We start from the raw sequence: 288,358 nt of genomic DNA on the forward strand, positions 1-288,358 counted from the left end.
AGCCAATCACCTGCCAACTGCCATGTTACAGGCTGTGTTTGAAAAAAGTCAGTAAGGAGCTGATTGGCTGGACGTTTATCTGTAAGGAGCTGATTGGCTGGACGTTTATCTGTCACCCTTGCATTTATCTCTTGTTTAAGTGCCCCATTGCATACCTCCCAACTGTCACGATTACAGCGGGACAGTCCCGATTTTCGGGTCCTGTCCCGCTGTCCCACCCGCGGCAGGCATTGTCCCGCTGCGGGGGGTGGCAGTTGGGAGACCCCCCAATCTAATAGAATAGACGCTGTGCGCATGCGCACAGCGTCTATTCTCGCATGAAAATGAGGTTGCGGCTAATTAGCATTAGCCGCACCCTCATTTGCATACGTCCCGCCCCCTTTTCGGGCGTGTCCCGATTTAATTTAATCAGAAGTTGGGAGGTATGCCATTGTTTCCTTGAAAAATTTTTTGCCTCGTGTTCTACTTTCAAGCATTTGTGTGGACATTTAGGCAAAATATCACAGGATAACAAATAAGACACAATACGTATAAAGTTTATGTTTTATTTCCAGTTTTTAAAATTTCAATTAAATATCAGCAGTTGCACATTGACCATTTCAGTGCTAAAATGTGCTGGCACGGAACGGTCATATCCAAACAATTAATAAAGCTGCCTCTCCTGGCTGGCACATATCTACTGTACAATATCTACACCACAGAGAAACGTACAATCTGGTCGCGGTTGTCATAGCGATATCTGCTGATGATCTTTGTGCATTTCGGAACACACTTGTAATGCAGGTTTCAAAAATGCATTTTGCATGGGTCATGTTTTGCTACAACCCTGCTGTAGTGAAGCCGAAGGTAAATGATTGTGCTGACCTAGTACACATGAAGATGTAGTCCATTATGTCTAGGAGGCTGTGATATCACTGAGCCACAAAATGGCTGCCTCCACAGAATACAGGCTGTGCAAAGGTTTGAACCTTTTTTTTTTTTTTTCTTTTTGATGTTTCAAAGGATCACTTCATTAGGAAAAATAACTAATAACATTCACATATGTATATAAATAATTGTGGGAAAATCTTATATGACTATGGGCAGGAGGTACTGACTTTGGCAGCATTCCCATATGTACTAAGCTCTGGAATGAACACTGTGGATAATGCCATCTTTAGATGATTTTTTCCCAATAGAAACCTACGGGATTGTTTTTGCATTTCCAAAACAATCAGATTCCTCCCAGCAGCCTCCGCTTCATTTTGCGAATGGGTCCTAAACCTGGAAGTCCTGTGATCACAACTAACATCTCACATTGGCAATACTACATTATTAATGTCGGCGTGCACCCTATAAGTGGTAGGATCATGGATCCTTTTCAAACCACTCTCTGTGCATCCACAGCTGGCAAGATACGCTAAAGATGGCTGTATCCAACCAAACTGGAACAACCTTACAATACATGATATTAATACTAACCATTCACTGAGCAGGACATTAAGGGTGGTATCCTGATCAGGAAACTGATTTGCAGGGGCCTGGATAATTAGCCCTAATAAGCCGGCGAAGTCGACCGCCGTGACCCAGTCCCGTTCTTGGTTAGCTCGACAGAGAACATGCAGGCAGGAGTCAATGTCCCACCTGCTGGGGAGCAAGAAGGGGGCGTGTCCGCGAGTTGCGGCCGGGAAGAGGCGAGCTGCAGCTGGCAGCTCGTCACTTCCCGGACGTTCTCGGCAGAACGAGCGCCCGACAGCTTGTGATGTTGGGCTCATTCTGCCGCTCGCCGGGGATTGAATATCCCCTTAAACTTCCATTCGCAGCCAGTGCGGGCGAACCTGCGCTGCGAAGGTAGCCCCCCCCCCCCAGATGTAGTCCAGCAGTGTGCGGTCTTGTAAATGTCTGCCCCTTTTAAAAACCTCCACGTTCATTCATGAGAAACTCTTTAAAAAGATACTGTAGATCAGCTGGATTGCTGGGAACTGTATATGACTGGTGAAAAATCTGTTCGTTCGCAAATGTTTCCACGTGGCTGATACATATACGCACAATAATACACATAGTTAGGCTTAGTGGCCTTTTAATGCGATTAGAATCTAAGATCAGGATAGAAGAGACTGTATAACAGTCTGGAATACTGCATGGAAACAAAACAATACAAGATTAGCAGCTGCGGGAGTGGAACCTGTGCTTATTTGTGTGATTCAACACCTTCGAAATACTATCCAAAAATTATCACAATACAATTTGTTTCAGATAATTCATTCATGAGAAATATAACTTTTGTTATCTGGATGGTCTGTCTGTCCAAGATCTGTAATATCCTTTCCAGCAGCTACGTTAGTACGGCATACCCGTGTCCTCAGGCGCTGGAGGCAGACATTTTGTTCTTAATCAAATCTGCGCCACTTGATCTACAGATATCCACATCAGTTTACAGCCACCACCACCAGTCCAACGGTTATTCACTGGACTCTTGTTTTCATATGAAGGCCAATGTATTCTATTTTTGTTACTTGTGGGGACCAGTGTGATTATTTTTTTCATATGGGGACCAATGAGTTTGTTTTTCGCTGTGGGATCTGATGGTGTGCCTTGGCAATGCTAAAATCTTGTTTGGTGTGCTGCGAGTTGAAAAAGGTTGAAAATGACCAATGTAGAGGATTCCTGCACATAGCTTTTAGTGTAAACACCAGGGTTCATTATGGACCATACTGCCCTATATTAATAGGTGGGCACATTCCGGGAACAGAGATAACATACTTTGTGATGCTCTAACCCATTTATGCCTATAATGGGGAAACCTGAAACTAATAAATTTGGGGCATTCTGCAATTAGTTTTAATCAAATGACCTTGTTCTTCCTAAATTTATTTTATACATGTTGTTAATATAATACTGCTTGCTATTAAAATATGTGCCTTTATAAAATGAGCACAACTCATCCAGAGAGATCTATGATACACTGTAAACTTCAATGGCTTCCTTATTCCTCATACAGACTCCGGCAAAATAATAGTTAGGGACATGCCTGGCTCTGGGCACACTGACCATAATACTAGTTATGCCATGCTGTCACGTGTTCCAACACTCCCTGAATGCCCCTGTAATAGTGCTTATCACCCTGACTCACTGTGAGATATTGGCAGGAGATTGTGACTAGATAGTCAAAATCTCCTAGAAGGTTAGCCAAATTGTTCTCCCTATTTTTCTCCTGCTTAGTCAATATTGTCTAGCAGAGATTGCTTAGTATAGATTGATTGTGCAGGCAAGGCAATTTTGGCTAGATCATAGACTATCATTACTTAGAAAAAAATGCTTAGTCAAAATCTCCAGTGCATCTAGCCCAAATCTCTCCCAAAATTGCTTAGTCTATTAGCCAATATCTCACCATGTGTACAGGCCAGAAAATACTAGCAATGTCCCTGAGGCTAGTTTGGGTGTGTGCATAACCGTGATCAGATCATTATACCTCCCAACTTTGTAAGTCTCAGAATAGGGACTCTCGCGCAGCCTGAAAAGGGGGCATGGCCTATGCAAATGAGGGCGTGGCTTATGCGAATTAGGCCGCGCCCACATTTACGGCCGTGAATAGACGCACAGCGTCTATTCAGTCAGATCATGTAGTAGTGATTATCTCCCGTGGCAACCTCCCCCGCCAGCGGGACACTGCCGGCGGCGGGTGGGACAGCGGGACAGGCCCTGATTATCGGGACTGTCCCGCTAATATCGGGACTGTTGGGAGGTATGGATCATTGCTCTCCACCCAGCATGGAGGAAACACTGGGTATAATGTGAATTACAAGGAAATGCCTTCTGCTCTCCAGAACACTGATGGCTACAAGGACTAGTGGTTGTGTCCCCTGTGCAGGGCACAGTGCTGTGCATAGTGAGGGGGTGCACAGTGCTGTGCATAGTGAGGGGATGTATTTACATTCAGAGGAGTGTGGACATGACTCTGATTTGAAACCCTCACATACCCAGGCCTCATTCAGCTCTCGACCGCCCTGGGCATGTGTGTTGAATTACAGGGTGTACGTCCTTCATTACAGGGAATGCGTGCTGCATTGCAGGGAATGCGTGCTGCATTGCAGGGAATGTGTGCTGCATTGCAGGGAATGTGTGCGGCATTGCAGTGAATGCGTGCTGCATACCAGGGAATGTGTGCTGCATTGCAGTGAATGCGTGCTGCATACCAAGGAACGTGTGCTGTGCTGTCGACCTTTTGACTGTCAACCTTCCCTATGTTGACCGAATTACACCGTCGACCTAACCCATGTGAACCCTAATGCACATCAACCTTACGTGGTCGACCTCATGTTTGTCTATCCTATGATCCATCCCCAATGCACGCCAGTTGTTGCTTCGCTACAGTCCTTCACCCAGGATACTCAGGGCTGGCTGAGAGTCATGGGAGGGTTTGTTCAGAAACAGCTGCGGTGCCCAAGCGAGCCCATCCTTGGACTATAAGGAAAAAACCTGAATTATCTCTGTAACTATTATTTACACAGATTTACATATATTTATACATATACATAATAAAAAAAAAAAAAAAACAATTAAATTAGAAAATGTTATCTATACACAGATTTCTGTACAGTTTGCAGTTAGTAGTATTGTCACAGAGTGGCGAACCTGCCAGGTTGGACCAAACCTTAAGTGCTTATCTCATTACTCCAGGAGATGATTATATGGGAGAGAAAGGTTATCCTGTTAGATCAGTTAACGTGTTCTTCCTTGATATTACTTAGACCCAGTTTCCGCTGCACCTTCGACCCGGGTTTTCCCTAGTCCCCCACATTTCCACTGAACCTGGGTAAGTCCTTCAAAAGCTTCTCCCAGCATGGCTACATCCCCTCTCCCGGGTCTTTGATTGGTGACATCGCCAGGTTGTACCCGCGTACAACTATACTCTAGACCCAGGAAATGCCAGTTCACGCGACACTGGATTTTTTTTTTCTGGGAGCAGTTTCCGCTGAGCTGATACATGGGTTGACACGGCAATAACCTGGGTTTCTTGGTGGTGGAAAAGGGGTGTGGGACACATACATAAAGACGCTACAGAGAATTGCTATTCCCAGGTGGAGATGTACAAATGTAATAGGCTCTGATATGCTCCTCCTGGTGTGATTTAGCTGCTAGATTTAGTAGGTTGTTATTGACTTCAAACGAAAGGCGTGTACAGCGCGGTGCAACGTACTTTTTACTCAACAATGATTTGATCTTGATCGAATTAGGATCATATCGTACGGTGCCCTGTATAAATGTAATTTATACTATATAGTACAGATCTGTCTATCTCAGGGGTGGCCAAACCTGTCCTCAAGATCTACCAACGGTGCATGTTTTCCAGGCAACCTGTGGATCTATAGTAGGAATGAATGCAGCAGGTTTGAAAATGTGACCATTAGTATTGACTACAGCTGTGCACCAGCTAGGTGATCTGGAAAACATGGACCGTTGGTAGATCTCGAGGACCGGTTTGGCCACCCCTGTTCTACATCTTGTAAGTAAATATTAAGCTCTTACAACTGAATTGATGATTTATAGGAGGAGGAGCTGCAAATCCGAGGCAATTACTGTACATTTGGGCCTGGGTAGATTGTCTTCAAAATGGAACTACATTAATAACTACAAATAAAAAGCTGGATGGTCACAAGACACTTTTTTTGGGCTATCCCTCCATATAGCGTCCATGTTGCATTGACCTCCTGGTGAATACAGCACAGAGAAAGAAACGTTGACAGTCTCGTAGACCACCCAGGATGGCATAAATGTGTATGTGCCATAATAAATCTAAATCGATTTCAAATTGGCCATTGGTTAGAATATTGTGCAATGACCTTATGTTAGGTCTGTTTATTCCCTGTAGCTCGGCAGCTGGATTCGGCAGTGGTAATTCTATCGGTGATATAGATGTTCTAATGTTCCGTAGTGTTTCTACCGGCAGACCCAGAAGGCACTTTGGCTGTCACATAATGTCCACAAAAAATTCACAGGGGTTTCCCATGGCCTTCTGGAAGGACTGCCGACTCCCGGTCAGTTCAGGGGGCACATTTCCAAGCTCACGTACAGGGGGTCCCCCTGGCGGACCACTGGTGCCATACACCTTATTCCCAATCTTTGGCAGGCTATATAGTGGGGGTAGCCCCGGGGGTGCGTGCGAGTGGTGGCTGCTGCGGTGGCTGCGTTCACCTGAGCTATGGCTGTGATGACTGTGTTGGCTCAGTGGTCTTTCACTCTTTCTTCCTCCACTGCTGGTGGCACGGTCAGAACCGCTGCCGCTGCCAGTGGACTTACGGTCTTTCTCTCGGCCGGATGATCTCTTGCCCTCTCGTTTGCTGCGGCTGGACCCACTGCTTTTGCTGCCTGTTGAAATACAGTTAAAAGTCTCAAGTTACAATTTCATTTTTAGAATATTAAAATGGTGAATTATTTCTATAGCTAAACTCCACAAGAAAATATTGGTATTTTTACAGATTCATTATATATGAGTATTTAAGCTATGCTATCTCCTAATGTTTTTGTTGTTGCTGCTCTTTCTGTTGCATGCACACAGGGGTGGACTGGCCATAGACCTCACATGGAAGATTTCTGGGATGCTGTTGCAGTTGTGATCCCACCTGGTAGTCAATGCATTTTTTTTTTAAGATGTAGCCCCGCCCCCCTCCTGTCTCCCGCATTAACAATCTTTGCCGGTTCTGCAGAAACTCATCTTTGGCAGTTGCCCATTTGATAATTGCGATATTCTGGGGATTATGTTAATGAGTTGTTTGTCTAATTCATGGAGGTTTTGGGATCTGGCCTCAGTCATTCGTTATTTTAAATGTGGAGGTTTGTGATTTGTCAAAGCAGCTGAAAGGTCTAGGGGCCACCAGACCACCAAGTATATTGAAGCCAGCGGCTTCCACACAGGTGTAGTCAGGGCTATTTTTCAGTAGGCTCCAGCAGGAACTGAGGCCCTTATTCTAGTTCACTCTTTCTGACAAAATATTTCTTAGATGGACAAAACCATGTGCACTGCAGGTGAGGCAGGTGTTACTTGTGCAGAGATAACTAGATTTGGGTGGGGTTTTACACCTGCCTCACCTGCAGTGCACATGGTTTTGTCCATCTAAGAAATATTTTGTCAGAAAGAGTGAACTAGAAGAAGAGCCTCAGTTCCTGCTGGAGCCTGCACAAAAATAGCCCTGGGTGTAGTGTTGTATTAATCCCGCCTATTTAAGCTTTGGCCCCATCTACATTTCATTTAGTGCCACCCGCATGAGGCCACTTCTTGAAATTTTTCCAGGGCCACTTTTAGTTCCCAATCGGCCCCTGCATGCATATAAACCAGTACATTTAGTAAATGCTAGTTGTAGTACCCGATGTGGTCCGGGCAAGTTACTGACCAAACATCATTAAAATGAAAATGAAAGGTGATTTTCTATGGGGACATCTTTTTATTGTGAAGGTAAAAGGACCGTGCCTAAGCTGACACACGTCATCACTGCACTCTCGCGTGTGATTGGTGGAGCAACAGACCTTCCCTCTTATGTGCACAATGGAGTCAGTACCTCCAAAAGTGAATGTGACCAGTGAGTCTGGATGGCAGAATAGAGTTTGCCTGTAGCTAAAAGTAATCTGCCAGTAATCTAAAACAGATCCCAACATCTCCTAAGGATTTTCTAATATGGAGCTGCTTTTAAGTTACCTCCATGGTGAGGTCTGGAGGCTGTTATGAATAGCGGCCTCAGGCAGGATCTCTGTGTAAACTTATGACTACAGCAATAGTAGACATGACATGTTCATTGTAGCACATCATTCTCAAAACCTGATATTGTCTCCAAAGGACAGTGGTCAGTGCATCAAGTGACAATACCGGCAGCGCTCGTAGCAAAGATTTGCTGTGGTGCGAGTGACAGTTAGAGAGCACTTGTGGGAGGAGATGGTAAAAGGGGGCCCAAATATAGGTGTATCCCAACCGTCTTTTTGGGGCTTGCCATAGACTGCAGTTGGGATCCTGTACACAGAAACAATGGCTGCAGTCGTTCTGAGTAATCGCCAGCTTACTCAAAACCCTGATAATCGACTGATCTGCATCCAAATATGCAACGGTGCATGCAACTGCTTAGATTTTGGAAGCTGCCATTTTGCACCTTTGTACGTCTAGGCAGATGCGACATTCACGCACAGCCGTTGAGTGCATTCGCAGCAGCTGTGGTGTTATCGTCACTGAATACAGGTAATCTGGGTACGGAGAGCAATAGGTGGATGGGAGGATAGTGAATAGTATTGGAAATACAAGCAACCATAGAAAAATGTCATAACCTAGATGCACACAGAAGTACTGGAAGGAAGTGATTCTGAATCACAGGTAAGTGGCAATGCACAATGATGTCGCAGATTTCGGCTTACCGCCCGTGCGCCAAAGAAAGAAATCTGCTTCTGCTCACAGGGTGCCCAGTTCACTAGAGCATACAGATAGGTCCATCACACAATGGAACACACTTCTCTGAAGTAACTGGGAAGCAGCAAAGCGATTGCATGGAACTCTTGGAGTTTCATGGATACGTACAATGGTTTCCATATTCATCGTAGCACAAGATGGGATGTCTGTGTATGTCTGCATACTAGTGGTAATGGATGCAGATGTAAAAACAGGCGTCAGGTTTACACAAGCGGGAACATGGATTTTGCATAGACAAAGGTGGATTTTCTCATCGGCACAAACATCCGCAGCCAAATGGAAAAGTGTATGCGCACATATCAGACTCAGGTGGAGGCAGACATTGTTTAACACTAAATGTATGTTTCCTATACTGTACAAGTACAAGCTATTGCTCTATTGCATTGTTTGAACTCTATTGTACAGATGACAATGACCTTCTCCACTTACTGCTACTGTATATCTCACCTGCTCCTCACTTCTGGTAGGACATATATATTTGTAAGGTATTTTAAATAGGATAATGTATAATTTTTAATGGGCTTCCTCTACATCTGCCATCCTTCCAGAGCCTGGTCTGGGGAGTAGCTTGTTACAAAGAGGCCGTCATTGCTGCCTTGTTACACTTTCTACCAGAACTTATTAAGGACTTGAGAGTTCGGATCTTGGGGTCTCTGCTGTGATTTGATCACCTACAAAACCTTTGATTTCCTCTAGATAGTTAAGTTTTATCAACTATGAAGAGAAAATTAGAATTTAACCACACACACACTCCGTCTTCATTTGTCTCTCAGGTTCAAACAATCTTTACCTGCTGCCAGCAAAGAGCACTTGAGGAATAGTTCCTGTATCTGCAGCAGAACACCAGGGCAGATGTATTCAGCCTGGAGAAGAGATAAAGTGGAAGGAGATAACGCACCAACCAATCAACTCCCAACTGTCATATTTCAAACACAGTTGAGTGGCTGGTGCCTTATCTCCTTCCACTTTATCTCTTTGCCAGGCTTAATACATCTGCCCCACTGTGTCTAATGTTATATTGCGACAGTAATTCTCCCTTTGTTAACAGCTGGACTCTAGAGCAGCCAACACTTTACTGAACGCATTTTACATAAGGAACACGTTTTACTTGCTTGAGCTTTCGAAACCCCTTCAACCAGGCATGTCCAGCTGTTGTGAAACTACAAGCCCCAGCATGCCTTGCCACAGTTTTGCTATCAGGGAATGCTAAAACTATTGCAAGGCATGCTGGGATTTGTAGTTTCACAACAGCTGGAGGGCCATAGTTTGGACATGCCTGCCTTATACCAATACTTCATTGCCTGCAGTGATGTTAGAAGCTGCCCTTCATTTAAATGATTTCCTGATGGTGGTCCTGCCTCAGCGAGTGCCTGCAGAAAGGTCCTCCCAATGTCGTCTATGGTATATAGGAACTTTTGGTCCCACCCTTCATTTCCAATTTACTAAGTATTTTCTTTTTCAATAATAGATTTTTATTAGGTCTACAAAAAAAAAGTACAAAGTACAAATGCATATACAGAAACATGAGCGATACTCAACCGCGTCAGTGTTAAAGAAATTTGCTTCACAATGAAATCATCCAATTATCTGGTTGGGTAGTGACATGGAGATATATAGCATTTTTATAAACTTCCTTAGGGACCTAGGCTTTTTCAATTTTAATATAACCATAAGTACATACAAACTTGGAAGGTAACAAATATATAGAAGAAAGAGAGAGGGGGGAAGAGAAGAGAGAAGGAGACAGACACAAAAGGGAAGAGATACAACAACATATAGTGGAGTAGTCACCGTTTAGTACCTGCGTCACATTAGGAGTTACTCATTGTCAGGTGGGAGGGCATGTAATAAGATCTATCAGTGGATTGAGGAAAACATCTTATATGTGTGGAGGCTAGTTGGAGGCTGAAAAGTTCCACCTGTCGTCGGTAAACATTGGGAGGTTCTGTGATTCTCTATATTCACACCACCTCATCCACTTGAGGTGAGTCGATGAGGCGACAGGTGAGTATTGTACATTTGCTGTTTCGAATAGAAAATGATTATGGACCTTGTTCACAATATGGTTGAATGCAGGTATGTCTGTGGATTTCCAGTTATGGCCTATAGCAGCTTTTGTAGCTATTAAGATGTGTCTTAAAATATATAGATCTCCCCCCCTTAGATGTTCATGATGGTGCAGTAGCGCTACCACCGGGTCTAACCGGATATTGGTTCTGATTACTACGCTAATAAGATCAAAGATTTCTATCCACAGGGGACGGATCTTTGGGCATTCCCAGAAGATGTGGAAGATAGAGCCCACCTCGCCACAGTTTCTCCAGCATAAGTCTGAGACGTTTGGCCATATGGCATGTAGTCTCTTGGGAGTGAAATATGTCCTATGGCAGAGTTTATAGAACATTTCCGCATGTTGCGAGCATTTGGACATTTTAAAACCTGAGTATAGGATAGAGTCCCATGTCTCTTCGTTCAGGGAGGTATTGAGGTCGCGTTCCCACTTTAGTTGGGCAGGTAGTTTCCCTTGCTTAGTTGTAGATATTAGGAAGTTGTACCACCTAGAGATGCCGCCTTTGTGCGATTGGGGAGATAGCTTAGAGGTGATTATTTTAGGTGTAGGGAGTCCTACTGTGGAGCCTGTGCTAGTAGCGGTAAGCCAGTGTCGAATCTGTAAGTATTTATAGAAATCATTTTTATGTAACCCAAATTTTCCCTGAAGCGAGGAGAATTGCATTAGAGATCCCTCCTGCACTAATTGGCCGAGGGAGGATATGCCCGCCGAGATCCAAGACTCTAAACGTAGATCAGGGATCAGTTTGGCGATAGAGTTAAGGGATAGTTCCGCGCATGGCAGAGACATCTCTTTTGCGATCACCTCGTTCCATACCTCCAGGGTTGCCTTAACTGCTAGTCCCAGCTCCGGTCTATGCGGAATAGCCCTGGCAGGAAGCCAGCATAGGTCTACTAGTGGTACGTTCGGGGAAAGGGATCGCTCCAGCACCACCCATGGCTTGGGGGAGCTCGGTTCGAACCAATCTCTTGCCTGGCTTAACAGGCAGGCCAGGTTGTATTTTTCAATATCTGGGTACCCGAGTCCCCCAAGGCACTTTGGCAGCGCCATTGTGCTCCTAGCTAGTCTAGGTCTAGTCCCCCTCCAAATATATTTAGTGAATATCTGGTTAATTTTATGCATTAAAGACTTGGGAAGTTTCCTAGGTATTGCACGGAAGAGATAGATTAGTTTAGGAAGAAGAATCATTTTAGAGGCCGCCAATCTTCCCAGCCATGATATTTCGTGGGTGAACCATTCTGTTATTAATTTCTCAAAAGATTTGAGAAGCGGCAGAAAGTTGCACTCAATCAAATGCACATCCCTAGTTACGAACACTCCCAAGTATTTAATTGATCGCGTTTGCCAGGCGTATCTATACATATCCTTCATACGGGCCACCCCCTCAACTGGAATGTTGAGTGGAAGGGCTTCCGTCTTAGAGGTATTGAGTTTGTAATATGATACAGAGGAGTATTCCTCCAGCACTTTGTGTAGAGCCGGAAGAGAGCTCTCTGGGTTCTCTAGGCAGAGGAGAACGTCGTCGGCAAACAAGGAGATCTTGTGGGTCATACCTCCTATCTTTGGGCCTTTTATTAGGCTATCTGTCCTAATTTTTTCAGCTAACGGCTCCATAGCCAAGACGAATATAAGTGGGGATAGGGGGCAGCCCTGCCTGGTGCCATTGGAGATGGGGAAGCTAGACGAGAGGCAACCGTTGACAAACACCTTCGCGGAAGGGCAGGAGTATAAAGCAAAAATGGAATCTAGAAATCTCCCCTTGATTCCGAACCGCAGCAAAACCTCTCTTAAATATTCCCAATGCAATCTATCAAACGCTTTTTCAGCGTCTAAAGAGAGTAGCAGTAATGGGGATTTTCTGTGATCACATACTCCTAGAATATCAAAGACTCTCCGTGTATTGTCCGGGGCCTGTCTTCCCTGCACAAACCCCACCTGATCTGCCGCAACTAGAGAGGGGAGCAGAGGTGCCAGTCTATTGGCTATTAGTTTAGCGTATAGTTTCAGGTCTGTATTCAATAGGGCTATAGGGCGGTAGTTCTGGACCGAAGTGGGAGATTTCCCAGGCTTTGGTATAGTGACTATACGAGCTTCAAGTAGTTCTCTTGGGAAGCATGTAGAAGAAGAAGCTTCATTGAAGACTCTGGTGAGCGTTGGGCACAACTCTGTCTTAAAACATTTATAGAAATTGGATGGGAAACCATCCGGTCCAGGGGCTTTGTCATTTGGCAGACCATCAACTGCAGCTTCCACCTCAGCAAGCGACCATGGGGTGCACAGGGACTGACAGGCCCCGGAGTCTAACGCAGGCAGATTAATACCTTCGAGAAACGCATCTATGTCAGCCTTCAAAGGTTGAGGCGTGAGTTGGTCTTTATTGAGGTTATATAGCTTACTATAGTATTCCGCGAAGGTGTCGGCAATCTGGAAGGGATCTGTCACCCTGGCACCACTGGAGTTTATCAATAAATTTACCTTCGCCTTAGCCCTTTTTCCCCTTAGCTTCCTGGCTAAAAGACGGCCCGCCTTGTTGCCGAATACATAGAAACGTTGATTTAGTTTAGTTATATTTTTTTGGATTTCCCGGAATGCAAAAGCGTTAACCTTGTCCCTAGTTTGGGTCAGAGACTTAAATAGGGATTTATCTGAGGGATTGGCCTTATGGGCCGCCTCTAGTCTGGAGAGCTCTGCCTCCGCTTCCTTCAAACTCCTTGCTTCAGACTTCTTAAATCTAGCTGCTGCCTGTATTGCGGATCCCCTCACTACTGCCTTTAAAGCGCACCAATGATTAAATACCCCTGTATCCTCTGGTATATTATTAGATAAATAAAGGGAGAGGGACTCTTGAATGGCCTGCTTTGATTCTATGTGTGACAGGGCAAGTCTCCCCAATTTCCAAGGACCTGGGGGGGCCCGGAATGATCCCAGATCCCACTCCAGTCGCAGCGGGGCGTGGTCCGACCACGTAATAGGAAGTATCTCGGCTTTACGTAGGGAAGCCAGAGTCCATTTGTCAATTAGCGCTAAATCAATTCTCGAGTACGACTGGTGGGGATGTGAGAAGAAGGTATAATCACGCAGTCCAGGGTGTTTTGCCCGCCAGGCATCATGGAGGTCATATTCATTAATAGCCTGTCTAAATCTACGGGAATGATCTGGTAGCTGAGGGGCCCTACGTTTAGGGGTGTGGGATCTATCCAAGACTGAATCTAATACCATATTGAAGTCCCCCAGGATTAACATAGGACCTTTAGCGAGTTTCTGAACCTTTAGCAGCAGCTTCCTACAGAAACTAATTTGCTTAATGTTTGGGGCATAACATGAAACTAGGGTGGTCTCAACTCCCTCTAAGTTACCAACCAATATCAGAAACCTACCCTCGGGGTCGGCATACTGGTGAGACAGTGTGTAAGCGCAGTCTGCTGATATTAGAATCGCCACTCCCGCCTTCTTGGAGGGACCATTAGCTGTAAAGCACTGCGGATACCTATTGTCACTAAATCTCGGGGGGGCTGACTTGATGAAATGTGTCTCTTGGATAGCTACAATGTGAGCCTTCATTTTATAGAAGGAGGTTAATGCTAATTTCCTCTTCTGCGGCGAGTTCAGACCTTTTACATTCATAGAGATGATGTTAACCATTGTCAAAGTTAAGGGAAGCTGGGATATGATCGCTAGAAAATGTTCTCTTCAATATGGAAATATGCCCCGACCCAAAGAGTAAGACTACCTGGTACATAAACAGGGGGAGACAGGAAACACTAGGGAGAAACGCAGAAAGATCAAAAGGTAAAGAAAAGGTGAAAGTAAAAAAGGCGACTCTCAGAAGAGTCGTAGTGGGGGACCAAACAGAGGGTTCCCCAAACATAATACTAGGGGGGGTAGTGGACTGGTACCCCCCGCCCATCTAATAACATAACATACCATAATTAACTGTTTACCTGTACTTTAACTTAACAGAAGCTTAGTCAGCTGCCTGGAGAGGAGCAAATAGCTCTAACAATTAAAGCAGTAATAACATTAGTTCTAGTTCTGGGCAGGCCAGGCCTGCACATGAGTTCTATGAGTAGCCCGCTTAAATCTACATACATCACATTAATTGTATCAAGCGTCTGAACAGACCAATGTAGGGCCTGGAGCATGCCACTGCCAAGGCATTACTCTGCCAGTGTCCAGACCTGCTGTACCTGTCCAGCAGGCGATGCCGCAGGGGGCGACTCCGACATCCTCCATCTAGATAGAAGTTTCTCACCTTCCTCTACTGACGAGACAGAGATTGTAGATCCTTCACGCTGGATCAATAGCCGCGTTGGGAAGCCCCAGCGATAGGGAATATTTGCCTTCCTTAAAGCTGACGTGATCGGCTGGAGAGATCGCCGTTTAGCGAGTGTTTCTCTTGAGAGATCGCCAAAGAGCTGGAAGGAGCCCAGGGCCGATGCCGACTCAGACAAGGGCCTAGCCGCTTTCAACAGTGCCTCCTTCACATGGAAGAAGTGCACCCTCATTAGGACATCTCTCGGTACGCCTTCAGGGGCACTCCTAGCCTTGGGGAGTCTGTGTATCCGGTCGAGTAGAAGGTCAGCAGACGAGGCCGAGGGCAGCAGCTTTCTGAAGATGTCCAGGACAAAGTCGTGGAGGCCGCTGTTAGAAACATTCTCCGGGATGCCGCGGATTTTGAGGTTGTTTCTGCGCGACCTGTCCTCCAGGTCCGCTAGCTTGTCACGGAGAGCTGAAACCTCCTCCTCCAGGGCAGCATGGGATTCAATCAAATTGTTGTGGGAGTCCACCATTTCCCCCATTTTGGTTTCAAGGGAGTTTGTGCGTTCCCCAAGGTCATCTATGGAACGCTGACAGGACTGGAGGGAGGTTCGGATTTCAGTTGTTACATCTTCCTTCATCTGAGTGAGAAGTAGCTTTAAGGTGCCTACTGTCAGCGCAGCGTCGTCTGCAATCTGGGCCCGGCTAGACAGCTCCTTCATATTGGTGGAAGGGGAAGGCAGGACAGGTGGGAGTGGATCTGAAGGGATGTCCGCGGTAGAGGCTGGTGGTACCCCTGCCCTGGAGTTGGAGCTTTTTGGGGACGGTTTGAAGAAGGGGACCTGGGAGACTGACTTGGGAATTTTGTTCCGTTTGGGAGGCATTGGGGCCGGCCCACTAGCAGAGCAGTAAAGTCCTTAAAGCAAAGAGGGTATGAAGGCTTGATAGGAGTCGTATCAATTAGATATTCTCAATGGCAGCTGTCGGAGAGGTAAAGTACAATGACATCATCTAGATGAGCGTGGGGTGGAGTGGGAGGGCTCAGTCATATGCTCCCTGTTCCATCGTCTATTCGTGTAGGACCTCTGGGCCCCCGGAGAATGGTAGTTATTTGCAGATGAGACCGGGTCTAAGTGCCAGGGCCCCTGAGGCCTCTGAGGCCCAGAGGGCCAGCCCGCTACTTGGTGTCGATAAGCGGTCTTTCTTTGAGTAATGTAGGTGAGGAACTGGAGGTTGTCACAAGTATTTGTTCTTCACCCTCCCTGACACTCAAGGAAATTCTGAGGATGAAATTATTTATTTGGGCCACTAGAGGGGGCTCCAGGATTATTTGTCTTCAAAGCTGCAGTGAGTACTGATCCCTAGGGCTGAAGGGTTAAAGCAGCAATTCTTTAGTCCCTATTTTGAGAGGGCAGTGGAGTGATGTTAACTGCCTTGTAGGGTATAATATAGTCTAGTGTAGCTCCAAACTTTATAGGGAACGCTGGCTAGGGCTCAGGATAGGGGATTGCCAGGGCCCAGCTGTATAAGGGTGCAGGGGGTCTCCTACAAGGTGATGGTGCTGCCTGTACCTTAAGTCCAGAGGCTGTGCTGGGAAGGATGCGGCTTGTGCACTCACCAGCTTCTGAGCGCCGTGCATAAAATGGCCGCCGCTTCTGTAGGGAAGGCTCCCGGTGTGCAGTCCGTCCCCTTGAGGCACTCCTCTCTTCAGCGGTGCTGGGCAGATTTTCACATCCACCCGATTCTAGCCGGGTGCTGTGCGGCTTGTAGGTGCGGTGCTTCTCCCGTCACAGGCTCTCTCCCGGGGAGTTGCGCTGCCGGCGTCCCCAGAAATCTAGGCCCCGGCTTCCGTCTGCAGAGCAGGCCGCAACCTGCAAGGTCTCACGGAGAGACCTCCGGCTCCGCAGCTCTGCCCCGCTTGTCACCGGAGCTACAATCAGGCCTCCAGGGGTGTCTGAGGTGGGTCAGGGGGTTGCTAAGGTATTTTAAATTGCTGAGGTTGAGGAGCTCCTAACACCAGCGTCCTCTCAGCTCGGCATCCAGGCCACGCCCCCACTAAGTATTTTCTAAGTACAATACTAAGACTAACATCAATACAATGGCGCCTTTAACCTCATGTCCATTACATATACCCCTTGGGGTCAAATATATCTATTATTCATTCCCAGTTAAGGCAGTGATGGAATATAATAGAGAAAACTTTCTGAAAGCTTTAGCTGGCCATACATCTACAGATCGATTGTCAGATCTGGCCGGTCGGAACAAAATCCTGGTAATATCTGAATGACAGTTTTTGGCAGTTTTCCAGCATTTCAAAGCAAATGGTCAACGGTCATTTGCTCTCATCCATTAACAGGATTTTGTTCCAACCAGCCCAATCTGACAATTGATCTGTAGATGTATGGCCAGCTTTACATTGGATATTCCTACTTTACGGCAGAGTTCTTCTTTGTTTACATTTTTTGGCAAAGACCAAAACAAAAAACAAAAGCCTTTTGCCAAATAACGATCCCTGGCACATTGTTATTCTCTTCATTTTGAATAAAGCTTTTTTGCTGCATCTATTTATCTTCACTATTGACGTAACATTCAATCTTCAGAAAGGATGGCACTGATACTGGCCTCTATGTGCAACATGCATTGCCCTCTGACCTGTGTACATTGCCCTCTGACCTCTGTACCCCGCCAGCAGCGGTTACAAATGCCATTATCAAAATCTTTTGTAAACACATTGTCATTGTGTACTTGGATGATAATCTCACTGAAGGTCAACTCCTGAAATATGGGGGGGGGGGGAATCTTAAGGCCCCCATACACTATGCGATTTTGGGACGATTTCATCCGATTTCGGCACTTTGTGCCGATAATCGGGTGATATTGGCCCAAAATCGTAGGTGTGTGATATCTGATCCGATGCACGGTCCCAAGCGCATCGGACCGGATCAGGGAGGTCGGACGGTCTGTACATACGATCACGTCCGACCTCCCTGTATGCATATGCCTGCCACCTGACAGGCATATGCATGCAGACACCGGGGGAGCAGTGGGGCGGGCAGCGGGTCCCTGAGCGCCGGCGAGCTGCAGGGCGGTGAGGAGAAGTGGGGGCGGGCAGCGGCAGTAGTGGGGGCGGGCAGCGGCGGCGGTGGTGGGGGCGGGCGGCGGGTGCGGTGAGCGCTGCTGACCTGGCCGGGCAGTGTACTTACACATAGCAGCAGCGGGGACGGGCAGCGCAGTGGCGGCTATTATATTTTTAAAATACTTGTCAAATGACCGGCCGCTCTCTGATTGGCTGAGAGCTCTCCGGCCAATCAGAGAGCGGCCGGTCATTTGACAAGTATTTTAAAAATATAATAGCCGCCACTGCACTGCCCGTCCCCGCTGCTGCTATGTGTAAGTACACTGCCCGGCCAGGTCAGCAGCGCTCACCGCACCCGCCGCCCGCCCCCACCACCGCTGCCCGCCGCTGCCCGCCCTCACCGCCGCATTTGCCCGCCCCCACTACTCCTCACCGCCCTGCAGCTCCCCGTTTTTTTTTTTACATGGGATAAATCGCATGCGATTTATCCCATGTAAAAAATGGCACATCAAGTGCCAAATTGTATGTGAGCCTCCCGGGGAGCTGCCGGGCGGCTCGCAGGTAAATTGGGTCCGACTTGTCCCTAGGACAAGTCGGCCTAATGTATGGGGGCCTTTAGAATGCACACCCAATATACATGAGGTGCTATCATGCTGGGACTTGTAGTTCTGCAAAGAAAAACATGTGGTGCAGATGCACACTCCATATTATTATTATTAATAATATGGAGTGTGCATCTGCAACTCCTGAAATAGGTTGACGTGGGTAAGGTTGACACAACCATGAGGTCGACAATGGGAAGTTCAACATGAGTTTTGTTATGTTTTTTTTTGTCCCGAATGTCGACATAGTCAACTTGGACACGGTCTAAGTGTACTGCGTCCCCTCACATGGCTCGCTGCGCAGACCATTCTTCAGGCACGGTGCCTCGCTGCATTCGGCACACTATTTTATTCTACCACCGCGCCGTAGTGGATGGTAGGGTATGTAATACCGCCTGCCGGCACATGTTTGCTCATGTGGACAAACTCCCATAGTCAACCGAATGCTTGTGTCTACCTTCAGACAGTGTCGACCTATTTCAGGTGTCGACCTACAGCCGGTCAACCTTAATATGGTCAACCTGATGACCGTATCCCCCTAATTACAAGGGTACACATTTAGGTAGCACCCTGTAAATGTAGCAGGTGACTTATGCAACTTTCTGTGAGATCTGGGTTCACTAAATAATGTTAAAAAAATGTGATTGTATCAAAGTCAATTAAACTTGAATCAGGAAATCATTTTGACAACAATTCATTCTATACATCTTCTTCCAAACAGTGGTACTCTTATACCGCTTTCACACTGCCTAAACGTTTTAAAAATCGGTATTTTTAAACAGTATTTAAAACGGGTCTGAGCCTTCACATTGCAGTAGATTACCGTTTTAAATACCGTTTAAGTACCATTCACATCAGTCAACCCGTTTAATCCCCTGAACACGTTTCAAGGCAGAATGCAGGGGACAGCCTATCACAGGTCTGTAAATACCGTTTCAGAGCCATTCTCACTGCATAAAAAACGGCTCTGAAACGTGTAGGACTCTGCTTTTTAAACGTTTTGAAATACCGGTTATCTGTAACCAGTAAATCAACTCTGGCGCTTTCCCACTGCAGCCTTAAACGTTTTGAAATGTGAAAAAAACCGGCAATATACCGTTTAACAAGTGCGGTGTGAAAGGGGTATTATATACAAAGGGATCGGTCATTTCAGCACCATCTATAAATAAGGTACAGTATGGTTTTTACTTTTATGATTCAGCTTTTGCTGACCTACAGAATAACGGTTTGTTTGCTGTTCTGAAACTGAACCAAATAATGATACAAACACCGTTTGCAGGACTGAAAAACAATGTACAGTATCTGTAATCAGACACATACACTTCATGTTGACTTGCAGGACGGGAGGAGATACGTGCAGAGAACACATACAAAGCTGAGGTGAAGCTGGTCATGCACAGACATGCACCTGCCGCAGGGCCGGCTCGGACAAGATCACACCTGGTGCGTTTGCTCTGGGTTTGACTGAGGTTCTGAGTGTAGTGTTTGCCGATCTTGCAATAATGTATGTGGCCAATCAGATACTGGTGGGTTTGGTGGGAGATGTTAATGTGATTGGCTCTTACTGCTAAAATCCTCTCACTTCTTCACTTCTTGGAAGATCACCTAGGGGTAGACTAATACCCCTTTCAGAAGACAGCAATAATCTGGGTTGTTGCCTGGTGACTCGAGTTGAGGTGCGGAGTGAAAGCACCAAATAAAACCACTTTTATACCAAAATCCCCAATCTGACCTGGCATTTTGAATTTCTAATCCGGGTCGGATCCTGGATATGCCCCGTTTACACTGCGGTGCTGACCCAGAATACTCCCGAGCCGGCACCGATTACATTGCAATTTAAAATCTGAGTTTGGACACGACAATCCCAAATATTACTCTGTCTGTACATATTACCTCTGCCCCACCTGCAGTGCAGCATGGTGTGTACAGGTGCAAATTGACTTTATTTTTTGCTTCCAGCTGGAGGGTCTACATTTTTCATGGGCTGCTTAATCCTCCTGACTAGTGATATGGGTCATACATCCTGTTTATATAGTTAGATTTGGATCTTAGGAGGATATGGTACACACATGCACCATGCCCGTGATTAGCAGCATACCTCCACATACAGCGGATAGGAGATAGGAGCCAGCTCTATGGGTGACGTGGACATGTGACCAGTCCCAATATATGTGTTGCTGTAGTAATACTGCATAGCATAAAACATTGCTTCAGATGCTGGTACCTAGAAAGTCCACAAAACCCTTATTCCCATGCTGCACAAATGAAGATCTTGTACCTATTGTTGCAGAATTGTTCCATTATAGCACAGGTTCTCAAAGTCGGTCCTCAGGACCCCACACAGTGCGTGTTTTGCAGGTCTCCTCACAGAATCAAGTGAAGTAATTAGCTCCACCTGTGGATCTATTCGTATGCGTCAGTCAGTAATGGAAGGTCACACGAACGGAGAAGGTGAACTGTCTGGGGCCCTCAGGACTGAGTTTGAGAACCACTGCAGCATGGCAAAGGTGCATTGTAAGATGGCAGCTTCTGTGGGGGATGGGAGGAGCTGGGCTGATTAGGGCATTAGTGACTGAATACAGGAGGGAGGAGCCATTCATTTGATTTTGGGTGGCAATGTCCCGCGGGAGGCCATCAGTCACAGTGTATCCTGACCCATTTATGCTGCTGTGGGTCCGTGTCATGGCAGACTGCGCGCAGGCCGCTAGTAAGGGACATAGAGAAGGATGTGAAGTATTGTTGTCCCATGTGGTGGCGCTTGCACTGTGGAGGGGAGTGGGGAACCCGGAACCTCGGCGCCTAGTTCTATGCTCACAGCAGCCGTGGTGGCCGGGCAGCGTTCACTGTGCCTTCCTCCTGTGTGCCCACGGTTGCGGGAGGCCCTGGAACAAAAGAACTGAATTGGCCCCGGAGCAGATGGCTGCCACTGCTTATGGGAATAACAAAACAATAGGCAGCCTGTGTTACCCCCTCCATTGGGGCAGAGGGGGAGCTGAGCAGCCGAGCGTCTAAGTAAGGCGCTGACCAGGAGATAGGGCCTGTGTGGCTGTGCTGAGTGGGTGAGCCGGAGACTGGCTTAAAGGAACACTTAGATCATCCCCATTGACCCCCCTGTCACCGGGACAGCCAATCACATCTTTCTAAGTGACAGGGTTGTGCGTTCATATGGGCAGAAAGCACCGCCCTGTCACTGAGGCACTTCTATCTGTGCCGCTTATTAGCTTTTCTTAAAATGTTTTTGTCAAAGCCTGCAGCTTGGCCCAGCCCCCTGCTTCTGGTCATTTAACATGACAGCGGGTGGCACCCCTCCTGGTGCCTGCGAAACAAATAAATCTCCCAATTTTTTGTACATGCTGTTTTGGCGCTGTAATGACCGAGGTGTGCTTTATTTGTGCATTTAGGATGAGTTAGAAGCTCACATATATTCTTACTGCTGTCAGCCAGGGAAGATCGACACCTGCGATGCTGGAGAAAGGGGATAGTCTAGGTGGGTAGAGGAAGGGCCACAAGGACATGCTTGGACTCTGGTGCTGGGGCCAGAGATTTAAGCTTACCGATGCCCTAGATTCCTCCATTCCTTCCATGCATCCTTCAGTCTAATGCTTGCTCAGCACAAAACAAGGGAATAACACAGTTACTAGTAGCAAAGGATACAGCAGGGGATAAAGGAACAGGTTATTGTTATAGAACTCTTACTGAACTGCACAACACACACCTGCACAACTCTCCTGTATCCAACATAGATCTTATACGTTCCTTTAATAAACCTTTAATACACTGTATGTAACACTGACCGAACAATAGGAGAAAATGGAAGCTTCTTCCAGTCTATGATTCATTTTCGTTTCCAGCCACCCATTGCCTTTATGTTCATACATCTACATGAGCAGTTTTGGATGACTCACATGAGGCCCATGCTCTTCGCTTTATGACTGCAGAGGGCAGCACTGAGCTGTGGGTAGTACTATGACTTACAGTACGATGAAAGTGAATGCTTTGGTCAAGTGAAGTGCAGGTCACAATATGGAAAATGCTGAGAAATGCTTAGACAGCAAATGTTTGTGAAATGGAAAAAGCATGCATGCAGGACACCAAAAAGCATGAAGTATAGGGGAAAGGGGCACTCTAGAGGAGTCCTGGACTTACCTTCACTGTGCTGGCTTCCTGCACTGCCACTGCCATAGCTGAATCCTGGTTCTTGGTAAGTTGAGGGGAAGCATGGCGGTACTAGAGGATACTGGTAGGGGTACCCCTGCCCTAGCGGCCAGGGAGCGGCTGTATGAGGGAGAGGAGCCAGGGTGTCCTGATCAGATGTACCGCTGGACCCATCATTAATATTCAGCGCTGCCACATCTGATAAGCAAACACAAATGGCTATCTGTTATTTATTCTGGTGTAAATAATCTTACCGTTATCATTTACAGTGCATCTGATGCTCACAGTAGCTGTTCATATTTGATTGGAAGGAAGGCAGCCAATCAACTCCCTGGTCATGACATCACGGCACACTTTGAGGTTCAGTGATGTCATTATTTCTCAGTGAATAGATAGGCAGCGTTCTCATCAATAATGTGTCATTATTGTGTGCACTACAAATGAATAAACCTGAGTGAATAGGTACATTGAAAAACAAGCACAGTAGCAAAAGTAACACCGTTATTAATACAAAGAAAATAATTTGGCTGGTAAGACTCCAAACTAATACATGGTGCTTTGTGAGCTCACATACCATGGGTGAATATGAGTATGTGGGATGTACAGGAATAATATCAATATCAAGTAGACACTTACATCAGACCAGACAAGATGCTGCCTTCTATAATTCAGGTGTTCTCATAAATGACATTTTAAACTTTAGCATTATGATTAATCATGTTTTTACTACAAATTATTATTACTGCTTGCTATGTCTAGACTGGATCATTCAGTCAATCAGTATAATATGAATAATAATTGGTTTATAACATGGTTGTACACAATGGGGGAGTCTTCTTACGCAGCGACAGAGTGGCCTCAGAATGTTGCACACGCCTTTAGTATTGAAGATAGGGACCTCCGGGCATCATAGTATAACAGTAGGAGTCTTTTAGGCCTGGGGATTTTATGGTTCGTCAAAAGCAGAGCCGTCCCTAGCCAAAATGATGCCCTAGGCAAGATTTTGGCTGGTGCCCCCTAGCACCGCCACTAGTTCCGCCTCTGACACTGCTCCCCTTTCCCAGTACCATCCCTCATCATAGCAGTCATCATTTTGGTGCTCCTACCTGCAATATTTTAAATAGAAACAGTGCACACATTTGGTGCGCAGCCCAAACAGGGGTGTGTTCTTGCTGGGAAGGGGCATGGCCACACAATTTTACCCCAAATTCAAATTATGCCACACAGTAGTGCAACTTTATTCACATTATATCATGCGATGGTGTCCCTTATTCACGTTACATCACACAGTAGTACCACTTTACCTTATATACATTACTCATCAAATTATACCCTTAGAAAAAAATCCTGAGAAAATATTGTATTTTAACCACCTCCATGGCCACACTGCAACCCAGCACAAAGCAGTGTGTGCTGGCCAGAGGAGAAGAGCTGCAGCTGCTGCTGTCACTTAAGGGGAGGGGGCCCAGGGCCCCCACTGGGCCCTCCCATCAGGCTTTGGCGTGGGTAATTTGTACCCCCTACCCCTTTCTCTCGGCACCCCTGATAATACCACACAGTAATGCCCCTTACACATGACACACATTATTTATGTCCTTATAACCGTAATGCCCCCTTACACATTATGCCAACCTTTATTAATGCCCTTCATACACATGACACACATAATGCCCCTTACACATATGTTTCACATTATTAATGCCCTTATACACATGACACACAAAATGCCCATTACACATGTCGCACATTATTAATGCCCTTATACACATGACACACATATGTCGCACATTATTAATGCATTTATACATGACACACATAATGCCCCTTACACATATGCCGAACACTATTGCACAACCAACCCACCCGAAGACCGCACTCGCACAGCCGCTAATACTGTGACCTCTGCCTCTGCTTGGATTCAGATGTTTCCTCATACATCTTGTCTCAATAGGCCATGCAGCTCCTGGCCCTTCTGCTAACGTTGGGTGCCTTTTTTGCTGAAAATTCTTCTTATTTGCATTGTTATGACCAGCACACACAAGGAGCTTCCGATGATTAAAATGATATGCGGCATGCCTATATTTTGTGTGCGACTGTGGCTGTACCTGCATACGGAATGCTATGTTACAGTGATTTCCATGAATACACTATTTCATATGCAGATACAGCCTCACTCACACAGAATATAGGCATGCTGCATATCATTTTAATCAGCAGAAGCTGCTGATGCCCCTAGGAATTCCAAATGCCCTAGGCAATTGCCTAGTGTGCCTATGCCTAAGGCCGGCCCTGATCAAAAGACATCTTTTAGGCTTACTAGTCCTCATTCTAAGAACATTACAGGTTGAGTATTCCTTATCCAGATATCTGTCATCTACCATAGTTTCCGGAATGTACTGTACTTTTTTTTCTCTCTCTCCAAAAACACTACTGGGGACATCTGTAACTGGCACTACTGGGGACATGATATATAACTGGCACTACTGGGGACATGATATATAACTGGCACTGCTAGGGACATGATATGTAACTGGCACTATTGGGGACATGATATATAACTGGCACAACTGGAGACATCTGTAATTGGCACTACTGGGGACATGATATGTAACTGCCACTACCGGGGGCATAATATGTAACTGGCACTACTGGGGACATGATATATAACTGGCACTGCTAGGGACATGATATGTAACTGAAAATACTGGGGACATGTTATGTAACTGAATATACTGGGGACATGATATGTCAGTGGCACTACTGGGAACATTATATGTAATTGCCACTACAGGAGACAACTGTAACTGGCACTACTGGGGACATGATATGTAACTGGCACTACTGGGAACATGATATATAACTGGCACTACTGGGGACATGATGTGTAACTGACACTACTGGGGACATGATATGTAACTGGCACTACTTGGGACATAATGTGTAACTGACACTACTGGGGACATGATATATATAACATTAGTGAGGACAGGATATGTAACTGGCATGATATGTAACTGGCACAACTGGAGACATCTGTAATTGGCACTACTGGGGACATGATATGTAACTGCCACTACTGGGGGCATAATATGTAACTGGCATTGCTGTGGACATGATATGTAACTGAAAATACTGGGGACATGTTATGTAACTGAAAATACTGGGGACATGATATGTAACTGGCACTACTGGGAACATTATATATAATTGCCACTACTGGAGACATCTGTAACTGGCACTACTGGGGACATGATATGTAACTAGCACTACTGGGAACATGATATATAACTGGCACTACAGGGGACATGATGTGTAACTGACACTACTGGGGACATGATATGTAATTGGCACTACTGGAGAAATCTGTAACTGGCAATACTTGGGACATGATATGTAACTGCCACTACTGAGGACATGATATGTAACTGCCACTACTGGGGACATGATATGTAACTGGCACTACTGGGGACATGATATGTAACTGGCACTACTGGGGACATGATATGTAACTGCCACTACTGGGGACATGATATGTAACTGCCACTACTGGGGACATGATATGTAACTGGCACTTCTGGGGACATGATATGTAACTGCCACTACTGGGGACATGATGTGTAACTGACACTACTGGGGACATGATCTGTAACTGGCACTACTTGGGACATAATGTGTAATTGACACTACTGGGGACATGATATATATAACATTAGTGAGGACAGGATATGTAACTGGCATGATATGTAACTGGCACAACTGGAGACATCTGTAATTGGCACTACTGGGGACAGGATATGTAACTGGCGCAACTGGTACATTTGTGGGAGAATGAGTGCTAATATGTGTTTATGACAATATGCATATATATATATATATATATATATTTATGGATATAAGTGGAGATCATAATGGACTGGCTATTTGAATATAAATATACAATCCAGAAAACAGTTGTAGAAAGATAATACACACTTGCCGCACGGCCCTTCTAAACTACCCGCTCCATAGTAAGAGCAGTCTGTACCCGATACCAACCTCGCAGCGCTGCACATCGGTATCACAAGCCCCTTAACACCGTGCAATTTCGGCCAACTTTCCTTACGATTTTGAATATAGAGTCAAAATCTTAACGTGGGTTAAGCCAGAATCACACCTGTGTACGCCTCTTTATGTATAATGTAATGTGTGAAGGCTGCATATGGTGACTGCTAATTGGGGGGGGGGGGGGGGGTCTTGGTCAACAGCACTATTGTCTTCCTCCACCTATAGCCTAGAATTTCTCTACTCCATAATAGCGATCAGGCTTATTTGTTTAGAAAGGCATCAGACCCATCTGGTGAAGGCTCGGGAAAAATATGTTTTATCATCTGAAAGATCAATATGAAAACTTCTCTTGGGGTATGAATAAGTTTGGAACAGAGAGTCATAGCTGTCCTAATTGCAAGACCTCTATGGTTGACTTATTGCACTATGGGGGGGTATTCTAGTTCATTTGCTCGTATGCGAATTCGCTACCCACGTGAGTATATTATTCTCCTCCTACAGTGGGCAAATTATTGTACATTTTCCATAAGGAGCGGGGGAGAGGCTTCACTTCAGAAAGAAAAACAAGTAACACAACTATTTGACGCCTGTTTTTTTTTTATATCTTGTCTACTACAACTAAGGTTCAGATTCGTAAACGTTTCCTAACACAATGGATTGAGACCCGGATGGTCCTACAGGCCAATCCGATTCCTCTTTCTAGCCTAGTCTTGCTTGCTGTCATCAGAGGTTGTCTCCCGCACACCCATTGGTCCTCTTTACTCCTATATCCTTTATCATATTGTCAGTTATTACTGTTATTTATAATCAGTACTGGTCAATGTCATGTTTTCAATAACAAAGAGAATGTACCGGTATATTATCTATATATTGTCAACCGATGCCTCAAATACAAATGTTTCTAAAAAATAAAAAAAAGAGTTATAAACACCTGTAAATGTCTTAATTTGATCTCGGATATCGTCATTATTATTTATTTTAAGCTGGAGACAGTACATTTCCAACAACTTCAATTCCACCCAAAATTGTCTACAACTCCATTCCCTCCTTGATCGGCTCTTCATGTCTGTCTCTCAGGTCTATAGTATTTTTAAATGTATCTGCTCGCCTGAAATGATTTGACAGGATTTGGTCTGCAGAAACAATCCTTTCCTAATAATGCCACTCACTGAATTGTAATCCACATTAATAAGAGGAGCACCGGTCATAAAGGTCATGGGGGCTCATATAATTACTCAGCGCTCCTATTACATTACATGTTTTGGTGATGATGTGGAAAATGGTAGCCAATCAGAGCATTGGAATGCTAACAGCACCAAAGAGTACAGGTTGAGTATCCCTTATCCGAAATGCTCGGGACCAGGATCATTTCGGATAAGGGATTTTTCCAGATTTTGGAATATTTTTTTTTTTTCAATATATTCACCTGGTCCCCACCCGATGGTCCCCCGGCATCCATGGCGGCCGTCAGGATCCTCTTCAGTGGTCCCAGGGATGCATTGCGCGAGTTGCAGGCGCGCCGGTGAAGAGGATCCTGAAGGACGCCGTGGGATGTGGTAAGTAGGAAAAAAGGGGCAGGGAGGAAAAAAAGCAAAACAAAAAATAACATTTCGGTGTTTGGATATACGGATACGGGATACTCAACCTGTATTTCAAATTAGTCATCTTGTAAAATACACCTTAACATTATCATTAAATAACAACAAACAATGTGAATGATAGGGGAAATGGACAGAGGGGCAGAAATGTGAAAATGGAAATCCTACATTTCTGCCAATAAGAGCTTGAAGCAATGAGAACATGAAAGCACATTAAGGGACACACTGCCACATTTACTCATTCATATACTATTGACATTATTAAAGAAGTGTTGGTTTAGTATAGTTCTTCAGTAACCTAGCACGTTGCCTAGCTATTGCACTGCCCACCACTCTAATTACTAAATACGGGTACGAGGAACAATAGGCAGAACACATAGTGGCCCACAGGAGACCATGCCACCATAACTATGTACTAGCACTGCTACATCCCTTCAATCACAGACAGTATACTGGAAGGTAAAAACATTGAGGGCAGTAAATGTGTTACTCACTACCACACAGGTCTCCGAAAACATAGTAGCACTGCTCTGAGAAGGTGATTTTATTGACGGTGTGTCTGAGGTAGCCATGCTTTAACATGCTGCTGGCGTATTTTCTGGCCTCCCGGCGCTCTTTAAAGCCTTCCACGTGTGTGTACAACCAGTCCACGACATCAGCACCTGCAGGGACAACCGGAGCACAGTCAGAGGCCATAGCAAAGGATTATGGGTAAAGCAATGAAAAAACACATCTAAAGAATTAGGCTGTACACCTTTAAAATAAAATAAAACATTAGAAATGGAGAACACATTTTGCATAACATGGATTTTATATAGAAACAGTATAAATGATGGCGCTACACTATGTTATGTATACACTTATTCTAAGTCATTAATTGGCCTAATTGTGGAATTCTGACCCAAAAACTAATCGGTGAGTCAGGAATGTATAACATTTGCCGATCATCCATCAATCTGTGATCACCAATCTCAAAATTGGATCAGAGAATTGGCTTTGTTTGTCTATGGTCCTTTTTAGAGGTTAGATGGACAGTCACATACATACTGTATAGCAATTGTAATTGTCCTGTGTCTTATTACTACTAAAGTACAACTGAGTATAAAATGCTGCAGCAAAACCAAATGCCACCTAAAGCGATACATTTCTGGTGGAGCTGAAGGTAGTTATATAGAAAACACAAGCACACCTACCTGGGTAGCTCCATTAGCTGGGGCTCCTGATGGCTGTGATGGTCCCATGCCAAATGTCTACCCAAATACTGAGTTTCCCAATTTGGATGGTCACGCGATATGAACAGTGCCGTAAGTAGAGGTTTTGCCAGGATGGCACTTACCAAGGGTGCAGGTTTGGCTGGACACACACACACACACCCCAAAGCATGCCAACTACTATGTAGCCTGTCTGCCACCCAGATAACCCATTCTTAACCTTTATTATTATTCAATACATTGAGCTTCATTTGCTAAGTCCAGAGAGAAGTCTGAGCTTCCCATGTCTAGTGAGCGGCTGCAGCCTCTGTAACTTAGTGGGCAAGTCTGGCGGCTGCACCCAATCAGCACATTGCAGGAAAGTCCGGCTTTCTCATTGATGATGGAAGATATATAAATGTGGTGTCTGTAGCTTGCCACCTGGGACTTGGTCACTGGTAGAAACGTACAATGGTAACCAGGATTGGAGGGAGGGGGGGGGGGGGGGGGGGATTCCAATCTGACCGTACCCAGCAGAACATCACTCAGGAGGATTATAAAATACCATGGGTGCGGTATAGCTCACAGACAACGTATACATCGTCAGTCATTGGGTCGGCAGCAAAAGTCAGACACAATCACAAGGTTGGCACATGAAAAGGTTGACATGACTTTCACAGTTTTCTTTAAGTCAATGCTGACACCTGAGTACATGGACCCGCCCAATTAGTGTACCGTGTCACCTGGTATAGCTCGCCATGCTTTGGGACAGGTGCCTCGCTCTGCTACCACGGAGCTAATCACACATTGACATTCCCAATCGTACAGTGGTTCGGGAAGTATGGATAAGTCCAACAAATGAAGAAAAACTAAATTGTGGAAAAATCATGTTGTGGTCAATGTCATTGACCATGTCGACATTTTGCTTGTGTTGAACTTTTGTCAATGTCAACTTTGTAATGCCTCTCTGTTCCATGACCCCACTTTACTGATCGACTTCAGGTCATGCCCAGCGTTCTTCATCGTAACTCAGGTCAAGACCTTCACATTGCCAGGGGTGCCCACACACCTAATTACAGCCCACAAACCTAATTACAGCCCACACACCTAATTACAGCAGTGCCTATGAATTAAAATTTTTTATTAAATAGCACAGTAGTTTCTGAGGGGGTGACAGCATTGACAACATCTGGGGGCTTCCAAACGGGTCTCACAGTAAAAGGAGTGGAGTGTTATGTAAGATTACTGCAGCCAATAGGGATTAAGCACATTAACCACACTATTAGGACGAACAATCATTGAGTTAGTGGTGCTTCCTAAAGTCAGATATAGGGAGTATTCCCGGCAGTCGGAATCCCAGCCATTTCCGACGATTGCAGGCAGAACATCGACAGTTGGTATTACTCTTCTGATGAAACCGCTGCGCCCAGATAGCGGAGAAATGCGTTAAGTGACGGGGTTCTGCAGGACTTCTTTCAAATGTATTTGCCAATCTGAGCCCCTCCCTCCCTGACCTGTGAGCCACTTATACTGCTTTCACATTGCAGAAACGGGTATTGACCCTGTATTCTTAAATGGGACTTTAAAACGGGTCTGAACCTAAGACCTTTCACATTGCAGGTGAAAACTGTTTTAAAAAGCATTTAATACCATTCACACATTCAACCCGTTTAACCCCCAAGGGACACGTTTCAAGCCATTGAAATAGAGCCATTCACACTGCCTAAAAAACGGCTTTAAAACGTGTAGGACTCTGCTTTTTAAACGTGTTGAAATACCAGTTAACTTTAACCGGTAAATCAACTCTGGCACTTTCCCACTGCAGCCTTAAACGTTTTAAAATGGAAAAAAACAGCAATATACCGTTTTAAAAGTGCAGTGTGAAAGGGGTATTACCTGGACAAACTGCTTATAGCACAAGAAAAGCAACGGACACCGCTGGCTCAGGATGACGGCTCGCTGATACCACCAGCCCATTGCAGACGGTCCGTCAACAGGTGACGGACGCTGCTCTCGGGGGTCAGCTGGAGCCGTCCTAAAGATCTGCTCTCCTATTGCAGGTTTTTCTACATCTGAGTCCGGCCACTATAATCTGCTAAAACACCAGCTGTCCATTCAATTTCCGTGTGAGAACAGTGGTAATATGCTGCCTTATCACGTCAATTAACTCTTTAGGAGGTTTAGGAGGTTGAGCATGGCACTCATATTTGGACATTTTCGACTAAAAGAAGTGCAAAGTTAATTCTATCTTTAAACAAGATTTTCTATTTTAATCAGTGCTATCCATTTGTTGTTTTGTGATTAATACATATTAAAAAAGATTATTATTGATTATTAAGTTTTGGCACTCTCTTATATATATATATGTGTATGTGTATTTAATGTACTGACCTTCGAATGTCTGAAAGTCTGTAAATTGTCAGAAAAGGCTGCGAATTGTCGGAAAACAGTCGTGAATTCAACAATCTGCGGCTGTTTCTGACAAAAAAAGATCAGACCCTAAAAAAAAAGATGGATCTCACAGCCATCAATGCTTTCGGTAACAGCAGTATTGAATAGGTGAGTGCCGCTAGTGGCACAGACTGAATAACCCCCATAAGCTATAAACATGAGCAAAAAAGACAACCATTGGTTAAGGCCACTCATGTGACCTAATAGAATTGTGAAACTTTTTTTTTTTTTACTTATCTTTATTATTTTATAACTTATTACATTAAAAGTTAATTGGAGCATGAAAATGGCATACTTTTATAGAATTATGACAACATGTGTAAGTTTATTCTATTTTAGGGAAGTACTGTACTATTGTATTTGTTTCTGGTGAATATTGCTGTATAGTTCAAAAGGTATATTACTGTAACTGTATATTATCTTGTCTGATATAAAGTATATCATACTGTACATGTTTGTTTTGCTATATATGACTTGGGTCCATGTTTGTCTCCCACTGTGTAAACTTGGTAGTGCTACCAACATGGCCGCCTTACTGGTGCACTCATGTCCGGGATGGAAAATACATCCTGTCTGTGTCATGGCCCAACTATGAGCATTAGGACGCTACAACGACCACATTTTGTGTAATGTACTCTAGGCCAAACCTTTTTCACCCAAGGTAATCCTACGCAGTGCGTCCAAATCGTCTGCCGTAAATGGCTGCAGGTAGGATCTCCCAAACGACCAGCGGGGACGCGCATCCGATCGGAATTGGATCTAAAACATGCCAAATTTTCATACAATCGGTCGAGATTGCTTCGAAATTGGGGGAATTGAGGCCAAATCGTTTTGGTGTGTACCCAGCATTAGCAACTTAATAAAGTAGTAGGAATACTTCTCAAATAACAGATGTTAATCAGCAGCAACAGATAACTAGATAAATCGCCAACAACCTACTCAGCAATGATGTTCTATGTGGAGGATAATAGTCTCCGGAACAAAGACAATATAATGGATTTAGTACAATATAGCGCTGGAAATAAACCTTGTGAAGCAGTGTAATGTGTGAGAATAGGATCCTGTCTCCACAACCCAGTAACACAAAGACCTCACACAGCGACAAATAACGACACATGTCCAGCTGCCTAACTCAATGTACCTTAGTGAAAAATGATCTCAGCATGTAATTGATACACGTCAACCTTCAGCCTCTCTCATGTTACCCCCATTTTTCCGGAGTTTGAGTTTAATTACTGACGGTCACACTCATTTAACCCCTGACCATAGTGACGACAGTTTAAAATGATCATCAATAAGGGATGTACAAATACCTTCTAGATTAACCCTTGTTGGATTGTCCCTGTGAATCCAGACACACCAGGACCCATTTACGCTTATAAATAAACGTACTACTACTACTACTACTACTACTATTTACGAACATTCAGATGCAAGATGTGAACTGTAGAACACTAAGGGCCTTATTCTGGTTAGGTCGGTGCAACGTACATAGGTCCGTTTCACCGTACGTCTCCCATACGCGGACGGTGAGCGAAAGTCCGCCCACAGAACAGCCGCATACGGACGGTCACAAACACCGACAATATGGAGTGGCGTACACTTGAGCGTACGCCACCGTATACGGACGGGTCTCCTCTTAGACACCGTGTCCATTTACACGGGTCCTCTAACCAGGTCCTGACCTGGGTAGAACCCGGATAGGACCCGTGTAAATGCTGGTGTAAATGGTCCCGCTGCGGGTCCAGGCACCCGCAGCGGGTCCACAGTGTGCAGCGTTGGGGAAGCTGTCCCCAGGTGCTGCGGGAGGAGGGGGGTCCCTGCGGCTGCTGAGGGGAGGGGGGGGGGGGGTACCTGTCAGCCTGAGGTTGGAGCCGGAGGGGATGATGTGCGCCGCTGTCCCCGGGTGCTGGGAGGAGGGGGATCCCTGCGGCTGCTGAGGGGAGGGGGGGTACCTGTCAGACTGAGGTTGGAGCCGGAGGGGATGATGTGCGCCGCTGTCCCCGGGTGCTGGGAAGAGGGGGGTCCCTACGGCTGCTGAGGGGAGAGGGGGTACCTGTCAGCCTGAGGTCGGAGCCGGAGGGGATGATGTGCGCCGCTGTCCCCGGGTGCTGGGAGGAGGGGGGTCCCTACGGCTGCTGAGGAGAGGGGGGTACCTGTCAGCCTGAGGTCGGAGCCGGTGGGGATGATGTGCGCCAATGTCCCTGGGTGCTGGGAGGAGGGGGGTCCCTGCGGCTGCTGAGGGGAGGGGGGTACCTGTCAGCCTGAGGTCGGAGCCGGAGGGGATGATGTGCGCCGCCACTGCTGCTGCTGTACCTCCCCCCGCAGCCGTGAAGTTCCTGCGGCGAAAGGACAGTCAGCATCGGGGGTCCCTCCGGCGCATGGGAACTAGTACTAGTACACATATATAAGCAGGTCTTAGAATGAATATTACCTAAAATGAAAACAACCTTTACATGTAGAGAAGTATAGAAAGATATGCTTCCAATGTGTTTGTGGGCTGTGTGTGGCTCGCAGGTAGTGAAATCATGGTTTTCACTTACTTACGTATGTGTTTGAGTAGTAATCAGCGTTAATTAGCAGACCCAGGTGTCCGCTCTCATACGGTATCTCTAGGGGTGGTCTGGAGCTATCTTTGGCGTCCGCCTGTTTTTGGCCCAAAATGCACGGTCGTTCGCCGATCGAGCGGTTGTGGCACCGTACATTTTTGGTGCACACCCTCCGTGTACGCCCATGTTTACGCCCAGTTTTCCTCATTATTCCGGCCGCTCCCCTAAAAACGCCCCCATGCCGCCCACAATGACCGTACTCTTGCGGACAGGTTTTTTCGCACGGAGAGACCCGTCCGTGAGCGGTGTGAGGTCGCCGCACCTGCGCATTAGGAAAGCTACACATGCGCGCAGATGAAAAAAAAACCGATCCGCCCGTATACGTCCCACCGTACCAAACAGAATAAGGCCCTAAGTTATCAGCAATATATCTGATTCATGTCTGACTGTCGTCCTCTAGAAAGTGGGTTTCCTCTTCCTTTCCTTATCTACACCATCATGGCCTCCGCTTTAGTCTGTTTGCTGCAGACAGTGGAGTCTTCTGCCCCGAGGACAGGTTAAGCCAGAGCTTATTGCTGACTATAGTGACTATGGGGCCCAGTTACTATGTAATGACATATGCACTGCGATCTGGGTGGGATCTCCCATGTAGGATTACTGTACATTGCAATATGTGATCCTTTTGGTGATATGTATGCTCCTACAGGTGCATGGACATGGGCTCAGAAAGGAGCCGCAGGCCCTACTGCTTCATTGGGTGCCGAGGGGTCTGTGGATGTGCTGTCAGCTCTGACTCCCCCGCCGACCGCACTGCTCTGAAAGCTACCGCCATCTCAGAAAGGAACCCGATGGGATGCTGCCTGATGTTGATACATCGAGCGGCATTGCATCCCCCCGTAGTAATGTAGCGCTGTGTGCCGAGTAGGGATGCCAATCCCGGGGCATTTTCTCAATCCCGGGAATCGGGATTGAAAAATGCTCAATCCCGGGATTCCCGGGTTTGACATCTCTAAGCGGTATGCACGGGTAGAATAGGCAAAAAAGGAGCCCTGTCCCCCCCACTCCGGCCACCCCACACATATTTACTTACATGAGAGCATGGGAGGGCGGGCGGCCAGAAGCAGGGCAGACATCAGCGGGTGCAGGCAACGGGAACGAGAGGAGCAGGCGGGTGACGGCGTCAGTGGCAGCCGAAGCTGCAACTTGAGGACTATGGTGAGGGCTGAGAGGCCGGGGATCGGGAACTCCTGGGCAGCGTCTGAGCGCAAGCTCAGACGCTGCCCGGCTTTGATATGCACATACACAGCCAATCCCGGAATCCCGGGATTGGAAGGTCCAATCCCGGGATTCAAATCCCGGCGTTTTTTAGGCCAAATCCCGGGATCCCGCCGATCCCGATCCCGGGATTGGCCACCCTAGTGCCGAGCAATCTTGCTGAGCATTCTACATTGCTCAGATTGCTCTGCAGTGTCGCCATGTGTAGGACCCTTAAGAATTGGGTGAGGTGTGTTTAAATGGAAATCTAATTTGCAGTGCTAAAATAAAACTCTCTTCTCTAGCATTAATTCAACCTATTGTCCATTGCAGAACCCCCATTTTCATAACTGCACTGAATATGAATGACATTTGGGGCCCATCATTAAATACTTCAGGCTATATATATATACTGGTGCAGGTCTCCCAATCCCCTTATCCATTTCACATAAAAATAAAGCAGCCAGTACATACCCTGCCCAGAAGCAGCCACTACCAATCTCTATGCCACAGGGTGAGCTGCTGCTGCGTTTAGAGGTCTTCTGGGTTTATTACCAAGGCGTTCCTCTGCACATGTGTGGCCGACAAAAAGAGCATCTGCAAGCTGCGAAGAGAAGCCCATAGCTCCTACAAATCCCTTTCCCTATCAGGTCCCAGATCTGGAAAAGTTAGCATTTTGGAGCCCGGAGCATATGGGAAATGCGTTCAAACCTCACAAAGCGGCAATTTCTACGAGCATGTTTGAAGTTGTTACATCTGGTCCAATATTCATTTAAAATGTAATTAAAAAAGCAACAATAACTGGTTACAGTATTGCGACGTGATGGAAAACTTACCAATGACGGCATTAGATATTGTAATTTTTAACCACATGCGGTCTCGGATTTCCAAGCCGGAATCGGGCAGCTGCATGACCTTCACTATAGTGGCCATATCACTCTTCACAGACAGAGGAGAATCTTCCAGTTCTAGAATGACAGAGATAAAAGTCAGCTCTAGAACATTGAGTAGTTGTAGTTAATGAAAGGGGAAATATAAAAAGAATACATGTAAATGACCAACACAAACAAACTACAAGTGACCACATACACACACGCACACACACATTTACATGAATACTGTATATGCATTTTGTTTGGTTGCATTTTAGAACTAGGATGTATGACGTCTTCACCCACTTTGTGTGTTGGGCATCATTTGACTTAGATACCCTGGAACACATATGATTATGATTTATCAGGAAACTAGAAAGGATGTGACACAAAGCATGTTCCCGAGTACACACATCGCCTACAGGTCTACAGCTGGTTGTACTGCGCATTCGTCAGTCCCGGCGCTTGTCATCAATGCACAGGCACCGGGGACGGGGGGAGAGGAGGCAGCGACAGGGGGGTGCCTGAAACGCAGTACCCCCGCTGCGGCCAGAGGCAGCCCCCCTCCCGCAATAAGGTACGAGCCGCCACTGATATATATGACTGATATATATATATATATATATATATATACACACACACAAACACAATTTATTCTCTTTCTATCCTAGGATTTTCTTTGAATGTCCTGCACAGTCTCCTCTCCTCCCAGCTATCATGATGACACAGAGGACAGCAGTCTGCAGGTCAGAAACACCTGTGCCGTGTGTGGGACAACAAACAGAAGCTTTTATCAGTAAAATCAGGAACATTGTGCAGGTCAATAAAGTCACCGGACGGTAAAAAAGAGAGATCACATTCACAACCGTTCCACTTCTAATGAGAAAAATAACACAGTGCCACCTCCGTGGAGGACTTCAAAACCATAATGCCAGCCCCTATACAATGGACAGAGGGGTCTTGTCCTGGTCAGGTGCAACGATAAACCATGGGAATTTGTTATCGGACCCCCACTACAGGCTCATCAAGAAATAGTACAGTATGCTGATCAATTATTATTATAAACTAATAGCTTTCTTCCTGTGTAAAGTGTCAGCCCTAGACAGCTTCCCCAGGTGCAGTAGAAGCCTGGGGTCGCTACTGTTATCGCTACTGAGTATGCACAGGTTCCAGCACCTATCCGTTACATTATGTAGGTGCCAGGACCGTCTGGCGGTGGAGAACATCTGGAGGGGGCAAGGCAGAAGGACCAGCAGCCCCCCACCTCCACCCTCCACTCCACCTCACTGGTCATTTATACTTAGCGGGGTAGGTTTGTAGACAAATCAGTAATAGCTGGAACTGTGCGAAGCCGTCACTGTACAGCACTGCGCAGCGTTGTAATTGGGGAGTGGTTAGTGCTCCTGATTCAGAGGTGGCTGCAGTCCTGCTTGGTGCTCTGCTGCTTTATTAGTAACAGATCTGAGAGCATACGCAAATGCTGCAGGTGGCGTCTTCTGGGAAAGATGCCTACTGGCGGCTTCTCATATCCGCTGCCTGCATCCGAAGATCCAGCATTGCATCAACATCATGAGTAACAGTCCAGCAGCCTTCCATTTTACCCAATATGTCCGGCACAAGGAAGCTGTGAAGGCCAGTGGAGGCTGCAGCCGCTTGCTTTAGCCCGTCCACAAAGCACCTCATTTAGGGCATTGTGACCAGAGCTGCAGCACCATGATGTCACATGTTCCCACAGCTCCAGTGAATACGCTGTAAAGAATCCTCACTACTCCCAGGGCTGAATCAGGCCCAGTGTCCCCAAGTAATGTGTGTTTAGACAGAGAGATCTAAAGCATTGTCCCTGCCTTCTAGTGAATTGTTGCATCTAAATATTGGTTCATTCCATACTTGCCTACTTTTGAAAACTGTTTTCAGGGAGATTATAGTTGGTAGCAGAATTTTGCAAAGCGCCCCATAGAGGCGGTGTGTCATGCTCCACCCAAAGGTTGTGTCTACTTCCATATATGGAGAGATTGTGAAAAGAGATTGTGAATGTGGCACCTAGAAGCCTGGGTGTGTAATTTAAAATGAGCTACTATACTTGGTAAAGTGCTGGGAAATGGTGCTGATGGTTCAGTGTAAATGTAGCTATCTCTCATTCCTTTTTTCCTTAAAAAAATGTAACAGTGTAATGTGGGCTAGGTGACATAGGGGAGATTGCTAGACTAATGAGGGAGAGAGGGAGATTGCTGCTATGTCAGGGAGTCTCCTGCAGAATGCAGGAGGGGAGGTAACTATGATGTAACAGTGTAATGTAGGCTAGGTGACATGAGGGAGATTGCTAGACTAATGAGGGAGAGAGGGAGATTGCTGCTATGTCAGGGAGTCTCCTGCAGAATGCAGGAGGGGAGGTAACTATGATGTAACAGTGTAATGTAGGCTAGGTGACATGAGGGAGATTGCTAGACTAATGAGGGAGAGAGGGAGATTGCTGCTATTTCAGGGAGTCTACTGCAGAATGCAGGAGGGGAGGTAACTATGATGTAACAGTGTAATGTGGGTTAGGTGACATGAGGGAGATTGCTAGACTAATGAGGGAGAGAGGGAGATTGCTGCTATGTCAGGGAGTCTCCTGCAGAATGCAGGAGGGGAGGTAACTATGCTGTAACAGTGTAATGTGGGCTAGGTGACATGGGGGAGATTGCTAGACTAATGAGGGAGAGAGGGAGATTGCTGCTATTTCAGGGAGTCTACTGCAGAATGCAGGAGGGGAGGTAACTATGATGTAACAGTGTAATGTGGGCTAGGTGACATGAGGGAGATTGCTAGACTAATGAGGGAGAGGGGGAGATTGCTGCTATGTCAGGGAGTCTCCTGCAGAATGCAGGAGGGGAGGTAACTATGATGTAACAGTGTAATGTGAGCTAGGTGACATGAGGGAGATTGCTAGACTAATGAGGGAGAGAGGGAGATTGCTGCTATTTCAGGGAGTCTACTGCAGAATGCAGGAGGGGAGGTAACTATGATGTAACAGTGTAATGTGAGCTAGGTGACATGAGGGAGATTGCTAGACTAATGAGGGAGAGAGGGAGATTGCTGCTATTTCAGGGAGTCTCCTGCAGAATGCAGGAAGGGAGGTAACTATGATGTAACAGTGTAATGTGGGCTAGGTGACATGAGGGAGATTGCTAGACTAATGAGGGAGAGAGGGAGATTGCTGCTATGTCAGGGAGTCTCCTGCAGAATGCAGGAGGGGAGGTAACTATGATGTAACAGTGTAATGTGGGCTAGGTGACATGAGGGAGATTGCTAGACTAATGAGGGAGAGAGGGAGATTGCTGCTATTTCAGGGAGTCTACTGCAGAATGCAGGAGGGGAGGTAACTATGATGTAACAGTGTAATGTGGGTTAGGTGACATGAGGGAGATTGCTAGACTAATGAGGGAGAGAGGGAGATTGCTGCTATGTCAGGGAGTCTCCTGCAGAATGCAGGAGGGGAGGTAACTATGCTGTAACAGTGTAATGTGGGCTAGGTGACATGGGGGAGATTGCTAGACTAATGAGGGAGAGAGGGAGATTGCTGCTATTTCAGGGAGTCTACTGCAGAATGCAGGAGGGGAGGTAACTATGATGTAACAGTGTAATGTGGGCTAGGTGACATGAGGGAGATTGCTAGACTAATGAGGGAGAGGGGGAGATTGCTGCTATGTCAGGGAGTCTCCTGCAGAATGCAGGAGGGGAGGTAACTATGATGTAACAGTGTAATGTGAGCTAGGTGACATGAGGGAGATTGCTAGACTAATGAGGGAGAGAGGGAGATTGCTGCTATTTCAGGGAGTCTACTGCAGAATGCAGGAGGGGAGGTAACTATGATGTAACAGTGTAATGTGAGCTAGGTGACATGAGGGAGATTGCTAGACTAATGAGGGAGAGAGGGAGATTGCTGCTATTTCAGGGAGTCTCCTGCAGAATGCAGGAGGGGAGGTAACTATGGTTCATTCTAGTGTTCATATTGCTCGCAATCAATAAAATAGAATATAATTAGTAATATTTTTTTAATGATTATTCTGTTCATTGAAATACAGCCATATCTAGAAAAGTTATCAGGAAAATAAAAAAAATGTAGCTATCTCTCATTCCTTTTTTCCTTAAAAAAATGTAACAGTGTAATGTGGGCTAGGTGACATAGGGGAGATTGCTAGACTAATGAGGGAGAGAGGGAGATTGCTGCTATGTCAGGGAGTCTCCTGCAGAATGCAGGAGGGGAGGTAACTATGATGTAACAGTGTAATGTAGGCTAGGTGACATGAGGGAGATGCTAGACTAATGAGGGAGAGAGGGAGATTGCTGCTATGTCAGGGAGTCTCCTGCAGAATGCAGGAGGGGAGGTAACTATGATGTAACAGTGTAATGTAGGCTAGGTGACATGAGGGAGATTGCTAGACTAATGAGGGAGAGAGGGAGATTGCTGCTATTTCAGGGAGTCTACTGCAGAATGCAGGAGGGGAGGTAACTATGATGTAACAGTGTAATGTGGGTTAGGTGACATGAGGGAGATTGCTAGACTAATGAGGGAGAGAGGGAGATTGCTGCTATGTCAGGGAGTCTCCTGCAGAATGCAGGAGGGGAGGTAACTATGCTGTAACAGTGTAATGTGGGCTAGGTGACATGGGGGAGATTGCTAGACTAATGAGGGAGAGAGGGAGATTGCTGCTATTTCAGGGAGTCTACTGCAGAATGCAGGAGGGGAGGTAACTATGATGTAACAGTGTAATGTGGGCTAGGTGACATGAGGGAGATTGCTAGACTAATGAGGGAGAGGGGGAGATTGCTGCTATGTCAGGGAGTCTCCTGCAGAATGCAGGAGGGGAGGTAACTATGATGTAACAGTGTAATGTGAGCTAGGTGACATGAGGGAGATTGCTAGACTAATGAGGGAGAGAGGGAGATTGCTGCTATTTCAGGGAGTCTACTGCAGAATGCAGGAGGGGAGGTAACTATGATGTAACAGTGTAATGTGAGCTAGGTGACATGAGGGAGATTGCTAGACTAATGAGGGAGAGAGGGAGATTGCTGCTATTTCAGGGAGTCTCCTGCAGAATGCAGGAAGGGAGGTAACTATGATGTAACAGTGTAATGTGGGCTAGGTGACATGAGGGAGATTGCTAGACTAATGAGGGAGAGAGGGAGATTGCTGCTATGTCAGGGAGTCTCCTGCAGAATGCAGGAGGGGAGGTAACTATGATGTAACAGTGTAATGTGGGCTAGGTGACATGAGGGAGATTGCTAGACTAATGAGGGAGAGAGGGAGATTGCTGCTATTTCAGGGAGTCTACTGCAGAATGCAGGAGGGGAGGTAACTATGATGTAACAGTGTAATGTGGGTTAGGTGACATGAGGGAGATTGCTAGACTAATGAGGGAGAGAGGGAGATTGCTGCTATGTCAGGGAGTCTCCTGCAGAATGCAGGAGGGGAGGTAACTATGCTGTAACAGTGTAATGTGGGCTAGGTGACATGGGGGAGATTGCTAGACTAATGAGGGAGAGAGGGAGATTGCTGCTATTTCAGGGAGTCTACTGCAGAATGCAGGAGGGGAGGTAACTATGATGTAACAGTGTAATGTGGGCTAGGTGACATGAGGGAGATTGCTAGACTAATGAGGGAGAGGGGGAGATTGCTGCTATGTCAGGGAGTCTCCTGCAGAATGCAGGAGGGGAGGTAACTATGATGTAACAGTGTAATGTGAGCTAGGTGACATGAGGGAGATTGCTAGACTAATGAGGGAGAGAGGGAGATTGCTGCTATTTCAGGGAGTCTACTGCAGAATGCAGGAGGGGAGGTAACTATGATGTAACAGTGTAATGTGAGCTAGGTGACATGAGGGAGATTGCTAGACTAATGAGGGAGAGAGGGAGATTGCTGCTATTTCAGGGAGTCTCCTGCAGAATGCAGGAGGGGAGGTAACTATGGTTCATTCTAGTGTTCATATTGCTCGCAATCAATAAAATAGAATATAATTAGTAATATTTTTTTAATGATTATTCTGTTCATTGAAATACAGCCATATCTAGAAAAGTTATCAGGAAAATAAAAAAAGAACATGGCAAGACTACAAGGTGCTGGATGCACCGTTTGGTGAGCTCCAGCCTGCGCTCACCGGAGGGTACAAATGTTGGGAGAAACGGGTTTGTCACCAGCAGTAGCAGGTACAGCACAGTACAATCGTAGAGCCTGATTTACACTTTGGCCTCCAGAAAGTGCACAATCACTATCACATCCATCCACATACAGTATACCAGAACAGTCACTGGGAACAGGGAGCAATTGAATGAATGAAGCATTCACACAAGTGGATGTGAACTGGGCCATGTGTATTAGTAAATCAGACCCCACACTAGCCTTATGAAGTCTGTAACTATAGATCCCGGCATGGTTAGTCATTGTGTTAGTATGTAATCTGGAGTTATCGGTTAGATGAAGCAGCAAGCAGAAGGGAGCGCACAGAGCAAGTCCTCGGCTCGGCTGGCTAGCAGGGGATTAGGTTACACTGCCGCCCCAGGGCAGGATCAGTCCTGCGCACAGTGCGGGGGCTGCAGTGTGACTTACTTTCCGACTCGGGTATAGAGCTTGTTAATGAGGAGCTGGTGCATGTGATGATACTCATGGAGGGGCCCATACCGTAACGGGGGTATGTTCCCGTCAGGGCTGAGGTATGAGTGATCCAGGCCGCCGGGTCTATTGGTCGCACAGGTTCCGCTACAAGCAGGACATAAGGGGAAAGAGAAGACAAAGTTACTGAGGTGTCAGCATTACTTAACACATTTCAGGCCTGATTCTGGTTCACTCGCAAAATTCTCTCTCTAATGGACAAAACCATGTGCACTGCAGGTGGGGCAGATGTAACACGTGCAGAGAGAGTTAGATTTGGTTCGGGATTTTACTTTAAACTAATATTTATATTGCAGTGTAAAAATAAGGAGTCAGTATTTTCCTTGCACAGAAACAAAATAAATCACCCAAATCTAACTCTCTCTGCACATGTTACATCTGCCCCCCTGCAGTGCACATGGTTTTGTCCATTTGAGTGAACCAGAATAAGGGCCAATGTCCAAAGAAAACAAAAACAAACAGCTATTAGATCCAGCATTGGCTGCAGCCCCTAGAAGCCTAGAAGAATACTGCAGAAATAGAAGCGGTTTCCCATCCTGCTATTGGCAGAAACACCTCTGCCTGGGACTGAGGGGAAGATTAAATAAAGTTTCTAAAAATAGCAACCAATAAGATTCTTTCTATCATTCCTCTATTGCATCATAGAAAATGATCGACAGAATCTGATTTTTTGTTATGGACACAACATCACCTTTTTTAATCTTTACAACCTTTATTGGTACTTGTTTAGTTTCACGGCAGCAGCATGGGTACGGCGCTCACCAAACTATCTAAAATAAATGAAATGAACTCTATGCCAATGTAGATAGTTCATACCCCTACTATCCACGTTGGCATAGAGTTGGTTTTAGCGTGGCGAGCGCAGTGGGGGCGAGCGAGCCCCGCAAGGGGACTCAGATGCACGGCCGCTGCCACCGTGAACCTAAACAAGTACCTCTTTATTAAAGCTTAAGAGTCTGGCGTACCCTAAGCATGGGAAACGACTACTAATGTGAAGCCTTCCAGTGTTCAGACTGAGGGACAAATGATTGATTACTGGAGGGAGTATTTGCAATCCACCTCTGGTTATGTCTAATACCGCTTTCAGACCGCACTCTAGACCCGTGTTATTGCCGTGTTCTTGCGGACCCAACTCGGGTAGAGGTGCGGTCTGAAAGGGCCATCTCGGGTGGCGCAACACAGGAGTCCAACCCTGGTAGTGAATAGGGTTGAACACGGTTTTGACCCGTGTCAAGTGCAGTGTGAACGGGTGCCTGGGTTTAGCGACCCGTGTCCCCCGTTTACAGTATGGAGGAGGCAGCGCTGTCAGCTCCAAGTGCTGTCTCCTCCCGGCGTCAGTACTGAGTACTGCTGAGCACCGGCACCGGGGTCAGCATGGTTACAGGCTCTACGCCTGCGTCAGTATGGGGACTGGCTCTGTGCTGCTGAGCACCGACGCTGGAGGCAGTACCGGGACCGGCTCTGTGCTGCTGAGCACCGACGCCCCCAGTGACGCGCTGCCGCGCAGCCCCGCCCCGTGTGATGTCACCAACATAGCAATAAGCCGTGTCAGTGGTGGAGCGTTCAGACTGCATATGCCATGTCGCTCTGGGGATGGGACCCGTGTCCTAATCCCAGGTGCGACACAGCATTTGCGGTCTGAAAACAGTATAATTGGCCTTCATCTCTGCATTGCCTACAGTGCAGCTACAGAAAAAGTAACTGGAGCTGCCTGGAATACATATGGCTGGGAATCAGGGAATAGTTTTCTAAGCTACAAAATGTCAGAATGTTAATAGGGTGGAAAAGTGATTTTCAACAAAATGTGTATTAAATTATTATTTAGAATAGATATCACAGAAACCTAAAACCGGTACCAATACAATCAACAAAACAATAAAACATTCCGAACGAACACGCCATTTTGACAGATTTGTTTGGCAGAAGACCTTAAAAAAAAAAAAAACACAACACAACACAAAACCCAGACTAGCGGATATCTTTGAGAAAACACATTGGGCGAAATGTAATAGGGTGCGTTTTTTTAGACTAAAAAAAAATCGCACCAAATCGCACCTTTAAAAATCGCGTTTTTTGCCGCGAATTCGCATATGTAATGAGATGCGAATTAGCGGCAAAAAATGCGATTTGCCGCGATTTTTAGTCATGAAATTGTGCGCATTTTCAGTCATGAAAATGTGCGCATTTTCATAAATGCGATTTTGTGCTAAAAAAAAAAAGTAAAAAAAAAAATGGCGTGGGGTCCCCCCTCCTAAGCATAACCAGCCCCGGGCTCATTGAGCCGGACCTGGTTCCAAAAATACGGGGGGACAAAAAGCATAGGGGTCCCCCGTATTTCTGAAACCAGCCCCGGACTCTTGGACCGGTCCTGGTTCCAAAAATACGGGGGACAAAAAATCTGGGGGTCCCCCGTATTTTGAAACCAGCACCGGGCTCCAACAGCCCGCGGTGTCATGCCACAGCCGGGGGACACTTTTTATACAAGGTCCCCCGGCCAAAACATGAGCACCGTGGCTGGTCAGCCTTGGACGGGGTACCTGGAGGAGTGTGACGCATAGCTCAGCCAATCACGCTCTCAGCCTCTGTAGCACTGGGACAGAGCTACAGAAGCTACGGAGAAAGCCGGTGACAGGCAACGGAGAAAGCGGTTCTCCCCGCTGCCTGTCAGTGCGGGGGGAGCCGGCTGTAAAGCAGCCAGACCAGCGCTGGATCCAGGAATGGTAAGTAACGCTGGTGTAAAATTGAGGTGTGTGTGTGTAATAAACTTGTACTTCTCTGTGTGTGTGTTTTTTATAAACATTCTTTTTACAGGTGGACTACAAGTCCCAGCGGGCCCATTAATGCCCTGCATGCTGGGACTTGTGGTTCTCCAAGTCCCAGCATGCGGGGGAGGTCTGCTGGCACTTGTAGTTCGCCGGTAAAAAGCAATGTAATGATATGTATGATGGATTTAACCCTATCAGGCCGGCGTCCACTGGCCACGGACGCCGGTGACAGCCCCGGGCTTCAGCCCTGGACGGGTGAAGCCTGGGGGGGGGGGGACCCCTTTATTGGGGGGGTCCCCACTCCTCCAGGTACCCCGTCCAAGGCTGACCAGCCACGGTGCTCATGTTTTGGCCGGGGGACCTTGTATAAAAAGTGTCCCCCGGCTGTGGCATGAGACCGCGGGCTGTTGGAGCCCGGTGCTGGTTTCAAAATACGGGGGACCTCCAGATTTTTTGTCCCCCGTATTTTTGGAACCAGGACCGGTCCAAGAGTCCGGGGCTGGTTTCAGAAATACGGGGGACCCCTATGCTTTTTGTCCCCCCGTATTTTTGGAACCAGGTCCGGCTCAATGAGCCCGGGGCTGGTTATGCTTAGGAGGGGGGACCCCACGCCGTTTTTTTTTTTATAAAAACACTTTTACACATTTTTATTAACAGAACCATGCACAGATCTCAATGATCTGTGCATGGTTCTGTCAAATTCGCCTGTCAGAACCTGGTCTATTTTTTTTGCGATTTTTGGTAACATTGACCAAAAATCGCACCCTATTACATTTGCGAGTTGTATACTTTATAATGGGAAAACATCTGGATGCGAATTGAAATGTGACTAAAAATCGCACTTCTAAAAGTGCGATTTCGCGGTAAAAAGTGCGATTTTTTACCGCGATTTTCAACCTATTAAATGTGCGATTTTCGGAAAATGTGCGATTTCGGCCGTTTTTGACCAAAAATCGCACATGTCTAAAAAATCGCACTCTATTACATTTCGCCCATTGTGTTACTGTAATCTGGATAACACCCACCAAAATCAGTAACGTTGTTCTGGTACCCCACTTACCTCGTGGAATAGTGAAGTAACTCCTTGGCGTGGGGTCCCAGCATTTTGCGACAGTCAGGCTGATTGGCCTGCAAACCGAACATAAAAATAGTTTTGATTATAGAGGCGGATCTACTGTGAAACTAGGGCCCCTAATCCCGGAAAGGCCTTGAAGCAACTTTTTTTAATTATTCAACCAAATCGATGGAGTTTTTTAAGTGTGTGTTATTAAAATATGGTTATTTCAGAGATAGCTGGGCCAGATGCACTAAGCTTCAAAAGTGATAAAATGGAGAGTGATAATCAACCGACCAATCAGCTCCTGCCTGACATTTTTCAAACACAGTCTGTGACATGGCAAGAAGGAGTTGATTGGCTGGCTGTTTATCACTCTCCATTTTATCACTTTTGAAGCTTAGTGCATCTGGCCCACTGTCACTTGACTCACTTGTGCTTTTTAACACCAAATATTAGATTTTCGCATTTATTAAGTACTGTATGATTATAGTTCACCCCCAATAACACCCCGATATCCAGGCTCCTAGTACAGAATCGCTGCTATTGCCGCCTGGATGCACGTACTGTACCACAGGAGCTGCTGGGAGTTTCTCTGTGATTTGCACTCTGGAAATAGTGTGGAATGTGTATCTGTTTTAGATAGAGATGTGCAGGCTCTGATTTACTCTGATTTCAAAGCACAATCTTATTGGCTATATCAACTGTCAACAACTGTCATGTGATTTGGGATAGCCAATAAGATCCCGCTTTGAAATCAGAGTAAATCAGAACCGGCGCATTTCTAGTTTAGATTCCCATCAACCAGAAGAACTTTGTGAAATTCTCAGAAGTGGTGGAGCCTGAGAGGGCCCATCCCAGGAAGGAGACAACGGGGGCCTTTCATTAAAAGGTGAGAACGAGGTGTCTAATGCAATTGTGATGGAGCGGAGCTGGTTCAGCTCACAAAACTACAGCTGCTATCCGTTCATATACATCATGCTCTGGCTTCAGTTAATGGTGGGATCCCAGGAGAGAGAATCCCGTCTAAATTCTATATTATAATATAATCACTCACAATCTAGTGCAGTAGTTCCCAAACTTTTTAAAATCACAGCACCCTAGAGTATCAAAAATGTTTTTTTTGTGCAACCCAAAGGCCAAATGTTTCGAAAAAAATAAAAAATAAAATGTAGATTGTGTGTATATGTCCCCCATAGGTTATGTGGTGAGGGACTGGATTTTCTTCTGTTTATCCCAGGGTTGCCGACTTTATTATTCTCCTCTCCGGGAGAAGCCCGGAGAGGAGAGTTTCAGCAGGGGGGTGGGGCTTAAGCATGGCATCACTAAGCCCCACCCCCATGATGGTAAACCAGCAAATTCACGGATCTTCTTGGAGGGGGCGGGGCTAAAATGACGCGATTGTGTCATTTTAGCTCCGCCCCCTCCTCTGAGACCCAAGGATTGCGGGAATTCTGGGGGGGGGGGGGGGGGGGGGGGGGGGGGGGGGGGGGGGGGGGGGGGGGTCGACAACCCTGGATTATCCACATATTTTATGATTGGTAGCTGCCAGCACTGGTTTTACATTGACCATAAATAATACAAATTGGTCCTGGGCCACCAACACGAGGTGCCCCAGGGTGCCACAGCACACAGTTTGAATAATCACAAAACTCACAGTGCTTGTAGGGGGGGGGGGGGGGGGTGCCCAACACAAGGCAAGACTGTCTGCATACCAGGTCACTTCCCGCAACACCACATCACATCTGCCACAAAATGATCTCATAGCGATATTTGGTAATCAGCGCCTCATGCAAATTAGGCCCTGTGTACCCTATCTTGCCATTACTGTATTACTCCACTACACACTCACCCGGGTTTGGAAACGATTTCCCTCAGGACTCTGACTGCATCATCGTTGCTCATGTTCTCAAAGTTCACATCATTCACCTGCAAAATTATATTAGGGTTTAGGGTTATATTATTTCTGTGTATAATAGCAATAAACAGTAAATTCTGCCTATTGTCAATTTCCCCACAGTGACAGTAGTAGTAGCAGGACAATGAGAGAGTTCTCTTCTAGTTACCAAAGATCATGTTTAATGTTCAAATAAAATGAAAGGTTGTGAATTTGTGGCCTATAACACTGAGAGCTGCAGAAATGCACATTCAGAATACACCAACGTTGCTGTGACAGGTCCTCAAAATATCTGTTAAGAACACCAGTGCCGCTTACAGCGAATATTCTTTTTTTGGGTGCAATATTTAACTAAACTTTAATTAATTTACTTGGCTGTATTTGTATTTATTTATACTAAAAAAAAACAGTCACTGTGAGCGATGTTGGCATTTTTTTGTGGATATTTTGAGGATTTATTTATTTAGTTTCCTATATAGCGCAGCAGATTCAGTTACAGCGTCTTATATAGCGCAGCAGATTCCGTTACAGTGTCTTATATAGCGCAGCAGATTCCGTTACAGTGTCTTATATAGCGCAGCAGATTCCGTTACAGTGTCTTATATAGCGCAGCAGATTCCGTTACAGTGTCTTATATAGCGCAGCAGATTCCGTTACAGTGTCTTATATAGCGCAGCAGATTCCGTTACAGTGTCTTATATAGCGCAGCAGATTCCGTTACAGTGTCTTATATAGTGCAGCAGATTCAGTTACAGCGTCTTATATAGCGCAGCAGATTCAGTTACAGTGTCTTATATAGCGCAGCAGATTCCGTTACAGTGTCTTATATAGTGCAGCAGATTCAGTTAGTGTCTTATATAGCGCAGCAGATTCCGTTACAGCGTCTTATGTAGCGCAGCAGATTCCGTTACAGTGTCTTATATAGCGCAGCAGATTCCGTTACAGTGTCTTATATAGCGCAGCAGATTCCGTTACAGTGTCTTATATAGCGCAGCAGATTCCGTTACAGTGTCTTATATAGCGCAGCAGATTCCGTTACAGTGTCTTATATAGCGCAGCAGATTCAGTTACAGTGTCTTATATAGCGCAGCAGATTCAGTTACAGTGTCTTATATAGCGCAGCAGATTCCGTTACAGTGTCTTATATAGCGCAGCAGATTCCTTTACAGTGTCTTATATAGCGCAGCAGATTCAGTTAGTGTCTTATATAGCGCAGCAGATTCCGTTACAGCGTCTTATATAGCGCAGCAGATTCCGTTACAGCGTCTTATATAGCGCAGCAGATTCAGTTAGTGTCTTATATAGCGCAGCAGATTCCGTTACAGCGTCTTATATAGCGCAGCAGATTCAGTTAGTGTCTTATATAGCGCAGCAGATTCCGTTACAGCGTCTTATGTAGCGCAGCAGATTCCGTTACAGTGTCTTATATAGCGCAGCAGATTCCGTTACAGTGTCTTATATAGCGCAGCAGATTCAGTTACAGTGTCTTATATAGCGCAGCAGATTCCGTTACAGTGTCTTATATAGCGCAGCAGATTCAGTTAGTGTCTTATATAGCGCAGCAGATTCCGTTACAGCGTCTTATGTAGCGCAGCAGATTCCGTTACAGTGTCTTATATAGCGCAGCAGATTCCGTTACAGTGTCTTATATAGCGCAGCAGATTCAGTTACAGTGTCTTATATAGCGCAGCAGATTCCGTTACAGTGTCTTATATAGCGCAGCAGATTCCGTTACAGCGTCTTATGTAGCGCAGCAGATTCCGTTACAGCGTCTTATGTAGCGCAGCAGATTCTGTTACAGCGTCTTATATAGCGCAGCAGATTCCGTTACAGCGTCTTATGTAGCGCAGCAGATTCCGTTACAGTGTCTTATATAGCGCAGCAGATTCCGTTACAGCGTCTTATATAGCGCAGCAGATTCCGTTACAGTGTCTTATATAGCGCAGCAGATTCCATTATAGTGTGTTATATAGCGCAGCAGATTCCGTTACAGTGGGCCTTATTTTGGTTCACTCTTTCTGACAAAATCCTTCTTAGATGGACAAAACCATGTGCACTGCAGGGGGGCAGATGTAAAATGTGCAGAGAGAATTTGATTTGGGTGAGTTATTTTGTTTCTGTGAAGGGAAAATATTGGCTGCTTTATTTTTACACTGCAATATAGATCTCACTTTGAAGTAAGACCCCACCCAAATCTAATTATATCTGCACAAGTTACATCTGCCCCACCTGCAGTGCACATGGTTTTGCCCATCTAAGAAGGATTTTGTCAAAAAGAGTGAACTAAAATAAGGCCCAGTGTCTTATAAAGCGCAGCAGATTCCGTTAGTGTCTTATATAGCGCAGAAGATTCCGTTACAGGGTCTTATATAGTGCAGCAGATTCCGTTACAGCGTCTTATATAGTGCAGCAGATTCCGTTACAGTGTCTTATATAGCGCAGCAGATTCCATTACAGTGTCTTATATAACGCAGCAGATTCCGTTACAGTGTCTTATATAGCGCAGCAGATTCCGTTACAGTGTCTTATATAGCGCAGAAGATTCTGTTACAGTGTCTTATATAGCGCAGCAGATTCCGTTAGTGTCTTATATAGCGCAGCAGATTCCGTTACAGCGTCTTATATAGCGCAGCAGATTCCGTTACAGTGTCTTATATAGCGCAGCAGATTCCGTTACAGTGTCTTATATAGCAGCAGATTCCGTTACAGTTTCTTATATAGCGCAGCAGATTCCGTTACAGTTTCTTATATAGCGCAGCAGATTCCGTTACAGTGTCTTATATAGCGCAGCAGATTCCGTTACAGTTTCTTATATAGCGCAGCAGATTCCGTTACAGTGTCTTATATAGCGCAGCAGATTCCGTTACAGTGTCTTATATAGCGCAGCAGATTCCGTTACAGTGTCTTATATAGCAGCAGATTCCGTTACAGTGTCTTATATAGCGCAGCAGATTCCGTTACAGTGTCTTATATAGCGCAGCAGATTCCGTTACAGTGTCTTATATAGCGCAGCAGATTCCGTTACAGTGTCTTATATAGCGGGCCAGATTCCGTTACAGCGTCTTATATAGCGCAGCAGATTCCGTTACAGCGTCTTATATAGCGCAGCAGATTCCGTTACAGTTTCTTATATAGCGCAGCAGATTCCGTTGCAGCGTCTTATATAGCGCAGCAGATTCCGTTACAGTGTGTTATATAGCGCAGCAGATTCCGTTACAGTGTCTTATATAGCGCAGCAGATTCCGTTACAGTTTCTTATATAGCGCAGCAGATTCCGTTACAGTGTCTTATATAGCGCAGCAGATTCCGTTACAGTGTCTTATATAGCAGCAGATTCCGTTACAGTTTCTTATATAGCGCAGCAGATTCCGTTACAGTTTCTTATATAGCGCAGCAGATTCCGTTACAGTGTCTTATATAGCGCAGCAGATTCCGTTACAGTTTCTTATATAGCGCAGCAGATTCCGTTACAGTGTCTTATATAACGCAGCAGATTCCGTTACAGTGTCTTATATAGCGCAGCAGATTCCGTTACAGTTTCTTATATAGCGCAGCAGATTCCGTTACAGTGTCTTATATAGCGCAGCAGATTCCGTTACAGTGTCTTATATAGCGCAGCAGTTTCCGTTACAGTGTCTTATATAACGCAGCAGATTCCGTTACGGTGTGTTACATAGCGCAGCAGATTCCGTTACAGTGTCTTATATAGCGCAGCAGATTCCGTTACAGTGTCTTATATAGTGCAGCAGATTCCGTTACAGTGTCTTATATAGCGCAGCAGATTCCGTTACAGTGTCTTATATAGCGCAGCAGATTCCGTTGCGCTTTACAATAGTAGACAGTGATAAAACAAAACTGGGTAACAGACAGACAGACTTGGAGGTAAGAGGGCCCTGCTGCAACATTGCTCACAGCAACATTGGCACTCAAATGGTTAATAATCTTGTACTCTTAAGTCAGTACCTGATACAGCCAGCAGATCCATTATTTATCATGTTTGGTAACTTTCCCAAGAATATTAAAATTCAACGAACACTTTAGTTCTTTATTCTTCATTTAAATGTGGATGTTAAAAAGTGGAAACAATTCCCAGTATATATTAGGCTTAGTATTATCAAAGGCAGCTGACACAAGCTTGTGATGGCATTAACGGATCCCTGGTGTAATCACTGCAAACTCAAAGAAACACAAGTAATGTTGTAAATGACTCCTGAGGCTTTGTGATAACCAGTCCGCATCTGGGTAGTTGCTTCAATGGCGCGTCTGTACTTTTGTCTTTCATGGTGGAATAACGCCATAAGGCGTATTTAATTAGTAACATGGTGCATACAGCGTAGGCCTGCTGTAACCCCTAGCAACAGACCGCATGTTAGCGGTGCATATCAGATTAGTCTATTATCTTTTATGTAAATTGTATTTGTATTGCTTCCCATTTCACAGAGCAGAGGAGGCTTTGTTATCTCCCAGACTTTTAGGGATAGCCAAGCTGTGTACACACCATAAGATAGTTATTGGGGCAGATTAATGTTTTCCCCCAGCAACTACCACTAGTAGAACTAGTATATACGGGATTGGTACGAAATTCCGGCGGTCAGAATCCCGGTGGTCGAAATCCCGACGCCGGAATCCCAACCGCCGAAATCCCGACAAGGGGGGACGTTGATCGCCCCCCTTTGTGGGCTCGCTGCGCCTGGCACGTAGCCGGCCCGCTGCGCTCGCCATGCAGCAGGCCCGGTGCCTCGCTACACTCGGCACACTAATTTATTATCCCTCTATGGGTGTCGTGGACACCAATAGAGGTAGAAAGTGTCTGGATTTTGGCGGTCGGGATTCCGGCGTCGGGATTTTGACCGCCAGGATTCCGACCGCTGCGATCCTAACTGCATACTATATAGACTTTTTATTAATGTCCCCCTTTTGGTGTTGACCAAGACTCTGTCTATCCTATGATCCATACTGAACAGCATGCAGGAATATGCATAGCACTGGTGCGGGCAGAACTTGGGTCAGTTACTTAAATGGTTTTTATGACTATATTTACTGTTTGTCGTCCATTCTGGTAGTGGAACCTAAAAGGCCATTATTATTTATTTATTACCAGTTATTTCTATATAAAGAAATATATATTTCCATTAAACACAAACCACGCCTCTGTTGGCTTTTAATGTGAATGCCTTTTTATATCTCAAAAGCTTATTAAACAGGGTGCCGGACGTGGTCCCGACAGTCAGGATCCCGACTGTTAAAACACTGACAGACGGGTTCCTGACGGCCACCCGCTATTCTCCCTCGTGGGGGTCCACCGCGCCCGCAGCGTGGTGAGCACGGCGAGCCCGCAAGGGGCTTTGTTGCGCTCGCCATGCTGTCTGAGTCCGGCCAGTCGGGATCCCGAGGTCGGGCTAATGACTGTCGGAATCCCGACTGTCGGAACCCTATACCACACCCTAATAAATACACCCCATTGACACCACTGGACATCATCAGGTTGATGCCAATGTGTTATGACTTTGGACCTTGGTGGGCCATACACCTACCGTACCTTCATACTGATGCCCCATCTTTGTTTTGAATTGCATGTGTCGTACAATGCGAGACGCAAAAAAATATGGGAATGCCATGTGCTGTGCAGAATGCATGTGACACCAGAACATTGGACGTAGCGATGTTTCCACGTACACCCAGCCTCCCTGCACATTATACAGCCCTTTTAGTTGCACCAAGCTATGTTGTGACTTGGAAGCTGTAAGTATAATTGCTTGTTATTTTTTCCATTAAAAAGCATCTTGTTCACAAAACATTGCAGATAGGAAGCACAAGCAGCTTCTGCTGATTAAAATGATATTCAGAATTACTATATCCTGCGTGTGCTATTTGCAACGTTTTGTAAATAAGAAGCACAGTAATGGAAAAAGTCACATGGGCCCGATTCAGATCATCAGATGACGTGCGCGTGCCTACGGTATGCTGTGCAGATGCATGAGCCGTCTGTGCGAAGACAGCCAGCGATGGATAGCAATCCAGGGTGATTGACACCCTGCCACGTTTGGGGCGGTCTCCCCTGGAAGTGCCCTAGAAATTCAGGTATTCCGTGGCCGTTGGGAGGGAGGGACGTCATCATCCTGGCTTACCGCTACGTACAGAATCAAGAATCACTCTATGGTGAGTGATGGAGAACGGTTTCCCCTCATGTGCACAACTGCGTATGAATTTGCAATTGTGCACATGGGTGGGAAGTTACATGTGCGGGCGGCCTTTACCTGATCACTGGGATCTGAGAACTCGCAGCACAGCGTTAGGTCTGAATCCTGCCTTATGTGACATGCGTCTTGTAGCGCACAGAGGATGGAGATATGTGGACACATCTGTACATACATCCCGCTCATATACAAATACTAAATACCTGATTGTAAACGTAAGAATGAGGACAGATTCCGATAGGAAAGAGCATGCAGAAGACACAGCTACCTGACATATAAGGTAAGTCACAGCAAGTGCTGGCCGGTTACACATTACATGGAGTCACTGGTAGTAGTAAGTCACAGCACATGCTGGCCGGTTACATATTACATGGAGTCACTGGTAGTAGTAAGTCACAGCAAGTGCTGGCTGGTTACATATTACATGGAGTCACTGGTAGTAGTAAGTCACAGCACATGCTGGCTGGTTACATATTACATGGAGTCACTGGTAGTAGTAAGTCACAGCAAGTGCTGGCCGGTTACATATTACATGGAGTCACTGGTAGTAGTAAGTCACAGCACGTGCTGGCTGGTTACATATTAGTCACTGGTAGTAGTAAGTCACAGCAAGTGCTGGCTGGTTACATATTACATGGAGTCACTGGTAGTAGTAAGTCACAGCAAGTGCTGGCTGGTTACATATTACATGGAGTCACTGGTAGTAGTAAGTCACAGCACGTGCTGGCTGGTTACATATTACATGGAGTCACTGGTAGTAGTAAGTCACAGCAAGTGCTGGCCGGTTACATATTACTTGTAGTCACTGGTAGTAGTAAGTCACAGCACGTGCTGGCTGGTTACATATTACATGGAGTCACTGGTAGTAGTAAGTCACAGCAAGTGCTGGCTGGTTACATATTACATGGAGTCACTGGTAGTAGTAAGTCACAGCAAGTGCTGGCCGGTTACATATTACTTGTAGTCACTGGTAGTAGTAGGTCACAGCACGTGCTGGCTGGTTACATATTACATGGAGCCACTGGTAGTAGTAGGTCACAGCACATGCTGGCTGATTACATATTACATGGAGTAACTGGTAGTAGTAAGTCACAGCACGTGCTGGCTGGTTACATATTACATGGAGTAACTGGTAGTAGTAAGTCACAGCACGTGCTGGCTGGTTACATATTAGTCACTGGTAGTAGTAATTCACAGCACGTGCTGGCTGGTTACATATTAGTCACTGGTAGTAGTAGGTCACAGCACGTGCTGGCTGGTTACATATCAGTCACTGGTAGTAGTAGGTCACAGCACGTGCTGGCTGGTTACATATTAGTCACTGGTAGTAGTAGGTCACAGCACGTGCTGGCTGGTTACATATTAGTCACTGGTAGTAGTAAGTCACAGCATGTGCTGGCTGGTTACATATTAGTCACTGGTAGTAGTAAGTCACAGCAAGTGCTGGCTGGTTACATATTACATGGAGTCACTGGTAGTGGTAAGTCACAGCAAGTGCTGGCCGGTCACATATTACATGGAGTCACTGGTAGTAGTAGGTCACAGCACGTGCTGGCTGGTTACATATCAGTCACTGGTAGTAGTAAGTCACAGCACGTGCTGGCTGGTTACATATTACATGGAGTCACTGGTAGTGGTAAGTCACAGCACGTGCTGGCTGGTTACATATCAGTCACTGGTAGTAGTAGGTCACAGCACGTGCTGGCTGGTTACATATCAGTCACTGGTAGTAGTAAGTCACAGCACGTGCTGGCTGGTTACATATCAGTCACTGGTAGTAGTAGGTCACAGCACATGCTGGCTGGTTACATATCAGTCACTGGTAGTAGTAAGTCACAGCACGTGCTGGCTGGTTACATATCAGTCACTGGTAGTAGTAGGTCACAGCACGTGCTGGCTGGTTACATATCAGTCACTGGTAGTAGTAGGTCACAGCACGTGCTGGCTGGTTACATATCAGTCACTGGTAGTAGTAAGTCACAGCACGTGCTGGCTGGTTACATATCAGTCACTGGTAGTAGTAGGTCACAGCACGTGCTGACTGGTTACATATTACATGGAGTCACTGGTAGTAGTAGGTCACAGCACGTGCTGGCTGGTTACATATCAGTCACTGGTAGTAGTAGGTCACAGCACGTGCTGGCTGGTTACATATCAGTCACTGGTAGTAGTAGGTCACAGCACGTGCTGGCTGGTTACATATCAGTCACTGGTAGTAGTAGGTCACAGCACGTGCTGGCTGGTTACATATCAGTCACTGGTAGTAGTAGGTCACAGCACGTGCTGGCTGGTTACATATCAGTCACTGGTAGTAGTAAGTCACAGCAAGTGCTGGCCGGTTACATATTACATGGAGTCACTGGTAGTAGGTCACAGCACGTGCTGGCTGGTTACATATTACATGGAGCCACTGGTAGTAGTAATTCACAGCACGTGCTGGCTGGTTACATATCAGTCACTGGTAGTAGTAGGTCACAGCACGTGCTGGCTGGTTACATATCAGTCACTGGTAGTAGTAGGTCACAGCACGTGCTGGCTGGTTACATATCAGTCACTGGTAGTAGTAGGTCACAGCACGTGCTGGCTGGTTACATATCAGTCACTGGTAATAGTAGGTCACAGCACGTGCTGGCTGGTTACATATCAGTCACTGGTAGTAGTAGGTCACAGCACGTGCTAGCTGGTTACATATCAGTCACTGGTAGTAGTAGGTCACAGCACGTGCTGGCTGGTTACATATTAGTCACTGGTAGTAGTAGGCCACAGCACGTGCTGGCCGGTTACATATTAGTCACTGGTAATAGTAGGTCACAGCACGTGCTGGCTGGTTACATATCAGTCACTGGTAGTAGTAGGTCACAGCACGTGCTGGCTGGTTACATATCAGTCACTGGTAGTAGTAGGTCACAGCACGTGCTGGCTGGTTACATATCAGTCACTGGTAGTAGTAGGTCACAGCACGTGCTGGCTGGTTACATATTAGTCACTGGTAGTAGTAGGTCACAGCACGTGCTGGCTGGTTACATATCAGTCACTGGTAGTAGTAGGTCACAGCACGTGCTGGCTGGTTACATATTAGTCACTGGTAGTAGTAGGTCACAGCACGTGCTGGCTGGTTACATATTACATGGAGTCACTGGTAGTAGTAGGTCACAGCACGTGCTGGCTGGTTACATATCAGTCACTGGTAGCAGTAGGTCACAGCATGTGCTGGCTGGTTACATATCAGTCACTGGTAGTAGTAACAGAATATAGGACCGTACCTGTAACAACATGTCGCCAGGTTCGATTCGTCCATCTGCAGCCACGGCTCCACCTTTCATAATAGATCCAATATATATTCCCCCATCGCCTCGGTCATTGCTCTGTCCCACAATACTGATGCCCAGAAAGTTGTACTTCTCTGGTAGGGAATAAAGACACACTCATTACACATAGCCCCAGTTCCGTGCAGTCACTTCCAGTAACACCGCTGAATATATCTCAATAATTCATGTCAATTAATCATTGACAAAAGCAGAACGCAAATGGCAGACGCTAATGTGCGACAGATCTACAAATGGTGGTAATATTGTTCTTCCTGTGGCTATGGGACTGATGCAGAGATGAACGCAACTCGATCCCAATTGCTCCGACATTGCTAACTAAGTATACTCAGCGTTGGGAGTTGCACCATTGTACACTGTATTAGGGTACGTCTGTAGAATAATGCGTATATGTCCATCAGAATACTCAGTACGATTTTATACCCAAAGGTAGGACGTAAATTAAAACAGAAATAGATATCACAAACTGCAGGAGAGAACCCCACCATAGGCATTGGGGGTATTCCTTTTGCTATTCAATTGCGGGTGTTTTCAGATGGGTTTTAGTCATTTTCCAAAGATACCTATTTGCTCTTTTTAAAAGTCGAAACAGCATCAGCGAAAAATGGCTTAAAAGTAGTCGAAAACGACTGCAGTTTCGACTAAAACACGTAGATCGACAAGTAATTTGCTGATCCACGCGTTTTCACGACCATGCCAGATTGTTCGACAGCCGCAAAATCTGCACTTTAATTGAATAGGTCGAATACAAATTTGACCTAAATCAGTGAATAGGGCTGATGTTTTGACTGTCCAAAAATCGTCACCTAATTGAATACCGCCCATAGCCAGCATTTATGTTGTCTGCCTTAATAACAGCAGATTGCAGTGCCTTCATGTACCAGAGTGGCCACGCGACAGTGAGGCTACTTACCCATGTTAAGTGTGACCGTGATGATATTCAGGGACATGGTAGAATCTGTGATGCTGCTGAACGACGAGGACTGTGGGAGAAGAAACAGTCAGAAAGGTCTTGATTGGATGAAAATGTCTCATACACAACATCGGCAGCTATTTGATTAGCTGAACTAATATGCATAAGAAAGTAGACGCACAACACTGCCACCTTACAGATCGGATTGCTAACCAAAAAGGGTAGTGAGTCTGTCCAGAAGGGGGCGCTGTCATAATACACCACGATGGGCATGTTTAGTGCTGTTGAATCTGGTAGGCAGATTGGATCCCTAAAGTCAGTATGGTTCAGCCTAAATTGGAACATGGGGGTACTGTATGTAGGAACCTGTAACATCCAAGCTGCTTACAGTACTTCTAGCTGATATACGGTAATGCTAGTCAGGGGCAAACTCAGGATTTATAAAGGGTTTCCATGCATTCCATAATCTCTCACTCTGCAGAACTTTGGGGCAAGTGCAGGGGAAGTCTGGGGAAGAGGTGGGCGGAACTATGTTAGTATTTTTATACACCGGATATTCAGATGATCCACAGTATAGGCTGTACCAAAAATATTTAATATAGATAAAATAAGTGGTTAGGAAAAGGTTAAACATCTCAGATAACATAAGAAAACAAAAACCTAATATAACCTGTAGGAGACAGTACTGCACTTTAGAAGCACACATTCTCCCACCGCATGGTAAGGCACCAGTCTCTTCTTCTTGGCAGCTACTGTCTGATCCTGTGCACTGTTTGAGAGCCCAGATTCCCTCGCAGCAAACTTTGTAGAAGAGATAGAATATCTGCTCTATCCCTTAAGCTGCATGTTTTAGTGGCAGGTATAGTAATCATATTACATATAATCGCTATGGACATACTGCTGGATAAGAGATGGGGGAGTTTGCTTACAGCTTGTCTTCCAGTACTACTAATATCGCTGGGGCTATAGAAAACAACTTGCCTGATATCAGCATCACGCATGTGGCTCGGAAGCAGCTGTGCTGCCTGAGAACGTTCCAGTTGGCAGCAAGTATATCCAGCTGCTGCTAACAGGCGCAAAAAGTGGTTTGTATAAGCATCAAATAACTATCTACCTACATGGGACTGTCCTGACTGAGGTGCTGAACGACAAGTGTAATTAATCACTGATTTTAGTAACTGGGGAAATAAGCTGAAGGATAAATAAATCAGTTTATTAACGAGGGGCTTACTCTGTCGATTTGTCGCATTTTCTGCTTCCGTCGCCTCCGTTTGTGCTTGCGGATAAGGCGCGAGGATGTGCTCTGTTCGGTGGAGCTGCTTAACCTGCGAAATAAAGGAAAACGACAAGATTACATCATTAAATTCACCTTTTTTCTTATCTTTATTCGGTAAAAGAACCATCCACAACCTGTCACCAGAAAAAAAACCCACAAAACTTCACAAGAGGGACACAATGCTCTATTTCTGGACTTCAATCAAAGGGGGGTATTCGATGCAGGGTCACGACTGTTGGGCTGGCCCGACAGCCATGATCCTGGCCTGTTGTCGGCCGGCACGACCCTGAATCGGCAGGCGGGATTCAATGTCAACGAAAAGGGGGGGGGCGGTGTTCATGAGCTGCGACCGGAAATTGTTGACCTGTGGCCGGGAGCTCGACAATTCCTGGCCGCTCTCCGTATCGGAAATAGCGGCGGGAGATTGAATACCCCCTTTAATATATAATTACCATCACCTGTTTTAACCAGGTTAATGGATAAGAACACAGATGATATTAATCATATCAACACATATCAACACAGATAATATAAATCATAAATTAAGGGGAAGTCCAGGAATAGAGCATTGTGTCCCTCCTGGAGAGGGTCATGTTGGGAGGCATAGGTGTGCGCACATTGAGTGTTAGGGGTGCACAGGAACCCCCCTAATGCTGTGCCCACCCTTACGAACACCTCTGCCGCTAGCAATACCAGCAATACATTTAACCAAAGACTTTTGCTTTTTAGAACTGTATGTGTGTTTGCATTGTTAATTGTACTAGACCATTGTCATATAACTACATACCTACGTCATCCAAGTATGTTTATGACTGTATTTGCATGTACTGTTACACAGAGTAATTAGAAGATTACAACTGAAATAGGCAGGAGATTATGGTGTGAGAGAGACTTTTTATATTGTAGCGAGTGCCAATAGATGACGGAAGACACGCCTGATTGGCGGTGTTAGACACGCCCAATAGGTGGAGCTACGCACACCCCTTTGACGGTCAACCCCCTAATAAACTGTGCTGCACACGCCTATGTTGGGAGGTATGGATTTATCTTTTTCTCCTGCTTCTAATTATATAGTGACTTTTACCAAATGCAGGCCCAAACCCCTTGCTCTAGCTATATTTACTGGATTCGCAGCTACACAGAAATTCAGCTAATCTTATATTACAAGTTTCCAATCACCCTGTAAGCCAGAAAAAAAGGTGCTTTACTGAACACATGCTCTGTTTATGTCCATGACCTCTTCATATCTAATGACTTCAACCTGCTGGGTAGAACAGAAACACCACTGACATCTCCACCATCATCAAAGGTGATTTCAATACCGCTATAGATAGTCCAAAATCTGCTGCTATAAATGATCTCTAACCAACTCTTCACCTCTCCCAATGGACTCCTCTACTCATCAGCAGGACCACTGCCTTGGGCTTGTATTCACCAGATTATGCTCAGATTCTGAATTCAGTAACACTGCTTTCTATCTCTCAGACCACAGCCTTATCACCTGCACACTGTCCTCCATTACCTCAAGCTCAATGGCAGGTATTCAATGCCGTGGGCGAGCGGCGACAGTGAGCAGGACTTCCTGCTCGCTGCCACCGCTCACCCTGTTAGTATTCAACGCACCCCCCCCCCCCATCTCCTACACCAATTCCCCCTCGCTCCATTTTTTGAGCGAGAGGGAATTGGCGTATGAGGCTCCAGAAGCAGCGAGACTCGCGGCTAAATACAGCGAGTTTTCTGCATTTTCTGCGGGTCTCGCTGTTTTGGGGAGTTCTCGCCGTCCTGTGACGGCGAGGATTTCCCCAGAACGTTGAATAGAGGGAGCGGCCGGTGCGGGGGTTAAACAGCGAGAATCACTGGTTTTCTGCAATCCTCGCTGTTTAACCCCCTCGCTGTCACTGAAGTCCTCCAATCCTACTCAAATATCAACACAATTCATTTTCCAGAACTCTCCTCCTCTCTGCACCAACTGCTGTCACTCTACATTCCCTTCTCCTGAGATACCAGGGTCCTACCTGAACCACTCTCTAGAGGAAGTAGCTTCAGCTACCCATCACACGTGATGTAGCCCTATTTATCAACTGTGGAACTCTAAATGAACAAGACATCTACAAAAACGTTCACGTAAAGTTGAACATCAGCATCGTGAAGTCTGTGCATACACCCAAGGAGCAAGGCTGTGGCGGGGTACGTCTGTGAGAAACGGTTAATAATAACAAATATACACTGAAATTCCAACCATTGCTGCATGCAAATAAATACATCTGGAAGTTATGGTGCTACATTGAACTGAATACCAGACAGATTTGCTCTATTTATCATGATAGAGAACAGCTTCAGCTAACGCTAATGGAGAGCATTGCTGGGAATACGCGTCTGTAGATTTCTTTCATCTTCACACCTGCGTATCCAGATTCTGTATGCGTGACGTTCCTACGGTAATTAATGTGCACTCTGGGTGACAGCTATCTTTACACTGCCGGCAGAAATAGTGTTTTATCCTTGTGACTGACCTAGATCCCGGTGACAGAGAGCCACTTAATAGTGCTGTATCAATAAACCGTGCTGTAGCCTGGAACAATATGCCTCCATCGGATGTTTTATGGCATTTATCACTCGTATAGGCTTCAATGATGTTTTATTCATTATCAGCGCCAAAAATGATTGCAGAAAAAAACATCAGGAACGGCAAACATGTCATACTGAAAACAGATACTGTAGCCCTATGCTCAAGTCCACAAATCCTGCCGGGGTTGGGATAATTTGGTCTACAGCATGATGGTCGACAGTCATTAGGTCGACACCATTAGGTTGACATGGGAAAAGGTCGACATGGGGAAAAGTCGACATGGGGAAACATTCGTTCGACAGGTCGTTAGTTCGACCGGTCATTAGTTTGACAATGTCTAGGTTGACAGTCAAAAGGTCGACATGGTGTTTTTCACTGTTTTTTTGCCTGAATGTCAACACAGTCGACATGGATACAGTCTCCCAATACACCCTAGTGGATGGTAGGGAGTTAAATACCGCCTTTCAGCACACGTCGGCTCAAAAAAAACAGCGACATTGTCGAACTAGAACCATGTCGACATTTTCCTATGTCGACCTAGACCCATGTCAACCTTTTCCCATGTCGAACTAATGGTGTCTACCATCATGCTGTAGACCAAGTGACCGCATCCCATCCTGCAGATGTTGTTAGTGGGATCATGTGACTGCTTGTGTATTTCTTTTTACATTAGGGGTCAATTCAATCAAATGATTTTTGCTACAACTGTTACAGCAAGACGTCAATGAAGAAAAGACATCAAAATGAGCTAAAAAGATTATCATCATCAGATACAAAGTTACCATGCAGATGCTGCCATTGTGGCCTGAACCCTAATATTGCGCCATGCACTGAAATGAGAGTCATTTACATATCTTGACGCCTAAGCTTAAGTGCTTTACAACAGATGGCCGTCCTGCCTCCCCTGCAGTCCAGTCTTGGGTTGTAGAGGAACTGTAGAGAAGTCAGTTGTGATGGCGGCTTTTCAAAATAGGTTCTGCATTTTTATCGAGCCGTCTCTGTTATCGGGCGCGCATGCGCTTCCAGTTTGACACGTTTTCGATTCGATTTTGGTTCTAAAAGCAAAATCGAATCAAAATCGAACAGTGTTTAATGTCTTCGATGCAGATTCGATCCTGATGCGCGGCCCCGGGATCAAAAGTAGAAACAAGTCTATTTCCGCTTTGATCTGGAAGATTGAAGGCAGTGTAATGCTGCTCTATGCAGCATTTTCCCCTCCCTCCCCCCGCTCACCGTCCTCGCTTCCCGGCGGTCGTCAATATTGAAGCAATATCGACGGCGGCCGGGATTGAAGCTTCTGTATGCCCCATAATACAGGCGATATCTAAAGATTCAATAAGATTGGCATTTGCAGCAGTCTTGTTTGTAATAGATCTGACATTACAAAGGACAGACCTGATTCCGCATTCCAGAGAGCCTGGGCGGCTTTGAGCTGAAAGCCGCTCAAACTGGGTGTTTTGAGCGACTTTCAGCTCAAAGTCGCCCAGTGTGTATGGGCCTTTAGGGTATTGTATGAACTGCATTGGATGATGATAGGAGATTGAGCACTTGGGTTTTTTTTTTGCAATTCTGTGTGTAATCCAGAAAATGATAATGGGCTCATGAACAGAGTCTGAACTATACATCCAATTGCTGCTCTTTAATCCAAGAGTACATTTAAAGCAAATTATGAACCAACTTTTTTTTCCTTCAGTTGCTGATTTAGTCACGGCAATTATTCCAGAAGGAAGCAGGCTTGTAGAGAGGTCAGAGAATCCATTCCTCTTGTGTAGGTATGAAAATCCAAGGACGTACGTGACCTCTTTGAAGTGGACATTTCTTGAAGGGGTAGAAATAAAATCTCGGGCGCCAGACCAGAGACATAATGGCCATAAGCGACTATCCACTTCAAAGCAGGGATCAGATCATGATATATGTAACCACTACATAAGTAACTCAAGCTACATAACCTGTAACCCTAACTCAGTGATCTGAGGGCTTTCATGCCGGTGACCCCTGAGGTTCAGGAGAACGTACACTTGTGTCAATCACGTTGTTTTTACCAATATAGATAACAGGGGAGAAGGGATATCCCCACTATGTCCCTCTTCCCAATCCGGCCACTGAGCCTCTGTGACAAATGAACACTGGGCCTTATTCTAGTTCACTCTTTCTGACAAAATCCTTCTTAGACGGACAAAACCATGTGCACTGCAGGTGGGGCAGATGTTACTTGTGCAGAGAGAATTAGATTTGGGTGGGGTTTTACTTCAAAGTGAGATCTATATTGCAGTGTAAAAATAAAGCAGTCAGTATTTACCCTGCACAGAAACAAAATAACTCACCCAAATGTAATTCTTTCTGCACATTTTACATCTGCCCCCCTGAAATAAACATGGTTTTGTCCATCTAAGAAGGATTTTGTCAGAAAAAGTGAACTAGAATAAGGCCCATTATGCTGCTGGAATCAGAATTGCTTATGGTTGTCAATACCAGGACTAGAGAAGTTGAAGTTTTGGCAACAGTAAGGACTAGAGAAGTTATAATTTTGGCAACGGTAAGGACTAGAGAAGTTATAGTTTTGGCAACGGTAAGGACTAGAGAAGTTATAGTTTTTGCAATGGTAAGGACTAGAGAATTTGAAGTTTTGGCAACGGTAAGGACTAGAGAAGTTATAATTTTGGCAACGGTAAGGACTAGAGAAGTTATAATTTTGGCAACGGTAAGGACTAGAGAAGTTATAGTTTTGGCAACGGTAAGGACTAGAGAAGTTATAATTTTGGCAACGGTAAGGACTAGAGAAGTTATAGTTTTGGCAACGGTAAGGACTAGAGAAGTTATAGTTGTGGCAACGTAAGGACTAGAGAAGTTATAGTTTTGACAACGGTAAGGACTAGAGAAGTTATAGTTTTGACAACGGTAAGGACTAGAGAAGTTGAAGTTATGGCAATGGTAAATTCAGGACCCACTGGTATAAATCGGCATATTTATAGCAATTTAAAAGATGGATTCTGTTGGTTAAATACTGAATATGTTTTAGGCCTGGTACACACCAGAACGATTAGGGCACGATTAGGGCAAATTTCGACGGTTGTAACGACGGTTGTGCCTGAATTGGTGCACAATCGTTTGTATTTTACTCACGATCCTGGTCGTTTGCGATTGGATGCGCGCTCCCGGCACGTCGTATGTCGCATTGGAGATTTTGCCTCCTGCAGCAGAATCAGCCAATCCGACCGCTGATTGTGTGCTGATTTTATGCACATCGTTAGCACATTGTGTGCGCTTACGTCGTCGCGACCATCCATCCGATCCGGGTTGTTTACGCCAGAGATCCAGGACACTCCCACCGCAGCCATATTGGAGCCTCGTGGATGCAGCAGAGATCACACGACGTCTGCTCCAGCGTGCACCGGACTGCAGGTATGTTTCTGTCAGCCCACTGCAGTCCACCCCACCCCCCCGTGTACCCGCTGCCCACCAATGTGTTTTGCGATCAGGCCACTGCAGTCCACCCTACCCCCCCGTGTACCCGCTGCCCACCAATGTGTATTGCTATCAGGCCACTGCAGTCCACCCCACCACCCTGTGTACCCGCTGCCCACCAATGTGTATTGCGATCAGGCCACTGCAGTCCACCCTACCCCCCCGTGTACCCGCTGCCCACCAATGTGTATTGCTATCAGGCCACTGCAGTCCACCCCACCACCCTGTGTACCCACTGCCCACCAATGTGTATTGCCATCAGGCCACTGCAGTCCACCCTACCCCCCCGTGTACCCGCTGCCCACCAATGTGTATTGCTATCAGGCCACTGCAGTCCACCCCACCACCCTGTGTACCCGCTGCCCACCAATGTGTATTGCGATCAGGCCACTGCAGTCCACCCTACCCCCCCGTGTACCCGCTGCCCACCAATGTGTATTGCTATCAGGCCACTGCAGTCCACCCCACCACCCTGTGTACCCACTGCCCACCAATGTGTATTGCCATCAGGCCACTGCAGTCCACCCTACCCCCCCGTGTACCCGCTGCCCACCAATGTGTATTGCTATCAGGCCACTGCAGTCCACCCCACCACCCTGTGTACCCGCTGCCCACCAATGTGTATTGCGATCAGGCCACTGCAGTCCACCCTACCCCCCCGTGTACCCGCTGCCCACCAATGTGTATTGCCATCAGGCCACTGCAGTCCACCCCACCCCCCCGTGTACCCGCTGCCCACCAATGTGTATTGCTATCAGGCCACTGCAGTCCACCCCCCCCCCCCCGTGTACCCGCTGCCCACCAATGGCAAAGGCCCCAGATGCATTATGCCACCACAGCCCACTATGCTCCCCTGCGGCCTACCCACTACACAGTATGCCACCACAGGCCACCCCACCCCCCTGCGGCCTACCCACTACCCAAAGCATAATGTTACCATCCAGCTGCCCTTTTGCAGGTGATGTTCTCCCACCCCAGGATTTAAAAAAGTTTTGTAAACAAAATATTATAATAATATTTATTAAAATGTGTTTAATAATTTTGAAACCAAACATGTATTCTTAATAATAATATACAGTGTATTGAAACATATTTACATATACTGTTTATATGAAGACAACTTGTTTTGTCAAAAAGTATGTACATAGGTTTTTTCAAAATCTATTCATTTTTTACAGAAATGGCCCAGGCGATTGCCAAGGAACACGAATTTATAGAGGCGTTCCTTGAGAAATATAGGGAGCTGGACTGCCTTTGGAAAACTAAATCGAAGGAGTACAGCAATAAAATTAAAAGAGCTCAAGCGCTTCAGGAGCTGGCCCAATTCAGCAAGAGCTACAATCCCGAGGCTGATGCGGACTGGGTCCGAAAAAAAATACAGAACTTGAGGACCGTGTTCCTTAAAGAACACAAGAAAATTCAATCGTCCAAAAGGTCCGGTGCAGGAACTGCAGATGTATACGAGACGTCTTTATGGTACTACAACCTGCTGACCTTCACGTTGAGCCATGAGGTGCCAATGTCGGGACTCTACCTAATGGTGGAGAGTGAGGCAGACGATGTGTTTGTGGGCCTGGATGAAAGTTCCCAGCCGTTGTCGGTAAGTACTGGTCCAATGTGTATACACCCCTTCCTCCTTTGTTTGTTTTAGGCTCCTATAGAGCATTCCTTTGCGGTCCCATCATTTTTTAAATGTGGTCTTCCTGCCAGGGGACAGCACCAACGCCATTAAAGTACTCCTTATATTGGTCCCTGACCTGTTTGGCTCTTGCTGTCCCCCGGTACTGCTGGGCCGGCGTCTCCAGGGACACGATTGGTGCAACCTCCCTAGGCTCGTCTGGGTCCTCCTGTGGTGCTGGTCCTGCCGGCCGATGGGCCCTTTCTTTGCGCCGAAGTAGATTGTGCAGGACACAGCACGCCATGACGGCCCAGTCGATTTTATCCAGCCGCAGGTTGATGGCTGTGTGGAAAATGCGGAATCTACTAGCCATAATTCCAAATGCACTTTCCACAAGCCGCCGTGCCCTGGAGAGCCTGTAATTGAAGACCCGTTTGTCGTGGTCAAGACCACGTTTGGCATAGGGCTTCATGATGTGTTCATGAAGCCCAAATACCTCGTCCGCCACGAAAACAAAGTTCAGCCCATGCTTCGTTTCTTTGACTGTGGGCAAGTGCACGGTGTTGGAGGCGAGCCTCTGGTAGAACTTTGTGTCCTTCAAAGTTCCACCATCTGAAGCCCGCCCATTCCTGCCGACATCCACAAAGATGAATTCATAGTTCGCATTTACCACAGCCATCAGCACAATACTGAAGTACCCCTTGTAGTTGAAGTAGTAGGAACCACTGTGGGGTGGCTGATTGATGCGGACGTGTTTCCCATCAATGGCTCCTCCACAATTAGGGAAGTTCCACGCCTCGTCGAATTCAGCAGCGATGTTTTGCCACTCCTGCATGGTGTTGGGGAACTGGAACAAAAAAGAAAAGGAGATGTTAACTAATTGTTGTTATTTTCTTTTCAACAGACAACAAGCACAGAGAAAGAGGTTGGCCACACCTCAACCCCTACCCCAACCCCATCGCCAACCCCTGAGCCACCTGCAATTGACTCATCTGAAACAATCTGTGGAGTGCCAGAAACCCCCACCCCGCCACAACTATTCTCAAAAAAGAAAAAACGCAGGACCAAGACAGTCCCTGACCCAGACCCGGATGATGATATACTTATACGAGCAGAGCAGGTGCTGCGTAGGCCCCCTGACCAGTATGACACCTTCGGCAAATACGTGGCTGAGGGCTTGCGGAAGTTGAATCCGGAACAACAGATGGCGTTCGAACGTCTCACTAGCGAACTCCTGTTTAGGGGCCGTCTTGGCCTTCTGACAATTCAAACCAAATTAGTTGGACTTCTCCCATGGCAGGAGACGCCATCTACTAGTAGTGCCGTACCCTCACCAGCACTTGCCTCATTGCCTGAAACCACCCCACCGAGTGCGCAATCCTGTACCCAACCGGCTACACCTCCTCGCTACAGTCACCTGTATACATCATTGTTGAGTGACAGCACGGACCAAGACGAAACACCGGTTTTACAAGATTTATAAGCACATTCCATACAATTATTTCAAAGTTGGCATGGAGTAGTATGGCACACGGTGCTTGTCGTGGAGATAATGGCTATGGTGACCTGTTGCATACCAAAGAACAATGGGGCCGGGACCATTGCATCTGCGGTATGCAACAGGTAATCCTGATGGCCCTTTCATTATCTGCGCTACAAGCACCGTCTGTCATACTGCTCCATACCACAAGGCAATGAGGCATTGGTTTGGTTTTATGTTAATACTTGTTAGGGCACTTTGCCTAGGTTTTATATATTATGTGTGTTTTTGCTATAGGTCCATGCATGGGGCAGTATGGCACATGGTGCATGTTGCGCAGACAAAGAAAGGACCTTCATGCTACTGTGGCGCACAGTGCAGAGCAATGGGGCCGGGACCAATGCTTCTGTACTAGGTGCCATGCATGCATGAGGGTGCTTTCATTGTCTGCGCTTCATGTGCCGTCTGCCATACTGCCCCTTAACGCACGGCAATTAGGCATTTCATGTGCCGTCTGCCATACTGCCCCTTAACGCACGGCAATTAGGCATTTCTGTGGTTTTATGTTAATTCTTTTACTTGTTAGGGCACTTTGCCTAGGTTTTATATATTATGTGTGTTTTTGCTATAGGTCCATGCATGGGGCAGTATGGCACATGGTGCATGTTGCGCAGACAAAGAAAGGACCTTCATGCTACTGTGGCGCACAGTGCAGAGCAATGGGGCCGGGACCAATGCTTCTGTACTATGTGCCATGCATGCATGAGGGTGCTTTCATTGTCTGCGCTACATGTGCCGTCTGCCATACCGCCCCTTACCGCATTGCAAACTTCATTAACATTTTATAGCAATATTTTAAAAAAACACAAAGCACTTTTTTAAATTATGTGTACTCAATGTGCAGTATGGCACATGGTACATGTGGTGCAGACAAAGGACAGGGCCACGTGGCGCATAGTGCATATCAATGGGGCCGGGACTATTGCATCTGCACTATGCGCCACGTGAGGTGGAGGGGACATGCATTATCTGCGCTACAAGCACCATGTGGCATACTGATCTCTACCTCATGGCAGACCAAAGCCATTACAATTGTTGTTTTTTTGGGGGGTATTTGCATTACTGTTTTTGCACTTTTTATATTTATACTTGAAAAAATACATTTATAAGTATTTGTGAATCTGACGGTTAAATTATTTAAATAAAAAAAATAATGTTTTCACTACAATTGTGTGCTGCATTTTTCCTTACCTTGCAATACTGATGCTGCAGGACCTTCACAATCGCTTTACAGGTCTCCGGTATAATCATGCCCAAAGCTTGCGGGGAGATGATGGCTCCAAACTTGAGGTCCGCCAGCGATCGTCCTGTTGCCAGAAACCTGAGGGTCACCACCAGCCGGTCCTCAGCAGGGATAGCCATGCGGTACTTGGTATCCTGCTTCTGGATGAGGGGGGTGACAAGACGCAGCAGCTCCTGGAAGGTCTCATCGTCCATGCGAAGAAAATTCCTATAATCCTGGGGATTATTCTCGCGAATCTCCATCAACAGGGGCATATGAGACCGCGCCTGTCGGCCTAGGAGCCACTGCTTGGTCCAGCAGGACCGAGCCTTCCTACGCTGGGCCCTCATCCTCCTCACCCTGAGGACAGCGTAGGAAAGCAGGAATTCTTGCTGGAAAGAATCCATAATGCAAAAATCAGAATGGGAAAAATAAAAGCACACTTTGTAATGCCAGGCAAAAACAAAGCAGACCAAAATAACAATGTGCAGCGTTCAGCAGGTATACACCAAGCCTCACTAGTCACAAAGCAGAAATGAGGTCCTTTAAAATGGCTACTGGTCTTTGTCCCCCCTCTGCTAGCCCAGCCCCTTTAATTACATGTCATAAACGACCATGGCCAGTGCACACACGATGTACTCACGATCCGCACATCCGATGGTCGTACGACCGTCGGGAGCGACGTCGTATCGTATCTACATCGTAATTACATCGTTTGCAAAAGAAACACGATCGTTAGCACATCGTGAGTAGGCCGCGGGAGAGCGCTCCAGGGAAGTGCACGTAAAATCGTTAGCCGATCGTTAGACGATCCTGATCTTTCTGGTGTGTATGGGGCCTTAGCTGAAGTTACCTTGTCAGATTGAACCGGTTTGCGGTGGTAAAAATGTAAGATATTACCACACAGTGGGCCTTATTTTGGTTCATTCTTTCTGACAAAATCCTTCTTAGATGGGCAAAACCATGTGCACTGCAGGTGGGGCAGATGTAACATGTGCAGAGAGAATTAGATTTGGGTGGGGTTTTACTTCAAAGTGAGATCTATATTGCAGTGTAAAATAAAGCAGTCAGTATTTTCCCTGCACAGAAACAAAATTACTCACCCAAATCTAATTCTCTCTGCACATGTTACATCTGCCCCCCTGCAGTGCACATGGTTTTGTCCATCTAAGAAGGATTTTGTCAGAAAGAATGAACCAAAATAAGGCCCATTGTGGAGGTAACTTACCATGATTCAGTGTTATACCTCCTAAGAACACATTTCAAGAATAGACAATTTTGGGGCTGCCATCCTATTTTCCTATCAAAATAACATTCATAGCGTATGTATGATTTAGTGCTTTACTGCTGGTGTTATTACTGTGTTTAATAATTGGTGCCCAGAAATTTTCTGAGGTGTTGGTGTCCCAATGAAAGCAATTACATGTAGGTCTTGTGTAATCTTAAAAGAGAATTATAGCCAAGAACCGTGTGTTGCTTATTACTGTTCTTCTATAACTGTGGGGTGTATTCCATGCGGCCGGCGAGGGGGTTAAATGGATCGCAGAAAACAAAGCGATTCTCGCTGTTTAACCCCCACGCCGGCCGTTCACCCTATCCAACGCGGCAGGGAAATCCGCCAAACAGTGAGGCTCGCGGCTAATGCAGGGAGCCCGGTGCATTTAGCCGCGAGCCTCGCTGTTTTAGTGGCCGCACACGCAGTTTCCCCCTCACTCCAAAAACCTAGTGAGGGAGGAAATGGTGCGTGCAGGGGGGTCAGTTACAGGGGGGGGTCAGTTCAATACTGACCCTGCAAGTAGGTATGGATCATTAGCATGTTGGTCGATAGTCATTAGGGCGACATCATTAGACCGACATGCATTTAGGTCAACATGAGTCTAGGTCGACATGCAGAAAGATCGACAGGGTCATTAGGTCAATATGGGATTTTTCACATTTGTTTTGTCCCAAATGTCGACACAGTTGACATGGACACTGAAACGTCGCACCACGTCCCCTCGCATGGCTCGCTACGCTCTCCATTCTTCGGGCACTGTTTTATTCTCCCGCCACGCCCTAGTGGATGGTAGGGCATGAAATACCGCCTGTTGGCACGTCGACCTATTTACCCTTTTGACCTAATGACCCTGTCGGCTTAACCCATGTCGACCTAGACTCATGTCGACCTTAATGCCTGTCGATCAACATCCTGGTGACCCAATGACCGTTTCCCCGGCTCGCTGTCGCAGCTCGCAGGAAGCATTGAATAAGCCCCATGTGTTTCTGCATCGTGACAATTGTGGTTTGTAATTTTCCGCATCTGTCAAATGTAACTTGTCTCATAATTTCCAAGTTCTAGGTCATCTCCAATACAAAGCCGCTTTCACCTATAAACACTTGGCACCGTATTTAGGGGAAGGGGAAAATGTCTTGATCCGCTTCGAGGACAGTGACAAGTGGGAAGTTATACTCGGGAGGTAAACCTGTCATACCATAACACAGGCTCTGGGAGACCAGAAACCCCCTGTGGAGCACATACTCAGGTAGACAGACATGGAACTCAGGGCCGCCGACAGGGGGGTGCCGTGGGTACAGCTGACCCGGGCCCTGGCCTCTGGAGGGGCACGGGCAGCTGCCCACAGTTGCATGGCGCCACCCCCCTGCACCTGCACAACTCCTCCCTCACCCAGCGGTCCCCCAGCCAGGCACGCACAATACACAGTGCAGCATGCAGAGCGCCGAGCATGAGATACAGTGTGCGCTCCCGACCATCTGTGAAGGATGGAGATAACGCGCCTCCGCTGCTGGTAAGTAAAGGTAATTGGGGGGGATGGGGGAGGCAGGGTGCATGCAGGCGCACCGCTCGGGGGGCAGGGTGTGCCGCTGTGCCACTGTGGGCCCAGATTGAAGGTCAGTCCCGGGCCCCAACATTTCTAGTAGCAGCCCTGATGGGACTTGCTGTTCACCTGAGAATGAAGATGTACAAATCCCATCTTCCGATGACAAGTTAAACCAATGTTATACAGAATTTGTTTAATGGAAAATATAAAATGTCTCATGCAAACAAAGAATAGGGAGAAATCACTACGGGGATTGCAGAACTGTACGCAAATCAGTTTAGTGTACTGTGCATCCACTAAAGCTGAGTGCTGGCAACAATGGGGGATGTGGTACTCGGAGTTACATATAATCGTATATCCACTTGTGTAGGAATGGGTAGTAAAGGGGTATTCGCACAAAGCAAACATTGGTGCATCGATAAAATGTGGTCTCTGCAGCGCTGTGCTTATGTGTAATACATTTGTTTTCACCCCTTTAAATATTAGTATATAAATGCACAGTTTGCAAAAGCCTGAAGGGCTGAGAGCAAAAATGGGCGAGACTGGTGCAAATCATAGCTGCGCGGGGGGAGGGGTTTCGATGCTTTTGGCTGAACTTACAACTGCAACTGGGCCCCCTTTTATGCGGAGGCAAGTCAGTATAATTTCACCCTGTAAACCAGAGGGGCCATACAAGTCAATAGGCGAGATGTAATATGGTGCGATTTCTTTTTAGACAGCTACACATGTCACATCCCACATGTAATAGGGTGCGAATTGTGATTTCTGGCGATTTTTTAGAAATGGGATTGTGACATTTTTTAGTAAAGGTAAAGTAATAATTGGGAATGTGCCTTATTTTTGCTAAAAATTTAAAAAAAATATGGCATGGGATCCTAGTCCCAAAAATACGAGAAACAAAAAGAGTAAGGGTCCCCCATATTTTGGAACCAGCACCGGGGCTCCAACAGCCAGCAGGGTGATGCCACAGCTGCAGGAGACTTCTATATAAGCGGGTGTGGTATAGGGGTCCGACAGTCGGAGTCCCCACAGTCATTATCCCGACATCGGGATCCCGACTGTCCGGACCCAGACAGCATGGCGAGCGCAACTAAGCCCCTTCTGGGCACGGTGGACCCCCACAAGGTAAAATAGCGGGTGGCCGCCGGGAACCCGGCTGTCGGTGTTTTGACAGTCGGGATCCCGACGACTGGTAAACGCCTGTCGGGATCCCATCCGGCACCCTATATAAGCTTCCTCAGCCAACACATCACACCCTTGCTGGTCAGCCCTGGACAGGGACCCCAGCGGAGTGGAGACCCCCCCAATAACTGACATATAATGCTGGGCATTCCACTGCTGCCAAAGCCATTTTTGCACTTGATCAGAAATTTGCAACCCCCGACCATTGCAACGAGCGATCCTGAATCAATCTCTCTGTTTCTTTCTGTTACAAAATCAAGCACTTTATAATGTCAATGATAAAGTGACCACTAGGGGGAACTGTTTCTTATCCAGCCTTTAAATCTGTGTAAAATGCCTTCTACCTGTGTGACTTACTGAACATTCACAGTAATATATGAAAATCATTCTCTCTTTCATTGTAGTTACTCAATAAGGACAGCAATTATGTCCGCACTGGTCTTTTCCTCATTATTCCCAAATATTCTGCAACTTGCAGCAGGGCTGGCAACAGAAATCTTAGGGCCTGAAACACTGATATCTCGGAGGTCCCCCCAACACTGCATGCGGATTTTTACTACATTGCATATCGAATGTATTTTTTTGGTACTCTTTACCTAGCACGGCGCCCACGATGTCCATCGCGGTCATCGGGGGTAAAAAATCGCGGGCATCGCAGCCATCGCATGCACTAAAAAAACGGGTGCGACGCGATGCCCGCGATTTCCCATAGGGATCAATGTTAAAAGTGTGATTGGACGCGATTTTACTGTTCAATGCCTCAATGCCTGCGATTTTTCCATAGGAAACAATGTTAAATGGGCCACAGAGCCCTAATAGTCCCCCTGAAGTCTAAAATGGCCCCCACAATTGTTAACGCCACCCCACGATCAACGTGAACCCGAAGCGTGGCGAGCGCAGCGGTACGCGTCCTCCGGCCTTTTCATACCCCCACTATCCACGTCGGCGTGGAGTTGAGAATAGAATAGTGTGGCGAGCGCAGCGAGCCACCGAGCCCGAAGCGTGGCGAGCGGCCGCGGATACCTGTGAAGCCCGCGAAGGGACGCGTTTACCTGTGAAGGTATCCGCGTCCGCTCGCCACGCTTCGGGCTCGGTGGCTCGCTGCGCTCGCCACACTATTCTATTCTCAACTCCACGCCGACGTGGATAGTGGGGGTATGAAAAGGTCGGAGGACGCGTACCGCCGCCCCTCGCGGGCTCGCTACGCTCGCCACGCTTCGGATTCACGTTGATCGTGGGGTGGCGTTAACAATTGTGGGGGCCATTTTAGACTTCAGGGGGACTATTAGGGCTCTGTGGCCCATTTAACATTGTTTCCTATGGAAAAATCGCAGGCATTGAGGCATTGAACAGTAAAATCGCGTCCAATCACACTTTTAACATTGATCCCTATGGGAAATCGCGGGCATCGCGGCGCACCCATTTTTTAGTGCATTTGATGGCCGCGATGCCCACGATGGGCGCCGTGCTAGGTAAAGAGTACCATTTTTTTTATTATTAGACATAAACAGAGAATTAATATTTACAATGCAATATAATAGGGAAGGGCAGATGGGAGGGCACAGCATTGTGCGTCGTGTGGTTTGGTGCGTTGCATGATGTCACCAGACAGGTGATTAGTCAGCCATGCTTACAGCCCCTGAGTCCCATTCGCACCCAACAGTGCGGGCGGGGGCAGATAGACGCGCCCATGGGAATTTCCAGCGGATAGACGCGCCCATGGGAACGCTTAGCATTCCATGAGTGTTCCCATGGAAATGAGGCTGCTGGGGGCGGCCAGCTGACATATCCGGATGGCAGCTGCCCGCCCTGTCCTCGCACAGGACGCACGCAAAGCTAAGGCACCTGAGACTGTCTTAATTTTGCGTACATGTTCCACATCATTGGATGGTTGGCGACTTCCAACGATATGGTCCTCGCTCCCTAGGCTGTGAATGGATATTTATGCAAATCATCTCTGCGCAACTGTGCGGGTGAACAAATTCACTGTGCAAAGTGGGGGCAGGCGGCAATGCGAGCGGCGGGCAGGCTTAAAATCACACGCAGCGTTGGGAACTTCGCAGCACTGCGTGTGAACCAGAATAAGGTCCGATGTCTGATATTACTGATAAAGAGACTTATCCCATAGTACACACTGAATACATATCTAAATATTTTATGAGACGGGACGTACCCTCCTAAATACTGTCTCAGGACAAAGACAAATGACAGGGGAGATGTTATACACGGAGTCTGAAGCTGAAATAATGGGCCAGATGTATCAAGCTTCAAAAAGTGATAAAGTGGAAATTGATAAACAACCAACCAATCAGCTCCTACCTGTCATTTATCAAACCCGGCCTGTAACATGGCAGGTAGGAGCTGAATGGCTGGCTGTTTATCACTCTCCATTTTATCCCTTTTTGAAGCTTGATACATCTGGCCCAATATGCTTAAAATACATTATTAATTCTTCTTGACAAATATTAGTTCTTGTGATATTATGGGGCAGATGTATTAAGCTTTAACAAGAGATAAATGCAAGGGTGATAAGGAGAGATAAACGTCCAGCCAATCACCTGCCAACTGCCATGTTACAGGCTGTGTTTGAAAAAAGTCAGTAAGGAGCTGATTGGCTGGACGTTTATCTCTCCTTATCACCATACATTTATCTCTTGTTAAAGCTTAATACATCTGCCCCAATGTTCCAAAATACATGAACAAGGTAGATGCGCTGCAGGTATAAGAAATAAAAGGATATATAGGTTCTATAAATATGTTAGAGACAGGCTGTGTTTGTACCCACCAATAACTGTATTATATCACTCAGTATTACTCAGGGCCCTTCTTCTGGGTGTGGACACAAAGGGGGAAATGTACGAAGATGTGAGTTGTATGTCACATGGGGTGTTGCTGTGCTTCAGCACCTTCTAGAAGATAATAGGTAGTATCTGATTGGTTACCCATAGCAACATCCCATGTGACACACAACTCACATCTTAGTACATTTCCCCCAAAAGATCTACAATGTCTAGATAGACACTGACAGCCAATAGATCACAACACAAGGCCAATATGCAGCAGGTCAACTCAATCAAAACAGCTTGACATGCCGTACTGTATGTCACCGGGGTCAGAACGTCGACACAAGAAAAAGGTTGACTTTGCAAAGGTTGACATTAGCTTTCCCCATTTTTGGTGCCAATCTCGACACCCCAAATTAGTGTAGCCCATGACACACTAGCAAAAGAGAGCCCCACGGCAATGACACACTGGTAATGGAGCCCCCACAGCAATGACACACTGGCAATGGAGCCCCACTGCAATGACACACTGGTAATGGAGCCCCCACGGCAATGACACACTGGTAATGGAGCCCCACTGCAATGACACACTGGCAATGGAGCCCCACTGTAATGACACACTGGTAATGGGGCCCCACTGCAATGACACACTGGTAATGGAGCCCCACTGCAATGACACACTGACAATGGAGCCCCACTGCAATGACACACTGGCAATGGAGCCCCACTGCAATGACACACTGGTAATGGAGCCCCACTGCAATGACACACTGGTAATGGAGCCCCACTGCAATGACACACTGGTAATGGAGCCCCACTGCAATGACACACTGACAATGGAGCCCCCACGGCAATGACACACTGGTAATGGAGCCCCCACGGCAATGACACACTGGCAATGGAGCCCCACTGCAATGACACACTGGTAATGGGGCCCCACTGCAATGACACACTGGTAATGGAGCCCCCACGGCGATGACACACTGGTAATGGAGCCCCCACGGCAATGACACACTGGTAATGGAGCCCCCACTGCAATGACACACTGGCAATGGAGCCCCACTGCAATGACACACTGGTAATGGAGCCCCCACGGCAATGACACACTGGTAATGGAGCCCCCACGGCGATGACACACTGGTAATGGAGCCCCACTGCAATGACACACTGGTAATGGAGCCCCCACTGCAATGACACACTGGCAATGGAGCCCCACTGCAATGACACACTGGTAATGGAGCCCCCACGGCAATGACACACTGGTAATGGAGCCCCACTGCAATGACACACTGACAATGGAGCCCCACTGCAATGACACACTGGCAATGGAGCCCCACTGCAATGACACACTGGTAATGGAGCCCCACTGCAATGACACACTGGCAATGGAGCCCCACTGCAATGACACACTGGTAATGGGGCCCCACTGCAATGACACACTGGTAATGGAGCCCCCACGGCAATGACACACTGGTAATGGAGCCCCACTGCAATGACACACTGGTAATGGAGCCCCACTGCAATGACACACTGGCAATGGAGCCCCACTGCAATGACACACTGGTAATGGAGCCCCCACGGCAATGACACACTGGTAATGGAGCCCCCACGGCAATGACACACTGGTAATGGAGCCCCCACTGCAATGACACACTGGCAATGGAGCCCCACTGCAATGACACACTGGTAATGGAGCCCCCACGGCAATGACACACTGATACTGGAGCCCCCACGGCAATGACACACTGGTAATGGAGCCCCACTGCAATGACACACTGGCAATGGAGCCCCACTGCAATGACACACTGGCAATGGAGCCCCACTGCAATGACACACTGGTAATGGAGCCCCCACGGCAATGACACACTGGTAATGGAGCCCCCACGGCAATGACACACTGGTAATGGAGCCCCACTGCAATGACACACTGGCAATGGAGCCCCACTGCAATGACACACTGACAATGGAGCCCCACTGCAATGACACACTGGTAATGGAGCCCCACTGCAAGGACACACTGACAATGGAGCCCCACTGCAATGACACACTGGTAATGGAGCCCCACTGCAATGACACACTGGCAATGGAGCCCCACTGCAATGACACACTGGTAATGGGGCCCCACTGCAATGACACACTGGTAATGGAGCCCCCACTGCAATGACACACTGGTAATGGAGCCCCCACGGCAATGACACACTGGTAATGGAGCCCCACTGCAATGACACACTGGCAATGGAGCCCCACTGCAATGACACACTGACAATGGAGCCCCACTGCAATGACACACTGGTAATGGAGCCCCACTGCAATGACACACTGACAATGGAGCCCCACTGCAATGACACACTGGTAATGGAGCCCCACTGCAATGACACACTGGCAATGGAGCCCCACTGCAATCACACACTGACCAAAGGGGGCCCCACAGCAATGACAAAAGGTAGCTCCACTGTAATGGCTAACTGACAATGGAGCCCCACAGCAATGACACACTGACAATAGAGCCCCACAGCAATGACACACTGACAATGGGGCCCCACAGCAATGACACACTGACAATGGGGCCCCACAGCAATGACACATTGACAATAGAGCCCCACAGCAATGACACACTGACAATGGGGCCCCACAGCAATGACACACTGACAATGGGGCCCCACAGCAATGACACATTAACAATGGAGTTCCCACAGCAATTACACCGATAATGGGGTCTCCCAACTGTGGCAGACGTACAGTGGGTACACCATAACATTGACACGCTGACAATGGGGGGGTACCAAAGCAATGATACACTTATACTAGGTGCACCATAACAATGGCACATTGACAATGCGCATCCCATAACAATGACATGCTGACAAAGGGGTCCCATAACAAAAGTACAATGATACTGAAGCCCTAGAACAATACCACACTGACATTGAGAGCGCCACCAAAAAAAAAGACACACTGATTTGGGGCCCTATCTAGCACAAAGGGCGTCCTTACTGTGCGTACCTGCTAGTGTTATCCTCATCAGAGTCCACAAAACTGCTAGACTCCAGCTCACTACTCATCACGGTGGACGTGCTGTCATACCCTCCAGGATCCCGCATTCGCTCCACCTTGGGGTGCCCATTGATTCTTGGAACTGGAAACAGAAGACAAAGGATACGATGAAGTGAATCTCTGCGGCCATCTATCATCAGCCCATAACTGGAAGATTTTCTGATCAGAGGAAAGTTTGTTACATACAAGAGACAACGCAGTGCAGAGCAGAGTACATGAAGCAGAATAAATACTAGTGACATGGAGATATGGATAATAGAAGAAGAGATATTACCATCTAACTCACTACGGTTTCCTTTAATCTGAATGAAAAATGGATGATACTGACACAGCCAAACAACAAAGCTGAGAATAGTTTGTGCCTTTAATCAAAGTAATGGGCGCTGTCAGTTCCAGGCCGTTTGATGTGAGGTGTCCTGACTGATGAAGAGGAGGAAACTCTACTCACAGCGCACCCCCCACATCTGTGAGATGTCACTGAAAACCTTAAGCACTTCTCCAGCCTTCAGTCTATGCTGTGATGGTGGCACTGTGCGCTAGTTATAGATACTGAACCACAGGACAGATAGTTATAGATACTGAACCATGAGGACAGATAGTTATAGACACTGAACCACAGGACAGGTAGCTAGTTATAGATACTGAACCATAGGAAAGCTAGTTATAGATACTGAACCACAGGACAGGTAGCTAGTTACAGACACTGAACCACAGGACAGGTAGCTAGTTATAGATACTGAACCACAGGACAGCTAGTTATAGATACTGATCCACAGGGCAGCTAGTTATAGATACTGAACCACAGGGCAGCTAGTTATAGATACTGAACCACAGGACAGCTAGTTATAGATACTGAACCACAGGACAGCTAGTTATAGACACTGAACCACAGGACAGGTAGCTAGTTATAGATACTGAACCACAGGACAGATAGCTAGTTATAGACACTGAACCACAGGACAGGTAGCTAGTTATAGATACTGAACCACAGGACAGATAGCTAGTTATAGATACTGAACCACAGGACAGATAGCTAGTTATAGATACTGAACCACAGGACAGGAAGTTATAGATACTGAACCACAGGACAGCTAGTTATAGATACTGAACCACAGGACAGGTAGCTAGTTATAGTTACTGAACCACAGGACAGATAGCTAGTTATAGATACTGAACCACAGGGGAGATAGCTAGTTATAGATACTGAACCACAGGACAGATAGCTAGTTATAGATACTGAACCACAGGACAGGTAGCTTGTTATAGTTACTGAACCACAGGACAGATAGCTAGTTATAGATACTGAACCACAGGACAGGTAGCTAGTTATAGATACTGAACCACAGGACAGATAGCTAGTTATAGACACTGAACCACATGACAGCTAGTTATAGATACTGAGCCACAGGACAGATAGCTAGTTATATATACTGAACCACATGACAGCTAGTTATAGATACTGAACCACAGGATATATAGCTAGTTATAGATACTGAACCACAGGACATTTAGCTAGTTATAGATACTGAACCACAGGATATATAGCTAGTTATAGATACTGAACCACATGACAGCTAGTTATAGATACTGAACCACAGGACATATAGCTAGTTATAGATACTGAACCACATGACAGCTAGTTATAGACACCGAACTGGTCATTTTATTTTATTAAAATATTTGCAAAGTGTTCCATAGAACTTACTGGATCCTCATTCCTCTTGCCTGTATTACTGCAACACATTTATTATCAATAGAGTATGCTCTCACTGTAGAAATAAATGTTAATACTTGTAAATACAATGCCAATAAAGATTTATAGTGCCTCCAAAATCAGATAACATCCCGGTCATGCCATACAAACCCTAATCCATGTAACCTAACCACCAAAGCAACCCCATTAACAGCACATAGGGCCTAATTCTGGTTGACTGAGTACCCGTCCCGTAGCCTCACCAAAAAAAACGCCAGCCACCACCACTGTATCCAAGCGCATGTGCCCGCAGCAGGAGAAATCACTCAGTCACCAGAGAGCGACTTAGATTTGCGAGCACTTTAAACATCGTTCGATGGTCGGTGAACATCGATTGATTTCTGCCCCGCATGCAAGCTGAGAATGGACGTTTAGGGAAAACATCCATTCGCATGCGTGCAGGAAAATCGGCATGCGTAGGGTGCGCGTTCCTGCAGGCGGTGTTTAGATGACTCGCAAAGCTGTGAAATTCGCAGCTTTGCGAGTCAGCCAGAATGACCTCCAAAATGCAGATTTGTCTGTTTACATACAAAGTACCAACTGGAACTATTACAGCCATCTAAGGAAGTACACAGCCCCCGTATGCTGGGTGTACACTGGGCGATATATCGTTAACGATATGCACGCTACAGATATTGTGTGTGTATGCTCAATATTGCTAAAGATGTGCACACCCTATAACTGGTTCCCAATGATCAGCTTAGACCATTATTCCATCAGCTGATAACAGTTTGGTTTTAAGGCTAGCTCACATCTGATTCCATTGGGTTGGGATCATTTGGTCTACAGCATGATGGTGGACAGTCATTAGGTCGACACCATTAGGTCATCATGGGAAAAGGTCGACATGGTTCTAGATCATTAGAAGGTCATTAGTTCGACAGGTAGTTAGTTCGACAATGTCTAGGTCGACAGTCAAAAGGTTGACATGGGGATTTCACAGTTTATTTACCTGGATGTCGACAGTTAAAGCGAGGGGATGTGGTGCACAGTTTAAAGTGCACCGCATCCCCTCGCATCGCTCGCTATGCATCGGGCACGGTGCCTCGCTGCACTCGACTCACTATTTTATTCTCCCGCCACGCCCCAGTGGATGGTAGGGCGTATTGATAAAGCCAATATTTGGCAAAACGCGTTGGTGGACCCAGAAGGTGTCTTTTATCCAGTTCAGGACCTTGTTACATTCCACTATCTTGATCCGGACCAGTCTCCTTTACTTTCTTCCATTTACCATCTTGGACACCAGTTGTGGTCTATAATAAGGGCACATCCAGGACCTAACCCGAACGGAGGTTATCCACTCCAAGTGGGAGAACGACTCTCCATAACCAAAATACCTACCGCGGGCAGCTCTGGACACACTGGACATTTCCTTTACCAAATTATTCACCAGGAGACAAATTCAGGAACGGAGTCATCTAACAGTGGTTACATAAATACGGTACCGTATGAACTGGACTGTCATTTTTTCAATACCCCTCATTTTCCATTTTTCATTTTATTCATTTTTTTATTGTCATGTCATGATTCATGTTTTTAGTATTAAAATTTTGTTACATTTCTTATCCATTGGCACATATTTTCATTAATTTCCATTGTTAGCGCAGTGTACCCCCCTTGTGTTTTTTCTGGGATTAAAAAGGGACAGTTAGGAGCTGATTGGCCGGTGATAAAGTACCAGTTATACACTACTAGTAAGCCCGCTCAAAGTTAATGCTTCGAAAGCTAGTAGATTTAGTTTCACTTGTTGCCAACAGATGGCAGTGTTTCACAGACACAAGGACACTAGACATATATTATAGATATATCATTTGCATACTATAATAATATAATGTACAAAAGCTAAATACTAATGAAACATAAAATTCGCAGTCTGTTTTCTGCTTACTTTCTAAGGTATACAATAGGAAAAGCATGACATACTTAGTCATTTGCTATACCTTTCATGTTGGAAACCTTACGCTGTGCTGATAGACAAAGCGACTCATGTAATGGGGGGGGGGATCTTCTTCCGCAGGGAAGACAAATTACTTTAAAAACAAAACAGGTTTCTAATCTGATTTTCAAGCATTTTATCTTCACGCCCGCATTAAACGTTTCCACAGCTCCATAAGAGTGGAGTGAGGACAGACAAGGCACAGGTCAATGTATTTTGTAGCTGACGTGTTGGGATGTATTGTATGTTCGCCAGTTACAGGCACACGAGCAGGGCAAAAGCATTGCTAACTGCAAACCAACCAGACACTATGGGGCTGATTCAGAGGTGGATGCTTTAGCGTAACAGCTGAAATTTCTGCCTATTTAAATGGAGAAAAGTAGTCACTCTGCAGTTTGGTATCATTGTGTGTACCACACTTAACATGGAGAGAAAGCAAAGGAGAGAGCGGTCTGAGGAAATTGAAAAAAAAAAATATTCTGACTATATTCGCAAATGTTTAATGTTTATAGGGCTGTGTCATGCCAAACAAATTGACTAGGCTTCCATGAGGATGTCAGCAAAAACCTTGATAATGGAAACGCTGTAGATGTGGTCTTCCTAGATTTTGCTAAAGCTTTTGATACAGTGCCACACAAGAGGTTAATAAATAAAATGGAGGACCTGGGAGGATCTGCAGATGGGTAGGGAACTGGCTGTGTAATAGAGAACACAGCGTATAATAGCGTATCAAATATGACACATGTACTAAGTGCAGAGCCGGCCTTAGGCATAGGCAAACTAGGCAATTGCCTAGGGCATTTGGAATGCCTAGGGGCATCAGCAGCTTCTGCTGATTAAAATGATATGCAGCATGCCTATATTCTGTGTGTGAGTGAGGCTGTATCTGCATATGAAATAGTGTATTCATGGAAATCACTGTAACATAGCATTCTGTATGCAGGTACAGCCACAGTCTCACATGGAATATAGGCATGCCGCATAACATTTTAATCATCGGAAGCTCCTTGTGTGTCCTGGTCACATAACAATGCAAATAAGACGAATTTACATCAAAAAAGGCCCCCTTGGTTAGCAGAACTGGCCAGGAGCTGCATGGCCTATTGAGGCAAGATGTATGAGGACACATCTGTATCCAAGCAGAGGCAGAGGTCCCAGTGTTTGCGGCTGTGCGAGTGCTGTCTGTGGGTGGGTTGGTTGTGCAATAGTGTTCGGCATATGTGTAAGGGGTACTACTGTGTGATGTAACGTGAATAAGGGACACCATCGCATGATATAATGTGAATAAAGTTGCACTACTGTGTTGCATAATTTGAATTGGGGGTACTATTGTGTGGCCATGCCCCTTCCCAGCAAGAACACACCCCTGTTTGGACTGCGCACCGAATGTGTGCGCTGTTTCTATTTAAAATATTGCGGGTAGGAGCACCAAAATGATGACTGCTATGATGAGGGTTGAAGGTGCTGGGAAAGGGGAGCAGGGTCAGAGGTGGAACTAGTAGCGGTGCTACAGGGCACCAGCCAAAATCTTGCCTAGGGCATCATTTAGGCTAGGGCCGGCTCTGACTATGTGGAGAGCCACAGGGTTCGGTACTAGGGCCCATTTTATTTAACATATTTATTAACGATATTGGGATGGGGTTACTCAGCAATGTATCCATCTTTGTTGATGACATAAAACTGAGCAGAGTAATTAGATCAAACGAGGATGTCACCACGCTTCAGAATGATCACAATAAACTAGATGAGTGGGCACAAAAGTGGAAGATGAGGTTCAATGTGGACAAATGCAAGGTCATGCACCTTGGGAGACACAACCAGTGTGCTAGTTATAACCTAAGCGGGGAGGCTTTGGGTAATTCAGTACTTGAAAGGATCTAGGAGTAGAAATAGATAACAAACTGGGGTGTAGTGCTCAATGTCACATAGCAACAAAAAGGCCAACAGAATTCTAGCATGTATAAAAAGGGGCATGGAAACTAGGGACTCAAATGTAATTATGCCACTGTACAAATCACTGGTTAGGCCGCAACTCGAATACGGAGTACAATTCTGGGCCCCGCACTATAAACAGGACATCCTAGAACTAAAAAAAAAAAAAAAAAAAAAAGAAGAGCAACAAAGCTAATTAAGGACTTGAAAAAAGAGTCCTGGGCGCTTCTTTCTGATGTTATGCTGCCTTGCCTTACCCTGAAAGGGCTATTCCTTTTTTCGCCCCAATGAAAGCAATACAAATAGTTTTTTTGGTAAGGGATACGGCGCTACATCAGATTAATCATAGATAATTTAAATATTTAGCTTCTTGTAGCTGACGACGATCCATTTTCTCTTTTGTGCTTCTTCTCATATTGAAGTTATTCTCGTGGTCGTTTGTATAAATAGAAAAAACAGCAAAAAGGAGAGTTGTTTAATGATGAGGGGACTTTTTTACAAACGTCCCTAGGGAAGGAAGGGGGATGCAGTTACCATCCCGGCGGTCGGGATCCCGGCGTTCAGAATCCCGACGCCGGAATCCCGACCGCCGAAATGCAGACACTTTCTCCCTCCGTGGGTGTCCACGACACCCCTGGAGGGAGAATAAATTAGTGTGCCGAGCGTAGCGAGGCACCGGGCCCGCTGCGTGGCGAGCGCAGCGAGCCCGCAAGGGGGGGCGATCCACGTCCCCCCTTGTCGGCATTTCGGCTGTCGGGATTCCGGCGTCGGGATTCTGAACGCCGGGATCCCGACCGCCGGGATTCAATACTGAATCCAAGGAAGGGATGTCCCAGTGTCTTGCTGTTCATACCTCACTTACATAGACATGCAGTGAGAGGAAGCTCACCTGGGATCTTTAGTAGATGAATCTTATGTAGAGATATCTCCCTCACACGTGAAGACTCTTCTTATGGGGATGTCCCATATATAGGGATGCGTACCGGTACTCACGATCAAGTGTGCAGTGTCACGTTCATAAAGGTTTCTTTCTCCACTCAATGGTGTTTTTTTTCTAAAAAATTATATTTTATTATAAAATTATTTTTCAAAAAACAGTATAAAATTTCATAAAAAATGCTGTCTGCTGGTGGAGTGACCGCTCCGTCCTTTGTGGATAAGGCAGGGTACAACAGAGCTGCGGACCGGTATCACAGCTCCCGTATAGTAAATAAAGCTTCGTTCCTACCTTAATCCCAGAAGGGTGGTGCTAAGTCCAAAGCCTCCAGCAGAGAGTGTCAAAACATAGAATAGCAAGTCCTCCAGCCGACGCGTTTCGAGATATAGATCTCTTTATCAAGGCATGTCGAGCGGTCACTCCACCAGCAGACAGCATTTTTTATGAAATTTTATACTGTTTTCTGAAAAAGAATTTTATAATAAAATATAATTTTTGAGAAAAAAACCACCATTGAGTGGAGAAAGAAACCTTTATGAACGTGACACTGCACACTTGATCGCGAGTACCGGTACGCATTCCTATATATGGGACATCCCAGAGACTATAGAGACTGGGACGCGCGTGCGTCTCACACGCACGTGCGTCCCAGTTTCCCGTCGGCGGGGGGATGGGAACCCTGCCCGTATCCGCTTCAGGGAGATGGACAGGGTTAGGTGGGGGTGCGGCAAGGCGGCGGGGACCCGGGGCGACCGTTGGCGAGGCGGCGGGGCCCCGTGGGGAGCCCCGTTGTAAGGGGACGTGCTCGCATCTAGTGCACGCGCGTCCCCTTTGGCGGCTGGCGGGGGATGGCAGCTGGCGAATCTTCCGCCATCCCCTGCAAAGATGGGCCACGCTCCATGGAACTCTCTTCCTGGTGAGGTGGTGAGCAGCGGTAGTTGTAAAGAGATCGAACTTAAACTGGCCAGCAATTGGGACGATTGAGTTCTGGTTGCGGCAGAAGGACTGTTGGGAGCTATGTCTTAGGGCCATCAGAAGTATCAGAATATTGGAATAGGGAATACAGAATGCATGTACAGTACTTTGTATTAGGCCTTGCTGACCCGTGCCAATCACTGCAAAGTGAAATGCTGTCTAACCTACACATAAAGGCCCTTATTCTAGTTGACTCGGTCGGATGCGTATTTTCAGACGGCCACCGTCGGCTCGCTCACACCATCCGAATGCGGTAAGACGCAAAGCGAACGGACCTCCAGTGGATGTTTCATGTAAACAACTCCCCCATCTGTGGGAACCTCCCCCATCCTCCGATGGTTGCCGACCATCGAATGACGGACCGAACGGTCGGACAGCTTCAGTGTTACTTGGCTCGGAAAGCAGCGAAATACCGCTGCTTTGCAAGTCAAACAGAATCGGGCCCATTTTGTATTCCTTTAATGACTATGGGGTGCTCCAAAAAATACAAAGCACCATTCCCTCACAAAAAAAAAGTATTTTTTTTACTCAATGGTGTGAAGTATGGCTTCTATTTATCATCTACACATCGATCTGAGCATAGTAGTTATTTACATTGGAATTGCTCATTTTAACCCTTCCTTTTTCTCTAAAATGTTCTTCTGTATACATAGGCGAATCTAGAACTATGGTAATGGGTGGTCCCAGATCCAGACATAACAGCAGGGGGATCTTTGCGCGGCGTAGCCGCGTGGCAAAAAGGGGACGTGGTCTCATGGGAAGGAGGCGTGGCATCACACAAAGGGGTGTGGTATTACACGTTAGACCATACACAGTAATGCCCATTACACATTTTAGCAAACTCCGTAATACCCATTACACATAAAGCCACACGCCGTAATGCCAATTACACATAAGGCCACACACCATAATGACCATTACACATTGTGCCACACATCATGATGACCATTATATACTATATAACAAACCGTAATGCCGATTACATATTTGCCACATAAGTGCTGCTTACCTGCGTGCTCATTGCTAGGGGGTTCTTGCTTGATGGCACCATAGTACCCATTACACATGATGCCGCACACCATAGTACCCATTACACATGATGCCACACACCACAGTACCCATTACACATGATGCCGCATACCATAGTACCCATTACACATGATGCCGCGCACCATAGTACCCATTACACATGATGCCGCGCACCGTAGTACCCATTACACATGATGCTGCGCACATAATGTCCCTTACACATGACGCTGCACACATAATGCCGCTCACACATGATGCTGCACACCGTAATGCCCCTTACACATTAAGCCACACATTATGTGTAATGCCCCCACATACCGCCACTTGTAGCATCCCTTAAGCAATGCCCCCAAAAGTGCCACTTACTGTAAATTTTTATATGAGCCTTCACTGCTGTTGCAGGGAGAGATGGAGAGCGGTGCAGCTGCTTCTATGGGGAGAGGAGCAGAGCACAGCGCAGAGCACGCTCCCACTGCCCTCCTGGTGTCCCCTCTAGCCGAGTGGACATTTGAAATATTGTGCGTGCTGTTGTTGTGCGTGATGTCAGGGGAGCACGCCGGGCGCCGGCACCACATGATTAAGGGGGGGGGGGAGGGGGCTGTGGGCTGAGGTGAAAGCGGGGAGAAGAATTGGAGCGGAAGCTGCAGGGGTGACAGTCATTGACAGCTGGGCAGAGAGCAGGGGGCTGCCCGGCTGTATTCAGAGCACTGCAGGTCACGGCTGTTTGAAATAATACCCCTTTCACAACAGAAGATGCAGGGATTTACCCGGGAATATGGTCCCAGGATCATGCAGGGACATTCCCAGGCTGACCTCTTATACACCAGCCTAGTCCCTGCATTTTCTGGTGTGAGGGGGAGAAACAACCACTCCCCTCTCCCTACCCCCCTTTAACCAACCAGCTATATCTTCGGAACCAACTGACCCATTTACATGAGACCAGTATCATATTGAAGAACTTTTGAGTTGGCTTCGAATGATTTTGGTCCTGTGAAACTGGGCTGTTTGGTTCCAGAGAAATCTGCCCTCAAAGAACATAAACATGTCATGAAATTACATTTAAGAAATAAAAAAAATAAAAAACGGATTGACCTCAAAATCCCTGGAACCAATTAACCCATATGGATCCAGCCTGGTATCAGATTGAAGGCCCAGCGATTTGGGTTCGACTGAGATCAACCTCGAGCTTCAGGGATGCCGAAGGGGGAACTGGCAGCCGTTGAACTGGGTGGGGGTCGGAATTAGCGGGTCCCATGTTATCCTATAGGGAAAACGTTCCAGCTTTGCCTGGCCGTATCTCTGGTTCCTAGGGGGCTAGAGACACTGGGCTGGGCTCGTTGGAAAGCCCCATCCCTCAGCTACAAAATGTGCTAATGGGTGGTCCTGTGCACCCCCGGACCACCCCCTAGATTCGCCTATGTCTGTATACATACACTGTTGTGTGTATACTACTTGTGCCCCTTTCAGACCGCACTTTTTACCTGTTATTTTGCCGTTTTTTTACTATTTTAAAACGGTAATTTGTGCAGTCTGAAAGGTGCAGAGAGAATTTACCGGTTCTATTGAACTGGTATTTCTAAACGGTAATAAAGCAGGGTCCTACCCGATTCAGACCTGTTTTCTATGGGTTAAAACGGGTTCAGTGTTGTGAAGGAACAAAAACTGTGCTGAAATACCGTTTAAACATATGCGGTGTGAAAGGGGTTTTAGCTGGCAGACCCGTTTTTAAAGCTAAGCGTGGGAACATTGGCTATATGCCAGTCTGGTAGGTACTGTTAACAGCCTGGAGTCACCGCACACTACTCACAGCCAGAGGGCGACATCATCTCACTGAGGAGACGGGAATTTTCATGGTAACGGCATACATGATTTACATGGTACAAGCAGTGATTTGAAGGGGAAAACAAAACAATTGTAATGGTCTGCTTTAGCTTAGCCATGTCCTAACTAAGGCCCAGGGATTTTGGTGTAAAAGGGGTATTAATGTGACCTTACCGTGCAAGTAAATAGTAGGGGAAGGGCTATCTTAGCGTCACCTGATGTTTCTGTACTACATTCCCCATGATACACCTCTAGCCATGCAAAACATATGGATAGTTTGCTGTTGCTCTTCTCTGGACTCTGCCAACTGCAGGTTTTATCTTGTGCGAGATATAATAGGGTGCGATTTTTTTTTAGGCATTTAAAATTAATTGCACCAAATTGCACGTAACGTGCAATTTTGGTCCAAAAATCGCAGACGATATCCTTAGATTGAGCTAAAGACGACTGAGGCCATCGTTAACAACCTGCAGGAGCGCACATCTTTAGCGATATACGAGGTCATTCTTGCGTGCATTCGCATGGGGGTTCGATATTGAAGCTCTGCACAAGGCTTATGCGCATTTGCAGGGCTTCTATGCGGGCGCCTGTGGAGAGGGGTGTGTGGGTGGGGAGATGAGTCGGCCAGGGGATGCATCCAGGAAAACACTGGGTGTCCCCATGCGAATGCAGGCGGGTATCTACCTTCCGGGGGCCTGCCCACCTCTCGGACGCCGCAGATCTAAGTTAGCAAAGACGGACTTTTATAGTGCAGGGGTGGGGAACCTCATTCCTATTCAGCGGCAGCCGCCGGAGCGGGGGACGGCTGCAGCAGGACAATTTGTACAAGAAATTTTTACATATGGCCCCCGAAGGATTTCATCCCCATACAAACGGCCCTTGGCACAAAACAGGGTCCCCACCCCTGGTCTAGTGTATGGGTACCTTCACCGATATTATTACTTTCAGGAATACAGGTCATCTGATACAGTATATAGTAATGTCAAGTAGTGACTTCTCATTTACTCTTTACAATTGTTTGGCATTGACAGGTGTTTCTGAAATCTGAGAACATCAATTGTTCTCCGCTGATCACCTTTTGCAGCAGGACATAATTTAACTCTTTAACAAAGAGATGTCAAACAGACTCGGTCAAGGGGACCATTAAGAAAAGAGCCGCAGATAAGTTTAGCCAGTAACACCACTTCGTCCAATCCTTGCCTGTGATCGTTGCTGTTACACGCCCCGCCAATCTAGTAACCCTCAATGCTCCTGGCCAGGACATTCCACTCTGCAAGAGAACGTGCTGATAAAGTACAGGGAGGATAGTGCGCTCTTTGGGGAGAATGGTATTAATGGTTAAACTTATGGCTGAAGCTTATTTTAAATCTGCACTGCAGCCGATGTAAACAGTTTTCCTTATGCACATTCCCTTTATAAGCGGTGTGTTTCAGTTTTTGTGGAACTACATATCCCAGCATACCCCAACTCAGTCTTACTATTTGGCAATGGTAAAACTGTTGCAGGGTGTGCTGGGATGTGTAGTTACGCAACAACTGCAGGGCCACTTATTTACCATCCCTGCGCCTAGCTTGATAATGTCATACAGAATAATAGTAAATCAATATACAGTAGTTCACCACATTTAAATGGGTTCCGGACGGGGTCCCGTCAGTTGGGATCCCGACAGGCATTTACCCGACGTCGGGATCCCGACTGTCAAAACACCGACAGCCGGGTTCCTGTCAGCCGGCGGCTATTTCCACTCATGGGGGTCCACGACCCCCATAGAGGGAGAATAGAATAGGTGGTTCGCGCAGCGAGCCACCGTGCCAGCAGCATGGCGAGCGCCGTGAGCCCGCAAGGGGCTTAGCTGCACTCCCCCTGCTGTCTGGGTCCGGCCAGTCGGGATCCCAATGTCGGGCTAATGACTGTCGGGATCCCGACTGTCCGACCCCTGTACCACACCCATTTAAATGGTAGCAGAAGTAAGTAGCAGAACCAACAGGCTTGTGATATATCCCCGGGTCACATTCCCCAAGTTTTAGGCTGGAAATACTGTATAAGAAGAATGGAGGAATTATTAGGTCTTTGTCTTGGGGGTGTTACGTACTGTAACTGACATTTTCGCTATAAAGAGTAATGAATCTTTAGTTTTATTGCCTATTACGGATAGACCTGTTAATATGGCTGCAGAATCTATGAACACAGACCTGCAGAGGTCACAGGTGACGTCCACAAGGAGAACACTTTCACTACGGATACTTATCTCAGATACATCAGGTATTTAAAAAGAAAGTGAAGAATTTACATACATTTCTTTGAACCATTATATTGTCTAGAGAACTGGTATTACTCACGTGGACAACTATCTCCAAGAAGAGCAGAAATCTGTCATCAGCATATTATGTGACCTATGTAAGGAATTTCTATGTAGAACAATGGCATTCTAACAGTGTTGCACTATTACTTGGTATCCGCAGAAAGGTTTGACACAGACGGTGACAATACTACACACACCGCCTCACTATACAAGTACCAAGGGCCCAGGGCGGATACCTACAGTGACCCACACGTGGTTGAGCTTCTGGGTGACAGCGAACCGGTTCCAGAGACCATGGCAGACAAAAATGGCCCCTCTGAGTAGTTCTCCGACCATGAATTGGCGAATGAAAGGAAAAGTGGGGTCTTTGGCGCTGTGGAGGGTTTCTCCCAAAACATTCCAAGAATGAAGAGGTAACCATGACAGCCCCTTAGGCAGATGCGTATAAATCCAGATGATTATAAACTACAGTTCTGATGACACAGAGGCGTGCTAATTACTAGGCACCGGGGACAATTATAGGTGCACGGAGCACATCACATATCAGATTATATCCTAAGCATGTTTCATTTCCAGTAGGTCTCTTCCCATCATAGGTCTGATGATCTGTAATTATGGTGAAAGAGGAAATACAATGACAATTGTGTACAAAGTCCTAGATATACTGAGCAAGGCACATCACCAATGCAGGTATAAGAGCTAGCTGTACAGCCAACACACAAATACATCCCATAGAAAACACACATGTGGGGCAGCACGGATGGTGCAATGGTTAGCATTACCGCCTCACAGCGCTGAGGTCATGGGTTCTATCCCCACCATGTGTTATATATATACAGGGCAGTACGGACGGTGTAATGGTTAGCATTACCGCCTCACAGCGCTGAGGTCATAGGTTCCATTCCCACCATGTCCCGAATTGTGTGGAGTTTGTATATTCTCCCTGTGCTTGCGTGGGTTTCCTCCGGGCACTCCGGTATCCTCCCACATTCCAAAAATATACTGGTAGGCTAATTGCCTCCCAACAAAATTAACCCTAGAATGTCTGTGTGTGCGTGTACATGTGGTAGGGAATATAGAGTGTAAGCTTTACTGGGGCAGGGACTGATGTGAATGTTCAACTATTCTCTGTACAGTGCTGCGGAATATGTGTGCGTTATCTCAAATTACTGAATACTGTATGTTATGTATATAACAATAAAATATAACTCTGTGTGTACTGAAACCAGCCCAAGACGTGAACATAGCATTGCTTTCTTTATTTGTTGGCTAATATAACCTGACATTGAACATACGAGCACCTACTGTACATCCTACCCCGGTGTATTTATTACATAGGCCTTTATTCAGATCTGATGGCAGTACAAATTTGTTTGGAAAATGGGAAAAACCATTTGCACTGCAGGTGGGGCAGATGTAACGGGAAACGGTCATCTGTCAGACCACACTTAGGTCGACAGTTATTAGGTCGACCCCGGAAAGGTCGACAGGGTTAAAGGTCGACATGGGTCAAGGTCGACATGACTTAAGGTCGACATGGGCCAAGGTCGACATGGGTTTAGGTCGACATGAGTTTTTCACTGTTTTTTGAGCCGACATGTGCCGACAGGCGGTATTTCATGCCCTACCATCCACTAGGGCGTGGTGGGAGAATAATATAGTGTGCCGAGCGCATCGAGGCACCGTGCCCGAAGCATTGCGAGCAAAGCGTGCGCTGCGAGGGGCTGCGGTTCAACTCCAACTGTGTCCATGTCGACTGTGTCGACATTCGGGTAAAAAAAACCAGTGACAAACTCATGTCGACCTAATGACTGTCGACCTAAACTCATGTCGACATTGGCCCATGTCGACCTTAAGTTATGTCGACCTTTAACCCTGTCGACCTTGGGGCCAGTCGACCTTCCGGGGTCAACCTAATGACTGTAGACCTAAGTCTGGTCTGACAGATGTACCGATGTAACATGTGCAGAGAGAGTTAGATTTGTGTGAGTTATTTTGTTTCTGTGCAGGGTAAATACTGGCTGCATTATTTTTACACTGCAATTTAGATTTCAGTTTCAACACACCCCACCCAAATGTAACTCTCTCTGCCCATGTTACATCTGCCCCACCTGCAGTGCACATGGTTTTGCCCATTTTCCAAACAAATTTGTACTGCAATCAGATCTGAATAATGGCCATAGTGTGAATAGCACAATGTGGTGGAAGCCACATCAGTCAGTCAACCAACCAATCACATATAAGCTCTCATTAGTATACACTACCCTGCATTAGACTGAACAACACTGATTGTTATTAATTACACTACAGAACCCGTGTTATTTCTACCATGTTATTAAATTCGATTTTAATGATCTGCTAATAAAAATAATCAATCGTTATTAACGCTGCCCATTATTTGGGAAGCTTCTTTGTAGATCTTATATTTGTTAAACAGGAAAAGTGTTGCGGTCTTGCATATAAATGACACCATAATAACAGTCTATTGAGTGCAAGCTTTGGGGTGCGGGAAGTACATTTGTTACACTATGACATTTCTGAAATGAATAGACTTTATTAACAGCGTTGTTATCTTCACCCAACAGGGTCTGCAAATGAATATAAATATGTACTCCATACACATTCACATTGATCCAATCATAACATAGATAAAGGATCATTCAAATGATCGATATTTATACTGCAACCCAGTTCTGTTAATATTAAGTGCCAACATTACTATCCAATTCTATAGAAGTAACCAACATAATAATATCACATATGTATCATAAGTGAATGAGCATCCTGCAAACAAATGCCTCAAGCAGCTGCTAACCTCGGTCACTTCTTGTCAGAATCACAAATTCTAGAAATAAGACTCCTTTACTTACATGGTTTGGTTTACACAGCACAGAGTAATGTATGATCACTGTGAGAATAATTCCACTGCCCCCAACCAGTGCTACCTTCAAACAGCACTTCTGCCACCACCTCCAGTCCCTGCTCCCCTACAGCTCTGACATAGGGAGGGCCCTTCTTCCCAGCAGCCAGTGAGAGACAGGTATGCTAATGTCTGAGGGAGCTGCTCCTAGATAGTGCCTCAGGCGCTGGGTTTTGGAGAATGATCGATGACCGCTTCAGAGGTGGCTACCCTGAGGTCTGCATAGAGAGAAGCCCTCTTATTGTCCCCACTGGTAGAAGCTGGCTTTACCATTCTCTTTGATGCTTGTCTAACATGACTTGTGGTCCTCACTGACAAAGAATTAAATATTTTACTAACAAGCATGTTAAAAGCCCACATGCGTCGTCCACCCAAATATGACTAATTAATAAAGATGCCTTAAGGCAGAGGTTCCCAAACTGTGTGCCGTGGCTCCCTGGGGTGCCTCGGGACACATGCAGGGGTGCCCTGGGTTGGTGGACCAGGACTAGCTCAAATTATTAATGGTTAGTTATTTATTAGCAAAACCAGTGCTGGTGGCTGCCAATCATAAAATGTGTACAAACAGAAGCAAATCCTGCCATTTACCACATAACTTACCCTAAGAATCGCATATAAACCCAATCTAATTTATTTTTGGCCTAGGGGTGCCGTGAAAAAAATCTGAAACTCTGGGGTGCCGTGATTCAAAAAAGTTTGGGAACCCCTGCCTTAAGGTCTTTTCTACCGAACAGAGGTTTCTGTGAAACACAATTTATATATGACGCTCAATAGGGCCAGATGCGTGATAAACAGCCAGCCAATCAGCTCCTAACTGCCATGCTACAGGCTGAAAATGACAGGTAGGAGCTGATTGGCTGGCTGTTTATCGCTCTCCACTTTATTACTGTTTGAAGCTTGATACATCTGTCCCAATGAGCGTCATTCATAGATGTACGTAAATCCGATGTTTTCGAACACGTCCGATGTCTTAGTGTTGCCCATCTATAAAAACCGCAGAGTGTATGTGCAGATCTGGGGTTCCCTGTACGCCGCAGTGTGATAACATGGTCATGCACGTGATCCGGTACTGCGTCTTTGGATGCAGCAGCGGTAGTCGGAGTTTTGTAACTGAAAAAAATAAAAAGCCTCCCGGAGCTGTTGTATATGTTCACATGTCCACTGTGTTCAAATACACAGCAGCGGAGCAATAACACTGATGAGCCCCAGAATACATTATTGGGGGACCGGCAGAGCAACATTCCCCCAACTATTCAGAGGAATTGTTGCCTCATGCTGCACTTGGCTGCAGACTAGTGTACCGCTCTCCAGCAGCATGTAACCAGGGATGCCATCAGGAATTTTGTGGTCCCAGACTCATTTCCAGTCTGCCCCCCCCCCCCCCTCTCACTTGACTTACCGTAACCCAGCTCCTGCTCCCCCATCTCCTCTTCCACTGAGCTGCAGCACGGAGGTCCCGGAACGCAGGCTTCTTCAACTTAGGATGCCAGTGGCCAATTAAAATGCAGTACCGGCTGGTGAGCGAATCAGAGCTTGCCTACTGGCAGCCGCTCTGATTGGCTGCCAGTACGCGAGCTCTGATTGGCTCAAAAGCCGGTGCTGCATTTTAATTGGCCACTGGCATCCTAAGTTGAAGAAGTGCTGCAGCTCAGCGGAAGAGATGGGTTACGGTAAGTCAAGTGAGAAGGGGGGGCCCGGGGCCCAGACTGGAGATGCGTTCCGGGACCTGCTTTGCTCAGCACAGCGGAGGCAGTCAGGGGGGTTGCAGTGGGCAAAATGAGCTGCCCGGGCCCTTCAAAAGACCAGAACCCAGGACACCTGTACCCACAGCACCCCCCTATTGGCAGCCCTGCATGTAACCATAAGCGCTCCACCCAAATATCCTCATATCATTATCTGACAGAATGCTAATCCCACCCCACAGCAGAATGACTTGCCCAAATTCCGCAATACACATAGGGCCTGATTCAGACCCGTTCTCTAGGCTGAATCGGCCCCTTATTTACGAGAGCAGCAGGAAACGGCCATTCCACAGAATGGCTAAAAGGAAACACTTTACTAGAAGAATTAGCTGAAGCTGTGGTGACAGTTCTGTGCAATCCATACCTTAGGGCTTCTTGAAATATAATGAGAATAGCAGTAATAACAACCACAGTAATATTATGACTGATTGTGAAAATAAAATACATTATTGTCTGGAAAGACAAAAACCCAAACTGGAAGCCAGGCAAATGCAACACACTCATCTCCTGCAGAACGCATTCCTCATCTGGGTATCTAACAGCAATCGGTGCAGCATTGGGCACTCACAAGCGAAAGAACAACATAAACAGCAAAGAAACAGCAGAAAATAACAAATATCTGTGTAGCCTGTGGCCTCTTGTTCATTTCAACTGTCCTCGAACGCGTGAAATTAAGCTGTCATGGGGCTCATTAATCATGAAATTCACTTTCTTACTCTCCTATTCATTCGTCTTTTTATTATTTACTTGCAGATGAAATTTTGCTTCTAGCAGCAGTATATTCGTTTTGTATTAAAGAAACACAGTTATTAAGGAGCATTTACTACTGTGAAAAGGTGCATATGCGGCTTTGTGTTATCACGGGCCTACTGTTGTGACTTTACACCTGGGCTAGAGATACTATCGTAGAACTGAACTTAGGACTTAGGTGCAAAACTAGATCAATTGGTGCAGATTATTCGATTTGATTTATTTAATGAAAGTGGCAATTTTTCGCCTAGTAACAAAAATTCTTCAAAAATTCGGCACGACTGAATCCACGTGTTTTCGTCCATTTTCTAGTGAAATTGTGGGCGTTTTCGCCTGGCTCTTAGTAATTTTTTGCCCTTGCCTTTTTCGCACCCCCTCACCAAAGAAAAAAAAAAACCCAAAGGAAAAGACATGGGCTGAAAAGTGACCTAAAAAATAATAAATCTAAAAACCGCAGGGTAAATTTCATCAATTTAAGTATTGCCGTCATTATTGCCGGTACACTGATGTCATCCGGAGAGGAGGCAACGCTTAGGGCTGGCACTGCTCCAAGCGCTGCCTCCTCCATAGTGTGAAGGGAAGCGGGTCAGTTAACCCATTCACACCGCCAAGCAACACGGCAATGAACCGGTACAAACTCTGCTTTTTTACCGGTTCGTATTGCCGTGTTGCTACCCATTTACGGGACAAGATAACCCCTTTCAAATCGCACTAATTACCGGGTCAAACCGGCTTGCACCCGGTAATTAGTTACGATGTGAAAGGGGTATTATTATCCATATAATATACAGTGGGGAGTGCATTATCACATGCAGGTGAATTAGCCATGTCATATATAGTAGGAGTAAGGTGGTTATACATTAGAAGACAGGGTTGCCTACCCTCCCGAAATGGCCGGGAGTCTCCCGAAAATCGGTCCCCCTCCCGGCTCCCCGGAAAGTTGGGCAACCCTCCTGGATTCAGGGGGACCCCCACTGCGCCCCCCCCCCCCCCCAATCACGGCATTTAAATGCCACAATCCGCGGGTCTCAGAGGAGGGGGCGGAGCTAAAATGTCACAATCGCGGCATTTTAGCCCCACCCCCTCCACGGAGATCCGTAAATTCGGCTATTTTACATCCCGTCACGCTCAAGCCCCACCCCCCAAACGGCTGCTGAAAGTCTCCTCTCAAGGCTTCTCCCGGAGACATGCAACTTAAAGACATAAATTTATTATATTGGTTTTTCACTATAGATTGCGTGCAGCAGGGCCCTCCCACCTCCACGTCTGTCTGTTGTTACCCAGTTTGTTCTATCACGGACTATAAGTGTAAAGCGCAACGGAATCTGCTGCGCTGTATAAGAAACTGTAAAAAAAAAATAATAATATTATAAAAAAAAATATATGAATTATATTACTGTAACTAGGGTTTATTATTTGAAGTAAAATCTGCACCATGACCAGAATGATAAGGAATACATTGACATGCTTGTTATGACAGGGTTAGAACTTCTAACTGCATTGTCTGTGATTAACCAGAACACCACAACACTGTAATGGAAGCAGTGTCTTCTGGGTAATTGTCTTAGCAACAGCATATAATGTAATAATATGAAGGAAATGCGCATAGTGTATGACACAAATATATATTTTACATGAAATTATGATGACTGAAGAGCCCAGAGATACTCAGAATAAGTAAGGACTCAGAACATAAGTAAATGGGGTCACTGTTATTTGGTCGACCACTATTGGTTGACAGAGAAAAGGTTAACAAACGTTCGACACAGGCAAAAGGTGTCGACCTATTGCTTGCGTTGACCTTTGGTCTATGTAAGGAAATGGTTGATACAGTCAAAAATCAACATGGGGATTTTGTTCACAGTTTTTGGTTTTATGGCAACATGGCGCTCCAACTAGTGTGCAGCCTACGTTCGCCATGCTTTGGGCCCGGTGACTCGCTTTGCTCGGCACACTTTACTTTACTTTAATGACAGTCAGCATTATGACCTGTGCTGGAGTTCCGGCCCGGGCCTTCAGACCGGTGTCAATAATCCGTCGTCAGTATTCCGATTGCCATCATCCAGAACACTGACACGCCGATCACTTCCTCTACTGTTGTATCAGTAGAGGAAGTGATCTAAAGCAGAGCACTAAAGCAGAAATGCAGTAAAACACCCATTTCTGGGTTTTATTGCATTTCTGTATGAACCAAAGCCTGCACAATGGGGCTCCGTTGCCAGCTGTAGCTGTCGTTACCCTATAATAGCCTATGGGCTTCACTTCCACAGCACTGGTTGAGGGATTCACCATGGACCTCTCCCAGCATGCCCCTGGGCTGCTGGCATCACTGTGCATGTGCAGTGGGACTCCCAGGATGCAGGAAGTCCAGTGACGGGAGTGCATTGCTCTTATCAGACGGGCGGTCCTTTGCGTTACTAAACGAGTATGTTAGTGCATAAGCAATTAGTATGGATGCAATGTGTGGCGGGATGCACGGGCGAAATTTAGTGCATTTTGCCCACGGTGCTAAACTGACTTGTTAAAATCTTGCGGATTTACAACACATGTGTGTTTTGCAATGTAACATGTAATTATTGTGCTACAAAACGATAGAATGTTTTACGCGTTTGTCTTGAGGCATGATGTTTCTTTTCAAGGGACACCAAAGACCTAAAAAAAAATTTGGCGAAACAACATTTCCTGTTAGCGGAGCATAAACAAAATACCTTTGGCCTGATCACTATAAGAGGCTGAGAAGAAGCTCGATGCACCGTTCTACTAGATCATAAACAGCCGCTTCTGCTCCCAGTATGTCTGCTGCCGCTATACCTGCCACTGACACAACGCCCCGACCATAATCTACAGTGGAACTCGATTAATCACCGTGGCAGATCATAAGACTACAGCTGCTATCCCCTTGTAGCCGAAAGTTTGATGCTGTTTCCAAGGGGGGTGGGACGAGAGCGGGTAGAGGCACACTAAGGGGGTATTCAGTTGGTGCAGATTATTTAATTTGATCTATTTAATTAAAGTGACAATTTTCGGCCTAGTCCAAAAATTTGCCACAGGCGGAAAACATGTGAATCGCCAAATCCACGTGTCCAGTGTGCAGCTTCCATCCAGACGACCTCCGCTCTTTTGCCGGCAGTGCTGAGCAGTGACACTAGTAGGCGCTAGGGTTATGCTAGAGTCTACTGCATATGTGAAGGTACCCCAGCGATTTCCCTGCTGTGCATACACAAAATAGTTATGGTATAGTCAGTGGCTCCACAACGTCTAGGACCTAAAAATGGTCAACATACCATAGATCGACATTGACACAGGCTTAATAGCGACATGTACATGATCATCAGTCAAAAGGTCGTTGTGGTTTTTAGGGCCAGATGTATCAAGCTTCAAAAAGTGATAAAAAAACATGAAAAACTAGGGTCGACTTTTTGAATGTCGACCTGTCATTGTCCACCCAGGGATCGGATACCAAACAAAACACCGGAAAAATCGCACAATTTTCGCTGTGATTTTGCAGAGCTGCTGCTGCCACTAGACTCCAGAGAGGCAAGTACAGAAGAGGCAGGGTGTGGGGTTTGGTGTGTCCAGGGGCGGATCGGGCCGTGGGGAAACCGGGCCATTTCCTGGTGGGCCGGCCCAAAACTCATTAAAACCGCGCTCCTCCTTGTGCTGGCTGGGCCGCGGGTAGTGGCTGCGGTACTTTGCCCAAATCCAAGATGGCCGTGGGAGGGCTGTTGTGCATGCGCGACAGCACAGCACCTCCCATGGGCCTTCAAGTGGGCTCCCAGCTCCCATTCCCCCTCCGCCCAGCATCTGCAAGCAGACAACAGCAAGAGAGTACCCCCCTCCGCACACTGGCGCCACCACCCCCCCACCGCGCATTACTTACACAGACGCCACATCCCCCACATTACTTACACCGGCGCCACCCCCCACCCCCCCATCTGTTTAAGATACACGTGTGTGTGTGTGTCAGTAATTTAAGTAATTACTTGGCATTCCAGGCAATAAACGGGTTGTAAGAGGTTAATGAACTTACTTGGTTAAGTTTGGTTTGGTTTAAGTTGATTATCTGCCATGGGTTTTGTAGTAAGTAACTCAGCGCGCCTATGAACCTTGTGCATTTACAATCTGAGGCGCTCAATATGCTTCTCCGTTTTTGAATCTGATTACAGGAGTTGGTAAACATACATCCCGGGTCATAAGTGGTTAAACATCTGAGGTTTGGTCTGTGTTGCCTGCGGATATGCTCCCAGCACTAATGAGACATCTCCTGTCATGTTGCTGCATCGCTTTGTTGAGGAATAGTCACTGGGCCCAGAGCAGGGAAATTAACCCATCACATGCTGCATATTTCAAGGGTGAAACCTTCGTTGCCAAAAGATAAATATAAATGACACTAGCCGTGGGCTATGTAATTTACACATTGGCTGCGGCGTTGGACGGAATGACCAATGTTTAAGAGTGTTACATGATACATTATAATACAGTCTGTCCCCACGAGCAAATCTATGAAGTAAGTATATATATATATATATATATATATATATATATATATATATATACATACATATATTTATATTCCGTTGCGCTTTACAATTGGATCATTAAAGACAGACCTTCACCGGTATCAGGTGAATCAACGTTTCGGTTTAATGATAGTCAGGACAGACAAAGGTTATCATCAAACCGAAACGTTGATTCACCTGATACCTGTAAAGGTCCGTCTTAATGAAAGTCCAGAGTGCCGCATTTTACCTCTAAATTATTATATATATATATCCATACCACTTGGTGTCAGGCACTCCTTAATGCTTAAATTGATGCTGTGCTGCCATCCAAATAGGACCGGATAGAACCCAATAATATGCTGTACTTGACGGCGGCACTCCAACAGACTTATTCCATGTGCGAAAGCATTCCTTTATTAGTCCTACGCTGTTACGGGCTTATACCCGTCTTCAGGGACACTGAAGTGAATAGAAGCGTCTATTCAGCGGTGCAGACAGGTAAACCGGGGGTGTGGCCTAATTTCAGCTTATTTGCATATCCGTGCCCTCATTAGCATAGGCCACGCATCCTTTGGGGCATGAGCACGAGTGTTACAATTTCACATCTGCAGAAGTTGGGAGGTATACATACACAATACAGCCACACACCAGAAAAACACACACAGAGCATATATATATATACAGTATACACATGTTCTGAGAGAGAACAGTCTCTCTCCCGGTTAGCTCTCTCCCACACAGTCACACAGAGGAGCACAGCCTGGAAGGAGCTGAATGCTGCCTCAGCAGCTAGCTCCCCCTACTGTCATCCAGCACAGCGGCAGCTATAGCAAGGGATGACAGTATAATCGCTTCTCGGCCTTTTGGCTAAGATCAAGTGTAGTATCTGTTCTTATCAGTTGGGTCTGGACCGCCCCCTGGCAGAGAATAGAGAAAAGCTGGACCTAATCACCTTGCTACTGAGCTGAGGCGTAGTGTACCTCATGTTCTGGGCGGGTGTAAGGTCTGGCTGAGTATCTTCATCCTGCCGTAGGGGGGGAGCATACCTTCCTACTGGTAGGGAGGGGAGAAGCATCGGGCCTAGTAGATGGGGCTCTTGTTCGGGGGTCCATAGCCTCCGAGGGAGAGTCACTCGAAAAGCCCGGTCTAGTATCCAATCCCAGGAAGACGGGAAAAGCTGGGACCGAGTAGATTGCTCTCTGGTTCGGGGGTTCCCAGTTCCCTCGGCCAGGGAGACAGCGAAAAGCCCAGCCCAGTACTCAATCCCTGGGAGAGGTGAAACGTCGGGACTGAGTAGGTGTTTTCTTCTCCTTCGGTTGGTCTATTCGGCCGCTGCGGGGGAGACTCATCGAAAAGCCCGGTGGAGTATCCATTCCCATGCCGGGGGGCCGGAAAGGGCCTGCTGGTGAGGCGGAGAAACACTTGGTCGGACGCTGACTGGCTGGCTGCTTGGAGTCCGAGGCTGCACTGTGCCCCCGGGGAAACTCGGGGGTGCCGAACATGCACGGGTGATCCCAAAATCACCATGCACTAGTATGGCACTAGCACTGCGCACTTTCCCTCTAGGTATGCGCTTCACGTCCTTACCTCGTCCTTTTGGATGGGGTAGGACAATTTTTCACACCCCCACCCCAGCCTTCTGGCTGGGGTCCTCTTTATTATTTATTTCTCTTCCTCTTCACGTTCGTGCACTTTTCACGTTTTCTGTTTTCTGTAGTGTGTCACGTTTTTTTGGGTTGTGTGGTCGTCCCTTACGGGCCTTCCATTTCCCCAATGTGCCAAAGCTCTCTCCTTTTGGGGAGAGCTGCGGTCCCCCCGAGGACGACCCCGAGCCGCAAGGCGGAGGGAAGTCCACTGCGGGTCTCTCCAAAGCATGGGCTGCGGAGGACCCACCGTCCTAACCCTTTCGGGGGTTGAGGAATGAGGGTCTCTCTAAGCTTCGGCGAAGAGGACCCACCGTTCCCTATTTTCCCCTCGTCGGCCTTATGGCTGAGAGGGGTTAGGGGAAAAACGGGGCCCGTCTCCTTCGGGAGATAAGCCCACTCGATCGCACGGCCGCTTTTGCACGTGTTTAGGCACAGCACTGGTGGTAGGGAGCACACCTCGGGCTCCTGAGTTTCTTCAAACTCAAGGGATGACAGTATAACTAGAGGCAGCTGCCGCACAGGGCTGTTTATCAGTCAGCGGAAACAATAGATCAGCGGGCAGGGCGGGATTCTAGGTACTCGGACCCCCCCCCCCCCCCGTGTGCTCGTGTGATACTGTATTACAGTATCCATTGTATAAAAAGACCGATTTCCATGGTTGTTACCACTCCCCCAGACTCCTGTACTTACTCCGATGCGCTGCAAAGTGGGTGATTTTTGGATTACATTTGGGAAAACCCCTTCTAAAAATCCTGTTTGCCACTGCTGCTAAACAGCCTGTCGTCTACGGACTGCAACAGCCCATAGAAGCCAGATAGAGCTGACAATATAGCAGTGGAGTGGCTTCCCATGAGAAATTCTATCTCTTCTATTGCAAAAGGACTACCAGTCCCAGGGGGAGAAAACACACCCCCCTGGGACTGCTTGTAATTAGCAGGGAGCGCGTTCTATGTGAAGTCACTGCTCCTGCTAGGTAGTACCTGCGGGTGGCAGATATTGCCATCTTAATTTGTAAAACATTTTTTTAATTATATACAATGCCCTGTAACTTGTTATATTAAATCTAGAAGTTGTGTACTTATTACTGTACTGTATTTATTAGAAGTTTTATGTAAATAATAATTTCTTGAGTATGCTAACTTTATTATATGCAGCCTGTATAACTCACTGCATGCTACAGTAGGACAGGTTTTGCAAACCTTTTGAATGCTGGTCTGTTAACTAACAAAATTCCGCAGGGCCCAAGTTGGACCCATCAGTGAAAACTGGCGTATCTCCTATTTTGGGATGACTGCGGCTGTGTCTGAATGATAAAACATGGTCTGCCAATGGTATCTGGCAATACTAATGATTAGGGATGGCCATCGACCATTGATGATTAAAAACATTGATGGTTTGTGACCGATGTAAAATAGTTTTGACATCGATGGGGAGAACCAGATGGTTTCCCACCATCGATGTCACGCTTAACTGAATAGTTTTGTTTTCTTTTTTCATCTAGGGTCCGGGACACTGAGCATAGCTCCGCCCCTGACACCCGTGAAGCCCCACCCCCGTATTTTGATTGGCCCAGAGGCCAATCTTTCAAAACAAATGGATGACCATCGATATGAAAAAACATTGATGGTCATCCATTGCATACTTATACACCGTCGATGGTCAGTGGGTGGGATAGGCTTGCATTTTCAGGTGCACAGATTTGTGAATTAATTCACATGATTGTTGCATTATCAAAGAAAACGAAGTGAAAGACCAGCAAATGGGAAAATTGGCCGTGGAAGTGTGTATCATTGTGTACTTTTGTGTTACTGCTTTCTGTGTGCATAAATCAGCAAGTCTGAGGCAAGAGGAGGTGTCACTGCTTTTCCAGTGGCAACTTTCCACCCCACTTCCTTCGTGGTTAATTGAACTGATTCTTATAATATGACAAGTTGAGTTACCATACTCAATTCCTCATTCAGACTGCAAAATTGCAGTTTCTACTGTAGTATTATACCCCTTTCACACAGAAAATGAAATTCCCGGGTGAAGTAGTTCCACCTGGGAATTTCCTGAAATACATAAGTAATTTTTCTGTGTGAAAGGGTCAATCCGGATCTTAAACTCTGGGAGTTTAAGATCCGGGTTGACCCTTTCACACAGGCGAAAATCCCTGTGTAATAGAGCAAATCTCCGGGTCTAAATGATACCGCTGATACCGTCACTGTTCATACTTTACCCTTGTTTTTATATTTAATATAAACATGTGATAAGAATAGTAGATCTCAACTGCAAAAATTGGTGTATTTTCTTATGTCAAAATAAGTCAATGTAAATCACACAGGTTAACTAAATAAAACAAGTGGAAAGAAATATGTATTGTGTGTATATACGTGAGAAGGCTTCTTAATTGTGACATGTTATCAGTGCTAAATCTGACAGCAAAACCTTGAGTAATTACTAGAGAAAATAAAACATTATGCCTTTTGCCTGTCAAAACCATCCAAGGCAGATAATCTAAAACAGAATGAGGAAGGGATACACAAAAACAAACAAAAGTTTCTTGCCTGCTTTGTGGATCTCATACGCTTTTACTGTACGTACTAGTGATGAGGGCAAAGGCTGGGGAGGCAATGGCTAGTATCAGAGACAGATTCCCACACACACATAATCATCTAGAGTTCTTACAGGAGACAATGGGGGAAATTTACTAAGATCCGGAAATACGGCTAATGCCAGGTACAAATTCACACGACCGTATCGGCCGTATTTTGGGGAAAATACAATTCGAAAATAGGGCAGCTTTACGGCCACTAAATACAAATAAGAGTCGGCAGCCTGCACGGATCAGTCAGATCTGTGCAGGCTGTAGTGTAAATATAGCAAAAATCTATAGATATAAAAATGGTTGTGTGTATGTGTGTATGTTCCCCATGGACTCCAAAACGGCGTGACCGATTTTGATGACATTTTCAGGCAATCTTCAGATTAGCCCAGCGGGTGATCCTGTGAAGTTTGGTAGTGATCGGATCAACAGAATTTTTTTTTTGGCAATTAATTGACGAATGAGATTTCGTTCCCGCCGAACTTCTGTCAAATGCAACTGAATATACAAGCCGTTGTCGACAAGGTATTCCCAAATCTGACAACCAACTACAGATGGAGCCAGCCTCATTTTTGCCAGCCCCCGCCAGCGGCCGGCTCTCGCCAGGGGCGCATGCGCTCTAGACGCTTGCGCGCCCCGTGACTACGGAGCTGGCTACGGGTCCCCGTTGCCTCCCCAGGTGCCCCTCGCCGCCCCGCTGTCCCCCCTATCCCTGCCCGTCTCCCTGAAGTTGAGACGGGCAGGGACTCCGCGGGTCCCAGTCAGATGGAGCACCTCTGCGCTGGCGCTCGCCAGCGGGGACATTTGTAGGCGCTCCATCTGTACAAAAATCCGAAGTCATCTGGCTACAGATAATTAGTGCTTCCCGTGCGAAGTAAATAATAAATAAAAAAACAGCATGGAGTCACCCCCTGTGCTGATGGAATTGTGTTAAAATTGAATTGACTATTGGGTTCTGCTGTGGAACTATGAGTCCCAGCCAGCCTCCCCCGCATACTGGGACTTGGAGGACCAGAATTCCCAGCAAGAGTTAACATGTTGCTTGTAAAGTAGGCAATGCTAATACTACACTGCACTAGAGGTCCAGGAGCTGGGATATCATTACGGGCTGTGTATCTATCCAGCATTACCGATATCTCAGACTGGTTGTATGACCTTCATACAGTTACTATTGGCTTTATACTTCCTTACAAGCTGAGAGGTTACTTTTAACCCCATATAGATATCACACAAGCTCATTGTCAGGGCCTAATTAAGGAATCCAGCTGCTCTAGGCTAATACAGAAGTGCCCCCCCCCCCCCATACATTAATTGTCATTTTTTTTACCTATGTGCACGTTGCCAGGGGTTACATGCTCGTTGAAAGGGATTTTGTGCTATTTGTCAAGGGGTTACATGCTCCTTGCCAGGGGTTATGTGCTGGTTGCCAGGGATTTATTGTTGGTTGCCAGGGGTCTTGTGCTCGTTGTTAGGGGTTTACATGCTTGTTGCTAGGGGTCACAGGCTCATTGCCAGGGGTTACATGTTCATTTACAGTGGCTTAGTACTCACTGACAGGGGTTTCTTGCTTGTTGCCAGGGGTTACATATTCTTGTTGCCCGGGGTTACATGCTCATTGCCATGGGGTTTCTTGCTTATTGCCAGGGGGTTTCTTGCTCATTGCCAGGGAGGTACATGCTTGTTGCCAGTGGTACTGCTCAGAGTGCACCGGAGCTAGGAATGCTGCCTTCCTCTGACAGATGGTAGAGGTCTACAAGGATCTCTAGTATCTGTCTCCTGGAAGGCGGCACCCATTTTTTGTAGGCCATTTCATGCAGATTTCATGCTGGCCACGTGGAATCTGCAGACACCCAGCTCCCCCCTGTCATGCTGCTCTCCCCCCAGGACCCAGCTCTCCAGGCTGCAGCCCTTTCATTTTTGGTTGGTCAGGCCCTGCTCATTGGCACAATTGTTTGTTTGACATTGTGCTAAACGCTTTATCTATATATCCTATACTCATTGCTGACTTCCTCACCTCCAAACGCATTAGTTGCTGATAACGCAGCTTTTAAATAGCATTGCAGTACTTTCAGCAGTTTTATTTAAAGGCTATGCGGAGAACGGGTTAAGTTCTGCAAATATGTGTGTGAGATATCTGTCAAGAAAAGCAACAGACTTCCTTTTAGATAAAAGATCAAATGTACAAGTGCAGTTTTGTGGATTTCTGTAATCATGCACAGGTGACATCATCTATATTTCTGGGCCGGTAATAATCCCACCTGCTTCCACAGGCATAAAGCCCCAAAACATGACCTGCTGGAAAAACTTGAGAGTTGGAGTTGAGAACCCCTGACTTGAGCTGGGGTACACACTAACTGATGTGTGTACCCAGTGAGGCAGGGTGCCAGCATCAATAAGTGCATACATGAGTGACAGCTGCAGGGTACATGCGGGGAGGGGGGAGGAGCGGGGGACGTGCTTTCACTAACTATATCCTCTACCCTCCTGCATCTGCATACGACGGCGTATGTAGCAACATTGTGCGTGCACAATGGCCGATATTTCGATGTTGCCATTTCGACCCATTAGAAACGGCAAACCTTTATATCGTCAGCAATTAAAGGGTCAGCATACATAGCACCACACTGAGCCCATATAATTGCTTCAGAACCTCAGTCCGCAAGGGCCTCATTCTGGTTTACTCGCTAAGCAGCGGTATTTATTTATTATTATTTATTTACAGTTTCTTATACAATTGGAAACAGAGATAAAACAAACTGGGTTACAACAGATAGACTTGGAGTTTGCATGTTCTCCCCGTGCTTGCGTGGGTTTCATCCGGGTGCGACGGTTTCCTCGCAGAATCCGAAAATATACTGTTAGGCTAATTGGCTCCCAACAAAATTAACCCTAGAATGTCTGTGTGTGCGTGTACATGTGGTAGGGAATATAGATTGTAAGCTCCACTGGGGCAGGAACTGATGTGAATGTTCTCTGTACAGCGCTGCGGAATATGTGTGCGCTATATAAGAAACTGATAATAAATAAATAAGTCAGGGTAGAAAACGCAAACCCCTTCTTCTTTAAATACTCTGTTATGCAGATAGAAAGCCAACAGGTTTGTGAAAGTGTGATGTAAAAAGGAAAGTGTCCCGTTGCCTTGTTCAGGCGGACCATCTGTCACGTCTGGTGCTACAATTATTCCTGTTTTTCGTTTGTCTGGATTCAGTAAGTTCTAGAAACGCTGTAACATTTCTGCAAAATAGTTTAACCTTTATTTTACAAAGGTCAAATAATTTTGATTGAGCTGCAGCTACCTCCGATCATTCATTCAGCGCAGGCACTCAATCTTCCTTAAAGTGCATGTCCAGGTCCATTTAAATGGGTAGAACTGAGATGTCAACAGGGGTCAAAAATGTAGTAGTGATATCTATCTTACTGATAGATGCTGCATCCTCCATGGCTGAAGCAGGAGGCCACGTATGTATCTGTCTCTGTCTAAATGTGGTTGTACTGGAAAATCATTACAGAAAATAATGATGTAAATAAGGAGTTTACGTAATCTGTGACTGCCGTATAAGCGTCTTTGTAGTATGCTGTTAAAGAACAACAAACCTGCAGTCTTAATGCATTGCTATAGTTGTGTCAGAAACGATGTGCTATCGATGGTGACAGTAAAACAATCACCATGTGGGATGATCCTGCGATTACTTATTTACAAATCATTTGTATGCATACAAGTAATCAAAGGCAGATGAAAATGTCTGTCCAACAGACTACTCATCTGACATGCTGACAACAAATTATCTGATTTCAATTATCTGGTCTGCTGACCAGCTGAAATCATCCAATCTCATGGCCATAATCTGACAGTGTATGACAACAATATTGGAAATCTGGGGTGACATTTAATAGGATGAGAGATTCAGAAAGTGAGACATTTGGTAAGACATCTCCAGTTTTGTTAAAGCGGCAATCATATACACTGCAAACCCAGTTTGACTTTGCAGTGTAAATGATTGCCGCTTTAAAAAAAAAACTGGAGATGTCTTACCAAATCTCTCACTTTCTGAATCTCTCATCCTATTAAATTTCCCCTCTGATCTTTTGGGCATGCTGGATGATTCTGCATGTCCAACAGACATAAAACTTGCGGCATAGTGGGGAGCGGGCGTAAGCACGCCCCTACTAAGTCATTAACTGCAATGGGAGCTGGTGTATGTATACTCCCACCCTACACTGAGTTCAATGGGACCCAGCCGTGATGCATATGCACAGCTATCCCACTACTGTAACCCGCTATATGGAGCAAAGCTGTAGCGGGACACATCTGTAATATCATAGGCTACAGTTAAAGTTACAGTCAACTAAATACGCTATGTTGACCGTTGATATTCGCAGCAAGGACATCCTGGCAATCTCACACTGTGAATGTTGACATTATGAATGTCTGCACTTTGCATAAGGTGCACCTTAGTCTAGAACAGTAGACCTCAGTAGACCAACTGTGGTCCTCAAATACCCTCAAGCATTCACGTTTTCCAGGTCTCCACACAGAATCACAAGTGAAATAATTAGCGCCACCTGTGATCTTTAAAATGTGTCAGTGAGTAATGAGTGCACCTGTCGGGTGACCTGGAAAACGTGAACTGTTGGGAGTACTTGATTCGAGAACCTAGGTTGGGAACCACTGGTCTAGAATGTGAAGCTCCTTCAGTATATTGTCCTGCCATGAATATATTGAGGCTAAATTGGTCAGCCATTGTTGAGTGTCATACTTACTTCTGGGATATTATCTATTTAACGATGCTTGTAATGTCTCTGTAGAGATGGCCGCGGTCAATTAACATTTACAATGGTCGGATTTTATATGTCCATTGTGCAGAATGTCAGAGGTGTTTTTCTGCTTGACACATAACCAGGCCCATAGTGCTGCTGTACACGGAGGTGCACAATGGTGCAGATTAGTGGTTTATTTGCACGGCCTTGTGCTCATGTGAATGGGCGGACAATAAAAGCTCCTCACGGATCCGTCATTGACAGACAGAGGTGCATTAATGCCTAAAAGCATTATTGTAGATTGCAAGTCAAGCACATTAGCTGAGATTAATGAGGGCCTACAAGGGCAAGGAGAAAAAGCCTTTTGGTCAGATAACGACTTGGCCTCAGACAAAGCTCAGCCAAGTTTCCCAAAAGATGTTATGACTCCTTAAGGCACTGCTTTCATTAAGTAGATACTTCTTGGGCAAAGGTTTATCTGGACAGCCCCCCCCCCCCAAGCACCTAGTTGTTCACATGTCAGTTGAGTAGATAAAGAAAGTCAGTGAACTTGTACATAGAGCAGCTGTGCTATTCGCATTCTAAGCCAAACAACAGCTGGAACCAATGTTCTCCCCCATTGCTCCTGCTTCATTCTATACCCATGCTGAGACACTAGATAAGGTCCAATTAACAAGGAATGTGGCCTGGCTTTTCATCTTTTGGAAACACCTCCAACTAAATTAGGAAAACACACTTGTTTTGTTAACGAGTTAATGATGTGCTGAGTTCATAGACATTGTAAGACTGGATGAGGCTTTCTGCCACCGCTGAGTACTTAGCGTTAAACCCCGACCCTCCTCACCTCTGTGTGCTTAGACATGTGCTTCCTAGCGGCAGGCGTGCAAAGGCGACTACACCAAAAATACTGACCTGACCAGAGCAAGTCATTGGGCAAATATCTGTGCTTTTGGCATCTCAAAGTCCTATTTAGAATGTTCAACAATAGTGAACATAATAACAAATAGTTTGAGAATGATGTGACCTTTACTATAACTATTCACAAACAAATGTATATTAGAATGTTTCCTTAGCATATTTTAAAATGTATGTTATGCTGTTAGGTAGCAAAGTACAAATATATACATCACATGGTGAAGGGCACACTCTTATGGCACTGCCATTTCAGTAGGGTCCACCGCCAACTCATCGGTCTTCAGTGGGAATATACGGTAAAAACCCCTTTATTGGGATGTTTACCACATTTCCCCACCCACTAAAACCAGATCGCCAGGTTTTCGCAATATAGAGTAACGCTAGAACATGATGGCGTTACCCTATAGAAGCCTATGGGTTTCTCTCTGCCGCGGTGTTTGAGGGATCCGTCACTGATCCCTCCCAGCATGCCCTGTGGTCGGTGCTGTTACTTTGCACAAGCGCAGAAGGACCTCCCGCCAAATCAGGACTGACTCGCCCACTAAGTTCAGAGTCACCATTACGATAAATGAATAGTTGAGCATTATACCTTGACCCTTATGACAGGAAGGATTACCAAAGGCACAGGTCCATCAAGTTGTCCCCTATGTTTGCTAAAGATTTCTTGCACCTTTACTGGCAGAAAACACGTAAATGACCTCCGAACTTAGTAAACAGAGACAAAGAAACAAGGTGAGAGATTGAGGTGGTTCAGGGTCTCAAATAAACTTTATGGAAATGCCGTGGGTTCACAAATAAGGATTATGGTAAAAAGATTTTGTTGCCATGGGGGACATAACATCAGAGCGTCATAAAATAGTATTCACAGGCCCCTGTATGTTTATGGGCTCAAAGGAGTGCGTGTAAAGATAAGCCAGGTGTACTTACACAGACAAAGCATTTGATTGACTTGGAAAGGGAGCATACAGAATGCATGTCTCACCATACCTTCCTATTCTCCTGAAGCTCCCCTATATTAACGAATCCTGACCACTTTCCCGGTTGCTTGTGGGGTCAAAATGACCCCACCATCCCCTATTGTGCAATGCTACAAATCATAGGAGACCGGACAGAATAACACAATCGTGTGTCCTGGAGGAAACATTGAAAAATTCATTGTTACAGGATATTGGATGCTGACTTTAGGATTAGATAATAATAATAATAATAATAATAATAATAAAAATGTTATTTATATAGCACTTTTCTCCTAATAGGACTCAAAGTGCTTGCATTAGCCTTTTACAGCACAAAATACAAAACAAACTTAACAACTTAACAAGGGACATTGGTGAAATGCTTGGGTGAACAGGAAAGTCTTGAGTCTAGTTTTGAATGTTTCCAGAATGGAAGCTTCTTGAACTGGGTAGTGAGTTGGAGCCACAGCGCTGAAAGCTGGACCCCCAGATGAATTCAGAGAGATTCTGGGTACTGTTAGTAGTCCTTCATCCACCGATCGCAGTAATCGAGTGGGACAATAAGGGATCAGAAGCTGCTGCAGGTACCTTGACCCTTGGTCATGTAGAACTTTAAAAGTCAGTAAGCCGACCTTGAAAATGATTCGCCATCTTATAGGCAGCCAGGGAAGGGAGTGCAGGGAGGTTTGGACTTTACTGCACCAGACACACAAGTTGTCTTGGCTCCTGAGCACAAGGCTGCGATGCCCTGGAGTAGAAACTGATATTTCACTGTGAGGCACATAGACATGCAGTCATCATGGTGTATTTGTGACCGGTTCCAAGTTTGCCAAAGGTGCGAAATGATAACTGAGAATAGCCGTAAGTGGCAACCATTCACAAGGCAAAACCAGGTTGGTTTTTCGTTATAAATGATTGCTGCTTTAATAATACAGAAATTCCCAGCCATCATCCCGCACGTGCGGCAAACTCGGAACCTATTACATATATCCCTGGGCCACCAGTGACACACTTAATGCCCCTTTCCCACTGCAGCTAAAAAACGGTAAATTGCCGATTTTCAGCGCAATTTACCGTTTTAAGGCTGCAGTGGGAAAGTGACAGAGTTGAAATACTGTTTAAAGTTAAATGGTATTTCAACACGTTTTTAAAGCAGAGTCCTACACGTTAAAATAACGTTTAAGAGGCAGTGGGAATGCAGCATTAGAGGCAGTGGGAATGCAGCATTAGAGGCAGTGCCTCTTAAACGTTATTTAGCCTCCAGGCAGTCCCAGTGCCTGATGAGAACTAGTAGTTCTCACTTTGTGCATGTGTAATGAGTGCACGTGCATAATAATGAGCCGCTCATTACATATGTGCATATGTAATGAGCGGCTCATTATTATGCACGTGCGCTCATTACATATGCGCAAAGTGAGAACTACTAGTTCTCATCAGGCACTGGGATTGCCTGTACCCCGCATGGACCCCCGCTGTCTCCCCACTGCCCTGCATCCCCGTGCAGGTAAGTACAAGGGGAGGGGAGGTGGGGGCACAGGGCAGGTACGGTGGGGTTAGGCAATCTTTACACTTGGGGGGGGGGGGGGGAGGGATTAGGCACTCTTTACACTGGGGGGGTAGGCACTCTACATTTTAAACGGTTCACTGCAATGGGAATGGTACTTAAATGGTATTTAAAACGGTAATCTGCTGCAGTGGGAATGCTAATACCGTTTTAAATACCATTTAAGATTACCAGTACTTTAAACTGGTCTGCAGTGGGAAAGCAGCATTACTCAGAGACTTACATATATAGGGATGCCAGACAAAGTTGCCACCAAATGTGCACATCCCTGGGAACATTCAGTGCCGGCACGCTGTGACAGTAGGCAAGTATTGCGTCTGAATTTTTATTTTATTAACACAGATGAAAAAAGTCCCCCTGAATATAATTAGAAAATATGCATCAAGGTACAAGTTACTAACATGTAGTCCTTTGAACCATTGATGATATTTGCGCTAATGTTCAATGTTTTTTAACTGCGCATGTGTCTAGACCATTATAAATTCACTCAGCGCTTGTGTCCCATGTTGTTTCTGCAGAATCGCGATAGCAATTGAGATGAAATGTCTGATGGATGTGACGAAGGCTCAGGCGCTTAGGGGTAGTGGATGAAGAAGTGAGCAGGAAGGAAAAGTGAGCCAGAGGAGAAGTGGCAACCAATCAGCTCCTCTATATAATTTTAGGTACTTGTGTATTAGCAGGGCGCCCAATTAGCATACGTACGCTAGCGTAGGGAAATCGCATTGCATGTGCCGTTCGATGCGAAGCGATGCGATTTTCCTATGTAATTTATTCACTGATCTCTTGGCCCCGGCGGATCGCACCTCCCGCAAAATCGCATGCGATATTATAGGGTGCGATGCCATTACATTAGCTATACACTTGTATGACACGCAATGAGGTTGTAGGCACCCCCCACTATCCACGCTACCCCCGAAGCGTGGCAAGCGCAGAGAGCCCCGCGAAGGGTGGCGGAACGCATCCTCCCGTCCTTTTCATATCCCCATTATCCACGTCAGTGTGGAGTTAACTTTATATAGAGCCCGAAGCGTGGCGAGCGCAGCGAGCCCTGCGAGGGGACGCGGAGTACATGTAAAGTCATCCATGCCCACTCGCCACGCTTGAGTTAGAACATACTGTAATAGTGCTCGAAGCGTGGCGGGTGCAAGGGTACAGGTTACACTAATTGGGGGTTCATGTCGACAGTTGTTGACATTGACACACAAAAGAAATATGAAAAATATCATGTCTACTTTTTCATTTGCCTACATTGTCCATGTCAACATTTTGACCCTGTCGACAGATTGACCTTGACGACCTATTGCATTTCAACCTTTTGGGGTAGACGGATTGACTGTCTACCTAATGACCCGCACCCGTTAATATACCAAAATATAACTGCTGCCACATCACTTTCCTGGCTCACTTTTTTTCTGTTGAAAATTGGGGAAAAATAAGTCATATGCTGTGTACACACAGTGATATTCCCGTGCTATACGACATTATGCTGTGTACACACAGTGATATTCCCTTGCTATACGACATTATGCTGTGTACACACAGTGATATTCCCTTGCTATACGACATTATGCTGTGTACACACAGTGATATTCCCTTGCTATACGAAATTATGCTGTGTACACACAGTGAGATTCCCTTGCTATACGACATTATGCTGTGTACACATGGTGAGATTCCCTTGCTATACGACATTATGCTGTGTACACACAGTGAGATTCCCTTGCTATACGACATTATGCTGTGTACACATGGTGATATTCCCGTGCTATACGACATTATGCTGTGTACACATGGTGAGATTCCCTTGCTATACGACATTATGCTGTGTACACACGGTGAGATTCCCTTGCTATACGACATTATGCTGTGTACACACAGTGATATTCCCTTGCTATACGACATTATGCTGTGTACACACAGTGAGATTCCCTTGCTATACGACATTATGCTGTGTACACACAGTGATATTTCCTTGCTATACGACATTATGCTGTGTACACATGGTGAGATTCCCTTGCTATACGACATGATGCTGTGTACACACAGTGATATTCCCGTGCTATACGACATTATGCTGTGTACACATGGTGAGATTCCTGTGCTATACGACATTATGCTGTGTACACATGGTGAGATTCCCGTGCTATACGACATTATGCTGTGTACACACGGTGAGATTCCCGTGCTATACAACATTATGCTGTGTACACATGGTGAGATTCCCTTGCTATACGACATTATGCTGTGTACACACAGTGATATTCCCTTGCTATACGACATTATGCTGTGTACACACGGTGAGATTCCCGTGCTATACAACATTATGCTGTGTACACATGGTGAGATTCCCGTGCTATACGACATTATGCTGTGTACACACAGTGATATTCCCTTGCTATACGACATTATGCTGTGTACACACAGTGATATTCCCTTGCTATACGACATTATGCTGTGTACACACGGTGAGATTCCCTTGCTATACGACATTATGCTGTGTACACATGGTGAGATTCCCGTGCTATACAACATTATGCTGTGTACACACGGTGAGATTCCCTTGCTATACGACATGATGCTGTGTACACACGGTGATATTCCCTTGCTATACGACATTATGCTGTGTACACACAGTGAGATTCCCTTGCTATACGACATTATGCTGTGTACACACAGTGAGATTCCCGTGCTATACGACATGATGCTGTGTACACACGGTGATATTCCCTTGCTATACGACATTATGCTGTGTACACACAGTGAGATTCTCTTGCTATACGACATTATGCTGTGTACACACAGTGAGATTCCCGTGCTATACGACATGATGCTGTGTACACATGGTGATATTCCCTTGCTATACGACATTATGCTGTGTACACACAGTGAGATTCCCTTGCTATACGACATGATGCTGTGTACACACAGTGAGATTCCCTTGCTATATGACATGATGCTGTGTACACACGGTGAGATTCCCCTGCTATACGACATGATGCTGTGTACACACGGTGAGATTCCCTTGCTATACGACATTATGCTGTGTACACACAGCGATATTCCCTTGCTATACGACATTATGCTGTGTACACACGGTGAGATTCCCTTGCTATACGACATTATGCTGTGTACACACAGTGATATTCCCTTGCTATACGACATTATGTTGTGTACACACAGTGATATTCCCTTGCTATACAACATTATGCTGTGTACACACGGTGAGATTCCCTTGCTATACGACATTATGCTGTGTACACACAGTGAGATTCCCTTGCTATACAACATTATGCTGTGTACACACGGTGAGATTCCCTTGCTATACGACATGATGCTGTGTACACACAGTGAGATTCCCTTCCTATACGACATGATGCTGTGTACACACAGTGAGATTCCCTTGCTATACGACATTATGCTGTGTACACACAGTGATATTCCCTTGCTATACGACATTATGCTGTGTACACACAGTGATATTCCCGTACTATACAACATTATGCTGTGTACACATGGTGAGATTCCCGTGCTATACGACATTATGCTGTGTACACACAGTGAGATTCCCTTGCTATACGACATTATGCTGTGTACACACAGTGATATTCCCTTGCTATACGACATTATGCTGTGTACACACAGTGATATTCCCTTGCTATACGACATTATGCTGTGTACACACGGTGAGATTCCCTTGCTATACGACATTATGCTGTGTACACATGGTGAGATTCCCTTGCTATACGACATTATGTTGTGTACACACGGTGAGATTCCCTTGCTATACGACATGATGCTGTGTACACATGGTGAGATTCCCGTGCTATATGACATTATGCTGTGTACACACGGTGAGATTCTCTTGCTATACGACATTATGCTGTGTACACACAGTGAGATTCCCGTGCTATACGACATGATGCTGTGTACACACGGTGATATTCCCTTGCTATACGACATTATGCTGTGTACACACAGTGAGATTCCCTTGCTATACGACATTATGCTGTGTACACACAGTGAGATTCCCTTGCTATAAGACATTATGCTGTGTACACACAGTGAGATTCCCGTGCTATACGACTTTATGCTGTGTACACACGGTGAGATTCCCTTGCTATACAACATTATGCTGTGTACACACGGTGAGATTCCCTTGCTATATGACATTATGCTGTGTACACACGGTGATATTCCCTTGCTATACGACATTATGCTGTGTACACACAGTGAGATTCCCTTGCTATACGACATTATGCTGTGTACACACAGTGATATTCCCTTGCTATATGACATGATGCTGTGTACACACGGTGAGATTCCCCTGCTATACGACATGATGCTGTGTACACACGGTGAGATTCCCTTGCTATACGACATTATGCTGTGTACACACAGTGATATTCCCTTGCTATACGACATTATGCTGTGTACACACGGTGAGATTCCCTTGCTATACGACATTATGTTGTGTACACACAGTGATATTCCCTTGCTATACAACATTATGCTGTGTACACACGGTGAGATTCCCTTGCTATACAACATTATGCTGTGTACACACAGTGAGATTCCCTTGCTATACGACATGACTGTGTACACACAGTGAGATTCCCTTGCTATACGACATTATGCTGTGTACACACAGTGATATTCCCGTGCTATACGACATTATGCTGTGTACACACAGTGATATTCCCGTGCTATACGACATTATGCTGTGTACACACGGTGAGATTCCCTTGCTATACAACATTATGCTGTGTACACACAGTGAGATTCCCTTGCTATACAACATTATGCTGTGTACACACAGTGAGATTCCCTTGCTATACGACATGATGCTGTGTACACACAGTGAGATTCCCTTGCTATACGACATGATGCTGTGTACACACGGTGAGATTCCCTTGCTATACGACATTATGCTGTGTACACACAGTGATATTCCCTTGCTATACGACATTATGCTGTGTACACACAGTGATATTCCCGTGCTATACGACATTATGCTGTGTACACATGGTGATATTTCCTTGCTATACAACATTATGTTGTGTACACACGGTGAGATTCCCGTGCTATACGACATTATGCTGTGTACACACAGTGATATTCCCTTGCAATATGACATTATGCTGTGTACACACGGTGAGATTCCCTTGCTATACGACATTATGCTGTGTACACACAGTGATATTCCCGTGCTATACGACATTATGCTGTGTACACATGGTGATATTCCCTTGCTATACGACATTATGCTGTGTACACATGGTGAGATTCCCTTGCTATACAACATTATGCTGTGTACACACGGTGAGATTCCCTTGCTATACGACATTATGCTGTGTACACATGGTGAGATTCCCTTGCTATACGACATTATGCTGTGTACACACGGTGAGATTCCCTTGCTATACGACATTATGTTGTGTACACACGGTGATATTCCCGTGCTATACAACATTGTTGTGTACACATGGTGAGATTCCCTTGCTATACGACATTATGCTGTGTACACACAGTGATATTCCCGTGCTATACGACATTATGCTGTGTACACACAGTGATATTCCCTTGCTATACGACATTATGTTGTGTACACACGGTGATATTCCCTTGCTATACGACATTATGCTGTGTACACACGGTGAGATTCCCTTGCTATACAACATTATGCTGTGTACACACGGTGAGATTTGACATTAGATTTTGACTATATAGTGAAAATCGCATTCAGATCGTACAGGTTTTTTACCTTGCGATCCCGATGCGCGCTCAAATCGAAAGCCAGATAGACAGGGCAGCAATGACTATATATTGCAAATCTAATGCAGATAGCATGAATTGTATGTAAATAGTACAGAGATAGCAAAGATTGCATAGCACTCAAATCTTATGGTGTGTACACACGGATAGTCCCAGATCTGCACAGAATCAGACACTTCTAGATAAAAGACCATCCTGTTTGAAGTAGGAATTCCGGAGCCAGGACAGGTGGAAGGGGCGAGGGGGGATTATTGTAAGGTGCTAGGGAGTGACATGTACCAGATATGCAGGATGGTTTAGTCTGGCAAGAAAAGAAAAATTGGGCAGGGCTCAATGTAGCAATTCCTGGCAAAATATAAGTAGGACAATGATTCTATCTATCTCTGCAAGTAAATTATGCTGCAGTCCACAACATGGAAGTCACCAGATGACAAGTGCACACTTAGCGATTCCCATGGCTGCCGATATAACTATATTGATGGTGCCACAGGAGAATGATACAGTGCATGCACACTATCCAATATCACTCACGGTCTCGGTGAGTGACATCACCCGCCCCCCACTCCATGCATGCAATCGCAGATGATATAGTCAGATTGAGCTGCATGCACAGACGACAGGGGGGGCTCGTTAATGACCCGCAGCCGCACGCGTGGTTAACGATATTGAACGTACACACTGTCTGATATGCACACAATACCATTAACCCTTTCAAGTCCAACGTCTAGTCAGGCTCAACAGCCCTAGCGCTAGTAGTAGGGATGCCAATCCCGGGGGATTTTTTCAATCCCGGAAATCAGGATTGAAAAATGCCCGATCCCGGGATTGACTTCCCTAATATAGAGAGGTAGCCAGGTTAAACCCACCCCGGCCGCCCCGCATATTAACTTACATGTGCAGTGCGGTGCGGCCGGAAGGGTGACCAGTGAAGCCGGGAGGGAGTTTTGTAGTGGGAGCCGGTGGGCGGGCAAAGCCGAGAGACGGTGGGCGGGCGAAGCTGGGAGCCGGTGGGCGGGCGCACAGTAAAGACGTGTGCCAGGAAGCCTGGTAATGGAAAGGAAGGCGGGCAGCGCAGACGCACTGCCGGGATGGGAGAAGCCGGGCAGCGTCTGAGCACTCGCTAAAACGCTGCCCGGCATTAGGCATGCGCAGTCTTATCCCGAAATCCCGGGATTTGAAACTCCAATCCCAGGATTGAAATCCCGGCATTTTAGGGGCCAAATCCCGGGATCCCGCCGATCCCGGGATTGGCCACCCTAGCTAGTAGCAGATCCAATGGTGAGCCACTTTAAAATAAGTACATTAACATCATTCAACATTCATTGTCGACCATTTTTAATAATAATAAAAAAAACTACAATTAGTTTAAACATTTAAACCAGAATTGCAAAAAAAAATATATAAAAAAATTTAAACTGCAAAAGCTTAACAATATATCGCCCAGTGTGTACCCAGGTTTACTTATAGGAGCCAACCGTTTAATAGTAGGAAGCATATTAATTGTTCTAACAACAGAGACATTAAATATAGCCATCTCTTAGAGGAAATGGAAAATACAGGAAGGAATTTGATTCTTCCTTTTCCATACATGATGGATTACGAAATGTGTTTACATTAGCACTCAGAGGTGTATATACATGAAATGAGTAATGCTCTCAGGTGAGATAATATCACTGCATCCTGTCCTAGTCTAAAAGATGGATCCATCTCACTAGACACTGTGATGAATTGTCCTGTAGTGTAACAGATACCTCACACAATGTCATTTGATCGGGGAACATTAAAATAGTTTATTGCTCAATGCCGAAATTTAACAAAAATAATCTGTATTAACATGTTTTCCGTTTGTTACAAATCCATTCAGCACCTACTGACTGACAACAGATATACATTTATTGATTACTCCGCAATATTGGGGATTCCCTGTCTACCGTGAGAGCAGGCAGCCCCTCTGGATCCCGCCCCTTTCATCTAGTGGGAGTGGCTGGATCACAGTATTACACCGCCGGATGCAGGGCTATGATGGCACCACCCCCTGCACTTGCTGTACACCCAAAATTCAGCAAGTATGATATACAAACACACTACACACCCATTGTACGCACTAATATGCTAAAAAGCGCAGAACAGAGACTATGGGAGAATCTGAAATAGAAAACAAAAAAATACATTTCCAGACTGATTTTCTGGGATTACAGTCACACTCATATCAGACTGCATGATGCTGACAGAAGTTCAGCGCACACAATGGTTACCATGGCACAGATCCCACTAATGTGAGTATCATGCTGTGTACACTGCCTACACTGACAGCCGCTACACGTGACTCAGATGTTACCGCTGCATATTATGCTGCCACTAAATAGATTGCTGTACAGCCCCTTACACACTACGCAATGTATCACTAACAATAGGAACATTACTGACATCATTAATGATATATCGTTCATATCGTCCGGTGTCTACACTGTTAACGATGCATGCTCCTGTGTGCGTCGTCTAGGGTATGGTCACAACGTCGACAAGCATTAGGTCAGCACCACTAGGTGGATATGCATGAAGGTCGACATGGGGTTAGGTCAACAGGGTCATTAGGCTGGCACAAGCATTAGGTCAACATGGGGAAGGTTGACATGTTTTTTTTTACTTTTTTTTTTTAACCGACATTTGCCGACAGGCGGTTTTTCATACCCTACCATCCACTAAGGCATGTTAGGAGAATAAAATAGTGCCAGGAGCATGGCGAGAGCACCGCGACATGCGAGGGGATGCTTTGCTACGTTTCGGTGTCCATGTCGACTGTGTCGACATGGACAGGGTAAAAAAAAGTGAAAAAACCATGTTGACCTTTTGACTGTTGACTTTCCCCATGTTGACCTAATGCTTGTGTCAACCTAATCTCATGTCGACCCTCAGTCATGTTACCCTTCATGCATGTTGACCTATTAGTGTCGACCGAATGCTTGTCGACCTAGTTCTTGTCTATCCAATGATCCGTACCCGTTTAGTGTGTATGGGGCCATCCAAGTTGCACATATCATCACTATCTATGTAGTTAGTCTGCCCTAGGTGTCAAGCCAAGAGGCCAATGGATCTCTATCTGGGATACATACAGTAAGATGACGGGACGCCGTGCAGGACACCGTGGTCAGACTGCCACCACTGGCATCCAGAAGGAGGCAATCCCGTCAGGGGCTAGGTAAGAATACTTGTCCTTCCCCAGGCCCCCCTGAAGCCTGACCCTAACCCTTCCTTCTAGTTCTTAAATCTAACCCCCGTTTCCCACCCAAAAAAAAAAAATAATAATCTGTAACGCACTGTTTGTAAACTGTTATGCCACTCATGTAACCCTAATACCCCTTTCACATCGCACTTTTAAAACGGTATATTGCCGTTTTTTTCCCATTTTAAAACGTTTAAGGCTGCAATGTGAAAGTGCCATAGTTGATTTACCGGTTAAAGTTAACCGGTATTTCAACACGGTTAAAAAGCCGAGTCCTACCCGTTTTAAAGCCGTTTTTTTGGCAGTTTGAACAGCTCTATTTCAATGGCTTGAAACGTGTCCCTTGGGGGTTAAACGGGTTGAATGTTTGAATGGTATTAAATGATTTTTAAAACGGTTTTCACCTGCAATGTGAAAGGTCTCAAGGCTCAGACCCGTTTTAAAGTCCCATTTAAGAATACCGGGTCATTACCCATTTCTGCAATGTGAAAGCAGTATTACCCTCTGCGCCCATTTGCACTTATTTTAACCACGTTGCACCCATTCATTAATATTTACATAACAATAGAATGCCTGTTATCTTAGATATGCTTGGTGTCTATAGTAAATGTGTCCTTACTCAGTGACGATGGCTGGTTAGCACATCAATGATTTCTATGATAGAAGCCATTTGCAGCATCCACCAGGAGGGATGTTCTGTGCACTGCTGTAAAACACAGACAGTGATTATTTATGTGTCTTCTTTTAAAATAAGCCCTGATGGGGGGGGGGGGGGATGTTCTAACATCCGCACCCCAGCTCCGCCCCCCTATCGCCGCACTTCGCATTCATAATTATCGCATATGCACTAACATATGCAATAATTATGGCAAAGGACAGCTCTTGCGTTAAGAGCTGTCCTTTGCGGTGAGTCAGCGGTTCCCATCGGCTCCCCCCTCCCTCCCTTACACGGCTGCTGCTGCGGGGGGGCTGGCTCTCCTTCTCTGTGCACCCGGAAGAGGATCAGTGCAGGGAGGAGGAGGTCACAGGTCCGGGCAGCACAGAGCTGGTGAGAGGGGGGATGCGGGGAGGCGGTGGGTCGGTGCGGGGTGGCGGAGGGTTGCGGTAGAAGCCCATAGGCTTCTATGGTGCATTGCCAGATTTCAGCATCCCAAAATGCGGTAAAAACCCGATAACGGATCCCTCACACAGCACTGCGGTAAGAAGCCCATAGGCTTCTGCAGGGAATCGCCAGCTTTTGCTGGCGATTCCCTCCGCAGCGCTGACACTGCGGAGGGGGGACAGAGCATACAGAAATGCGGTAAAAACCCTGAAAACGGGGTTTCTACCACATTTCTGCTTTAGAGAATCCCGCCCATAGACTTTAGGTGATTCTGTCTGCGGCCTACAATACATGGTATGTAAACTAGCAGCTAAATTGAAGCAACCCAATACCTATCCCCCTACTATACACCACCACCACCAGCGCCCTCTAGTAATGCCTGTTTACTCTAAACTACATGTGTAATATTCCGCCCTGTGTGCAAATGGTGGTAGCAAGAAACCATTATAAACATATCCACAAAATCATATAACATGCTCTGGGAAGAGAGACGTATCAACTTCAGGGGTCAATCTGCAATCAGCCAGTTTAGTGCCGGCAAACATCATTATCGTCAGTGTGTATTGCACCAGCCTTCAGGCACGCACACGTGAGTCTGCTACTGACAGACAGATCCATGTCCCAGCGCAGCCCTGCCTCAGGTGCAGCGAACACAGTCCTCGCTGGCACAGTCTCACACAGGGACTAAGGCAGGGGTGAATTTCGGGGTCAGGCCACCCCTAGGCACAAAATTTTTGCCACCCCCCCCCTATTTTAATGTAATCGTATATGTATATACATTGTTATTTATATATTTCATTAAAATGTAACTGTAGCCCACCTCAATATTTTTTTAAGCACTCTGGACTGCTCACTGTACGGAGGACCCGGAGGGAGGGAGGCACTTATTAGTACAGTGATTAGCACAGTGTCTCTGTCAGTCTCTCTCTGGCTCACACACTGTGACTGACTGAGCTCAGGGAGGATCTGCGCGCCGCTCAGCTGCTGGATACACAGCAGCCAATAGACTGTGTGTGTGTGTAGAGTAGCCAATGGGCAGGCGCCAGCAGCAGTGAGCCTGATCCATTTCCGGACGCGCCCAGCCACTAAGCAGTGATGTAATGTACATGGCAGAGTGGATGGGCAGTGGCGGGTGACGAGTCGCGCTGCCGCCTACATATGATAATTCATGTCTGCGGCGGCGGTGCTCGTCACTCGCCGCTGCCCACCCGCTGTGCCATACTGCTATTTAACAAAATGTCAGCCTGCCTGCCGCCCTAAATTGGTGCCGCCCTGAGGCCGGTGCCTCACGGGCCTAGGCAAAAATCCGGCCCTGGACTAAGGGCCTTATTCTAGTTCACTCTTTCGGACAAAATCCTTCTTAGATGGACAAAACCATGTGCACTGCAGGTGGGGCAGGTGTTACTTGTGCAGAGAGAATTAGATTTGGGTGGGGTTTTACTTCAAAGTGAGATCTATATTGCAGTGTAAAAATAAAGCAGTCAGTATTTACCCTGCACAGAAACAAAATAACTCACCCAAATCTAATTCTCTCTGCACATATTACATCTGCCCCACCTGAAGTTCACATGGTTTTGTCCATCTAAGAAGGATTTTGTCAGAAAGAGTGAACTAGAATAATCCTGGGTACACACCAAAACGATTTGGGCACAATCCCATCAATCTGGATCCAATTCAGACCGATTGGATGCAGACTGGATGCAGATTGGGTTAAAATCGTTTGGTTGGATCCAAATTGGATCCGATTCCGATCCTACCTGCTGCAGGTAGGATCTGTATAAGATCCATTCATCTGAATACAGATGGGATCGGACTGGGATCGGATCGTATGCAAATTGTATGCAAATCGGATCACACGATTTGCATACGATTTGCATCCAATCCAAATCGTTTTGGTGTGTACCCAGCATAAGCCCTAATGCTGTGTACACACGGGGGCGATAGGGGCTGAAATCGCTGGGAATATGGTCGCTGAGCGATCATATTGCCAGTGATTGGAGTGTGCACCAGCGATAAATCGCCGGGTGCGCGCTCCCGTTTTCAGCCCCTGAATGGTCGCTGGTCGGAGGAACATTCCCCTCCGACCAGCGACATCCCCTGCCTCTTCACCCAGCAGTGTTTAAATTTTCATCTGCGACCATCTCTGGTCGCAGATGAAAACGGGACACGGGGCAATATGATTGCTGAGCAATATATTGCTAGCAATATATTGCCAGTGATCATATTGCCCCGTGTGTACGCACCTTAAGTGCAGAACAAGTCTGCAAATTGTGCACTAGGCAAATAACCATAAATCTAACTCAGCATGATCCCCTTGCTGGAGGGGTCAATGATTCTTAAGTGTGACCATAACTGTGCATGCAAAAGTGGTGGGAAGGGGAGGAATTAGGGGTTAGGATGCCACAAGGCAAAACGGTAATGTATGTGCCTCTCGTACCTCAAGAGAAATTCATCACTTTTGATGGGAATAACAAAAATGACTCTATGTATGCCTGTCAGCCAGGACTGGTGTAAACCTTCTCAGCTTCCAAAGCAAAACTTTAATATAATCACCCCCCACCCCCCGACTCCATATTCCCACCAATACCCACTTTCCAGCCCCTCAAATGGAAGTGTGGGAGTGGCGTCTCTGAAGTTCCACAGCCAGAACCTGTATTAAGTACAGTAAGGATGTCTTCCCCATAGACATCTGTGATAGGCAGACTCAGTGGTGCCGTCCCCAGATCCCAGTGCCCTAGGCAGTTGCCTAATGGGAGAGTTGTAACTGCTGTCAGCTCACATGCTAATCTGCAGGTATCAATGTAAATGCTGACAGCAGTATTACAGTACAGAACACTGCATGACAGACACAGCAACCATCTAACACAAGAGAGTAGACACGTGATGATGTCATTAGTCCTGGCCCATAGTAGGGACAAGTGTGAAAGGAGCCTACTCTGTGGACCTATGGGAGGACAGCAGGACAGCGCTGTGCTTCCCCAGGCCCTGTACCAGACCACAGGCTTACATTCACATAGTGCAAATTAATTCAGGGTGTTTATACTACACATCAGCCAACAGCCACAGGTCAATAAGGAGGCGTGGTCTTACATAAAGTTGGGCATGGTTTTGTTCAACCTGGGCACGGCCTGGATGGTTTTTAAAGCGTTTAATTTGTGCGCTAACTTTGCTATTTAAATGTTGGGCAGGGTTACCCTCCTGGCCCCTCGGAACAGTGGGAAACCCTCCTGAATACCGCCGGACCCCCCCACATCTCCGCTGTGGCAGAGTTAAATTATCAAGCTGTTGGGGGCGGGTCTAAATATGCAAATCGCATCATTTTAGCCCTGCCCCCTCCGTGAAGACCCATGAGTTGCGGGATTTACCGTACTGTCCTCTACATCAAACCTCGCCCCCGGAAGTGCTGCTGGCAGTCTCCTCTCTGGGGTTCTCCCAAGCTATTGCATATTCCCCATGGTCTGGTCCTAGTTTAGCTGGTAAGTAGGGGGTTAGGTATTAGGCTGCTAGTTTACATACCATGTATTATATATATAATTCCTACTAGGTGATTCATCGCGCCCTACGGGCGCTCTTCACACCGGCGTAAGGGGCTACGCCCCTTAATTTGTGAACATTTGTATTGTGAGAAATATGGTTAGAATTGTATGAAAGATGCCCTGTATTGCAGCTTCTGGCAGTGGGTGAGGGTCCAGCGTGGCAGCACAGGAGTACCGGACGGTGGCCCTGAGTCAGTGTCTCCTCCTACTGGGTGGGAGTTAGGGTGCATGAGAGCAGGAGGCTGGGATATGAGGCATAATAGTGGTATGTGGGCAACACAGCGTCTGCGATTACCCAGTGGTGGAAGTTACGGTTCAGGAGAGCAGGAAGCTGGGTAGTGATAGGGGTGTGTGGGCATACGGGGGACTAAAGAGGGTGGTGGACACTGTGCAGCTTCTGCCAGTGGGTGAGGGTCCAGCGTGGCAGCACAGAAATACAGGAGTCAGTGTCTCCTCCGACTGGGTGGGAGTTAGGGTGCATGAGAGCAGGAGGCTGGGCGGTAAAGCATGATAGGGGAATGTGGGCAACACAGGGTGAGCGGGTCTCCACTGGCGGAAGTTACGGGGCAGGAGAACAGGAGGCAGGGCAGTGTCCTCCCACATTGATGGCAAAAGTATTCAACATCGGCCATAAACCATCGATTATTTGAAAATCATTGATGGTCGATGGGCATCCCTAGAACTGGAGGAGGGTGGGGGACAGTATGCAGCTCCCGGCAGTGGGTGAGCGTCTCCTCCCACTGGGAGGGAGTGAGCGTGCATGAGAGCAGGAGGCTGTATAATAGTGGTATGTGGGCAAGACATTGATAAAAGTTGTGGCGCTGGTGCAGAGGGTAGTGGGGAAACCTGCAGTGCGGCAGCCAGTGCCGGATTTCCCACCTAGGGGCGGTACCTGCTTGTGGTGGTACAGGATCCCCCATTGTCACGGGGGTACGTGAAATGCGGGAGCGGGGGCCGCGGTGGTCCGCTGGGGGGTGGAATTGCCGGAAGGGGGTCTGGGGGGTCTGCAAATTGCGGGAGGGGGGGTGGTGTGTGGGGATCCGCGGTTAGCGGGAGGGGGCGGGGGTCCGCAAATCGTGGGCGGGGGCGTGGGGGGGCTTGAATCGTGGGAAGGGGGGTCCACAAATTGCGGGAGGGGGGTTGTCGGGGTTAGTGAATTGTGGGAGGGGGGGTTGCGGAGGTCCGTGAATTGCGGGAGGGGCGCGTGGGGTGCCGTGAGTCAAGGGGGGGTGGTGCGGGGGTCCGTGAATCACGGGAGGGGTCATGAATCGCAGGAGGCAGTGGTCGTGGGGGGGCTGCGAATCGCAGGAGGGGGGGTGTGGGGGGTTGCCGTGAATTGCATGAGGGGGGCGTGAATCAAGGGAGGGTGGGCGCAGGGGGGTGGTGCGGGGGTCCGTGAATCGCGGGAGGGGGCATGAATCGCGGGAGGGGGGGTCGTGGGGGGTTCCGAATCGCAGGAAGGGGGGTATGGGGGGTGCCGTGAATTGCGTGAGGGGGGCATGAATCGCGGGAGGGGGGGGGTCCCCGAATGTGTGAATTACGGGGCGGTCGCAAATCGCGACAGGTGCCGAGGGGGCCCGCAAATCGCGGGAGGGGGGCGCTACGGGGGGTTTCGTGAATCGCGGGAGGGGGGGTCGTGAGGGGTTGCGAATCGCAGGAAGGGGGGTGTGGGGGGTGCCGTGAATTGCGTGAGGGGGGCATGAATCGCGGGAGGTGGGGTCCCCGAATGTGTGAATTAGGGGGCGGTCGCAAATCGTGAGAAGTGCCGAGGGGGCCCGCAAATCGCGGGAGGGGGGCGCTACGGGGGGTTCCGTGAATCGCGGGAGGGGGCGGCGCGAATTGCGGGAGGTGGGTCGCAAATCACAGTAGGGGGGGGGGGTGCCGTGAATCGCGGGAGGGGGGGTCTCGGGGGGCCCTTTTAATGCCGGGAGGGGGGGTCGCAGGGGTCCCGCGAATCGCGGGAGGGGAGGATGCAGGGGTCCTGCGAATCGCGGGAGGGGGCTCGCGGGAGGGAGGGGTCGCTGGGGTCCCGCGATTTGGGGGAGGGTCGCGGGCGTCCCACGTTTAGCGGGAGGGGGTGGTCGCGGAGGTCCAGCGAATCGCGGGAGGGGGTGGTCGGGTCTGGGACGGATATTAGACAGCACTTACATCGACAGCCATTACATCGACACCATTAGTTCGACAGCTCAATAGGTCGACATGGTTTTAGGTCGACATACCATTAGGTCGACATGTCATTATGTCGACAGCTCATTAGGTCGACAGCTCATTAGGTCGACATGTTTTTAGGTCGACACTGCCATTAGGTCGACAGAGTCTATGTCGACAGTCAAAAGGTCGACATTGGTTTTTTCACTGTTTTTTGGCCGAAATGTCGACACAGTCGACATGGACACAGTTTGAAGTGTACCGCAGCCGCTCGCTATGCTTCGGGCACACTATTTTATTCTCCCACCACGCCCTAGTGGATAGTAGGGCATGAAATACCGCCTGTCGGCACATGTCGGCTCAATAAACAGTGAAAAAACCCATGTCGACCTTTTGACTGTCGACATAGACACTGTCGACCTAATGGCAGTGTCGACCTAAAAACATGTCGACCTAATGAGCTGTCGACCTAATGAGCTGTCGACATAATGACATGTCGACCTAATGGTATGTTGACCTAAAACCATGTCGACCTATTGAGGTGTCGAACTAATGGTGTCGATGTAATGGCTGTCGATGTAAGTGCTGTCTAACAATAGTCCGGATACCGGGGTGATCGCGGGGGTCCCGCGAATCGCGGGAGGGGTGGGTCGCGGGGGTCCCGCGAATCGCGGGAGGGGGGGTTCGCGGGGGTCCCGCGAATCACTGGAGGGGGGGTCGCGGGGGTCCCGCGACTTGCGGGAGGGTGGAAAGCGGGGGTCCCGCGAATCGCGGGAGGGGGGGTGCGGGGTCCTGCGAATGGCGGGAGGGGGGGTCACGGGGGTTCCGCAAATCGCGGGAGGGGGGGTCGCGGGGGTCCCGCAAATCGCGGGAGGGGGGGTCGCGGGGGTCCCGCGAATCGCGGGAGGGGGGTCGCGGGGGTCCCGCGATTCGCGGGGGGGGGTCGCGGGGGTCCCGCGATTCGCGGGAGGGGGGGGTCCCGCAAATCGCGGGAGGGGGGGTCGCGGGGGGGTCCCGCAAATCGCGGGAGGGGGGGGTCGCGGGGGGGGCCCGCGAATCGCGGGAGGGGGGTCGCGGGGGTCCTGGCAGAGGGTAGGGATGTGCAGGAGTAATGGTGGATGGTGGCTGTGGAGTAATGGTGGATGGTGGGCGTGTACTGTAGCCCTGGCTGGGCGGGGGGAGGTGATGTCAAGGGGGTGGAACGTCAGACACATGAAAGTGAAACTGTTCTACACAGGAACGTTCTCCACAGGGGTTGAGTGACAGATCTGGCTAAATATATAAGAGATTAGATGTGACCTCAGTCTTCCATTTAGCAGAGATTTTTGTAAAAGTTGCATCCTTTCAAATCGTCATCAATTCTCCATTTATTTCAGTCTGATAAACCGTCTTGGGAATAAGGTCTGCGGTTTCCTTTGCATTTACACAAAGAGGAGCAGAAGGACGTCCTTCCCAAGGCAAAGCAGGAACCTGACACCAAATGGAAAGCCCTTAATGGACAAACCAAAGAATACATGTGATGGTCCATCTGCTGCTTTATAAGCACTGAACAGATGCTTATAGATATAGATGGGGTACAACCAATATCCCATTGCAGCAGTATACCAAGAGTTAAGTACAACACTCACTTTTCTGGAGAAAAGAGAGAGACTGTAAACATATATTTTTTTCAAAGCTGTCAATTGTAAAAAAAATGTTTTATGTGATTAGCATCATGCAACCATTCCCCTATATACTGTGTTGCTGCCGGCATTTTTATAGGTACCCAGGAGTGCCAGACATTCCAATGTGTTCCATACAATGTTCTCTATTGGAGAGAAGGGGTTTGAGAGCCGCACAAGGTTCTCCCCGCCGAGTGTGAATTGGGTCAAAGGGGACCCCTTTCACCGCTCTGGTGGGGTTCGGCCTGAGTTGCCTGTAACCAACTTTGTAGACGTAATGTCCCTTACGGGATGGGCGGTCTTTGTGTGTTGGTGGTGCTCCCCTGAGTCCAATATGTAAATGCAAAAATGGGGGAGAGGGAAAAGTGGACTCTTTTTGTGGGGCACTCTTGTTTCTGATAATGAATTAAAACTTAACTTTTAATACTATTACTTTAATATAAGGCGGACATACTTTGTCCAACAGAAAACATAGGACAGACAAAAACAAACGACATAAATTTTGCAGTGAGCTTTAGAGTGATACGCTATGCAAATCACGTTCTATATCGGAACGAAAGGTTCAACAACTCTGGATATTGCAGTGAGCTTGTGATTAATATACTATAATTGTTGTGTTCTATGTCAGAACAGATAGTTCTAGATGTGCCTAGCAAAGCTTATTGCTTTGTCCGCTAGGTACTAGGTATCGTGTGAAGGGTATTTACTATAAAATTCAAGGGAATTATTATACAATGTTCTCTGTAAGCTGCTTTTTTTATTGGTGATATTTTTATTGATGGATCAATATATATGTATGATGTCACCTTTTTATGTCATACTTGCCTATTTCTGAAAACTAGTTTAAGGGAGAATATAGTTGGTAATAGGGGGGTGCCCTGCCGCTTACTTGCTCAGCTGGAGGGGCTGGTGCAGCTGAGCAAGTAAGTAAGTAAGCTGAGTCCGGGGGGGGGGGGGGGGTGTGTGCGAAGGGGTGAAGCCGCCGCGGTTGCCAGGTAAAGGGGGGAGCTCGAAGCGGCTACCACTGCAGAGTCCAGGGTGGGGGTGTGTTGATGCGCCCGCCAAGTCCGGGGGGAGGAAGAGGGGGATTGGTGTGGGGCACCTCTCACCTGGATCCAAGTGGGGGGGGGGGGGGGGTAGCTGCTCCCATGCCACCCTCCAGTGGCCCGCGCCCCAGGCAAATGCCAAAAGCTGCCTAGTGGTGGTGCCGGCCCTGTATCTACAATGCCTTGCAAACATGCAGAAAATACCAACATCCTGGCATTAAGGAAGAAGTTCAGCACCATATTTAAAAATATTTCATGTGTTGTGTTGTATGTTAAACTGATCCCTGATCCTTTATACTGTAGCTCCCTATCCTAAACAAAAAAGGAAAACATGTATGCCATCCTCTACTTAATGTTAATTAGATATTTTAAACCAAACAACAGGATGCAGATTCTGGACAATAATAACAAGCTCATTCTGTTGTAATATTTATTTGTCCTTTCCCAAAAATCTGCAAGCTTGGAATTGATGTCGTCCTTCCCTTGTTGAGTGTCTGAACACATTGAGTAATGGCCTTGTGAAAACCGAGATTGTGAAAAATGTTGCTTTGAAATACAGATGTATAATGACAGCTGCAGGAATTTGAACAATATATAAATCTTTTTCTCTTTAACGAGTTTGCTAAAGTTGGTTTAAAAACATTTTAAATCATGTCTGAGATGCCAGAGGCAGCGAATTGTTAGCTTACGAAATTGAGGGGGGCTGAGGTCGTCATCATTCTTGGGAACAGCACTGTGATCATGTTTCCAAACACTTATTATACAGGTTTCATATTAAAATCCCAACAATTTAATGAGAACAAGTGATAACTATTAAGATATCCTAATCATATATCCAAGATTCATTGTAGCTTTGAGATGAAAACTATAGGATTTAAATATTCTGTGTCTCTATCATCTCCCCCTATGCAAATGGTTGGCTTGGTCAACCTATTATTCTGCTTATATTGTTTTAAATACTGCTTTGCACTATGGGAAATGTGTTATTTTTATTTATTTTTAACTTGTTCTCCCTTTTTTTTTTCTTGCTATCTCTCCCTTTTTTATTATTTTTTGGTAATTTATATATTTTTTTGCAGGTCAAATACTAGTGTGTATTCCAATATATTTACATTTATATTGACTTGAAAGATCTGCATGATAAAAAAATCTATCTATCTATCTATCTATCTATCTATCTATCTATCTATCAATCAGTGTTTTAACTGAGACCAGGAGACAGGTTACTACGGCAACCTATTGTGTATTTCAGGCACACGGGAACCCCTGATGCTTCCCCCTACAGTATTTCCCATCATTTTGGTTCTGGGGTCTGACATCACATTTGGGACGCCGGAGTCTGTGGCCAGAGCTGTGGGATGGGATACTGTGTGTCTGTGAGAATATACAAACCCCACACACCCCAATCAAACCCACCACCTCAGTGCTGTGAGGCAGTGATGCTAACCATTACACCGTCCGTGCTGCCTCTTATTGAATCCCCCCCTTACTGTTCAGGTCATCTTATAACGGATACACAGATTTAAGGACTCTATTTTGAATTCCTTTAAACATTTTTGTTCCCCGGAGCTAATATTACTGACCATTTTAGACCTCTACTAGGGTTTGGATTTCTTCAGTATTAGATTCTATGGGGTAGATTGATCAAAGCTTGAAGAGAGATTAAGTGGAGAGAGATAAACTACCAACCAAGTTGTGTTTGAAAAACAACAACAAGCAGCTGATTGGTTGGTACTTTATATCTCTCCATTTTATCTTATCCCACGCTTCTATAAATCTGCCCCTGATTGAGCATTTAAAAATATCCAAAGTGACACGGATGGCAAGATCGGGCAATACGCCTCCCCTACGTACACTTTGCACATGACAGACACTGTCCCTGGTGATGGAGGAGATGGGACCAAAGCTTGGAGATGTAGTAGACATGACATCAGTAGCTCAGTTATAGGGGCAGATTTATTAAGCTCGGTGAAGTGATAAACTGTCTGGTTTTTATCACCATCCAATCAGCTCCTCCCTGTGAAGCTACAGGCTTGGTTTGAAAAATGACAGGTAAGAGCTGATTGGCCGGTGATAAAAACCAGACAGTTTATCACTTCACCGAGCTTAATAAATCTGCCCCATAGTCTAATCTACCAGCACATTATGCTTCTGTATTGCTGTCCCCAATGGGTGGAAAAGATAGTGGGGCAGATGTTCCATATGTAAAAAACTGGTGCCCAAAGCTATGCATCTGTTTGGTCATATTCACATTATACAGGTTGGGTATAATCTTGTCCGGAATATACCATATCCAAAATATTTTTTTTTGCCGGGTTACTTACCTCGTCCCACGCGGCCACCGTACTCCTCCTCAGCGGCATCCCCGGTCCCAAGGATGCAATGCGCGGGATGCCGCTGAAGAGGAATACCAAGACCGTTGTGGATGCCAAGTGACACCGTGGGCGTCGGGGGACCCTTGGGGAACCGCCAGGGGACTAGGTGGTGAGTATAAAAAAAAAAGTTATCCCAAAATCTGCAATAATTCCTTAACCAAAACGCTAGTGGTCCCGAGCATTTCGGATGAGGACTACTCAACCTGTAGTAACAATTTCACATTTTACACGCAGGAACCCAAGTACAACAGCAAGTAAAAGTCTCCTGCTGTGGCAGTGAGGAAGACGAGGATTGTAAGTGACTGCGAGGCATATATGTGCAACTATACAGTCACCGGTGACCCACACGCACAGCCTGCAATCCAGTCGGAGCACAGCATTCCCCTGACAGTGACAAACTATATGTCTGCAGGCAACACACAACCAGTGCGGGCACGCTGTGTACAATACATCCGTTCTCAGAGGCCTCAGTGGTACCTTCTAACCCTAAATCCAGCATGTCGTCTATATCAAACTGGAGCCTACATTACAAGATCGGAGTTCTGTTGTAGGTGGGATGTTGTTAATAGCAACCAACCAGATTCTGGGCGGGATGTTGTAACATCCGCAGCCCTCTATCGCCCCCCCCTTCGCCAGCCACCACATTTATAATAACGGCATATGTTCTAACATATGCCGTGATTAACACAAGGAACAGGTCTTGCTATAAGATCTGTCCCTTGCGATGCGGTGCCGGCACTGGACTTCCGGGTCTGTGACCCAGGAGTCCATCTGTGCATGCGCAGAGTGACCCGCCGGCCGCAGGGCATGTTGGGAGGGATCCGTGACGGACCCCTCGAACAGCGCTGCTGGAAAAAGCCCCCAGGCATGACGGCGCCCAGGCTGTGCAGCGTGACCCCTGACATCACGCCACACTGTGCAGCCCGGCCGCCGCCATGCCTGTCAGTGCAGCACACTGTCAGGGACCCGGACACCCAGCCACATGCCCGCTGTGCTGCTATCGCCCGCCCGGCCGCTGGAGATGGATGGACGGTCGGTCCTGCTGCTGCCTGTCACCAGTACCTCTGTAAGTGACAGTGCAGGGCAGGGGGGATGGGGAAGATTGGCGGGTGGGGCGGAGTTAGAGGACATTTACACTGACATTTGGTTCCGGGTCATGTTTTTTTTATTAGGGAGGCCAAACCCGGGATTCCCTGGATCCCTGGATTGAGCATTTTTCAATCCCGAATCCTGGGATTGAAAAAATACCCTGGGATTGGCTTCCCTAGTTCCAATAAAGCTGATAGGATTGTCTGGTGTGCTGCCAGTGACGGTTGTGGACATACTGTATACACATTGACAACTGGATTGATTCAAAGGGGAAGTTGCAGCAAACCTTAGGGGGGGTACACACCAGAACGATTAGGGCTCAATTCCATCAATCTGGATCCAATTCCAACCGATTGGATGCAGATTGTATGTAGATTGGGCATGTTTATGTCCAATTCCGATCCGATTCCAATCCGATGCGCGTCCCCGCTGTCGTTTGGTCGTTTTACAGATCCTACCTGCTGCAGTGAGGATCTGTAAAAGATCCATTCAACTGGATACAGACTCAGATCGGATTGGGATCAGATTGGATGCAGATCGTTAGCAGATTGTGTGCACCCAACAGATCGTGCGAGCATCACACAATCTGCTAACAATCTACTAACAATCAGGATCGTTCTGGTGTGTACCAGGCCTTAGGGAGATACAGAGTTTCCCATAGCAACCAACTATCTCCTATGTGTAATTTAGTGACCACTGTTTAAAAATATGAAAGAAGCTGATTGGCAGCGTGTATGCCCCCCCCACCCCTCTCTCTCTCTAAGGTTGATACATCTCCTGAGTATTGTAATCTATGACAATCAAGTTACAGCAGATATATGATAGTATCTCAGGAACTGCAGAGGTCTCAGGCATATGAATCCAATAATTATGCTAATTGGGTTGTGGTGATGGTTTAAGGAAAAAAGTTCAAAAATATCTCACTCGACATAACTGCTGCACAATAGGACAAAATTAAACACAGCCAATGTGTGCGTATTGCCCAGCAATATTCGAAACATTTTTGGCTGTATACGATTTTGACGATACTAGAACACTAGACTGTACACAATATTGTCCAAATATTGTCCAAATATTGCCTGCGCAGTCTATTTTTTTTTTTTGCAAAACCAATCCCACGGGGACGCGCATCAGCATCGCTAGCTGTATTGTGGGATTTGTGCTAACTTTTCTTCCAATTTTGACTATTTAGTCAAATTGCACCCTGTATATACACCTTTAGTTCTGCAGCTCCTCAGTCTTTCTTGGTGCCCCTCTGACAGCTGGAGCCCAGCCTCTGGGAGTTACATCAATGAGAAACTTTGCACTGTCCATTATAGGGATGCCAATCCCGGGGCATTTTTTCAATCCCGGGATTGAAAAATGCTCAATCCCGGGATTCCCAGGATTGGCATCCTTAGTTTGCTGGCGTGTGCCCGATACCCACCCCCACACCGGCCGACCCGCAGATTTACTTACATTGGCAGGCGTGCGTGCGGCCGGGAGTGGGTTCTGAGGTGCACGGTGCCGTCGGGCTCGTGCACCTCCTCATCAGCACTGCAGCGGGAGGAAGGCGCAGGTGAAGGCGCCAGCGGGCCGGCAGCACGGGAATAAATTGTCACAAGATACATATGCTGTCATCCTACCATCCAGCATCTGTTTAATTAGCAACTGTTCCCAATCTTATGACCAACCAGTGAACAATGAATCTCCTATAAATCATAAGGACCAGTCTACACAACAATCTACTGGCACTGTATTTGTATATTTCAGTCCTCTTATAATCCTTCCTAGACATGACAAGATGAATAGATTGTTTGCAGACGGTGGTATAAAGCATTCACTGCAACAGGCTTCGCTGTCAGCATATTTGCGATCTCTTTTTCTTTGCATCTGTATTGCAGGCACATATGTCAATCACAGAAACAAAACTGAGGCAGGCATCCATTGTTACACATAAAATCAATGACAATCATTTTATGCGATCTGGGCAAAGGTCTGTGTCAGGATTGAATGCATATCTGTCAGTCCAGTAGGACTGCGCTGATCAGTATACAAGACAGACAATTGGGCGTAAACTCTGCGACAAGATGGTAGGTCACTATACCGTCATCATGAGCCTCTCTGTTCTTCCGTCTGTGACGTTCTCTCCTGTGGCTGACGACAGAGTCTGTCCCGGTCTCATTGTCTAGTCCATCCCGACTGCTGCCAGCATTTGGACTGTAATAAATGGAAAAATCATACGTTTACACAGGCTCACTGCAATTGACGGCAAAAAGCACCCAAATTGCAGGTAAATTGCCTTAAGCAATATTATAGTGTTAACAAGGTTGGTTTCATCAGCTAACGCCGTTTTCAGATGGCCCCCGCAGAAAATACCATGAGATGGTTCTGTGTGAACCGTTTCCGCCAATGGCTGCCACACATTGCTAACTTCCGATGCATGGCAGGGACAGGCTCCTCTTTGGAGCCACTTTCTCTGTGTGTATATTCGGTATTTGTTTCCTAGCACGGCGCCCACTATGTTATTTGCGTAGAGGGCTATTCTGCGTAAAAAAAATCGCATCGCATTGCATGCCATTTTAGTGGCATGCGATGCAAAGCGTTTTTTTTTGTTTAGTTAAGTTATTCACTGCATTTATGTCCCCAGGCCATCTCATCGCATCGCACCTCCCGCAAAATCGCATGCGATGCGATTTTTAGTTAATTTATTCACTGCTCTTATGTCCCCAAGCCCATTTCATTGCATGGCATTGCACCTCCCGCAAAATCGCATGCAATTTTTTTTTTTATCGCATGCAATTTTCTGGGGTGCTATGCCATGACATTAGGGGGGAAATTTACTAAAGGAAATTTGTAAAAAAATAGGTGTATTTGTATCCAGAAATACACTTATTCACTGATGGCACATCAATACGAATACAAATTGCCGTATTTTCGGGATAGTAAATGTCAAAAATAAGTGTATTTCTGGATACAAATACACCTATTTTTTTACAAATTTCCTTTAGTAAATTTCCCCCTAAGGTATACAATAATATGATTGTATGTCCCAAAAATAGTTCAACGCAACCCCCACTATCCACGCCACCCCGAAGCGTGGCAAGCGCCGACGTGGATAGTGGGGTAATGAAAAAGTCGGAGGACGCGTTCTGCCGCCGCCCGCCACGCTTCGGGGTGGCGTGGATAGTGGGGGGGGGGGGGGTGCACGTTAAACCTATTTTTGGGACATACAATCATATTATTGTATACCTAATGTCATTGGACATGCGATGCCATGCCATGCGATATAGTGGGGTACAATGGCCATAGAAAAAATTACATTTAAAAAAACGCATGCAGCTATAATGGCCCATGCAATGCGATTTCCCTACGGTGCCGTACGTAGGAAATCTGGGCGCCGTGCTAGGAAACAAGTACCATATATTCTAATACACACAGAGAAAAAAACAAATCTTTTTTATTGCCAATAATAGCGGCAACCGGAAGTTACAATTATCGGGTCTCTGTTTATGGCCTTAGTCACATCCACCCTGTATTTTATTATTTGAATTGAAGCTGATTCTAATAAGTTGTGGATCATGTATTTTGAGTTGGTGTTCCCTATGCATTAATAAGTATTATCCAAGTAATACTATGTCTCATGTACCTATGTCTATTTATCAAACACTCTCTCCGTAACTATTAGTAAAGGAATGGACAAGTAATTGGCAAAATCAAGACATAAACTTAACATATAATGGAACAATAATTAGATTCCTTAATAAGTTTATACTGCAATGAACTTCATTTGTGACTATAATGACAGCATTCCAAATAATTTCACCTACAACAGCGCAACCTAGTGGTATCAGTGGGCACACTACAAGTGCAAGAATATTATACGCTACTGTACAGTTTATACACAGCATAGTATGTGTCACGTTGATTAAATAAAAAGTATATAAAAAACTTGTGCATATGTAAATCTTTATAACCATCTTCTGTCTGTGCCATGTTAGGACATGTGAATTGGGTTAGACAGTTACTCATATAGAGATCATTGCCCTGTACCAATAGACATAGATTCAGTACACAAGGCTTTACAGAAGCAGATGATTGACAGAACTGGAAAACATTCCTGCTCTGTCCTCTGCTTGAGTCTCTCTCCCAAGTGCACTAAACCTGTCTCTCAGTAGACAGCCACCTGTCTAACGAAGGAACAGAAAGATGGATTAAAAATGCCAGTGAACGCGCATCCCAACAAGCACACACTGCCGGGACACAGTAGAAGCAGCTATTCTGTAGACGAAACCAATATTGTGCTCAGTAACATCACCAGTTCTTAGTCAAATATTAAACTTCATTCTTACAAACATTGGTGTGGCTGCAATGTGTGTGTGTGTGGATGAGGGGTACAAACTTTAAATAATCCAAATATAGATAACTTCAACATTGACTCCCGCATCCACGCACAGGCTGTGTGCTTTTATCAGGAAAATTAGAAGTATTTTAAGTCACAGTAGTTTAAGTCATGCCAAAAAACAAAAGAAAATAAAAAGTATGAAGAAAAATGCTGACAAATACAGTGTTATTGTGAGATGCGTTATCTGGTACTGACTGCTAATGTGTTAGATCTGATAACACTTGGATCTTTTCCCGAGATCAAGCTAAGCCGTTATCAAAGAGAACATTCTTTTCTCAAAGGTCACAAGCATATTGGCACGAGTTTGTCGCCACCATATGGTTGTATGGAAACGATATGGGGCACCACTTATTACAGTATAGTTCCTTTGTCTCAACTTGTAATAGCTGATATCATCAGGATTCCCTATATATAGTTTTTGTATTAATTACTGGCTTCTTAATATACTGGCACAGTGCATCCCTAAGGTTGTAACCTTCCCAATATACATCTTAAAATATACCATCGAAACACGTACATTTAAAAAATCCATTATTATGTAAATGTCAATATCCTTTGCTATCCTATCCGGTCTTCTGAATTAAATTGTTTTTCTTGTCTATGTGAACCTGTTATTAGCCTTTACATTGATTTCAGCAACTGCCATTTTGCATATCACTAATCTAAGAGGCATGAATGGGAGCAATAGATGGAGGGTATGCCATACGTGCCTACTTTTGGGAACTAGTTTAAGGGAGATTATAGTTGGTAATAGAATTTTGCATAGCGCCTCATTGAAGGGGTGTGTCATGCTCTACTTAAAGGGCGTGTCTAGTTCCATATATGGAGAGATTGTGGAAAGAGCATGTGAACGTGGCACCTCCAGAAGTGTGGGTGTGTACTGCTACATCTGAGAGGAATCTTGTAAAATGACTTATATCCAAATGTAGATGAGCCCCAAAGCAGTTAGTAAGAGATACTATACTTGGTGCTGGGAGTGCTGGGAAATGGTGCTGATGATTCAGTGTAAATGTATCTGTTTCTCATTCCTTTTTCGGTACTCTTTACTTAGATGGGCGCCCGTCGTGGTGATCGCGGGTACATTTATGTCTTGTTCCCTATGGGAAAATCGCGGTCATCGCGGGTAGCAGATTTTTAGGTACCCGCGATTTACCCGCGATGACCGCGATTTTTAGCCCCGACGCCCGCGATTTCAATCGCGGGCGCCCATCTAGGTAAAGAGTACCCCTTTTTCCACAAAAATGTAACAGTGTAATGTGGGCTAGGTGACATGATGGAGATTGCTAGACTAGTGAGGGAGAGAGGGAGATTGCTGCCATGTCAGAGAGTCTCCTGCAGAATGCAGGAGGGGAGGTAACTATGATGTAACAGTGTACTGTGGGCTAGGTGACATGAGGGAGATTGCTAGACTAATGAGGGAGAGAGGGAGATTGCTGCTACGTCAGGGAGTCTCCTGCAGAATGCAGAAGGGGAGGTAACTATGATGTAACAGTGTAATGTGTGCTAGGTGAAATGAGGGAGATTGCTAGACTAATGAGGGAGAGAGGGAGATTGCTGCTATGTCAGGGAGTATCCTGCAGAATGCAGGAGGGGAGGTAACTATGATGTAACAGTGTAATGTGTGCTAGGTGAAATGTGGGAGATTGCTAGACTAATGAGGGAGAGAGGGAGATTGCTGCCATGTCAGGGAGTCTCCTGCAGAATGCAAGAGGGTAGGTAACTATGATGTAACAGTGTAATGTGGGTTAGGTGACATGAGGGAGATTGCTAGACTAATGAGGGAGAGAGGGAGATTGCTGCTATTTCAGGGAGTCTCCTGCAGAATGCAGGAGGGGGGGTAACTATGGGGTATGCTGATCTTTGTAGTGCTATATTGGGAGAACTTGGGTTGCCCCCTGGTGAGTTGGCACTTACTTAAGAAATGCATAACTATAGGAACCATTACCCTATGATTGCAAATGCATGTAACTGAGATCATTCCTACTAACATGTAGGATCAGTGGCGGAACTATAAATTTTTATAAATTTTGTTCGCCCCTGCCAAAAAGTTTGTGGCGCGCCCCCCCCCCCCCCTCCAGCGCGTTTCCCCGGCGTGTGACATGATGACAACAGACACTGCTGATTCCCTTGGCTCGGACACATCCCAGGCCGCCCTAGCACACCCATCCGCCTGTCCATCCTGTACACAGTAGCCAATAGCCGGCTCTGTGTACAGTCAATTTTATCAGTGGGGGGGATGTTATCTCTGCCATGGCCGCACCCGCGCTGTGGCTGACTCGCCTCCAGTGCTCAGTCAGTGGGCATCAGCAGGCAGCAGCATGTCAGTGCGTCGAGCAGCTGTCGCAGACCCCACTACTGCTTGCTCCCCCAAGCGGCTGCTGGGGCTGCCTTACAGTAGTTACGCCACTGTGTAGGATATAGGTCTCTTTTGCTGGACCATTATGCTGTGCTGTGCTGAATAAAAAGTACCCATCATTGTAAGCGCACATATACTTTAGATACATTTAAGAAAAAAGACTTACTGAAAGGATGGTGGGCGTGAGTCTCCGATCCCACCTGTTCTCTCTATTGGAGGAGGAAGTTCTGTTCGGCTTTCTGTGCTCTGAGATCCACCATCTGAATGTGAGCTTTCTGCCAATACCAGCTGTGGAAAAAGAAGGAAAAACCAGTTCATATAGATTTTTATATATTGCATAACTGATGAATATCAATTTCAATTCAAGGGCCTGATTCAGCTTCATACGTTTTGTGCATAAACCGCCACACGCTATGACATTCTGGAAAATGCAACCACAGTCTATGTGCCAGCGTGGGTGGCGATAGGCAGTACTGCTGCATTGGGACGTCATGGGGGGGCCCGGTCCAGACAACAGAGGTGTGTCCACGGGACCATTGCAGCCAATGCGACGGGGAAAATGGTAATGATAAGGTGGACAAAATTGCAGGAACTTTTAAAATTACTTCTCCAATAACAAAAAACCTTCAGAAAACAGAATATTAGTATTATAATTATTATTACATAGCACTGGTTCTCTAATAGGATACTGCATTCCTTGTCAAATATGTCAACTTGGTTTATTGTACACATGAAAATTTTACCTTTGTATCATCAACGTTTAGCATCATCAAAAATACAGTAATGGTGATGCCATTTGTGGGTAATTCCTATACAGCATGTGACAAAGATTCTGACTCATAGGCTATTTATGTATTTACAGTGTCTTGTATAGCGCAGCAGACTCCGTTGCGCTTTACAGGCTATGATACTATCCCATCCTTCTTTATGAGTACACTCACCCAGGACACCACTCTTCCATTAAAACACGGGAGCTTTGCGTTGTCATCTGAAATCTCTTCTTTGACCACCCTGAAAGATGAATGTAACACAAGAATTAGTGACTGAATGTTTCATCATCTCACACACTATTTGCCTCTCCTCGGTGTCGGATATGGCGCATAAAAGGCCCACTGGGTAAATGAAGTAGTAGGGGCCCATACCTAGGGGCTTGGCTAACAATTAGTAGTGCATGCATGATGATGTGCCAGAATAATAACAGCAATGCACTGTAGTAATTATACCATAGTCCTGTACAGGTAACATATGTATAATGTGTAATTCAAGTGCACAGTCTGGAACCTGCCCCCAAGAGGAGGGTGTGGGCAGTGGAGCACACCAGGAGTTTGTGCTGCATCCCTGTGGTCCAGTCTGACCCTGCTTTGACTGTTATGGGGGCGGGGCTTGGTGACGTTAGCCTTGTCCCGCCCCCATGACCAGGGCCGGCAACAGAAATCTTGGGGCCCTGTACAATGATATTTCTGGGGCCCCCCACCTAATCCCAAATCCACACAACCCTCTTCTGCATAAGCCTCATTTAACCTTTCGCTACTCCAGATCCTGTTTTCAGGTGCGGACTTCTCTCGTTCTCAGGCCTGGCTCCTGGCAGCAGCTTCCTGCTGGCTCCCGGCTGCTGCTGGCCTGTCACTTTCACAAAAGAACGCCGAGCACTACGAGCAGGCAGGGAAGTTCATTCTCAGAGCGCGGTACAGACGATCCGCACATGCGCAGTAAAAGTACAGGAGCCAGAGACTGAGGCCACAACGCCAGTGGCAGGTACAACTGTGCGTCTGCGGCCCCAGGCTGTGCACACACACACAGAGTAGACGGCTCTGAGTGCCAAGTGGCAGGGCACACATACACAGTAGACGGCAGTGGCACACAGTGAGTCAGTCAGACTCAGCCACTCACAGATGGTGCACAGTAGATGGCCGGGCCAGGCCATCTAGTACAGTTGGCGGCTGTGCTGGGGCATGGAAGCTCTGGGGCCCTTCAGATCACTGGGGCCCGTCACACTTGTTCCCCTTGACCCCCCCCTGTCGCCGGCCCTGCCCATGACATGTAGTATCTGGTCTCCTCTCCAGGAGAAGTAGGCAGGTGTGATACAATCACATAGCAAACCAAGTCCTGGCAGACAGAGCCTTTGCCATTTGGTCTCCAGAGGAACAAATGTACCAATATGCAGGTGCAGGGAATATCTGTCCAGGTGATGTCATGATCTGCATTTGTGATGTCAATCCCGGGGCATTTTTCAATCCTATGATTCTGGATTGAAAAATGCTCAATCCCGGGATCCCAAGATTGGCCTCCCTAATAAGAAAAAAACAATCCACGACCCCTCCCCACCACCACCAAAACCAGCCACCCTGCACATTTACTCCCATGGGTGGCCAGTGCGGCCAGGAGCGGTGCAGCTGGGAGTGGCAGTGCAAGCTCGGACAGAGCTGCTGGGGGGCTGCACAGCGTGACCTCTGACCATGTCACACTGCACAGTCGGAGACAGGAGCAGCCGGCATGAGCAGGAGAAACTGCAATCCCCAGATTCAAAGTCTCTGCAATAGCAGGACCAAATCCAAGGCTCCCACCGATCCTTGAATTAGCCTGCGTAGCCTGCTACAGGCTATTGCAAATGCAAAAAGCTTCACTTCCGGGAACAGACTCTGCAAATGGCCAGTAAAAGAAAGCCGAGTGTGGAGACAGCAGGCAGTCTGTGTTGGATAGGACACTGGCTACACACAGACAGAAAATAAATGTAATACAAAATAAAAAGAATAATGGCTTAGCTGCACCCAGGGATCAGTGAGCAACATCAGTAACCCGCCCCGCTGAGTTGTGTGGTCAACTGAGCTTCTCCCGACTGGCATCTCAACTGACCATAAGCGGAAAATGAAGGAAAGGATTGTCTCTTTTATGGCGCCAATGAGACAATCCTTTTTTTTTTTTTTTGCTTATACTGTAGCTCAACTCATTGTGCTCGGCTGCACCCACATAGAGACCATTGGATACACTTGATTTTAACTCAATTGGGGCCTCAGCAAGCTATTTTTTCTATTCATTTTCCATTACATTTACTTTTTGCATACCGTTGGACGTCCCAACGTGGTTAGTGTGGCTCAGCTTATTGTACTATAAATTATTATTTTTTAAATCATATCCCACAGCTTGTGATTAACAATCACGATTCCATGTTTTGTTTGTGCACCAGTTAGCCCTCCTGTTGCGCCTAGAGTAAATGATCAAAGTTATAATGAACACAGCTCACTACCGACCCAAGCTCATCTTATTGCACTAGACTAGAGACGGTGCATAGTATGATAAGACCCCAGGGAAATTCACTGCTTATACATCTAATCCACTTTACATAGGTCAAAGGTTAAAAATGTGTAAAAAGAAGGAACTGTAGATGCAACCATTAGACAACACACTCTTCTTTGTCTTCCAACTTTGCACAAGATTTTGGACTTGGAAGGCACAAGCCATCTCTCAACATATCATAATCGTATCTGTGCAAACACTGGCAGGCATGGAGGGGACAAATCCTGTCTTATTTAAATAAAGTAAAGTGGTCAAGCAGCTGCTCAGTCAACGCCTACACTTTAAAAATCAATGGGGAGAATCCACTAAACATAAAAAGGCCTGTTAAGGGATTAGGGGGAACAATAAAGTGTATTACAAAGTAGTGTGCAGGGAATGTCAAGTAAGAGTACTGCCTAGCCAAGACAAGTCAGGCTTAGAGAGAGAACCAGAGTGCCAGAACTCCCTGGATCCTCTCTCTTTTACCGAGCAGTTGTCTCTGGAGATTATAGAAGCAGAATTTTACATTCAGCAGGAATTAACATGTTACCTGCTTGTTTAGCTGATGTAACATTATTCAGAAAAAAAAATACTGATAAATAGCGAAAAAACGTTTAAGGAGCTATTTCTTCCCTCATGCACTCCTCGGGGGGTGTCATCACCCCCCTCCCCCCTTTATATATATATATATATATACACAGTATACATTTATATTTATATATTGCCACTTTGAACTCTGATGAACATTTTTAGTGTTATATTTTTGGTGAGGCGGTTTGTATACATATCAATGAACTTTGGTTTAAATAAAATGGCCGCCATTATTCCTATTTTTGTTTTAGCTCTAGATAATGGTTCTTATGTTTTGGCTCTAGTGTTTCTGTAATTTAGGAAAAAATGCTTAACTGCTGAGAGTGACGTAACACTAATTTATTTTGTATTTTTTTAAATGCAATTGGAGGTTAATAGTGCTAAGTACTCTTTTTGTATATTTTTATTCATTTAAAAGGGATTATATAATTTTGGCAAGATGGTCAAAATAGATGTAGCTCTTGCTAACCTACTGTGCTGCCCATTCTCCGGGAGTTATAGATTGTGGTCAAATGCTGAGTAGAGGTGATCACCGGCTCATCCAACTGCCACCAACCCACCTCTTCCACATACAACATGCTCCGCTCCTGGACTTCCCGCTTCATTCATTATTGCAGTTAACCGTGTTGAAACACCTTTCTCATCATTTATCTAGTGCAGGTAACTGCAATTGGAAAGTGAGCGGGAAGTCCCAAGCAGATCCCTTTGTACCTGGTACATGCAGGGGAGCCAGCTATTCTACAGTCTCCTGTCCGTTGTTATGCCCTCATGAGAGACAGGTTTATAAACTGGGGTCATTGACATGGGTGTAGTAACAAAGATTCAAGCAGTTGAAAAATGTAGGTATGGTAGTAAGCATCAAGCTGCAGCTTATCCTCTAAATCAACAGTAATTGCATTTCTAAATATTCTGGGTAAACTACAACTCTCATTACTTCAAAGTGTTAGTAACTGTCAGAACAAACACCCTCTGTAAAAGGTTATGTAAATGGTACTGTATATGGCAACCTTTCAAATATACACCGTCTTCTACAGCAGGGATGGGGAACCTTTGGCTTGGATCCCTGTTCCTGTTCTATAGTGATTTATCATCTGGATAAGTAACATTTGCAGAGAAGGAGGAACCTTGAAAGACAGGATGCCAAGAAATGAGGAATACATGTCCTCCTAAATGTAACACTACTTTCTTTCTATTTTCCTACTGTGCTGTTTATTCATTTACTTTTGCCACCAATTTTTACTTTTTACTCACCAATTCCATCAAAACAAACCTTCCAACGGCCCCCTGTGACTTGCACGATAAGGGAAATCTGATTTTATACTGTTTCCCTGTGTGTGGGTGATGGAACGTATCCCCAATTTCCATGGTGCTACATGTCGTGCAACCTGTGCATCTATAATTGCCGGGTTTGCGAGTGAGGAAGTGACTGGGCCTATTGAGTCCCATCTCAGTAACATCATTATGTACCACTACATTTTTTATATTTTTACTGCGGCGATATGATGGCATAATTCTGGTCTCTTTAAGAGACGGCAGTGAGGGGTCCTGTGCAACAATGGGCCATATCGCTTTAGCTTTGCGCAGTGCAGCACACAGTAGTTAATAATGGACACGATTGTGTCCATTCACACGGGACGGTTGCAGCCGGATCCCACCACTGGAAAGGACAGCAGTGGCCATCCCCTTGTAATCTTCTCCGTGCGGCATGGCTTTTGGCCGTGCGGGGTTTCGCCGCCCGGCAGGAGCCGGAGCCTGTGAAAATAGCCCTTTGGGTACGCTGCAAGTCACAGGGGGCCGTTGGAAGGTTTGTTTTGATGGAATTGGTGAGTCCTCACTAGTGATGTGGCAGAATTTAGGGTGCGTGGTAAATCCCGGTCGCCACTGGCCGGTTCAGATCGCCAAAGGTGGATGTTGTAGCGGTAAAGCAATCTCACGTTTGAAAAAAATCTGATAGAAGGAGGGCTGGGTCAGACTCCCCAGAATCTCTGTGCATATGGATCAGTGCAATAGCTGGGTCACCTACGCGTTTCGCTGCTTTACCAGATGCAGATTTGCCAAGGATGAGGAGTTGGCTATCATGCTAGTAATCTATACCCCTTAATGAACTCAATGGCGTACATCTGATACATCTAGATCTCCAACTCAGATGCGATCCGATGTTAAAAACATCTAATTTGGACACTTTTCACGCGATTTCTTAGCGCGATCCATTGGAATCGGTCGAAAAGTGGCCAAATCAGACAATAGTATGGCCGGCTTAACTGTCCTTGCAATACCGACCTCGTGGGACTGCGCATCAGTATCACATGAAGGGTTAACTCTGTTCAATTTTGTCTAACTAAATATAGGATTTTGACTATAAAGTCAAAATCGTAAGCCAAAATTGTACCGTGTATGCACAGCTTTAGGGGGTTATTCAATGCCGGCCTCTATCTCTAACAGGGTAAATAGCATCCGCGGCCTATTCAATGCTGCCATTTACGACAGCATCGAAGACAGATTCGACTCTAAAACAAGTCGGATCTGTTTTTTTCTGAACATTCCGACAGCCGAAATCCCAGATTGAATACCGCCCCTAGGGGTAAATTTACTAAATCACCTCTTTTCATTTTTAGAATCTTTTGTAAATTTACCCATTACATTTGTAAAAACAGAATGCCGAAACATGAAGTAAACGCCATGTGAAGATGGAAACCTCCTTTATGGCTCCTACGGAATAGTTTGTATATCCTATAGATTGTAAGCTTGCGAGCAGGGCCCTCCTACCTCCATGTCGGTTTGTATCTACCCATATATAAATAAATAATATATTCAGCTTTGTTGTGCTATCCCAGCAACACTATGTTTGTGCTGCAGCGCACCTGGGACGTAGAAAGAGCATTTTATTAGCATTGCCTTGTGGCTGTTTTATAAGTTTAGCCCAGTGACTTATAGAAGCATTGAGTAGTTTACCATTAAACAATTACATTGCTTTATTTCTGATCTCCTCTAAGCTCTTATAATTTGAGGCCTGTGTAGAATGCAAGCACGGATAGCTCCTCCGATCTTCATGGAGTGACTCATTGCTTCCACAATCCACACTATTTCTGTAGTTTACACAAGTCCCGAGGTTATCGGCCACACAAATACAGTCAGGTACATTGTGTAAGTAATTAACACATGGGTGAAATGTAATAGGATGAGAGATTCAGAAAGTGAGAGGTTTGGTAAAAAATCTCCAGAGTTTGTTTAAAGCGGCAATCATTTACACTGCAAAATCATCCTGGTTTTGCAGTGTAAATGATTGCCGCTTAAAAAAAAACAGAGGTATTCAAACCCCCGCCGCTATTTCCAATGGGGGAAATAGCGGTAGGTGCCTAGTCAATGGTGACAGCATTGAAGAGGCATCTCGGCAGAACGGAACCGACTTTAAAAGCCGTCGGGCCCGTTTTGCTGAGAGGGGCCGTGGATTGTCGGAGTGCCGGACAGTTTCCCGACAGTCGGGATCCCGACAATCAAAACCCTGACACTCGGGGTCCCGATGGCCACCGGCTATTCTCCCTCGTGGGGTTCCACAACCCCCAAAGAGGGAGAATAGAATAGGTAGAATAGGTGGAGAGCGTAGCGAGCCACCGCGCCCGCAGCGTGGCCCGTGCAGCGAGCCCGCAAGGGGCTTTGTTGCGCTTGCCCCGCTGTCTGAGTCTGGCCAGTCGGGATCCTGACGTCGAGCTAATGACTGTCGGGATCCCGACTGTCGGGACCATGTATCGCATATACGCTGGGTTTAAATACATGTAACTATTTCTTGTACACCTTAAAAAAGACCGTTTCCTGAACCACCCACCAACGGGAAATATAATTTGTTTTTAAGCGGTGTAATTATTTGAAGCTGCATTTTAAAGCATGCTAAATATATTTTGTTTAAACTTTCATTGTGAAAATGTATATTTCATGGGAATTGATAATCCTGATTTAGCCGGGAGAAAGCTTGTCACTGGGAAGAGATGGAAGCAGCATGATGGCTATTGCTTCCTGGTTTGGAATCTGTGCGCTCACTGCATGTTATAGTATTGGTGTCAGTGGGTGCACAGTGAGGGGTGCCGGTGTGAGCGATTGGGGGGGGGGGGGGGGGGCAGTATGGATGGTGTAATGGTTACATTACTGCCTCACAGCACTGAGGTCATGGGTTGTATCCCCACCATGTGTTATATATACGGGGCAGTACGGACGGTGTAATGGTTACATTACTGCCTCACAGCGCTGAGGTCATGGATTCTATCCCCACCATGTGTTATATATACGGGGCAGTACGGATGGTGTAATGGTTACATTACTGCCTCACAGCACTGAGGTCATGGGTTCTATCCCCACCATGTGTTATATATACGGGGCAGTACGGATGGTGTAGTGGTTACATTACTGCCTCACAGCGCTGAGGTCATGGGTTCTATACCCACCATGTGTTATATATACTGGGCAGTACGGATGGTGTAATGGTTACATTACTGCCTCACAGTGCTGAGGTCATGGGTTGTATCCCCACCATGTGTTATATATACGGGGCAGTACGGACGGTGTAATGGTTACATTACTGCCTCACAGCACTGAGGTCATGGGTTCTATCCCACCATGTGTTATATATACGGGGCAGTACGGACGGTGTAATGGTTACAATCCTGCCTCACAGCACTGAGGTCATGGGTTCTATCCCCACCATGTGTTATATATACGGGGCAGTACGGATGGTGTAATGGTTACATTACTGCCTCACAGCACTGAGGTCATGTGTTCTATTCCCACCATGTGTTATATATATGGGGCAGTACGGACGGTGTAATGGTTAGCATTGCTGCCTCACAGCGCTGAGATCATGGGTTCCATTCCCACCATGGCCCTAACTGTGCGGAGTTTGTATATTCTCCCCGTGCTTGCATGGGTTTCCTCCGGGTACTCTGGTTTCCTCCCACAATCCAAAAATATACTGGTAGGATAATTGGATCCCAACAAATTAACCCTAGAATGTCTGTGTGCGCATGTACATGTGGTAGGGAATATAGATTGTAAGCTCCACTGGGGCAGGGACTGATGTGAATGTTCAAATATTCTCTTTAAAGTGCTGCAGAATCTGTGTGCGCTATATAAGAGACTGTTAATTAATAATATAATATTAATATCTCCTATATATTTGGCTACATCTGTCACTCAAAGTGGGTGTCTGTGTCTATAACGCTCTGTTCCTGGACTTTCCTCTTAATGTGTGATTGCCTTCATCTGTGCTGAACACCTTTCTGAGAAATTACCTGTTTAAAACAGGTGATGGCAATCATACATTAAGGGGAAGTCTAGAAACAGAGCATTGTGTCCCTCCTGGAGAGGGTCATGTTGGGAGGTAGACAGAGAACCAGCCCAGTGAGCCCACAGACAGTGCCAGACACCCACTGCCTTCCCATGTTGCCCAGCACTGCTACTCCACAGCCACCAGGTGAGCGCCCCCCTCCCGCGATTTGCGGCAAAACCTCCCCCCCGCGCGCCCCCCCCCCTCCCGCGATTCGCGGCAAAAACACCCGCTCCCCCGCGACCCCCCCTACCGCGATTCGCAGCAAAAACACCCCCGCGACCCCCCCTCCCGCGATTCGCTGCAAAAAGAACCTCCCCACGACCCCTCCCGCAATTCGCGGCATAACCACCACCCCGCGACCCCCCCCTCCCGCGAATCGCGGCAAACCCTCCCCCGTGACCCCCCCCCCCGATTCGCGGAAAAAACACCCCCCCCGCGACCTCCCTTCCGCGATTCGCGGCAAAAAGAACCCCCCCGCGACCCCCCCTTGCACGATTGGCGGCACCCCCCTGCGACCCCCCTCCCGCGATTCGCGGCACCCCCCCCCCCGCAATTCGCAGCAGCCCCAGGATTAAATGGCACATGCAAAACACTGACATGGCTATGGTCGACAATGAAAAAGGTTGACATGAGTTTTTGAAGATTTATTTTTAATTTTTTTAATTTTTTCATATTCATTGTCATGTGTCGACATGGACACCAATGAAGTGGCACACTTATGTCAACATTTACATGTGTTGACCTTTCTGTGTTGATTTTTTCTTGTGGCGATTCGCGTCACACCCCCCGTGACCCCCCACCTCCCGCAATTCGCGGCAACCCCCCACCGGAACCCCTGTGAACCCCGCCCTCCCGCGATTCGCGGCACCCACCCCTGCGACCCCCCCTCCCGCAATTCGCGGCACCCCCCCCCGTGATTCGCGGCAGCTCCAGAATTAAATTGCACATGGAAAACACTGACATGGCTATGGTCGACAATGAAAAAGGTTGACATGAGTTTTTGAAGTTTTTTTGTCATTTTTTGAATATTTTCATATTCATTCTCATGTGTCGACATGGACACCAATGAAGTGCCACACTTATGTCAACATTTACATGTGTTGACCTTTCTGTGTTGATTTATTTCTTGTGGCGATTCGCGTCACACCCCCCGCAACCCCCCCTCCGGCGATTTGCGGCACCCCGGCACCCCCCCGCGACCCCCCCCCTCCCGCAATTCACGGCAACCCCCCGCCGGAACCCACATGAACCCCGCTCTCCCGCGATTCGCGGCACCCACCCCCAGCAACCCCCCCCCCCCTCCCGCAAATCGCGGCACCCCCAGGATTAAATGGCACATGCAAAACACTGGCACGGCTATGGTCGACAATGAAAAAGGTTGACATGAGTTTTTGAAGATTTATTTTTAATTTTTTTTTATTTTTTCATATTCATTGTCATGTGTCGACATGGACAACAATGAAGTGGCACACTTATGTCAACATTTACATGTGTTGACCTTTCTGTGTTGATTTTTTCTTGTGGCGATTCGCGTCACACCCCCCGTGACCCCCCACCTCCCGCAATTCGCGGCAACCCCCCACCGGAACCCCTGTGAACCCCGCCCTCCCGCGATTCGCGGCACCCACCCCCGCGACCCCCCCTCCCGCAATTCGCGGCACCCCCCCCCCGTGATTCGCGGCAGCTCCAGAATTAAATTGCACATGGAAAACACTGACATGGCTATGGTCGACAATGAAAAAGGTTGACATGAGTTTTTGAAGTTTTTTTGTCATTTTTTGAATATTTTCATATTCATTCTCATGTGTCGACATGGACACCAATGAAGTGCCACACTTATGTCAACATTTACATGTGTTGACCTTTCTGTGTTGATTTATTTCTTGTGGCGATTCGCGTCACACCCCCCGCAACCCCCCCTCCGGCGATTCGCGGCACCCCGGCACCCCCCCACGACCCCCCCCCTCCCGCAATTCGCGGCAACCCCCCGCCGGAACCCCCATGAACCCCGCTCTCCCGCGATTCGCGGCACCCACCCCCAGCAACCCCTCCCGCAAATCGCGGCACCCCCAGGATTAAATGGCACATGCAAAACACTGGCACGGCTATGGTCGACAATGAAAAAGGTTGACATGAGTTTTTGAAGATTTATTTCATTTTTTGAATGTTTTCATATTCATTGTCATGTGTCAACATGGACACCAATGAAGTGGCACACTTATGTCAACATTTACATGTGTTGACCTTTCTGTGTTGATTTTTTCTTGTGGTGATTCGCGTCACACCCCCCCGCAAACCCCCCCCCCCCGCGATTCGCGGCACCCCCCGTGGCCCCCCACCTCCCACAATTCGCGGCAACCCCCCACCGGAACCCCTGTGAACCCCGCCCTCCCGCGATTCGCGGCACCCAACCCTGCGACCCCCCCTCCCGCAATTCGCGGCACCCACCCCCGCGACCCCCCCTCCCGCAATTCGCGGCACCCCCCCGCGATTCGCGGCAGCTCCAGAATTAAATTGCACATGGAAAACACTGACATGGCTATGGTCGACAATGAAAAAGGTTGACATGAGTTTTTGAAGTTTTTTTTTTCATTTTTTGAATGTTTTCATATTCATTCTCATGTGTTGACATGGACACCAATGAAGTGCCACACTTATGTCAACATTTACATGTGTTGACCTTTCTGTGTTGATTTTTTCTTGTGGCAATTCGCGTCACACCGCCCCCACCCCCCCCCGCAACCCCCACTCCCGCGATTCACGGCACACACACACCCCCCCGCGATTCTCGGCACCCCACCCCGTGACCCCCCCTCCCGTGATTCACGGCACACCCCCTGCGACCCCCCCTACCATGATTCGCCGCAACCCCCGCCCCCGTAACCCCCCTCCCGCGATTTGCGGCAACCCACCCCGCGACCCCCCTCCCGCGATTCTCTGCAATCCCTCCCCTCCTGCGATTCGCAGCATCCACCCCCCCACAACTCCCCCCCTCCTGCAATTCGCGGCACCCCCCGCGACCCCCCCCTCCTACAATTCGCGGCACCCTCCGCGACCCCCCCTCCCGCGATTCGCGGACACCTAAGTTGCAATACAGGGCATCTTTCATACAATTCTAACCATATTTCTCATATACAAACGTTCACAAACTAAGGGGGCGCAGCCCCTTACGACGGTGTGAAGAGCGCCCGTAGGGCGCGTTGAATCACCTAGTATATATATATATATGTGTAAGATTTATCAGTAAGCATCATTTTTCTGTTTGACATGATACCAACCATTCAAAACCAAAGTTATCAAGAACATTTTCCTTTCAAATTACACAGCAGACCGCTTCAGAACTGCATAACCTGCTCATACTGGTTTAAAGTAAACTACATCTTATATATGTGATATTGTGGGCTGGTAAGTTTGTGGTAATTGTGTTATTGTTTGTACAGACTCATTCATACTCAAACATACATTTTAAAAAACAAACAAACATGTAAACAGCATTAGTAACGTATTACATATTTGAAATTGGAAGAACGACTTTTGACTGTTAAAAATGAAAACACAGAAACCTGCTGGGTTAATATTAACAGACGTTATTTCAAGGTAGACTGACAAAGGAAAGGTCACCTAGAAAGACATCCTGTTTTTTTAGTCAGGTGACATTTCCATATTTATCCTGCCTCCACACCGAGATTAGAAACTAATCAATGGTGACACAATCAACATCAGGATCTTAGGGTTACCTTAAAGCCACAATGTTGACATTTTGACCATGTTAACATTTTGTCAGTGTCAACGTGCTCAATGCCAACATGGCCAATATCGACATGATGAACTTAACAACCCTATAGGCCAGTGGTTCCCAAACGTTGTGCCTTGGGGACTTGCAGGGGTGCCCTGAATTGGTGGTCCATGACCAATTCAAATTATTTATGGCCAATATAATAAACTAATTGTGGACAAACAGAAGTCAATCCTGTTGTCAGTTCTAACTGCTGACTGGGAATACTGGGGGTCTCCCGCCGCCGTTCAAACTGGTGTAGTCCGCTGCCATCAGTTTCCAGCCTCCAATCTTCCCACAATGCAGCGGGAGCTCCAGCAGAGCGAGCGGGGAGGCTGGGGCAGGCCAGTCGTGGGAAGCCCTAGCACCTGGATTAGCAGCAGCCGCACATCCATCTCCCGGGAGGCAGAGACACACCCCCCCCCCCCCCCCAGCGACTTCCCCAGTGGTGGAAGATGTGAAGCGCTCTCTTCCAGCATCGCGGCCAGCGACTGGGAAGCCGGGTAAGTACCTTTCACGTTGGTCTATATCCCGGGAAGGTCTCGGGAGGAACCCTGCTAGCTAGCAGGGTTGAAATCTCGGGACACCTGTCCTGGGATTTTGGCCCGGGAACCTTTCAGACCAGAGCTAGTCCCGGTCATTCCTGGGGCCAACCTAAGAAAATAGGCCGGTGTGAAAGGGGTATTCGTGTGTGCAAGGGGATTAGGTTGAAAAATAACAGTAAAATTGCTTTCAAATAAACCGGCGTGTCACGACAGCCACCCCACAACTGGCGCTGTTGTGACATCATCAGGCTGGCTGCTACCCGGATGCTGGTGGGGAGGAAGTGTGCTGCACACTGTTTGTCCTATAGAATGGTGTGTATTCCACCAAGCCGATGTTCATGGCTCATCAACAATTATATTTAGATTCAGTTATTGTTGCGCAAGGCGGTCAAACCAGATACTGGAAGCAAAGTGGCACACACTGTACTTTTGACACTCACAGATATGTAATATTGGGTCAATTCCTTAATTAAAAAATGAGCATGTCTAATTTTTTTCTCCCATTTGCTTGATTTTGTTCTCTCTACAATTTCATCATGACTACACACGGAAGGTTGTATTCCAAATCCTGCAAGACAAGGTCATTATCCTTCTGCGTGCTGAAGGGATCAACAAGATGAACAACTAGCCGGTGCGCACATTGTAATGCTATCATGCCCACGCACAGACAGTTTAAACACGATAGGTCTTTCCAATTGGTTGAAAACGGCCATATTGTTTAAAAAAAATCTATAATTTCCTGAAATTAGCTTCCTCGGAAGCCATGTGAACACGTGAATTGCTGTATATAACAATCTGCCTTAGTAAGCATTGCTCCTCAGCTGTGTAACATACAATGGAAATGTTTTACTTTAGACATCGCCCATGGTAACCCATTCTGCAAGTGATGACATTTTTTTTTTTTTTTTATGGCTAGTGACTTTTAAAAGAATATCAGCATGGTCAAGTGCTATTTTATTATCAATATGTAAATGTATCATGGCTGCTGCCACGTGAATATTGTTATTTTTTATTGGTGTGATGAAGACCATATTATGACTGTATTCTTCCCAAAATACACATATCTTCCTGTGTTGCCATTCCCTAATCGGCATGAGGGTCACAATCAGTGCTGAAAGAGAATGACAGTGGGCTCTGTGCTGCCTCATCACCTGATCTCATAATGGGGCCGATTCAGACTCTGATGGAGATGTGCGGAAATCGCCGATCAGCAATTTTCACACTTCGGTGCGTGCGTGGCGGCAGCTGGCATGCGCGAGCCCTGGAGCTGCAATCATGGGGGGGGGGGGGAGGGTTGTGACTTTTTTTGTGGGAGTGATTGGAGGGCATGGCCTGCAGGGATATGGTCATTTGGTCTACAAGCATTGGGTCGACACCGCAAGGTCGACATGGGACAAGGTCGACATGGTCAAGATCGACATGGGTCAATGTCGACATGGGTCAATGTCGACATGGGTGTAGGTCGACAGGTCATAAGGTCGACACAAGCATTATAGTGTTCCTTCTAGGAACCAAATGGGGCAGGGCGCTGGAGGGGCGGACCAGGCACGGCGACGGCACATATGGGGGCGTGACCCGGGCCGCCGCGTCACAAATGGGGCGTGCCCGGGCCGGCGCGTCACGAATGGGGGCGTGCCCGGGCCGGCGCGTCACGAATGGGGGCGTGCCCGGGCCGCCGCGTCACCAAAGGGGGCGTGCCCGGGCCGCCGCATCACCGAAGAAGGCTTGCCCAGCCGTGACTACGTCCCCGAGCTGCCGGGAAAGCGCCGTGCACCGCAATCTATGGCGGCGCTGGGCTTCACCGGTGCACTCCGGCAGGACAGGCAGCAGGCTGTTTTAGCGGGGCACTGCTAGAGGGGCAGGGCGCATTTTGCCCTTTAAAAATCAGGCAGGGCGCAGCGGCCCGCTAAAACAGCCTAGCGGGAACACTACATTAGGTGGACAGTGTCTAGGTCGACAGTCAAAAGGTAGACACTATCGACCTAATGCTTGTCGACCTAAACCCATGTCCACCTAGACCCATGTCGACCTTGTCTCATGTCGACCTAATGGTGTTGACCTAATGCTTGTCATCATGCTGTAGACAAAACGATCACAACCCGGCCTGCCTGCGCCTGTGTACATTGCAGGGCGGCCCCCGCAGCCTACCACCATGGACTGTAGGATTCATTGGGGTCGATCCTAAACCAGCCTGCAAAGAGGGCGAGATCAGGCGCCACTGCCAGCGTTTAAACGCCGTTGGAACAGCACCTTGCACCCCTCACATTTAATATGATCGACCTAATTGTAATAAGTCATTTATACCAGCTTCTACTAAGTGTCACTTTCCTTTATCTCTCAGGAAGACCTTTAAAGAACGTAAATGCTCCACAACCTGCGATACCTGAAACTTCCCCTGGATTAGGTTTATAAATTATCAGCCAAAAACAATCTGAGCATTCTAAGGAGCTGGCCCTGTATGAGTCTTATCTGTACATTCCTGCGGCACAGAGCATAGCAGGCTGGCAGAGAACAGGCACTCCGGACATGTCATGGAAATACCACCTTACGCTGCCAAGATACTCAGGGTTAGGTTTTAGTTATTGATTCTCTTTACAGCTTTGTTCTAGCTCGGGCTTGTAGCTCACAAACACAAGATTAATCTGCATTTTTATTTTATGGAGGAGGACAGTCAAGTGATTGCCAGTAATTATACTCTCTAGTATAGGAGAAGTCTGTAGTAAAACACTGAGGTCACGGCCAATGTAGTAGTAGTAGTAGTAGTACGTTTATTTATAAGGCGCCACAAAGTGTCCGCAGCGCCGTACATAGCAAACAAAAAAAAAACAAATTACAAGGTAACGTACAGGGTGTGTAGAAAGATACAGTATAAATAGGGGTATAGCTGGTAGAACTAAAATCAGCATCAGTTCAGAAGTAGGTGTCAAAATAGTCAAGGAGACCGAAGATGAAGTAGAGGAAGGGAAGAACAGGACAGGAGCACAGGTGAGGTAATGAGGTAGGGTGAGTACGTGAGGAAGGAGGGCCCTGCTCATAAGAGTTAACATACTAAAAATAGGTGGGTGGACGAACGAAATACAATAGGATAAGTAGGAACGGAGGGGAATGGAGGCAGGATAGGAGGATCAAAAGCAACAGCAACCAGCTTCCTTCACTCAGTAACTGCAGACCCTGGCTTTTATCAGTCTGCGCACAGGTGCAGCTGCCCATTCCGAGGACCCTTCGCATTGACTACAGTTGTAGCCAACCCTGGTCCTCAAGAGCTACTGCACAGTACCAACAGTTCATGTTTCCCCACCATCTGTAGAATGTGTTGGATATGAATTAATGCATCACATGTCTGAAAATGTGACTGTTACTAATGACTGCACCTGTGCACCAGCTAGGGGGCCTGGGAAACGTGATCGGTTGCAGGGCCGGCGCCACCACTAGGCAAATTTAGGCATTTGCCTAAGGCGCCAGCCACTGGAGGGCGGCACTTTGCCTCTCGCATGGAGGCTGCAGGGGTGTCCATGCCGGGTACCTGCGGCACTGTGTGATCTGGCAACGGGGTCCCTGCAGTGATGCGCGCTATCCGGCAGCCAGGCGGCGGCGCGGGAAGCGCTGCTGGGTTTGAAAACGTTCTGCATGCTGATTGGCTGAGATTCAGCAAATCAGCGTACGGCGAGTTTTCAAACCCATCAGCGCTTCCCGCGCTGCCGCCTGGCTGCCGGATAGCGCGCATCACTGCAGGGACCCCGCCGCCAGATCACACAGTGCCGCAGGTACCCCCCCCCCCCATAGGCACCGGGGCGCCCCACCCCCCCTCGCCTGGGGCGCTCCGGTGCCTTGCACCGGCCCTGATCGGTTGGTTAGTAGCTTGTAACAGTACCAGCTAAGCCAGTATGCTGAACAAGTGTTCCGGAGCGACCCAGACTGACCTTGGATTTTGCTGCTTTCGCATCTCCTAACCTTGCTTGGTCTACCGGGTACTGCCTTTGTACACTACCAGCACTGACCTTTGATTGTGTACTTTGCTTTCCATGCTCCTAGGCCCCTGACCTAGCATTGTTCCTGGGTTATATTCCAAAAGCTGGCCTATTGTCCCTACTCACGCTATATCTTTCTGTATGTTCCCAGTATCCAGCACCTGGAATACCTCCTTCCATATCACATGTATTACTTCTGTCTCTCTGTCAAATTTATTTTTATTTTTTAATTTAATAACAGTTTCTCATAAAGCGCACACATATTCCGCAGCGCTTTTCAGTCCCTGCCCCAGTGGAGCTTACAGTCTATATTCCCTACCCCATGTACACGCACACACAGACATTCTAGGGTTAATTTGTTGGGATCCAATTAGCCTACCAGTATATTTTTGGATTGTGGGAGGAAACCAGAGTACCCGGAGGAAACCCATGCAAGCACGGGGAGAATATACAAACTCCGCACAGTTAGAGCCATGGTGGGAATGGAACCCATGACCTCAGCGCTGTGAGGCAGTAATGCTAACCATTACACCATCCATACTGCCCCCCCCCCCCCCAATCGCTCACACCACTCACTGTGCACCCACTGCCACCAATACTATATCATGCAGTGAGCCCACAGATGCCAAACCAGGAAGCAATAGCCATCATGCTGCTTCCATCTCTTCCCAGTGACAAGCTTTCTCCCGGCTAAATCAGGATTATCAATTCCCATGAAATATACATTTTTACAATGAAAGTTTAAACAAAATATATTTAGCATGCTTTAAAATGCAGCTTCAAATAATTACACCGCTTAAAATCATGTTATATTTCCTGTTGGTGGGTGGTTCAGGAAACTGTCTTTTTTAAGGTGTACAAGAAATAGTTACATGTATTTAAACCCAGCGTATTCTGTGCAGAAATCATGGGTGAAATGTAATAGGGTGAGAGAATCAGAAAGTAAGAGATTTAGGGGGTTTTCAATCCCGAGTCACGACTGTTGGGACATCCCGACAGTCGTGACCCTGGCCTGTTCTCGGCCTACTCGACTGATATTCGGCAGGGGAATTCAATGTCCCGCCTGCCGAGCGGCAAAAAGGGTGCGTGTCCGCGAGCAACGGACGTGGATCATCGGGATACAGCCGTCATTTCGAAAATCCGGATGCGATATATGGTCCATACAGTCGGGATCCCGACAGTCATTAGCTCGACGTCGGGATCCCATGACATCAGCGCTGTGATGCAGTAATGCTAACCATTACACCGTCCGGGAGTTCTTCTCAAAATTCCATGAGTTATGAAGTCCCTACTGTTTGGAACTTGAGGACATCCAGTTACCATACCTCCCAACTTTTGACTTGAACAAATAGGGACACTCGCGCGGCTTCAGGCGTGAGCGCCCGAAAAGGGGGCGGGGCGTACGCAAATGAGGGCGCGGCTTATGCTAATTATGCTAATTTTCATACGAGAATAGACGCTGTGCGCATGCGCACAGCGTCTATTCTACTAGATTGGGGGGTCTCCCAACTGCCACCCCCCGCAGCGGGACAATGCCTGCCGCGGGTGGGACAGCGGGACAGGACCCGAAAATCGGGACTGTCCCTCTAAAATCGTGACAATTGGGAGGTATGAGTTACCCATGTGCGTGTTGAGTTCTATATTAAAAAGTGTCTTACTGTAAATGAAGACCTTTTTATTTCTCTATGTGTATTTCCCTAACAACATCTTAGTAAATTAAACCAAATATTCATCACCAGAATGCTATTGGCTTTTTTTTTTTATCAAATTAATGACCAATACTGCATTTCATCTTGATATACTACTATTTTAGCGGCGTCTTTTCAGGGATTTTGTTTTACCCGCCTCAGGAAGGCATAACAAAATCCCTGAAAGCTGTTGCCTGTGGACGGCAGAATCACACATGTTCAACTGTGCGTGTGTTTTGTGTGAATATACATATCTTTTTTTGGGGGGGTAGGGGCACCAAATTGAACAGCCCGAAAAAAAATTCGGAGATACGTTGGGAAATAAACATCCGTATTTTACTACCGATGTTTCTTCACAGGTAATTGGATATCTTAGTCTTTTTTTATACATATAATTTTAGGTTTGCTGGAAAATGTATTTTTCTTTTATACAAAATGTTTAAACGGTGTTCATACAGTTAAAGCCAACGAAATAAAATACCCACAAGCTTTCGTCTACAGTTTTATGAATCTGATAGCTGATAAATGATTCACCAACCATACAACCTTTTTTTTTACTTGGCATCGCCTGGTATTCAAAGGCGCCAAAGCTATTCGCTAACAAAACTAGAGCACTGTGCTTGGCATAGACAGATGGACGGGCTGAGAAACTCACACCTGCACTATGTATACTTAGACTTCGGCTCCATTGTGTATATCTTTCAGTAGCCACATCATTTACATGTGCATCCTTCACCCAAGCAAAGAGGGAACAGCTATTCTTTGGTCTTAACTGACTTTTATTCCGGCACAGATCATCGAAAAGGGGGCGGGAACTGACGTCATGTGACACCAGAAGCCCGTGCTACGCAGGCATCAACAAGCCTGCCTTCCCAGGGGTACACCCAGTGTTATATGGGGATGCCCATAAATCACTGTCCGTTTCCCTGCTGCCGCTCCCCTGGCCTCCCTGTCCGGAGCGAATGGCTCGGGGAGTGTGCTGCTCGTTCCCGGGGTTTGCCGCTGCGCATAGCCCCCACCATCGGACACGGGTCTGAGTTTGGGCCCAAACAAATGGGTCTGAATTGTCCCCTATGGTTACAGTTCCAGAGATGAGGCTGCTAGGCTTCAGATTTTATATATTTTTTAAAATTCCCTCTCATCATCAGTAACCACGTTATTGACTCGTCCTAGAGTGGTTTGGTAACACGCTGCCACCAACGGGTGTGGTATGACATCGGAATCCCCACTGCCGGTGCTCCAACAGGGGGGCGAGCCCAAAGAAGCCCCTTGCGGGCACACCCCCCACAAGGGAAAATAGCCCCTGTCAGTCGGGATCCTCCCTGTCAGAGCACCGGCAGTCGGGATTCCGATGTCGATATACTGACGGTCAGGATCCCGATTGTCGGGCAGTCATCCGGCACCCGCCACCAACAGGCTCCTACATCAGCACCTGTAACCAATCGCTCCACAGTCTCCTACCACCGGCATCTATAAGCACCTACTTGTTGGTTTATGTGGATTTGCTGCTGCAATCTAGAAGAGCCACAGACCAGAGCAGCGTTTGGAGCTAATCTGGAAATCACAGGATAGAGGCAAAGGTACATGTCTTAAGCCAAACTTTTATTGCTCAGATGCCTTTAAAAAGACAAATTCCCTGTTAAAAGTGGCAATCACAGCACACAGATGTCACAGTAGTACACTCCTCTCCAGCAGGGCCGGCGTCACCACTAGGCAAATCTAGGCATTTGCCTAGGGCGCCGGCCACTGGAGGGCGGTATTTCGCCCCCCCTTGCCACCCGGGTACCTGTCCTGCGGCGTATATGTGCGTAAAAGCTGGCGGCAGCGGGGGGTCCCTGCAGTCAATAAGAAATAATGAGCGCTATCCGCCGGGCTTCTGTTTTGGAAACACTGGCCGCACGCTGATTGGCTGAGATTCAGCCAATCAGCGTGTGCCGTGCGGCCAGTGTTTCCAAAACAGAAGCGCTTCCGCATAGCCCGGCGGATAGCGCTCGTTATTTCTTATTGACTGCAGGGACCCCCCGCTGCCGCCGCCAGCTTTACAGCGCCGCATGACAGGTACCCGGGCGGCAGACACCGAGGCGCCCCCACCTCGACTTGCCTGGGGCGCTCTGGTGCCTTGCACCGGCCCTGCTCTCCAGTCAGAGGACACACTCTCTTAGAGCCACATCCGTGTAGTATAAAGTAAGATGACACAACACAGCGGGTTGTCATGACGCCCGTATACTGTACCTCTAACGCTGGCCACACATCAGACCAACTTTCATTCTACCATACAACTATTAGTTTGATGGTTGGACTGAAAATCTGGTCCTGTATGATAATCGGCCAGGTTGGGATAATGCCTGAATTATCCCCTTCTCTGAATGACAGTTTTTGACTGTTTCTGGATTTTGGGAGCAAATTACTGGGCCGTCTGAGTAATATGTTTTAAAATATTGTCTAGTGTGTACACTCAATATCGTTAATGATGCCTGCTCCCAAGCATCGTTACAGACGTCTCCCATCTCCTGAACATGTGGGTTAATTTTTGCCTATATAGCCAATGACCCAACATGTTCAGTGGGTCCTGGTTAACGTCACTGAACAATATCGTTTACTAATATCGTTCAGTACACTCAATTCAACCACCAGCGGTCGCGCCCAATATCGTTAACTATATCAGCGGCTGCCAGGATCGTCCAGTGTGTATGGGGTTTAAGGTGCGCACCCAGCTTTATATTTCACAGGAATTGCATTCCTCCTTTGATGTAGCAATGATTCAAATGATTTAGACTTGAACACAATCTGCTTTAACATATAACAGTTCTTTCCTTAACAACTCCACTCTGTAACACAGGAATACCCACCGGAGTGCATTGACTTTAAGCAAAGGTTTAAGATAGGGGCGTTTTAAGAGTGGAGGAGAATCGTGTGCAGCCACCTCCTCTCTGCCGGGAGTAGCAGGGTCTGAGCACTAGAGCGCTCAGACCCTACTATGCATATGCAGATCTCTGGAAAAATGGTGCGGTGGCCATTTGTGTTGTGATTTTCCGCACCAGTAATGAAGTCTGAGCACTAGAGCGCTCTGGGGTAAAGGTATCTTTCCCCATAAAGAACCCTATATGCAAGGTGATAATGCACCAGCCAATCAGCTCCGATATGTAAATTGACAGTTGGGAGCTGATTGGCTGGAGCATCATCCCCTTGCACATAATGGGGCAGATGAATTAAGCCTTAACAAGAGATAAATGCAAGGGTGATAAGGAGAGATAAACGTCCAGCCAATCACCTGCCAACTGCCATGTTACAGGCTGTGCTTGAAAAATGTCAGTAAGGAGCTGATTGGCTGGAGGTTTATCTCTCTTTATCACCCTTGAATTTATGTCATGTTAAGGCTTAATACATCTGCCCCAGTGTTCTGTATGAGGATAGATACTACTTCTCCAAGCTTCATACATTTACCCCTCAGACTCCATTGCGCATGCTCAGACCGCTGGAAAAATGGTGCGGTGCCCATTTTTTCAGTGATTTCTGCATCACTGGTGCCTCCATTGCTGGACTACGGAGGGTAAGGATTTAAAAGATGGGTGCAGTGAGTGCAGTGTGGGCCCCACTGGGACTCACTGCGCCCATTATAAATCCACCACTGGTTCAAGCATTTAAAAATAAACCTTTTGCTAAGGTGCAAGGATCATTACCATATCCTCTTCCTATAGTATGTCAGAACACAAGCAGATTCCACAAAATAGCAATCTCTCTCTCTCTCTCTCTCTGTGTATATATACCAGCTAAGCCCGCTCGAAGCAAAAGCTTACAAAGCTAGTCTACCTCTATGTGTGATTGCCTCTGTGTTTCTGTAAGTGTGATTGCCTGTTTTTCCGTATGTGTGATTGCCTCTGTGTTTCTGTAAGTGTGATTGCCTCTGTTTTTCCGTACGTGTGATTGCCTCTGTGTTTCTGTATGTATTAAAGAGAAAGAGATGTAGTGTCACTCGCTGCCAGCAGATAGCAGTGTTTCGGTTGCACACGAATACTAGATACTCATCTCTAAGGTGAAGTCCCGCCAGTAACCACTAGAGGCCACTCAACAGTTCATATTACTCCTTAACAGAAAGTGAAAGCAAAATGATCTGTTTCAAACTTGCTGGATATGTAGAGGGGGAGCTGGGAAGACAGAGATTGGAGGTAGGAGCAGATAGGGACTAAGTCGTAATTTTGACAGACTTTAACTAGTTCCTTATAAAACACTCAATAAACATTAAACATGCAATTCTACTTGGGCACGGTGCATTAAAGACAACATGTTAAAATACAATAAAATTTTAATCTGCTGAGCTTTGCGAACACAGCCCTTTATATATACAGTATGCAGACACATTCCTTCACCTTTTAAATATGCTCGCCCCACCCTTGGATGTGACAAAGTGGAGAGTGATAAACAACCAGCCAATCGGCTTCTACCTGTCATTTTTCAAACCCAGCCTGTAACATGGCAGTTAATATCTGATTGGCTGGCTGTTTATCACTCTCTATTTTATCACTTTTCAAAATTCCCACTAAGTTCTAATGTGTGCTATTTTCATGCTCTAAGGTGAATCTTTTAACTGAAAAAATGATTCACCCTATTCAACGTGCAATATTCGCCGACGGCGAACCGTGAATGACGGACAATTCACCGTCTGATAGTCTCCGCAATTCGCTGTGGTTTTTCAATGGGTTTTTCAATGTGATTCGCCGTGACTGTATTCAATGATCAGATGGCGAATTGCTTTCTAAGTGATTTTCAACGTGTGTCACCGTGTAGCAATCGCCATCTTTTTATGGTGAACTGGACTGTGAACTTTTAAAATAAAGTTTTTTTTTTTTTTAATTTGGTGTAAAAAAATCAGGAATTTTATTCTGTGAAGGGGCATGCTATTTTTATTCATGTGCTTACAGCACATGAATATATATTTAATTTTACATTTTTTTATTTTTTTGTTACACATAACAGCCAGCAGGGGGTCGGGAGCCGAGAGTCGCTCATTACATATTCATATATTCACTTCACACGGCTCCCACTCATTACATATGCACGAGCGGGAGAAGTGCAGCGGCTCCCTACTCCAGTCCCCTGCCAGCTCTCCCGGGGGGTAGCTTCTGCTGCCTGTGTCCCCGGGAGCCCTGCTTCTGCCCCACAGTGTCCGGCTCAGGCAGGGAGGCTTTCATCTCCTTGTCTGCCGCCATCCCCCAGAATCGCCGTCAGGGGCAGCGAGCCCCTGCGGCATTGCATAGGGCGACATGGAGGGCTGGCAGCGAAAGCTCCAGCCCTCCGGAACACGGTGACTGTGCAACGAATGCTAAACAGGATTCGCTGCACAGGCCGCAGTGGCAAACGCAGGATTTTCAGAAGGGGGTTTCCAGAGGGGCGGAGCAAAGCAGGGAGATGGACACTTAGGTGACCCAGTATATGCCGGGTCAGTTAAAGTATTATAGATAGACCAAATGTATATAAATAATAATAATACCCCTGGGCATAGCAATAATACCCCTGGGCATAGCAATGTATTGGGGCCCCTACCGATCCTCCAGCGGTAGGGGTGGGAGAAGCTTTGATGTCCCGCGGGTGGTAGGGGGTATTATATCAACCGCTCAGCATGTAGGGCCTGGATCATTGATTTCCACAAATTAACCCTTTACTGCACAGATGGTGTGAGATGGGGTGGGAGAAGGGGGCATTGGGCTGAATGAAGGGGCCCTGATACACAACTTCCAGGGTGGTAGAGGATGTTTAATATGCAGAGGAGGGGTGTATAGTGGAGTGGGCTTATTATTCATAATTTTCTGGTGGGAGGACAGCTTGCTTGACTGCAGATATCTCCAGTTCCCGGAAATAGATTTCTTAAGATTTTAATTAAAAACCAGAGAATTCCACCTACCAAATGGTTTTGGGGGCTAGGGGATCAGAGTTCAGGAGGCAGAGCAATCCGCCAACGAGAATATAAAACTACATACCAGGTGTGTGGAGCTGGAGCAGTAACCAGCTGCTGGAAGGTTATCTCTGTTTTTGGGAACAGTAGAGACAAGTGTTCATCAAAGGGGGAGAGTCCCAGCTTTTGGAATATACCCTCAGAAAAACTCTAAGTCAGACAGAACCTGAAATATCTGACTGGGAAGAGCAATTAACAGGCTTGGATGGGGACCACTGCTTTGTAGTCAGATATCTCCGGTTCCCAAGGGCCGATTTTAAAAATTCTTGTATCCATGGAAAGAGGGGACCCTCAGCTTTCAGTCTAGGGCCCATAGACTCCTAGGGGGGTTTCTGGGTACTCAGAAACCCCCCCTGCGTGCGCTACTGGGCCGAGTATTCTCATTGAATACTGCCCTATGGGTGAAATGTAATAGGACGAGAGATTCAGAAAGTGAGAGATTTGGTAAGAAACCGCCTTTTTTTTAAAGCGGCAATACACTGCAAAACCAGTTTGATGAATGATTGCCGCTTTTAAAAAACTGGAGACTTCTTCCCAAATCTCTCACTTTCTGAATCTCTCATCCTATTAAATTTCACCCTATTTCTCCTTGATGAAAAGCTGAACAGAGAGAGGAAAATATAAAACGAGTATGTGCACGTCTGTAAATATCATAATATATAGCTTATAAAGTAGTGTAACTTACAGAGAATAAAGCGAATATTGTTATAGGGTACGCAGCCAGAGAGATTTTGGATTATCATATGTCTTTAGACTCAGGAAACAGCAAACTCAGCTATTTGGATGCATCTCACTGACTTATAAAGCTGCTGGTTATCATTGTAAAATATGTAATTATAGTCTTATATGATGTAATAGGAGCCGGACTGGAGTACAGCCTGCCGGGCTAAAAGCTGCATCTGGTATGCAGCAAGCCACTGTTAAGGCCCATACACACTGGGTGATTTTGAGCTCAAAACAGCTAATGCCCCTTTCAGACCGCACATATTACCCGGTGTTTTGCCGTTTTTTTTTTCACCGTTTAAAAATGGTAATATGTGCGGTCTCAAAGGTCCACAGGGAATTTACAGTTAAAAAAAAACCCCAGTATTTGGAAATGGTAAAAAAGCAGGGTCCTACGCGTTTCAGACCCGTTTTTTTTTTTTTTTGCAGTCTGAATGGGTCTGAAACGGTATTTAGGACCCAGCCAATAGTGAGCACAAGCTGGTCCCCCTCCTGCATATAGAATGAGCGGGACCCGCTCCATGCAGTAAATATTTAAAGTTACCTCCCCTCCTGCATTCTGCAGGAGACTCCCTGACATAGCAGCAATCTCCCTCTCTCCCTCATTAGTCTAGCAATCTCCCTCATGTCACCTAGCCCACATTACACTGTTACATCATAGTTACCTCCCCTCCTGCATTCTGCAGGAGACTCCCTGATATAGCAGCAATCTCCCTCTCTCCCTCATTAGCCTAGCAATCTCCCTCATGTCACCTAGCCCACATTACACTGTTACATTTTTAGGAAAAAAGGAATGAGAGAATAGATAAATTTACATTGAATCATCTGCACCATTTCCCAGCACTATACCAAGTATAGTAGCTCTTACTAACTGCTTTGGGGCTCATCTACATTTGGATATAAGTCATTATAAAAGATTCCCCTCAGATGTAGCAGTACACCCACGCTTCTAGGTGCCACGTTCACAATCTCTTTTCACAATCTCTCCATATATGGAATTAGACACGCCCTTTAAGAAGAGCATGACACACCCCTTCAATAAAGGCGCTATGCAAAATTCAATGGCCAACCATAATCTCCCTGAAACTAGTTTTCAAAAGTAGGCAAGTATGCATTAGGCAGACAATGTCCTGGCAAGCACCTTTAGGTGAGACTGTAGCACACGGTCTACATGGTAGATGTGACACTTTTGCACTACACAGCAGATGTACTCAGCATCTTAACCATCTCGGCAGTCTCTTACTTCATTTAGCATGTTGCCGTAAATTCTAGCCCAGCTCTCATCTCCCTGCCAATTGGACATAACCAGGAGATTGCTAGCGGCTTCTATACAATGCCACAAGCAACAGGGATGCTACATTTTCATGTTAATTTAAACTAATCTTACATCTTCAAACAAACGCATATAGACAATGTGACAAAGTGAATCCAAGTAAAGGAGATATTATAATGGTTCATCTATTTATTATTACGCTTTTTCCCACTTGTGATTACGGAAATATTCATGTGACCGGCCCCCTTGGACTGGCATATGTTCACATCATTGTGATGGAAATGACACATTATATATATGCTAATCGTGGTGAGTCATCCTTTATGTTTGCCTTGCTGACACAACATCGCCCTAGCTCGTCCTCGTGGTGCTTACATAAGTGACAGTGTGCGAATACAGCTTGTTATCCGGAACCAGGGAAACGTGCAGGGTGAGAAGCTGAACAAACTATTGGGGTGATTCGGAATGACTCGCAATACTGCAAAATCTGCCCTGTCCCGATGTTTAGAGGACTGCGCATGCGCGTTGGGATCAATTGGTCTACATCATGATGGTCGACAGTCATAAGGTCGACAAGGGAAAATGTCGACATGGTTCTAGGTCAACATGGGAAAAGGTCGACATGGTTATAGATCAAAAGGTCGTTAGTTCGACGGGTCATTAGTTCGACAATGTCTATGTCGACAGTCAAGAGGTCGACATGGGGTTTTTCACAGGTTTTTTTTACCTGAATGTCAACACAGTCGACATGGACACAGTTTAAAGTGCACCGCATACCCTCGCATCGCTCGCTGCGCTCGGCGCACTGTTTTATTCTCCCACCACGCACATGTCAGCTCAATAACTGTTCTTTTAATCCACAACCGGTTCAAGAGGACAACTTTTATTTCTTCTTTTGTGTTGCCGTGAATGAAGAATTCACAAGTTGTTATTATTATTATTATATTATTATCATCCTTTATTTATACGGCGCCACAAGGGATTTGCAGCGTCCAATTACAGTATATAAACAATAAGCAAAGCTGTGACTTAAGGCCCCCATGCACTAATGAGACTTCTCCGCTGATCCCAGGATCACGTACGATACATCGTATGCGTTCCCATTCCCCACTGCAGGGGAGGTCGGAGGTCAGACGTGCAGCAGGATCAGATGTCAGACACATGCAATTTGACCACTTTTCACTCAACTTCTCGACCCGATCCGTCAGAACCAGGTGAAAAGTGGCCAAATTGCACCGGTGTATGGCCAGATATACAGCTGAATACAATATAGGGGACATGTACATGGTACATACACACAGCTGCAACAGCAGAGGACACTGAAATAACGGGATACGTTCATTGGGTCACCGGCATGATGGTCGAAGTCATTAGGTCAACACCATTAGGTCGACATGCATTTAGGTCAACATGAGTCTAGGTGGACATGCCAGGGTCATTAGGTCCACATGGGTTAGGTCGACAGTCAAAAGGTGGACATGGTTTTTTTTGCATGTGCCGACAGGCGGTATTTCATGCCCTACCATCCACTAGGGTGCAGCGAGCGATGCGAGGGGACGCGGTGCTACATTTCATTGTCCATGTTGACTGTGACGACATTCAGGACAAAAAAGTGCGAAAAACCCAATGTTGACCTTTTGACTGTGAACCTAACAGTATGACCCTGTCGACCTAATGACCTTGTCGACCTAACCCATTTCGACCTAGACTCGTGTCAACCTTCCTGAATGTCGACATAATGGCGTCAACCTAATGACTTTCGACCAACGTTGTGGCAATCTAATGATCCACACCCGAATAAACAATCAGGGTGGCAGAAGAACGCAGGAATTGGTGCTATCAACGATGGTTAAAGAAGGAAAAGCACACCACGGAAGAAGAGCTTACATTCTAAAGTCTTGTTCCCATGTTGGAAAACGTTTGAAATCAAACAAACAACCTACAGTCACTGAACCATGATCTAGTTGTACATCTGGATTTCCAAATATCTCATCAGAATGAATATGTCACATGTTCTGGGCTTCAAATACCATGACACACAAAATACTGCAATGATTTACATGGGGCCTTATTTTGGTTCATTCTTTCTGACAAAATCCTTCTTAGATGGACAAAACCATGTGCACTGCAGGTGGGGCAGATGTAACATGTGCAGAGAGAATTAGATTTGGGTGGGGTTTTACTTCAAAGTGAGATCTATATTGCAGTGTAAAAATAAAGCAGTCAGTATTTTCCTTGCACAGAAACAAAATTACACACCCAAATCTAATTCTCTCTGCACATGTTACATCTGCCCCCCCTGCAGTGCACATGGTTTTGTCCATCTAAGAAGGATTTTGTCAGAAAGAATGAACCAAAATAAGGCCCATGGTTTTTTTATAGTCCAGCAACAGGCAATTTCTTCAATCAAATTCATGCATTATAGAAGTCAAAATATGACATTTTCAAGCTCCAGAAGATTCTGACAAGTGTTTGGAGGATTAGCCGTGCATGTGTCCTATTATTTCCACGCAACAAAGATTGGCCATATTATGGAAATATGGCAAATTCTCACAGTGCAGAGATTTGTAAGCCGGCTTCTCACTAGAGTACGGGCGCTGTGGGAAATATACATTCTGGGCCTTATTCTAGTTCACTCTTTCTGACAAAATCCTTCTTAGATGGACAAAACCATGTGCACTGCAGGGGGGCAGATGTAACAGGTGCAGATAGAATTAGATTTGGTGAGATATTTTGTTCCTGTGCAGGGTAAATACTGACTGCTTTATTTCTACACTGCAATATAGATCTCACTTTGAAGTAAAACCCCGCCCAAATCTAATTCTCTCTGCACATGTTACATCTGCCCCACCTGCAGTGCACATGTTTTTGTCCATTTAAGAAGAATTTTGTCAGAAAGAGTGAACTAGAATAAGGCCCTCTGTGAAGGGAGATGTCGTATTGTGTTCATTATTTCTAGGCTTTTTTATTGGTGTATTGGCAGAATAAGCTGCCAGAAACGAAATGATGCAAAACAGCATTAGGAGAACTAGATTTTCTTAGGTTCTTATCTAGCAGACGTCAGGATTCAGGGGGTTAAGCACAGGAGACAATGGAAGGCAGTGAAGGGGAATCCTGGCCCTCTCTATTGCTCCAGATTCTGCTTTATGAGCCCCAGAGTAGGAATATGCAATGAGGACCTAATTCTGGTTGACTCGCAGCTTACAGAGCACCAGAGAGACTGCCCCACCGCCCTGCCGAATACCCTCCCTGTTTCCCCTCGCAACACATTCTATTGCATGCCGCCGCTCTAGGAGAAGTCATTCAATGGTCCTCAACCTTCTAATGGTTTATCCTGTCTCAAGTCTCAACTGACAATTATTTGCGAGCAATGGGAAGAAGACAGGGAGGGCGGCTGATGTCATGTGACTTCAGCCCCCGCCCCCAGCAGGGCGGGCGTTCCCATGCTCAGTGACACCACCGTCCCCATCCCTCCCCACTGCGAAAAACCTGGCGAGTAAGTAACTTGTCACGGTCGTTCGCAGTGAATATGGGGGGGGGGGGGAGGTCATCATGCCAACCTTCATATTGTCGACCTAACGTTTGTGTCTACCTTCCGTCCCTGTCGACCTTAGGCCTGTCAACCTATTCCACGAGTCTACCTAAACCTGTTGACCTAATTTATGTTGACCTTTATACTGTTGACCAAAAGAAGCGGACAGTGACTGACCAATGAATTGCTTTTAGTGTTCACTCTAGCATTTTGTGCGGGCAGGGCACCGGGCAGACCGGCCCGCCGACGTCACAGCTGTGGGCGGTGCCTGGGCCGCGATATCACCAAAGGGGGCGGTCCCGGCCCCTCCGAAATCGCTGTGCTGCCGGGGAAGTGCCGGGCATCGCCGTCTACGGCGGCGCTGGGCGTCCCTGTCCGGTGTGTCTGGGCAGACACCAGGCTGTTTTAGCGGAGCGCAGCTAGACGGGCAGGGCGCATTTTGCCCTTTAAAAATCGGGCAGGGCGCAGCGCCCCGCTAAAACACTAGCTTTCTACTCTGGAATGGAAATTGTTCAGGGGAGTGGTGCAGATCTTACATGCTACCAAAAATACACACCCAGGTATTGTGCTCTCCCTCAGTGCTGCACATTCCTCTTATTTGTTCTTAGCAGAAAGAAAAGGGAAGAAAACTCCCCGTAGAAAGGAGATTTATATACTTTTGTTAAACATGAGGCCACAATGCCAAAGTGCAAGCCTCTCCCCCGGGATTTTTAATGTGTTCCTCTTGAAGCTGTCATTTGATGTATTTTATTCTTTGCTCCCATATACCCACAGTGATCCTGGTAGCAGGTCAGATCAAGTAGTTCATTTATTTGCTCAACTCAGAAATAGGTTTGTATGAATGTAAAAAAATGGAAACATTTGAAAGCACGCTCAAGGACAGCGAAGAGTTGGATGGCGTACATTTGTTCCGGGCATAGGGGCTAAGCGCGCAATGCGGAAAAATATTTCTTATACCCCCTACCAGACAGAAAATTCTGAAAATCCTGGCAAATACACGGCATTTCAAATGCCGGGTCATTTTGCAGAGAGCCCCTGACCCCCCTTCACACAGAAGAACAAATTACCGGGTTGAAAATTTCTACCCGGTAATTTGCTGAATAACACCGGTATTTCTTCTATGTCAAAGGGTCAACCCGGGTCATAAATCCCGTGTCCTCGACCCTGGTCCTGCTCTTCCATTGATAATAGGTGTCCCCCAACATTTTATTCTTGGCCCTCTTCTTCTCTATCTCTACACGTCCTCTCTGGGTGAGCTTATGTGCTCACTCGACTTCCACTATCACCTCTATGCTGATAATACTGAAATCTACTTCTCCTTTCCTGATCTCTCTCCCTCTATCCTCACTCATATCTATAACGGTCTCTCTGCTGTCTACTCTTGGATGGCCCAGCGCTATTTTAGACTTAAAATATTAAAGACTAAGCTGACCCCTTCCCACCCTCCTGCATAAAACCTGACCATCTCTCAACCTAACCTGTTTATGCTCACTTCTTTCCCTTCTGTGTCACCTCCGTCTGTCTAACCTTCCCCTTTAGAATGTAAGCTCTCACGAGCAGGGCCCTCTCTCCTTATGTGCCTTTCTTAGAATATATAAACCACTGCCACCCTGATGCTTGTTTCAGTGTCCTGTCCCCTGATGCAACTATCCATATTAACCATGTACTTGTCCTAAACTGTCTTGTACTGTAATTTGTTATGTGTTTTTGATTATAACTATGCTCTGTAAAGCGCTGCGGAATCTGTGTGCGCTATATAAGAAACTGTTAATAAATAAATAATAATAAATTTATGACCCGGGTGTGCCCTTTCACATATAAAAAGGACTCGTGTTATTCGCGAAATTACCGGGTAGAACTGCTTCACCCGGTAATTTCGTTTTCTGTCTGAAAGGGGTATTACTTTGTTCAATAGGAACTGTAAAGGTTGCATATAGAAAAAGTTATATTTTCTATAGGTAGGTAAAAAGAATATATGCACCCAGTATTCACGCTAGTGATTGTGTGGGTGGTACTGAACAGCAGATTCTCAGTGCAGCACTTCCCTGCTCAGTAATTATTGGTTTTTCACTTTTGGTAAAATCCTTTAAATTTACTGTAAATCTCACGCATCCCATGTGGCTGGCTAGTCCAATAAGGAAAGCTATGTAAATAACACTGGCATGTCATTTTAAACTGTAAACTCTAAAGGTGTCCATACAAGGAGCATATTTCCTGTGCTATGCGCGCCTCCGTGGTTTAAGCTAGGTACACAACGACAGATTTATCTGTCCAATCTGTCTGGTGGGAAACAAAAAAATTTGCGAGCAGTCAAACCTTCATTTCTAATAGCTGCAAAATGGACAGAAACAAACAATGGTTCAGATAAATGGATTTAAGCAATTTGTCTGATTGACCATTGTCTTAAGAGACTACAAGACTGAACTTGCCGCAAGTTGCATGGTTAAGGTGCCCATAAACTTATGTGATTTGGGCACTTTTTACCTGATTCCAATGGATTGGGCCGAGAAATCGGGTAGAAATGGGCCCAAATTGTATGTGCCTAACCTCCTATTCCGAACGATGCACCGTTCAGTGCATCGGATCCAGAGATCACGTGCTGCACGTAACAGTTATCGGATCCAGAGATCACGTGCTGCACGTAACAGTTATCGGATCCAGAGATCACGTGCTGCACGTAACAGTTATCGGATCCAGTAGGATCCAGCAGCACTTGCTGGGGGTTGCATACGAAACATCGCATGCTAACAGTCTGCATACACCCCGGCTGGCAGTTACCTTGGTATTGCATGCAATACCTCGGATAAGTGTATGGCCAGCTTAAGTGCAATTAGGGTTCAAATGCCGTACTTAATATTTTTTTTTTATTCTTTTCCCGGTACTTATGTAATATCTGGGCGCCCGATTTTTTCATCGCATCGCATGCAATATAGTGGCATACAATTCATGCAATGCGATTTTTTATTGTAAAGACCCGATTTTTAATTGTATAGTCACCCATGGGTGATTTCATACCCCCACTATCCAACTACGCATGGAGTTGATTTTATATACTGTGGCGAGGGCAGCGAGCCACCGAGTCCGAAGCGTGGCGAGCGTAACGAGCCCTACAAGGGGACGAGGATTACTGCGCTCGCCAAACTATAGAAAATCAACTCCCTGTGTAGTCGATAGTGGGGTTATGAACAGCTAAAAAAACGCATCGGATCGGCCGATATCGCATCCGATATATCGGCCGCTGTGAAACTAAACAAGTACCAGAGATTGTATTTAACTGTATAACACACCTTGGGCCAGATGTATCAAGTTTCAAAAAAAGATAAAATAGAGAGTGGTAAACAGCCAGCCAATCAGCTCCTACCTGTCATTTTTCAAACCCAACCTCCTTTTGAAGCTTGATACATCTGGCCCTGGTATTCCATTGTTATATCACACCCGATCGCCCATATAAAATGACGGCAGATCGTAGGACAATATTGAACTGATTTATTGTTTTTGCGCATATTGCGCTAATTATAGTCAGGTGTAGCAACACATTTGCGCATTCCAGCTCACCACCCCTGCTGAGCTGCTGTCGAAAAACAATTGAATACCCTTATGTACAAAAAAAATTAATCAAACTTTTTTTTTAAGATATTAGAGGTCAAAGGTCAATGTGGCCTTGAAATGTAGTCAATATTTAAAATATTAAATACTCATTTAAAAAAAAAAAAAAAAGCAAAGGAAAACTTTGGTCCTTTTTCTTCAAAACAAGATCAATGTGAAAATTCTACTCCAATTAGAAGCACATTTATGATGCATCTTAGTTGACCTTGCAAAAATAAATGTAAAAATATATATCACCATGTTTGCAGCTCTGTTACATGAACACCTTGAATGACTGATGGCTACAATTTTACATATGAAAGTAAAGGTGTGTACAAACGGTCAGATGTGCCTTAAGATGCGATCCACGATCAGATCGGGATCGGATCGCAAGGCACATCCGATTTGCATACAATCTTGACTATATAGTGCATATCTGCACTATATAGTCAAGTCAGCCAAGACTTTCTGGCTTGCGATTCGTGAATGCGCATCGGGATCGGATCAGGATCGCAAGGGTTAAAACCCTTGCGATCTGCATCCGATTCTGATCCGATTCCGATCCAATGTTGACTATATCGTCAACATCGGAAAGGAAATCGGACCGTGTGTACACACTACAACTTTTATCATCCTACCAAATTTCGGGAAAATCTGAGATGGTTGGGATGGAAGCTTTTTTACATTTTTTTTTAAGAAGGCAAAAAAAGGAAAATTTCCAGGACGAGGTGAGTGTGTATGTTTATTCCAGCTAGGATTCATCGTGTCCTATGAAAACGGGTGGGGAGGAGGTGATAAAGTTCCGGGAGTGGAGAGGTAATGGACACTAGTAATAGTAGTGTGTAATAAGGGTTATTAGGCGTTATGTTAAATAAGACAACTGAAAAACTCATCAACAGAACAAAGAAGACGTCGTAGCACAGGTAGCAAGCAGATATAAGTATATGTTATCTCCCTAAATCTCTGCTATACCCCAAATTATTTTGGATTAAAAAAAAGCAGTTTCCTGTAGTTATTTATAGATCACTGCAGATGGATTTAAGAATGAGCCCAAAAAATTATTGTGCCGAAATATCAGTCTCTGTACCATCTGTGATACTGGAGCGCCGCTTACAATGAATAAGTGCTCCCTCGCCAACGACTACAGCTGTTCCGAACTGAAAGTGGTTCTACGGACATGTAGCAGTGGACAAGACATCGTATTACCCCACCGTATTTATATGTGGTTATGTTATAGCGCATCAACCATGTTACGGTCAACCAGCCTTAGTCAAACCCGTCTAGTTAGACACCTAAAGATAAATCTGCAGTAGCGGAAGTTACACGCAAGCGTTAGATCGATGGTGGTCAAGGGTCACATGGTTGACATGTGTTTTACATGGCTATGTAGACATGGGTCGAGGTGGAGACCGTATAAGTGCACAGTGTCCCCTCACATGGCTTGCTACGCTCGGTATACTATTATAATCTAACTCTATGTCACAATCACTTTATTGGCCATGTATACTCTCGTATACTAGGATGTTTTTGTGGATACAGACCAGTTGGATAGTAAATTATGATTTCATGCCGACCATGTGACCGTCAACCACGACCTAAGTCCCTGCATTTTCTGGTGTGTGAAGGGGGCTGGCAGGAGGTGGGGCGGAGGGGGGCAGTCTGCGGGATGACGGCGGAGGTGGTGAGAATACTCACCCCGGTTGCTTGTCCTCTGTGCAGGCCGGGATCCACACAGGCGGCGGCACAAATGACGGGACAGGCGGTGGATGAAGAGGACGTAGCTCTCCGGCGCCCTCATTGCCGCCGGAGAGCTGCGTCATCATCATCCACCGCCTGTCCCGTCATTTGCGCCCACCGCCTGCGTCAATTCCCGGCCGGACAGGACATAGAGGACCGGCAACTATACCCTACCCCATTCACACCAGCCAGGTCCCCGGGTTGAACCCGGGAACAACCCTGCTACCTAGCAGGGTTGGATTGACAGCAAATTAGCCCAGTAATTTGTCCCGGGAACCTTTCACACCAGCGCTAGTACTGGGTTGTTCCCGGACTCAAGTACCATAATCCAACAGCTTTTCTAGGAGACAAATTTGGCAAAAAAACAAATAATGTTGATGCCTTATTCATGGACCTCTTGTCAGTTCATAGATCGGATGACACTCATTACCTTCTATCTTCCACAGAGGAAGAAGTCAAGACACTCGCAAACCACGGCAACTGTGCTGTACAATTAAATAACAACAAATCAATCGGGCGCGATAATTGAGCGATTGTTCCACCATTCAATATATATACTATACTAGAATGTATTTAGAAGAATGTTTCGGATGCTCCCAAATGCAATTCTGTAAATAATTCAAGTAGTAAATAATTAAATGTTTAAAACCAATCAATTTAATACATATATGTATTTTTATATATATATATATATATATATATATATATATGAATGAAAAGCGAATGCCGCACATCTGGAAAAATTAATAAATTACTTTACTTTGATTTAATTGTTTAAAGATAAATAAACATAAAAATGACATTCATAAAAAAAAAAAATATATATATAATCAATTCTAAATTGGATTAACAATATAACATATTAGCTCCTCAAAGAAATTTAAAAAAAGTTATTATTCGATTGATATTGTTGAGCTAAACCAGCTCCGAAGTAGTGCATGAGGAGAAAATATGAGTTTTAATGTAACATAGCAAACACTTATACCCCTTTCACATCGCACTTTTAAAACGGTATATTGCCGTTTTTTTCCCATTTTAAAACGTTTAAGGCTGCAATGTGAAAGCGCCAGAGTTGATTTACCGGTTAAAGTTAACCGGTATTTCAACACGGTTAAAAAGCAGAGTCCTACACGTTTTAAAGCCGTTTTTTTTGGCAGTTTGAACAGCTCTATTTCAATGGCTTGAAACGTGTCCCTTGGGGGTTAAACGGGTTGAATGTTTGAATGGTATTACATGATTTTTAAAACGGTTTTCACCTGCAATGTGAAAGGTCTCAAGGCTCAGACCCGTTTTAAAGTCCCATTTAAAAATACAGGGTCAATACCCATTTCTGCAATGTGAAAGCAGTATAAGTGGAGGCAGCCATTTTTGGAATTGTATTTATTTACTTTTTTGGAACATTATTCATGAGAATGTGACCAATGAATTCATCAGGAACTGGTGACATCACTGGGTCATGACGCTATCTGTGCCATATGTCTCCCTGATGTCACTGGTTCCCAGTTAATGAACAGAATGTGCACTTTCAGCCTCTCCACTGTGACTTTCCAGTCTTCTACCCGGCCTGACTCTCCTACCATTATGCAAGAATAAACTGCTGCTGACAGCTGGAAATAATACATATTCCTGCTTCCCCTGAGATCCATTCAGGCTGAAAGGAAATGACTTCCAAATTCATTTTTCCAATGACCCTTTATAACCATGACTGCGGCCTTGTCAGCAGAAGATTGATAAATAAGTTATTGATGAGACTAGGATGTCAAACATTAGTAGATCCATTATCAGCTGCGGACTACATAGATCTAGAACACTGATCATTTGTTTGGGTAGGTGTATTGGTGCAAAAAAACTTTAAATACATATAAAAATGTTATTTAACTGTAAAGGATTCCGATTGGCTTGCTTTAAAATGACAGTTAATAACCTTTCTATAATTATGTGACTGTTTGCTGGTCACAAGCTACAGTCAGTGTAGTAATAATAACAATTATCAGCATTCATGAAAATGGAATCACAAGGAACGATGCGGTTCTGTTACAGACGTCCCCGAGACTAGGAAATGTCTTATTTTGTACTCTTGCAGAAAAATATCCTTAGAACAAAATAAAAAAAAACCTATTTATTTCATTTTTCTATATTAAGTTTAGAAGATATATTTTATTTTACACATTTTAAAAGTTTGGCAATTGCCTACATGCCGTGAAGGCAGATACTTTGAGGGCTAAACCAAAATTCATCGGAGTTCCTCTTTGTTTCTGTGACATCACTGATGTATTGTATGACGCTCTTTGTTGTCACTAGTATTTCATATGTCTCAAAAGTGTCAATGCCACGTGCAAGGGCACATTGGGCCTTATTCTAGTTCACTCTTTCTGACAAAATCCTTCTTAGATGGGCAAAACCATGTGCACTGCAGGTGGGGCAGATGTAAAATGTGCAGAGAGAATTAGATTTGGGTGAGTTATTTAGTTTCTGTGCAGGGTAAATACTGGCTGCATTATTTTTACACTGCAATATAGATCTCACTTTGAAGTAAAACCCCACCCAAATCTAATTCTCTCTGCACAAGTAACATCTGCCCCAGCTGCAGTGCACATGGTTTTGTCCATCTAAGAAGGATTTAAGGACAAATGCACCATTTAACATCTAAACTATTTGCCGGTAGTATATTCTGTTTATCATCACTGTGATACTAATATGTACCGGTATTTAACATGATTTACCTGTCCAGCAGTGGTATGTCAGGGGAGGGAGAATCTTATACCATTTTCACATCGCAATGCCGGGCAACCCAGGTTTAACTCTTTTTATAACCCGGGTCGAATTGCCCGGTCTGTCAACCTGGGTTATTAGGTTTGTTGCTTTCACACCGTACATCGATACGGCAATTACTTGGGTTATTGCCGCAATGTGAAGGGGTATCATTGACATATACATTGTGCATCCTAGTAACTACATTACAATACAGAGAACATCCTGGTGACTGGTATAAAATATGCAGAGCATTTTAGTGACCAATATACAATTCTGGTGACTATAGGCTTGATTCAAGCATGTAAGCAATGCGGATGTTCTAGCAACAAAATTGTTTTTTTTACCAGACTATGCATGTGCCGCGATTGGAATGCATTTGCACTAAGGCACCTTTTTTCGATTACACTCACACTGACTGTTTTGGGGGGGAGGGGGGTGGGGAGAGTTAATGTAAGAGCAGGTGCAAAAACGCAGTTGGGTCATCATAGGTCAACTGTAGGATGGTGCTTTGCAAAGGTCTCATTTAGGGATGGTCATCGTTGCCTTTGCCATCGATGGTTGTCATCGATGGCAAAAGTGCAACTGGCCATCGGTGGTGTATAAGTATGCTATGGATGACCATCAATGTTTTTACATATCAATGGTCATCCATTTGCTTTGAAAGATTGGCCTGTGGGCCAATCAAAATACAGGGGGGGGGGGGGGCTGTTGGGGGCGGAGCTATGCTCTGTGTCCCGGCCCCTTAATGAAAAAATAAAAACAAAACTATTCAGTTAAGCCTGACATCGATGGTGGGAAACCATCTGGTTCTCCCCCATCGATGTCAAAACTATTCGACATCGGCCATAAATGATTTCTAATCATCGATGGTCGATGGCCATCCCAAGTCTCATTCATGTCCTTTGTATCATTTAAATAACTGCAGAAGATATTTTTTTTAAAAACATCTAATTCCACACAGTTACGTGTTAAATCTTGTTTTAACATTCTGGTTGATATGAGACCAGAATATATGGATGCGTCTATTCAGGTGTAAGTGACTGTGTGTCCCTTACAGTCTTGTGTAGGGGCCGGAGCCTGCACACATTGGACGTCTGAGTGTCAATATTATATTGAAAAAAGAATAGGCCTCCTTGATTTCTCACACTGGTGTCCCCACTATTTTTATAGACCACTACTATAAAATTATCTGCAGTGCCACAATGGGTGCCGGGTGACAGAGCGTCAGTCCTGATTCCGATAGTCAGTACACCGACATCGGAATCCTGACCGTATAATGCCCAACAGTAAAGATCCCCATTAACAGGTGCACAACTCGCGTAGAGGGAGAGTAAAACCTGTGCCGAGTGCAGCAAGGGGCTTCGTTACGCTCACCCATCTGTCGGAATACCGTCAGGTGGAATGTGGGTGACCCCCCACCCACATTCTATCTGCTCATTGCCTCCCCCCTTCCTCCGGCCATTTTGTGAGAGACATTTTTCATAAGAGCAGGAGCACCAGGACAGCAGACAAGTAGATCTGCAGGTCCGGGCAGTGGGGCAGCAACAGCCCCCGCAGAACCCCCAGCACCCACACGTACCCGCATCCAAGCCACTGCAGGGTCTGTGGGGGCTACGGTTACACCACTGCCACTTACTGCCCCAGGTGTAATGGAAAAACATTTGCCTTCACTAAACAAACACATAAAGACTAGAGATGGTGGCTGGCCAATCCAATCAAATCATATTGTAGCATACCTGCCTACTCTACTGCTGGGAGACTCACAATGTTTCGGGCAGTGCCCGGGCGGATCTCCCACACCCTGCCTGCTCCAGAGGCTACAGCTATGTGAGGATCAATAGGTCGACCACTCAAAAGGTTGACATGGCTTTAGGGGTGTAGTCACACTGACTTTGGGCATGATTATACCTTCCTGGCAGACACAGGTACTTTGTACTAACCACCCCCCCCCCCCCCCCGATGGCCCCGATGCGATGCACCTGCTGCACCACTGGTAGTCCCACCTCTGGTTCCAGTGCCAGTACACTGTTGCATTTATTATATATACAGTTCCAGTGCCAGTACACTTCTGCATTTGTTATATATACAGTTCCAGTGCCAGTACATTGTTGCATTTGTTATATATACAGTTCCAGTGCCAGTACATTGTTACATTTGTTATATATACAGTTCCAGTGCCAGTACACTGCTGCATTTGTTATATACAGTATCAGTGTGTTGAACTGTACACTCACTGTTCCTGCAGCACATCAGCAAGCAGCTGTAGGTCACATGCCGGCTGCTGTCCTCCCTCCCTGCCTGCAGCTCTGTCACACTAGCCCATGTCTATAGACCATTGTACAGGTGCCGGAGAGGCGGTGCACACAGTATAGAAAGCCTGTAGAACTGCCATCCGCCTCGGCTGTGTCATGACTCTCCCTGCTGCACCTCGCCTGTGTCAGGGAAGGCATGCCCTCCCTCCTCCCTCCATGTTTATTGTGGGGCCTCCTGTGCAGCCAGCGTGATGCTCCAGGAGATTACATTGCCCTGCAGAATCCGGCACGCCGGGCAGTGCCAGGCTGGCAGAGTGAAGCTGGGAGGATCACACATGCCAATCCAGGCTGTCACCATCTAACATCATAAAGAGACCTAGAATTCCAGACATTTACTGTACTAATAAAACAGTGAGGAAATGCAGACACATAGGTCATGCTATCAGTACCTGGGAGCGATGACGGGCTACCAGACATCACACAAAGGGTTAATGTCCAGGAATAGGCGTGAATCTGCATTTCTGGTAACAAAACCAATAAAATGATATGGAGACCAGTCAGGAACCTGCAGGAGGAGGAGGGGGGAGACACACAAGCCGGGGAGCAAAGGTGCACAAACTTCAGGTGTTCCACCCTCCCGTATGACATCTCTCCCCCAGCACTAAAATACACATTTACATGCATCGCCTGCCATGTGTCTCCTCACTCCTGACAGGTATGGGAGCTGGCACTTATTAAATGCTGCTTTCTCCTTAGAAGTCTATTCCCCCCTCCCATTTAATAATCATCCTTTATAGAAAATGGCAGTAAAAACAATCCCTTTGAAGCAGTGACATTGCAAGGATTTAAAGTCCCCCATCCCCAGTGTATAACTGTGAATCATCTGGCATTGCATTCTGGAAATCCTGGAAATAGACATTATTGTACATAAACTATACCCTACTAAACTACCATAGAAAATGATATATAAATACACGCACACATATAAACATTTATATATATCTAAATATTATATGCAAACAATGCATATATAAATATATATATATATATATATATATATATACACACACACACAATACATAAATAAATATTTATATATATATATATATATACAAACACACGCAAACACAATACACACATAAATACTTAAATACACACACACACACACACAATACATACATAAATATTTATATATATATATATACACAAACACGCGCAAACACAATACACACATAAATGCTTTTATACACACACACATATATATATATATATTTATTTAGGGGCTGATTCAATTAGATTCGCCAAATGAGTGCATGCGAGTGACCATACGTGCCACTTACGGACTCGCCAATTTTGTTCTGCACAAAAAGTGGCACAGTACAGAATGGGCCGTGATATCAGTTGCCGGTCCCGGCGTTTCTTCGCCGTTACTACGGCAACTCGCCCCCTTCGCTAATAATTGAATTGACCCCCACGTAGTGTAATTGTGCACATGCACAAACATGCAGCTACACAGTTACATGATGATAATAACAGACACAGGTAATACAGTGCATTGCATGTCAGTGTCAGCATCTGACAGGTGCTGGATAGTCATATACAGTACAGAAGCCATATACACTGACAGCACTGTATGATGCAGCAGTGACAGCTCGCAGCATGCCCCCTACACACACACACACACACACACACACACACACACACACACACACACACACACACACACACACAGACATGGACCATGGGTGCTGTCAGCTGTGAAGCAGGAGAGTATCTTACCCAAAATCCTGGTCCATGGATTTGAAGAAGAATTTGTAATTGTGGACAGGTCTGTTGCTGAGGACATTTTTGAAATCTGCTAAGGTGACTTTTTCAGGAGACACCGGCAGCTTCACCAGATAGGGGGTCTCTTCTTCATCTATATGGTAGATGATTTTAGTCTCAGCCATGAGCAAAAAAATGTCAGAGGGGGGGTACACCCCCCCAAATGTACAAGGCTCCTTTCTGGGGAAGATGTTGCAGGCTCAGGCGCAGAATGGCACAATATGGAAGCAAAGTCTGTCTCTTCCCCTGACAGTCACTCAATACCAGGCTGTCACAATGCACTGTTCCAAGGGTTTCTCTCAAAACAGGAAGGGAGATGCAGAAGCCTGATCCAGCAATGCACTATGTAATGGCTGCGGATAGGGCCATTCTGCTCCCTGCAGCGCCCTCTGGCGGCACACGGACGGAATGCACTACAGCACGGCTTTTCTAGGAGTGCTCGTTGCTCTGTCCAAAATAAATACAGTAGTTGTTTCATATTTCCTGTAGTCATCTTTTTTTTATTATTATTATTATTGTTTTTACTTATTCTTTTTTTTTGCATTCCTATTAAACCAATTTTTTCCTTTTCTGGTTTTATTTCTTTTAAGTGTCCTGATATACACATTGTATATTATACAGGGCCGATGTAATGCTGCCCATACATATGTGAGATATTGCATGCAATCATTCGATTTCGGCCACATCTGACCGATAAATCGAATGATTGCATGCATTTTTAATGAATGTCGCATCAATAGATATTATGAGCTGCACATAATATTTATCGAATTGCATGATCAATCGCATGTGGTTTTTAATCAGCGGCGGGTTCGGGGCCGGGATGGGGACCGGAGCACTGGCGGGGAGCCGGTACCTTAATGCTGGGGACTGGAGGGACTCAGCAGCAGAGGAGGCATGGCGGCTGTGTAGCGGGGACCGGAGTGGTGGAGCTTTCAGGCGGCGGGACTCGGCAGCTGCAGCAGATGACTTTTAAACACTGGACGACCCTCTGATTGGCTAAGGCCGCTGAGAGAGAGCTCTCTCAGCCAATAAAATTTTAAAAAGCAAGCGCTAGTAAATATATATATCTACCGGCACCCAGACCTATACTATCCTGATGACATCACAAGATACTAGATTCTGACCCTGTCACCCCCTGCAGTGTGCTCACTGGCACTGTGTAATACCTGCATTAGTGCTGCACACTGTCACCCTGCATTATGTAAACAACCATTACCCTGTCACCCTGCAGTGTGCTCACTTACAGCGCCGTGCAATCTGCACATTGGCGCGCAATTACCCCCCAGGCAGGCAGCTATATTACTGTTGAATGACTCACACGTGCATGTAGCGCAGGGTAAAAATCCTGACTGTTCCAGCTCCACGCTGTGTAACTCATCCGGGGCGGAGCGTAGCTTCCGGAGACTAACGTAGTACTAAGTACATATGTGTATGGGACTGGAGGTGGTTTGTAGAATCAGAAAAAAAGCGAAGGTGAGTGGTCGTGAGAATCACCACCACTTATCTTCTCTTTTTTTCTGATTCTAAAAATCTTGAAGACTTATTGAATTGATCCTTTATAATTAAAATCCATGTTCTATGATTGTGCATTGAAACAATGTCTATATTTGCAGATTGTAAATGGTTCCCCTGATGAAGTCTATGTAAGACAAAACGCATTGGGACATTTTTCATACTACCTTTGCAGAATCAAATAAAATACATCCTTGGAAAATTATCTTCACATACATACATACAGTGGCGGATTCAGGGGGGGGCACACGGGCACGTGCCCCCCCTGTCATTTATTTTGTAGCTGAGGACCAGGGCTTTCCAACGAGCCCAGCCCCGTGTCTCTAGCCCCCCGGGAACCGGAGATATCGCCTGGCAAACCTGTAACGTTTTTTCCCCATAGGATAATATGGGACCCGTCAATTCCGACCCCCATCCGGTTCCGACAGCTGCCAGTTCCCGCCCTGGCATCACAGAAGCTTGTGGTTGATTTCATTCAATTCCAAATCGTTGGGCCTTCAATATGATATCAGGCTGGTCCAGAGATATTGCGTGTAAACCGATTTTTTTATTTTTGAAATGTAATTTCATGGCTGTTCATGTTCTTTGAGGGCAGATTACTCTGGAACCAAACGTTTCAGTTTCAAAGCCTACTCAAAAGTTCTTTAATATGATACTTGTCTCATGTAAATGGGTCAGTTGGTTCCGAAGATATAGCCGGTTAAATGAGATAACTGGTTAAAGGGGGGAGGGGTGGTTTTCTCTCCCCCTCACACCAGAAAATGCAGGGACTAGGCTGGTGTAAAAGGGGCCAACCTGGGAATGCATTTTCTGGTGTGAAAGGGGTATTATTTCAAATAGCCGGGACCTGCAGTGCTCTGAATACAGCCAGGCTCTGCCACTGTCAGTGGCTATCACTTCTGCCTGGCGGCGGCTGTCCCCCATTTACCACGAGCATGTATTCCCCCTTGGCAATGAGCATGTAATCCCACATGGCAACGAGCATGGAACCTCTGGCAATGAGCATGTAGAGAAGCAGCACTTATGTAGCATAATTTTTAATAGGCATTATGGTGTTTGGCATAACACATAATGGACATAATGGTGTGTAACTTAAAGTGTAATGGACATTATGGTGTAAATGTTTAATGCGAGCCTTTGGTGGACAATGTCCCCGTTTATGAAGTGTATTGTGAATTTTGGCTTAATCTGTGTGGCATTATGTGAATTCTGGCTCAATCTATGTGGCATTATGTGAATTTTGTCTCAATCCGTGTGGCATCATGTGAATTTTGGCTCAATCCATGTGGCATTATGTGAATTTTGGCTCAATCCATGTGGCATTATGTGAATTTTTTCCCAATCCGTGTGGCATTATGTGAATTTTGGCTCAATCCGTGTGGCAATATGTGAATTTTGGCTCAATCCGTATGGCATTTTATGCATTTGGCTCAATCCGTGTGGCATTATGTGAATTTTGACACAATCCATTTGGCATTATGTGAATTTTGACACAATCCATTTGTCATTATGTGAATTTTGGCTCAATCCGTGTGTGTTATTATGTAAATTTTGGCTCAATCCTTGTGGCATTATGTGAATTTTGACACAATCCATGTGGCATTATTTGAATTTTGGCTCAATCCATGTGGCATTATGTCAATTTTGGCTCATTCCATTTGGCATCATGTGTAAGGGGCAAGTATAATGGGGTCTAGTATTTTGTTGCATAATGTGTAGAAGTTGTATATGGTGTTGACACGCCCCCTGTTGAGTGGCCACACACCTTTTTCCGAAGCGCGCCTTCGGCGCGCGCACAACTACATCCTTCACTTTTGTCGCCATGGTGGGCCTGCGTACTTTAAATGCCAGGGCCTATTTTTAATTCCATTCCCACCCTCTCCTGCCGCTCTCTTAGCATGTACACTAGCACCACTAACACCGCCCCTCCCCCACCCAAACCCTTTTTTATCTTGGTGCCCCCCCTGTCATTTTATCCTGGATCCGCCCCTGCATACATATATATATAGATAGATAGATAGATAGACAGACAGACAGACAGACAGACAGACAGACAGACAGACAGACAGATAGATAGATAGATAGATAGATAGAAATGCTAGTTAGGTGGCCGGCACTCTCCTAAATAGGGCTGCAATAGACCTCTCACCGCGAGTGTGGCTTTTTATTCCATCTGACAAATGATTGGTGGATAGCTCCAGCCAACCACCAATAAGCATTCACTGTCTGGCGGCAGGCTGGAAAGCAGGATGAGGATACCGCTGTCCATTCCGATTGTGTGTAACCATTCTCTACCTGCCTCCCAAGAAGCTCAGGAGGCAGTTGCCAAAAAGCCCAATCCAATCCTTTTTGAAGGCACCTAGAATTGGGGGGCCATTGAGCAGATGCCCATTAAGCCCATACGTTACGATGGCCCAGGCCAGTAATGACTGCCATCAAATAAGGTTTATTGGTTGAGTTGAGGATCCTTATAGACTTTGGAGGGATTGGGTCCTAGAGTCAACTCAATGAAGGTCGACATACATTAGGTCCACCACTGAAGGTCGATAGGGCTTAGGTCAACACCTTAAATAGGTTGACATGCCTAAGGCTGACAGGGTCGGTAGAGTCAACAGAAGAATTAGGTCGAGAATGAGAAGGTCAACAGTCAAAAGTACAACATAGGTTTTCAACGTTTTTGTCCTGAATGTCAACATAGTTGACATGAGCATTGTCTAAGTGTAATGCATCCCTTCGTATGGCTCGCTCCTCTCACCATGCTTTGGGCACGGTGCCTTGCTGCACTCTGCATTATATTATATTCTCCCACTGTGCCGTAGTGGATGGTAGGGTACAAAATACCGCCTGTCGGCACAAGGTGGCGGAATGAAAAAATGTCAAAAACTCATGTTGTCCTTTTGACCTTCCCATTGTCAACCTAATGCTTGTATCGACCTTCAGACCTTCAGACCCTGTCGACCTCATCACTTGGCTGACGAGTAACTTGGATAACCTTATCTGTCATCGCAAGTGTATCTGTCATGCCCTCAGTGGTTGCAGTGGGTTATTGGATCACAAGTCTTATTTTAGACTGGGTACAGGCTTGAAGCTTAATGGCTCTTGTGTGATGTGTGCGACGTCTTCATTTCAGCAGGTTACCACCGTAATAGCTTGGCACCTTTTAATGCTGGAGTCAACCGTACAATTCAAAATGCCTGTGTAACACAAGAGATGTATTCTACTGGGCAGGTGTCACCATCGGCAGGACCATACAGAGCAGTGCCGGGCCCCGGTACTGTGCAGGAGGAGGTGTGGCCTAAGCAGGGCCAGATTAACAAAGGACCGGATGGAGCTGCAGCTCCAGGCTGCCACATTAAAGTAGGCCCATCATCATGACAGCGTGATGATCACCAAACAGATACCAGCTGGACACAGAGTTGGCTATAAAACCCAACCAAAAAGGGTACTTGTTACCTAGAACGGCGCCCATCACGGGCATCGCATGTACATCGCATGCTATTATAATGGCATGCGATGCGACCGATGCGATGCCCGCGATTTCACATAGAAATGAATGGCAAAAGGTAAATCGCGTCGGTCGCATCGCATGCGGCCAAAAAACGCATGCGATGCGACCGACGCGATTTACATAGACCACAGACCCCAAATACCCACCCTGAAGTGTGAAATTGCCCCCCCAATTGTTAACACCACCCGAAGCGTGGCGAGCGCAGCGAGGCCGCGAGGGGCGGCGGTACGTGTCCTCCGACCTTTTCATACCCCCACTATTCACGTCGGCGTGGAGTTGAGAATAGAAAGTGTGGCGTGCGCTCGCCACGCTTCGGGCGCGGTGGCTCGCTGCGCTCGCCACACTTTCTATTCTCGACTCCACACTGACGTGGATAGTGGGGGTATGAAAAGGTAGGAGAACGCGTACTGCCGCCCCTCGCGGGCTTCGGGTTGACGTTGATCGTGGGGTGACGTTAACAATTGAGGGGGCCATTTCACACTTCAGGTCGGGTATTTGGGGTCTGTGAGCCATTTAACATTGTTCCATATGTGAAATCGTGGTAATCGCGTCGGTCGCATCGCATGCAATTTTTTGGCCGCATGCGATGCAACCGACGCGATTTTTTTACTTGCGATGCCTAGGATCAAAATCGTCTGCGCCGTTCTAGGTAACAAGTACCCCAAAAAGTATTAAAAATTGTATTTCTGTTTTACACATTTATGCAAATAAATATATAAATATATTTGTGAGACACTGGAGCTTATATAGTGTATGGATTCCACATGCCTGCATGGAATTGGCCTCAACTCCTCCACTTCTCCTAATAGGCCCTTGAACAATTCCAATTCCAGGCCCCCATTGGGCCCTTATTCTAGCCCTGGGCTTAAACATTGAAGAGTGCCCATCCCCCCACCCCTAAAAATAAAAATAAAAAAAGAATAGAATGCGGGGCCGCCAAATGTGGCTGGGGGCCAGGGAGCGCCATTCAGAAGCAGGGAGGTGCAAAGTAGCACTGCATCCTATCTTGCTTGCTCCTCGGCTGGTACCATCTTCCTAGTTATATTTGGGAAAACTGCCCATGCACTGTAGAGAACGCACTACACAGGGGGGTGCCATTCAGATCCAGGCGGGGCAGGGGAAAAATAAGTGGGCACTGCGTCTTAAGGTGGCCATACATCAGAAAGATATTGTACCCAATCATACAATCTCAACTGATTGTAAGATGGATTGTATGCAGATTGTGTGCACATCTTATGTACATAATCATACAATCAATCAGCAGATGGATTGTATGACTGATTGTAAGATGGATTGTATGCAGATTGTGTGCACATTTTGTGTACACAATCATGCAGTAGATGGATTGTATGACTGATTGTATGATGGATTGTGTGTAGATTGTGTGTCCAAAAACCACCAAGGACTGCCGGGGATTTCAAGGGAAATTGTACACAATCATGAGCGCAATCGATCTTAAGATCGATCTTTCTGATGTATGGCCAGCTTTACCTTGCTTGCTACTTGACCGACACCATCTTCCCAATGATACTTGAGACAATGGTGCATGTGCCCTGGAGAGCGTATTCCACAGAGGGCACAACTCAAATTGGGGGAGGGGGCAGGGGAGGTGAGAGGGAGCACTGCATCTTACCTTGCTTGCTCCTCACCCTCTGCCAGTGATGGGATATGGGAAGATGACGCATTTGCACTAGAGAGCAAAGACTCTGGCAGGTGCCGTCACTCTGTCACCGCTCTGCTGGACACACTTTATTGTCCCCGTTCAGAGTCCACGTGGATGGAGTATTAAAAAGCGCAAAAAAATTAAAAAACTAAAACAAGTCAACCTTTTCATGTGTTCATGTGTTGACCTTTTGTCACTGTTGACCTTGTGTACAGTATGTTGACACTTTTGTAGTCGACCTATTGGCTGCCAACCTAGACATTGTCTATCAGCCATCTGGATAGCCTAGGAATAACTACATACAGAGATACAGTCTGCATCTATGTAATGTAATATAACGTTTATATTGTTATATTCCTGTATAACTGTGCCTAGGAATAACTACATACAGAGATACAGTCTGCATCTATGTAATGTAATATAACGTTTATATTGTTATATTCCTGTATAACTGTGCCTAGGAATAACTACATACAGAGATACAGTCTGCATCTATGTAATGTAATATAACGTTTATATTGTTAGATTCCCATGTAACTGTGCCTAGAAATAACTACATACAGAGTCAGAGATACAGTCTGCATCTATGTAATGTAATATAACGTTTATATTGTTATATTCCTGTATAACTGTGCCTAGGAATAACTACATACAGAGATACAGTCTGCATCTATGTAATGTAATATAACGTTTATATTGTTAGATTCCCATGTAACTGTGCCTAGAAATAACTACATACAGAGTCAGAGATACAGTCTGCATCTATGTAATGTAATATAACGTTTATATTGTTATATTCCTGTATAACTATGCTTAGAAATAACTACATACAGAGATACAGTCTGCATCTATGTAATGTAATATAACGTTTATATTGTTATATTCCTGTATAACTGTGCCTAGGAATAACTACATACAGAGTCAGAGATACAGTCTGCATCTATGTAATGTAATATAACGTTTATATTGTTATATTCCTGTATAACTGTGCTTAGATATCACTACATAGACAGAGATACAGTCTGCATCTATGTAATGTAATATAACGTTTATATTGTTATATTCCTGTATAACTGTGCCTAGGAATAACTACATACAGAGATACAGTCTGCATCTATGTAATGTAATATAACGTTTATATTGTTATATTCCTGTATAACTGTGCCTAGGAATAACTACATACAGAGTCAGAGATACAGTCTGCATCTATGTAATGTAATATAACGTTTATATTGTTAGATTCCCATATAACTGTCTAAAAATAACTACATACGGAGTCAGAGATACAGTCTGCATCTATGTAATGTAAATGTAATATAACATCTATATTGTTAGATTCCCATATAACTGTGCCTAGATATAACTACATAGAGAGATACATCTGCATCTATGTAATGTAATATAACGTTTATATTGTTAGATTCCCGTATAACTGTGCCTAGAAATAACTACATACAGAGTCAGAGATACAGTCTGCATCTATGTATATAACATTTATATTGTTAGATTCCCATATAACTGTCTAAAAATAACTACATAGACAGAGATACAGTCTGCATCTATGTAATGTAATATAACATTTATATTGTTATATTCCTGTATAACTGTGCCTAGGAATAACTACATACAGAGTCAGAGATACAGTCTGCATCTATGTAATGTAATATAACGTTTATATTGTTATATTCCTGTATAACTGTGCCTAGGAATAACTACATACAGAGTCAGAGATACAGTCTGCATCTATGTAATGTAATATAACATTTATATTGTTAGATTCCCATATAACTGTCTAAAAATAACTACAAACAGAGTCAGAGATACAGTCTGCATCTATGCAATGTCAATGTAATATAACATCTATATTGTTAGATTCCCATATAACTGTGCCTAGATATAACTACATAGAGAGATACATCTGCATGTATGTAATGTAATATAACGTTTATATTGTTAGATTCCCTCATAACTGTGCCTAGAAATAACTACATACAGAGATACAGTCTGCATCTATGTAATGTAATATAACATTTATATTGTTATATTCCCGTATAACTGTGCCTAGAAATAACTACATACAGAGTCAGAGATACAGTCTGTATCTATGTATATAACATTTATATTGTTAGATTCCCATATAACTGTCTAAAAATAACTACATAGACAGAGATACAGTCTGCATCTATGTAATGTAATATAACATTTATATTGTTATATTCCTGTATAACTGTGCCTAGGAATATCTACATACAGAGTCAGAGATACAGTCTGCATCTATGTAATGTAATATAACATTTATATTGTTAGATTCCCGTATAACTGTGCCTAGGAATAACTACATACAGAGTCAGAGATACAGTCTGCATCTATGTAATGTAATATAACGTTTATATTGTTATATTCCTGTATAACTGTGCTTAGATATCACTACATAGACAGAGATACAGTCTGCATCTATGTAATGTAATATAACGTTTATATTGTTATATTCCTGTATAACTGTGCCTAGGAATAACTACATACAGAGATACAGTCTGCATCTATGTAATGTAATATAACGTTTATATTGTTATATTCCTGTATAACTGTGCCTAGGAATAACTACATACAGAGTCAGAGATACAGTCTGCATCTATGTAATGTAATATAACATTTATATTGTTAGATTCCCATATAACTGTCTAAAAATAACTACATACGGAGTCAGAGATACAGTCTGCATCTATGTAATGTAAATGTAATATAACATCTATATTGTTAGATTCCCATATAACTGTGCCTAGATATAACTACATAGAGAGATACATCTGCATCTATGTAATGTAATATAACGTTTATATTGTTAGATTCCCGTATAACTGTGCCTAGAAATAACTACATACAGAGTCAGAGATACAGTCTGCATCTATGTATATAACATTTATATTGTTAGATTCCCATATAACTGTCTAAAAATAACTACATAGACAGAGATACAGTCTGCATCTATGTAATGTAATATAACGTTTATATTGTTATATTCCTGTATAACTGTGCCTAGGAATAACTACATACAGAGTCAGAGATACAGTCTGCATCTATGTAATGTAATATAACGTTTATATTGTTATATTCCTGTATAACTGTGCCTAGGAATAACTACATACAGAGTCAGAGATACAGTCTGCATCTATGTAATGTAATATAACGTTTATATTGTTATATTCCTGTATAACTGTGCCTAGGAATAACTACATACAGAGTCAGAGATACAGTCTGCATCTATGTAATGTAATATAACATTTATATTGTTAGATTCCCATATAACTGTCTAAAAATAACTACAAACAGAGTCAGAGATACAGTCTGCATCTATGCAATGTCAATGTAATATAACATCTATATTGTTAGATTCCCATATAACTGTGCCTAGATATAACTACATAGAGAGATACATCTGCATGTATGTAATGTAATATAACGTTTATATTGTTAGATTCCCTCATAACTGTGCCTAGAAATAACTACATACAGAGATACAGTCTGCATCTATGTAATGTAATATAACATTTATATTGTTATATTCCCGTATAACTGTGCCTAGAAATAACTACATACAGAGTCAGAGATACAGTCTGCATCTATGTATATAACATTTATATTGTTAGATTCCCATATAACTGTCTAAAAATAACTACATAGACAGAGATACAGTCTGCATCTATGTAATGTAATATAACATTTATATTGTTATATTCCTGTATAACTGTGCCTAGGAATAACTACATACAGAGATAAATCTGCATGTATGTAATGTAATTTAACGTTTATATTGTTAGATTCCCTGATAACTGTGCCTAGGAATAACTACATACAGAGATACAGTCTGCATCTATGTAATGTAATATAACGTTTATATTGTTAGATTCCCATATAACTGTGCCTAGAAATAACTACATAGAGTCAGAGATACAGTCTGCATCTATGTAATGTAATATAACGTTTATATTGTTAGATTCCCATATAACTGTGCCTAGAAATAACTACATAGAGTCAGAGATACAGTCTGCATCTATGTAATGTAATATAATGTTTATATTGTTAGATTCCCGTATAACTGTGCCTAGGAATAACTACATACAGAGTCAGAGATACAGTCTGCATCTATGTAATGTAATATAACGTTTATATTGTTATATTTCCGTATAACTGTGCTTAGATATCACTACATAGACAGAGATACAGTCTGCATCTATGTAATATAATAAAACGTTTATATTGTTATATTCCCGTATAACTGTGCCTAGATATCACTACATACAGAGATACAGTCTGCAATATAATGTTTATATTGTCAGATTGCTGTATAGAATAACTACATTCAAAGGCAGAGATACAGTCTGCAATATAATGTTTATATTGTCAGATTGCTGTATAGAATAACTACATACAGAGTTAGAGATACAGTCTGCTTCTCTAACTCTATAGTATAATCAATAAATGCAAGTATGTCATGCTGAAAATTACACAGAATGCAAAACAGTAATCAATTACTTCCAGTAAATCATCCAGGGATCTGATGCCAAAGGATTCAAACATTACAGTGAAACATTGACGCTGGCCAGCTTTCTATAAACACGCCTGTAACGCTTGTCATTGGGGAGTTACACTGCATTGTACAAATGAATCATTTGATGACTCATCCCATTGACTCCTTTGTTTTAATATTTGCTCCTTTAATCTCACTGACTCTGCCCTATCCTCAGAACATTATAAAGTCTTTTTCATAGTGGACAGAAGGTCTGATTCAGCACTGGATGCAGATTGCAACATGGTATGTGGAGGAGTGTCAGTAATGGCCCTGGACATTAATGCAAACATTGTTTTTTTTATACACTGTATGTACTAATGCTGCATGTCAGTGATGACCGGCTCCCCAGCATGACCCCCACCTGCGGGAGGGACAGTCTGATATTAGTGAGACTGTCCCGCTGTATTTAGGATGGTTGGGAGGTATGGTCAGAGCCAGGGCAGGAGCCACCACTGGAGGGCGGTGCTCAAATAAGGGGCTTAATTCAGACTGGATCGCAAAGCACGTTTTTTTCTTGAATGGACAAAACCATGCTGCACTGCAGATGGGGCAAATGTAACAAGGCCCTTATTCTGGTTGACTTGCGAGTCCACCAAAGGCTGCCCGCACCCCCACCCGAACCACCGCATGCATGCGAATGGACGATTTGCATAGAAACCACTCTATGATGTCTCAGACCTGCGGGCACCCTGTGCGAGGACAGGGAGCGCAGCTGACATCTACTGATGTCAGCTGCCCACCCCACCCTACCCCCGCGCACCTGCGTCAACGTGCAATTTGCATTGGAATGCCCAGCATTCTCATGGGAACGACCAAGAAACGCTAGGCGTTCCCATATGCAAATTGCCTGGCCTCCCACCCCACGACCCCGCCCAGACTTCTGTGTGCGAGTGCTGTGGGTGCTCCAGGGTTGAGAGGCGCCTCCCAGCTCTGCATACCTTGCTGAGTAGGTAACGCCGGCCCTGCCCCCACATTTATCCTGCCTCCGGCTCCCACATGTCACTGCACCACAACCCTGCGCTCCCATGGCGTCGGCTCCCCCCCCCGCCACCGCTAGGGCTGCGGAGCCCTAGTCACACCACTGGCCGGAAGTGTTATAGCCGCACAAGTACATGTTGTTGCATGATACTATCGCACCGTGTATGGGCATCTATACATAGGATTTCAATTTGTGTGACATTGCCTATGCAATAGTCAGACAGGGGTTAATGGGAGACAAGGAATATTGGTTGAGTGACAATGCAACAGATGCAATAAAAACAACCTAACTTATAGCTGCACAGATTCTGCTGCTACAAAGGCCCAGAGTTCTTTTGACAGAATTCTTTTAATGTCTCTGATGTGCCTTATTTTCAAACGTGTTGATCTCCTGCCTATGTAATCGCTAGGCAGGCGTCTGCTACCTCCTGCTGAGTATACAGTGTGTAATGTAACAGCAGGGCTGCGGCACAACCCTTTCTATCTGCCAGAGAGGAGCAAAGAGAATGTGTCACCTGCAGAGCGCTAGGAAATAGAAAGGTTATGGTGATGGATGAAAATAAGCATATATATATATCCACAGGAAAAAGTCTGGGACAGTCTTTAATGAGATGTAATGTCCATTTATTTAGAGCATTTTCTGATGAATTTAGAGGCACCCGATATTTTTAATTGGCCTCCTTTGGGAATGCTAGGAATTCTGGTATCTATTGTTCCTTTCACTAAAGCTTTATTAGTGCTGGAATGTTCCATGATTGTTTATAATCTATTTGTACCAGAACCTGTCACCTGTCTGACTCCAGCATCATTGTGGCCGAAACACAAAAAAAGGAAGGAACCGTGTGAGTCATTGTACTTAGCCGCTGGGCAGTAATATGCTAATACTGCATAGGGCAGTAGGGACGGTGTAATGGTTACATTACTGCCTCACAGCACTGAAGTCATGGGTTCTATCCCCACCATGTGTTATATATACGGGGCAGTACGGACGGTGTAATGGTTACATTACTGCCTCACAGCACTGAGGTCATGGGTTCTATCCCCACCATGTGTTATATATACGGGCAGTACGGACGGTGTAATGGTTACATTACTGCCTCACAGCACTGAGGTCATGGGTTCTATCCCCACCATCTGTTATATATACGGGGCAGTACGGACGGTGTAATGGTTAGCATTACTGCCTCACAGCACTGAGGTCATGGGTTCTATCCCCACCATGTGTTATATATACGGGGCAGTAGGGATGGTGTAATGGTTAGCATTACTGCCTCACAGCACTGAGGTCATGGGTTCTATTCCCACCATGTGTTATATATACGGGGCAGTACGGATGGTGTAATGGTTAGCATTACTGCCTCACAGCGCTGAGGTCATGGGTTCTATCCCCACCATGTGTTATATATACGGGGCAGCACGGATGGTGTAATGGTTAGCATTACTGCCTCACAGCGCTGAGGTCATGGGTTCTATCCCCACCATGTGTTATATATACAGGGCAGTACGGACGGTGTAATGGTTAGCATTACTGCCTCACAGCACTGAGGTCATGGGTTCTATTCCCACCATGTGTTATATATACGGGGCAGTACGGATGGTGTAATGGTTAGCATTACTGCCTCACAGCGCTGAGGTCATGGGTTCTATCCCCACCATGTGTTATATATACGGGGCAGTACGGACGGTGTAATGGTTAGTATTACTGCCTCACAGCGCTGAGGTCATGGGTTCTATCCCCACCATGTGTTATATATACGGGGCAGTACGGATGGTGTGATGGTTAGCATTACTGCCTCACAGCGCTGAGGTCATGGGTTCTATCCCCACCATGTGTTATATATACGGGGCAGTACGGATGGTGTAATGGTTACATTACTGCCTCACAGCGCTGAGGTCATGGGTTCTATTCCCACCATGTGTTATATATACGGGGCAGTACGGATGGTGTAATGGTTACATTACTGCCTCACAGCACTGAGGTCATGGGTTCTATTCCCACCATGTGTTATATATACGGGGCAGTACGGATGGTGTAATGGTTGGCATTACTGCCTCACAGCACTGAGGTCATGGGTTCTATCCCCACCATGTGTTATATATACAGGGCAGTACGGACGGTGTAATGGTTGGCATTACTGCCTCACAGCACTGAGGTCATGGGTTCTATCCCCACCATGTGTTATATATACTGGGCAGCACGGATGGTGTAATGGTTAGCATTACTGCCTCACAGCACTGAAGTCATGGGTTCGATTCCCGCCACGGCCCTAACTGTGTGGAGTTTGTATATTCTCCTCGTGCTTGCTGCATCACACACCATATATAAAGGCGTCTGGCACCATTTTGACCTTTGAAAGGTAGTGAGGGGAGCTGGATAGAGAGGAGAGATGACAAGTGAATGAAACAGACCAGCAGTGACAGAGCCAGCATGGAGCAGGAGGAGGCATATATGCAGGGCCGGATTAAGGGGGGAGTCAGGGGGCTGTATACTGCACCACAAGTTGCGTGTGTGGTTTTTCTGCATCCAAGCAGTGTTATACAAGCTGCGCATTAAAAACAAATTTAAAAAATCCAAATCAATTTTTATCGCCTGTAATTATTAATTCTTTGTGTGTAGTGCACCCATAGTATATACTGTCAAAAGGTGGGTGTTCTGCGTCCAAGCAGCGTTGTCCAATCTGCGCATTAAAAACAAATTCAAAAATCGTCATCAATTTTCCTCGTCTTTCTTCATTCCTTGTGTGTAAAGCACCCATAGTATATACTGTCAGAAGGTGGGTGTGGGATTGTTCTGCGTCCAAGCAGCATTGTACAAGCTATGCATTAAAAACAAATTAAATAAAAAAAATCCTAATCAATTTTTCACGCCTTTAATTATTCATTCTTCTTGTGTAGTGCACCCATAGTATATACTGTCAGAAGGTGGGTGTGTGATTGTTCTGCGTCCAAGCAGTGTTATACAAGCTGCGCGTTAAAAACAAATGAAATTTTAAAAATCCTAATCAATTTTTCTCGTCTTTCTTTATGTGTACTGCACCCATAGTATTTTTTGCCCGTTTTTTTTACAAGTAAGGGTGCATGGGTGGGCCCAGGTGCATTTCCATCTTGCAGAAGAAGTATATGGATGTACAGCGCTAGGTTTGTAACTGAAAAGTATACACTACCACATGTGAATAAATTTATAACATTTATTATGTAATCACAAAGAGTATAATTTAATGAGAACTCTCATGATAAACAATAAAAAGTATATATTAAAAACAATTGATATAATTGGACAGAAGCTCTCTGTTATGAAAGGGCGCCACAAGATATGAAATGCACCAGCACGTTATATTTACCAGATGGAGACTGGGGGATGTTGAAATGTCTCCTTAATTATATAGCTGCATACTGTAGGTTTTGTCCTAATCCGGATAAATACCCAGTGGGTCCAGGTGATCAAAGCAGATTTGTTGTGGGCAGTCCTTTTGGTATGTGCATACCTTGCATGACACTGTTGGAAACTGCTGAAATGGAAAAGTCCTGGAAATGTTGGTAGAACTGGTCCGGAATAAGGTGCAGGATATGGTGCAGTCTTGGTAATGTGCAATTGGGGTGCGGTGGGGAGGTGCTGGATGATCAACGCGTTTTGACGTCTTCATTTCTATCTTGCACCTCTTTCTTTTGCCGTTATGTGCTTTTTGAGGCCTACTTTTTCAAACTGCCATCCTGTCTGCCGCTGCAATGATACACCTAGATGAGCCAGGTGTTTGTGCCGCACACTTGTGTGGCTTAGCATAGTTATCCAGCTACCTCGGTGCAACCTTTTGCCCTAAAAACAATATTGTGAGGTGTAAAGTGGTCAAAATTGTCTGGAAAGGGCTGGAAATTAATGTTATTGAGGTTAATATTACTCTAGGGCCCAAAAAAAATATCACAAAAAAATACGTGATTTGGTCGTTTTTTTGACCATTTTTCAAAAATATCCAAAGCTTTTCACCGCCGTTCGACAAAGTCAAATCCAATCTCGGCGACGAATCCAAATCTTCGGCCCCGGCGCTCATCCCTAATATGCTATAATAACCCTGTAGTTACCAACTGACCAAGATTATACTGCCTTTACTCTGTGTTTTGACAGTGTAATATTCTACTGTGCAGTTTGCAGACAGTTATGACAAGTGGGAGGGGGCCCAACTGTCTAAGTGAGACCCGGGCCCCCCTGAAGGCTAATCCGCCTCTGCATATATGTCTGATGTAGACTGGCAGGAGGTGGGTGACCAGGAAGATGATGAGGAGGCTTCAGAGGAGGAGGAGGCTGAGGAGGATATGGAGGGTGATGGAGGCTCTGCCACAGGATGCAATCCCAGTGGGCGCCATATGCGCTTTTCCTGGGAATAAAATTTTTAAACTTTGCACAACACGGAAATCATTCTCCGCTGCACTTGAGTCAGGTGCAAACTCCATCCTTTGCCTAATTCATAGGCAGATGTATAGGCCTTTTGCTGCTCCTCCATACTCTGAAGCATATAGAAGGTTGAATTCTAGTCTAAGGTTGAGGTAGCTCTTGCCACAGGTGATGGAAGGGCAAGTTCAAGAGTGTTGCTAGGGTTCAGTCTTCAACACGCTGTCGCTGAATGCCGAAAGTGGCCTGAAATTTCTGCGGGCCACTGACAGCATCTCCTTCATGCCCCTGTAATTTCTCAGAAAAAAAATAATTTGCCCAGATGTCATGCTTGCAAAATATCAGTGGTGTTGTTGATATCACAAATCCCCAAGAGCGTTTAAGTGGGGTAAACCATTGTGCCAATGACTATACCAAGAACCTCTATTATTGATTGATTTTGATTAACAATATGGAGTGTGCATCTGCGCCACATGTTTTTCTTTGCAGAACTACAAGTCCCAGCATGATCACACCTCATGTAAATCGGGTGTGCATTCTAAGATCCCCCCCGTAAACCATTGTGTGATGATGTCCCTCAGTTTCTCTAAGAGGGTCTCAGCACTGTGCCTCTTACAGAAACGTGCCTAGAAACAAGTTGGTGTTTGTGAGATGCTGCCGCTGGTTCCACCGCTGCTGTTGTTGCTGCCGAAGGCAATACCCAGTGGGCTGTCACAGTCATGTAGTCCTTTGTTTTCCCTATTCCACTTGTCCACATGTCCATGTTTAAATGTAGGACAAGTGATCTTCCAACTCCCTCTCTGGATTATCGATCGACTCCCAGCAGTAGTAGGCGTAGCACTCAAGGATCCTTCAGAGGAATTCCAGATCAGAGAGGAATCAGTGATGTCTGTGACATGGCCTGCAGGACTACTTCCAATCCTGAATGAGGAGACAATTGATGATGAGTGAGTTGGTGGTGTTGGTTATAGGTGCTTGCAAACAACAGAAAAAAGGGATTTACAGGAAGGTGTCAAAGGACTGTTTCCGCTGTTAGCTAAAATTTCTGAACTTGACAATGACTTATGGTGGGGTGTGGTATAATGCCCTGACAGTCAGGATTCCGACGGTCAGTATACCAACATCAGAGTCCCAACGGCCTGTACTCCAATGGGAGGGGAGAGCACATCAAAGCCACACTGCGAACTTGGTGGCCTGCCACAGGTTCTATTCTCCCTCTATGGGGGTCGTGGCTCCCTACAAGGGAGAATACCGAGTAAGTCAGGATGCCGACTGTTGGGCATTTAACAGTTGGGATTCCGATGTCGGTATTCTGACTGTTGGGAGGTCACCTGGCACCCCTTATGATGAATGCACTGCAGCTGACATGTAAGCGAGGATGTTCCTAGGTGGTTAATGTTCTACTCCTATATATTACGGTTTTGCAAAGGCTACATATGGCAAGAAAGTCGTTGTCTGGATTTGGATACATATAATTCCAGACCGAAGAGGTGGATTTTTTTTCTCTTTTGCCCAGGCACGACAATGGGCTTTTTCATCCAACAGGCCAACAACTGTCACCACTGATGCTTTATTCAAACAAACCATATCACCATCACAAGCCTCACTGTCAACTTCCTCCTCAGCACCAGCTACACCAATCTTCCTCGTCCTGGTGTACTTCTAAAGTGACATCCCCAATCTCAATGTCAGCAACCGGACTGGCGGTAACCTAGGGGGGAACCCATTTATCAGGGTTCTCCACTCCCCCAGGGACCTCGGCCAGGGCTGACCAGCCACTGGTTAATGGCATGGCCACAGGACCTTGTACTAGTGTTTCCTCCCAGCTGTGGCATTATCCTGATGGCTGCTCCAGCCTGGAGTGCTGGTTACAAAACTATGAGGGACCCATACTCTTTTTGTCCCTGTATTTTTGAAACCAGGACCGGTCCGAGAGCCCAGTGCTGGTTTTTGAAATAAAGGGGGACCCCAATCATTTTGTCCCCTGTGTTTCCGAAACCAGGGCCATCTCAAAGAGCCTGAAGCTGGTTATACTTGGGAGGGGGGACCCCATGCCATTTTTGTTATTTATTTTTTAAAAATTCCTTCAGTATATATTTTTTATACACATAGAAGCATAACATGGATTTGACTGATCTGTGTGATGCTATTTGGCTGCCGGTAAACTCGGCAGCAAAAAATTTATGAGTTCATCATCGGGAAATACAAATCCTAAAAACTCGGCAGCTGGTTACATTTGACAGGTTCTCAGGCCCAAAATACAGCCAATCCCGTTCAAAGCCATTTGTAAGGTGGCTTGTCCGTTACAGCCAAGCTTAGTAAATTTCCCCCTTTGTTTCACATTATATTGTTTACCCTCCCTCTACTGGTGCAGGTAGGTGTACGCAGCAGTACTGCGCAAGCTTGCAGAGGCGCTTATACCGTATGTATGTTCACATTGCAAAATAACGCAACAACTGCAGCAGTCTCACGTAGAAGAAAGGTGATAGCAATTTCTACGATCACTTTACATTAAAAGGCGTAAGGAATGCACGTACCATGCATTATCGCAGACAGAAAATGACAAGAAAGCCAATGACCTGTGTGAGAGGAAGGAAGTAGATGGTGGTTGGGAGATAACATTCCTGTACTGAACAGTCTGAAGGTCACAGAGGCCCATATTCTGACTGTGAAAGGTACAGTAACACTGTCCTAATAAAGCCGCTGCAGCACATTGAATCAGATCCCTATTACCTGTGCTTCTACTACCAGACAAGCACTGACACATACTGTACATGGCAATAGGACTTGGAAATTCTAATACCCACAACAATGGCTCAATGTTATTTAAGCAGAAGGCATTTTATTATATTCAGAGTTATGTGCTTTATATATATTAATTATTGCCAAAAATGTCATCTGCCAACTTCCTTAATTCAAAGTACACTTGTAGAAGTATTGAAGGAATTTCCTGTAGTAGATCCCATAGTTGTCAATTGTTCCTAGTGTACTGGAAATTAGGGGATGCTTTGCATTGGGAATTGTCTTCAGACATTTGCCTTTCAGTAATGACAAAGAGCACAATCATTGTTTTTCTTTAGTATAATAGATCCAATGTTTCTCTTGACCATGTTGTCACAATTTCTTCAGTTAATAGGATCCAATCAAATAAAAAATATATATATTTTTTTTTAATTACAACAAGATTCAGTAAATGCGTATAGGGCCATAAAGGCCCATACACACTGGAAGATTATCTTTCCAATTTGGCAGGTTGGAATGAAAATCTGGAAATTTCTCCCAAACGCTGGAAAATGGACAAAAGCAGTCGTCTGCATAAATTAATTTAACCAATTTGTCTGTAGGACCAATTTTTGTCCGTTTTCCATGTTTAGGAACAAATAGTCAATTGTGATTTGCTCCTAAAAAATTCCAGATTTTCATTCCAGCCAGCCAGATTGGGAAGATAATCTTCTAGTGCAGTGGTTCTAAACCTCGGTCCTCAGGACCCCCCAGCAGTGCACATTTTACAGGTCACCCGGCAGGTGCACTCATTATTCACAGACACATTTTAACTAGAGATGAGCGGGTCCGGGTCTTTGCGATCCGAACCCCCCCAAACATCGCGATCCGAGTCCGGATCCGAGCTGAATTGGGAGTTCCCGCCTGATTCCGGACCGAAAACGAGGCAAAACGCGCTGTCGGATTCTTGCGGGATCTGGATTTTATATAAGACACACGCGTGCCCTGCCATCTTCACTTCATTATAGGAGAGGGCAGAGGGTGGTTGGGATCTGTGCTCTGTGCTGTGCACTTTTGTGTGGTGCTGCAGTGCTCACTCGATTAAAGTCTGCACGCAGGGGCTGCTGACTGTACACAAGTCCAGTGTACAGGAGCTGCAGGGGCTGTGTTCAGTGTGACAGGCCTGTGTCCAGTGTACAGGGGTTGTGTCCAGTGTGACAGGGGCTGTGTCCAGTGTACAGGGGTTGTGTCCAGTGTAACATGGCCTGTGACCAGTGTGACAGGGGCTGTGTCCAGTGTACAGGGGTTGTGTCCAGTGTACAGGGGCTTTGTACAGGGGTTGTGTCCAGTGTACAGGGGCTGTGTACAGGGGTTGTGTCCAGTATACAGGGGTTGTGTACAGGGGTTGTGTCCAGTGTACAGGGGCTGTGTACAGGGGTTGTGTCCAGTATACAGGGGTTGTGTACAGGGGTTGTGTCCAGTGTACAGGGGCTGTGTACAGGGGTTGTGTCCAGTGTACAGGGGCTATGTACAGGGGCTGTGTCCAGTGTACAGGGGTTGTGTACATGGGTTGTGTCCAGTGTACAGGGGCTGTGTACAGGGGTTGTGTGCAGTATACAGGAGTTGTGTCCAGTGTACAGGGGCTGTGTCCAGTGTCCAGGGGCTGTGTCCAGGGGCAGTGTCCAGTGTGACGGCTGTGTCCAGTGTACAGGAGCTGTGTCCAGAGGCTGTGTCCATTGTTCAGGGGCTGTGTCCAGGGTGACGGGCTGTGTCCAGTGTCCAGGGGCAGTGTCCAGTGTGACAGCTGTGTCCAGTGTGCAGGAGCTGTGTCCAGGGGGAGATCAGTTTTTACAAGAAATTTCTGGCCTGACCAGTTTGGGTCTGGTTAATGTTATGTCAGGGGAACCCCATGTTGTGTGTCTCCCTGCTACAGCATTATCCCCTTTATCCGAGTACTTGTTAAAGGGAAATTCAGGAACCCAGCCCAGAGTTTTCACCCTAACAGCCACTGCTTAGCCGGCTTACACCCAGAGTTTAACAGTTCCAAACTGGGTGCAACACAGCTTGTGACCCCTTTAACACTGGCATTAGTCCAACCATGACACAAGGTGATCTATCATAGTGGGCGAGGACTGTGTCCGCCGACCAAGGGGCACATGTATTGGGCTAAATAACATGAATAAATAAAGAAACAGAATTTGACAGCAGATAAAAACCACTTGGCCCACCTCATACCCTCCAACATGACCCATTCCATTAGGTACAAAGTGCTCTTTTCCTGGACTTCCCTGTCAGTGGCAGTTACAGAGGTTGGACTCCAGCACAGTTTAAAATTCAAAGAAGGGAGTCACATCAACTGCCAGTGAGTCCAGGACAGTGATGTTTGGAGTGGCAGTAGGTGTGGCTCCCCTTTTTGGATATTGGACTGTGCTGCAGCCCCAACTCTGCAACTGCCACTGGCAGGGAAGTCCAGAAACAGAGCATTTTGTACCTCATGGAATGGGCTATGTTGGAGGGTATGTCTTTTTATCCTTTAAGAAATCTTAACCCTTTTTGAATCTTAGTTCTTTGTAAGGCTATTCCTATGCCTATCCCAAGCATGTTTAAATTGCACTACTGTTTCATACCTCCCAACTTCTGATTAAAAGAAATAGGGACACTCGTGCAGCGAGCGCCCGAAAAGGGGACGGGCATATGCAAATGAGGGTGCGGCTTATGCTAATTAGCCGCAACCTCATTTTCATACGAGAATAGACGCTGTGCGCATGCGCACAGCGTCTATTCTACTAGATTGGGGGGTCTCCCAACTGCCACCCCCCGCAGCGGGACAATGCCTGCCGCGGGTGGGACAGCGGGACAGGACCCGAAAATCGGGACTGTCCCTCTAAAATCGTGACAGTTGGGAGGTATGCTGTTTTATCCTCTATCCCCTGAGCATTCCCAGTGTATGTCCGTGAGTTGTGATACTTTTCTTCCCCACTGTACATTGTTAAATCTCCTTTCCCTTCTCTGCTCTGAACTATACATTTTGAGATCTTTTAGTCTTTCCTGGTACATTTTGTGATGTAGGCCATGCACCCATTTAGTTGCTCTTCTTTGTGCAGTCTCTAATGTATTTATATCCATCTGGAGATATGGCCTCCAGAACTGAACACAATACTCTAGATGAGGTCGTACCAATGACCTATACAGTGGCATTATTACTTCTTTCTTTCTACTGCTGATACCTCTCCCTATGCAACCAAGCATCTGACTTGCCTTCTTCATTGCTTTGTTACATTGCCTACCTGCCTTTAAGTCCCCTGAAATAGTGACACCTAGATCCCTCTCTTCCTCAGTAGTTTCCATTATAGTGCCATTTATACTATATTTAGACTTTGGGTTTTTGCGACCCAAGTTCATGATTTTGCCATGAAAGCCTTATGTTAGAGGTTAAGGTTATGCTATCATCGATTTATCTTCACCATCAGTGTCAGCCATCTAATCAGCATCATCGGTGTCTCACCCACTACTTTGCCAACATCGGTGCTCTGACATCAACTCCACACTTCCAGTGACACCATCTCCTGGTCAGTATCTGTTCACGGTATGGATCTTAGGATAGACAGACATTAGGTCGACATGCATGAAGGTCGACATGACTGAATGTTGACATGCATGATGGTTGACATTGGTTAGGTCGACAGGGTCATTAGGTCAACACAAGCCTCGGGGAAGGTCAACAGTCAAAGGTAGACATGGGGATTTTAATTTTTTTTACCCGAATGTCGACACAGTTGACATGGACACTAAAAAGTGCACTCCCACCCCTTGCATGGCTCGATGAGCTCACCATGGTTCGGGCACGGTGCCTTGCTGCGCTCGGCACACTATTTTATTCTTCCACCACACCCTAGTGGATGGTAGGGCATGAAATACAGCGTGTCGGCTCAGTTTGACATATTGCATCTCTGGTACCAGTTTTTCATCTGTTTTTCACCCTGGACAGCTGCTTTTCCACCACTGATAAAATTCCATCTGGCTGAAGTGGAAGTGCTAACCCAGCCGGGGACCGAATTGCGGTATTGAGGTGGTACTCTGCCGGTCCACAAACATATGGTGACTAAACTAACAACTAATATCGCTGCCATAAAGGAGTGCTAACTATAAATCTAACCCTGCAATTGCAATACATTATGGAAGTAACTTATTTCTAATGACTAACTACTATGGACTAATCAAACCTCCATGTGTGCTTGCATTACTAACAAAAAGCGGTACTTATATGTTAGTTGGGCGCCCACTATAGTTAGTACGCTCATACCCCCACTATCCATGTCGGCATGGAGCTGATTTTATATAGTGTGGCGAGCGCAGCGAGCCCCGCTAGGGGACGTGGAAAACTAAGCAAATAGCTTAGTGGGCGCCCAACTGACATATAAGTACCCAAAAAGCAACTACATAGAGGCTGTTTGATGCTATACCTAATTAAAAAGTAAAAAATCTCTTGCTGATAACTCTTGTTGATTGGCACTTGATTAAGGAGTCAATGCTTTTACTGTCATTTTATATTATTTGTTGTTTGTTTGTTTATTTGTGGATTTTACATGATTTGGTGTCTGTTTAATTTATCCATTCTTTATGATTTAGAATTAAATATTTTTTTTTCTTAACCTGATTACTGCACTCTGTCTATTTAACTGATGTGGAAACAAACAAGGGAGATAGAGTGACCCCTATTGGTATAAAATATTGTCACAATTGGTAGACAACTGAACTATATATAAAATATCTCAAGTTCTAGCGCAGTATACCCTTGTGTGTTTTATTTGAATGTAATTCCCACCTGGGTTCAGTCAGTAAATATACTAACCGATTGTTAATACAGAAGCTCTGGCACTTTGGCGCGGTGATCATGACAATTCTATCAGTAGAGGATTCCACAGAGCATATGTGCTGTGAGTATGTGTGTTCCTATTTACTTTATTCTTTTTATATCGTCAACCTTAAGCTCCTACCCAACATAAATCCCTGCTATCCTCACCAGATACGCTCACTCTGCCATTTGCCTCCAGGACCAGATTAACATCACCATAAGTTTAAAAATTGTATATCTTTATGACTGGGGGGGGGGGGGGGGGGTTAGCAAAGCTCTTTTCCCTGTCACCGAATGGTCCTTTGTCCCACTAGGAATTAGACCTAACTGTGCACCTCTGGCCATACTCATACCGCAGAGGTCACAGCTGCCCCCCTCCCAGTGGCGTAACTACTGTAAGGCAGCCCCAGCAGCCGCTTGGGGGAGCAAGCCACAGTGGGGTCTGTGTGGGCGCCGGCATCCGCTCGACGCACCAACATGCTACTGCCTGGCGCTGCCCACTGACTGAGCACTGGAGGCAAGTCAGCCACAGCGCGGGTGCGGCCATGGCAGAGTTGACAAATCCCCCCCACTGATTCAATTTACTGTACGCAGAGCCAGCTATTGGCTACTGTGTACAGGATGGGCGGGCAGATGGGCATGCTGGGGCAGCCTGGGATGCATCGGAGCCAAGGGAAGCAGCAGTGTATGCTGGTCTCTCTGCCTCTCTCCTGCTTCTCCGTTATGCGTGTGACGTCATCACGTCACACACTTGGGAAACATGCTGCAGAGGCGCCACAAACTTTTTGGCAGGGGGGAGCAAAATTTATAGTTACGCCACTGCCCCCTCCCCCTTGTCAGTACATGTCCTTGAACATTTTTAACTCCAGGCTCACGTGGCCCCTACAGCCCTTTTTGTGTATATCCTACATTTCTACTGTTCTTTGGTAACAAACTGTCACTGCAGCCCTAGGTGCCTATGCTCAGTGTACAGGCTATGAATGATGAACAGGGTGCGCTCACCTTGATTGTTAGCAACTTCCTTGTCCTCTGAATATGACTCGATTTGACTGAATCGTCAACAACTGCAGGGGCAGAGCAGGGACCTGATGACATCACTGAAAGTTCTTAATTAAAAATATCATTCAGAGATATCATTGAGGCTATCACTCATGGAGCGAATCGTGTGTACGCACCTTAAGACTTTTCCTGTGCTGCTCCTTGCTACTTTTGTATGTTCCTTCCATGCCTGATCCACTCGCCTCCAAACTTTCTAAGGCGCCTAATGAATTATGTTGTTGTTAACCTGTACTATTACTTAACTCTTATGCCTAGAAATAAAGTGACACAAACACATTATCTAAAAATAATGACACGGACACCAACTGCGTAAGGTTAAAAAGGTCATGGTTGTTTATTTAAGTGGTATGACCCCTATTTGTATAAGGGATGGCAAAGAAAGCGCTTGAGACCAGCCCCAGTCCCGGGTGTTGCCATGGCAGCGACCGTAGCGCCCCAAACTGGCCAAACCCCTTCTTGTGGGTACAGCCCGCGCTGTGACGGACATACCGCCCAATTCTATTGCATGACGTGGACCTTCCATGAAGAATCCAACGCCCCCAGCTGGAGCTGGGGACTCGCCCGCCTTCTTGGCAAAGGGGGGGCAATACCTCACAGAGACCACCTGACACCCCACCTGCTTGCTGGTCGAGAGCGCCTTCTTGCCGATTGTTAACTAAACGCTATGGAAATAGAGAACCAAATTTGGTGAGATGGCATCATGCCAGGTAGCACAGAGGAAAAAAGGGGTAGGGAGGGTGGGGATCCAGACTCAAAGAGGCTCACTTCCTGTCTCTGATCACTGATATAACCCTCTCTGGCTGCCACCCCCCTGCTACCTGATTGGCAGAACTAACTGCCACTCAACTGTATTTCCATAGGGCTTCACACAGATGCTTCTGCTATACTTGCTTGTGGACAGCAAATTCACAGGCTCTTAAATACCCTCCAGCCTATGCGGCCCTCACTTATCAAGTGTTCCCTGAAAACTCACCTCTTCAGGCAAGCCTATCATATTTATATACCGCACACATAACCCTCTGAGGCACTTATGTATTATATAGCTTCCCTTCTGGACTAGTAACTTGGTGGGACTCAGTGGCGGAACTCCCGGAGGCAATGGAGTCATCTGCCGCCGGGCGCCAGGCTTAAAGGGGGCAGTGGCTTCACTGCCTCCGATGTTCTGCCCTGATTACATTGGGGGGCACTGCGCACAAGGCTACAGGGAGGGGGGGCCCGCGCTGTGTTGCATAACTGCCGCCTGTCGCACTTATCTTATTCAGCGACATGCGGCTATATTATGCATATGCAGCACCCCCTCCTCCGTAGCCTTGTGCGCAGTGGTGCTGACGTGCGGCCCCCTCCCCGTAACCTTGTGTGGTGTGGGTGGGCGATGCGATCCCCCCCTGCTCCCGCACTCTTGTGTGCAGTGGTAGCGGTGCGTGTGTGCTGGCGGCCCCGCCCCCTCCCCTGTACCATTGCGTGTATGCGGCCGCGGCCGCGGCAACGTCACCACTCCACTTGTCACCTGGGGCGGAAGTCGGCCTGCCTGAGGCTGAGCAAGCCAGCCAACAACAATGTCACTGTGGGACAGTGATGAAGAGCAGGGAGTCCACGAAACTGAGTGGGAGGCGCTGCAGCGGCAGACGGTGAGTCTGTGACATCCCCTCTCTCCCTAACATTCTTTCTTTCTCTGACACTTCTTTCTCTATTTCTCCTTTATTCATTCTCTCTCTCTCTCTCTCTCGGGGGGGGGGGGGGGGGGCACTAACTTTTATCTTGCCTCCGGGCTGCATGGGGTAACTTACGCCACTGGTGGGACTGCTATGCTATTACTGATGCCTGTCCTTGTGTTTCCCTCCTATATCCCTCTAGATTGTAAGCTTGCAGCAGGGCCCTCCTACCTCCAAGTCTGTCGGTTGTTACCCAGTTTGTTTTATCACTGTCTACTATTGTAAAGCTCAACGGAATCTGCTGCGCTATATAAGACGCTGTAACGGAATCTGCTGCGCTATATAAGACGCTGTAACGAAATCTGCTGCGCTATATAAGACGCTGTAACGGAATCTGCTGCGCTATATAAGACGCTGTAACGGAATCTGCTGCGCTATATAAGACGCTGTAATGGAATCTGCTGCGCTATATAAGACGCTGTAACGGAATCTGCTGCGCTATATAAGACTCTGTAACGGAATCTGCTGCGCTATATAAGACACTGTAACGGAATCTGCTGCGCTATATAAGACACTGTAACGGAATCTGCTACGCTATATAAGACACTGTAACGGAATCTGCTGCGCTATATAAGACACTGTAACGGAATCTGCTGCGCTATATAAGACTCTGTAACGGAATCTGCTGCGCTATACAAGACACTGTAACGGAATCTGCTGCGCTATATAAGGCACTGTAACGGAATCTGCTGCGCTATATAAGACACTGTAACGGAATCTGCTGCGCTATATAAGAAACTGTAAATAAATAAATAAATCACATCCACAGCCAACCATTGCCCTTTCAAGAGCACCCGTATCTCACAACCACCCCTTCACTAACCTACCCACTCCTAATACTACTCCCCCTGCATTTTCCACCTGCTCCAGTCCTATTCCTACTCGCACTAGCCCCTATTGTTTCCCCGTTGTCTGAAGTATTGTACAGTCCCCAGTCACCATATCAGTATTTTCTTGTCATGTCTGAGGGGATGAACTATGACTTGAAAACAGAAACTTTGGAAGCCATCACCCGCAGGCTCTTTCACACAGGGATGCGCACAACACAGCGATTTGAGGACAGAGAGCTTCAGACGCAGCGACCTGGCGCATCTTTGTGCTGCGTGAACGATATGCAGGTGCCACTGTCACTGCGGAGACCACTTCAATGGATCTGTTTCTAGCTAGAAAGAATGTTTAAGCTGAGGATGTGAGAGAATTGGCGAGATCACAGGAGCCCATCTCTCCACCCTTTCCATCCTATTGTACTGCCCCCCGCTGTGTTCTGAGACTTTGATGCATTAATTGGCACCTAGAATCAACAGGAGGAGCCTGTGTTTGCAGAAGGATCAGCTGAATGCACTGATCCTAACAATAAATGAGAAAGATGTCATTATTTGCAGTAATATCATCGGTTATGCTGACTGGAAAGAGCTGGCTGGTGGCACGCTGTCCTGTTCACCATATATCCATCTTACAATCGGTTTCCTAGAGAAATGCCATTTTGTGCAGAGTCACCATTTTACCTCTAGGCTGAGAATGAAGATGCATTAAAAATAGAATGAGGAGTGTGGCGGTGACTAGATTCCTCTGTATACTATGCTGTCTTGCCTGGATACATTATTTCCCTTGGCAATAAGTTGGTTGTACAGTACAACTGAATCATTTATAGGCACTGATACATTGTGCACTGCCGGCTGTCTCTAGATGTCCTCTTCCAGATGCACCGAGATGAGCACATGGTGGACTTGCTATCAGTTGCCATTAGAGATGACAGCTTCTATATACATCTCTTTATTTCAGGGTCACTTATATTTTATCTTGTTCCGTAGGGTGCTGAACAAGCAATATTGTATATATTGGGTAATGTGTAACAATGTGTATTTTGCCTCAAGGAGTACAGGTGGGAGCTATATAAATTATATGACTATAATACTGCATTACATATCGCTAATGATCAGCTTCTATTGTAATGTATACAGAGGAAAGGGGCAAATGGTGACCCTCACAGAGAGTTCTCTTGCAAATAAATGACTGATATTTATTATATTTATTTATTATTTCTCTTTTCACTGTTAAAAATGTTTATTTGCATGCATTTTTTGGTTAAGTAAGGATGGTGTAATGGTTAGCATTACTGCCTCACAGCGCTGAGATCATGGGTTCTATCCCCACCATGTGTTATATATACGGGGGGAACGGGGCAGTACGGATGGTGTAATGGTTAGCAGTACTAATGGTTACATTACGTCCTCACAGCGCTGAGGTCATGGGTTCTATTCCCACCATGGGCGGGATGTTGTAACATCCGCGCCCATTATCGCTGGCTACCGCATTTTTAATAACGGCATATGCTATAACATATGCCGTTATTCATGCAAGGGACAGCTCTTGCGGTAAGAGCTGTCCCTTGCGATGCGGTGCCGGCGCTGGACTTCCGGGTCTGTGACCCGGGAGTCCATCTGCGCATGCGCAGACCCCGGCGCCGGCCGCAGGGCACGCTGGGAGGGATCCGTGACGGATCCCTCAAACAGCGCTGCGGTAAGAAGCCCATAGGCTTCTGCAGGGATTCGCCAGCTTTAGCTGGCGATTCCCTCCGCAGCGCTGACACTGCGGAGGCGCCATATAGCATATAGAGATGCGGTAGAAACCCCGAAAACGGGGTTTTTACCGCATTTCTGCTATATAGCATCCCGCCCCATGTGTTATATATACGGGGCAGTACGGATGGTGTAATGGTTACATTACTGCCTGACAGCACTGAGGTCATGGGTTCTATCCCCACCATGTGTTATATATACGGGGCAGTACGGATGGTGTAATGGTTAGCATTACTGCCTCACAGCGCTGACGTCATGGGTTCTATCCCCACCATGTGTTATATATACGGAGCAGTATGGACGGTGTGTTATATATATGGGGCAGTACGGATGGTGTAATGGTTACATTACTGCCTCACAACACTGAGGTCACGGGTTCTATCCCCACCATGTGTTATATATACGGGCAGTGCGGATGGTGTAATGGTTAGCATTACTGCCTCACAGCGCTGAGGTCATGGGTTCTATTCCCACCATGTGTTATATATATGGGGCAGTACGGATGGTGTAATGGTTACATTACTGCCTCACAACACTGAGGTCATGGGTTCTATCCCCACCATGTGTTATATATATGGGCAGTGCGGATGGTATAATGGCATTACTGCCTCACAGCGCTGAGGTCATGGGTTCTATCCCCACCATGTGTTATATATACGGGCAGTGCGGATGGTATAATGGTTAGCATTACTGCCTCACAGCGCTGAGGTCATGGGTTCTATCCCCACCATGTGTTATATATACACGGGGCAGTACGGATGGTGTATTGGTTATAGCATTACTGCCTCCAGCACTGAGGTCATGGGTTCTATCCCCACCATGTGTTATATATACGGACAGTACGGATGGTGTAATGGTTAGCATTACTGCCTCACAGCACTGAGGTCATGGGTTCTATCCCCACCATGTGTTATATATACGGGGCAGTACGGATGGTGTAATGGTTAGCATTACTGCCTCCAGCACTGAGGTCATGGGTTCTATTCCCACCATGTGTTATATATACAGGGCAGTACGGACGGTGTAATGGTTAGCATTACTGCCTCACAGCTCTGAGGTCATGGGTTCTATCCCCACCATGTGTTATATATACGGGGCAGTACGGATGGTGTAATGGTTAGCATTACTGCCTCACAGCACTGAGGGCATGGGTTCTATCCCCACCATGTGTTATATATACGGGGCAGTACGGATGGTGTAATGGTTAGCATTACTGCCTCACAGCGCTGAGGTCATGGGTTCTATCCCCACCATGTGTTATATATACGGGGCAGTACGGACGGTGTAATGGTTAGCATTACTGCCTCCAGCACTGAGGTCATGGGTTCGATTCTCACCATGACCCTAACTGTGTGGAGTTTATATATTCTCCCCATACTTGTGTGGGTTTCCTCCGGGAACTCCGGTTTCCTCCCACAATACAAAATTGTACTGGTAGGTTAATTGGCTCCCCCCAAAAATTAACCCTAGAATGTCTGTGTGTGTGTGTACATGTGGTAGGGAATATAGATTGTAAGCTCCACTGGGGCAGGGACTGATGTGAATGTTCAAATATTCTCTGTAAAATGCTGCAGAACATGTGTGCGCTATATAAGTAACTATAAATAAAATAAATGAGAATGTCATCTGGGTCCTATATATTTTATCCCATATCCTCTGCTCTAGAACATTGGGTTGTCTAGTCCAATTTATCAAAAAAGCCATTTTGCTGTAGTTATTATGATGTTACAAAATAATAATCATAACTAAAATAGATGGAGTTGTAGGGGTATATATTTACTAAAAGTACATTTTAATTAATTTTAATTGATTTAAGATCTTACTGTAATTCATACCGGGCTTCCATGTTTAAAGCACACATTTACTAACAGAAGATTTTATTATTATTCACTTTTAAACGTTAATCAATATGTTTTTTTAGCCATGGAAACGTAACAATAAGATTGATTTTTCTTTTTAAAATGTGTTTATTTAAAGTTTTCCATAAAACGAGGAATTACAGATGTGTCTGCAAGTTTAAACACCACAATAGGTTTTACAGAACTTGGTATAGAAAATGACACAAGAACTGAAAGGGTCAATAGTGACAAACAATCTGAAACACATGTAGGAAAGTAAATAAAAAAACAAACAAACCAGAAACAATAAAATGTCATGTAGATGAAAGCATAGGGGTAAACAATGATGTATTTATCATACAACAAGGCAGACAAACAGGATAGAAACTGTGTACTTAATCTTCTTCTAATTTTGACTATATAGGCAAAATCAAAAGTACATATCGCACCAAGTGTATGCACCTTTACTCCCCGATCTGCTCTCCACTGCATACTGAAGAGACATTACGTACATCTTTGAATCATGCCTTTAGGACATAGAATTTATAAAGAAAGTACAAAGCCTGGCGCAATGAACACAAAGCACAAGAAGTTTAAATCATTTTTATTGAATATATTTTCACTTGTTGATACATGTACTATTAACTTCCCCAGTTATACAGACCAGGGGCGGATCCTGCGGATGTAGATCAATGGTTTAATCTACCGATGGCCATCTCTGCTCTATTAATCACGCGCAGCAGGCCAACAAGAGGGGAGAGCAGGGAAAGGCTCTGTGCCATAGAGGTGAGTTGTTGTCTCTCCTCCATCAATGACCAATCCTTGTCTCTGCTATGAAACGAGGGATCTGGGGCATGTGACCAGGGACATGCAGGCAGGGGAGGCAGTGCCTCCCCTGTCATTAATGACAATAAAATAATACAAAGAAAATACTAAGGACACATATTATGTGTCACAGGTATATGCTTTGTATTATATTAATAATTTTTATCCCATTGTTTTTTTAGTTCGTTTTGGAGGCACCAAGAGCAGTGCCTCCCGCAACCAATGTTAATGGACAAAAGCAGGGAGTGGGCAGTGGGTGGAGCCAAGCAGCAGTGCCCCCATCCATGGCTGTCAGTAGGTATTTTGGGGCCCGGGACTGAATTCTAGTCTGGGCCGCCAGCGGAGGGGGGTGGAGGAGTGGGGGGTGCGGTGGGCAAAATGAGTTGCCCGGGACCTTCCCTCTCTCTCAGAAAGGCCGGGCCCGGGACAGCTTTACCTAGAGCACCCACCTGATGGCGGCCCTGCCCCCATCTACATCCCATTCTTTAGTACTAATCTGTGGTCGCTGAGTGTCAGGGAGTCAGGTAATCTGCAGCAATCTGCCTGGGAATAAGCAGCAGTTTGCAGATATGATCATCTGTCTCACATAATTTTTATGCCCTGACAACAGGAAGATGGATGCAGCGGGCCGTATTAGTTGTAAACGCCTATTGAGGACACTCTTTAGCCTATACGTGCTGTAAGATATCTCTTTCTGGAGGCTGTATCTAAGAAAGGTAAGCTATAGGCAGACTTATAGGGGTATATTCAATGCCGACAACGAGGGGGCTAGTATGGCGAGGATAGCTTGTTTTTGGCGAGGATCACCAAAAACAAGCTATCCTCGCCATCGAACCCTCTCGCCGGCCACTCACTGTATTCAGTGTTCCGGGGAAATCCTGACCCTCAGAGGACAGCGAGGATTCCCCGGAACGTCACGTTTGCCCCACATATGCAGTGAGACCGATGCATATGGAAAGGGGGGGTTTGAGGACTGCGCTGTCCCGATATGTGTGTTTGCAGCTGAGTAGGTGGTATACTGCAAAATACCTCGAAAGATTCTGTGCAAGAAAAATGGGGTATACTCTGCGCAATTCTCACATATATTCTATTTACAAATGACTCTTAGAGCTTCCATTGGAAATATGTATGGTTTATGTAATGTACATTAGTATAATATAGTAAATAAAAGAGTTGGGTACAATTAATGCAATATAAAAATACACATATAAAAATAATTTATACTAATACCGGTATACACATAGGGATGGTGTAACAAACAAGACGAACTCACATTTAACATATAAAAAAGGGGATATGTATCGATCCTTTAAAAGTTAAGCAATGTCTTTTATGCTTTGCTCCGGATTCCAAAAGATCAAATGCACTTCTGTGTCTTTGCACTGAAATGATGTACACTTGTATTTCAAATGCGGTGCTTACCAGGAGTACTGCAGTGGTTGAGGGTCTGCCGGCAGACTTCCCAGGTTAGTGGTGTGCAGGACACCACTCTGCTGGGCTGGGACTATTTGATGGCAGGTCTCTGAAAAATTAGCAGGGAACTGGTCAAGTCCGAATAACCCCCTCAGTCCACATACTAGCTCTTATTCTTTAAGTACTAATCAGTCATTCTGAGAAAAACACAAATGTGAATCTCTTGAGAGACAAATAACGCTGTGCATGAACCTATGGTTTCACTTTAATCATAAATGATTAGCTACAGAGCACTATATAATCTCACCATATAATAAATCTATGTGACTCATAGGAACAGAGGACAGGAGAAGCTCGCAGTGGTCAGCTCCTCTCGTTTCTGTGGTCACATGTAATTCAATCACCTTTCACTACAGAAAGACCCAGCTGTGATATCACTGAGTCTATGACTACACTAGCCTGATGTAACCCATACACTTAGGAGATATTGCAAGCAGACATTGATCTTCAGCCACATTTGTTTGAACATTTTAGGGACCGTGCGATAGATAGTATGTGCTGCACATAATATCTAGGGAATTGCAGGAGCGATCGCATGTGAGTTTTAACCACATGCCATCGCTCGAATGCAATCCACAGGTGGGGGGCGTAGGGAGCGCTTTTGGCAGTGTCGGGTTTGGGGCAGGCTTGCCTATTCTCCCACATATAGCGGGGGGCTCCTGCCTTTTGGCCTGAGGCTCCAGCTGCCCGGCAAACCCCTCGTACCTCCTGGTTATTGGAACGTTTTTAGTTCAATTCGGACTGAACATGCGCACATCCTGAACTGGCGAGGCCTGTACGGGGGGAAGTTACAGTCAGTAACCCTGGGCCCCCTCTATCTAGAGCCCCCTGTGGTCAGCATGTATTTTAAAAAAAATCTTTTAGCTAATGGTTTTGTGCATGGGAGTGAAGTAGTGCTGCAGCTTCACCTACAGCAGGGTTGCCGACTTTCATTACCCGTTCGGGGGGGGGGGGACACGACGGGTGGAATTAACTGTGACGTCATTAAGCCCCGCCCCATTACGGGAAATAGTCGAAATCACTGATCTCCATGGAGGGGGCGGGGCTAAAATTATACGAGTGTGACAGGGAGGGGGACCCGGTTTTCGGGAGACTCCCGGTAATTCCGGGAGGGTCGTCAACCCTGACCTACAGTTGTGCTCATAAGTTTACATACCCTAGCAGAATGTGTGATTCTCGGGCCATTTGTCAGAGAATATGAATGATAACTCACAAACTGTTCTGTCACTCATGGTTAGTGGTTGGGTGACGCCATTTATTGTCACACAACTGTGTTTTTTAAATCATAATAACAACAGAAACTACTCAAATGACCCTGATCAAAAGTTTACATACCCCAGTTCTTAATATCGTGTATTGCCCCCTTTAACATCAATGACAGCTTGGAGTCTTTTGTGGTAGTTGTGGATGAGGCTCTTTATTTTCTCAGATGGTAAAGCTGCCCATTCTCCTTGGCAAAAAGCCTCCAATTCCTGTAAATTCTGGGGCTGTCTTGCATGAACTGCACGTTTCAGATCTCCCCAGAGTGGCTCAATGATATTGAGGTCCGGAGATTGAGATGGCCACTCCAGAACCTTCACTTTATTCTGCTGTAGCGAATCACAGGTCGACTTGGCCTTGTGTTTTGGATCATTGTCATGTTGGAACGTCCAAGTACGTCCCATGTGCAGCTTCCGGGCTGATGAGTGCAACGTTTCCTCCAGCATTTCTGATAACATGCTGCATTCATCTTGCCATCATTTTTCCAGTGTCTTTGTAGTTCACACATCCCCAAAACATCAGCGATCCACCTCCGTGTTTCACAGTAGGAATGGTGTACCTTTCATCATAGGCCTTGTTGAATTCTCTCCAAATGCAACGTTTATGATTGTGGCCACAAAGTAAAATTTTGGTCTCATCACTCCAAATGACTTTGTTCCAGAAGTATTGAGGCTTGTCTCTGTGCTGTTTGGAGTATTGTAAGTGGGATGCTTTGTGTCATTTGCGTAGTAATGGCTTTCTTCTGGAGACTCGACCATGCAGCCATTTTTCTTCAAATGCCTCCTTATTGTGCATCTTGAAACAATCACACCACTTTTTTTCAGAGACCTGGGAGTAATATGGGGGTGGGGGGCTGTGTAATGTAGGCAATATATATCAGTGTGTAGCCATAGCCAGTACTGCGCTTTGTACTTTCGGTTTTTACCTGCCACTGCAGCACACACCCCTGAGTGACCGTAGATATGCCCATGGGTGGAGATAGACATGCCCCTTGGGTATAATGTGATATGCCTCCTACAGTGCGATCTATAATCTCCCTGAAAATACTTTTCAAAAGTAGGCAAAAATGGTTTGGGGAGAGGGCGCCGGAGGGACTGCTGGCGATATCCGCCTGGGTAGTTTAGCGCTGGGAAGGTGTACTAGCGGGGTCAATGGAGGCTGCAGAACTTGAAAAAACTGTTTAAACCACTGGGCAGCCCTCTGATCAGAGGGATGCCCATTGCTTTTTCAAAAAAAAAAAATTCTGATGCGGCAAAACTACTCAGGCGGATGCCACCTGCCCTCTTCCAAGATGACATGCGAGATCTGGTGCTGAAAGAGGGCACTTTTTGATCCATAAGATGCGATGGACTTTCGCATAAGTGTATGGGCAACATTAGTCTGATAAAAATATACTGAATGCAGCCACAAGGGGGAACTGTTTCATAGGATTTGGTTCAGTAAATCACCCATGTAAATTTTCACTACCGTCAAAACTGATGGCATAAAAAATTAGGGGCGATTCATTATTCCTAACGTGCAGCTACTTCCCTGAGAAACACCTGTTTTCCAGGATTAGCAGCAATAATTAGGTCAGGGCTGCCAACTTTTAGTTGTGCACTTTAGAGGGGTTCAGGTGGGGTGGGAAAGAGGCAGTGTTGCAAGTAAGGGGGTACGGCGTGGTACGGAGTACCTGTAAGAAATATGTTGCAGGTACGCAGTACCACTTACCCTCTGACCCACTGTCAATTCTATTTTTATTTTAAGTCTAAATATAATGCATCCGAATCCCGCCCACCCAGCGTTATGATTGGTGCTGTATGCAGCTACCGGCTACTGCTGATTTAGCCTGTCACACTGACAGGCATCAGCGGCGTTGACAGCATGAAGAGCAGGCTCCACAATTGTAAGCACAAGCTGCCTGGCTCTCCCCCAAGCAAGAGCCAACCCACCCCCAGTCATTCCCTGTTTCTCATTCACTGTCTCCTAATGCCACGCTATTATTGTCGTTTAGTCACTTCTCTAGCTTTGTGTGACCACGCCCCCTCACGACACATGGCCTCGCCCATTTTTGGTGCAGGCTATCAGTACCACCAAGAAAAAAATTCTACTTGCACCACTGGCAAAGAGGAGAGGGGTAGGAAAGGCACTGGATGGGTGGGAAGGTGGATCAGTGTGTGTTTGGTACTGAGTCTCGCTGTTGTAGTGATGCTGTGTGGATATACGACACTGGTGCAGATGTCGGGGTTAACAAGATTTATTGTTCTTCACAAATAATATGAGCATAGTTGCCTCCCCTCCTGCATTCTGCAGGAGACTCCCTGAAATAGCAGCAATCTCCCTCTCTCCCTCATTAGTCTAGCAATCTCCCCCATGTCACCTAGCCCACATTACACTGTTACACCATAGTTACCTCCCCTCCTGCATTCTGCAGGAGACTCCCTGACATAGCAGCAATCTCCCTCTCTTCCTCATTATTCTAGCAATCTCCCTCATTTTACCTAGCCCACATTACACTGTTACATCATAGTTACCTCCCCTCCTGCATTCTGCAGGAGACTCCCTGAAATAGCAGCAATCTCCCTCTCTCCCTCATTAGTCTAGCAATCTCCCCCATGTCACCTAGCCCACATTACACTGTTACACCATAGTTACCTCCCCTCCTGCATTCTGCAGGAGACTCCCTGAAATAGCAACCATCTCCCTCTCTCCCTCATTAGTCTAGCAATCTCCCTCATTTCACCTAACCCAGATTACATTGTTAAATGTTTTGGGGAAAAAAAAGAGAAAGATACTGTACATTTACATTGAATCATCAACGCCATTTCCCTGCACTTTACCACGTACTGTATAGTAGCTCTTACAGTATATACTGTATACTAACTGCTTTGGGGCTCATCTACATTTGGATATAAGTCATATTACAAGATTCCTCTCAGATGTAGCAGTACACACCCACACTTCTAGGTGCCACGTTCACAATCTCTTTTAACAATATCCCCATATGCATCATGGAACTAGACAGGTCCTTTGGGTGGAGCATGACACGCCCCCTCAACATGTGCAAAATTCTACTACCAACTATAATCTCCCTGAAACTCATTTTCAAAAGTAGGCAAGTATGAATATGAGGATATCAAGTGGGGGGATATGGGTGCAGTTTCCTGGGACTGGGCCTTAAGTCTCACAGGAGGATCACCACAGTGCGACTGTTGAGGGACCTTGAAGAGGAGAAAGGGAATCCTTTAGGGAACCTTTTATCATAGGATCCTCACTTGGATCATATGTTCTCCCTGGTGATTTGATGGTAGCCTATTTTTGGGGCAAAAGAGGAGTCTTGTTAATGATATAGGTCTTATAGGTGAGGACGCCTGCCTTTGTGTGCTATGTCTGAGGGTGTATATGCAGGGCCGCCGAGAGGCAGGGGGGCGGGTACATTTTACCTGGGCCCGGGCCTGCCAGGGGGGCCCGGGTCCGGACACACACTTTAAAATATATTTTTTGGGCTGCGGGTGCGTAGGGAGGACAAGGACCCGCCCGCCCATGTGTCTGGCCACCCGCCCATGTGTCCGGCCACCCGCCCGTCAGCTGCGGCTTCCCTTGTCTGTCCTTCCCCTGCACACGGAGAGACAGACGCTAGAAGTCATAGTTCACCTCTAGCGTCTGACAGGAAGCACAACTCTGCACTTCCTGGTAACGCTGCAGAGCTGTGCTCCCTGTCAGAGACGCTGGAAGTGGAAAATGACTTCTAGTGTCTGTCTCTCTGTGCGCAGGGGAAGGCAGGGTAAAGCAGGGGCAGCTGCAGCTGACGGGCGGGTGGCCGGGCACATATTAACCCCTTGGCAACGAGCTAGAACCTCTGGCAATGGAAATAAACCCCCCTTGGCAACGAGCAAGAACCCCTGGAAAAAAATATTAACCCCTTGGCAACATTTAAAAACCCCTTGGCAATGAGCAAGAACCCCTGGCAATGGACATTAACCCCCCCTTGGCAACGAGCAAGAACCCCTGGCAATGGACATTAACCGCCCCTTGGCAACGAGCAAGAACTCCTGGCAACGTACATTAACCCCCTTGGCAATGAGCATTAACCATTGGGAACAAATATAAACCCATTGGTAACAAGCAATAACCCCTGGCAATGTATATTAACCCCTTGGCAACGAGCAAGAACCCCTGGCAACGGACATTAACTCCCCTTGACAACAAGCAATAACCTCTGGCAATGCATATTAACCCCTTGGCAACGGACATTAACTCCCTTGGCAACAAGCAGGTAATTTATAATGTATTAGAAGCCTTACTGTGGGGGGCAACGTGGTGTGGCATAGTCAGTGTGTATCGATTTTTGTGTGACATCCCATTTTTTGGGGACGGTCCTGTGGGAATTAGACACTGGCCATGCCCTCACAGCGACAAAGCGGCGCCCACAAATTTTTGATGTGTGCCTGCGGCAAGCACATATATTCCTTTCTCCACTGCCGTAGTTGTGAGGTATGTATTAGGTGTGAGGGGTATTGCAATGTGTGGCATAATGTGTCACGGGCATTACAGTGTGCAGCATAGTATCAGGCATTATGGTGTGCTGCATCATGTTTCAGAGAAATGGCGGTGTGTGGCATAATGTATCGGGCATTACAGTGTGCAGCATATTGCACTGGGGCATTACGTTGTGCGGCATAGTATTAGGGGCATTGTTCAAATTTTAGTAGCTCTCGGGGACTTTTTTTTGTCTTTTTTTGTCACAAGTAGCTCTCGCTCAATTAAGGTTGGAGACCACTGGACTAGGAGAGCGGGCATGGGGTTAGCTGTGTCCATGCACCAACTCACGCATTTGCATGTGCAGTCTAATGCCGGGCAGCGTCTGAGCACTCGCTCAGACACTGCCCGACCTGGCGTGCGGCCTGCGCTGTGTGATTCGGTCATAGGTCACGCTGCGCAGGCCGCAGCGCTGACCACCAGTGCCGGAACCTGCTTGCCGCCGGGCCTCCCACATCATACCCGACACCGGAACCTGCTCGCGGCCGGGCCTCCCACGGCACAGGGGGTAATTTTCTTTTAGGGATGCCAATCCCTGGATCCAGGGAATACCGGGTTTCAGCATTTTTCAATCCCAGTGATATTGGTGTACCGGCCCCAAGATTTCTGTTGCCATCCCTTACATAGAAATTACCTTCTAGACCTACTTTGTCTCTATCCCTGTGTCCCCACCATCTCTGTCCCCACCGTCTGGTCCTTCGTCACCACCGTCTCTGTCCCTGCATCCCGCCATCCCGCTCTATGCACCTTTGTCCCCGCCATCTCTCTCCCTGCATCCCCACCATTCCTCTCACTCTCCCTGAATTTTGCCTCAATCTGTGTGGAATAATTTGAATTTTGTGTCATTCCATGTGGCATAATGTGAATTTTAAGACATTCCATGTGAATTTTGGCTCATTCTGTGTAGCATAATGTGTAAGGGGCAAGTATAAGGGGTCTACTATTGTTTTGCATAAAGGGTATATGGTGTGGTACACACCCCTATATCCTTTAATGGCCACACCTCTTTTCTGTCGCTTGCCACTCCAGGGGGGCCCCGTGACGCTGTTGTACCGGGGCCCAAGATTTCTCTTGGCAGCCCTGTGTATATGCACAGCGGTGTCCCGCTTGTATACACTTACCCTCCCTTTCTGTGATGGATCATGGAGGTACCTGGTCTTGGTGGGGTAGTGGAGCGCTGATGTTGAAGAGTGTTGTAGCTGCCCTTCCGTTGGTGGTGTATTCGGTGCTGGGGACTCTCCTCAGCTGTCACTCGATCATTGGTGGTAGAGCGTGTGTGCTCTGTCATTGGCTGCTGCTTCTCCCAGCGGCACATCTATGGTTTATAAGTTCTATAAGTGGTTTCATATAAATTGCCATGAGAAACTGTAATTGAAAACGCATTTAGCCGTAGTCTGATACAGTTTGGGGCGGTAATGTGAGAGAATCGCTAGCTCCAACTGGAGCTGCATCAGGCCCATTGTGTAGAGGTGTTTTTTTTTTTTTTTTACTTGTGTAAATTTTTTATTGAATTTTACAATTTACATGTTACAGTACATTACTAGTACTAGCTATACAAGATAACAAAACTAAATGAAATAAGATAAAATACATTTAAATTTAAGGTCTCAGATTTGCATCCTCATTGGTAACGTTGCAATAAAATTTTTTTTTTTTTTTTTATTACAGAAAGCATCACGTGTATGTTTATTTGACATATATAGCATGGCATACATCGTAGGGAGTAAGTAAAGCAAGTAGTGTCGCAAAGCCCCAATGGTTAGAGCCCATAAGGTGGCACCGGGTACCATGTCCTCTCCCCCACATAAATAAATTAACTAGCATTCAGCCTGCAGGAGTGTCGGAAGCCAGTCCGGAATCATTCCATCTATCCCATTTTGAATAGTAATGTGGAAGTGTGCCTCGCGAATTGAATACATGTCTCTCATGTCCCGAGACCTCATTGACTAATGCGCGCCAATGTTTGACACTAGGGGCAGAGGGGGCAAACCAATTACGCGCTATTATAACCTTAGCTAGGGATAGTAAACACAGAGCATATCTGTAAATCACAGGGGAGCAGGACTCCGCCAGGTCCAGCGCAAACATACACAGCCGGGGCGAGGAGGGTGGGAGCGTTGGTTCTGTAGAACGAATATTGGACCATACCTGCCTCCAAAAGTCAAGGACCGTGGGGCATAGCCATATCATATGCCAGAAACCTGCCTCACTGGATCTACACCTAGGGCATTCCACATTCTGCCTTAATCCCGCCCTATGCAAGGACACCGGGGTACGGTACGCTCTGTGCATGACATAAAAAGATACCTGTTGGTATTTGACACAGGGAGTAGAACATTTGACTGACTCCAATATTTGCACCCACTGACTGTCGTCTAGGGGTCCCAAGTCATGTTCCCATTTAATTTTCAGACTGAGCAGGACCTGGGGGTTTATATGGGAATTTAAGCTGGCATACAGGCTAGAGACCTGCCCCCGCTGGCCAAGGTTGAGGACAAGCTCCTTGACCGGAGAATTAGAAATAGTAGGCACTATGCCCTCAAATTGAGTCTGCACTGCATGTCGCAGCTGAAAGTATCTAAAAAAGGCTCTGTTGGATACATGGAATTCTGCACTCAGCTCCTGGAAGGACTTAAGGGAATTGTTTGCATAAAGTTGATGGATTGAAGTAAGCCCCGCCCTGAACCATATATTGTCGTCAGATATAGGCAGCAGTTCCTGGAAGGATACGTTATGCCACAAGGGTGTATCCCCATCAATACCCCTCCAGTCAAAAAAGGAGTGTGAGTGTCTCCAAACAAGTAGGGTCTGTCTCAGCATAGGCGGAAAGCCTCCCGACGGCACACCGCACAGCAGGAGGACGGCACACCGCACAGCAGGAAGTGCAGCGGTGGCAGCGCCGGGCCCACCCTCTCCATATAAAAGTTATGAAATGTAGGCCCCCCCCGTCCCCCAACCCATTCAGAAGTATGTACCAGCTGGGTTGCTAAGTAATAGTTACGTAGGTCCGGAAGACCCAAACCACCGTCGTCACGTGCCCTGGTCAGAGTCCTCAAGGCCACCCTTGGGGTCCCCCCTCCCCATATGAACGAAGAGACAATACTCTCAATTCTTGTAAATACTGTCTTAGGGACATATGTCGGGGCATGTTGTAAAACGTATAAGTATTTGGGCTGTACAGCCATTTTTATTAAATTGATACTTCCAGACACAGTCAAGGGGAGCTTTTTCCAGATATGAACCTTTTTCTGAAAGTCTAACGTGACCGGTTCCAGGTTTTGTCTAACATATTCCGTACTATCCGCAGTTATCCATATTCCCAGGTATTTGAAACGGAGAGTCCATTGGAGGGGAGAACTAACTGGTAATTGGCTAGGGATCACCCCAGACACTGGGAATATATTAGACTTGTCCCAGTTGATTAGTAAACCTGAGAAGGCACCAAAAGAGTTCACCGTCTCCAGCAGAGCTGTCAGGGAGGGACCGGCATCGTTAAGAAAGAGCAACATGTCGTCAGCATATAGAGCTATCACATCAGAGCAGTTATTGACCGAGATACCCCTAATCGCCGAGTGGCTCCTGACCATACAGGCCAGTGGTTCAATAGCCAAGGCAAAGAAAGCCGGCGATAGTGGGCACCCCTGCCGGGTTCCCCTGCCCAATTCAAACCGGTCGGTGATATAGCCGTTGATAGACAGTCTGGCCTGGGGGTTAGAGTACAATAACGTGACCCAACGTATAAAGCTAGGGCCAAAAGCAAACCTACGCATGACCTCCCAGAGATATGGCCACTCGACCGAGTCGAAGGCTTTGGCAGCGTCAAGTGACACCACCACCGCCCCCGACCCATTAACATCTCCCCTTTGTATATGGCAAAATAGCCTGCGTAGGTTCTGTGTGGTCGACTTACCAGGCATGAAGCCCGTTTGGTCGTCATTAATTATAGTGGTAATGACAGAGTTGAGGCGTACCGCCAGAATCTTCGCCAGGATCTTTATGTCTGAGGACAATAATGAAATCGGGCGATAGGATTCCGGGGCCGCAGGGTCCTTGCCCGGCTTCGGGAGCACTATGATAACCGCCTCCATCATAGATGGTGGTAGAGTACCCGCTTGAAAAAGAGCATTGTATAATGTGAGCAAGTAGGGGATAAAATATTCTTTGAATTTCTTATAGACCTCTATAGGGATACCGTCGCTGCCCGGTGCCTTTCTATTGGGAAAGGATGCTATGGCAGCCTCAATCTCCAAATGGGTAATTGGCGCGTCTAAGAGAGTTATGGATGAAGGGGAGAGACTGGGTAGGGAGATCCTAGCCATATACTCATTTAGTTGGTGAGGTGTATATGTGGCTCTAGTAGCATATAAACTTGAATAGTAGGATTGGAAGACTTGGGCGATGGCAGGAGTAGAGTATTGTGGTGTACCAGAGGCATCTCTAATTTGCTGGATGGCACCAATCCCCCTTTCATCCCTAGCTAGGTAAGCCAAGTAACTACCACCCGTCTCAGCTTGCGAGTACATGGCATGCCTATTGAACAACAATTTACGTTTGGTTTTATCCAACAAGTAGGCGGACCATTTACGTCTAGCGAGATCCCAACTTTGACGGTCCTCAGGCGATCTGGACAGCATGTATGTTTCTTCCTGCCCCTTACACTCCTCCTCTAATCTAAGCTCCTCCTCTCTGCTGGCACGTTTGATATTTGCCACCCTCTTTATAAAAGAACCCCTCATATAGGCCTTGAAGGTATCATGTTTCATCGCCAAGTCCATACAGGAATCATTACAAGCATCAAAGTCGTTCCATTCATCTATCAACGCTTGGCCATCTACAATTAAGTTCAACCAGAATGGGTTAAGCTTCCACATACGGGAAGTGTGGTCCAGCTGGGCATCTAACACCAATAATAGAGGGGAATGGTCAGATATCCCCCGTTGTAAATACTGGACATCAAGCACTTTAGGTGTCAGGTCAGATGAAACCAGCGCTAAATCTATTCTTGACAACGTATTAAAACTAGAGGAATGGCAGGAGTAATGACGCTGCAGAGGGTGTCTAATCCTCCAAATGTCTAGTAAATCCAATTCACTCACTAGTTTGGCAAAGGGAGTAATAGTAGGTTGTAAAGGAGGATTAGGGGCCTGGGATTCATTCCACCTATCCAAATATCTGTCCATGTAATTATTGAAGTCCCCCACACAGAGGACCGGCGTACCAGGTGCCAGAGAGACAAAGGTCACTGCATGTTTGAGTACTTCGTTGCTGTAAGGAGGAGGCACATAGACAGCAAGAATGTGAATAAGTTTATGGTTAACGTGGGCCCTGAGAAAAACATATCGGCCATATTGGTCAATTTGGCTGTGCACCAAGTGAAAGTTAACGGTCTTTCTAACAAGGACCGAGACTCCCCTAGCAGTATTTGAAAAAGTGGAATGATATAGGAAGCCCACCCAGGGTTTTTTAAGGGCCAGAGTTCTACCACCCACGAGGTGCGTTTCTGAGAGACAGGCAATGTCCGCTCTGTATTTTTTAATCTGGTTAAGAACCAGGGCCCTTTTAATACGGTCGTTCATACCCCGTACATTCCAACTGAGCACATTCAGGCCGTTTACTACCCCAGACATTCTGCAATAAATTTGGCATGTATAGGAGCAGGGCACGGCTCCCCAGGCTCAGCGGGGGGCCACCCACCGGAGTAGTACCTTCCCAACACCAATGCAAGCCATAGGCCACGAATATCACACACGTAACAGTTCAGATACAGATACCAATTATTTCGTATAATAACATCACTGAGACCAAAACATAAAAATATAGTTACAGAATAACAATGAAGTCCCAACCACCCCCCACCCTGCATATCCTTGAAACTAGATATACCTGTACCCTTAATTAACTACCAACTTACTGTAAAGAATACAACTTAAAAAAGCAGAAACCCTAGGGGTATAGGGGTAGAAATAGCCCTATAAACTATAACCAGGCATGTAGCTCCGATGAGGTATAAGAAGTAATTTTCCCTTAGAGCCTAGGTATAAACGGATATCGGGAATACATTAGGAGATTAATAGCCCACTCACTGTAGGAAGACCCATAGCGGAGCCAGGCCCCAATAGGGACCTATCTTAAAGAACCCATTAATGCTAACAACAGAAAATAAATGCATATTATTAGTCACGAGGCTGGGCAAGACGGTCCAGCCATGCCTCTGCCTCCCTCGCGGAGTTGAAAAAGTGTGTAGTGTCTGCATGCACCACACGTAGGCGGGCCGGGAATAACATGGAATATTGAATCTGCCGTTCTCTCAGCCGCTTCTTAACATTGAGAAACAGAGACCTGGACTTCTGCACATCGATAGCAAAGTCTGGGTACACAGAGACATTATGGTTATCGAATTGTAGTGGGCCCTGCGTCCGGGCCAGCCTCAGCAAAATGTCTCGATCTTTATAGTTCAGGAAACGGGCAATAAAGGTGCGAGCCGGCGCACCCGGAGGCGGTGCTCTCATTGGAAGACGGTGTGCCCTTTCCACAGAAAACTGGGGGCTGAAATCCTCACGCTTGAAGATCTTAAGAAGTCAGGTCTCAAGGAACTGTTCTGGAGCAGAGCCCTCAGCCCTCTCAGGCAGACCAACCAGGCGGACATTATTTCGCCTTAGCCGCCCTTCCATATCCGAAATTTTGGTCTTGACCGTTGCCATTTGAGCCGACAAATCTGCCACCGTAGCTTTCAAGGGGTTGGTGATGTCCTCCAAGTCAGAAATCCTATGCTCCGTCTCACCGACTCGCTCACGAAGTTTTTGCATGTCGTGCCTTATCAGGGATATATCAACCTGTACCTGGCCGATTTTATCCATCACTCGTTGCTCAGAAGCTGAAATGGCCAATAATATCTGTTGAGTTGACTGAGCAGGAGTCTCCTGGGTAGGGGCCCCAGCACCCACATCAGAGGGGGTGGGGTCATCAGAATGAGGTGGAGAGGTGGTCGACTGCGAGCCCCTCGCATATTTTTCCAGCCTGGATGCCGCAGCGGCGTGTCCCGTCTTCCCCATAACGGAGGAGAGCACTACCGGTGCAGTATATATTTTTGAAAACTATAGTAGATAGTTGTAGGCACAGGCAGATCAGGTCAAGCAGCCCCAGTAGTGTTATTAAAAGGATGAACCTGAGCCGACAGTCACCGTGTGTATCTCAGCGGAAATAACCCAAAGTACCAGCAGACTGGTGCCCCAGTCAGCACAGAGGATTGTCAGCACGCAGGCACAGGGCACACTTCGTTCGCAGTGTAGAGAGGGAGGCAGAACAGATAACTGTAGTGTATATCACAGCAGGGATAGCCCAAATGGTCAGCAGAACGGTGCCCCTATCAGCACAGAGGGTTGTCAGCACGCAGACACAGGACAGACACTGTGCTCTATGTAAGGAAGGAGGCCAGAGCAGATAACTGTATTGTGTAACACATCGGGGACAGCCCAACGTGTCAGCAGTCCGGTGCCCCAGTCAGCATATAGAATTGTCAGTGCGCAGGTATAGGGCACACACTGTATGCTATGCAGGTAGAGAGGTCAGAGCAGACAGCTATAGTGTATATCAAAACGTGGGGAAGCCCAGAGTGTCAGCAGTCCAGTGCCCCTGTCAGTATAGGGGATTATGAGCAGTTCAGTGCCCCAATCCACACAGGGGGAATATCAATGCAGGTATACAAGGCATGCACTGCTGGTTATGCAGGGGGGGAGGACAGAGCAGAGAGTGCAGGTATTCTCCGCACGACAACAGCTCAGGCACTCTGCTCTAGCCCCCTCAAAATGGCTCCCTCAGTCTGGCCTCAGCTCCAGGCACACCCCCCCTCCGTAGCACCAGCCCAGCCGGGCAACTCACGATCAGATTCTCCAGATGCGGTAGGGTAGCAACCGCAGCCTCCACCGCCTCTCTCCTGCCGCCGGCCGTGATGGGGGATCCGCGCAGGAACTTTTAAAATGGCGCCCGCCTCGAGTCGGAGCAGGACGCCGTAAGTCTGCACCCAGCGCCAGTCAGCCCACCCGCGGTGAAGCAAGCAGCCTCTCCAGCGCGGGGCCCGGGCGGCTGAATCCTGCGTCGTTCTCCCGCAGCCTTAGCTCAGGGGGCACCTCGCACGGGATTATCCAAGATGGCGCCCGCGTGTTTCAGGGGAGAAGGGTTCCAGGCAGAGACAAAGCCAGGCACCGCAAGCCCGCTCCCGGACCTCCAACCACACAGCCAAGACAGGGGACCTTCCGGAGCATCGGTGAGTGGGTGAGATGTCACCCAGGATCTGTTAGGCAGGATTTATAGACAGGGGTTTTGCGGAGCTCGCTTACTCCCGTCCGCTTACATGCCCGTCCAAGCCACGCCCCCGTGTAGAGGTGTTTTAACCCCTTCCCGACATATGACGTACATTTACGTCATATGTCGGTTGCGGGGGAATCAAGCCAGCTCACGGAGTGAGCTGGCTTGAAAGAGAGCAGGTAATGGCTGTATATTACAGCCAGGTCCCTGCTCTCACGGCCACGAGCGGCGAGTTCGCCGATCGTGGCCGTTTAACCCTTTAAGCACCGTGGGCAAAGCGACCGCACTGCTTAAATAGCTGATCGGAGGGGGGGCGCCCCCCGCAGCGAGATCGGAGGGTGCCGATCGGTTGCCATGGTAGCCAGAGGTCTAATGTAGACCCCTGTGCTGGCCGTGTCTGCATACCTATCATATCCTGCCTGAGGCAGGATGTAATAGGAAGTGCATAAAATCACTACGTTCAGCCATAGAGCTCTATGGCTGAACCTAGTACAGGCGATCGCGCCCCCTAGTGGTCAAGTACACCAGGGGGCCTTGTAGTAAAAGTAAAAAAAAAAAAAAATAAAGTTTAAAAATAAAAAAAAAATAAAAAAATATTAAAAGTTCAAATCACCCCCCTTTCCCCATTTCCCAAATAAAAATAAATAAAAAATAAAAAAAATAAACATATTTGGTATCGCCGCGTTCCTAAAAGTCCGATCTATTAAAATATAACATTAGTTATCCCGCACGGTTAAAGGCGTAAACGGAAAATAATCCCCAACGCCAAAACTATGTTTTTTGGTCGCATCGCCTACCCAAAAAAAAATAGCTAAAAGAGATCAGAAAGTCGCCCATATCCCATAATGGTATTAATTAAAAAGTACACTTCAGCCCGCAAAAAATGAGCCCTCACCCAGGTCCATAGGTGGAAAAATAAAAAAGTTATAAGCCGCAGAACATGGCGACGCGACGCAAATTCGAAAAACCGTAACATTTTCTATTTTTTTTTTTAGTGGTAAAATGTAACGAAAACTATATAAGTTTGGTATCACCGGAATCGTAACGACCCATAGAATAAAGATAACCCATCATTTTAAACGAACTATGAACTCCCAAAAAACCGTAACCAGCGCAAAATTGTGGAATTGCGTTTTTTTTTCTTTTTACCCCACATTGAATTATTTCCTGATTCCCCAGAATATTATACGGTATAGTAAATGGTACTATTAAAAAGAACAACTTGTCCCGCAAAAAAAAAGCCCTCATGTGTCTATATAGCCGGAAAATTAAAAAAGTTACGCTTATTTGAACGCAAATAAATTACCATAAAAGGCAATGTCGGGAAGGGGTTAAGAGAGGAGAAAGCATGTGGAACCTCCTTTGACCATCACCCCCCCCCCCCCTCTGCTGGGAGCAGCACCGAATGCACAGATCTTCAGAAAAAAGGCGCGGCTGCCATTTTTACGGCAATCTTTGTATCAGCAGCATTGCATCGCTGTGGGGCCTGAGTACTAGAGTGCTGGCCCTCACTGTGTGGAGTTTGTATATTCTCCCCCCACAATCCAAAAATATACTGTTAGGTTAATTGAATCCCAAACCAAATTAACCCTAGAATGTCTGTGTGTGTGTGTACATGTGGTAGGGAATATAGATGGTAAGCTCCACTGCGACAGGGACTGATGTGAATGTTCAAATATTCTCTGTACAGCGCTGCGGAATATGTGTGCGCTATATCAATTACTGTCAATAAATAATGATAAGGATTATAGCCAGGAATAAGCTGGGTACACACTAGGCAATACTTCTATAATGATATGGCTGATATCGATATTGTTAACGATATGCCTGCATATCGTCCAATATGTACTGCCCGTGGTCATGCGGGTTAATGACCCCCCCTGTCTTTTGTACATTAGTGTTCATTCTAGCACCCGCCATCTTTGAAAACCCATGCAGTTCCTGTTCCCTGCCTGGGGTGTCGCTGTCTGCTGTGGTGTTTCTAGCACAGGTCTGGTTTGCATATCAGTGCTGATGTACAGACCACACTGTGCTAGAAGCACTACAGCAGACAGTGACACCCCAGGCAGGGAAGAGGAACTGCATGGGTTTTCAAAGTTAGCAAAGTTAGAATGAACATTCTATTTTTGGCAAAAACGTCCGAAATCGCACTTTTTCCCGAATTCGCATATTTAATGAGATGCAAAAAATGGCAAAAAATGCGGATTTTGCCACGAAATCGCACTTTCTGAAAGTGCGATTTTTTTTTCGCGCCGGAACTCGCATCCAGATGTTTTCCCATTGAAAAGTATACAATTCGCATATTTAATGAGATGCGAATTCAGGAAAATGTGTGTAAAATTCACCAAAAAATCAGACCAGGTTCTGATATGCGAATTGGCGAGAACCCTGCACAGATCATTAAGATCTGTGCATGGTCCAGTGTAAAAAAATGTGTAAATATATATATATTTTTTTACAAAAACGGCGTGGGGTCCCCCCGCCTGAACATAACCAGCCCCGGCTCATTGAGCCGGACCTGGTTCCAAAAATATGGGGGACAAAAAGCATAGGGGTCCCCAGTATTTCTGAAACCAGCCCCGGACTCTTGGACCGGTCCTGGTTCCAAAAATACGGGGGACAAAAAATCTGGGGTCCCCCGTATTTTGAAAGCAGCACCGGGCTCCAACATCCCGTGGTGTCATGCCACAGCCGGGGGACACTTTTTATATATATATTATATAAGTCCCAGCATGCGGGGGAGGTCTGCTGGTACTTGTAGTTCTCCTGCATAAAGCAATGTTATGAATGTGAGATTTAACCCTATCAGACCGGCGTCCACTGGGCACGGATGATGGTGACAGCCCCGGGTTTCAGCCCTGGACGGGTGAAGCCTGGGGGGGACCCCTTTATTGGGGGGGTCCACCCTCCTCCAGGTACCCTGTCCACGGCTGACCAGCCACGGTGCTCATGTTTCAGCCGGGGGACCTTATGTAAAAAGTGTCCTCTGGCTGTGGCATGACACCGCGGGCTGTTGGAGCCCGGTGCTGGGACCCCAGATTTTTTGTCCCCCGTATTTTTGGAACCAGGACCGGTCCAAGAGTCCGGGGCTGGTTTCAGAAATACGGGGGGACCCCTACGCTTTTTGTCCCCCGTATTTTTGGAACCAGGTCCAGCTCAATGAGCCCGGGGCTGGTTATGCTCAGGAGGGAGGACCTCACTTTTTTTTTAAACACAAAATCGCACATTACCTCAAATTCGCACTTTTTCATGCCTAAAATTCGCACATTATCGCACTTAATCACACTTTTCTTTCCGGAACACGCACCTCATTAAATATGCGAATCCGCGGCAAAAAAGCGATTTAAAAAAAGTGCGATAATGGGCGATTTTGAAAGTGCGAAAAACTCTCATTCTATTAAATGTCACCCTATGCATGCAGCTCAGTCTGACAATATCGTTATGGACTGCATGTACAGAGCGGAGGGCGGGTGACGTCACCTACCAATATCCTGGACCATATTGGCTAGTGTGCATGCACTATATAATTCTCCTGTGGCACCGCTAATATAGTTTAGTAAATAACTCCAGTCTGTACCCAGCATCCCCCCCGGCTGCAGCATAAGAATGGCCTTTGAATGAAGCTGGGACTAGTGCCAACACTAATGCATATTACCATAGGCGTGCGTAGCACATTTTATTAGGGGGTGCACCATCAAGGGGGTGTGCCTAGCAGCACTTATTGGGCGTGTCTAACACCACCAATCATTCGTGTCTACCTTCATCTATTGGCACTCGCTACAATATAAAACGTCTCTCAGCCGCACCATAATCTCCTACCTAACTTTTCATCTTCTAAGTACTCTGTGTAACATGCAAAAAAGTCAGAAACATACATGGATGACGCAGGTATGTAGTGATATGACAATGGTCTAGTACAATTATCAATGCAAAACACACATAATTGATTGATGGGCGCTTCTTTTAATGGAATACAGTTCTAAAAAGCAAAAGTCTGGTAAAAGGTATTGCTGGTATTGCTAGCGGCAGGGAGGTGTTTATAAGGGTGGGCACAGCATTAGGGGGTGCCTGTGCACCCCTAACACTCTATGTGCGCACACCTATGCATATTACCATTATTTTATATATATATAGTATATAAATACCTATTGCTGTAAAGCAGCTGATCTGCAATGTATTGGTGTATACAGCAGGCTTATTTACTAATCTGTGACGTGTAATTGTATATATACATATATTTATGATGTGTTTCAGTGTATTTGAAAGGTTAAAAAAAAAATTGGGATTGAGGTCAGGTCTCTGTGCGAGTCAGTCAAGTTCTCCCACACCGAACTCATCAATCCTTATGTTTATAGTCCTTGCTTTGTGCCGGCAGCATCACCACACCAGCGGCGGCTGGCGGCACTGAGTGCAGCAATGCCAACCCACGCCCGCACTAGTGTACCCTGCAGGAGGCGGGACCGACGTCAAGAGACCCCAGCGATACCCGGACGGAGAAAGGGACCAGCCTGAGTGGGGAGCCAGAACTGTCTGGAGCCAGCAGCTGCCACAAGTACTCGGGGCCTAGGCCTCTACACTGCCACATGCCAGCTACCCTACATCAGCGGTCATTTGACCTTCACCCCCATCCCCAGACTTCCTAAGCAGATAAGACCACTGCGCCTGAGCACCATTTTGGGTATTACGGTGTGTAGTATAATGTGTAATACCACGCCCATTTGAGATGCAACGCCTTCTTTCCATTAGGCCACACCCATTTTGACGCGCCGCAGATGGGCCTGTGTGCTCAAAATGCCAGGGCCGATTTTTGGTCCCAGTCCGACCCTGGGATGTACTGTAAGTGCATGATCCTTTACCGAACTACACAGTTGGCATAATGCAGCCAGGCAGGTAACGTTCTCCTGGGATCCACCAAACCCAGACTCACTCAATTGATTGCCAAACAGAGATTCATGATTTGTGACTCCACAGAACATGTTTCCGCTGCTCCACAGTCGATGTCCTTTACACGACTCCATCTGATGCTTGCACTTGGTGATGTGAGGCTTGCATGTAGCTGCTAGGCCATGTAACCCCATTCCATTAAGCCCCCGTCGCAGTTTATGCGCTTGCATTAATGCCAGGGGAATTTCAGAACTCCTCAGCTATGGGATCAGCATAGTGTTGGCGACTTTTATGCACCATGCTCCTTAACCATCTTATTGCAGAGGCGGCACCCTATCCGAGTACCACACTTGAAGTCACTGAGCTCTTCGGAATGACCCATTATGTACCATTAGGTGTTGATTTTACGCACCTGTGGCAACGGGTCTGTCCGAAACACCTAAATTCAATAATTAACAGGTGTGGCCAAATACTTTTGCCCATGTAGGGTATAGCTGGAGCCGCTGTAATCCTTTGCCGCCAGATCCTCCCCTCCGGCCAGCGCCGGCGGACGTGGACTGGGGCGCGTTCCAGTATCGCTGCGGCTGGGCAGCGTCTCCCTGCCCATCTCTGCTTTGGGGAGACGGGCAAGGTTAAGGAGGGGGGGGGGGCGTGGGGGCGATGGGGACCGGCGGGGGAGGCGGGCAGCTCCGTTGTCACGGGACGCACACGCTGCTGGCGGAGGCTGGCGTTACTTTCGCCAGCCCCTGCAAAGACTACAGTGTCTCAATCTGTATATACCGTCAGTGACAACAAGAAGTATTGAGCCACTGTACATCTATATACTAGAGTACAGGACTTTGCCCGTGCTGCACCCCTTCAGTGGAACGCACTCCCTCGCTCCATTAGACTCTCCCCGACCTTGCAAAGCTTTAAACGGGCACTGAAAACTCACCTATTCATCAAAGCGTACCCTTCCACTGCATAAACCAGCTGGTTCTCCGACCCCTTGCCTGTTTACATCCTGCTATCTAACCACCACCCACTCGCTTGCACCTCTTGTATTCTGTCTGTCTCCCCTTCCTACTAGATTGTAAGCTCCTCCGAGTAGGGCCCTCTTCCCTCCTGTTGTCATAGCCCTCTTCTCTTCACATGTCACTCACAGCTCTCCTATACTCAAACACTCAGTGACCATCTTCATACTCATCTCCATCATTGGCCTCAAGCCTCTAGTTGTATGTTGATTGAGTCCTCACTACTTATATCCAAGCTGTAATGTGTATTGATCTGTGGCGCTCTTTATTTGTACTGTATTTTTGTTATTTATTCAATGTTATGCCAAGTTTTGTCTCCCTGTATTGTTCCTTTGTACGGCGCTGCGAAACACTTGTGGCGCCTTATAAATAAAATAATAATAATAATAATAATAATAATATACTGTATCCTTCTTGCAAAAGGTGAAGGGTCTTTTTAAAGACTGTTTGATCAATAAGCATCTTGCCTTCAAAACACCTGCCTTTCATTAATTTAGGTGGCATTGAGAAATGAGTTCCCCCACCTCTGCATGACCACTGTAAGCCCTGAGTATAAATGGTTTTGAAACTTTAATTAAAGTTCATGTTCTGATGGTATTATACAGTATAGCATGACTGTCCTTATTGGAAATAACTTTCCATTGACTATGACTCATTTTAATGCCTTGAATTATCCTCAGTCTGGGGGGTTATCAGTTCTGCAAATTAAATTTGTATATAACTGTCTCATTGTGTGTCAGTTAGAGCTTGGGAACAGAGTTCTAGACTTGCGAAGTAGCGAGTCATCTTTCAAATTCATTGGATGATTCATATTGGAAATTCGATATTTTTCATGTAGATCCAATAAAACTGACTCCTCGTACATCTGTCTCCTCCGTGAGCTAACACTGGTCTTATTGGAAGCTCCAAGCATTATAGGCAGTCAAACTTATGACTAGTAACTTGGCTGAAATATGGCTACCACCGTTTAGTCATTGTATACCAGATGGTGACGCTTCCATCTTTGGTTTGTATGCATAATGGTTTGATCAGATTAGGGGTGACATTCTATGGGATGAGAATTTTTCGCACTTTCAAAATCGCCCATTATCGCACTTTTTTAATATCGCATTTTTGCCGCGAATTCGCATATTTAATGAGGTGCGAATTCTGGAATGAAAAGTGCGATTAGGTGCGATAATGTGCGAATTTTAGGCATGAAAATGTGCGAATTTTAGGCATGAAAATGTGCGAATTTAAGGAAATGTGCGATTTTTTGTTCATCAAAAAAAAAAAAAAAATGGCGTGGGGTCCCCCCTCCTGAGCATAACCAGCCATTGAGCTGGGGCTGGTTCCAAAAATACGGGGGACAAAAAGCATAGGGGTCCCCCGTATTTCTGAAACCAGCCCCGGACTCTTGGACCGGTCCTGGTTCCAAAAATACGGGGGACAAAAAACCTGGAGTCCCCCGTATTTTAAAACCAGCACCGGGCTCCAACAGCACTCGGTGTCATGCCACAGCTGGGGGACACTTTTTATATAAGGTCCCCCGGCCGAAACATGAGCACCGTGGCTGGTCAGCCTTGGACAGGGTACCTGGAGGAGTGGGGACCCCCCCATAAAGGGGTCCCCCCCAGGCTTCACCCGTCCAGGGCTGAAGCCCGGGGCTGTCACCGGCGTCCGTGGCCAGTGGACGCCGGCCTGATAGTGTTAAATCTTCCATAAATAACATTGCTTGATACAGAAGAACTACAAGTGCCAGCAGACCTCCCCCGCATGCTGGGACTTGGGGAACCACAAGTCCCAGCATGCGGGGCATTAATGGGCCCGCTGGGACTTGTAGTCCACCTGTAAAAAGAATGTTTAAAAAAACACACACACAGAGAAGTAAAACTTTATTGCACACACACACACCTCACTTTTACACCCACATACTCACTGATCCAGGATCCAGCGCTGGTCTCCCTTCTGCTGCAGAGCCGGCTACCCCCGCACTGACAGCGGGGACAACCGGCTCTCTCCGATGCCGCTAACAGCCTCTGTAGCGCTGTCCCAGCGCTACAGAGGCTGAGAGCGTCTTTGGCTTATGCGTCTCCATGGAGACGCATAGCTCAGCCAATCAGGGCTGAGCTATGCGTCTCCATGGAGACGCATCGGCCAATCATGCTCTCAGCCTCTGTAGCGCTGGGACAGCGCGACAGAAGCTGTTAGCTGCATCGGAGGAAGCCGGTTCAGCCCGCTGTCAGTGTGGGCTGTCCGGCTCTGCTGCAGAGAGACCAGCGCTGGATCCTGGATCGGTATGTATAGCGGTGTAAAAGTGAGGTGTGTGTGTGTAATAAAGTTTTACTGCTCTGTGTGTGTGTTTTTTTTAACATTCTTTTTACAGGTGGATTACAAGTCCCAGCGGGCCCATTAATGCCCCGCATGCTGGGACTTGTGGTTCTCCAAGTCCCAGCATGCGGGGGAGGTCTGCTGGCACTTGTAGTTCTTCTGTATCAAGCAATGTTATTTATGGAAGATTTAACACTATCAGGCCGGCGTCCACTGGCCACGGACGCCGGTGACAGCCCCGGGCTTCAGCCCTGGACGGGTGAAGCCTGGGGGGGGGACCCCTTTATGGGGGGGTCCCCACTCCTCCAGGTACCCCGTCCAAGGCTGACCAGCCACGGTGCTCATGTTTCGGCCGGGGGACCTTATATAAAAAGTGTCCCCCGGCTGTGGCATGACACCGAGTGCTGTTGGAGCCCGGTGCTGGTTTCAAAATACGGGGGACCCCCAGATTTTTTGTCCCCCGTATTTTTGGAACCAGGACCGGTCCAAGAGTCCGGGGCTGGTTTCAGAAATACGGGGGACCCCTATGCTTTTTGTCCCCCGTATTTTTGGAACCAGCCCTGGCTCAATGAGCCCGGTGCTGGTTATGCTCAGGAGGGGGGACCCCACGCAATTTTTTTTGTCAAAAAACACTTTTCCACATTTTTTAACACAGGGCCATGCACAGATCTCTATGATCTGTGCAGGGTTCTGGCCAAATCGCATATCAGAACCTGGTCTGATTTTTTTGCGATTTTTAGACACATTTTTCAAATTCGCATCTCATTAAATATGCGAATTGTATACTTTTCAATGTGAAAACATCTGGATGCGAGTTCTGGCGAAAGCTAAAAATCGCACTTCTAAAAAGTGCGATTTCGCGGCAAAACCGCACTATTGCCGATTTTCGCATCTCATTAAATATGCGAATTCGGGAAAAAGTGCGAAAACGGCCGTTTTTGCGATAAAATTCGCAAAAGTCAGATTATCTCATCCCATAGAATGTCACCCTATATGTCACTGTTTACTAGCATCCAAAATTGTGACTACGCCACAGATAGAATAGTATGATAACTATGAATGAATATTGTATAGTTTGATTCATAAATATATATACAGGTCGGGTATCCCGTATCCGGGCATCCCGTATCCGAATTATTCCAAAAACCGTGGTTTTTTGGAATAATTCAAATTTTTTTTTGTTTTTTTTTCTCCCCCCTAACCCTCTTTTAATACTTACCAAGTCCCCCGGCATCCATAGCAGGCCTTCAGAATCCTCTCCAGCGGTCCCAGGAGTGCTTTGCGCGAGTGCGCGCGCGCGCGCCGGTGACGTCACCGGCGCGCCTGGGAACTTGCGCGAAGCACTCCTGGGACCACTGGAGACGCCGGAGACGGTGCTGGTGGCCTGCCGTGGACGCCGGAGGACTCCATGGACGCCGAGGGACCATCGGGGACCCACCAGGGGCAGGTAAGTATGGCTAAAAAAAAATTATTCCAAAAACCGGAATATTCCCTTATCCGGAATGCTCGTGGTCCCGAGCAATTCGGATAAGGGATACTCAACCTGTATATATATATATATATATATATATATATATATATATATATATATATATATCTTGTCGGTGTGGTGGCACTCAGTCACATAGGAAACTTGACTCACAGCCTGTTAGACGCCAACGTTTCAATATTTATTCATATTTTCGTCAGGGCAGGAAAATATGAATAAATATTGAAACGTTGGCGTCTAACAGGCTGTGAGTCAAGTTTCCTATGTGACTGAGTGCCACCGCACCGACAAGATATTGCAGGATTCTCCTAGGCTGTTTGCCCGGAGGGCCCCACGGAAGGCACCAGACCCGTTTGTCCCTGTATGCAGTGAGTGCCAGGATCACAAAACTCTATATATATACAGAAACCCGGTGGTTTATATACATCTCCAATGCTGCATTTGGCTGGCGGACACATAGACCAATCTACAAAAGGGGGTGTTGTCTTAATTTTGTAGGTGTGTCAAAATCATGGTGTGCATCTTCGGATGCCGGCTTCCTAGCCCCAGCAAAGGAGATCTGACAGCCAGTCTGACTTAAGGTGCCCATACACAGGTCCAATTTTGCCTGTCTTCATCCGATTTCAATGGTTTGGCCCAATAAATCGGGTGAAACTGTCAAATTGGACCTGTTCGACATCCGATCCGACATCCGATGCATATTCTCGTGCTCATCGGATCAGATCCTGTAGATCATAAGTGCAGCACTGGGTGAATCTGAACATGTCCAATATTTTGCCCATGCAATAATCTTGGGGTTTAGAATAGATATATTTTTTAAATGTAGGGGTGTGCAGGTGATGCTGTCTGTGGACCGAAAAATGTCTGGACATTTTCAGCATCCATTCAGTAAGTTTTACTTTTAAGTTTGTCTCTCCTAGAGAAGCCTGGGGGGCGGAGATGACGGGGATGTCATTAAGCTCCACCCCATGTTGTACAAATGCAGTGATTCGCCAGTATAAGGGGCGGGACTTAAATGATAAACAACATTATGCTAATCGCGTCATATTAGCCCCGCCCCCTCCTGCAGACCTGTGAATTTCGAATTTTGTAAGCAAGCGGGAGACAAGCCTACCTTCCCAGGGGTCCGGGAGGCGGACCCATTCCGGGAGGATAGGCAAGTCTGATAGTCCCATTGGCTAGTTTCCCAGAGATGGGGGTGGGCTTAAGAGTGTGTGAAACCTTATACTGATTTCCGGGTGAAGTACAGCTCAAGGTAAAGTCAGCACACATGATTCCCCGAGGCACCAGAAAGCACAGCACATATATTACATACATGATAACATGTATCTTTATATGTGCTAAGTGGGTTGCACCATGCACTATATGGCCAAGGGGCTGCAGCCACTGGTGCTTATCAGCTTAATATTAGTACATACAGAAGTTAGAGATTTAAAGCATCAAACTTAAAACAATAAAAATAAAATAAAAAAAGGTTTATTCATTATGAATACATTTACATTTGTAAAATTGTTGGATGCATTTCAATTCTAAATTATCCAAAATAACCTATATTCACTGAAGGAAGAAGTGAACAAATATTAGTTTTAAGGGGATGCAGTCAAAATCCCGACGGTCAAAATCCCGACAGGGTCAAAATCCCGAATGGGTCAAAATACCGACAAGGACAAAATCCCGACATGGACAAAATCCCGACATTTAAAATCCCGACATTTAAAATCCTGACAGGGTCAAAATCCCGAAATATAGAATGTGAAACAGTCTACATGCCTTTCGGTCGACAGGTGTGAGGTCGACATGGGTTTTTTCACTGTTTTTTGAACCGACATGTGCCGACAGGCGGTATTTCATGCCCTACTATCCACTACGGCGTGGTGGGAGAACAAAATAGTGTGCCCGAAGCATGGCGAGCGAAGCGAGCGATGCGAGGGGCTGCGGTTCACTTGCAACTGTGTCCATGTTGACTGTGTTGACATTCGGGTTAAAAAACAGTGAAAAACCCATGTCAACCTCGCACCTGTCGACCGAAAGGCATGTTGACTGTTTCACCTGTACATTCTATATGTCGGGATTTTGACCCTGTCAGGATTTTAAATGTCGGGATTTTGTCCATGTCGGGATTTTGACCTTGTCGGTATTTTGACCCATTCGGGATTTTGACCCTGTCGGGATTTTGACCTTGTCGGTATTTTGACCCATTCGGGATTTTGACCCTGTCGGGATTTTGACCGTTGGGATTTCATACCGAATCCGTTTTAAGAGCCCTGTGCAGGAAGGAGCATTTCAGCTGCAGAAACTGGGCGGGGAGAGCAAAGTTTACAGAGAATTTATTGTCGCTGTTCCAGCTGGAAATAACAGTATTCTTCCAACAGAGCTCTCTGCCTTTATGGAGGCTGACTCTCAGGACATTGATATAACAGCAGAAGCACTTGTCTGACGGTAAAAGAAATCAGAAGTAACACTTCTTTTGTATTACGTATTAAACCGAAACCATTTTCTTCGGTGAAGCACTGCGCTCTTCCTAACCTTCATACCTGGGTAAAGAATTATGGATGCATTCCAGAAAACCCTACAGGGCCATGATTCAGACCTAAGCAGCCCTAGTGATTATCAAAAGACGGCTCATGTGCACAGTGTGCTGCATACTAGCCTACTTTTGAAAACTAGTTTCAGGGAGATTATAGTTGGTAGCAGAATTTTGCACAGCGCCCCATTGAGGCGCTTTGGGTGTCATGCTCCACCCAAAGGGTGTTTCTAGTTCCATATATGGAGAGATTGTGAAAAGAGATTGTTACCATGGCACCTAGATGCGTGGGTGTGTACTGCTACATCTCAGAGGAATCTTGTAAAATGACTTATATCCAAATGTAAATGAGCCCCAGAGCAGTTAGTAGGAGATAGTATACTTGGTAAAGTGCTGGGAAATGGTGCTAATGATTCAATGTAAATGTATCTATCTCTCATTCCTTTTTTCCCCAAAAAATGTAACAGTGTAATATGGACTAGGTGACCATATGAGGGAGATTGCTAGACTAATGAGGGAGAGAGGGAGATTGCTCCTATGTCGGGGAGTCTCCTGCAGAATGCAGGAGGGGAGGTAACTATGAGGTAAGTGTAATGTGGACTAGGTGACATTAGGGACTAATGAGGGAGAGAGGGAGATTGCTCCTATGTCGGGGAGTCTCCTGCAGAATGCAGGAGGGAAGGTAACTATGATATAACTGTGTAATGTGGACTAGGTGACATGAGGGGGATTGCTAGACTAATGAGGGAGAGAGGGAGATTGCTCCTATGTCGGGGAGTCTCCTGCAGAATGCAGGAGGGTAGGCAACTATGGTGTGCTGTGATCATGCGTGGGGTACACTTGCAAAGGCTAGCTTTCTTGGGTTGCTCGCAAGACGATTGACAGGCTCCGGCGTTTGGGGTTGTGACGTCGGCGGCTTCCTGGAGTGCCATGGAAAATGCCAGTGTTTCCCAGCAGTTGGGAGGGAGGGCCGCTGATGTCTCCTTCTCCCAGTTGGGAGGGAGGGCCGCTGATGTCTCCTTCTCCCAGTTGGGACGGAGGGCCGCTGATGTCTCCTTCTCCCTACGGCCTTTGCAGCGCTGAGTAAGTCTAGACTTAGTGCTTGCGAGCAGGGGGAAGTTCATCCTACGGTGAGTGATTTCCCCCCTACGTGCATCCTCAGCAGTGCACAGGGGCAGAGAGGGTGCTCGGCAGGACGGAGTTTACCTGCTTGCTGGACTTTGAATACTGACAGCCCAGCAAACAGGTGTGAATCAGGCCCACAGACATAATGTCGACATCACAATGTAGACAGTTCTGATTTTGATATACGTGTAATGTCATTTAGATTACAGACAGATTTGTAGAAGTCCAATTGTGATTTTCGGACATCTGCGCATGGTTCTGAATCCTGCCCTTTGTCGGTACGGTAATGTTAATGAACATGTTTAATTTTTGCTGCCATTCACCAAGATTTATTATTAATGAAAATGCTAAATTGGCATAGAGAAGACAGCATTGACATTTGGCCTCCTGTTGTTTAACTACAAGTCCCAGCATGCCCTGGAGCGCTACAGCTTGAGCCATCGGTTACTTATCCCTGGTGCAGACAACAGAGATGTGAGCAGATACTGTACTGTATGTAGTAAAGCAGATACAGTACTGTAACTAAATCTACTTGTCACCTTTAATATTTTTGGGGGGAAAGTGATTGTAAATTTGGAAACGACAACTTTTGACCCCAAAGAAAATATAACGAGCTACTCTCTCAGGTTGAAGCCTTATTCATTTTATATCACAGCCAAAAACGGAGCTGCCAAAAGACTTTGTCTACCAGTTCGGAAATGGAAACACTGCTTCATCCCTTCATATCCCACATACTGCAATGATCTGCCAGATAAAGCAGGAATGTTACACTGCTCTGTTACAGCGGAGCACAACTCATCTCAGGAACGGCCCAGCAGCCATTCATTAATGTCTGTTTTCTAGATATGGTATGGCATGTGCATGTATAGGTGCAGTACAAAACAGATCTAAGGGTTTACTGCAATGAAAATAATGAAGGTATAATGGAGCAGTTCAGAAAAACGAAGTTGTCTATAGCAACCGGTCAGCATTAACTGATCATTTTATAGTCTGTACTTGAGAAATGCTACCATGGACAGATCCAGAAGAGAATGACAAGGGGGCAGCAGGTGAGGCATTAAGGTAAAGGGGAGAGACAGTGGGAGATGGAGGGGCAGTGGAGAGAGATGCGGATCCCAGTTTAGAAACTCTATGTCACGGGTGTCAAACACAAGGCCCGCGGGCCAAATCCGGCCCGCCAGACCTTGTCATGTGGCCCGCGCGAGGAGATAGCACGCAGGGCAGTGTGTCCCAGCTCCTGCCTAGGCCACCTCCTCTCACCCACCCCACCGCGGCCGCCTTACCTGTTCCACCACTGTCGGCGGCCATGTTCCTGTAAGCACATATGTATGCGGCTACAGAAACATGGCCACTGGCCTCCACGGCTACGTGGAGGAGGGCCCAGCCGCCTGTTCCCTCTGATGCCCGGCAGTGACAGACACTGGGTGGGGACGTCATGACGATGACGCCGCCCGCCCATGCGTCTGTAGAGAAGTAGGAGCAGGCAGGGAAGCTGGACCAGGAATCGTGGACAGTGTGGCCGCAGCAAGCAGTGAAGAAAATCTGGAAGCCGCAGCAGCTGCAGGACAGACGGAGAAACAGTAAGTGAGGATGAGGATCACACTCACAATAAAAAATATATATATATCTGCTGTTTCCTGAGGTGTCCCCGTGTATAATAATAATAATAATGCCATGACACCACAGGCTGCTCCTCCTGTATAATCATTTATGTGTCATGGCATTACTTTTATTATATTATACAGGGGGAGCAGTCTGTGGTGTCATGGCATTATTATTATACAGGGGGAGCAGCCTGTGGTGTCATGGCATTCATTTTATATTATACAGGGGGAGCAGCCTGTGGCGTCATGGCATTATAATTATACAGGGGGACCTACAGATACAACCGGCCCTTTGAGGGTGACCAAACTGCTGATGCGGCCCCCGATGAATTTGAGTTTGACACCCCTGCTCTATTTAGTGCGTGCCTCTGTGACCCTACCTCCTGACTCCACCACTGTACTTGTCCATTTCTCCACTCTCTTCACGCTGGGCGTTCCCATGGTCAAATCCCCTGGCCCGCTGCCCCACGGGAAGACCCCAAGCAGTTTTTTTCTAAATGATTTATTTAATCACTTATTCTCTTTTTACACACTGAAGATCTGACTGATCCTCGCAGGCCGCACCCAAAAATGAGGAGTATTTTCCAGACATATTTTCCGGTCCTACCATACCAGCCGTATTTTACATGTGGCCGGTTAGTGAATTCATATTCTTTCGATGGCGTATACATTCGTATTTTAAAAATCCGAATACGCATACTGTAGCCTGGAACACGACGTATATCGGCCATAGTAAATTCGAAAAATACCAATTTACGGCCACAAATGGTTAGGAATAGGCGTACTCGTGGCCATTTGACCTTAGTAAATTTCTCCTCGTGAGTCACTACACCGGGTGACAACAATCCTAGTGACACTTCTGGACACTTCCTACATCTTTAACTCCTTCCCGCCCTATAAATGTGAACGGAAAGGACACACGGTCAGTTTAGACATCTGGGTTAGTCAGAAAATGACTAATGTGCATTTAAATTATGCTGATGGTGCCAGATATTCCACAACTTTCGTTCAGAGCACAGTAAAGGGTTCTCTCGTATGTCTTGACTAATCTCTGTATCATGCGGATGCAAAACAATTTGATTAATTTGCCTTCTGGAATAAATTGTCTAAAATCAGCTCCATATAAATATGACTATTATGTAGCCAGTCATATAGATATCTCAAGTTAGATGCATGACTAGAATATTACACTGTCAGAATACAGAGTAAAGGCATTATAAACTTGGTCAATGGGTAACTGCAGGGGGGGGGGCGGCTAGATAGATAGAAACACTGTTAGGCCGGCACTCCACAGCTCAGTTCCTGGCAATGGCACCAGGTGCCTTCCTCTGGTAACCCACACAGGATTCCACTATGCAGAACTGAATATCAGGCGGCACTCCGGCGACTTGGAAAGAATAAGACAGAGACCTTTTTCTTATATCAACGTTTCAAGACTTTTAATCTCGTCATCAGGATTAATCAAAACGTTTTTATAAAAAAACAGGTCTCTGTCTTATTCTTTTCAAGTCGCCGGAGTGCCGCCTGATATTCTGTTTTTATACACACACATATATATATATATATATATATATATATATATATATATATATATATACTGTCAGCACCGAGGGTTCTTGTGTACTCAGCTGTGACCGTGGTGGGCCAGTGGAGGGCGCTGGGTAGCAGGATATAGAAGGTTTGGTATGTGACCTACACAGGGAAACCAGGGCACAGTAACTCAGTGTTGGCAACGACCAGGAACAGGGGCGCAGCCTCCTGCTCTGGCCCTCTGGGTACAGGCTGGGACTGAGGCTGGAGTTGTGCCTTGAGACGGCCTGGAAGCCGAGGTTGACAGTGAACAGTCTGGAAGCTGCGGGAGTTGTCGACGTAGGATGTCGGCAGTCAGATGTGAGGCGACTGGAGGCACCGGTATAGCAACAGGATGGATTCTCAGATGAGACTGGGAAGCCGAGCAGAGCGAACCAGAGGGTTGGCGGAGACCAGAAGCAGGGGCGCGGAGTCTAACTTGCCAGCGGTGTTCACCAGGAAGTCCCGCAAGGAACTATGGGCTTGGCTGCGTCTGGCAAGCAGGTCGCGGCCCCCTGTCCTGGTCCTCTGGACGCGGGCTGGGAGTGAGGACACTGGAGAAATGAGGAAATGTCTTTGGAGACGGCCTGAGAGCCGGGGAAGATAGTAGACAGCCTGGGAGCTGTGGGACAGCCTGGGAGCCGGAGTTGTAGTTGGCAGCCAGGGAGCTGCGAGACGGCCTGGGAGCCGGAGATGACAGTTGGCAGCCTGGGAGCTGCGGGATGGCCTGAGAGCCGGAGTTGGCAGCCTGGGAGCTGCGAGACGGCCTGGGAGCCGGTGATGACAGTTGGCAGCCTGGGAGCTGCGGGATGGCCTGGGAGCCGGTGGTGATGACCTGGGAGTCGTCAGTACATGATGTAGATAACCTGGAGAGAGTGACAGAACCTCTGGAGACACTTGGGAAAACCGTTGACACAGGATGTCGACAACAGATGTAGATGTGACAATGCTTGAATGCGGCAACTGATGGATGTCGGAGATGACACGGATGTTGTTAGTCACCAGGAGATGACGGAAGCACAGAGTCTCTGGAGGCCCTTTGGGAAACAGTTGACACAATGTCGACAATAGATGATAACGTGACAATACTCAGATGCAACAACTGATGGATGCCAGGGATGACGCAGATGTTGTTAGTCAGGGATAGACGGCAGAAGCTGAGTGTCGACTGTGAGGTAGACAGTGCCTGTCGGCAGATCAGGACTGAGATGGAAGAAAGTCACTGATAGGTTTGAAGGTAGTTTGGCCTGGAAGCCAAGGGGTCTAGCCTGAGAGCTAGTGGAGATTGCTAGCCAGTGCCAGTGGTATCCTCTGCAGGGAATAGCTTGCTCACTCAACCGCAGGATGGAATTAGCAGGAGTCTCTGGAGATGACCGGAACCAGGTAAGTAGCAGCAGAAGCAGCAGGACACTTGGAGATGGGATCACTGGAGACTGGATAACCAGGAGCCTTGGAACTCTCTGTCTCTGGGGTAACCACTCAGGAAGCAGAATGAACAGTTGTTCAAGGCAAGGAGGACTCTGGGAAGCTGGCTTATATTCCTCCAGGTGATTGCTAATTGTCTGCAGCTGCAGCAGCAGCCAGAACTAAGAATTATACCTAGAGTACCTGGAGCATGTGACTAGTGCAGAACTCAGGAAGCTTCATTGGAGTTAATCACTGAGGAATGGAAAGCAGCTGCAACAGCAGCAGCTAGGAACCAGACCAGCATCAGGAAATAAATGTGAAACAAGTCAGGTTCGTGACATATACTGTATATATATAGCAAGGCGTTGGGTGTCGGCACTCCACTCTGTCTGTAGATAAAGGTCCTGGGTGCCTTCCTGGGTATTATAGATATCTGGGTTTTGGGGGGTTGGCGGCACTCGCAGCATAGAAACGACTCAACCTAAGTGTTTGAGTCGTTTCTATGCTGCGAGTGCCGCCAACCCCCCAAACCCAGATATATATATATATATATAAAAAGGGGAAGAGATGTGACCTTTTACTGCGCTTATGCTGCTTCCATTTGGAGACACTACATTCCTGTACTACAGATTGTTTACCCATTTGGAAGTAATACATTTCTGAAAAGGCTGCCTTAAAGTGATACTCACCAATAAGTGGATTATCCCTGTATGCGAGATTTGGTGTATCCCTTGGCTATCCTGGAACCCATTTTATGTTAAAAAAGGTTCTTCATATAGAACGTAACATTCTTTATAAACTGCTCTATCTCATCGGTTCCTAATTTTTATCTGTGACCTCTAAGACCATCCGTACAACGCATGATCCAGATCACCCCTGAGGAAGTCCCAAGGGACGAAACGCGTAGGGTTACATCTGTGAAATCCTCATTGTAAACATCAGTGGATGTTGGATCATCATATTTGTTTAATTGCCTTCTGGATTGTAAAATCATTTGAACTGTAAATCCATGTACCAATGTGTTGAATAAAAACTACCTTTTTAAAAGTTTGTGTAAATGCTGAGGTGAAAAAATAACTTAGGGCACACATCTATTCCTTCTTCTTCATATATATATATATATATATATATATATATATATATATATATATATATATATATATATATATATATATATATATATTTGGTAATGGCCGGCATTCCACTTACCAAACTTAAGACCTAGGTACCCTCCCTGGAGAAGATCCTGTATAGACATGTCCTGTGTTTTTTCACACCCTGATGAAAAATGTCTAAATACATTTGAAACATTGGTATCGTCCTTCAAGTCTCTCTCATTTTTATTGGAGTGCCGTCCTCACACAGGATACGTCTATATATAAAAGATTACCATCTATCTTGAAAGGACAATTCAATTAATACCTGTGTCTGACTGTGAAGTTTTTATTTCATTTGAATAAATTTCACAAATGTTATTCCACCGTGTAATTGTATAAAGGTGGGGACTTCTCATTAAGTGTGCTCTTATTTCTCTATACTGTATACTCTATACTTAAATATGTGCCAGTTCATATTTAAGACTTTTTAATAAAAAAAAAAATACTGGATAAGACTTCTGCTTTGTACTCTGGATATTGGGAAAACTACATTATTCACATTGGCAACCATTATGGACATTTATTACTAGCGCCAATATACTACTGTTTTGTGTGTATGTATATATATGTGTATATATATATATATATATATAAAGCCTGTGTTTGACCCTCTTTAACTTACTCTGTAGGAGCCCTGACAGGCTCAGCGTTGCCTCTGATTAAAAACCCTCCCATGATGAGGCGGCTGCTGCTGCTGTCCTCCATGGGTCTGAGAAGCATACTGTATGATGAGATGTCAATTTTGGCAATTGTATACCCAAAATACGTGATTTATGAATTTGCTCATGACCCTGACTGTCGTGGTGGGAACATTAGGGATATTAAACATTCTAAGGGAGGTATTCAATCTCTGCCTCTATTTCCAACGGGGTAAATATCAGGGGAACCTATTCAATGCTGCCTTTCCTGAAGGGATTGAAGAGGCATCTCGTCAGACCGGACTTGACTTTAAAAGCTGCCTTTCCCCGATGCTTCATTGCTGCCAGCCTCCATCCCCGAGGACCATGGTGACCATACTTGTCTACCGTGCTGTTCTGGAGGCTGGTGATATATTCCATTTTGGTCATAAACAACTGAGGTGCAGCAAAAAATGATTCTCCTATTCAGATAACTGGCTAACTGGGGCACACAATAGCAATGTGGCCGGGTAGAAGAGAGGACACTGTGGGACCACAGAGGACACAAGTGTTTGAACTATTGACCAAAAAGGAACTAATTTAGGGCATGTCCACCATATGTGGAAAAAAAGATCCTACCTGGCCACACTGCCGCCAACACAGAGCAGTTGTAGTGTGATAAATTTGATGTGGTCATTCTGGGACTAGGTACCAATGGGTATACATATGTAGGAATTTTCCTTAATAGCGACACTAAAGGAGCATTTGGAGATATTGAGACAATAGCCTCCCAAGTTTCCTCCTCCAGAGTAGCACCAAAATCCAATTCCCAGGAAAGTTCATGAGTCGCTGAGACTGAGATATGTGATATGTGGGAGATGATACCTCTATCGGTGGAACCAATAAATACACAGACATTCCATCACCGTAGGATTAGGGGGTAAGTTGGATTGGCGCGAGAGATGAGGCTATAAAGTTCTATCAATGGAGATCTTAGTAGAAACTAAATTGTGGGAGGGAGCGTCGCTCACGCAGTTCGGCAAAATATTGTCGAGCAAACTCAACAAGAATGTGGAAAAAGCCATATGGGGAGAATTTCCAGGGGGGAAAGAGGGGTGATGCCATAGTGGAGTGAGGGGGAGGGGTATGTGGACAGGGTGTGTTTGGAAGAGAGTGAGTCCCAGACAGATACGGTGAGTGCAATCCGAGAGAGCGAGATAGCTGAAAGAGGCCTACAGAATGTTTGCCAGGAAGCCATGGGAGATCAGAGACAAAAGTAACCTTTCCCAATTCGGACTCTAAGTCAACCCAGCCCTTGGTAGCTTTGGGAGAATGCCAAGCTACCAATTGGCTGAGCCTGGAGGCTTGATAATATTTAGATATAGATGGAAGGCATAGGCCTCCGTATACTGAGATATTGGGGCATTTTTGTAAATTCAAGCATACCCCCAAGAATTCACACATCAGGATCACAATACAAGTTAATACAGAAAGAGTTTGTTGAGGTGGCGGGCGGCACTTACGAATATACGCTGCATAGCGATTGGGTCTGAGTCAGGCCGTAGATCTTTTAGTATAAACCTAGTTAACCCATCCAACATGCATGAAACATTCCTTGTACAGCACGTACGGAACATTGGAACTGTATTGCAGCATTTTTGTCTCTATTATACTAGAGGAGATTTCCAATGCTGATTATCTTTTTCTTTTTTTTACTTTATAAAAAAGAGTTCTGAGATTTTAGTACAGGAAATGAGACATTTTGGGAACGTATTCAGCAACTTGATTTGGGAAAACTTTTTTCTAGTTTGTGTATAAGGTATGTTCTAAGTCCTTTTTTAAGGATTAAATGATCTGCTGAAAAATTAAGAAGCCCTGGTGAGTGCCATTTTCTTCTGGATTTCTGTATATGTAGATCCGGCGTGGGACCACTGATGTGTAACCCCAGGCATTTGTGGAAAGTGGAGTGAGTGCCGACCTAACCTTGGAATTTATATATATATATATATATATATATATATATATATAAGTGATGGGTCACAGGATGGCACTCATTGCAGATAATCAATAATAGTCCGGTGCCAGGTACATATAAGAAACATGAAAGCACTTACCCCCTCTTACAGGAAAGGATAGGAACGAGCACACGAATAAGTAGTGGAAGAAAAAAACGTGGTTTATTGTACAAGCATTATTGCACAAAAGACAGCTGTTCACCTGACAGCCGTTTCAACTGCATGGCAGCACCTCTGATGAAAACTGCTGCCATGCAGTTGAAACGGCTGTCAGGTGAACAGCTGTCTTTTGTACAATAATGCTTGTACAATAAACCACGATTTTTCTTCCACTACTTATCCGTGTGCTGGTTCCTATCCTTTCCTGTAGGAGGGGGTAAGTGCTTATATATATATATATATATATATATATATATATATATATATATATATATATATATATATATATATATAATGTGGTATCTCTCTCCTCCTCTCTGGGTTAAAAGAATCAGGCGGCACTCCACGGACTTTTCAATATGATTTTTAGTGTTATAATGGATAACAAATTACATGTTCCAACAAAATGTCTACGACGTGCCGTTTCAAGGCCATTGGCCCCTTCCTCAGGACTCAATGCTGTGACATGTGACTCTTTAAAGTGCAGAGTGCAGTGCTACGTGAAAAATACAAAACAAACAACAACGTATTTTTCACGCAGCACTGCACTCTGCACTTTAAAGAGTCACATGTCACAGCATTGAGTCCTTAAGAAGGGGCCAATGGCCTTGAAACGGCACGTCATAGACATTTTGTTGGAACATGTAATTTGTTATCCATTATAACACTAAAAATCATATTGAAAAGTCCGTGGAGTGCCGCCTGATTCTTTCAACCCAGAGAGGAGGAGAGAGATATCACATTGTATAAAAAGAAGGAAGGCAACTCCGGCAATCGCTTAACTCAACCAGAGTGCCAGTCCACACTACCTGTGTATATATATATATATATATATATATATATATATATATATATTGTGATGCAAGACACTATTTTCCTCATTTGTTTATGTACTTTGTAAGGTACTTAGAATCCCATATAAATAGAGTATAATAATAATAATAATGATAATGTCCTCAGATTTCTTTTTATTTGTAGAACATAAACTGCAGAAGTCACAATTAAGGTAACAGTTACGTAAGTTTATTTTCAAATGAAGTACATGTCGATTTTGTATTCTCTATAATACTATCAAACTTTACACAAGAAATATTTCATCATTTGCATTACAGTCTGTTCTGCCACTCATGTCTGTGACATTAATAAGGACATAAATAAAACAAACAAAAATGTTTGAAACGTTCTGTTTGGAATATTAATACATGGTCCCTGTTGTAACGTACAAGAGTAATTGCCACCTACAATATAACAATGCTATAATGAATAATCACATGTATAGGGGGAAATTTACTAAAGGAAATTTGTAAAAAATAGGTGTATTTGTATCCAGAAATACACTTATTTTTGACATTTACTATCCCGAAAATACGGCAATTCGTATTCGTATTGATAGCACATCAATATGAATACGAATTGCCGTATTTTCGGGATAGTAAATGTAAAAAATGAGTGTATTTCTGGATACAAATACACCTATTTTTTTTTTACAAATTTCCTTTGGTAAATTTCCCCCATAATATCACCAATGTATACTTTTAAATCAGGAAAATATGTGTGATGTTACATATATCTGACATCTTAAGCATGTCTATTTGAAATTTGCATATTGGAATCCATAGTCCGTCCCTTCGGGCTATAATGCAGCAAATGTTCACTATTGTATCCTATCAGCTAGATTCTTAATAGTGGGATTGGGTACAGAGCAGAATGTCCAGGCCCCAGCATCACTGACCTGATTCCTGCAGCAATCTAATTGGCCATACACTAGACCAACATTCATCACACCATTGAAACTAGTTGGTTGGGTGGAATAAAATTCTGGTACTGGATGGGAGCAAATGTTATTTGTAATTCAGCAATTTGCTTCCAAAATCTGGAAACAGACAATAACTGCCGTCAGACAGGGTACTGTAGTTACTGTGGATGAATCTGTTTGATATAAACAATTTGACTGAATGTTTTCTCTATTTTCCTGGGTTGTGAGCAGATTGCAGATTGTCATTCCAACCAGGAACAGATTTTCAGTCCAACCAACCAACTAGTTGGATGAAATTTGATCTGTGACTAGAATTAGCTACTGTGGAGATGGTAGAGTGCTTCCCTTCCGTCATGTCTTGAAGGTGCCATGTCCAGGGGCTGAGGGATGGGTGGACTGGTTGGTCGTGTATGTAGCTGAAGTCACTGGGGAGATGGGGGGGGGGGGGGGGGTGCTTGGGTGAATTTCTGCATGATCTCTCCCAAGTGATTGCTGTCAGATACATGCCCCCAGACGAGGACACCCCCCCCCTCCCAGACGAGGACAGACAAGGAAGGATTCCACTACATCCGCAGGGGCTGAGATGACTAAAGGAATCTGGCCTGGTCCAGCATACCATGGTCTGGACCTTTTCACTTTTTGCCCACTCCCATTAATAGTACTCACGCCTATAGTATGGCCTTCCAATTCTCATTATATGTCTTGCTGTTCGGGTCTCTTGTAGCCAATGAGGCAGAGCTGGTTCGGTTATTTGTAATCTTCATTCATTTTAGGTTCAAATTGTTCTCCTAATACATAGTTCTGCTCATCAGACAGCTAGAATGGAGAATGCTGAGTGCGAGGAGGTACTGGGTGGAGTGGGGTGGGTACTGGGTGGAGTGGGGTGGGCACTGGGAGGAGTGGGGTGGGCACCCTAAGACTAAGCAGCCAAGACTAAGGGCCTGACTCAGCAAGGCTCGCTAAGCAGCGGTGATTCACTGCTTAGCGAACCCTGAAAGGCCACCTGCCGCCCGTACAAACGCCCCCCCCCCCGAATCCCCTCCGTCCCATGCGCTAACACATCCCATCACATGCAGCCAAAGGAGAGAGGAAACATTTGATGGCCACCGACCAGCAAATTAATTCTCTCTACTGAATAAAAGTCAGTCTAAACGGGGTTCTATTCCTTTGGTGTCCGCCGAAGAGGGGGCGGTGCTGGAGTCAGCCACCCGCCCCTGGCAGGCATTGCCCCACCCCACGTTTCCAGGGGAATGTCCAACCTTTTCATGGGGCCGTCCATCCAATGCTGGGCGTTCCCCTGGCCTGGCCCAATGTCCGCCCCCGCCCGTCCTCTCTGGAGGGAACGGCACGGCGGGTATGAAACTCAACGAAACCATTCGCTCCCGGGGTTTGCATACGCCCGTGCACATGTGCAGACCCCTCAGAATTCGCCCTATTGAAAAAGGCCCTTAGAGTAAAGGGAAGAGAGCACGGCTGCTTGCTCCTGACTGGTGGGCTCCCCCTGCTGGTCCCTTCCACATCAGCATCCAAGCCCCAGCAAATAAGCAAGTCTAAAGGTGCCCATACACTAGTAAGATGTATCTTCAGATCTGGCTGGTTGTAACAAAAACATGGTTATGGATGAGTGACAGTTTGTCAGTTTTCCAGCATTTCCAAGCAAATGGTCAACTGTCATTTGCTCTCATCCATAACCATGTTTTTGTTCCAACCAGCCAGATCCGAAGATAAATCTGCGTGTGTATGGTCACCTTAGGAGCGGTAGGAGGGACTGGGCTGCGGACTCTGAGACCTGTACATGCACCCCACTCAGAGCCAGTGGCGTAACTAGACATCCGTAGGCCCCATAGCGAAAGTTTGTAAGGGCCCCCTATTTAGCAACTGATTGTGATAAATGTATGTAAATCATATTACTTAGACAGCAAAGATGGGCCCCCTTCAGCTCTGGGCCCCATAGCAGCTGCACCCCTTGCACCTATGGTAGTTACGCCCTTGCTCAGAGCATACCACTCTATAGCATATGATCTATATAGGCTATAGATCAGGCATGTCCAAACCCATGTGGCAATCCAGCTGTTGTGAAACTACACATCCCAGCATGCCTTGACATAGCTTTAGCATTCCCTAAAAGCAAAACTGTGGCAAGGCATGATGGGACTTGTAGTTTCACAACAGCTGGCGTGCCAGTTTGGACATGCCTGCTATAGATCATATAGAGGTAAGATGAGATCCTGTTGCATGCAATGGAATTTTCCTGGAACAGCAAAAAAAAAAAAAAAACTAAAGAAATGTTTATTATATATTTACAGTTTCTTATATAATGCAGCATATTCCATTGCGCTTTGTAACATCGATTGTCAGATGAATGACCTCAGAATATCAATCCCATAACAGAAATTGCTTATTCTTGTAAATCATTGTTTCCTCTACAAGTGTTTTAGTTGTTTGCTTTTTTTTTGTGCCAGAGAAAGAGACTATTTTTGCTTCCTCCTATAGTATTTCCCATGTATTTCTGCAGTTTCCGTAACCCCATAGCCTTCTATGGGCACCGCAGTGTCTGCACAATGGGCCTTATTCTTCTTAGATGGACAAAACCATGTGCACTGCAGGTGGGGCAGATGTAAAATGTGCAGAGAGAATTAGATTTGGCTGTGTTATTTTGTTTCTGTGCAGGGTAAATACTGACTGCTTTATTTCTACACTGCAATATAGATCTCACTTTGAAGCAAAACCCCACCCAAATCTAATTCTCTCTGCACAAGTAACATCTGCCCCACCTGCAGTGCACATGGTTTTGTCCATCTAAGAAGGAATTTGTCAGAAAGAGTGAACTAGAATAAGGCCCAATTTCCCATATGGCAAAAATGTAAGATTCAGATGGCATTACCTATACCCAGCGATAGGTCACCTGCACAACTGAACAGCTTCTATTGGTTCCCATTGTGTAACTGTGACTGTGACTGACACTTCAATTCCAGGGAAGTATAGAAAACTCACGCAGAGATGAAGGCTATTTTTCTGGAGCAACTAGTATCTGTTGCTTTGGCAAAACACTGCAGACATTAAGTTAGCAAACGATTTACATAAAAAAGGACTTCTAAGGAGCCAACTGATGACCTCTTATGGGCTTGTGTTACACATGCAATAACACTAGTTTCTCCGGGTGTGGATCGTTTTTCAGTGTAAAGAAAACTTATATCCAGCTTCGTGCAAACATCGGAGTAATAAACTAATATTGTAAATACACAAAGCGGCCAGCTGGGCAATCCTGGGGTCCTCAAACCAAAGTTTCATTGGATGAGGATTATTGGGTCCACCAGAAAAAGATCGACTGGGTCAAAAGGTAGACATGGTCAATAGGTCGACATGAAAACCACATGTGAACCAAATTAGTGGAAACGTGTACCCTCCTGGGCATGTGGCACTTGTCACACTTTGCGCTCAGCGCAGGTTAATATTCCCAATCATAGGCCACCTGGATGGTAAATTATGAAAAGTAAAAAAAATACCCCCCCCCCTTCCTCCACCAAGAACTTGTGTCAACCATATATGTGTCAATCATTGTCGATAAAAAAATTTACTTGTTGACCTTTTGTATCTGTTGAGCGAATGCGTGTCCACCGCATTGAGTCAACAAATCATTCGGAACCCACATTCATTACAGAAGAGCAACTAACAATATCAGCATACTGTATGGGTGTGTTATAGTGGGCCGACGGTCGGGATTCTGATGGTCTGTATGCCAATATCCTGACTGTCGGTACTCCAGCAGGGGAATGAGCGCATCACCAGGGCTAATAATGGGGTTCGGAGGGCAGGCAGTCCATCCCATGTCCCCACTATACACATGGGATGGACCATGTTCATTACACTGAAGATCAATGGGCTCTATAGAAGCTTCTAGTTTATCAATCTTCACCTTTCTATTGAAGGTTCTATTGAAGATTGGATGTCGCTTTGGGCAACCAATCAGAATCTACTTATTTATTTAGCACCTCGTAGAAGATAATAGAAATAATCTGATTGGATCCCATCTTCAATAGAACTCCCATGTTAGTAAATGAGCAAATACCAACGCGCATTGCCTTTCATTGTTTTCAGTGGACATCCCCTTTATGTGCGAATGGAAAAAGACACTGGTTTATACAATATATATTTCTTACTGTGTATATAAGATGGTTCTATATGTTGTCATTGCAGCAAGCCGTTACTACTATGTCATTACGGTAAAAAAGTACCAGAAAAGTTATTTATGAAATCCATCTATTGCAAGTTACCGAAAAAATCGGCAAATGGTACAGAACATTGTATACATTCCCCTGAGGCAGCTTTCAATGTCTTTGAGATCCTGTTTTATCTCTGCAGATAATGTTGCTGCTATCGGGAAGAGTGATGTTGGGATACGTCGGCATGTGACTGAGACACAGACAGAAGGAGCAGAAAGCCTGAATGAAGATGCTGAAGAATCTTTAAAATCCTTTTCTTTATTGAAGTTGTAGCTTCTGGGCCAGCCAGGAGCATGAGTTACGTCCTATTTACAGTACTCCTTGCGCAGCTCTGTTGGTGGAAGGAGAGGCACAATTACACTTGTCATCGCAAAAAATGCCTGGAGTTACATTTCACATCTCTGCTACTCTTGCTGCAAAGGGTGCGGATCATTTGGTCCCCAGCAAGTTGTCAGACAGTCATTAGGTCGACACCATTAGGTCGACATGAGTCTAGGTTGACATACAGGAAGGTCGACATGAGTCTAGTTCGACATGGGTTAGGTCCTCTGGGTAATTAGGTTGACAGGGTCAAAAAAGTCGACATGGGTAAGGTCGACAGACGGTTGACATGGGGTTTTTTTCACATTTTTGTCCTGAATGTTGACACAGTTGACATGGACACTGAAATATAGCACCGCGTCCCCTCGCATGGCTCGCTGCGCTCGGCACACTATTTTATTCTCCCACCACGCCCTAGTGGATGGTAATGCATGAAATACCGCCTGTCGGCACAAAAATATGATGATCCCATGTCGACATTTGACTGTCAACCTAATGCTTGTGTCAACCTAATGTCAACGTTCACCTAACCCATGTTGACCTTCCGTCATGTCGAACTTCATGCATGTTGATTTTAAGTGGTCGACTAATGCTTGTCGACCAAGTGACTATGGCCCTTTTTCTGGTTCACTCGCAAAGGCAAATTCCTTCTCAAATGGACAAACCCATGTGCACTGCAGGTGGGGCAGATGTAACTCGTGCAGAAAGAATTAGATTTGAGTGTGTTATTTTGTTTCTGTGCAGGGAAAATACTGACTGCCAAATCTAACTCTCTCTGCACATGTTACATCTGCCCCATCAGCAGTGCACATAGGTTTGTCCATTTGAGAAAGAATTTGCCTTTGCGAGTGAACCAGAATAAGGGCCTTTATCATTAATCATTCTACTGGAGGGATGTATGAGTACACACTGCTATATTTTCATCCACAGAATTGCATCTTTGCGCACACGAGGACATAAGTTATAAACAGATAGTAGAAAAGTGCATACCAGGTATTTGCAAAGCATCTATTATTATTGGAAATATGAACTGAATAATGCGTGGCTATGCACGGCTCCTGCAGTAACTTAGCTGTGCAATCAGTCTGGTCCCAAATCTACTTGTTCCATACTTGCCTACTTTTGAAAACTAGTTTCATGGAGATTATAGTTGGTAGCAGAATTTTGCACAGCGCCCACTTTAAGGGTGTGTCTAGTTCCATATATGGAAAAATTGTGAAAAGAGATTATGAACGTGGCACCTAGAAGCATGGGTGTGCACTGCTACATCTGAGATGAATCTTTTAAAATGACTTATATCCAAATGTAGATGAGCCCCAAAGCAGTTAGTAAGAGATACTATACTTGGTAAAGTGCTGGGAAATGGTGCTGATGATTCAATGTAAATGTATCTGTCTCTCATTCCTTTTTTTCCCCAAAAATGTAACAGTGTAATGTGGGCTAGGAGACATGAGGGAGATTGCTAGACTAATGAGGGAGAGAGGGAGAATGCTGCTATGTCAGGGAGTCTCCTGCAGAATGCAGGAGGGGAGGTAACTATGGTGTAACAGTGTAATGTGGGCTAGGTGACATGAGGGAGATTGCTAGACTAATGAGGGAGAGAGGGAGATTGCGGCTATGTCAGGGAGTCTCCTGCAGTATGCAGGAGGGGGGGTAACTATGGTGTAACAGTGTAATGTGGGCTAGGTGACATGAGGGCGATTGCTAGACTAATGAGGGAGAGAGGGAGATTGCTGCTATGTCAGGGAGTCTCCTGCAGAATGCAGGAGGGGAGGTAACTATGATGTAACAGTGTAATGTGGGCTAGGTGACATGAGGGAGATTGCTAGACTAATGAGGGAGAGAGGGAGATTGCGGCTATGTCAGGGAGTCTCCTGCAGAATGCAGGAGGGGAGGTAACTATGATGTAACAGTGTAAAGTGGGCTAGGTGAAATGAGGGAGATTGCTAGACTAATGAGGGAGAGAGGGAGATTACTGTTATATCAAGGAGTCTCCTGCAGAATGCAGGAGGGGAGGTAACTATGATGTAACAGTGTAATGTGGGCTAGGTGACATGAGGGAGATTGCTAGACTAATGAGGGAGAGAGGGAGATTGCGGCTATGTCAGGGAGTCTCCTGCAGAATGCAGGAGGGGAGGTAACTATGATGTAACAGTGTAATGTGGGCTAGGTGACATGAGGGAGATTGCTAGACTAATGAGGGAGAGAGGGACATTGCTGTTATATCAGGGAGTCTCCTGCAGAATGCAGGAGGGGAGGTAACTATGACTGGTTCACAGCCCTGCTAGATACTATTGCCTTGTGTTTGTGCTGTATTCTCACTAACCAACATCAGTTTCTCTGTGAAAACACCACAAAGATCCACTTTCATCCTAGACCCACTTATTAGAACTCACGGCCTGTGGAAAAAGAATATGATCTTTATCTGATCTCCAGCCAATTCCTCCCCTGTCCCACTGTGTCCCTAGAGGCTGAGGTTGTATAATGTCTCCGCTAACTATCGCTTCCATTCCTTGTGTGTAATGTATTTACTTTAAAATGTCTTCTGCTCTGTGTCTGCATTGTTGATGTAGCTGCACGTTCCCTATTATATAAATCAGTCTCTACTGGATCCACCAATTAGTGGTCTGAGAAAATGAAAGCGTGGGCTTCGCTTACCAAGGTCTAAGTCGATGTTCTTTGGAGTGAGGGTCCTGCTGTCCATGAATGAGCGCTCCTTCAGAATGTTATTTTTATAATCTGGGTTGCAAAGATATTTTTATGAATTTACAAAAAAAAAAAAAGTTTAAACCATAAAATAACATTTAGAGGATATTTGTAGGTAAGTTACGCTCCTCTGCCACACCCGGCACAGTGGCACGTAGGTGGGGATATTACCCACAGCATTTACACAAGAATTTGCTGTGGGTAGAACATCTTGTACACTGTGGTCAAGATACAAAGTAAAACAGTAATAAACATGAAAAATAATTCCGCAGAGCTTCAGCCAGTGTCTTGGAACCATCTGGATATTATATTCCGCTTTTTCAGTGTTTGCATTGTTTCTGTACACAAACAGACATGGGCAGTATTCAATGTGAATACTGGCAACGTGCAGCGAATCCTGTTTAGGATTCGCTGCACATTCGCCACTGCTCGCTGCGTTCCGGAGCCTCGCTGGCTCCGGTATTCAACGAGTCAGGGGCTCGCTGCCCCTGACCGGCGAATTTGAGCTCCTGCGGCGGACGCCGCAGGGAGCCCGAGGACGGCGGCAGGCAGGGAGATGGAAGTCTCCCTGCCTGCCCCAGAACGTTTGTGGGGGGGAGGTGGGCTCCCCGGGTGCCAGGCAGCACAGGCTGCCCCCCGGGGGTGCCAGCAGGGGACCGGGTATATTCACTACACCTGATCATGATCGGGTGAAGTGAATATATGAATATCTAATGAGCGGCTCGGCTCCGGCCCCCTGCTGGCTGCTCTGTGTAAAAATAAATAAATATATATATGTTTTTTAAAATTAAATATATATTTATGTGCTCACAGCACATGAATAAAAATAGCATGCCCCTCCTCAGAATAAAATTCCTGATTTTTTGACACCAAATGTAAAAAGCAAAACACTTTATTTTAAAAGTTCATATTCCACTTCACCATAAAAAGATAGCGATTGCAACTCGGTGAATCATGGCAAAAAAAACCTTGAAATGTATTCGCCATCTGGTCATTGAATAGGGTGATTCACCGTTTTAGTCCGAAATTCGCCTTACAGCACAAAATCGCCATAAAAACCTGGCGAATCAGCCTCATTGAATAGTGCCCATTGGGGCAGATGTATTAAGCCTGAGGTGGTAGGGATCCAGGTCCCCCCACATCTGGGCCCCGTAGCAGCAGTGCCTTCTGTACCGATGGTTATTCTACGCCACAGGAAGCCCCTGCCTAAATCTCTCCAGATTCGGCGGGTCAGACCCGGGTCAGCGGCGGTGTAAATGGGACACGTGTCCCTTTACACAGGTCTTCTACCCAGGTCCTGACTGGGGTAGAACACGGCCAGGACCTGGGTAGAGGTTGGTGTAAATGGGTACGCCAGGTCATCCGACCCGGCTCCCAATTACATCAATGGGGGGACGTGCAACCTGCGGACCGCAGCGTCCGCATGTTGGACGGGGGGGGGGGGGGCACAGACAGCCTGCGCTGCTGCCTGCTATACTCTGCAGACCACAGCAGCGGAGGAGGTGAATGGATGCCTGTGTGCGGCATCCATTCACCTCCCGGACGACGGCTGGGGGGTGCATGGGGGCGGTGGGCAGCCCAGCAGATTACCTTAGTGCTGGGCTTGTCCCCAGCGCAGCGGTACGGATAAATGGAGCAAACGCCGGGTCGCACCCGGCTTGAAGCCGGCGTTTTTGGTGTAAAAGGGGTGTAACTTACGGTCAGATGGGACTTTGGTTTGAATTTCATATTTGAAGGATCTTTTGCAAATTTTTTTTTTTTTGGGGGGGGGGGGGGGGAATCTTCTGTTAAATACTTTTACAAAATGTAATTCTGAAAATATAGACCTTAAGGTGTACACAGAGATAAAATAAATGCCTATTTGTGGTGCACCTTGGACATATAAAATGTGACTTTAAGCTGTGTGTGTGCACGCATCTGATTGGGCAAAATTGCACTAGTGTATGGGCACCTCCAGACAATAGAAGGCACCCCTCTAACCCCTTTAGTGGTGGGCTATTTTTTAGGGAGCGCTTCACACTGGGCGAGTATTTTATGGAGAGCGCTCCCTAAAAAAAACCCCCACCACTCTCTCCCCAGGTCTGGGCAGCACCGCTAAACTGTCAATCAGCCGCTGCCCGGCCCTGCGACCCGCCGCCCTGTCCCTGCTCCCGGCAGCCAGCTTGTCATAAACCGGCGCACTAGGCAGCACTGACGCTACCCGAGTTCAGCGATTAACTCAGCAGCGCCGCCCGGCTCTAAACAGTGGCAATCCCTAGAATTTTCCGGGCTTTCCAGACTGGGCACTGAGGCACAGCCCGGAAAATTCTCAGGATTGCCACTGAAGGGGTTAAAGAGTTTGAGCCACTTACGTGAGCTGAAGTACACAATTCACGTATGCTATTACTGTATGCCTTACATATTACTATTACTATATTACTAGTGTACTCTCGTTTTTGTATCTGAGGCTTATTTATAAATCATAGTTACCGATTCGGAGATCCTCCTTTTTGTATTGGACCAGGTCAGGAGGTCTCAGGCAGATTTCCTTCATATTCACCTCTTTCCTGTGAAAACAAACATTACATTGGGGTATAATTAATATTGAAAGTTTGTGACAGCAGTACCTCTCTCCAAACCATGGAAATGTCAGTGAGAAGACTTACCCTTGATATTTATTCAGGTTGTAGCCATAACCTGCAAAAACAAAAGAAGAATCTGTATCAAAATCGTAGTGTTAGGTGACAGATTTTTCTTCTCTCCATAGAAAAGCACTACATACCCCCTATTGCCCTTTCTGGTTGGCCACTGACCCTCGTTTCTCCTCTACTCTACATCCCATGTTTGGATCCAAGATTTTTTTTGTGCTGCCTCCCATTCCTGGAATAAGCTTCCTCGCTCCATTAAACTGTCCCAACTTTGCAAAGCTCCAAAAAGGCACTGAAAACCCACCTGTTCACTAAAGCTTACCCTTCCACATAACCCTGTCTCATGCCTTGGCCATCCCTGCCCATTTACTTCCTGCCCTCAGACCACCTTGCTTGTGCCTCCAGTCACCTGTATGGCTCCCTCTTCCTCTAGATTGTAAGCTCCTTAGAATAGGCCCCCATTCCCTCCTGTTCTTACAGTCCTTTTCTCACGTACTTCACCTACTCCTTAAAAGGCCCCCACCTGCCTGCCACCTCCACCTCCCCACTTAGCTTATCACTGCCAACTGCACCCACATCCCGTTACCTCTTCCCACCTCACTTTGTTATGTAAACACAGCAGGCACTAGTTGTAGGTTATGATCAGCCCCCCCAGAGGCTTAGGGCCACTGTACATTGCACTCCCTCCGCCCACCTGGCAAATCTTCCTGTAACTTGCAATGCTGTCCATGTATATGGAGTTGGCCTTGTCCTGCACCGGTTGTATCTGTCTGGTTCTGCAGGTCCGATCCCAGCTTCCACAGTCCGGACCTACACTATAACTGTGGACCGCACCTCTTCTCAGGATTATGGAGGGGCCAGCTTTTTTCAAAATCACATCCCTGAACAGTTATTTGATTAAGCGCGGGCTGCACAGGCATAAGTACATTTTTGAGCCTGTGAATTTTGTGATTGGTTAATAAAGTTTTGTTGCTACTGTATGTAGATTATCCAAGAGCCTTAAGGTGCCCATACACGTTACAATTATTGTATACAATATTGTCTACAATATCGCATCTCATCGAATCTCGGTTTTGCGATAAGATGAGATGAGATCTAGTACAAAAAGTATGTGCTGCACATACTTTTTGTACTAGATCTCATCTCATCTGATCTCATCGCAAAACCGATATGCAATGAGATGCGATATTGTATACAATATTGTATACAATAATTGTAACGTGTATGGGCACCTTAAGGTATTTGTTTGATAGCTGGAATAGCCAAGTAGGTAGCTAAGGGGAGGTAGTTTTGTCAGGAGTATATAAGGGGAGTCAGATGATGCTACTTCCTCTTTGAGTCTTGTAATACCTCCCTCCCTTTACCTTGCTCTCTCAATTGCTACCTGGCCTTTTGGCTATCACCTAATTGGCTTTTGAAAATATTTAATTAAAATTGTCGGGAAGGCGCTCTCTACCGGCGGTCATGTTGAGGTGCAAGTGGTCACTGTGCAGTATTGCCCCTCTTTTGCCAGGACAGCTGGTGAGTTCTGCCTCCACAGTGGGACGTTGGCCACTTCCTGGAAGTGTCCTTGCCATGCCATAGAAGGGGCGGTGAGATAGTCACAGCGCGGGCTGTACCTTTAGATAGGGGGGGCTTTCATCGCCTGTGTTATAAGTTGGGGCATTTTAGTCGCCACCATCATTAACATCCATTGACCAGAGTTGGTATTCAAGCGCTCTTCCTAGCCATCCCTTTACATTTAATAAATACCTGGGACCTTTTAACTTTTGCAGTGGTTGTCTGTGTCTTTATTTTTAGTGATAAGATGTGTCCATGTGATTTATTTCTAGGGGTAATATAGAGTTAAGCTAGTGTTAAAGGTCAATCGCTATAATTCAATAGGCGCCTTAGTGATCCGATATATAGTGATAAATATAACTCTCCTCTGTTACTCTTACATGAATAGACTCCATAACCTGTGGGAAGTCCTGCAGCTAAGTTTCACCAGATGAGTCTTGTGTGTACGCCAAATATTTACTATCAATAGGCCGTGTTGGTGTTATATTTACTACACTATGAGCCCCTTTCATTATTTGGTGTCTACTCCTCTATCCCCAGCTCTGACCTTTGCTTGGCCCGCTCCACACCACCCCGCTCAGTTAATCCAACCCTCTCTCCTCCATCGTAACCGCGCACCTCGTACCTGCGTAATACTGTAGCTTCTATCCCTGTGTATAGCCATTATGATGACATATAAATAAAATACAACACTTGGAAAATAAAAGTGGCGATACCCTGCCCTGCAATGTCGCGGCGGCCGGGTATTCGTACATTAGAAAATGCGGTAAAACCCCCCAAAATAGGGGGTTTACAGCATTTTTAGCTAAGTACATCCCGCCCATAGACTCTAGCTGGTTATATATACGTTTGTTTTATAAATTTCTTCCAACTTCACAGTTCCTTATATTTCATGTATGCTTTATTCAGAAAATACTAGAAGGAAAATGTTGTATGTAACGCAGCTAGTGTCAGGGTCCGCGACAGCACACTCACCTTTTCTGCGATGTTTGCGGGTGATGAGGATCACAGCTGTGAGCAGGAGAAGGAACAGCAGCAGCGTTGCCAAGATGTATCCCAGTTGTTGGAATAAGTGAAGCCTGTTTTCCGGAATTATAACATTAATCACTTTGTTTTCCCGGACGATGGTGGAATCTAGACACAGGATTGCAGAACACAACATATTAGATAGGAAGAGTATAGTGGATCCTGTATTGGGGCTGAGCCAGGACACAAAGTATCTGTAAGCCACATTTACTGTCTTATGCGAATGTGAGCTTCCATAGGACTATGTGAGGATGTCTGCAACTTCAAGCCGGCTCTTATGCCAACCGCCACACCCATTGCCATTAGTATTGGCACTTGTACCAGCCTCATGCTATTTGCAAGCCTTACAGAGCCTTACCTACATGCCCATGACAGCACCATTAAACTCCTATAAGTCTGAACAGTTCCATTGTCACCACCCAATTTCCACCCGAAAATGCCCATTTCACTGGAAGACAGATCTGGCATACAGATGGAGTAGGCCTCATCCTTGCTGGCGGGTCGCCAGGACGTCCCCTCTGGCGACCCGCCAGCAGCCTCGCCAGCGAATATACTGAGACGCGCGTGCGTCTCACGCGCACGCGCGTCTCAGTCTCCGTCGCCAGCGCGACGGAAACCCTGTCCGTCTCCGCCTCAGGGAGACGGAGAGGGTTAGGGGGGGTTAGGGGGGGGTGCGGGCAGGCGGCGGGGACCCCTGGTTACGGCCGGCAAGCCGGCGCTGACCCGGGGGAACGGATGGAAGCGCCGTCGGAAGGGGACGCGCGTGCACGAGAGGCGCTGGCGGGGGATGGCGGCTGGCGATGCCAGCGCCATCCCCTGCCAGGTTGAGAGCTGCTCCATCTGTAGATCCTTCCAACTGAGTTCCACCACAGTAATTCTAACAGAAAAGCATTATAGTTTGCAGCCAAAACTGTCCGTGGCTCTGCCTAATGGGGGGGGGGGGGGGGGGGGGGCTGTTAGGTGGCAGAGGGAAATTAATTCTACCACTTTAAGCCCTGCTTTGAACACAGAATAGAATGGACTTACATACGTACACATTAATCATTAATGGAATGCAAACTATTGATTCACTAGTAAGTAGTGATATAGGGCCAGATGCACTAAGCTTCAAAAGTGATAAAATGAAGAGTTAAAAACAACCAACCAATCAGCTCCTGCCTGACATATTTTAAAGACAGTCTGTGACATGGTAGGTAGTAGCTGATTGGTTGGCTGTTTATCACTCTCTATTTTATCTCTTTTGAAGCTTAGTGCATCCGGCCCCTGGTGAGAGCGCAAGATCAGTCTTGCTACAGCATTTGAAATGGATAGAAACTGAGATAGATGGGTGAGGGTGGTGGGAGACCAACAAGAGTTGCAGTAGTCAATGTTGGAGATAATCCGAGTGGATTAGAGTGTTGGTACCAATTTGGGCATGAGAAGTTATATTCTGGCTGTGGGCCAGATGCACTACGCTGGGGCAACTTTAAGTCATCCTTTTTTTTTCATCTATCAAATTCTAATCTCAAAATCCTCTCCCTTTCTGATAAGCACCACTCACTCTCGTTGGCCAATGACTGCAGAGTATGTGTCACACAGTAACAAGGCCGTAAGACCCAAAAAATGTATGAACTAAACACTCATAGTTTTACATGGAAAATAGAGGCTGGTATTTCAATATATGTTTTGTAACCTAATTGATTACAATATAATATGGCTCCTCAGAAGGCTATCCTTATAGACGAGGTAATGCTCTACCTATGGCTGGCGCTGAATCCACGTTGGTTTTCTTGGGTTCTTCTTTTACGGGAGGCTCCTTGGGTGGATCATAAACTGTCAGATGGAAGATCCTACGTTCATGAAGCCCACAGTAATGATGGTGTAGATGACACGAGTAGATTCCCTCATCTCCTTTTGTTAAGCCTGATATTAGGAGTGAGAAATCTCCGTGTTCAAAAGATGAATCTGTGATATTCATCTTCCTCCTAATAAATAGGGGACCATAAGACCGCCGCTCCCCTGATGCATACATGTCCACCAAGCGGTCAGCTCTGTCATGAGGGATCCCAGGGGCCTGGCGATCCCAGTGCACCACCTGTTGGTCTTCTTCACGATGGCGGTCAGTCCACATGTGGTTCCAGTTCTCACAGGGCAAAACGACAGTGGAACCAACCAAAGCCACAACAATGACCTTTTCTCCATCCCAGTACATCTTTACCTTGCGCTCTAAAAGGAAGGAAGAGGTACAGAGGTGCCATCAAACAAAATGGGTTATGCTGTACATGTTTCCAAATTTTTCGCAAATTTTGTATTAAAAGTTTTGTTTTTTATTTATTTTTTACTGAAAGTTTTACTTTTAGACATTATTTACTAATACTTATTGCCTCTGGGTTGCTAACAGGATACATTCAAGCACTGGTAAATCTCCCACCAGTGCAAAACAGAATAGCTGGTTTTCTGCAGGTATGTATTGACTACAGCAGTCAAGTGGTAACAGTCAGGGGTTAAGGAGAAAGACCCAAATCAAAGAGTGCAATTATGGTGGCGCCTAATTAAACTGGTTTTGTCAAAATCAGACTACAGGTTGGGTCTCCCAAATCCGAAATGCTTGGGAGCAAAATTATTTTGGATATCATTTTTTCAGTATTTTGGAATATTTGCATTGCATAATATATTTTGGGGATGGAACCCTAGTCTGAACACATAATGCTTTTTAAATATATATTGTATACTTCTATACACATAGCCATAAAGTAATTGTATATACTGAACCATCAGAAAGCATAGTCACTATCTCAATTACGCTAACAAAAAATATGTATTTTGGAATATTTCGTGTTTTGGAATTTTAGAAATAAGACTCAACCTGTAATCCTATAAAAGACAAACAATAGCAAATATACATATAAAATGTACAGTGATCGTGATCACAAGCACTTTATGATATATTTTACCTGTTACTCTTATTTATTTGTTCTTATTTATAGTATTATATATAAGGTCTCACTATGTTAACGTAGAATATATTTCTTGAAATGTCCTCTATTTGCCTTTGCCTTTTTTTCTATATTCTTTTACTTTTTTATTACAAAATGTATTTTTCATAAAAAAGAAATGGGGAAAAACATACAGAAGGTGGATAACAGGACATATGAATAATATCACGACTTGTCCACATTTAGACCTCTTGGTAGGACAGATTCAAACTAGGGATTAGGGAGGAAAGGCCCAGTAGTGACAGATAGGTTGAAGGTAGTTTTTTAACTATAGTAAGCGCATACCCTCCAACATCTGAAGGGCAGAATTCGGTAAACATCTAGAAAGGGGCGTGGCCTGGGGTAAAGTGGGTGTGGTCACTGGTAAAGGGGCGTGGCCACCCCCTTTTCGAATGTGTACTGGGCATTTTTTATCGCATAACGTTAAGTTAACACACTGTAATCCCTCTGTTCTACAGTATTTAGGTACTGTATACTAAAGCAATACACAGAGAAAGGCAGAAAGCTTGTGTGTCTGTGTAATGCTGCAAAAGGGTACATGTCATCTGAGGTTACACAGAGAGCTGACACGCAGCACAGTCATATACATCATCTGTTGCTCGTTCTAACCCCCTATGCAGAGAAAGTCAGTGTACACTGAGACATCCCCGCCAGACTCACTGTGATGGATCCGGGATGAGACTCTTCCAATGTGCACACAACATGGTCCCTTCCCGGCAATGCATCGGGTCACCTGACGTCACTACTGGGCGGGGCTAAATTAAAGAGGCAGATACCCAGTTGCTGCTGATAATCAGGAGGACAGGTCCCTGCCGGAGCTGCCTGACGTCAGCGCGCCACACGCTGGTCGCAAGCGATGCGGATGCACGCTGGCCGCAATAGACCACTGGGAGCGGCTGATCGCCGACCAGAAGAAGAAGGAAGTCTTGAAGTCCTGAAAAATCGGTACATCGGTACACTTTGATTTTTGCCGGTACAGACTGTTAAAAAACGGTACTGTACCGGCAAAATCAGTACAGTTGGAGGGTATGTAAGCGGCAGAGGCGGATTAAGGTCTGTGGGGGCCCTGGACAACAAAAATGTGGGGGCCCCACAGACACATCCCCCCACCCCCACACAGGGGAGGTTGGCACCTGGGCAGCGCAGGCAGGTATGGGTGTCACTGCAGCGGTCTGAGCAGTCAGCGCCGTGGTCCCTGCAGCGTATGGGAAGTCAGCGGCGGGGTCCCTGCAGCAGATGGGAACTAGTAGCGGTATTGGCTACTAGTTCCCATCCGCTGCAGGGACCCCGCCGCTGACTACCCATCCGCAGCAGGGACTCTGGCGCTGAACACCCAGACCACTGCAGGGACCCCCTGGCCGCCTGTGCTGCACCACCCGCCTGTGCTGCCCGACCCCACTGCCCAAGCATGGGGTGACAGCAGTGCCGGTGTGGGGGCCCCTTATGTGTGGGGGGCCCTGGGGTGACTGCCCCTGTCGCCCCATGCTTAATCCGCCACTGGTAAGCAGGGTTCTTCATTTGTCAATGTAATGGGGCCATATAAATAACTGACATCCATAAAACTCAATGGGGGAAATTTACTAAGAAGTAGAATACACATCTTAGTCAATTTCCCCCAGTGTATCATGGTGACAGCTGTAATGAAAGGTTTCTTTCTAGATTTATTTCATTTCTCTCTGGTGTAGTTGGATAGTAACATATCAATGAAACTGTGTCCACATTCTAGAAAACCACGTCACTATTTACAAATGATTCCTCATATGCTCAGCGAAACCATTACACCGATATCCTTAACATTCCTACCTGACTTAGTGATGTTCAGCTGAACTTTGACGGCCTCATCCAAGTGGCAGTAATGGTGATGGAGATTACAGGAATACAGCCCTTGATCGCTCGTCAGCACACCTATACACAGTAAATGAACATACAGTATCAGTACAGCTTTTACAAATACAATACAGTGCAGGGAGTCCCAATCTTTTTTAAATCACGGCACCAGAGAGTATCAGAATTATTTCATGGCAATCCTAGGCCAGAAAAAAAATGTAGAAAAAAATTGAAAATGAAGTACAGATTGTGTTTATATGTGATCCTTTGGTTCATTATGGGGTAAAGGGCACTAGTTGATTCTGTGTGTACACATTTTTTTATGGCAGCCACCAGAACTGGTTTTGTCCATGAAAAATTGATCGTAGATATTTAAATTGGTCCAGGACCACCACCCCTTGGCACCCCTGCCAGCGTCCCGAGGCACCTCAGAGAGCCACGGCACACAGTTTGGGAACCACTGCAATAGTGAATTTTCCTCTTTTGGAGTTAGAAAGGCCCGTGTATTTTTGAAACCATAAGTCTGGATACATATGTATCATGTAGTTTGCACCGTTCGTTAATCTGTGCCTGATGCCTTTCTACAGTAGAGGCCGCTAATGTGGGAACCAAATGACATTCTGCCTCATGAAATATTTAATATCTTGATCCTCATGAAAAGGATGGGTGCAGATAACTCACGGACATTGCCTAGGTCGACACCAAAAGCTCTAACTGCACAAGGCCATTCACAATAGGTCAATACAAGCAAGAGGGTGAAACGGAAAAGGTTGACACATAAAAATGTCGACTTGTCAACCTTTTTCAAATCAACCTCTTTGCTTGTGTTGACCTTTTGGCAATGTCCAACATATGCATGTTGACCGTTTGGTGTCAATCCACTGACTGTTCACCTAGACGTCAGCCATCTGGATACAGGAAAGGTTGTATTCTTGTGTACATTTGTTCAGATAACAAACGGCTGGATTACCTGGGTGTAGATGAATGGTTTGCAGGTTCGGACTGGCCCGGCGGGAATTCCCCAGTAGGCCACAACCCTTTTTAACCCAACCCACTTTTTTAGGTAGACGGGCTCTGATGCAAACCTTTAATGCCCCCGGGTGAGTAGTAGATGACCGAACCAGCAGCTGCACAATACTTTTGTTATCCCCACCAGGCAGTCATCAGCTATTGACTGACCCGGCAGCGGCTGTGAGAAGAGTAGCTGTGCAGGCAGGTTGACATTATGGCGTCCATGGAGTCACATGCTGGACCCGCTCCACATCATGACATCACTCGTCTACAACCTCTGCATCATGACAACACACACCGGACCCGCTCCATCGTGACATCACATGGCAAACACCCCCGGCGGGCCATTACCCTCCCAGCCTGACACTGCCAGTTCCTGTAAAACCTTCTCCTGTATATACTTAGGTGCCCACTATAGTAAAACAATAAAAGGCTCCTTGCAGTAATATTCGTCTGCGTTGCAAGTAGTCGATATTCAGTAGCAAAAGTTTGGTTTGTTCTGAGAAAACCACAAATACACATTTCCGCTCTTATATCTGTTCTCTTCAATAATGTATGAATATTGTAACGTGGTCCATGTAACAGTCACCACAGAACTCTAGGGAGAATTGTACGAGTGTGTCTTTACTCTCTGCATCATACTAGAAAATGGATGCAGGGTCACTTCCTGAATGATAAATGGAGAACAGTTATGCAACTTCCTGCCCTCCACATTACAGCAACCCATCTTACATCTACATATATAGACAGTGATCTTCACTGTATAGTTTGTTAGAATATTGACAATCATAAACAGGTGCTAGGATGAAGCTTTATTAATCCCATAAATACCAATACAAGTGCATCACCGTGCCACTGAGACATCAGCAAGAAAGCATGCTAGACCAATGTAGTCAACTGAGAAAGTGCCATTTAACACTAGATAACGGCCATCTAATAATGTTTATAAAGTTATTACTGATTTCTGGGCTGATAATTTGCAGAGCCCTGCGAGCCGTTTGCATATGCAGTCATTCTATGATTGCCGGGCCCTGCGATCAGGTCTAAGTAAATATGTACAATGTGCGCCCAGTAACAGCATTATACCTTTTATCACCAGAGAAAAATTGCCATCTTGGAAGGCAGATTGTGACAGCAGGATCCGGCCCTGGTTGTACCCGTTATAAATGCGCTGGTCCCCAGAAGAGAACATGTCTAGCAGGCGCTCCCCGCGGTACACTCCATGGCTGCTATATAGATCCCAATGTGCAACTCGCTGTCTGTCCAGCAGGCTGTCCTGTGTCCATACCATGCGGTAACTTTGGCAGATGAGATGGGCCTGGGACCCAATGGGCGCACTGATGTTAGACACTGATACCACCACACTCTGGGGATTTTCCTGACTTGCAGGCACTGTGGAGAGATGAACACAAACAATGACACGAAGAAGTGAGACAATTGTAATACAAAGCACAGGAGATGTAAAACATAAATGTATGTACGATGTACTATACTGTATTACAGTGGTTCTCAACCTCAATCCTGAAGGACCCCCACCGGTTCACGTTTTCCAGGTCGCCACACAGAATCACAAGTGAAGTAATTAGCCCCACCTGTGGATCTTTAAAAATGTGTCAGTGCATAATGAGTACACCTGGGCACCTGCAGGGTTACCTAGAAAACATGAACTGTTGGGGGTACTTGAGGACCGAGGTTGAGAGCCACTGCTTTATTATACTATTTTCTCTAGAATGTTTAGCCAGACTTCTATGGCAGCTGGCCACACCCCCTCTGGACACTCCCATATAGTGGGCCTCTATAACTTCATTACCCGGTGGGCCCTTCATGCCCCAGATCGACACTGGCTATAGACAGTGGCAAATTTCCCATTAGGCATGTGAGGCACATGCTGAGCGGTGGCACCTGTTTGGGGGCGGCACTTGGATGAAAATCAATGAAAATAATAAAACTAAGCAAGAGGGGGCGGGGGGTGGGGGACGTGACGATTACTGTTGTGCCTAGGGGCCTAAGTAACCAGCCACAAGTAAGACACCAGGTCCCTGCAATTGAGTCACCATTCCCGTTACCGCCCACAAATGCTTCCTGCCTGTCAATCACTTTACAAATAAATCCTCACTGCCAGCAACGCTACTGCAAGACCAACAGTGGACTGCACGTGGGACTTCATATTCACACAGAACAATCGCTTTGCTGCGCCCATCTCTGAATCAGGCTCCTAGTAGTTATTATACAGTGATAGGGGTCAGTCTCATCATGGATATTGATTGTGACAACAACACGACTGTGTGTAAAGAATAAATATACTTAAAGAGAAAGCTTACCTGAGTATAAGAAAGCACACGGACCTGCAAAGCAAACACACACACACGTTAGATAGATGAATAGTGCAAGGTCATTCCATTAGTATATGCTTCCATTTACAGTGGGTAACATACTGTAACCTGAACCTTATACAACTAGAATAATGAGTGTTCAGGGCCAGATGTACTAAGCTTGGAAAGTGATACAATGGAGAGTGATAAACCACCAGCCAATCAGCTGCTACCTGCTATGTCACAGGCTGTGTTTGAAAAATGTCAGACAGGAGCTGATTGGTTGGTGGTTAATCACTCTCCATTTTATCACTTTTCAAGCTTAGTACATCTCGCCCTCTGGACATTGCAGGCTGGCTCTTAGGTCAACTGCATGGCTAACCTGGAGATCTCCAACAGGTATACAGAGCTTTACATGTCTAACCAGGGGTGTAATACAATGGGTCCATGGGTGCAAGCCTTGCGGTGAAGAAGGTCTAACAGATTCAATTGCTCTTTCCTCCCAGGCCCCAGCATTGCCAACAAGAGAGCAGAGGTCTCTAAGCCGTCTAACAGCTGATGTGCTACCAATGAAAAATACATGACCTGAGTATACACTGAAATCACCCATTTTGGATAATTTCTTTTAGGGGTAATCTACTCCACCAAGGGTAATCCTACGCAGAGCACCCAAAATGGCTGCCGCACCTGGTACCTTGTCAGGGTGGAGTACACAACCCATAGATGTTAAAATGCTGCACCACTCCTGCATTATGCTTACTGTGTGCTCAAGGGTTTCTTTTGTCTGTGACTTGTCTGTTACTGTACTACCTACATCCTCTGTATTATGTGCATTGTCTGTTACTGTACTACCTACATCCTCTGTATTATGTGCATTGTCTGTTACTGTACTACCTACATCCTCTGTATTATGTGCATTGTCTGTTACTGTACTACCTACATCCTCTGTATTACTGTACTACCTACATCCTCTGTATTATGTGCAATGTATGTTACTGTACTGCCAACATCCTCTGTATTATGTGCAATGTCTGTTACTGTACTGCCTACATCCTCTGTATTATGTGCATTGGCTGTTACTGTACTACCTACATCCTCTGTATTATGTGCATTGTCTGTTACTGTACTACCAATATCCTCTGTATGATGTGCAATGTTAGTTACTGTACTACCTACATCATCTGTATTACTGTACTACCAACATCCTCTGTATTATGTGCATTGTCTGTGACTGTACTACCTACATCCTCTGTATTATGTGCATTGTCTGTTACTGTACTACCTACATCCTCTGTATTATGTGCATTGTCTGTGACTGTACTGCCTACATCCTCTGTATTATGTGCATTGGCCCTCATTCAGGTTCATGCGCTCGCATGCACATTCGCAAGCACTCTTACGAAAAAAACCACACGCACGCATCGGGCGAAGGCACGCCTACAGTGCTTGCGAAATCATTCGCACGCAACCATACTAAAAAAGGGGGGTGGACTATCATTGCGCGTACGTGTAACTGGTCGCTCCCACCCACACATTTTCGTACGCACACTCGCCTCAGTCTGCTAACGAACATGCTCTACTCCCCAAAAGTGGTGGTATGTTACATAAGGCAAATTTATAAGGGTGGGATTTGTTTGGTTTTAGCGCATTGGTTTGGTCAAAATAACTTTAGCAACAGAAGAAGTTTGTATCTGCTAACACTTGATTGCTGGTGGTATGCAATCAGAAGTTGTGCTGAGGTAATTGTCTCATGAAATCAACTATGTATTGGTGTCAATAGTGTGCAGATGCCATTGATTTACCCATTGATTTAGCCATTTCGTGCGTGTGTTTGCTCCGTACGAATGAGCACATTACAAGGAGCAAGGTGTGCGAAACTAAAAACCTGCTTTGAGCTGGCGAAAAGTTTTGCGTTTGAGGGGAACAATCCCTCTTGCACTCATGCGAAAGCACTCCCACCACTCATAGTGAACGCCCATGTGTACGCCCATGTGTACGCCCACTTTTGCTCATTATAATGGTCGCGCCCATGCTAACGCCCACTGCACGCCTACTACCTATGCACTCGTTCACACGGAGAAATCTAAGCGAAAGTTTGCTTGCGAGTACTTTTTTATTAGATTGCACATGCGCAGTGCGTTAGCTGCACATGCGCAATGGGGGTAGCAAGGTGAAACGTGCAAATTCGCATGCGTACGCGCCAATGTGAATAAGGGCCATTGTCTGTTACTGTACTGCCTACATCCTCTGTATTATGTGCATTGTCTGTTACTGTACTACCAACATCCTTTGTATGATGTGCAATGTTAGTTACTGTACTACCTACATCCTCTGTATTACTGTACTACCTACATCCTCTGTATTATGTGCATTGTCTGTGACTGTTCTGCCTACATCCTCTGTATTATGTGCATTCTCTGTTACTGTACTACCTACATCCTCTGTATTATGTGCATTGTCTGTTACTGTACTACCTACATCCTCTGTATTATGTGCATTGTCTGTTACTGTACTACCTAGATCCTCTGTATTACTGTTCTACCTACATCCTCTGTATTATGTGCAATGTCTGTTACTGTACTGCCAACATCCTCTGTATTATGTGCATTGTCTGTTACTGTACCACCTACATCCTCTGTATTATGTGTATTGTTTTTTTAATGTCTGTAAAATGCCTTGAATCCTGTTGGAGAAAGTGCGCTATATAAATTAAACTTACTTACAGCTACTGTATATACCATGAATGAAATAATTAATTAATAAAAACTGCAGACTTTAATCATTATTATACCTTTCTATCCCATCATTTTAGAAAGCGTATGTCAGAGGCGTACCACAAACACCTTGGTTTTGTACCTGCGGGTGGTCCTCTCGGTGCATTTCAATGTGCTCCCTGTCCTCACACTCCTAAAATGTGACTGATTTATACAATTCTTGTAATATTTGTATACAATTTGATCTCCACTCAGAAATGCACTTCTTTGTAGAAGAGTTAAACAGGTCCCAACAAAAATATGGGCTGGATCCTAAAGAACGCATTCCCTAAAATGCCTGACTGTTTAAATTAGAAACCTGTCTATAATCTTCCTTTTTAGGGGGATGGAGCCACAATGACTCGATCATGAAGGCCTGTCCCCGGAGAGTCCACCACCTTGCTGCCAGCCACAGACCCTATTCACCCAGCACACTGCCCCCTCCTGGAGGAGAGAGCAGCAAAATAGACAATTATGTAGTAACCATGTTAAACAGCAGAATTGCAACAACTGTGTGAGTATGTGTGTACTGTGTATGGATTCAAGAAGCAAAACAAGCAAGACGCAGACAGAACTGGGATAAGACCCTATGACGCACCATTCAAGATACTGCTTTGAGCCCTCTTTATATAAATAAATAAAGCATAAAAAATGTGATTGGATAACCTGTGTCTCCGAGAGGACTCGGGGTCCCAGGCTGAGGGCTAGGTTCATACTTGCCTACTTTTGAAAACTAGTTTCAGGGAGATTATAGTTGGTAATTGAGGGGGGCGTGTCATGCTCCATCCAAAGGGCGTGTCTAGTTCCATTTATGGAGAGATTGTGAACGTGGCACCTAGAAGCGTGGGTGTGTAATTTAAAATGACTTATATCCAATTGTAGATGAGCCCCAAAGCAGTTAGTAAGAGATGCTATACTTGGTAAAGTGCTGGGAAATGGTGCTGATCAGTGGCGTAAGTTCATGTCAGATGCCCTGGAGGCGACATCGATGGTAGTGCCCCCAACCACACATATACGCATCGGTGACCCCCAGATAGCACAGATCGGGAGTAAATGCAGGATTTTAATGAGGGGGTTTCCAGATATACTGTGTGTGTGTCAACATTTTGGTGAGGGCATCTGGTGTAGCCAAGATTTAAGGATTGGCGTGCTGAAATATATATATATATATATATATATATATATATATAGTGTGTGTGTGTGTGTGTCTCTATCCACTTTACAAAGGTAAAGTGGATAGAGACACACACACACACACTATATATATATATATATATATATATAGAACGTAGAGACGAACCGGCACTCAGGTATCCGAAGGGTAAATTGCCCCGGGTGCCAACGAAAGGAGTGGAATACGATGAAGAATAGACGCGTCACTCCAGGGGTCTTTTTAAAGTTTTTATAGCATATGGATAATTCAGTTACATGACAAAGCCAACGTTTCGATACTCAGGGGTATCGTTGTCAAGACAGCATGTAACAGGTATCAAACATAGAGATGAATGCCCGCACGGCGGCGGGACCAGGCATATATAACATAAGAGAATACTTACTGGCTCCATGTGATACCGACCGGTCACCGGGTGCAGCGCGCACACCTCCTGTCACTGAGGCAGGAGCGCGCACCACTGACGTCACCCCGCCTGCTGCATAGCAACGCAGACAGGTCGGGTGAGCGTCCCCGGCGACCCGTCAGAATCCCCATAGCCAGGACAAACACATGAGTAAACACAGCATATACATGTTAAAGGACCAGCGCGGTGGATCTGCTGCGATGCGAGGGGATAGCACGGTGGACAGGGGGGCCGACTCAATCCAATGGATAACAAAATGTAAAAATAAAGTCAACATAGGCAAATGCTGCCTCAGTACAAACGTCCATGCAGACAATAAAGTCAGATGTCGACACTAAAGTCAATGTCGACCAGACGGTGGGTGAAAGTAACAGTACCATCGCTTAGAGGTCCAGAGGGCAGAGGAGGTAGAATATTAGAAGTAGCGGGTGAATAATGCTGTTGACAGCGGGGCGGATGAGAAGCGCTGTTGGCGCGGCTGGAGCGAATAAGTGGCTCCGCTGTCACTACTTGGAGGGTATAGGGCGCAGCAGATGGGTTAGACTGCTAGTACAGGGGTGCTGATGATATAGCCACAGCTGTAGAAACATGGTGTCACAATAAGGCAATATCAGAGAATCATAGTCAGATGTCGACACGCGTGTCAACGTAGCTGTAATAGTGTCCCAAACTTCAGAAAAATACGCTCCAATTCATTCTGTCATTTAAACCAAATGGTTTGACAGTATTAAGTTTATGGATCCATTTGGCCTCGAGTTTTAGTAAGAGGCCATCCCGGTCACCACCTCTAGGCAGTACAGGTACATGATCGATGAGTATAAATTTAATGTCAGTCACCGTGTGTCCCGCTTCCAAACAGTGACGTGCCACAGGTTGATCTGCTTTTTTAGATGAAATGGCGTTGTTAATAGCAGAACGGTGAAGTGCCATGCGTTCCCTAATGGTTCTTATAGTTTTGCCGACGTAATGTTGTCGACACGGGCAGAAAAGCAAGTAGATCACATGGGTAGTGAGACACGTCAAGACATGGTTGATGCGGAAAGACTGGTCGTGATGGGGGTGCTGAAAGGTCTTGCATACTACCAAATTGCGACAGGTAGTGCATTTAAGGCATCGATAACAGCCAGGGGGTTTATGAAGGAAGTGTGCTTTGGGAGCTGTGGATTCGAAGCCGGTGATGTCAGCATGCATCACCTTGTCCTTAATATTCCTGCCACGGGTGTAGCAGGCCATGGGGCGAATTTTGCTGAAGCATGGTAGTGATCGATCTGATTTCACAATGGGCCACAGGGCTGAGGTGGCACGTTGGACCACTGGACTTGCAGTGGTGTAGCGTTGTTTCCAAGGCAGGACATCTTTTTTGGTACGTAGAGTAGGTTGTAATAACTCAATACGTGGTATACTTAATACCTCCATTTGGGTGTCTTTGAGGGTTTTGAGGTTGTACCCTCGCTGAACAAATCGAGAAACAATCATATTTGTGCTTTGCAGTGCTGCTTCAGGTGTGCTAGATATGCGGGCCACCCGCATGAGCTGTGACTTTGGAAGACCACGTTTAAGACCCCGGGGGTGATGGCTGGATGCCAGTAATAATGTATTGCGATCCGTGGTTTTGCTGAACACCTCAGTGACAATTTTGTTCGCACATAAACTGACTTTGACGTCCAGGAAGCTGATGGATTGGGGCTGTACATTTATGGTATATTTTATGGGAGACGAGCTGGAATTAATGGTGGAAATATGTTGGGTGAGAAGATTTATAGGGCCTGTCCACATGAGGAACAGATCGTCTATAAATCTGACATACATCAAGATGTGTCGGCTAATGTGTTGATTATTCAAGAATTTGTCCTTTTCCTCAGAGAACATGAAAATATTTGCCAGGCTTGGTGCCACCGGGCTGCCCATGGCACACCCGCTTGTTTGCTGGTAAAAGCAGCCATCAAAAAAGAAATAATTTCTTTCCAGAGTCAGAGTAAGTAATTGAGTGAATAATGATTGATCAATGTCATTGATGTTATTTATTCTTAAAAAAGAGGCCACCGCTGCCACCCCTAGTTGTTGTGGGATGGAAGTGTAAAGGCTGCTAACGTCCAGTGTGACTAATACAGTGTTATCTGGTACTGTATCGAACTGTTGAAGCCGTAGTAAAAAAGCAGTGGTGTCCTTGATGAATGTCGGTTGAGATTGGATGTGAGGTTGAAGAATGACATCAAGAAGTTTGGAAATAGGTTGATACAGAGAGTTGTTAGCCGAAATGATGGGGCGACCAGGGGGATTAGTGAGATTCTTGTGTATTTTAGGTACTGTGTAGATGAGAGGGATGACGGGGTGATGTTGTTGGAGGGATATGCTGAGTTTGGAATCGATGGATTTGTTCAGAACCGCTTCGTGCAGAATGGTGTCCAACTCGAGTTTGTAGGATGCCGTCGGGTCTCCTGTTAATTTGACGTAGGTATGGGTATCAGCTAGTTGTGAATACAATTCGGACTTATAGTCGGACAGGTTCTGTACCACAATTGCACCCCCTTTGTCAGCAGGTCGAATGGTAATGTGGCGATAGGTGGCCAATTGTTTAAGCGCCAGATGCTCGACTTTGGAAAGGTTGTAATGGGCTTTCGGTGCAGCGGCGTTGTATTTGATGACTGATTCATCAACCAGGCGGGTGAACGTGGGTACTGACTTGTTGGTCGACATAGGGTCAAATGATGACTTGGTACGAGATCGGATGAATTTCTGGACGGAATTAGGTTCGAGGTCGGTGTCAGCATGGTGTTGGAAATGCTCTTTGAGACGCAGGTTGCGGGCGAAGCGGTGCTTATCAATCTCCCATTGTAGATCACTGTGTGGGTTTGTAGGAATAAACGATAGTCCTCTATTTAACACAGATATTTCAGCAGGGGAAAGGTTATGGTCGGAAAGGTTATAAATCAACTCCTCATGAGAGCCCTCAGCTCTCTGGATCCTTTGGTTTTGGCCGGAGCGACGGGTGGTAGTCCTCTGCCTCGTCTGGTTTGGGTGTTTGGCATGTCTAAAGGGACGTCACTGGCTGAGGGATCATCTGAGTCTCTAATATGAAAATCACTGTCGGAATTGGATGTATGTACTTCTCTGGTTTGGCGTTCACGACGGCGACGGTGTTGCTGTTGACCGCCTCTAGTGTAGTTAGGGGCGCGGTTATCTCCGCCCATGAGCCAACGGTAAACCCGGTTGTCCTCATAATCACGGGTTACAATTTCAAATTTGTTCGCTTTAAACTTCAAGAGGTCTTTTTTGTAGTTATCGATTTTGGTGTTAAGTTGTTGTGCCCACTCGGGGTTGGTGGTTCTCATGAGGGGGATTTCATAAGTCGTCTCCAGGGTACTTATTTTTTGGCGTACCAGTTCCAATTCTCTTGCTGACTCCTCGATAACGAGGAGCATGAGATCGTTGCTACATTTGTTAAGCACCCCAATCCATTTCATACAAAAGTCGGGGTTGAAGCGTCCGATAGTAGGGGTGTTTCTTACCCTAAAGCCTCTAGGGATAAGCTGTTGTCGATAGTATTTGGACAACAAAGATCCGTGCAGAAAGTAATCAGTCTCTCGCTTTTTTAATTGAAGTAACTGATGAGCGATGTCGTCGGGAGACGTGTCGACCGTGGACGTATCCTCAGATGCATCGAATAGGATCCGTTGCGCCTCGGTATCATTGATGCTGTATAGCACTCCCTTAGTGGAGGGCATAGTGCGACAGCCTTCAGTAGAGCTGGTATTCATGGTATATATATTCCAGCACTCCAATCATTAAATCTTTGCTACACCCGATGCCCTCAGAAGAAAGAGGGGAGAGAGAGAAGTATTAAGAGGAGAGACATGGAGTGGAAGTGCCAGTGAGAGCAGTTACCTGGAGGGGGTCCGCATTATCTCTCCAGCCAGGCAACGCAACGGCTCTGCTGGAGCACTGGCGTCTGGCGGGATCCTATGGTCGGCTGTGTCACCCACATCCTATAGAATGCGGCGTCGGCAGGTGCGGGAGGTAGGGGGTGCGGCGGCCGCAGGACTGCGGTAGGTTTCAGCTTGTAGGGAGGAGGGGAAGTGTCGGAGCCTGGTGGCAAATCAGTGCAAGGCTTTTGTGCGGGAGAAGGGGGAGCGAATCAATACTTCAGAGGAGCTGCGCTGCACTTCCTCTGGTTCAGCAAGCCCAAGCTGCTGGAGGCTGATGCAGCGGCAGCCACTTTAAACAAAGCCTGCTGTGCGCCTGAACTCCTTCATCTCCCCAGCTGGGCTGATAGATTGACACGCAGGGGGGTTTCAACGTACTTGGAAATCTCCCTGCGTGCGCGCATTGATGTTTTTGCTGAGGACTTCAGAGGGTCGTTGCCGGCTCCTCTGTGCCCCCCCCCTGTGGCTAACGCCCGGCGGCAAAAGACTCCATTGCCTCCGGGATTTACGCCACTGGTGCTGATGGTTCAGTGTAAATGTATCTGTCTCTCATTCCTTTATTTGCAAAAAATGTAACTGTGTAATGTGAGCTAGGTGACATGAGGGAGATTGCTAGATTAATGAGGTAGAGAGGGAGATTGCTGTTATATCAGGGAGTCTCCTGCAGAATGCAGGAGGGGAGGTAACTATGGTGTAACAGTGTAATGTGGGCTAGGTGACATGAGGGAGATTGCTAGACTAATGAGGGA

General features: G+C 46.0%; 2 protein-coding genes and 1 pseudogene across 7 annotated transcripts in view; 1 reads left to right on the forward strand and 2 right to left on the reverse strand.

Moving 5' to 3' along the window:
* Positions 1–531: 531 nt before the first annotated feature.
* On the reverse strand, positions 532–187,752 carry DVL1 (dishevelled segment polarity protein 1). 5 transcript variants are annotated; one of them, XM_083163377.1, is made up of 16 exons: positions 187,333–187,752; positions 145,532–145,601; positions 144,757–144,878; positions 139,937–140,049; positions 80,826–80,958; positions 60,580–60,673; positions 59,349–59,418; positions 58,373–58,512; positions 48,868–48,944; positions 47,022–47,089; positions 43,134–43,283; positions 36,512–36,643; positions 28,726–28,893; positions 22,581–22,787; positions 21,989–22,040; positions 6,144–6,348 (listed from the first exon to the last, which is right to left on the reverse strand). In XM_083163377.1, exons 1-16 carry the CDS (start codon positions 187,500–187,502, stop codon positions 6,276–6,278), a joined length of 1,839 nt encoding a protein of 612 aa, XP_083019503.1. In that variant the 5' UTR covers positions 187,503–187,752; the 3' UTR covers positions 6,144–6,275. The 5 variants fall into 5 exon arrangements, with proteins under 5 accessions (XP_083019500.1, XP_083019501.1, XP_083019502.1 ...); XM_083163378.1 differs by having other exon boundaries at positions 6,250–6,348; positions 21,989–22,036; positions 187,333–187,751; XM_083163374.1 differs by lacking the exon at positions 21,989–22,040 and having other exon boundaries at positions 532–6,348; positions 187,333–187,751.
* Positions 104,323–104,424, forward strand: LOC146044447 (U2 spliceosomal RNA; annotated as a pseudogene).
* A 71,468-nt stretch (positions 187,753–259,220) lies between the features above and the next one.
* Positions 259,221–288,358, reverse strand: part of MXRA8 (matrix remodeling associated 8) — a 543,508-nt gene continuing 514,370 nt past the window's right edge. For both annotated transcript variants that reach the window (XM_083163388.1, XM_083163387.1), the window contains exons 2-10: positions 279,366–279,389; positions 278,131–278,436; positions 276,010–276,111; positions 272,969–273,436; positions 271,181–271,339; positions 268,664–268,694; positions 268,488–268,564; positions 265,971–266,051; positions 259,221–263,322 (exon numbers count right to left, since the gene is read on the reverse strand). In XM_083163388.1, coding sequence (XP_083019514.1) covers positions 263,297–263,322; positions 265,971–266,051; positions 268,488–268,564; positions 268,664–268,694; positions 271,181–271,339; positions 272,969–273,436; positions 276,010–276,111; positions 278,131–278,335 — 1,149 coding nt within the window. In that variant the 5' untranslated portion in view covers positions 278,336–278,436; positions 279,366–279,389 and the 3' untranslated portion in view covers positions 259,221–263,296. The remainder of the gene's footprint in view (positions 263,323–265,970; positions 266,052–268,487; positions 268,565–268,663; positions 268,695–271,180; positions 271,340–272,968; positions 273,437–276,009; positions 276,112–278,130; positions 278,437–279,365; positions 279,390–288,358) is intronic.

This window comes from Crinia signifera, chromosome 19, assembly GCF_055691185.1.
Source record: "Crinia signifera chromosome 19, ASM5569118v1, whole genome shotgun sequence".
Taxonomy (NCBI): Eukaryota; Metazoa; Chordata; class Amphibia; order Anura; family Myobatrachidae; genus Crinia; species Crinia signifera.

Coding starts and splice junctions, on each gene's coding strand:
- DVL1 (XM_083163374.1), bottom strand. CDS start 187,502: ATGGCTGAGACTAAAATCATCTACCATATAGATGAAGAAGAGACCCCC. Junction 140,050..144,756: donor TCACGCCCACCATCCTTTCA/GTAAGTCTTTTT, acceptor CATTTATTACAG/TCCAAATGCTGGCAGCAGTC. Junction 58,513..59,348: donor CACGGTCACACTTAACATGG/GTAAGTAGCCTC, acceptor ATTCCCTACCAG/AGAAGTACAACTTTCTGGGC.